General features: G+C 52.4%; 11 protein-coding genes and 1 non-coding gene across 23 annotated transcripts in view; 7 read left to right on the top strand and 5 right to left on the bottom strand.

Moving 5' to 3' along the window:
• Positions 1 to 13,591: 13,591 nt before the first annotated feature.
• On the bottom strand, positions 13,592 to 106,899 carry eogt (EGF domain-specific O-linked N-acetylglucosamine (GlcNAc) transferase). The gene is given in 18 exon segments (XM_052076463.1): positions 13,592 to 13,741; positions 100,247 to 100,547; positions 100,655 to 100,757; positions 100,861 to 100,980; positions 101,144 to 101,205; positions 101,613 to 101,681; positions 102,222 to 102,308; positions 102,444 to 102,515; positions 103,701 to 103,793; positions 103,880 to 103,983; positions 104,208 to 104,314; positions 104,471 to 104,575; positions 104,656 to 104,750; positions 104,881 to 104,989; positions 105,102 to 105,205; positions 105,316 to 105,543; positions 105,546 to 105,576; positions 106,826 to 106,899. Coding segments are annotated over 17 exon segments (1,695 nt in total). The 5' UTR covers positions 106,885 to 106,899; the 3' UTR covers positions 13,592 to 13,741; positions 100,247 to 100,400.
• LOC127607805 (chemokine-like protein TAFA-1) lies at positions 17,331 to 72,436 on the top strand. Of its 2 annotated transcripts, XM_052076477.1 has the most exons (6): positions 17,333 to 17,919; positions 20,146 to 20,270; positions 64,219 to 64,359; positions 67,790 to 67,914; positions 68,836 to 68,927; positions 71,455 to 72,432. In XM_052076477.1, the coding sequence occupies exons 2-5, from the start codon at positions 20,147 to 20,149 to the stop codon at positions 68,860 to 68,862; spliced, it is 417 nt and encodes a 138-aa protein (XP_051932437.1). In that variant the 5' UTR covers positions 17,333 to 17,919; position 20,146; the 3' UTR covers positions 68,863 to 68,927; positions 71,455 to 72,432. The 2 variants fall into 2 exon arrangements, with proteins under 2 accessions (XP_051932438.1, XP_051932437.1); XM_052076478.1 differs by lacking the exon at positions 68,836 to 68,927 and having other exon boundaries at positions 17,331 to 17,919; positions 71,455 to 72,436.
• Positions 82,007 to 92,205, bottom strand: tafa4b (TAFA chemokine like family member 4b). Its single transcript, XM_052076479.1, has 4 exons — positions 92,100 to 92,205; positions 90,885 to 91,040; positions 86,184 to 86,308; positions 82,007 to 83,993 (listed from the first exon to the last, which is right to left on the bottom strand). The coding sequence occupies exons 1-4, from the start codon at positions 92,203 to 92,205 to the stop codon at positions 83,982 to 83,984; spliced, it is 399 nt and encodes a 132-aa protein (XP_051932439.1). The 3' UTR covers positions 82,007 to 83,981.
• Positions 106,900 to 107,338: 439 nt separating the features above from the next.
• tmf1 (TATA element modulatory factor 1) lies at positions 107,339 to 115,691 on the bottom strand. Of its 2 annotated transcripts, none has more exons than XM_052075369.1 (17): positions 115,135 to 115,691; positions 113,678 to 115,062; positions 113,473 to 113,576; positions 112,520 to 112,646; positions 112,288 to 112,393; positions 111,139 to 111,281; positions 110,428 to 110,594; positions 110,060 to 110,216; positions 109,855 to 109,947; positions 109,616 to 109,772; positions 109,251 to 109,443; positions 109,049 to 109,118; positions 108,884 to 108,976; positions 108,691 to 108,804; positions 108,427 to 108,585; positions 108,184 to 108,309; positions 107,339 to 108,090 (listed from the first exon to the last, which is right to left on the bottom strand). In XM_052075369.1, exons 1-17 carry the CDS (start codon positions 115,268 to 115,270, stop codon positions 107,950 to 107,952), a joined length of 3,471 nt encoding a protein of 1,156 aa, XP_051931329.1. In that variant the 5' UTR covers positions 115,271 to 115,691; the 3' UTR covers positions 107,339 to 107,949. The 2 variants fall into 2 exon arrangements, with proteins under 2 accessions (XP_051931329.1, XP_051931330.1); XM_052075370.1 differs by having other exon boundaries at positions 108,691 to 108,798; positions 115,135 to 115,690.
• Positions 115,692 to 123,561: 7,870 nt separating this feature from the next.
• Positions 123,562 to 146,169, top strand: fgd5a (FYVE, RhoGEF and PH domain containing 5a). Of its 3 annotated transcripts, none has more exons than XM_052075361.1 (21): positions 123,562 to 123,657; positions 127,682 to 130,241; positions 135,251 to 135,353; positions 135,821 to 135,879; positions 136,160 to 136,190; positions 137,471 to 137,622; positions 137,732 to 137,888; positions 138,515 to 138,605; positions 138,688 to 138,738; positions 138,950 to 139,008; positions 139,401 to 139,472; positions 139,554 to 139,622; positions 140,676 to 140,759; positions 140,882 to 140,961; positions 141,104 to 141,200; positions 142,240 to 142,377; positions 142,468 to 142,570; positions 142,651 to 142,787; positions 143,416 to 143,517; positions 144,485 to 144,639; positions 144,770 to 146,169. In XM_052075361.1, exons 1-21 carry the CDS (start codon positions 123,579 to 123,581, stop codon positions 144,804 to 144,806), a joined length of 4,416 nt encoding a protein of 1,471 aa, XP_051931321.1. In that variant the 5' UTR covers positions 123,562 to 123,578; the 3' UTR covers positions 144,807 to 146,169. The 3 variants fall into 3 exon arrangements, with proteins under 3 accessions (XP_051931321.1, XP_051931320.1, XP_051931322.1); XM_052075360.1 differs by having other exon boundaries at positions 143,416 to 143,544; XM_052075362.1 differs by lacking the exon at positions 123,562 to 123,657 and adding an exon at positions 125,846 to 126,038 and having other exon boundaries at positions 143,416 to 143,544.
• trnae-cuc (transfer RNA glutamic acid (anticodon CUC)) lies at positions 142,880 to 142,951 on the bottom strand. The gene has a single exon. It is a non-coding gene; the product is annotated as a tRNA-Glu (tRNA).
• A 4,082-nt stretch (positions 146,170 to 150,251) lies between the features above and the next one.
• LOC127607354 (protein kinase C delta type-like) lies at positions 150,252 to 158,430 on the top strand. Of its 2 annotated transcripts, none has more exons than XM_052075570.1 (17): positions 150,252 to 150,504; positions 152,401 to 152,531; positions 152,630 to 152,902; positions 153,825 to 153,993; positions 154,786 to 154,817; positions 154,927 to 155,012; positions 155,292 to 155,421; positions 155,511 to 155,611; positions 155,688 to 155,769; positions 155,870 to 155,991; positions 156,095 to 156,268; positions 156,375 to 156,466; positions 156,544 to 156,606; positions 156,727 to 156,865; positions 157,010 to 157,198; positions 157,585 to 157,713; positions 157,820 to 158,430. In XM_052075570.1, the coding sequence occupies exons 2-17, from the start codon at positions 152,423 to 152,425 to the stop codon at positions 157,976 to 157,978; spliced, it is 2,049 nt and encodes a 682-aa protein (XP_051931530.1). In that variant the 5' UTR covers positions 150,252 to 150,504; positions 152,401 to 152,422; the 3' UTR covers positions 157,979 to 158,430. The 2 variants fall into 2 exon arrangements, with proteins under 2 accessions (XP_051931530.1, XP_051931531.1); XM_052075571.1 differs by lacking the exon at positions 150,252 to 150,504 and adding an exon at positions 151,502 to 151,634.
• A 756-nt stretch (positions 158,431 to 159,186) lies between these two features.
• Positions 159,187 to 161,558, top strand: LOC127607016 (piggyBac transposable element-derived protein 4-like). The gene is made up of 2 exons (XM_052074971.1): positions 159,187 to 159,986; positions 160,321 to 161,558. Exons 1-2 carry the CDS (start codon positions 159,502 to 159,504, stop codon positions 161,549 to 161,551), a joined length of 1,716 nt encoding a protein of 571 aa, XP_051930931.1. The 5' UTR covers positions 159,187 to 159,501; the 3' UTR covers positions 161,552 to 161,558.
• Positions 161,559 to 163,289: 1,731 nt separating this feature from the next.
• Positions 163,290 to 175,275, top strand: sfmbt1 (Scm like with four mbt domains 1). Of its 3 annotated transcripts, none has more exons than XM_052075882.1 (21): positions 163,290 to 163,397; positions 167,501 to 167,561; positions 167,640 to 167,734; positions 168,148 to 168,391; positions 168,486 to 168,574; positions 168,750 to 169,002; positions 169,791 to 169,888; positions 170,028 to 170,129; positions 170,236 to 170,395; positions 170,486 to 170,568; positions 170,917 to 171,043; positions 171,305 to 171,418; positions 171,896 to 171,938; positions 172,009 to 172,073; positions 172,163 to 172,302; positions 172,621 to 172,730; positions 172,855 to 173,030; positions 174,115 to 174,296; positions 174,447 to 174,671; positions 174,768 to 174,896; positions 175,088 to 175,275. In XM_052075882.1, the coding sequence occupies exons 1-21, from the start codon at positions 163,326 to 163,328 to the stop codon at positions 175,226 to 175,228; spliced, it is 2,709 nt and encodes a 902-aa protein (XP_051931842.1). In that variant the 5' UTR covers positions 163,290 to 163,325; the 3' UTR covers positions 175,229 to 175,275. The 3 variants fall into 3 exon arrangements, with proteins under 3 accessions (XP_051931842.1, XP_051931845.1, XP_051931844.1); XM_052075885.1 differs by lacking the exon at positions 163,290 to 163,397 and adding an exon at positions 163,709 to 163,849 and having other exon boundaries at positions 167,499 to 167,561; XM_052075884.1 differs by lacking the exon at positions 163,290 to 163,397 and adding an exon at positions 163,760 to 163,849 and having other exon boundaries at positions 167,471 to 167,561.
• Positions 175,276 to 176,482: 1,207 nt separating this feature from the next.
• Positions 176,483 to 182,032, top strand: LOC127607534 (store-operated calcium entry regulator STIMATE-like). Of its 2 annotated transcripts, XM_052075929.1 has the most exons (10): positions 176,483 to 177,386; positions 177,856 to 177,904; positions 178,581 to 178,676; positions 178,755 to 178,876; positions 179,117 to 179,229; positions 179,332 to 179,409; positions 179,497 to 179,640; positions 179,776 to 179,883; positions 181,536 to 181,659; positions 181,836 to 182,032. In XM_052075929.1, exons 1-10 carry the CDS (start codon positions 177,200 to 177,202, stop codon positions 181,946 to 181,948), a joined length of 1,134 nt encoding a protein of 377 aa, XP_051931889.1. In that variant the 5' UTR covers positions 176,483 to 177,199; the 3' UTR covers positions 181,949 to 182,032. The 2 variants fall into 2 exon arrangements, with proteins under 2 accessions (XP_051931889.1, XP_051931888.1); XM_052075928.1 differs by lacking the exons at positions 176,483 to 177,386; positions 177,856 to 177,904; positions 178,581 to 178,676; ... (3 more) ...; positions 179,497 to 179,640; positions 179,776 to 179,883 and adding an exon at positions 181,289 to 181,457.
• Positions 182,033 to 183,362: 1,330 nt separating this feature from the next.
• On the top strand, positions 183,363 to 190,247 carry itih3a.1 (inter-alpha-trypsin inhibitor heavy chain 3a, tandem duplicate 1). Its single transcript, XM_052075936.1, has 22 exons — positions 183,363 to 183,516; positions 183,620 to 183,649; positions 184,755 to 184,778; positions 184,884 to 185,038; positions 185,321 to 185,425; positions 185,499 to 185,661; positions 185,742 to 185,852; positions 186,145 to 186,273; positions 186,363 to 186,476; positions 186,559 to 186,727; positions 186,799 to 186,924; positions 187,008 to 187,189; positions 187,941 to 188,126; positions 188,281 to 188,420; positions 188,518 to 188,678; positions 188,817 to 188,843; positions 188,975 to 189,034; positions 189,119 to 189,232; positions 189,361 to 189,562; positions 189,638 to 189,810; positions 189,906 to 190,017; positions 190,100 to 190,247. The coding sequence occupies exons 1-22, from the start codon at positions 183,400 to 183,402 to the stop codon at positions 190,236 to 190,238; spliced, it is 2,739 nt and encodes a 912-aa protein (XP_051931896.1). The 5' UTR covers positions 183,363 to 183,399; the 3' UTR covers positions 190,239 to 190,247.
• A 43,076-nt stretch (positions 190,248 to 233,323) lies between these two features.
• Positions 233,324 to 243,793, bottom strand: part of LOC127607513 (GATA-binding factor 2-like) — a 142,216-nt gene continuing 131,746 nt past the window's right edge. Inside the window, exons 1-6 of one of the 4 annotated variants that reach the window (XM_052075898.1) lie at positions 243,638 to 243,775; positions 239,929 to 240,336; positions 238,784 to 239,418; positions 236,993 to 237,151; positions 234,710 to 234,835; positions 233,324 to 234,045 (exon numbers count right to left, since the gene is read on the bottom strand). In XM_052075898.1, the coding sequence (XP_051931858.1) occupies positions 233,746 to 234,045; positions 234,710 to 234,835; positions 236,993 to 237,151; positions 238,784 to 239,418; positions 239,929 to 240,160 (1,452 nt within the window). In that variant the 5' untranslated portion in view covers positions 240,161 to 240,336; positions 243,638 to 243,775 and the 3' untranslated portion in view covers positions 233,324 to 233,745. Of the gene's footprint in view, positions 234,046 to 234,709; positions 234,836 to 236,992; positions 237,152 to 238,782; positions 239,419 to 239,928; positions 240,337 to 240,476; positions 240,639 to 243,637; positions 243,776 to 243,793 lie in introns of those variants that run through there. The other 3 variants (XM_052075897.1, XM_052075900.1, XM_052075899.1) reach the window with 3 other exon arrangements.

Below are 243,793 nucleotides of genomic sequence, written 5' to 3'. Positions count from 1 at the left end.
CCGGCGCCTGGAAAGTTGAAGCGGGAAGCGACCCGCCGGCGTGTGACGATTGTTTTCAATTTGTGATTGGATCGCGACCACTCGGCGGTGTCGCCCGCCTCTCGCCCGGTCAGCTGGGAGAGGCTCAGAGAGTAGAAAACGGCCGCCCGGCCCAAGAAAACGCTGGCCGAAAATGATTCCGACTCTGCAACTTTGACTTTCACGTTCCCAAACATCGCAAACATTGGAATGCAGCATATCACTTGGAAGACGGCATGGACGAGAACCAAACCAGGAATTTCCATAAACCTTTTAATAAAGTCAGCAAACATACGTACAGGAAGTAGTTGTGGGCGCAAAGTCAAAGGTCCTCCGAAGCATGCTTCTCTTCTCCTGCGCTTTGTCTTCCCTTTCCGACCATGCTGACACCAAGGCCAATCTCATCTCTTGCCCTGCGCTCTTTATGATGGCTTTGCCCCCCCCCCCCACCACCCACCCTCCTCCTTCCTCCAGTGACCTTTCAAGATGTGCCATGTAATGAGGACTTTGGAGGACTGTGTGAGCAAAGCTATTTAGCCAATCAGAAAACATCACGCCGCCCCGGTTTCTACTCCGACTCTGTGCCGACCAATGTGCATAATCGTCAACAGCAAGAGGAAGTCAATGCAGGCCGCTTGTTTTTTTTTTCTTATGTCCACTCAATCATGCGTCCCACAACAAGTCCATCCATCCATCCATCCATCCATTATCTACCGCTTATCCGGGGCCGGGTCGCGGGGGCAACAGCTTTAGCAGGGAAGCCCAGACTTCCCTCTCCCTAGCCACTTCTTCCAGCTCTCCCCGGGGGATCCCGAGTCGTTCCCAGGCAAGCTGGGTGACATAGTCTCTCCAGCGTGTCCTGGGTCTTCCTCGGGGTCTCCTCCCGGTGGGACATGACCGGAACACCTCACCGGGGAGCCGCTCAGGAGGCATCCGAATCAGATGCCCAAGCCACCTCATCTGGCTCCTCTCGATGTGGAGGAGAAGCGGCTCCACTCTGAGTCCCTCCCGGATGACTGAGCTTCTCACCTTATCTCTAAGGGAGAGCCCGGACACCCTGCGGAGAAAACTCATTTCGGCCGCTTGTATCCCGGATCTCGTTCTTTCGGTCACGACCCATAGCTCGTGACCATAGATGAGGGTTGGAACGTCGATCGACCGGTAAATTGAGAGCTTCGCCCTTTGGCTCAGCTCCTTCTTCACCACGAAAGACCGATACAACGTCCGCATCACAGCAGACGCTGCACCGATCCGCCTGTCGATCTCCCGCTCCCTCCTACCCCCACTCGTGAACAAGACCCCAAGATACTTGAACTCCTCCACTTGGGGCAAGATCTCCTCCCCGACCCGGAGGGGGCACTCCACCCTTTTCCGACTGAGGACCATGGTTTCAGATTTGGAGGTGCTGATTTTCATCCCAACCGCTTCACACTCGGCTGCGAAACGCTCCAGTGAGAGTTGGAGAGCGCCGTTTGAAGGAGCCAACAGCACCACATCATCTGCAAAAAGCAGGGATGTAATACTGAGGCCCCCAAAACGGACCCCCTCAACGCTTCGGCTGCGCCTAGAAATTCTGTCCATCAACAACAAGTCATCCAACAAAACAAATTGACTACAAAAAAAAAAAAGCTAGCCACAGTATATTTATATGATGCCGTATACAAACGTGTGGCTTTGTATGTATGAATAAGTTGGTAGACGCCGGGGACTTACATACAGCAAGACACGTCCTCATGCGACAAAAAAAAAAAAAATGCTTGGAGCGGCGCTGCCATCTTTCAGCGCTCAAGCCCTCGCGCACAGATGTGATTTGGGAATGGAGCCGCTGTACGCGAGACCCGCATGACTCCGGTGGGGACGCGGCAGCCCGCAGAGCAATTTCCGCGAGATTGGGTGCTAACATTTGATTTACAGTCTACTCATGTGGAAGGACTGCATTTGCAATAAATTAGAGCCATCCTTCAGGCTTTACTTGCGTTTGCCTTGCGGCGGGATTGTTATTGGAGAAGGAAGGCGCGGTGGCATTTTCTTCAACACAACGCCATGTAAATCCACCTCGATATGTTCTTGGACGCGCTCTTGGCGGTAATGCGGCTCACGTTATTTGTTCAGTGACTCGGGGAGCGGTGAAGCCTTTCAGATTTCTGCCGACGCTTTGCTTCGCACCCGCAGGAATGCAAACCCAACGCTCATTGTCAACGCTTGCTCCGACGGCTTGAGATATTTCCCGATTGCGGGCGAAACGGCGCCTCGGCCGTTGCTTTGAATTTGTTAGGGAGGGGCTAGCCGGGGCGCTACGCACCTCACACCTGAGACTCGTCAGCTCATCACCCGCCTGTTTCCTATCTGCTCGTTTGGACCGGTACAAAATTGACTCCCGGACTTCCTCCGAGTGACTTTGCGAAGACTCTTCAATCAACTACACCAAGTGTTAGCTTCAACGATTAAAATCCGACTTCAACGGACAGTTAGGACGGCAGAAAAATATCGTTGGCACCACCCTACCCACTCATGAGGACTTGCAGACTGCAAGAATCAAGACAAGGGCACGGAAAATCCTCCTGGATTTTCCGCATCCTGCCCACCACCTTTTCCAGCCACTCCCCTCAGGCAGACGCTACACATCCATGCGCAGCAAATCCAGTAGACACTTAAACAGCTTCTTCCCTCTAGCTATTAACTCCTTAAGCAGTCACTGACGTAGTCACTCTCCTTGTACTACAAAATGGTACTACAAAACTACCGGTTACTCTAAAATACTACATACTTGGCCAATAATGATTCTGATTCTGATACCTGCCCGTTGTCGTGCTATTGCGGTCGCAGAATTCTTCACCCGACGGATTTTCTTGCTGACGAGGCAACAGCAGAGAACGCGTTTCTCTACCCACCCGTACGTCTCCAGAGAGATTTATCCTGGACGTCAAAGGAGTTGTCCGAGTGTCCCGTTGTCACGTTTGGCAAGTCGCTCAAATTGGGATTTGGGCCGACTATCTTCACTGCAGCCGTCTGTCCTGTTACTTCGAAGTCACACTTGGGCTCCCTTTCTTGTCACAGAGCCTCAAGGAAAAGTGGCCCTGAGGGTGATCAATTGGGCTAGCGGGGGGGTTGAGGGGGGGGGGAGATGTGTCTCCATTCAACTCACCTGATTAGCGTGCGTCCATTTGCCTGTGTGAGCGCACGCTGTAATCTGAAATAACACCTGGGCGACTCGGCGATGCCAAGGAGTACTTGGCAACCCCCCCACCCCCGTCAGAATGAATGAAGGTAGACAATTCCTGTCTGTCATGACCTTGGGGAGAGCCCCACGGCGCTGCCGCTCACCGCTCCCCGGAGGGGGGGTGGGGGGAAACCGAGTGAATGCAGCCTTGTATCGCAGGCTGGCGAAGAAATGCGCAGTCCATGTTCATCCTTCTGGGACCGGGGGGAGGGCAAAGCCAGTTTCCGAAGGAGGCAAACAATGGCGTTTGCGGGGAGAAAGGCAGCATGAAAGAGGCGCACCGGCGAAGGAAATTTGGTTCTGCCAAGGGCGGAGGAGAAAGGGACGGAAAGGTAACGCCTGTGCAGAAACGGGCAGAGCCGACCGAGGAACGAGAGATGGAGCCAGGACAGCCAGATGGAAAGACAAGGGCACATTCACGTTGCAGCTGAAAGCCTTCACAATTTGACACAAAGAGCAGGAGGGGCGGGCGGGGGGGGGCGGGGGGGGGGACATCGTTTTTTTCCTGCTAGGTACATGTTACAGACGTGCAAATCAACAACCCTGTGATGGCAGGCAGAACTCTCCGTCTCCCATGACAACGTGACTCCAGTCTTGGCCCGACACATACATCTGATTCCGACAAAGTCCGATCGGCGCGGCGTAGCGAGCAGATGGCCTGAAATCGTTCATCGGGGGATGCAGCTGAAAATGACAATGGAGCTGATCGGCGATGGCTAATGTTCAAATAATGGGGCTAACTCCCAAACGCCGCGCCAACTCACTCCTTTTTTATTGTGTGATTTATGGCAGGCCCCGGGGACAATCCGTGGGCTGATTTTCACAAAGTGGGCCGGTCGCAAGAACCCATCTGGGCTACTTGTCTTCAATCTACAAACAAACAAGCTAGCGATACACTGGAGGAGGTTACATTTGTCGACAACATTTGGAAATGATCCGGGTCAAACTGTGAGGAGACGCAAAGAGACGAGTCCGGTGATTGGACTCCTGTGGGAGGAAACCGGAACACCCGGAGAAAACCCACGCAGGCCCGGGGAGAACATGCAAACTCCACACAGGGAGGCCGGAGCTGGAATCGAACCCGGCACCTCTGCACTGTGAAGCCCACGTGCTAACCACTGGACTACCGGGCCGCCGCTCTTGATTTTTGCTTTCTAAAACTTGCTGCATGTCTTTCAGCAACTCGTCGATGACGTCATTCACCCCCGCCCGGCAGCTCTGCACCCACGCACCTCCCTCGGGTCTATTTTTCATCGCCCCGTTTTGCATTAGCCATACTGCCTGCTCCACTCGTTAGCCACGTCCTTTATTCTGTCTGTCGTGAGTAATGTTCTTTTCCGCACCCTTCTTCCCCATATGTCTCATCACCCACTCACGCGCCTTCTGTTTGGCGGCCTGCTCCGCACCCGTGAACCCGCCCGCATCGCGCCGCTGCTTTTTCGCGGGTCCGCCCACTCGCTCATCTGGCTGTCTGACTTCCATCTCCTTCAGCCATCCTTCTATTTTTGCCGTTTGTGCGCAACAATGAAACTTCTTGTTCCTGGACCACCGGCGTAGCGATTGGATTTCATTCCTCAAATGAAATATCGGCAAAGAAAAACCTTTTGTGAAGTGCGAGGAATGGTGCGCATGTTTGCTTTTGACAATAAAATGAGGGGGCGGCCCGGTAGTCCAGTGGTTGGCACGTGGGCTTCACAGTGCAGAGGTACCGGGTTCGATTCCAGCTCCGGCCTCCCTGTGTGGAGTTTGCATGTTCTCCCCGGGCCTGCGTGGGTTTTCTCCGGGTGCTCCGGTTTCCTCCCACATTCCAAAAATATGCATGGCAGGCTGATTGGACGCTCTAAATTGTCCCTAGGTGTGAGTGTGAGCGCGAATGGTTGTTTGTCTCTGTGTGCCCTGCGATTGGCTGGCAACCGATTCAGGGTGTCCCCCGCCTACTGCCCGGAGACAGCTGGGATAGGCTCTAGCACCCCTAGTGCATCCCTAGTGAGGATCAAGCGGTTAGGAAGATGAATGAATGAATGAATAAAATGAGGGCGTTGATGGAAAAGGAAAAAAAAAGCCAGGATGAAGGATGGTGTGAATCGAGACAAAAGGGGGAGACCGTTTGTGTGAAAATATGAAAAATTTCTACAAAATCTCGTATGGTGGTTGACTCTTGGCTTGTAAAGAAAAAAGAAGAAAAAAAAGAGGCCATTGCGTCAACAGCACGTCCAGATCTCTCAAATTTTAGTGGTGCTCGGATTTACTTTAGGAGCGCTTCAAAATGGGGGAGAGGCACCTGTGAGACCCCCCCTGCACCCCCCGCCCCACTCCCCCAATCTTTCATGAGCCATCGTAAGAAAGGAGCAATCCACTTTCATAAGATACCTTGTAAAACAGAGATGAGTGTTTTCTCAAACTGGAATGAGCGTCACTCTCAGCCGTGTTCGACCTTGACGGAAGGCTGATGTATAAAACATGGAAGAGCGCAAAGCGAACAGGAGTCCCCCCCCCCCCTTGCCCATCCATGTTTTATTTATTTTTCAACATTTGATTTCCGCTGACCTGGGGATCAATTTGTGCCCCGCTCTTTTTCAAGCCCCAGATCCCAAAGAACAAAGATGAATGAGCTTCATTTCCCCGTCGAAGTTGGACAATGGCGATCGGCTATCGATTGGATGCAGATGCGCTCTGCGATAGCAGAGACCGGGGCTGTCCTAACTTTGGCGTCGGAGGACCGTCCGCCTACAGAAAAATACGGAAGGACGAAAAGGGCCGCTTTCAAATTCTTCCGCTTTTTGAAACTCAAGTCGGTCCCGAAAGCAGTTCCAGATTGTTTGGATTGTCGACTTTTTTCAGGGGTGGCCAAAAGCCCTCGATTGTGCCTAGATCCGGCTCTGCACTTAACGACCACCAAATCCCGTCTCCACTTTCACAACCCCCCCAAAAAGAACAAACTGTCGTCAGGTGACCAGTTTTCAAACAGTTACTTGAGGATCATGACGGCGAGGTCTTCCTCAATCAGCACCAAGGGGAGGAAACTATTTTGGCCTCTAAACTTGAATGATCCTTGATTCAGAGAAATTGCCCCGTTCTTTGGTGTCCCGCCATCCATTTTTCAGCATCACCTTAAAAATACAAAAAATGGCATTTGACATGCAAAAGCTTCGTTAAAAAGGTGAAGAAGTGAGAAGGCAGGGAGGCAGGAAAATGGCTGCCATCACGACTGCTACATTTGTTTCTCTACTGGCGAGCTTTTCTCGCTATTTCATTCATTCATCTTCCGAGCCGCTTGATCCTCACCAGGGTCGCGGGGGGTGCTGGAGCCTATCCCAGCTGTCTTCGGGCAGTAGGTGGGGGACACCCTGAATCGGTTGCCAGCCAATCGCAGGGCACACAGAAACGAACAACCATTCGCACTCACACTCACACCCAGGGACAATTTAGAGTGTCCAATCAGCCTGCCACGCATGTTTTTGGAATGTGGGAGGAAACCGGAGTACCCGAAGAAAACCCACGCAGGCCCGGGGAGAACATGCAAACTCCACACAGGGAGGCCGGAGCTGGAATCGAACCCGGTACCTCTGCACTGTGACTTTTCTCGCTATTTGAAGATACAAATATAACATTAACGGATTTGAAAGATGAAGAACACCAATTCTCTTCAAAAACACTGCAGTGAATCAAGACCATTCAAACACGGGTTTGTTTGTTTTTTAGTCCACATTCAAGTGCATTTATTTGCACAAGAACAGGAGCTGCGAGAGAAATGACACGAGCTCTCTTTTAAGCAGGCAATGTGTTCCCCGATACGCTGGACCTATTTCTGTCAGCGAGCATCAGCGCCTCCCGCTTCCAGACTCACGCCGCTGCTCCGCCTCCTCCACACGGGTTCCGCGCTTTCACCTTAGATGAAATGAGGATTGACGGTCGGATGGCTCGCAGCCTCACGTGACCCCGTCCGTGCCTACGTTGCCCCCAAAATAGGAGGTCTCCTTCCAAGGGCAACCTCCAAAGAAACAAGGACACGGACATTTGTGGCGTTAGCTTGTGTTCTCCAGACAGCTTAGTCTGTTTTGGGGCACGTGGCTGGACTCTTCCCAACCTGGCACCTCCAAAAGACGCCACTGAGTGCTCACTCTGAGCTAGAATCTGTCAGGACTCTGAAGGCCTCGCTTCATGCCTGCTTTGCTTTGATGTCGACGGTGACTTGCGTTGATAGCATATCTCCCGAGATGGCACAAGGGGCTCCAATATGTCCTCGCATACAGTAACTAGCCGCCTAGCAGCCGTTTCCCAAGCCAGGCTTTTGTCATTTGTGCAAAAGGACGGATATCATAATCTTTACCCCTTTGATTTATGCAGCCGGAACACTTTGGAGAACAAAGCGCCCGTAGCCCGCTTTGTGCCTTTCGACACAATGAATTCACCCTCTGCCTTTGAAAAGGTCATTCACGACGGGCTGGGACCCCTCCGGGTGAAACGCCGATATCTTCTCATTTGGGCAAACGGGCCTAAAATGGCTCCCGCGGCGCCTTTCTGTCAAACCCCGCAGCCCGTCACTTTCTCGGCGATACCAAACAAAGCCAATCACGTCAGCGCTCATTTATTTTAATCCTGAAGACCTGATGCCCGGGAGAACCAAACAGTGTGGGGGGGGGGGGGGGGGGGGGGAAATAATATGCAAAATGAGTTGACAACGCGGCGGCCCGGTAGTCCAGTGGTTAGCACGTCGGCTTCACAGTGCAGAGGTACCGGGTTCGATTCCAGCTCCGGCCTCCCTGTGTGGAGTTTGCATGTTCTCCCCGGGCCTGCGTGGGTTTTCTCCGGGTGCTCCGGTTTCCTCCCACATTCCAAAAAACATGCGTGGCAGGCTGATTGAACACTCTAAATTGTCCCTAGGTGTGAGTGTGGGCGTAGATGGTTGTTTGTCTATGTGTGCCCTGCGATTGGCTGGCAACCGATTCGGGGTGTCCCCCGCCTACTGCCCGGAGACGGCTGGGATAGGCTCCAGCACCCCCCGCGACCCTAGTGAGGATCAAGCGGCTCGGAAGATGAATGAATGAAATTCAGGAGTGGGCGGCCCGGTAGTCCAGTGGTTAGCACGTCGGCTTCACGGTGCAGAGGTACCGGGTTCAATTCCAGCTCCGGTACCTTCCAGCGGCTGGAATTTCTTTGGCATCCCCATCAACACAACGGTAACAACGTGTGCTTCGAAATATGGCTTCCAGGAAGAGCTTCATCATGAGGAGGAAGTCACCCCATATGACTTCGGGCAGTCGGCCGAGTACGTCCTCAACTGGTCGCCGGCCAATCGGAGGGACACGCGTGGACAAACAATCATCCCCGCTCACGATCACGCCAAGGGACAATTTCCAGCGTTCTGTCAACCTACCGCCCGTGTTTCGGGAAGGAGGGAGGGAAGCGGGGTACTTGGAGAAAACCCACGCGGGCACGGAGGTAACATGTGAGGTGGACATGTGATCCTAAAATCACAGCAGGAACCCAAAAAAACAACCCCAAAAAAGTGGGATGTCTGCGGCCGAGCATATCAAATGCAGAGAAGAATGAGCCGCAAGACGGCCGTGGGGCGCCAGCTACAGGACGTGCCAGAAATCTGCATTTCAATGACGAGAGAGCAAATGCTTTTATCTGGAGTGCAGGTTAATCAAGCTAATTAGTCTTTGCGGCACGAAGCCTCTGGCATGGAGGCTAATCACTAGAAGCTTTCGATAGCGCCAGCCAATTTTAGCTCGACGCTGCTCCGATGTGCTTGAAGGGTCTCCTGAACGCGGGTGGCGCCGGTGGGTGTGAGGCCGTCGATACGGCTTGGAAGCATCAAGGTCCACGTCAGCCAACAGCAAACCCAAAGAGAGAGAAAAAAAAAACCCGAATAAACAAACGGACGGCGGCCCGGTAGTCCAGTGGTTAGCACGTGGGCTTCACAGTGCAGAGGTACCAGGTTCAAATCCAGCTCCGGCCTCCCTGTGTGGGGTTTGCATGTTCTTCCCGGGCCTGCGTGGGTTTTCTCCGGGTGCTCCGGTTTCCTCCCACATTCCAAAAAACACGCGTGGCAGGCTGATTGGACGCTCTAAATTGTCCCTAGGTGTGAGTGTGGGTGTGGATGGTTGTTCGTCTCTGTGTGTGCCCTGCGATTGGCTGGCAACCGATTCAGGGTGTCCCCCGCCTACTGCCCGGAGACGGCTGGGATGGGCTCCAGCACCCCCCGCGACCCAAGTGAGGATCAAGCGGTTCGGAATATGGATGGATGGATAAACAAATGGGAAGCGCGCACCATCGTAATTCTTATTGCTCGTTCATCATCTCAATGATTTACTCCGTTTAAACCGACACACTTGCTCCGGAAGATTTGGGGGGGAAAATATATTTGAGAGGAGCCGCAGATGAATCATCTGGGATAAAACGAGCAATATATCCGCCCCCCCCCCCCCCCCCCCGACCTCCCAAATCTCATGGGAGAACTCGCCCGCACAAAGATTGATGGTTGGAAACAGGTTGTCGACGGCGGCAAATCATCACGAGTGCGCTTTTGGCCGCTGTGCCGAAGCCAAACGGCAACGCGTTGGTGCTTTTCTGTCGTCGTATATCACGCGTCTCATTTCATCTGCGCAAATCCAGCACTGACATTTGTGGGCTGCAGACATCATTCGTGGCAAATAGAGCACAAAAGCGCTTTATTACTCTACTGCGATGTGACGGGAGGGGATGGGAGTTTGGGGGTGGGGGTGTGAAATAGTCACAACCCAAGCAAAACATCCAGCTCTTGTTTGTGGGGGGGCTCGTGCTGTCACCAGGAGGGATTCGGGATCTGTAATTAAGCCTTGGCGGCGTCAGGAGGGGCGCGTCCGAGCGCTCCTCTGACACTTGAGCGCCAATGACAGCGCCGGGCAAAAGTACGGCCATTAAGTGTGCGGTGTGCAGAGCGAGCTGAAATAGAAGATGGGGGCACCCCGGGGAGTCTTCAGCTTAGATTTCTTTCTCCCGTAACATCCTCTCGGTGGGCAATTGAATCAGTTTCGCTTCTCCACTCCCGGCTCGGTCGTGCCCGATTTTAGCCTCATACAATAAAATAGCAGCTAACATAACATAAGATCAGTGTCGGGCAAATTGTTCCGCTTGAAATGACGCTTCGCTACACATGGAAGCTAAGAGCTAAGCTTCAATAAAATGGCAACGTTCCAAAAATACAGCGAAATCCCCCCCCCCCCCCCAAAAAAAAAGCATTGAAAGAACTTGATAAGCTGAGTGAGCTAAATGTGAGGACTCGTTGACGACACATCATTGTTTCCAGTTTTGTCATGACGCTCTGCTGCCTTCTCAAGCGCTAGGCGGCCATTTTTTTTTCGACACCAGCTAGCACGGATAGCGATGTGACGCAAGCGCTAGCCGCTAGGGCTCCGTTTAAGGTTTAGATGTGCCTTCTTTTTCTCACAAAGTGGATGGATGGATGGAAACATTGACGAGGAGGCTCATTTGTGAAAAATGTGCACTGCCGATTAATAGAAACAAATGGAGCGCAATTTTCCACAGCAAACGAACATCGCCCAGCATAAATCGCTCTCTTTTTCTTTTTTTTTCTATTGATTTGACAAACGGGGCTCTCCAACTCTCACTGGAGCGTTTCGCAGCCGAGTGTGAAGCGGTTGGGATGAAAATCAGCACCTCCAAATCTGAAACCATGGTCCTCAGTCGGAAAAAGGTGGAGTGCCCCCTGCGGGTCGGGGAGGAGATCTTACCCCAAGTGGAGGAGTTCAAGTATCTTGGGGTCTTGTTCACGAGTGGGGGTAGGAGGGAGCGAGAGATCGACAGGCGGATCGGTGCAGCGTCTGCTGTGATGCGGACGTTGTATCGGTCTGTCGTGGTGAAGAAGGAGCTGAGCCAAAGGGCGAAGCTCTCAATTTACCGGTCGATCTACGTCCCAACCCTCACCTATGGTCACGAGCTATGGGTCGTGACCGAAAGAACGAGATCCCGGATACAAGCGGCCGAAATGAGTTTTCTCCGCAGGGTGTCCGGGCTCTCCCTTAGAGATAAGGTGAGAAGCTCAGTCATCCGGGAGGGGCTCCGAGTCGAGCCGCTTCTCCTCCACGTCGAGAGGAGCCAGATGAGGTGGCTTGGGCATCTTATTCGGATGCCTCCTGAACGCCTCCCCGGTGAGGTGTTCCGGTCATGTCCCACCGGGAGGAGACCCCGAGGAAGACCCAGGACACGCTGGAGAGACTATGTCACCCAGCTTGCCTGGGAACGACTCGGGATCCCCCGGGGAGAGCTGGAAGAAGTAGCTAGGGAGAGGGAAGTCTGGGCTTCCCTGCTAAAGCTGTTGCCCCTGCGACCCGGCCCCGGATAAGCGGTAGATGATGGATGGATGGATGGATGACACGGAGAAGATCAGGCGTGACTTCAAATGAAATGGGCTGGCCGCTCGGTGTCCTAAATTTTGCCGGCCCTGGACGGGTTGTTGCCACATTTACTGCGTGAAATATACAGCGATAAAATGCGCCTGTGAAAACGCCGGTCGTTTTTTTCAGCCCCGGCTCTTTGCAGTGCAGGCTTGTCATTTGAGGTTTTTTTTTTTAATGACTCATTACAGATTTGAGTACATGAATTCCGAATTTTACGGCTTCGCAGATACGAGGCCACGGCGCAAATGCCTTGTTTGTGCTGTACGGCGTCAGCCTTCCCGACTCAAACCTCCAGAACGCCCTTAGACTGATGCGGTGTCAATGGCCGCTCGTTGATGATGTCATCGGGGTGTCCGCTTGACACCCGACTCCTTGATCTGCAGACGTCTTTTTGACTTCGCTGGGTTCTGACGTCATCCGCCGAGCCGCGGGAAGAGCGAATCGTGAAAATGCAGGTCCGAGGCGTCCGTCTGAGAGACGCGCGTGTCAATAACTCGCTGCTGTACACTTGGCTGCGAGCAGAGTAGGGGGGAGGGGCAATGAGTTGATTTGGGAGTGACCTTCGGTGACTCGCTAGACGCTCGATCGTCTGCTGATTAGTCAGACCTCATGTTGAGTCAACATCACACGATTAGTCGGGCAGCCTTGCCCGTAGGCATCGATTATTTATGCGGCGCAATCATTCAACGCGTGGCAACGGGGGAGGTGAGATGCAGCGCCAATCGCATCCGCCGAGGAGTGAGCGTTGACCGAAACTGGTATGAAACCCCCCCCCCCCCCCCTCATTTTTGCAAGAGATGCCAAGCGCCGGCCGACACGCATTTCCTGGATTGGCTGGCGCTTGGCATTGCCGCAAGCTAAGTGCAATAAATCCGAATACCCGCGTTTCTTCCGTCCGTCGTACCGTCGGTTCGATTCTCGAAAACCAAGTCCGTGTCGCTCATCGAAATCAAGCTTTCTAAGCGGAGTGCACTCCGGTTGCGCGTCCGGCTCGGGTCGATGGGTCAGGAGACGGGATTTAGCAGGAAATTGGAGCTGATCACCACCGTGTTCTGTTCTCTCGCACCGAGTCTACCTCATTGACTCCTGACCACTCATGCGTGCGACACGAGCGCACGTCCTCTGCCTGACCCCAATCCCAGCTATATTAGCGCAAAAGCAGCTCTTGCTCAAACACCCCCCCCCCCCCCGCCCCCCCAACGTGTACTACAGGAAATGAGAGACTAAGACAAGCGTCGAAGCGTCCGAAGTGGGGGTGTCGAAAAGTTTGCCTTACAGGGCCGGCGACAGAGAAGGGGAAGGATGAGTGGCCCAATTTCAAATTGGTCCGTTTTTTCGAACCCGCTCAAAAGCGGCTCCGGATTGTTTGGATTGTCTGGGTCACGTCATCAACTTTCCATTGATGAAGGTGTCAAGTAACAGTTTGAAAAATGCTCACTTAATTCCAGTTTGTTGTTTTTTATGTTGAGAAGGGATTGGTCTGCCGTTCAGTCCAGAGCCGCATCTACTCAGTGAGACGGAGGGCTGTTGGCCACCCCCCCCAAAAACCTATTTGCCAGAACACCTTGGACAGAAAGCTGATGAAATGAACTCGACAATACAAATAAGACCACATTGCTTCCTCGACTGACTTGAGTCAAAAAGTGGAAGAACTGAAAGTGGCCTTTCATTCTTCCAATTTTTGTCTCGGGGGGGCCCTCAAACCAAAACATTTGGACATTCTTGCTCTAGAGCAGGGGTGCCCACTAGGTCGATCCTGATCTACCGGTAGATCTAAGACAGGTCCCAAGTAGATCCGAGGAGTGTCGAGAAGAAAAAAAACAAACAACCATTCATCTTCCGTACCGCTTGATCCTCATTAGGGTCGCGGGGGGTGCTGGAGCCTATCCCAGCTGTCTTCGGGCAGTAGGCGGGGGACACCCTGAATCGGTTGCCAGCCAATCGCAGGGCACACAGAAACGAACAACCATTCACACTCACACTCACACCTAGGGACAATTTAGAGTGTCCAATCAGCCTGCCACGCATGTTTTTGGAATGTGGGAGGAAACCGGAGCACCCGGAGAAAAGCCACGCAGGCCCGGGGAGAACATGCAAACTCCACACAGTGAGGCCGGAGCTGGAATCGAACCCGGTACCTCTGCACTGTGAAGCCCACGTGCTAACCACTGGACTACCGGGCCGCCCACAAACAACCATTTGTGTGTCTTTGTGTGTCATGTTAGTAGTATATTTTTTGTGTTAATATACACTGCACACTAATCATCTTGTCAGTCTCATTTTCACCCAAAAAAAATGTAAAAAAATAAAACTAAAAAAAAAATAAAGCAGGTAAATCTTAAATTTGTGTGTGTGTGTGTGTGTGTGTGTGTGCGCCGGTAAGGGTAGATCTCGTGAGGTTACTTGATTGAAAAGTAAATCTTCGATCCAAAAAGTTGGGGCACCCCTGCTCGAGAGTGTTTCAAAGCTAAACTGTGTTCTTCTTTGACTCGTAAATGGTTCATTGCTGGCTTTGAATAGAGAGAAATGTTTGACAGTACACCCCCCCCCACCCGTTCCTTCTCACTCTGCCCACCTTCACATTTTTTGGCTAACCGTGCAGTCCATGTCAAATCGTCGCGGACTGCTGAAACAAGAACGGTGTGCCGCAAAATGGCCCCAGGGCCGTAGTCTGGACACCACTGGTCCAATGCTGTGACGTTTTTCCTTTCCTGTCTGGTGAAAATACAATCTTGCTTCCATTCCACTTTTTTTTTTTCTTCAAAAGGGTCAGTAATGACTGCTAGACATTCATAAATACATTTTCCTCAGTCCGTCGTTGTGCTGCCAGGCTAGATGAGGAGCAGATTTACAAGCACGCTAGTAAAAAAAAAAAAGAAAAAAGCCGTCTGTTACGCCGAGTTGGAAGATTTCCCACTTTCAACGTCGCCTTTATTGTTTGAAGCCGGGCATTAGATTTCACTCATAAATGTTTTAAAATTGAGCAATATTTATGCTCATCTACTTTTATGGCAAATCTATATTGGAGCCATCAGGCGTACATTAGTGAGTAAAGTAAATTTGACCGAATCCTGGTCCTCATCGAGAAGTCGATGGGGCAGCATTAAGCCGCCCGCCTAAATCAAATCCGGGGGCCCGGCCATATTTTTTGCACGAGTCACTTGAGTACGAGTCGGGAGACTCGCTGCCAATCAGCCCCCGTCTAATTGGCTGAACTCGATCCCTTTGGTGAGTCTTGACCCTCTGGGACCCAGTAGACCAGGTGTGCCCGAACTCCGGTCCCGGAGGGCCTCGGTCCTGAATCTTTTCCCAGTCTCCCTGTTGCAACGCATCTGATTCAAATGGGCGGGGTTCAAGGTCAGGCTTCCGCAGAGCTAGCTGGCTCCTTATTAGCGACTAAACCGCTATGGTTGACGGGGGCAGGTGAACTCTTCTCGAGGCTCGGTACACGGAATCGCAGTCATCTTCGTGGAAACGCCGATCCGATGTCAAAGCGATGAGACGACCAACGCGTCCTTCTGGGTTGAACAGCCCCCCACCGGTCGAAGCGTTTGCGTCGTTGGCCGCCGTGCGCTATTTGCGTTTGGCAAGGTGTACAACTGGTGTCACCAAAGGGCGAAGCTCTCAATTTACCGGTCGATCTACGTCCCAACCCTCATCTATGGTCACGAGCTGTGGGTCGTGACCGAAAGAACGAGATCCCGGATACAAGCGGCCGAAATGAGTTTTCTCCGCAGGGTGTCCGGGCTCTCCCTTAGAGATAAGGTGAGAAGCTCGGTCATCCGGGAGGGGCTCCGAGTCGAGCCACTTCTCCTCCACATCGAGAGGAGCCAGATGAGGTGGCGTGGGCATCTGATTCAGATGCCTCCTCAGCGCCTCCCCGGTGAGGTGTTCCGGGCATGTCCCACCGGGAGGAGACCCCGAGGAAGACCCAGGACACGCTGGAGACACTATATCACCCAGCTGGCCTGGGAACGTCTCGGGATCCCTCGGGGAGAGCTGGAAGAAGTAGCTAGGGAGAGGGAAGTCTGGGCTTCCCTGCTAAAGCTGTTGCCCCCGCGACCCGGCCCCGGATAAGCAGTAGATGATGGATGGATGGATGGATGAAAGGTGTCCAACTGTAAAAACTCAACGGTGGCTCTCATTGTCATCGATGAGCACCCCCTTGGAATTCGGAGCAGCCCCGCTTCGGTCGTCATGATAACATGAAGCAACGCGAGGCGCCGGCGCAGCGCGCAGCGCAGCCGGTGAGGTGAGCGGGGTCTTGTTTACATGACAACACGCGTCTCCGGTAAGCAGGCGCGTTGGAAAAAATGAGACATAAAAGTCGACGCATGAATAAATCAGAGCCGTTTGTTGAGCTGTTTTCAGGCTGCCTCTCCTTCCGCAGCGGCCGCTCGCTTCAATCTCGTAGCTTTGGACCGCCGTTCTCCGCCTTCCTTTGTCGCCGAGTCACTTTCCGGCGATCCAATTGAACGGACGTACCGAACCGAGGGAATTTCGTGCGCATTTGTGAGCGGCTTTGGTGGCCGAGTTGGGTTTGGCTCACCGACGTGAACATGAATGAGCGCCGGCGACCGGGTGCTTGTGACCGGACGCCGGCGACCGGGTGCCGGTGAAGAGCTTTTTGCTCGGCCCTTCGTCGGCAGCGCTCCGCGAACGCCTTCGACCTGACCAGATTCAATCATGTCCCCCCGGTACCTCGCGAAGAGGATGTCAATCGTCCATCGGGGGCCCCTCTCCCTCTCGCCCCCCGTTTTTCCGACGTTTCCGCCGCATCGAGCGCACGTGCCCTTTTGCGGATTGGGCGCGAACGCCTTGAGCTGTTACCGCCTCATATGGCAATCACATCTCAAATACTTCATCCAGCCTGTGGGCAACAGGGGGGGTCATTTTGGAAAGTCTTATCGTGAGTGAATTCATTTGCATTTGCAATTCACATTGCAGGGCGGCCCGGTAGTCCAGTGGTTAGCACGTCGGCTTCACAGTGCAGAGGTACCGGGTTCGATTCCAGCTCCGGCCTCCCTGTGTGGAGTTTGCATGTTCTCCCCGGGCCTGCGTGGCTTTTCTCCGGGTGCTCCGGTTTCCTCCCGCATTCCAAAAACATGCATGGCAGGCTGTTTGGACGCTCTAAATTGTCCCTAGGTGTGAGTGTGAGTGCGAGTGGTTGTTCGTTTCTGTGTGCCCTGCGATTGGCTGGCAAGCGGTTCAGGGTGTCCCCCGCCTACTGCCCGAAGACAGCTGGGATAGGCTCCAGCACCCCCCCCCCCCGCAACCCTAGTGAGGATCAAGCGGCTTGGAAGATGAATGAATGAATGAATGAATGAATGAATTCGCATTGCAAACCTACAACGCTGCGAACGAACAGGACCCTCGGGGCCTCAAGTGCTCCGGGGTGACGGCGGCCAGGGCGTCATCCCGCAGCCTCTTTGACGCCGTTGCGCGCGGAATACGCTCGAACGCGCTTCGGGGCCGACGGGCAAAACTTGCAGGCGGCTCCCGTCATTGCCGACGGGGGGCTCGGATGTCAAGAATGGAAAGCGGCTTCATCAAGCATTGCTTTGCGGATGAAAAGAGTCCATGCGGAAATGGGCAGTCTTGCTCCAAGGCATGTGAGTCAAAACTCTCCCTCCCTCCCTCTCTCTCTGTCTCTCCCTCCCCTTCTCCCCAGCTGGGCTCAACTTGCGCTCGGCACACGCTCCCTCACACGAGCGCCGAGGCTCTGCCATCCAGACGCTGTAACTTGGCGTCTCGGAGAGAGGACCGAGGCTGCCCAACGAGCCGACGCAGCCAAGGGAAGACGGAGCAGCCGTTTCTCGGGAGCCTTCCGCCGCACGCGTGGCATCGAGTGAGACTCGTGCGAGGGGCAGAAGCCCCCGCTCCCCACAACACACGAGTTGGCCTCAAAACCGAGAGAGAGAGATTAAGACACGGAGGCACAAAAAGAGTGCACAAGAGAAGCCGACGACGCAGCAGTGACGAGATGAGCCGCCGCCGCTGTCGCCGCCTCCTCCTCCTCCGTCCGGCGGGTGACACCGAGCCGAGGCTCCGCTGGCTTTGGTGACTCTTTGCAAGGAGGTGTGTGGCGCGGATCCTACTGGACGGACTATCCGGGCACGAAAAGAAGAGAGCAGCCCCCCTCTTCCTCTTTTTCTTCCGGGTCGTGCTCGTCTGCAATCCCGGGGAGAAGGTTTTTTTTCCCGCTATGGGCGAATTTCAAGACGCCTGAGTCCGCCGTTTCAACCGAGCCTTGGTCCTCCTCAACTCGCTCTTCAGGTAAGGGGGGAGTTGGGGGGGGGGGCTAGAAATTGACCAGCATTTTGACACATGCTGTTGTAGCTAAAAAAAAAAAAAAAAAGAAAAACGTCGAGTTGGGTTGGTCACACTGATTGGATTCAGGTGCCATACGTTACTTTATGTAAAAAGTTTCGTCGTTTTTCACGCCGGAGTGACGAAAAAAAAAGCCGCCCTCTCGTCGAGGTGGGGGCGCTGACAGTTTTAAAACAAACAATCCAGAAACAACAAGAAAAGGTTTGTTGTTGTTGTTTTGAGAGAAAGCTTTCGTTTCTCCTTCCCCCTTAGTATGACGTTCATCATGATGGCGGCACGGCTAATTTGAGCTTCTGTTCGATATATAGAGGTGCTCCACCGCACGTGAAGATTTGAGCATCTTCAATCATCCCATTGCCCAAAAAAATGCTTTTCGATGAAAAAGTACAAAGTACAAAGTACAACCAGGTGACTGTTGGAGGGTACATTCATTCACTACGACAACAAAGGCTCCTTTTTCATGTCAAAGAACCAACACGGCGAGTCATTCTCTAATTTGTCTTTAAGAGGTGAAAAAGGTTGCGAATCTTCTTTTTTTACGTGTGAAAAAAAAACTTTCTTGGACGAATGAACAATGTCAACATCAAACCCTTCAAACTCAGCTCGACTTTGCTGCTGTCTTTGTAATGGCGGCCATTTCATAGCTTTTCCATTCATGGTCATTTGTGAAAGGTTTTGGCTTGACGTTCAGTCCAGAACTGCGGCAAGTGGAAATGTCGATGTTGACGAGATATCCTACTTTGGTGTAAAGTGTCATGAAATATTTGCCCGAAGTGGAAGGGACATTTGTTCAAGTCAGTGGAGGAAGAGAATGAAAACGATGGGTCCGCTCTTATTTAAGGACGGAGTGAACGGGGCTTTTTCGACCAGCACAGTTCAGCTCCAAGAAAGCGCGCCGCATCCCGTTGCGGTGTTTTCGACGGCGACCCAAACGATAAGAAGACTTGGAACGGGCAACGGCGTCCCCCCCACAATCTGTGGGTGTCATGTATTTGATCAATGGAAGACAGGAGGCCAGGCGGAAACGTCCCCAAAACGCGCACGCCCTCTGCGGCGGAGACTCTGAGGTGTGCGCGAAAGTCCGTCTAAATGGGGGGAGGGGGCTGACGTTGAGCGGTCCAGGGTGTCCCCAAAGGCAGCGAGGTGAGGCTCACAAAAGTCGGCTCCTCGAGCTCGCTAGGATTGTGGACATTGTTGCCACGGTTACATCTTTGTCTCTCTCTCTTCCAGTCAGCCCACCGCGAGAAACCAAAATTTGAATTTTCGAATCGGCCAATTGGAAGCGACGCCCAGTCACGCTTCTACGCATGCGGCGGTTGCCCCCCCACTGGGTCACGATCGCTAAACGGTTCTCCTCCAAAGTTGGCGACTCCGCAAGAGCAGTCGCCCGTTTGCTTTTAATGGTACGAAGAACCCGACGCCGAACAATGGCGGCGATTGAAATAAGCAACGACTCGGCCATCCGGCGCGAATCGCCTCCTGTACAGAGCGAAGGCCCCCCTTCTACAAGATGAGCCGCTTCCAATATAAATCACTGAGCCGTCAGGCGACGATAAACACGAGCGTTAATGCATATTATTCGGCATCGATGGGCAACTCCGCCCACGTTTGCATCAACGCAACAGGAAGCGATTAAAAATGCATGCCCATTAAGCAAAGAAAAACAGCCCCTCTTACCTTCAGACAATCTTGCCCACCCGAGAGGATTCCGCTTCACAAGCATTCTCCATCCCGATTCTTTTTTTTGGGGGGGGAGCGTGTCGAGCCGCTTCTCCTCCACATCGAGAGGAGCCAGATGAGGTGGCTTGGGCATCTGATTCGGATGCCTACTGAGCGCCTCCCCGGTGAGGTGTCCCACCGGGAGGAGACCCCGAGGAAGACCCAGGACACGCTGGAGAGACTATGTCACCCAGCTGGCCTGGGAACGACTCGGGATCCCCCGGGGAGAGCTGGAAGAAGTAGCTAGGGAGAGGGAAGTCTGGGCTTCCCTGCTAAAGCTGTTGCCCCCGCGACCCGGCCCCGGATAAGCGGTAGATGATGGATGGATGGATGGATGGATGGATGGATGGATGGGCGTGTCAAAACCATTTGCTCGCGATGCTACCGCGGCAGCGCGATGTGCTGTCTGAAGGTTCGGTTCCCGATGTGACCAGCGTGTGTGGCGTTCCGCAGAATGGGCTGTTTTTTGGCGGTGGGGGTCATCCTCAGCGTCCTGTTGCTGTCGCAGGCTTCGCTCTACCAGTCCATCCAGCAGCACCACCTGGCCCGGCCCGCCCGCACCGACATTCTCACCCTGGGTAAGCATCCGCAAATTTTTCCGTTTTGAGCTTTTGTGGCTTTGTGGTGTCGGGATGGGAGGTGTGACAAGAAGTCGGCGGCACGAGCCCCCCCCCCCGAATGCGCCGGTTAGCCGAGGGAGCTTTGATCTGCGTGCCCGGGCTGGAAATGACAATGATGTTTTCCCTCTTTTGTGGCGAAAACATGGAGCAATTAAGCCGAGGCGCCTTCTGCGCCGCGGGGGCCGACGAGGAAGGAAGCGGCTCGGGGCAGATTTCATTCTCCGATGATGAAAAAACTTACGAGCGTTGCTAATGGGCTAAGTTCTGGCAAAGGGGAGCTTTTTTTTTTTTTAGTCGCAAAGCAAAAAGGCTTGCTTTAAGCCTCCAACAATGAGTCTTCCGTCCCTTTGCCCAACCCTCAGACATTGGCGGGGCTTTTTTCCGCAAAGCTGAGCGGCTGTTAAACAGACGCCGCCCGCCGGATCTTTTACCCCCCCTCTCCTTCACGCGTTGCGCTTGAGGCGCGGACGAAAAGAAAGAAAAAGCCAAATCCGGGCCTGTTTTCATGTGCCGGAGACTTTAAGCAGCGTGCCAGAAAATTGACTTACAGTAGCTCTTCGCTGATGTGTAAAAATCCAAATGATGACGGGAAGCTTTTTTAGTGTCTCGTTGCTGTTAATTGGCTTGGCGGATGAGCGATAGGAAGGAATTTGGAAAGAATAGCTTTCCTTACTATTCATTCATCTTCCTAACCGCTTGATCCTCACTAGGGTCGCGGGGGGGTAGCTGGAGCCTATCCCAGCCGTCTCCGGGCAGTAGGCGGGGGACACCCTGAATCGGTTGCCAGCCAATCGCAGGGCACACAGAGACGAACAACCATCCACGCCACATTCACACCTAGGGACAATTTAGAGCGTCCAATCAGCCTGCCATGCATGTTTTTGGAATGTGGGAGGAAACCGGAGTACCCGGAGAAAACCCACGCAGGCCCGGGGAGAACATGCAAATTCCACACAGGGAGGCCGGAGCTGGAATCGAACCCGGTACCTCTGCACTGTGAAGCCCACGTGCTAACCACTGGACTTACCGGGCCGCCCGCTTTCCTTACTAGTGGAGTGTTTATTTTTGGGGGGTGACTAGTGGCCATTTTGCTTTTGGTGCCCACAATGTACGCGTGAGCCTCATTAACTCATTCAGTAGCAGCCAATTCTGGACCAGGTCTGAAAAGACGTTCAGAAACGTCTTTGGGAGTGAACGGGTCCAGTGTCTTTTGAAGAGTTGGCGCGGTCCCGTCAGCCTCGCTGAAAACGTGAAGGCGTCGACTGTACACGCTTTGCTCATTCAGGCGGAATTTTCCTCCCGATGGCAGTTTGACATTTTCGTGGACCCCTGGAGGATATCGGAGCTTCGTTCAGGACACAATTTGATCCTTTTTTTTAAATTTTAAAGATCAAATTTGTTGCATATGTCACTAGACTGATTTCAACTTCAGGGCTGAACACGCCGTCAATGGCAGCATTCGTTCAGGCGGCCACGGGCGCTACGTCTCGCGTTTTAGCCTGCTTGGAACAAAACAGGCCATCATAAATTGTGATATTTCTTCCTCGTCATCTGCTGGCGTCCGAGAGATGATGATGACCAATCGTGTTTGGTGCTTGCTGATTTGATTTGGATGCATTTAAAAAAAAAATAATCATAATTCCACGCTGCTGTGCAATGAAGCGTTTCTCGAGTTTACCGTCTTTTGACATCGATCTTACTCGGCCGCTAAGTGCCACTGAAAGGAACTTTTTTCTCTCAATTGAAATGCTGTGATGAATTTTTCTACTTCAATTGATTTTGTAATCGGAGAGCAGCTCCAGTTTCAAATAGACGTGACTGTGTGATGATGATGATGATGATGCGGCCTTCTCGGAAAAGTCCCTTAGACGTCGACGCGTTGCCTTCGAACCTCCTCGTGCGTGAACCCCAGGCTGACTTAGGGGCCCCCTAAGTCGGTGCCAAAGTGTCGCCGTGGGCAATTCTTTTGCCGGTGACTGTGACGAATCTGTGCCATTTTGGTTCAACACATAATGACACCGGATGATCCCGGATACAAGCGGCTGAAATGAGTTTTCTCCGCAGGGTGTCCGGGCTCTCCCTTAGAGATGAGATGAGAAGCTCAGTCATCCGGGAGGGGCTCAGAGTCGAGCCGCTTCTCCTCCACATCGAGAGGAGCCAGATGAGGTGGCTTGGGTATCTGATTCGGATGCCTCCTGAGCGCCTCCCCGGTGAGGTGTTCCGGTCATGTCCCACCGGGAGGAGACCCCGAGGAAGACCCAGGACACGCTGGAGAGACTATGTCACCCAGCTGGCCTGGGAACGCCTCGGGATCCCCCGGGGAGAGCTCGAAGAAGTAGCTAGGGAGAGGGAAGTCTGGGCTTCCCTGCTAAAGCTGTTGCCCCCGCGACCCGGCCCCGGATAAGCGGTAGATGATGGATGGATGGACATAATGACACGACTAAATGCCTGGCAAGCAGTACTTCACTTTCTTCATCGTCACACAGGTGTTCAAATGCAACCGAGTGTGAATGTTGTGACATTTGGGCATCGCAGACCATCACTGACAGGAAGGGTGCTTATCTGCGGGAGTTTTGTCAAGGTGACCTGGAGCTCAGAGTACATGTTGTCTTCTGCCGTTGAATGACGTTGGACAGATCACCCTATGCAAAGCAAAACGCCAACACCGCATAGCACCAAAAAATGTGAGTTCAAGACCGACAGTATATGTAAACAGATCCATTTTTCTGCACTCCCCAATGTTTCCCTGACAAATGGGTGCACCCAGGCAGAGATTGAGTAAGCCATCGCTTAACTGCTTGGTCACCTGTTGGGGAAGCGGCGCCGGTGCCGGCGAGCCTCTCGCCTCCCTCACGTCCTGCTCGCCCGCCTCAAGATTGATGGTGGCCTGACTCTACGCGGCCAATTTTGCTCTCTCTAGAAATAATCCACTTCATTGACGGATGGGCTGAATGTGACGTGACGCGCCCGAGCTGGGCCGACGCTTTATACACCTGCTCCAGTAAGTTCGAGTCGCGGGACTTGACGCCTGTCGTTGGCGCTATGAGGACATTTGGAATATTATTGAACTTCAGAACCCCCCCCCGAGCGTCAAGACGGTCCTTGGGGTGCCTCTCGGCTCTGGTCGAGTGCCCCTTGAGGTTTCTCAGCTTTTGGAGAGCCACTTAGTGATTCAAGAGTCATTCAGCTCAGCGAATGCGTTTCGTCGTGACGTTTTGCGCAATGCCATTTCGGATTTCGATGAAGGTGTTCAGCCACATGAGGCGGCGGCGATTTAGAAAGACCGCAAAGGATGAACGGATGAATACCTCTTTGCCATTCTTATTCATCCAATAGCAGAACAGCTAGCGCGGCCGCGGCATCGCTTGGAACCAGCATCTTGAGCGATTCCTCAAGAGACCCGCTCGGCTCGCCGCTTTCCAGCCACCTCACGTCGCACGGGGGGGGGGGGGGGCGCCTTTGTGCCTTTCGATAATCTGCCGACACACTCGAGCGGCGTCACGTGATCGCTTGCCCCTACGTGATAACCAAAGCGGCTTTTCGAGCGAGGCAATCATCATCGTTCAGGTGCCATCCGGCGGCTCTCTTTGCAACCGGGACCCCCGCAACCTCCCTCCATCTCCTCTGTGCTATCGGGGGGCCCCCCCTCGGACCATTTGTCACGGATCAGATGAGACAATTTGTCATGGATTAGTGCGCTTAAATGTCTGTGCGATAGCGGGAGCAGTCAGTGGAAAAGCTGCGGAATCCTATTACACTTGCGCTTTTATGGCCAGAAAGACGACGGGCGGAGTCAGGCTTCAATCGGCGCTTTTCTTCGCCCGACGAACCTTTCTCTGCTCTCCCCCGCGCGCATCAGCGGGCGCTAATCAAAGAGAGAAGCGGCATCGACGCCTCAGAATTTGGATTACAAGACCCCAGCGGTTGATTTCACACGGACGGCAACATTTTAAAACGGGTGGCCAATCGGCACTCAGAACAGCCAGGCGGCATAAAAGGCGGATTCTCATTTGCATATTCACACCCCAACGTTCATGATTAGCAGCATCATCATTCGTTATTTTCAAGTCACAACTCTGTCCCACTGCGTTTTTTTTTTCGAGGCTATTTTAAGAGGTTGTGTTTGTGTATTTCTGCAAGCGACCTCGTCTTATTTGCCAACAGCGTCATGCGTCGTTAGCATCTTTGTTTACACGCTAACATATGCCGGTTCTTTCTCACCTCGCTGTCCCGAACGCCCTTGAGAACTCTGCTTTTTAAAGGGAAATAGCCAGCTTATGTTAATGGGGTGAGGGGAATTTTCCGGCAGGTAATTGAGATGCGGCGGCGCGATGCAATGGCATCATTTAAATCCACTCTGGAGGGGGAAAAATGGGCCTCGTTGACGCTTTTCTCTTTCTGGCCGACTCACTTTCTTTTCATTGACTCCGCGGTCGTCAAATTGGGTTGTCTTGGCCACGTTTCTCATATACGCCTAAATCTCTGCGGGGGTTTTATTTTCTTTTTTTTTTTGCAATCTCTTTTTGTGTCTGTGTGTGTGTGTGTGTGTGTGTGTGTGTCACCTGATAGTGTTGTTTCCGCGATGGGAATCCACCGCGATAAACGATGTCTCCACTTGTGTACACTTTTTTGCAGTCGTGTTTTCTCACGATGTTGAAATTTAGCGGCGTCTAATCACTTTGTTGCCACGGTGACTTTCGCCCGAGCGAACGATCTTTCAGTCGTGGGGCAAACATGGATGATCGGGCTTGGAATTAGGATGATCAGGATTGCGGCCGAGTGTAAGGCGCTTGTGACGAAAAGCGGCACCTCCAAATTGGAAGCAATGGTCCTCGGTTGGAAACTGGGTGAGTGACCTCCCCGCATAGAGGGGGGAGGGGATCTTAACCCAAGTGGAGGGCTTGAATGAATCTTTGGGTACGGGACGGGCGGATTGGTACAGCGGCTGCTGTGATGCGGACTTTGTATCGGTCCGTCGTGGTGAAGGAGATGCAGAGCCAAAAGGGGCGGAGCCTTTGATTTACCAGCTGATCTGCGTAGCGATCTCTGTATTTCCCCCTTTCTGGATGCATGGATGGATGGATGGATGGATGGATGGCTCTCCAAGACACGAATGGCACCAATGCGTTTTCCACGGCACTGCCACTGCAGCGTAGTCGAGCCGGACCGCTGATTTAATCAAAAGATGTTTTGACGCTTCCATTCAACATCAATGCGCGGCAGCCATATTTTCCTCATGGCCGATGGCAAAGGGCACCGTGGGTGCAAAAGAAAAGCCGCAAGTTATTCAAAGCGGTCTCTTTCGCAATTCATGTTCGAGGCTAACATTTGGAGGATTTCAAGTTCAAGCCGCGCGCCTCGCAACGCGTGAACAACACTCTGCACATCGCGTCGTTATTGGCTTTGATGGTCAGCCACCGCTCCTCGCGCGAGTGAAACCGACGGGACCGAAACGGGACGTAACCAGGCGAGCTGGAAGTCTGACTCTCGGTGTCTTGAGGTCACGCGGCGTGACCAAACGAATTGAAAACCAAAATCTGCGAGACCGCTTGGAAAATGCTTAGCGTGTCTGCTCTCATAGCCGAGAGGCTCTGCTTTAGCATCTCGGATTAGTCTCCCTTGGGTGGAGTCTGCATGTTCTCCCCACGCTCGTGTCGCTTCTCGACAGGGACTCTGTCCAAAACAAAAATATGCTTCTTGGGTTAAACGGAGAATCTAAATTGTCTGTGTGTGTGTGTGTGTGTGTGTGTGTGTGAGAGAGAGTGTGTGAGAGAGAGAATTACCGCACATCATGAAAGACTTGACGACGAGCGCTCACTGGTGCTGGAAAGAAGCTAACTATGGTGTGCAGCAGTGGACAAAAAGGGCCAAAACACACTTTTGGAGATTCATTCATTCATTCATCTCCCGAGCCGCTTGATCCTCACTAGGGTCGCGGGGGGTGCTGGAGCCTATCCCCGCTGTCTTCGGGCAGTAGGCGGGGGACACCCCGAATCGGTTGCCAGCCAATCGCAGGGCACACAGAAACGAACAACCATTCGCACTCACACTCACACCTAGGGACAATTTAAGATAAGATAAGATAAGATAAGATATCCTTTATTCATCCCACACTGGGGAAATTTACAGCCTCCAGCAGCAAGAATGTATGTAGAAAGAAGAAAGGAGATTTAGAGTGTTCAATCAGCCTGCCACGCATGTCTTTGGAATGTGGGAGGAAACCGGAGCACCCGGATAAAACCCACGCAGGCCCGGGGAGAACATGCAAACTCCACACAGGGAGGCCGCAGCTGGAATCGAACCCGGTACCTCTGCACCGTGAAGCCGACGTGCTAACCACTGGACTACCGGGCCGCCACTTTTGGAGAGTCATACGAAAATGAAGCCGGCACTATTTAAGCCTTAAATCCACGGCAAGAGAGACTTTCTCCAATTTGACAAGGTTAAACCCCGGCCGGCACCGCTGGAGAGTTTAGCAAAGCTCTGAGTCCCCCCCGCAAGAGGTGCGCCGCGCCAACGTCGGTGCTAGCGGTACGCTTTAATTGAAAGGTGAACGCTGGGCCCTCGTAAGGTCTTACGAGCTTCGCCGAACAAGCCGCGTCATTCCCAGGTGAATTGCTAGCAGATGAGCGCAAGACCTCGTAATTCCCCCGTTGTCGTCAAGGCTGCTTTTTGCCGGGGAACTCGAATTAGATTCTTTGCGTTTGCGCTTGTAAAACGGAGCCGTGTTGCTTTTCATGAGCCGAGAATGTTAAAGCGCCCGCACGCACGCACACAGAATTTGTCCTCGGTCGCTGGAGCCGCCACCACCCAGGGAGAGCCACTACAGCAAGCAAGGCACTGGACTAAAATTAACTCGGAGGATATAAAAAACAAAAGTAGTAAAGAAAAGTAAAGAGAGTCATTAGGCATTCGCGAATGCCCAGTAGTGCGGTCATAATGATACAACAACAAGTGCACCAATGGCGCACGGCCATTAAGCAATAAGAATGTGTCCACTGCTACGCGAATGCTGATCAGCAACAGTTGAGAATGAGGACGAGGGGGGGTAGAAAGTTGGGGCGGTCCAAGTTTCCTGGGCGCACACCCCTGGGCGAGATGAGGTTCAATTTGAACGCCATTTTTAGTGTCATTGTCTGGGCGTGTTTCTCTTGTCACGGGCTGGACTCCGCCCCCTCAGCCCTTTATCTCATCTGACTGGCAAATGCGCTTTTGAAAGGTTCCACATTAGTGGCACAAATTCCCTCCTTCTCTTCCTCCCGCTTCTCGGATCGGAGAGATATGACGCGTCTCTCCGCTCGCAGCAGCCGGAGACGAATCCGTGGCGTGTGATCGTGCTTGCGCGGTGGCCGACAGCTGCGCTATTTGTAGTGTTTGAATCAAACTTTTTGAACGTTCATCCAAAATGGAAACTGGCTGGTCCCCGAGAGCATCGTTCGGTTAGTCTGCATTGCATCTCGCTGTCAAATGACCCCCCCAGGGCGTTCCAACTCATGACTTTTGCACAGTTTGGCAAAAAGAGCAACACAGGTGGCAGACCGTCTCATTTGATCACTTTCGCGTCCCTCTCTGGATTTTAGACGGAATGGAGAAGTGGGAGAAAATGAAGCCATCTGTGGCAAAATGATTTGTTGGTCCTTTGTCAAGGTTGACAACACCGCCGACCGTCTGAACAAACAATCAGACGCCGCAAGAAAATATCGAGCCCTCGTGCAGAGTTTGCTGGCTCCCTTGGAATTTGTGCTTAATCCGCAAATGGGAAGCTTGCATATCCCCTTCAAATGATTTCATCAGCGCCGCTTGGGCGTGATGCAAACACCTTAACTAAGATGGAGCCGCCATTTTTTTTTATGCCCTCGGTGACACGGCGCTCATTTCATTAAAAAGCACCTGCAGGAATTTCGGGAAGCGAAAGCAGTTTGAATAGGCCGGTCGCGGGTCGAGGACCGTTGACCGAGAGGTCGCCTCTCCCGGCCGTCCTGCAGCGAGGGGAATCCTCCCTCACCTGCGCCATTGCATGCGTGTCTCCTGACCTTAGCGCACGCTTCACTTGGCAGCAACGCTTTCCCCCATCCGTTACCTTTTTCCATTGCTGGCGCAACCGAGAGGAGCCATTTTTCCATCTTCTATCTTGGCACTCGGGGAGCTGAGCTTTTGTCTTGTCTTTATAAGGAGATCATTTTCCCGCCGCTCGTGTCACGCTGAGACGCTCTCATTTCATCACTCTTCCACCGGCGACTTCCTTTTTTCCCGGGGTACAAGTGTGCCATTTCAGACATGAGCAGACGGTGCAGAACTGGACTCGGTGTCGAAAGCCGAAAAGCTTTGACTTGGGGGAGGGGGGTGGGGGAGGTAAGTAGGCAGGTTAGGTCGCTCGGCGTACGGAAAGTGTACCCTCGGCTTTTTACTGCTGCGGGTCTCTCGTGTAGTTTGAATCAAAAGCGCTCATCGGATCAGAGCGAAGCTAAAGAAGGCCTGAACTTACAATGTGAAGGTCACAGTTGCCTCCATTATTCATCAAGTCAGCCATACCTAAGTTGGCAAGTGTTGGGGAAAGAAAAGACATGGCGATAAAGAGATGGCTTTAAAAAGGTGGCCCCTTGTTCTTTTATACAGACAGCCTTGGAAAAAAAAAAAAAAAAGGTGAGACCGAAGACCTAATGAAAGGGGCGACCAAAAAAAAAAAAAAAAAGACGTAAAGCGCGCATGACCTTCTCTTGTGTGCTCTGACTCATGTGATTGAAAAGCCCCCCTTTTGAAGACTGCTTCTTTCAAGAATAGCGCCTCTCATAATTGGAGGCAGCCATATTGGCAGACGCTATTGATGGCCTCGAGGATGACATGCTTGTCCTGACGGTCACAACTGTTACGGCCATCGCTAGCCAATAGCAAGCGCAAGTGAAAACTCAAACTCGCTTCACAACAAGCACTTCTACTTCTTCTCCTGACACGCCCAGTTGAACAATACTATCAAGCTACACGCCAAACAAAGAGAATGACCATAAAATCCCTTCGGTTTTACCAATTCATTTTTTAAGTAGAGGTGCCGCCGTGTATTTTTGGATGTACGAGATCCTAACTTGAAACGGATTTTGCGTCAAAATGTCCCATTTTGGACACCTTGACTCCCATTATAAATGGCAATTTTCAATTTTATGTACCGCACTATAAGGTGCATCGGATTTTATAATCCGATGCGCCTTGTATATGGTTTAATATTACGATTTATTGTATGCAGTATTTTAAATGTTCTGTAAAGCGCTTTGTTACAGCTGCAGCGCTTGTGAAAGCGCTATCTAAATAAAGGAGGATTGTATTGCATTGTCTCGTGGATTAATAAAAAAAAAAGTTATACATTGTGACGGGGAGGAGGGGGGGGGGTGCGCAAAACGCAATCCAGGCATAGTTCATCCATCCATCCATCCATCCATCTTCTACCGCTTATCCGGGGCCGGGTCGCGGGGGCAACAGCTTTAGCAGGGAAGCCCAGACTTCCCTCTCCCTAGCTACTTCTTCCAGCTCTCCCCGGGGGATCCCGAGTCGTTCCCAGGCAAGCTGGGTGACATAGTCTCTCCAGCGTGTCCTGGGTCTTCCTCGGGGTCTCCTCCCGGTGGGACATGCCCGGAACACCTCACCGGGGAAGCGCTCAGGAGGCATCCGAATCAGATGCCCAAGCCACCTCATCTGGCTCCTCTCGATGTGGAGGAGAAGCGGCTCGACTCGGAGCTCCGAGTTTTTTTGTTTTTGTTTTTTTGTTTTTTTGGCATCCATCAGCTTTTTCTGAAGCTCTCATCCTTATGGTGGCGCTCGGACAAATTGGACCAGAACAACACGCGATGCGTTTAACGCACGCACGCAAAGACAATAAACGCTTCTGGTTTGGCATAAAATTGTCATTTATCATTCGAGCGCAGTTGCGGTTAAAATATGCTGGAAATCCCCAGTGTGGGCCGAATAAAGGATATCTTATCTTATCTTAAATCCTTTTTCGTTTTCTGCTGACTTAATGCTGATGGCTGTCAGTAGAGAGAGAGAGAAAAAAAAACGGATTCAAACGAGTTGAAGGTCATCAAATCGGTGCGGTATTAAGATGTTATCTGGTGCGCTCGTTAATATACTGCGGAGGAAAGCGGCAAGTGAAGTGGAATGTAAAGTACTTTGCATTCATTGCCCACAAGATGAAAAGATTTGGGAATTTTTCTTCTTCAGACGCCGTTTCCAAGGGAGCGTCGTATGGCCACGCGCGGCATGGCCGACGTGATTTCTGATTTCCAAACGGCAAGGCGCTCTCATATCGGTGAGCCGCGGTGATCGGGGGCTCTCTCCAATTCCTGTTGTTTTTGCGGCTTTGGGAAATATTTCAGCCAAGCGAGGCGCCGGCCACCTCTGACTTTCTTTTCTCTCTGCTGTATTCTGTCAACACGCCACCTCCGCAGAACAATGATCATATTCCGCGATTCCCCCCCCCCCCCGTTGCGCAGAGAGCTCACTCCCCCACTCGGCTTCTTATTCCTATTTTATTCTTTTTTTTACAACCGCGTACTGTATCAGCGGAATGACTGCGGCGCTGCAAACGGCCTTGCTCGAGTGTGTCGAGCCCACCGGGGGGGGGGGTTTGCGGCTTTGATCTCATGCACAATAGCGAGCGTGTGAGGGAGGAAGAAACCAGCCATATGCGCTCGCACACCCTTATGCAAATGAGAACAAGGCTCGCATGCGCCAACGAATGCTCACGCGCACCACTGTAGAGGCGCCACTCAGCCCTCCCCCCCCCCCACATAGATATCGCGTTTGATTGTAGCTTATTAAGGCTTTCTGCAGTTGATCGGGAGATGTGACTGCTCCGAAGTTTGGTGGGAAGCCATCCTCCGCTCATAGACCAAGGAGTAATTATGCGTGGGGGAGGAGCCGTTGAGGGGGAGAAGCCAATGAGAGGGAAGAAGAGGGATGTCGGAGGCGGGGTCGATTTCGCACTATGTTGGCAATTCAAATTCACAAGCATTGTAAGGCGCATATCCCCGTGCGATCTTATGGCGCAGGGTGAGGCGAGGGGGGGTTTTCCTAACAGGGTTGCGGGGGTTGCTGGAGCCTCTCCCAGCGGACTTTTGGCGAAAGGTGGAAGACCCCCCCCCCCCGAAGTAGTCAAAGGGCACACACAGTGAGGAACAAACATGCGCGGCCACATCCCACGTGCGCGTGGACTGCGCCGCCATCTGCCAGCGCGGTAGGCCACGCGTCGGATATCTCCGTGAGTGCGTGTGGCCCCCGCCGCGGCCTCGCGGGACCCGCGCACACCGAATCCACTCCCGACACTTGTTGGCGGTCTTACAGGCTATGCAATATTGATGGCACTTTTTTTACTTAAGATTCATGGATTCGACCTTGCGCTTTTCCTTGAGACTTTCCACTCCGGGACTGGACCTTTGCTTTTTGGTTTAAGAACAACGCAGCACAGGAGATGAAAATCAAAAGTGTTCCAGGGCTCCTACAATAAAGGCTCCGTTATTATTGGAGAAGACTCGTGCCCCCCCCCCCCCCTCCCCTAATTAAGATATGGCAAGGGCTCCAGCTAATTTGGGCCAATCAAACACAAACAGGCTCATTCATCACCGAGTTTCAATCACACCAGCGGGGGAGTGCACGGAAAGAAAATACAGGAAGGTTGTTCCACCGAGTCCCATTTGTTTGTTTCTCCCCCCCCCCCCCCCCTTTCCAAAGTGTGCCTCGGGATTGTATTTGATCCAGCGCAAATATTACATTTAACGTTCGGGTAGCGCAGACTCGACAAAAAGCATTAGCCTCGGTATATCCGCCATACAGTTATCCTTCATGGGGGGGGGGGGGGGGGGGGTCACGCCACACAGACCAAATTATACAAAGCTTTCTTTAAAAATTCTTAAAAAAGCAAACAAACACAAAAACAACCCCCCCCCTCCCCCGCCACCACTCCCACTCCCAACAGCCATTTTGACTCATTTTTGAAGGCGTGCAGAACATCGAGTTCTCGAGCATCTCTAAGCAAAAGAAAGCTCTCCCCCTCTTCTTTCATCAGGAACAAAAAGTCAATGTGTACCTTTTTAGCGTTCTGGAATAAACAGCAGTTTAACATGGGTAGGTTTCTTGAAAATACTTGTTTAGACTCGGAGGAAAAGGTGCTTCATGTGAAAGGATGCATTTGAAGTCCAACTTTCACTCTGATGCTATTTTTTATGCAGTGGTGACACTTCAAACATCTAAACAATTCTTTCCAACGAAAAAAAAAACAACAACAGCAACACCAAAATGCTCACTTTGATCAATTTTGCATGAACTTTGTACCTGCATCCAAGCGTGCGTGAGTTGTGCCTCTTCCGCCGCCGGGCACTTGTGCAGAGAATGTATTCAAACCCCTGAGCTAAGATATCTTCTCCACTGACGGGAGGATGTTTGCTCGAGTCAGAACTGACCACGGTCTCCTGTGTGCTAACTACTAAAAAGGAAGCCAATCAATCCAACTCGCGCTGTTGTCCAGCTCCAGCGCATAAATGGGTAGGAAGAGCGCAGATGGCAACGTAAATTTTCCGTCTGTTGTTGCTAGGACTGAATTAGAAGCGGAGCGCAGGTCTGCGTTTTATGTCTAATGCCAGCGTAATGAGAGAGCCGCGTTCCCTTGGGAACAAAAAATACATCCACGAGCATGTCAGTGCAATTACGGGCACATCAACACACTCTCCTTTTCTCCGTGAAGGATTTGGTTTTTCCCACGCAGGAGCTACGCGAGCACAATACAGCAAAAATATCAGGCTGAAGAAAGACTTGAAGTAACGGCCGACTCGGTAGCCCGTACCGAGTACCACCTGATGAAATGTGTTTGGCAGTTCATGGCCAGCTGTCTGTGATCAAGGTTCTTGGAAACAGTCATTCAGGTCTTCGTCACACTTGGGCCCGATTGCTGCCATGGCCTTGACTTTGGAGTCAGCTGATCCTCCATCAAGCGTCTCCAGTGGCTCCAAAATGCCGCCTCTCGACTGGCACATCACTCCTTCACTGATTCCCTCTCCATTTTTTACAGTTCTTGTATTTGTTTTCAAATCTTGACATGGCCACCTAACCTCTCGGAGCTCCCGCCCAGCGCCGCAGGTCTGCGGACCGGACAAGGTACCAAGAACCGAGCGGAGCCTATCCCGTTGCCGCTCCCTCACTTTGGAATGCGAGTTTGGCAAACCCGCTCACTGCCCATCTTCAAAGCTTGTCTTCAAACTCATTTTCATTCTTTGCCTTTGGACTCCGCATGAGACTTGATCTTGAGTTGGACTGTCCTGGAGAAATACAGTTGAGTTGGCTTGAGTTTTTCTTGATGCAGTTTAACGCTCCTTTGTAAACTCGCACCGGCGCTTTGGATCGGGTTGATACTCAGTCTGCCGCTAAAGCGCACCGGTGTCATATACCGCACTGGAACAAGAGGGTCTCTGAATGGCTTCCAAAGACCGAGTGCGGAGTCAAAACTGACATTCCAGCCCCTGTTTAGGACATTATAGTGCTGAGAAGAGGTTAGGAACCGGGAGGGAGGAGCGCAAAGTTAATAGCCTGGGGGTGGGTGGTTTAGTGGTGCGGGCAGCCCTCCATCTCGCTTATCTTGTGTTTGCTCAATTTCCTCCGCATACATGGGTGCACCTGGGCTCTGGCTGCAGCCTCCCAATGCTCCTCGGCCACACACACCTCGGACGATAATAGTCAATCCCGCTCCCGGCGCTCCCAAATCAGGGCCAAAAGACGTTGTGCTTTGTTTCAGATTTCCACAGAAGTAGCCCCCGTGTCCCTGAGGCGGCAAGCCATTACAAAAAATGGACGTATCGCGTTCAGCGAAAAAGAGCCCTCCCCGGTCTCCGGTGGAGGCTGGATCGGTTTCCACTCAGTTTGGAGGGGGGGGAACGATTTTGCTCGATAGTCTGATGAGAATGCGGATGATAATTCAGTGCTTGGTGTCCAGCACTATCATTGCCGTGAGACTCGTCTCTGCTCTTCCACTTGAGATTGACTATGTGGTCGCCGAGAGGCTAAATGAGAAAATTCGAATCTGGGTTAAGGCGGAGTGTTAAGAGAGGATATTCGCCGGGCAGAAAAAATAGAATGTGTGTCGGCGAAAGTATTGAACAACGAAAACGGCGAGAAGTCGGGCGGCGCTTGGGGGGCGTTTGGTTAGCGATCGTTTGCCTCACCGTGCTGAGGTCGTGGCTGGAATTTGCATATGCTCCATTTTCTCCCACGTCCCAAAAATATGCGCGCTAGGTTGATCGGACTCGAATTCGTTGGTAAACTTTGGTCGGACTGATACGGCACACGAAATTTCACGGAGGCCCGAAAAGGGATTCTCGGGTTCCACTTTTTCGGAGAGAATTTTGGATGGAAGTTGAGATAAGTGCTGCTGATTCCATTACACGCATTTTGTGGCTCTTGTTCGCCCCTCTTGTCCCCCCCCCCCTTTTTTTTCCCTGCTCGCGCATAATTGCACCATGATTAATTAGCCTTACAACACCAAAGTATTGAACTACTTTCTTCGGCCTTGTCAAAGTCACGTTACAGCAATTTAGCCAAAGTGACACAACTGCGCATTGGGGGGGGGGAGCTGGCTGGCTGGCTATAAAGACGATTTCCCGACATGGCAAGTCTCACGCCGGTCAAATGTGCACGATCGCCCTTTTAAGCCACACCGAGGGAGCTTAAGTTGCCGCGCAGCCTGTTGCTTTCATGTTGATCGGAAGCTAGCAGGCCCGACCGACGAGCCGGGACGGGAAGAGGCTGGCGAAGCCCTTTTATGGTGTCGTGGACGCTGTCGGGGCTCTTTAACAAGTAATTGCGCCGCCGCTTCGCTAGTGTGCCGCCTTGCGTTTCACATTTGTCTCATGAGAGCAGTCGTTGGGAGGGAATTGATTGGCGCTAGTAAGTGAGACGCAATCAAAGCCGGGATCATAAAGGAACAGATGCCAGCAGGGGGGCTCCCATCGTCCTGCCGCTTGTCTTCGCTAACGGGCGCATTAAACGACGCTCGCGTTGCCGTGACTCAATGTGAGATTTGGTCAATGTCAGGACAAAGTCAAGAGTGCGTCGCGGCGCTCTTGTAAAATTGCTGCTCTTTGACGCGATGGAATTTCACCGGAGTTAAGCAAGCGAACTTTTGCCGCCAAAGAGAGGCGCTTAACGCCGACGCGCTCAGGCGGCGAGGCGTTTAGCGCTTCATTTGCCGGCGCATGTGTCATCCCGCTCACCCGCCGCTCGTACTGAGTTCCGACTGAAAAAAATCGCAAAGCGCTCGTCCGTTCGCAATCTTGTCACGCGGCCGCTTCTCCTTCGCTGTCCGTCTGCCGCCAGCTCATTGACCTCGCCGCCGCTCGCGCCGCGCGGCCGTCTGTTGTCCGAAACGCAAGCTAACGCGATTTGCGTGCCGACCTCAAACGGATTCTTGTCGCGACATCGCTATTGCCGCTTATTGCGTTTGATCTCCTGCACGCGTAGATGACGCCAAGTCAACTTTTGCAATCTTGAAGACATGCGCTCTAATGTTGGCAGCCATTTAATTAGCGTCTTTAGCGCCTCACCTCGCCCGCTGAACAGCTCGGCGATCGCTGAACAGCTCGGCGATTGCTTCTTAAGATTTATATTCCCTCTAATTAGGAGCCGATCAACGTGAGTGTCACAACGTATGAAGACGTCGAAGACCCGCAATCGCAAAAATGGCACCCGATCGTATTTGTGGAGAAGACAAAGTCCCGGGGGGGCGGGGGGGGGCAGCGTGTGAAATGCACCGCTCAAGCTGGCGAGACTTGTGCTCAGTCAAGCTAAGCTACTCGAATATTTGCCACTGGGCTTTCCGAGCTCAGACCGCTGCATGTGTGATCGTTTTCAATGTCAAGCTGCGGGAGGGGCAGTGAGGCGCCCCCCCCCCCCCCCCCCCCCCCCCTTCGGCTTCAAAGGAAATCGGCTCCGAAGGAAAGGACGCCGTTCTTTCTGTGGCCCGTGACTACCGCGGTCCCGTTTCCACCACCCCGTCGTGGAGGCGGCATGTTCTCCCCGTGCCCGTGTGGCTTTTCTCCGGGTACTCTGCTTTCCTGATTGGATGCTATAAATTGTCCAGAAGTGTGTGTGTGACTGTGAGTGTGAATTTGTCTCTGTGTGCCCTGCGATTGGCTTGACAACGGTGCAATGAAAAAAAACACGATTGTCCAGTTTAAGAGCCAGGTTCCGAAGCGCTGGTGTAAATCCTGATGGGAGTCACCTCCTTGAAGTTTCATCCCCCCCCTTCGAGAGTGTGTCTCATGAATAATATTGCGGCCCGCTCCCCATTTAACTCGAGGTTCTAATATGTTTTGCGAAGCCCCTCTGTCAGCAGCCGACCCTGAGAGTACTTTTCCTTTTAATGTTCTCCACTTTTCACTGCCTCCAGCGCTTTGGCGGGAGTTTGTCTTCTTTCGCCAAAGATGAATACGTAATGTGTGGAATGCGTTTTTTTGGGGGTTTTTTTTGCAAGGCGCACATGAATTATTCACACTTTGTAAGATACAGTATCCCTTCACTCACAAACAACGCTGGACAGCCGCGGTTGGTCGAAATGGTTCGGCCGTTTCTGCCTTCGAACCATCTGTTGTCGTTAAATTGTGACTTTGTTCTTTTGCGCTCATTTTTTGGGGGGGGGGTTTCCATGCTCAACACTTGACTGTGCTTTGTGTCTGTCACCTACCCCCTCCACCACTCCCCCGCCCTCTTTGCGTCAAGTGCAGACTCTCAAATGGGTGTCGATGAACCGCTTGCGACTTTAAAAGAAACCAGACGACAATAGCCACGAAATGGACTCCCAATCAGCGGGCGGCTTCAGTCGTTCACTTCAGAGTTGGCGCGAAGAAGCGCATCGTTTGCGACCGACACCACCTTGCGTGCCCCCCTCCCCCCCCCCCCCCCCAAGTAGCGCATGGTATGCTGCCTTTATACATTGTTCATTCATTCATTCATCTTCCGAGCCGCTTGATCCTCACTAGGGTCGCGGGGGGTGCTGGAGCCTATCCCAGCTGTCTCCGGGCAGTAGGCGGGGGACACCCTGAATCGGTTGCCAGCCAATCACAGGGCACACAGAAACGAACAACCATCCACGCTCACACTCGCACCAAGGGACAATTTAGAGCGTCCAATCAGCCTGCCACGCATGTTTTTGGAATGTGGGAGGAAACCGGAGCACCCGGAGAAAACCCACGCAGGCCCGGGGAGAACATGCAAACTCCACACAGGGAGGCCGGAGCTGGAATCGAACCCGGTACCTCTGCACTGTGAAGCCCACGTGCTAACCACTGGACTACCGGGCCGCCCCCTTTATACATTGCAAGAACGAAAAAAAGCGAAGCTTGGCAGAGTGACATTATTGTGCTCGTATTAGCATAATTGCACGTCACACTTCTAACTCACAATGACGAACGACTTCATGAAAGTGGGCCATTTGGGCCGTTTTTTTTTTTTTTTTTTATTACCATATGCGCACCAATCTGCACATATGGTATCTCTGCGTATCAAGCCAAGAAACCAAGACAAGTCCGATGACGACACCCGTGTGTGTTTAGATACATTGCAGGCTGCGCACTCTGCAGTCCACCTCCGCTTAGCTCAGTGGGGGGTAAAGTGACTGCAATGAAGAGCGCTAAAGGAAAATAACAAGTGTCAGAATGCAAAAAAAGAAAGAAATCGCTAACGTGGGCCTGCAAGCGGCGAGCGGCCTGAAAGTAAGCGAAACCGGAGAGGAGCAGTCATGTTTGTCTTCATCTGCTTGACGCCTTCTTCTTTTTCCTCTCTGTCGGGGTGCGCTCAAGTTCCCGCCGCCGTGTTTCTCGATGCGTTTGTGCCTCCAAAAGTGAGGAAGTAGGCAGCTGGTGGTGTCGAGGGCTGTGGGGGGGGGGGGGATCATCAAAACCTCAGCCGGAGCGTGTGAAATTCACATGTTGGAGTGGCTCCACGCTTTCTTCTCGGAAGAGGAGATAAGCGACCTCGGGGTTTGCCCCGACGGCCCCCCCTCCCCCCCTCCCGTTGTCCCTTTTGCCAATGCTCCACCCTCCTCTGGCGAGCTCCGCCAAAATAATACGACAGATTGCAAAATCATACAGAGGCAGATACACCACGAGCAGAGCGATAAGCCCCCTGCCCCCCCCCCCCCCCCCCCCGCGTCTTAGCGGCTGCCATATCGGCAAAACGGGCCGTGAATAATGAAGGCGGACTGCCGTTACCGCAATTATGTTTGTTTCGTTTTGCTTTGGACGAGCGACGTCCCCCTTCCCCCTTTACACGTCATCGGCTTGACGCGCGCCACCGTTTGTTGATCAATTTGAAAGCGTCGATCAGGCCGTGGTAGAATCTGAAACAAGACTTTTTAGCCTCCCGGTTAATTGAAGACCTGGCCCGACAAAGAGGCCACGGCTAGCTGAGGCTCTGACGCTCGCTCGCTAATTAATCCGCAGAGAGCGCCGGCAGGGCAGCTGCTCACGTCGCTAATGAAGCCGGGCATTTTTTTTGTTCCCGCGGCCAAGTCACCTCCGCCCTGCTAAACGGAGAGTAAAAAGAGAGCCCCCCTCCCTTCGGATTCCGAGCAGCGCCGACGCGTCCCGGTGCCGGTCGGCTCAGTCGAAGGTGGAGAGGTGAGATTTGAAAACAAATTATAGGATCTTCAAATGAACTCTAAAGTGAGCCGAGTGAAGGCAGGAGTGCCTTGTCGAGATGTCGAGCCGCAGCATTTTTTGGAGCAACTGGAGACACGTCATGGAGGATTGGCCAACTCCCAACGTCAAAATGCGTGACAGTCATCCAGCCGAGATGGGACAAAGTGCTCACTAGAAAAACAAAAATATCGTAGCAAAAATTGACGCTACTTTGCCGATGATCTGATCCAAGACAACAGCGTGACGGCGCTCCGAGCGCGTTTGGCTGGATATTTTGTGTCCGCCCCCTTAATGGCGACGCGATTCCGCATTTTGCCCCGCTTTCCATTCAGTGCCGATGCCCGGAATTCACGATCCGAACGACGACGCGCCGAAAGACCCGGTTAGCAGGTGCGTGTCTCGGAGAGGGCTTTTTGCGCTGCCGCCGATTATTCCGCCGACGCTCGGAGTGCGCCGGGGCACGCGGAGCCCACTGGCGCGGTGGCGGAAGAATGCTGGCTTTCTTCTTCTCCTCCGCTGAGCGTTAATGGATTTTCTTCGCGCGGAGAGGAAAGAGTTGGACAACATCGGCATCACGTGCGGCCACGTGCGGCATACGATGGCTGTTTTGACGGGCGGGGTGGCCTCCGCGGCAACGCCGCAGTTGCATCCGGTCGTGCGACGCCTTCCCGTGACATAACAAGCTCGTTTTACATGACGTATTGGCAGCCAAGTGGTTCTGTGCAGGCTCGTTGCCACGAAAAGAACCGGCCGTGCCTCTATGGCAAAAAAAAAAGGGGCTTTTTTTTGCTTCTTTTTCAACTCTCTGACTGCTGTTTGCCTTTCATCGCCGTTCTATTTTCATCTCCTCATTTTGGCACTCGGCAAAAAAAAAAAAAAAAAGCCCCTCACTTGACTAGTTCGTCATTCCTTCGACTAATCCTATTGGCCATGCACGGGCTGAAGCCGAAGCGTGTCCGCGGCGTCTCGGAGCTCAGATCGTCATCGGCGCAGCCTTTTTGGTCTGCTTTCATCCATTGCGTCCGCTTTTATGAGCAGGCTTGAAAAATCATTCCCCAAAGTCTAAAAACGCTGCTATTAAGCTTAAAATACAGGACAGCCACCCTATATTTCTCGCTGGTGGATTTTGGGATAAAACTTCAATGAGTCATACACAGCCTCGGGGTGGGGGGGGGGGGGGGGGCGCGGCGGGGAGAGAAATACATTGTTTCAAGCTGCCGGCTCGGAGGAAAAGAACCACACGCAGCTTGAATCCAGGACTCGGGGAAATGCGGCTCACCGCAGAGTTGAAATTTTCAGTGGCCGCGGCGGCCCCCCCGCCGGGATCCGGTCAGACCGTCAATAGGATGGATTAGTCTTTTCCGACTGGAGAGAAATAATCACTCAAAGCTGCAATTAAAGCAATAATGACATTAGTCCCGCAGTGAAGTGCTCGACGCGTCACAATTTCATTGGACAAGCGTCGGAGCGAATGAATAGCTCGCTCGAAGGACCGAGCGGAGAGCAAACGTGTCGGCGGGCCGTCGGGATCGCCGTTGTTCAGACGCTCGGGTATCCGACTGGCCTTCCTCTGCGGCTTCCTTTAGTAACTCGCTCCGGTGGATGTTTGGGCGACGCGTATCCCCGCGGCGCACATCCGCGGGCTGGCGTTCACGCCGCCTCATTTGAAGTAAGCGGCATCCGCAGAGCGCGCGAGTTTGTGTTTGCTAACAGATCCACCGCGTAGCTCGTAGCGAGTGAGAAGTGGCGGGGGCTCGAGTAATTCATTTATCACCGAGTGACAGCTTGAGCCGCGCGGCAGAGGCTGGCCCAGCCATTGATAAATAAACGGATAGGGTTGATTTATCATCGAGAGGAGCCAGATGAGGTGGCTTGGGCATCTGATTCGGATGCCTCCTGAACGCCTCCCCGGTGAGGTGTTCCGGGCATGTCCCACCGGGAGGAGACCCCGAGGAAGACCCAGGACACGCTGGAGAGACTATGTCACCCAGCTGGCCTGGGAACGACTCGGGATCCCCCGGGGAGAGCTGGAAGAAGTAGCTAGGGAGAGGGAAGTCTGGGCTTCCCTGCTAAAGCTCTTGCCCCCGCGACCCGGCCCCGGATAAGCTTTAGAAGATGGATGGATGAATGGATGGGTTGATTTATGCAGACTTCTTGGCTTATATTATTTCGTTCTTTATTTTTGGGGGTCTTGGCGGACACGTATGTACGGGCTTCCGCATACAATGGAGTCCCGCTTGCTCGATTGCGGCCTGAAGCTTTGCTTTTATTTCCATCCGTGCGGTCTTTGGAGAGTCTCTCAAGTTGTTTTCTTAGTGAGGGGATCCATCAAGATGGCAGAGGAAAAACAGCGCAGGAGCAGAAGTCAATTGGGAGCACGGTGCGCATCAGAGGAAACAATAGTTGCTGAATTATTGAGTCCTTCCTGTGCCATCAGCCATTTGCCCCGGGCTTAATGGCTCTCTAAAAGCTCGTGTGAGACGGGCCAAATAGTCTTTCTTTTTCGTTTTGAAAGGTAAAAAACAAAAAACAAAAAAAGCCCACAAGCTTTCCTCTTCAAGACTATGAGTCTATGAAATACTCTGCTTCTTGTTCTTCTCGCGTTTCCATTGGAGGGGTCCGGTACAATAAGCCCGAAAGTCCACCAGTAACATTTGCGTTTCATCAACCCAAAATGTTGAAAGAGCCGTATAGGACCAAAAAAAAAAAAAAAAAAAACGATAAATCTGTCTGGAGCCGCAAAAAAATAAAAGCCTTCTAGAAAATTTAAACTGAAGGAAACCGATGCAGGAGACTGGACTGCCTCAGAATTGTTTGTTATTCGTTCCCCCATTAGAATTTATTTTGTGATTTCCTCGCTTGATCTTTTGTTTTGGTGCATTATTTTCGCTTTTCTTCATGCCGGTGAAGCGATCATTAATTTTTGTTTTTCTGAGGCTGTCTTTAAACGCCTCTCGAGTCGAACGAGAACAGAGACGGCACGGAGTCGGATGCAGACGTGTGTGTGTGTTTGTCGAGACTTTAAAAGTATAAATAAAGTGTACGTTTTAAAAAAACAACACCATAGCTCTCCTTTTTTTTTGGAGCTGCAACATGTATCGACTGTGTATCAATTTGAGCTATCTTAGCCTACGATCAAAATCTTTTTCAATTTTCAAACTTGTTTTTTTTTTTATAAAGCTCCAGTGAGCCACTAGACGTCGCTAAAGAGCCGCATTCGACTCTGGAGCCGGGTGTTGCCGACCCCGGCCTTCAAATTGGCCTGCTCGCCATGACTGATGGGTCAAAACGCTCCGAGTGGCACCGAACGACATCATGGTTTACTCCGTGCCTAGTCAAGCGTCAACCCAAGTAGCAGTTCAGTCGGATCCTCAGAACGGCATCCCGGTCCTGCGTCCCATCCCAAAAGACACAAATGAAATCAATGCACGCAAAGCCAATGTTCCCGGCAAGATCCCCGCCGTCAAATTCCGATAAGATTCACTTGCACCTCCGCCTCAGTGGCACGCGAGCACTCGGCGCACACTTTGCCAAGAGTGCAAGTGTGCGTCGGCTCGGGTGTCGAGGCTGTCAGGTCATTCAAATCAACGCATGCAAAAGCCAAACGCGTCTTCTGTTCCTCTTTCGGCCTCTTTGCAACTCTAATGGAATTCTAAATCTCATTCGATCAGCCAGTAATACTTTGCAATGTTCTCATATGGGGGGAGAGGCGACAAATTCATTTTCAAATTTGCATTTATCCAGTGAAACGCACGCATCTCCAAACGCGAGAGCTCTTCCGGTCACATCCGGCTCGAAGGAAGCTTCGGCGCAGGGAGCGTGGCGCCGGTTCCAACCGGCGAGCCTTCGTTGAGAATCCGAGTGCATTGTCGGTGGAAAGGAGCGCTCCGCCGATCTGATCGCTGGGACGACGCTTTGCGCTCAATACGCTTTCAACACCGAGACGGGCTCGAGTGCATTTTACTGCATTTACAGCCATCGCAGCGTCCTCGAAAGCAACTTCTGTAAAAAAGGACGTCTGTCACTTCAGCGCTTTTCAAATTTCTCATTTTGCCACCGCTGCATCTGAATTTCCTTCTCAAGAATTATATCGCATACGTTTCTTGCCCCGCTTCAAAGATCCAACCTGCCGGCACCAATAAACGGACACGAAGCAATTAGGCATGAAAAGCGCTCTGCAACTTTTGCGGCTGCCTGGAGTTGCTTGGTTCAAAGACGTCAATCTGTGTCAGAAGTCAGCTTTTTGCCATGACGACGCTTTTTCTTGTTGTCCTCGACCGGGACTTTTTGTCATTGGACTCGGACATTGGAATGGAAAAACATTTTCAATCGACTCCACTGAGTCGATGTTAAGGTTGACCTTGGCCAAAGAAACGCCAGCAAGGATTTTAGCGATTGGCTGGAAGAAGCGCAGCCAAAAGTGTGCGTGCGAGTCGTGCCAAATTGCCGTGGCTTTTTTTGGGCCCGCCCTCTCGCAAAGTTCCCAAGCGCGATTTGAGCAGCTTTCTGCCAAAAACCAAAAACCTGACCTTCTTGGCAGCGCTAACAAAGTATGTCATCCCTAATAAACCCGAGGAGGCACGTCCTCATCAGCGCCCCGAAAGGAGCCGTTGATAAACGACACCGCACAGTTCCGCTATGTAAATAAGTTTGTCCTCAAATATCGTTCTCGTCGACGCGACGAGATTCGGGAAAAACAGGCCAGTGGATTTCCGATCGGCGCTGCGGCTGCGTGACCTTTGAGTGACTAGAACGCATGCGGACAGCGCAGCGGAGCCTGATGAATAGCTTTGGTCTTTTCCCAGCTGGGAGAGCAGATGCTCAGGGGGGGGGGGGGGCGGAACACACTTTTCTTTCCTCCCGCTCTCACTTCTTCCTGCCTACTTTTAATTTCATGTGAGATGTGTTGGGAGCAGGGGGAGAGAGGGAGGGAGGGGGGGGGGCTAGTTTTGAAGGGGTCCGCGGCCCAAGAGATGACACGCTATTAACTCTCCTGGCGTTAATCTTAATGCTTCATGCCAGAGGACTCGACGCAATCCATTTTAATGCAATTAGCTCTTGCCAGGAAGGATGACTTATTCAATAGGGCCATAATTGCATCCTCAACTTGTTGGTTTTTAATTTTTTTTTTTTTTCCTTTTCATGGTGCGTTCCTTCTTGAGAAGTAATTACTTTCATACGCGGTTAAACACATTGCGCCGCTGACACGTTCTGTAGAAGATGCGGGCAACCGGGCGCCGCCGCGCTCCTCCGCCGCACGCAGTCAAAGTGGAATGAAGTCGACAAGCCATACGTCACGCAACTCGACCCGATTTATTCCGAGTCCAAGTTTTCGGCTTCATGTCTCATCGTTACACAGTTATTACAGCACAAGATGACCTTTGAACGTGGAACCCAGTAAAACCTTGTGGGTGATTTGACGAGAAGATTCATTCATTCATTCATCTTCCGAGCCGCTTGATCCTCACTAGGGTCGCGGGGTGGGGGGTGCTGGAGCCTATCCCAGCTGTCATCGGGCAGTAGGCGGGGGACACCCTGAATCAGTTGCCAGCCAATCACACGGCACGCATAGACGAACAACCATCCGCACTCACACCTAGGGACAATTTAGAGTGTTCAATCAGCCTGCCACGCATATTTTTGGAATGTGGGAGGAAACCGGAGCACCCGGAGAAATCCCACGCAGGCCAAAATCATGATCATAAAGAGGCGGCCCGGCAGTCCATTGGTTAGCACGTCGGCTTCACAGTGCAGAGGTACCGGGTTCGATTCCAGCTCCGGCCTCCCTGTGTGGAGTTTGCATGTTCTCCCCGGGTCTGCGTGGGTTTTCTCCGGGTGCTCCGGTTTCCTCCCACATTCCAAAAACATGCGTGGCAGGCTGATTGAACACTCTAAATTGTCCCGAGTGTGAGTGTAAGTGCGAATGGTTGTTCGTCTCTGTGTGCCCTGCGATTGGCTGGCAACCGATTCAGGGTTTAGAGTTTTCAATCAGCCTGCCACGCATGTTTTTGGAATGTGGGAGGAAACCGGAGCACCCGGAGAAAACCCACGCAGGCCCGGGGAGAACATGCAAACTCCACACAGGGAGGCCGGAGCTGGAATCGAACCCGGTACCTCTGCACTGTGAAGCCGACGTGCTAACCACTGGACTACCGGGCCGCCCCGGTGACGAGAAGAATCGGGATGAAAAAAAAAGAAAGGAAAATTGTTCTAAATAAAACACCGGCTAATTCTATTTTCCCTTCTTTCGTTTGGGGTCATGTAATCAAGACCACAGACCGCAAAACGTCGTTGCGCCATTGCTCGTGCGGTCGATTAAGATATCCTTGATTTGTCCCGCACTGGGGAAATTGGGGAGATTGTATCGAAGGCTAATCCAAGGGGAGGCCTGTGATTAATGAGTGACGTCCGGGGGTCAAGCATGCCGATGCAATGCAGCAAGAACACGGGCGCCTCGCGTCAGCCCCCATCGACTGCCGCCGGGGAGACGCTTCCTTTGCTCTAAAGTCTAGAAATAATGAAGATGAAAGTAAACGAGGACTAGAGAAATTGTAGTGAGGCTCTGAGCAGCCCATGGTCCCCGATCATGGGGAGGAAGGGAGGGCCAAGGGGAGGGGGTTAGGATTCTGGTCCACTCACAATGTGTCCCACGTCTCCCGTTAGACTTGGCGACTGGAATGATCAGCTGCCACGCGACGCTTTCACTTCTTTTCATGCGTTTATTGGAGCGAAAGAAGAATTTGAGCACTTTATCGCTCATTTTAAATGCGGCGGCACACTCCTCGCACTCGGGAGTGCAAATTACTCAACTCAGATGCCCTGTTTTGTTGTTGTCGTCCACCCCGCCCCCAAGACACTTCAACCCCAACGGGCTGACCTCAAAAGTACCTTCACAGTGGCACCTGCATGTCCAGATGTATTCACGTGTCCTCGAAGCTCCTCTGAGCCAGCTGAGCAGCCACATTTTCAAAAAAAAAAAAAAATGTCGGCCGTGCAGTTTGTCGGATATGCTGACCGTTGAAAAGGTGCAAAAATAGGCTTGAGCCCACCAGCGTGAAACTCCCTGGACACCGTGAATGTCAGAGGTGGGGCAGGTGGAGGTCAATGATGAAGATGAGGGGCGCATCTCGATCCTCAGAGCACAACCTTGAGGTCGCAGGAACTGACGCCGTCCGAAAGCGTTTCCAAAGGATTCTTCCCAAGCCACTTGATTTGATGATATCTCCAGCTACTGGATCGGACGCCGCGCGATGATCACCTCAGTGTGTGTCGCAGAACTCAAATTTTGTGTTTGTCTCCGTTGAAGTGAATGAGTTTTTGTTTTTTTTAAGGCTATCAGCTGAAATACAGTATATACGGTCCATGAATTGAAATGTAGCCGGTCGTAAGGTGGTCATCGGCCAAGATTTTTCTTTCGCTCCTGAGCCCGTCACCGGCATGACCGTATCACGCTTGGAGGACCTTGAGCGTGGAGAAGTGCGGCGCACTACCGCTGATTAGCTATGTCGAAGCACTCATCTGAATGGCTGCTGTCCAAATACGACAAGCCCGTCCGTCTCATCGCTGCCGGTGGATCTCGCGCTGAAAAGCGGTGCAAGAAACCGAGCTTACGGAGCAAAAAGGTTACCGGCCGTTGGCGCTCCGAGCGCCTCTTGGCCTCGCCGCAAGCCGCTTTGCCGGAGAAAACTGCAGGCGAGCCACAATCGGCGGCGATCTTGTGCCGCACGCTTCCCGCTAGCTCATCTATAAATGATCTCCCAGGATGATAGCGCCCTAGGAAAGAAAACGAGGGAAACGTGTTGCCGTCAAAGAGGATTTCACTGAGGCGCTGCTCATGCCGAGCAAGCTGGACCTCCCGTAACAACGGAGGGACGCGGACGTCGTAGCTTCGGACTGCCAGCCGGCGTCACGTCTCGCCGCGACATCCCTTTCATTGACCCGCCGCTGCAATATTTACCATCATGTCATTTTAGCGCTCTCTGCAAAATACGGCTTTGGACGTCTTGATAGTGGAAAGGTGTTTCTTCAAGAGCGTGGCGTATTACCGTGGTTGAAATTCTCCTGACAGCCACCGAGCCGGAGTGCTAGCCCGTAAAGATGACAATGAAAGACTGCGCTAATGGGTTTTATTCGTCAGGTTTGAGCTCCGGCAGACTTTGACTCCAACCAAAGGATTGAAACAATAGCGGCGGATGTACTCGAAGCACGATGACAAAAGCCAGCGCGGATCAAAATTCTGCCCCGGGTGGACCTTTCACCGCACTTCTTCAGCCCAGCAGCTGCGAGTTTCTGTCGAGCCGCGTCCTCTGTTCATTTTTGACGAGCCGGTGCGCCCCAAGCGAGAGGGAGCACATTAACCTTGGCCATCCTGGCGCAGCGTCCGCCGCAGGGCCTCCTCCGCCGCAGGGCCTCCTCCGTCAAGGCCGCCCTTTCACCGGGGCTTTGACAAGTTCGCCGTTAGACCTGAGCCGAGCGAGCCGCCGGCCAAGATGGAAAAGTGTGAAGCCCGGCGCCTTGCTCAACCGCAGGGGGCCTCCGTGCTGCTGCGCCACGAGCCCACCGGCTGAGCCTTTCAACTGGCGGCACAAAGCCGGAGGAGAGCCGACCTCGGCGTCTTTCGAATTGGACCGGAACCGAGTCCATGTTGGAGTCATGGACTCTGGACGTTCCTCCCACATTCCAAAAACATGCACGGCGGGTTCATGGAAAACTTTGGATTGTCCTCAGGTGTGAGTCTGAGCGTGGACGGTTGTTCGTCTGTGTGGCCCGCCTACTGTCTACCGCCATGTTTTCCCTTCTGCGGGATGCTGGAACTATACGATGTGATAATTACATGCCGGCACAGGCGGTAATAGCTGTGAAGAGGCTTGGCGGAGCGTTCCTTCCTTTCATGACCGAATTTTTTGTTGCTTTCGCAGGAGTCCGTCTCTCAGGAGTCCGTGTGCGTTGGCGCCGTCAGATTGTCTGTAAAACGGGCCGCCGGCCTTGCTCGGTAGGAGATGGACGAGCCGTTATTCCTGCTATTGACCCGAAATCAAAGCTAGCCGGCTCGTCCGAAAACCCCATCTGAGAAACGATGAGACGGCAAGGAAAGGAACGGGGAGGTGGCCGGCAAGCGGACTGTTTGCTCCGCTGAGCCGGCCGGGTCAGACCTCTCAGCCACGGGACATCGAAAAAGACGTGTCAAAAGATACCCGAGGCATTCTTGTTTAGCACTCGCCGAACGGCGGAATGCTCCGTCGTGCCCACGCGTCGGATTTTTCGTTCGGTGCGCTTGACCAGCCGTCGCCTGAGTCGCGCCTCGGTCTTCATCTCGGCGCGGCGGCGGGAAATCACATCGGATTACCAGCCAAACGCTAATGTTGTTAGCGGATATTGTTCTGAGGCGAGGTGTGGACTTGTTCGACGTGATGAGGACCCATGATGATGAATTTGCCCCTGTTATTTGCTGACCGTCAGCCCACGACAATCATTGACCTGAACCGCGAGTCTTTTGGACACCTATTGATGTTTTGTTTCGGGGTTTTTTTGTTTTCCTTTCATGACGATTGTGGGCTCGAGGCGAGTGCAGTGTGTTTTGGGAATGGGAATTATGTGGCTCCTGATATAGTCCGAATCATTTTGGAGTCCGTCAATCGGTCCAGGCTCTCGAGCTGTCCCCGTTAAATGGAGGCCTTCGGGCCGTTTGGGGCTGAAAACGGAGAAACTGAGCGCAAAAAAGTCGAGTCACACCTGATCACGGATCACAGCCTCCCGAGCTTATCGCGGCCCTGAAGAAAAGTCGCTGTGGCCCTCCGATTCCTATTTCAGAGGGCCACAAAAGGGCCAAGGCCTGGAAAGGAGCACGGGAGGGCAACTTGGTGCGCTCGCCTTTGTGGCAAATGATTATTCATGGCGTGATACGATTGATGCGCATTCCAAACAAACCCAAAACAAATGTCCAACTTGATACTCGGGCTTTTTTGGCGACTGTCGTCGATGGTGACAATGTTTTCCAGTTGTGAATATTTGCCACTACTTTGGAGTCCACTTATGCCTGCTGAGATTTCATTAAGATGCATGACAAGGGGGGGAAAAATGCTCTCCCTCCCTCCCACGGCGTTTTATCTTTTGACACGTTTGGGAATACAGAAAAACAAGTTGGACTCGGGGAGTGTTGAAAGGCGCGCGGCCTCGAGGATCTCACGCCTGCCCAGGAAGCCTTTTGGTCCCCGGCCCCCAGAATCGAGCCAATTCGTGGAAATACTCTTGCGTTGCAGTTTGTTTCTTTTTCCCACAAATAGTCAAAGAGTGCTCCGCCGTTCATCGGCTTCATCTTGAGTTTTGGACATTTCCTTCATGTTCCAGGCTTGATTGAAATTGAGTCATGACGGCAACGTTTCACTTTGATGAGATCAAGTAGCGCATTTCAATTTGTGGCCCGACGGAGATTTGGCCCGACCGCCGTCTTCATTCGCTCCGCTTTTGAGCGGCGGCCAAAGCTCACTCGCCTCCGTCAATGCCCCCCCCCCACCCCAACCCAATCTTCAGTAGCTGTCAAATTAGAAATATCAGACAGACTGTTTCACACTGCAGGAGGACTTTCATATGCCGTCGAGCTATCGGCGGACAAGCTGGTGCTTGGAGGTGGAAGCAAGCAACTCAAGGTGTCCTCTGAACGCAGCCGAGGACGGCGCGACACGCACTCTGCTTTATTGGACAGGCTGATGTGCACCTTCACTTTTTCATTTTCCCACACCGATAATTGTTCTAAATACATTGACTGTTCAGGCGACCCCCCCCCCCAAAAAAAATACGGGGCTGATTGAATTAGCCGAGTTTGTTTCCGGGAAATGTCAGTCTGCATACGGAGCTTAGCTCTTGTAATCATCTAGTTCTTCACTTCAAGCCGCACCTGTTCGCCCTCTGTCAAAACGCATTTGGAAACGTGCGACAAATGCGGCTAAAATGTTTGCCAATGTAGCGACTTTCTTGCTCCATGTAGCGAGTTTTAGAACTCTTCTAGCGACTAGCAGCAACATTTTCTGGTGTTATTGGAGACTCCTCGCTGCCCATCTTTAAAGCCCTCCTAAAAACTCACTTGTATTCTTTGGCGTTCGACTCAGCATGACTTGATTTTACTGCTTGGTGCTTTCTACCGCCTTTATTACCGATTTGTCTTACTGTTTATTGTGCATGTTAAATTGCTCCGTGTACAGCACTTTGTATGCAGCCATGGCTGTTTGAAAGTGTGCTCCGGAAATACTCTTGACTTGACTTGACTCCTTTGTCTCTCGTTCTTGTTTCCGGAGCAATTGCAGGCGGCCCGGTTCTCTCGCAGCATGAAAAAAGGTGGCAAGGGGGTCTAAAGAAAAAAAAAAATCAAAATAAAAAAACAATGAGACTGAATGAGGGCCGCGTTTGAATGGCCATCATTTTCTAAAGTGCCACGGAGATGCATTCTATTGTCTCTTTTGGGTTCGATTGTTCATGTAGAAAAAAATGAGGTTGAAATGGAGGAGTCGGCAATACCGGCCACAGACGGCATTTGTTAGGCTTGAGAATAGTTGACCGCACTGGAATGATCCTGTCCATGTGATTTGATTCCTTGTTTACCGTCAGCATCCAAATACCGTCCGATGACTCGTCTCGAGCTCAACTACGACTAACGCTGTCGCCATATCCCCCCCAAAAAAAATAAGACATGCTAGACTGCGGCAATCTTGCTGCTGCCTCGCTCAGCATTTCATTCATTGGGGCTGGCCTCCCGATCTCTTGGTCTGACCTCCTCCTCTGATCCGGCAACCTGGGACCCCTTCGCCATGGAACCTGCCTTGTACCTCATCAATCTCAAGTTGTGACAGCAGTTGCCGTTTGTGGATTTTTTTTTCCTTCTTCCACTCTGGTTGAGACCGTCAAACTTGGAGAATTGACAAAGCCTGCTGAGAAACGGTCGCGCCGTTTCCTCCCTCGGGTCGCTGCAGGAAAGACGCATCTTCCGGAAAAGACGGCAAACGTTATTATTTAACCGGACGGCACGTACGCTCCGTTTGTACTGGCGTTAACGGTCTTGTCTAAGTGAAGTCTTTCCGAAAGCGATGGGGACACGTCCCCGGCGTGACAGACGCCCGTGTCTACCGCTGCCAAACACAGGTTCGTTTCTCGCTGAGATGAAGAGACAGACGGCTCTTTCAAGCCGACTCTGCTCTTCCACGCTGAGAACAATGAGCACTTTGACTATTCAAGACTCGGAGAGAGAGAGTGAAGGAGGCGACGGCCCGCTCTGCGGGCCATTTGATCACACACTGTGCTGCGAGACGGCGCCGAAGCTCCGGCGCGGCGATGCCGAGCGCTCAGAGGAGGGCGTCCCGTCGAGAGCCGCTTTTGACATGATGGGATGTGACGCCGGATGAAAAGACGTTTTGCATTCGCTCCAACTTTTCTTCACTTCAAGCGTCACGTTCGGCGCGGCATCTCGGGCCTTCCGTCGCCGCCGTTTTGACGTACCTCTGAACTGTCCGGTCTGAGGTTGACGGAGCAATTTATCGCAGCCTCCTTCTGATGAGTCTAACGGCGGATATTTGAGACAGCAGCTTGCCGGCTGTGTCGCGATCCCGTTTCCTGTATACGTCGCTCACGATCCACCGGTAGTCTACGGACTGGTCCGAAGTCGATTGCGAGGGTCGTCGGGGGAACGTGAAAAAAAACGTGAACTACATCTCGGCTCTCTCTCTCAGGGCAGCTCCAGCATGACGACTATTCTTGTGCATTAGGAAAACGGATTGAAATATTTCTCCGTCTGACCTGCAAACTGACCTGTTGAAATACTGTCAAGACAAACGTTAAAAATGAGGTTTCTTTGTGGATTTTGGATGGAAGAAAGGTGCACGTTTCTTTCCATCCAAAACTTTTTAGAACACTCATTGTTTCAGATGAGGTCATTGCAAGCACCTGGAAAAAAAGGGCCAAAATGGTTGCTTGGACCTGATTGGCCTGAAGCTCAAGTGAACACCCTTTAAAAGAGGAATGAGGAAGTCACATAAAGAAAACTGGAAAATGTCCTTGCTAGGGCGGCCCGGTAGTCCAGTGGTTAGCACGTGGGCTTCACAATGCAGAGGTACCGGGTTCGATTCCAGCTCCGGCCTCCCTGTGTGGAGTTTGCATGTTCTCCCCGGGCCTGCGTGGGTTTTCTCCGGGTGCTCCGGTTTCCTCCCACATTCCAAAAAAATGCGTGGCAGGCTGATTGAACACTCTGAATTGTCCCTAGGTGTGAGTGTGAATGCGAATGGTTGTTCGTCTCTGTGTGCCCTGCGATTGGCTGGCAACCGATTCAGGGTGTCCCCCGCCTACTGCCCGGAGACGGCTGGGATAGGCTCCAGCACCCCCCGCGACCCTAGTGAGGATCAAGCAGCTCGGAAGACGGAATGTCCTTGCTGAATCCTGGCTAAATTGCCTTTTTATTCTTTTTCACCCGGCCTGCCGTTTCGCCGCACAACAAATACAAACATTGCGCAACTTAACCAGTGTCATAAACGCATGCCTTAAAAACAAAAACAAACAAAACAAGAACAAGTTTGGAAAGGTCAGCGCCGGTTGCGTCTGCCCGTCTCCAAGTTGTCCTTCTTCAAGGTGACCCCCCCCCCCCCCCTGCACCATCATCATAATCACGTGTTTGCTGTGGTATAATTAAAGGGCGACCTTTGAACTCAAACGAGAGCTCCGATGCATATCAAGACGGATGCTTTGGATACCCTCTTCCAAGTTCAAAGCCAGACATGCACACACACACACACACACACGCGCGCGATAGCAGAGCCTTTTAATCATTACCTTTCCCAAGTCATTCAAGAGCAATCACCTTTCCGTTTCCGCAGCCCATAAATTCAGGGCGTATCTCATTTATTTTTCGTTAATTATTCGAGAGCACCGTCAAGGTGGCAATAATGAGGAAGAGGCCAAAACTGCTCTTCGGGGGCCAATTAGAAGGTCTTGCTTTTGTTTCGGATGAAGAACTTTTCTGCCCAGAGGCTCAAAATAAGGCAACGGAAACATCCGGACCAACAGCTGAATGCTCCGGAACGCCGCAGTCTCCTTCCTCGGTATGCTGGAAACAAAGCTTGAAAGTTTCCCGTCGGTGAGACTGTGACTCGCGACTGGATGGCCGGTCTCGCGCGTCACCACACGCACAGCAAATGAAACGAAGCACGTAGTTCAAGTGACTTCTCGGCTGCCCTTTAAATGCGCTGATGATGTCATAAATTCACGCGGGGATCACTTTCATAGTTAATGTCACACGTCCAATTAATTTGCTCCGCAGTAATCCTGTCTTGAGTTCAACTATTATAAATTGCCACCCAAAACTGGCTCATAGATCAAATGGGGGAGGGGGGGGCAGTCTTTACATTTTCGACAAATGGAATCAACAGTGTTGACATTCATACACATGTCTCCCCCCCCCCCCCCCCAAAGAAATAGTGGGTGATGGTGTCAGGGAAGTCACTAGCGACTGTTTTTTCTCGTGGAGCGTCCTATGCAATGTTCCACCGAGTACTCGGGCATTGCGTTGAATCCACCGCAACGTAGTCTGCGACCCCAAACCTCTTCCGCATGTGCCTTCTTTGTCTTTTCCTCACTGGCAACCGTGCCCAAAACACAAACTAAAAAATAAAAAAATAAAAAAAGAAAGCGGCAAACCTCCAGATCAGCGACTAACCAGACAACGAGAAACATTCGGACAAAGACGCAAGCGGCCGAGGGAGCTGAGAGGTCACCCGCAAAGGTCAACTCGGGCACGATAACATGACATGGCTGGCGCGGGCAGAAAGGGACAAAGTCAAATCGAATGAAATCATGGCCATTCAGCAGAGTGCAGGTCAGGTGGGGTCAACTTGGCCAGTGGACCCCCCCCCCCCCCCCCCCCACCTTCACCACTCTTGAGGAAGACATTTTCCCCCCAACGCTCGGCCACAGTTAACCAGGAGAAGCCGTTGCCCAGCCGCAACCTGAACGAAGACGAGCGTGATGGAAAATGGATGGCGCTAATCATCATCACGATGCCGTCGTGGGCTCGACACGCTTTTCCTCTTTCTCAAAGAGGAACCGCCATTGTCTCGGTCACGTCTGTTGGGAACCGAGATGGATTCTGTCTGATGATCGAGTCATCAATCGTCTCTTGACTGCACGTTCTTGCGGCGCGAGCGAGGCTGGTTTTTTTTTTCTCGTTTTTGCGGCCTGGATTGAAAGAGATGACACGGCGGCTCTAATGTTGCCACATCAAGATATTATCTGCCGCTTGAAAGTTTATCGCGCGCAGACGCCAATGAGGCTGGCGATGGATATCGCTGTGAGTGAGTGAGTGAGTGAGCCCACGTTTCTCGTACCTTGCTGCAATCGTCGGAATGTAAGCCAGCCATTGACGGAGCATAAGTCTCCGTTGCAGTCATTTGTCATCGCCGTGGTGCTTTCCCACAGGTGGTTTAAAAACAAAACAAAACCAAAAAAAAAAAAAAATAAGAAGCCATTTGGGCACACCGTGGCGCTCAGTATCAAAATAGATGATCATTGCCTCGTGTCAAATGGCTCACGGTTAATCTGCCGCACAGAGATGTGGCGGAAACGTGTGCGACTCTCTAGCCCAGGCATGTCCAAAGTCCGGCCCGGGGGCCAAATCCTGCCCGCGGTCGAATTTCATCCGGCCCTCAACCCCTGTCATAAAATCAGTGCCGTCTGGCCCGCAGTTTGGGCGCAATGGAACACGTGTTGCATTGACTGAGGTCTCGTCGACTGGTGAGTGATGTTTCATAGAGTACTGCTTCCCTCTAGTGGCTAAATGAGTAATAGCATTCACTAAATGAGTAATAGCATTTAGACACTAGAGGGCATCACTCACGAGTTAACAAGACATCACTCCGTGTTTATATTGACTGATATGTCATATTTCAAATTCCTGTTTCAAATGAAGCAAAAGAAATTCTTAAGATTGTTGAAATTAAAATAAAAATGGAAATGTGAAACAGACTGGCTTACTAAAATGTGTTGAACAATATTGTTGTTCAATGTAAAGAATGTCAGCCCAGGTCGGCCCCCCGACATTTTACCACATAAAATCTGGCCCCCTTGGCAAAAAGTTTGGACACCCCTGCTCTAGCCAATGGGAGTGCCCGTTCTCACATCGGCTTGTTTGAAAAATAGAACCAGAATCGGCCATTTCTCTGGCAACGGTTTGCAGTCGGCGCTTTGGGTATGGGTCTCCGCATTTGAACTTTTGATTGATTTGGAATAAGATGAGCTTGGAGCGGGCTTTGACACGGCTGCACACGGCAAGCTTCGACAATCGCTTAAAAAAAAGGGGGCGGATCTTGGCCCGAGTCAGGCAAACAAGTCACGGATGGAGAAACCGGGCGTGGCTCAGCGATACCGATGTCACATTGGCAAAATCTCACAGTTTAAGGAGCGACACCACCAACCTGGACTATTTTAGGACATAAACAAAGAAAGTCGTCATCCATGCGCACTTTGGACCAGGGAAGACAGTCATCGGTAAACATCAAGTCAAATAGTTAATAGTGTCCTTCACGCTAGTCGTGATTGTTTCACGGGACTCGGTTCCCCTCAGTCAGCAGTCTCCTGTCCTTGCCGCAACTGAGAGCAAAGGTTGCGCTCCAAACGGGACATTTGACGGGGGCCGCTTCGTCGTTTTTTGCACACCAATTTGTCTTGTTTTTTCCTTGTTGTTGTTGTTATTTTTTTTTCCTTAAATCTCTCGCTCAGACCGATCATCTCATGGAAGTGAGTCTTGGGCAAAGTGATCGATAGCGTCTAAGCTCCTGAATGCACCGTCGAAAAGCCAATATCCATGTTAATAAGATGGCTCGGCGGAAAAAGAGGAATGATGCGGTGAAAGGTGCGACGTACGCAAGAACGCTGCGTTTTTTGCGGTAGTCTTGACACATTTGTGCAACACACTTGACCCCAGAAAGCAAACGGACTTGCAATGGCCAGGCAGATTGCAGTGCGCTGCTTCTGAGTTTGTGACATGAGTGTCGGCCCGCAGAACACCGAGCTCTCGAGCGATAGAAGCTTGAACCCTCTCCTTCTTCAGGAAAAAGGCACCCTTATTACGCACTCGGGTCCAGCGTGAGTCGCCCCCCCCAAATAAGGACTTGAGCGACCAAGTAATGGAGCGCGGCGGGCCCCTTTTGCAGGTTGGCAGAAAAAAAAAATATCAAACGTGGATGGCGGGAGGCGTTTGAAAGAATCACTTGTGGTCTTAGAGTTGTCGGCCGATGCTTTACTTCCCAGACTTTGGCGCGTAATCCACCCGGTCTGACCCGAAATGCCCGACACGTCATCGCCAACGATAGCTCGTCAGCACCCGTTTGTGGCGGATTTTTTTTTTTTCTGACTAAATATTCCAGTCATGTTGCTTTTTTATTTCACGGGTCGGTCTTCCCAAATTTACAGCAGATTGCACGCCGGACTTTACGACCTCCCCTGTTGCTAGAACCTCGATTCGGAAAAGGAACCCCCCCCCGTGAGAGGCGGGCTCATAAATGGCAGTCAATTCCAACGTCTGCATCACAGCAAACTATCAAACACATTCCGTGAAAAAAAAAAACTTTCTCCACTTTCATTTCGTCTCCTTGACGTTTTGTCGCAGGTGAAATAAAGAATCAATCGTCGTATTGGACACACCGAAATGTTCCCTTCCAAATAAATGCCAATTTCCAAAGGCTCCTCAACGGTTTCATTCCAACGGGTGCCTTCTGTGACTTGAAATGGACAATTTAGTTGCTCATTTCGCCATGCGGCTCTCTTTTACGCTGCGCCGTGACCCATGTCCCACGGCCCCCCCGGATACGAGTTCAGGCCGTACCGACCCAAGATGGAGCATCTCTGGTACTTCATTCTCTCCCCTATTGTGTGTGTGTGTATAGTGTGTGTGTGTGTGTGTGTATATATTCATTCATTCATTCATCTTCCAAGCCGCTTGATCCTCACTAGGGTCGCGGGGGGTGCTGGAGCCTATCCCAGCTGTCTTCGGGCAGTAGGCGGGGGACACCCTGAATGGGTTGCCAGCCAATCGCAGGGCACACAGAGACGAACAACCATCCACGCTCACAATCACACCTAGGGACAATTTAGGGCGTCCAATCAGCCTGCCATGCATGTTTTTGGAATGTGGGAGGAAACCGGAGCACCCAGAGAAAACCCACGCAGGCCCGGGGAGAACATGCAAACTGCACACAGGGAGGCCGGAGCTGGAATCGAACCTGGTACCTCTGCACTGTGAAGCCAACGTGCTAACCACTGGACTACCGGGCCGCCCGTGTGTGTGTGTATATATATATATATATATATATATACTGTATATATATATATATATATAATTTTTTCAATCTTTTTTTTTTCCTGCGTCAATACGCAGTGAAAATTAGCCAAAGACCAACTGTAAGTTATTACAAAATGTTTAATTCGTGTGGCACACCATTATCGAGTTTGTGTTCACTATTTTGCTTGTATTCAGCATTGCGATATTTTGGGCTCGTTATTCGCAGAGGCTATCCAGAGAAAGACTTTTGCGTTTGCTCCGAAGATTACGATCTCCTACGTTTTGTGTGAGATGATGTTAAAATGATGTTTCAGATCGCTAAAATCCGATTTGCAGTGTACTAATGTGTCGAGGCCAGATTTATGCTTCTAAAGTTAGCAATTTGCTTTCTCGCAGTGATGATGGTGATGGTGGTGTTGGCGACGTACTCCCTCTGTAATCGTGAATGCATTTTTTTTTTTGGTGAATCCGGAGCAAATGCACTTTTCGTGCCCATTTGTTTTGGCCATAATGGCCGGCGTTTTCTATTCGCGTGTGGGGCGGCTTTGAATCAAGCGTCGCTGCCGGCCATTTGTTTTCGCCGCTTTGCCGTCCAAGCCGCAAACGTAAGAAAAGCCGCAATGGAGATTTCAGCCGTGAGGAGCCCTCGTTGACGAGGTGCCGGATGAGCCCGTGACGCCGAGCGTTCTCGATGTTCCGGCGATTCCGCAGCCCGTCCGAATCGGCTTTGTCACGCCGCTCCCTTCGGATCAGGGTAATTTCGTGGTGCTCAAACCGGTATTGATAGAGCTTTGGTAAATGAGGCAAGCTGCAATCGTTAACTTGAAGACCCGTAAAGATGTGAGCGATGGAGTGGCACGGCCCGCAAGGGGAAGCCCATGCAGGTGATTAAGAATGGAGCTGGGCCCTGGCCAGCGTGGCCCTGGCGCGTCTTTTATTCATACTCATCAAATGACCTGTAAAAGCGCCATCGCTCGCCCGCTCGTTTTCACGTCTCCACGGAGCGACACCCAAAAGAAATGCCGACGGCGACGTGCTGGCTGATCCGTTTTTCGCGTCTCAAATGCTAATTTGGCTCCGGTAGCATTCGGCGTTGTCTCAAGTAACATTTGCCTGACTTCAGCTCGCTGGATCGGTCGTCCTTTCAGGAGGGCTCAAGTCAGTAAGCGTCAAATCGTGACTTTGCTTTTGCAATTTGCCTTCATCTGCCTTTTTACTGAATGCGTTTGCGAAGAAAAAAAAAGAGCGTGGCGGCCCGGTAGTCCAGTGGTTAGCACGTGGGCTTCACAGTGCAGAGGTACCGGGTTCGATTCCAGCTCCGGCCTCCCTGTGTGGAGTTTGCATGTTCTCCCCGGGCCTGCGTGGGTTTTCTCCGGGTGCTCGGGTTTCCTCCCACATTCCAAAAACATGCGTGACAGGCTGATTGAACACTCTAAATAGAATATTTACGCTTGTTTTTGGAATGTGGGAGGAAACCGGAGCACCCGGAGAAAACCCACGCAGGCCCGGGGGAGAACATGCAAACTCCACACAGGGAGGCCGGAGCTGGAATCGAACCCGGTACCTCTGCACTGTGAAGCCAACGTGCTAACCACTGGACTACCGGGCCGCCTCTTTATGATCATGATTTTGTTTAAAAAAAAAAAAAATTCTGCATTTATTTGATATAATCTGAATTTCTTTCAATTTTTACCGGGAGGCAGAATTGACGGTCTACTGCTATTTGTCAAGAGCACCACCCGAAATAGCGTCCGTTTGCCTTCTACGCATAAATATGCCTTCTGTCACGCCCTCCCTTTCGCATAATTACTGAAGAGATGAGTGTCAAAACGTCATTGCACCACGCATGAATCGGAATTATCCAGCCTGGTCTATTTCTGCTCCTCCCAGGGAATGATCTTCCTCCACTATTCATTCTAACTGCTGCCGTTACACAAGTCGGCACCCCCCTAAATGGGGATTGTGTAATTCCTGATAAAATATACATTTGTATTAGCTGCCAAGAGGAGGAACATGAAAAGTTGTTTTCTGGCACTGCCTGCGAGGCCCTCATTTGCAAAACAGTCAACAATGCTTTGTAGCGTGTTTCAACATTATGCAAAGTAATCGGAGGGGGGTGGGGGGGGGGCGGTGCGGTGCGCTTCAGTCCCAAACAAATCAAATAACATTTACCGCCTGCATAAATTCATGGTGCAAATCTCTCAAAGAGCAAAGGCAAGAGAGTAGGACAAGAACACTGAGCGATCATTGGCTTTTTTTGCTAGGGGACAACAACCGGAAAGCATCTTTGCTCACTTCCTCCTTCCCGGTCAGCGCATCATTTTCAGCACTCTGATGCCAACTTTTACACCCGTGAATGATAACCGTGTAAGTGGCTTCACCATAAATAATTAGCATGGGGCGTGGAGAGAGGACTGGGTCGGGTCTGTTCGTTTCATTTTAGCCCGGCTTTCGTCGACCGTAACGCTCTTTTAAGAATATTCAAGAATTAGTTCAGAGCTAATTTGGTGTAACGGCGCAGTGGCTGGGGGAGAAGGAGCTCAAAAAACACAGAACTAACACTGCGGACATTTTCATTCATTCATTCATTCATCTTCCGAGCCGCTTGATCCTCACTAGGGTCGCGGGGGGTGCTGGAGCCTATCCCAGCCGTCTTCGGGCAGTAGGCGGGGGACACCCTGAATCGGTTGCCAGCCAATCGCAGGGCACACAGAAACAAACAACCATTCGCACTCATACTCACACCTAGGGACAATTTAGAGCGTCCAATCAGCCTGCCATGCATGTTTTTGGAATGTGGGAGGAAACCGGAGCACCCGGAGAAAACCCACGCAGGCCCGGGGAGATTATGCAAACTCCACACAGGGAGGCCGCAGCTGGAATCAAATTAGTTTGGAGCTAATTTGGTGTAACGGCGCAGTGGCTGGGGGAGAAGGAGCTCAAAAAAACACAGAACTAACACTGCGGACATTTTCATTCATTCATTCATTCATACATCTTCCGAGCCGCTTGATCCTCACGAGGGTCGCGGGGGGTGCTGGAGCCCATCCCAGCCGTCTCCGGGCAGTAGGCGGGGGACACCCTGAATCGGTTGCCAGCCAATCGCAGGGCACACAGAGACGAACAACCATTCGCACTCACACTCACACCTAGGGACAATTTAGAGCGTCCAATCAGCCTGCCATGCATGTTTTTGGAATGTGGGAGGAAACCGGAGCACCCGGAGAAAACCCACGCAGGCCCGGGGAGAACATGCAAACTCCACAGAGGGAGTCCGGAGCTGGAATCGAACCCGGTACCTCTGCACTGTGAAGCCGACGTGCTAACCACTGGACTACCGGGCCGCCCGCCCCATTTTCATTCAGTTTTTCTTTTGTTTTTGTGTGAATTTGGATTGATGCTCAACAGCTAGCTAGCAAGTTGTCTGTGTGTGTGTGTGTGTGTGTGTGTGTGTGTGTGTGTGTGTGTGTGTGTGTGTGTGTGTGTGCGCGCGCATGCGTGTGCGTGTGTTGTGATCCGGATACAGTAGTTGCAAAAGACGCTTGGGACAATTGAAGCAGCATCTGTTAGTTTTGAGAAAAAAACAAACAAACAAACCCACCCAAAGTGCGCTTTGCAGGTGGCAACGTTTCATTTCCACTGGAGTGCATAGCAATTAAGAAGTAAAACAATTGTTCTCGGGCGTCCATCGTTTTCCCGTCTGCTTCGTTTGTTCCCGTGGCCATCCGGAAATGTAAATAGGTTGATAAGTGAGTGATAAAAGCGGCGAAGAAGCCACAATGGTTGAAAAGAGCCAGCTGAGAAGCTCCCGGGCCACAGACTGCGTTATGGATTCTCAAGCCAATTATTTTTCCTTTCCTTTTTGGGGGAGATTTTTTTTTTTTTTTTTTTTTTTCAAATGTATCTGCAATGAGATCGGAACACAGCAGGCGCTTGCTGAGCTACGTTCTTTGTCACTCGGAAGATGGAAATCGTTGATGCTTGGGGAATTGTAGTGGCCAAAAACGCTTGTAGTTTGGCGACAATGTGGTGGGGGCTGTGAGCTGAGACCATTTCGAATGCATCCTATTCTTTTTTGTCGTCTTGTGCTTGTTCGTTTTTAGCGTGGAAAAGGTCATGAGAGGTCATAGTTGTCATTTGTTGCATTACTGCTACAGAGAGGAAGTGTAAATGCAACATTTGCATGCTTGAACGTATGGCGTGATGGATCGCTCTCCTTCGCCCCCCCCCCCCGAGATTCACCAACTCCTCTCATTAGCAGCTTTTAATTGGCTGTTGGACCAAGGTGAAAACAATCAGGCATTGATCGGCTTCAACTTAATCACCTCATCCGGTCAGCCAATGGCGGCTGTCACGGTGGGCCAACGAGAGAAAAATGAGCCCCCATCGACGCCTTTCACTTCCCCTCCGTCGAGTCTGAGGTGCGCAGCCCCCCCCCACTCCATCTTAGCGGGTCGCTCGAACCCCTTTGGCCGTCTCGCAAACTCAAGAGGACGACATCCGTCACGGCCCCACGATGATTGGTTCTCTTTTGACTGGCTGGCGAGAGTCCATTCGCCAACCCCCCCCCCCCCCTCCCCCCCCCCCACAGTGAACTTTGTCAACTTTTAAAGTTTTGTAGCTCCTCTTTAAAAAACAACAAGTACAAAAAAAAAAGCACGAGCGCTCCCCTACTTCTTCAACCAGCTCTTGGTCCCCGTTGAATGTGTGGAGTTTTTCAATCAATGTTTATCGTCCCACTTTGTTCTACGAGAAGTCCATCTCCCGCTGCGGGGGGGGGGGGGGGGGGGGGGCGTGGGGGGTTGTTTGCTTCTATAGCCTAAGATGAATCAAGACCAAACGTAGAAGAAAAGTCCTCGATGGACATTTGCGGGTCGGGATGTGTCGCAAATGACAAATGTCCGGAGGATTGAATCGGCGTGGGGCGCGGGGGGGGGGGGGGGGGGCGAAGGGCCGCGGGTGGTCTGCACCTGTGCGCATTGGCCAAGATCCGAGGTTGACTGCCAAGTTCCTCGGAAGACGCGAGCTCTCGCAGTGGCTCTGATGCAGCGTCAACTGCATGTCAGAGGGCATATTTCGGTGAAATATTTAACAAGGCAGCACGTGCTGGGCCCCAGCGCACTCACAGGGGGGCTTTTTTTTTGTTGTTTTGCCCCCCCCCCAATCCCCCCCCTCCATTTAGAGTCTGTGTCGTGCGCTAGTCCCGCCAAGAAATCCCTCACAAGTGTTGCGTGAGGTGCATGAATAGTGCATGACGCGTTTGCCTCTTCGCCCGCGATGCGCCGGCCTTTGGTCTGACCGCGGCAGCCGTTGATGGAAGAAAACTCACCCGACATGCGTTGACCTTCTCCAAGGCTAATTCCGCAATTCGTTGCGTGCCTTTGAAGTCCCCATTTCAGCCAGAGCGACGCGCCCCCGCTTGTTGCCAGTCGGTTGTCAACGGATCTCTTCCCCACCGCGGCGCAGCTCGCCGAGTCCGTCGAAGATCTTTTGGTCACCACCAGATGTCACCTGCTGTTATTCCCGCCTCTTTTCTCCCCCCATCCCGGGATGGCTTCCCTCTTTAATTGTTGGACGCAGGTGTCTGTTGCTGCGGCTGTCAAGAAAAGATGAAGGGTTTTCCCCCCCGGGCGCGAGGAAAGGCGAGCGCGGTGATGGAGGGCCCCGCTCCCGCAGCTCGGCCGGCCGCATTAGCCCGTCGCTTTATAATTGTGTGAGGGGGCCACTTGCAAGGGCTCCCCCATTACTCACCGGCGTGGGCGCGACCTGGCAGGCGAGACACACACCTCGTCCTCATATTGCCACTCGCTCTTTCTCTCTTATTTCAATCCCCCTTATTGTTATTTTGACCCCGTGCCCTCATTAGCGGACGTTGCCTTTTCTTCCCAAAATCATCCATTTCTCGACACCCTCCTTCATCAGCCAGCATTGTTCACCCTTCCCGGCCTGCGTTTCGTGTTTTCTCGTGTTTTGCCTTGTCCCGTCCGGAACCTCAGAGCCTTCGGATGCTCAGATGTTGCGACGTGTCGAGTCTCGCAGAGAAAATCCGGGAAAAATGCATCGGTCACTTGATTAGGTACGCCACGCGTCGGCTCAAAATAGCAAAATTGTCCAAAATGCCGTCGGGTGGTGGAGGCAACTGAGAGATACCCGCAATGTTGCCTCGCTCTTGCTTTTGTGGTTTGTGTCTGGGACTTGGGGGAGGCACATGCGGTCCATCTTTCTCGTCATGACGGCCACGGGTGTGCCGGAGCCTATCGCGGCTGTCTCGGGGCATTCGGGGGGGCTAATCACGTAGCTCAGGGGTGTCCAAACTTTTTGCCAAGGGGGCCAGATTTTATGTGGTAAAATGTCGGGGGGTCGACCTTGGCTGACATTCTTTACATTGAACAACAATATTGTTCAGCAAATTTTAGTAAGCCAGTCTGTTTCACATTTTTATTTTTATTTTAAAAATAAATGAACAAGCAATACACATATCCACAACTGCAAGGATCATTTGAAATATGACATATCAGTCAATATAAACACGGAGTGATGTCTTGTTAACTCGTGAGTGATGCCCCCTAGTGTCTAAATGCTATTACTCATTTAGTGAATGCTATTACTCATTTAGCCACTAGAGGGAAGCAGTACTCTATGAAACATCACTCACCAGTCGACGAGACCTCAGTCAATGCAACACGTGTTCCATTGCGCCCAACCTGCGGGCCAGACGGCACTGATTTTATGACGGGGGCCGAGTGCCGGATGAAATTCGACCGCGGGCCGGATTTGGCCCGCGGGCCGGACTTTGGACATGCCTAACGTAGCTAATCACGTAGCACACGTTCAGAAACAAGCATTTGCGCTGCTGCAGGAGGCCGGCCATGTTTCTCCGCGTCGCCCGGCGTAACATGAGGCATTCCTGTGTCATTCCTGTCCACAGAGGGAGGTACGTGCGAGGTGATTGCGGCCCACCGATGCTGTAACAAGAATCGCATCGAGGAACGCTCTCAGACCGTCAAGTGCTCCTGTTTACCAGGCAAAGTGGCAGGAACAACACGCAACAAACCCTCCTGCGTGGACGGTAAGCAAATTCGCCTCACCGCATCTTCCCCTCCGCTCACCATGAAGTAAAGCAAAAGTGGGACAAGCGGATGCTCACTTGATTACAGCACTCCATAAAATCGCCGAGACACGAATCCCCTGCAAGATGAAAACCACAGATGTGAATGTGATTAGCCTAGCCTGTGCAATATACATACTCATATATATATATATGAGAGAGGGAGAGCGAGAGAGAGTTTTTTTTTTTTTTTAAAGCGGTGCATTTATTTTTAACCTTGCACTAATGGTACAAATGCACTCAACCATTAGGCAGGAAGTGTTTCTGTGCTCCTGGGCATCAAGCGCTTGATCCAGAGTTTGCGAGCACCTGAGCAAGGGGGGAGCACGGCGCGCATCACATTGCCCACGGCGCACATCGGGCTGATGGAAATGAATAACTCACCAACGAGTCGGCGAAGCTGCAGGCCAGTGCACCTGAATTACCTCAGCTGAAGAAAACAATCAGACCGAGGCACCTTTAGGGCGGGAGGGGGGTGGGGGGGGGGGGGCAAAGCTCCCGTCACAAAGCTCATTCGGCGCTCCCCCAATGGCGATCGTCTGACCTCAACCCCCAGCAGAATGTCAAAGTGTTGGTTCAAAAATGGTCCTCGGTCCTTTGAGGCGTTCTGATGTTTCCATGGAAACATTTTGCCAAGGGTCGCGACCTCGTCCGGCTAAATGAGCTGACACGGTCTCTTCATCTTGCCGTGATCTCCTTCGATACTTCTTCAAATAGCTTGACTCCGTTTGAGACATCGGCCAATTTGAATGCCGAAAGAAATGAAATGAGCACACTTCAGAAAGGCGAATTCAAAGCTTCGTGTGTCATCGCGGGCCCAGGTTTTTTTGGGGATCGGGTCCCAAAGTCAGCCTCTTGCCATGGATGCACGCGTGCAGGGAAAACTCCAACCTTGACCAAAGTCTCTCCGTTGCTCAAGTGAGGTGAAATCGAAACGTGGCTCTGTATTTTTTTTTCTTCCAAAATGAAAAGAACAAATCATTTTAGCAAGAAACGTGAAACAGACACTCCCGTCTTGCTTTAGCGGGTGCACCAAAACGTCGTGACGGGTTGTCAGGAACCCGCGCGCCTTGAGCGCCTACGTTCCGGGGAGAAACCGGCAAAATTCCAGCCAACGCGCGTCCCTTTTTCATTAGCTAATCGTACAACATTAACAGCTGTTCGAAAGCATGGCGCCGCGCGGCTCGTTCAAGCCAAAGCCAACCGCGCGGCGCCATGCTAGCGAACAGCCGTTAATGTTGTACGATTCGGCTGTTCGCTAGCATGGCGCCGCGCGGCTCGTTCAAGCCAAAGGCAACCGCGCGGCGCCATGCTAGCGAACAGCCGTTAATGTTGTACGATTCGGCTGTTCGCTAGCATGGCGCCGCGCGGCTCGTTCAAGCCAAAGGCTACCGCGCGGCGCCATGCTAGCGAACAGCCGTTAATGTTGTACGATTCGGCTGTTCGCTAGCATGGCGCCGCGCGGCTCGTTCAAGCCAAAGGCAACCGCGCGGCGCCATGCTAGCAAACAGCCGTTAATGTTGTACAATTAGCACAAAAAAAGGGACGCGCGTTCACTTCGCTGGCGACAATTTCACTCGAACAGAGCAACAAAATGGCGTTCTGGAAAACGCCATCCCGCCGTGTACGTTTTTGACACGCAGGTGGAAGATGATGAAAAAGATCTCGGTAGCGATTTTGTCATTTGGCTCTCATGGGGCAGGAGCCACGTCGAGTGGAAAATCCTCCCGGATTCACGTCAGTAAACAAAGTGACGTGCGACATCGCTGAGTAGCATTCGGCAAAAAAACGTGATTTTGACACCAGCGTCGGAAAAAGAAGATGACTCGGCGCTCACTTGCAGAGTGGGACTTTTTGCTGTTTCATCGCGTCGTGAGGAAAGTTTGGAGTCGAAGTCGGGGGAAGATGGGGCCAATCAAAGCGTACCTCACAAAGACGCTTTCACGCCTCAGCAGGTTTGGGCCCCCCAAGCCAGAAATCTTCGCGATCGGTTAACGAGCACTTTGAGGTGAAAAAAGGCGAGCGGTCGCGTAGCGATGCGGCAGATGACGTTCTCCAAAAAAAAAAAAAAAAAAAAAAAGCGAGCAGTCTGGGAGTTCTCCTCTGGCCACGCCCACCAAGATGAACAATCTTCGGGAAGGCACTCGTCGTTATCTCAGGAAAAGATGAGAAAGAAAAAAAAAATCCCTTTTCATGGGTCATTTGCTGCGCCGCCCAAAGGAGAGCGCTTCTTTTTATCCTTTGCCAAATTTGCGCTCGGCCACTTTTTGGGGGCGCTCTTATCAATTCTTAGCATCTAAATCCAACATCAAAGCGCAGGGACGGTGAACAACGCATCCCATTGTGGCCGTGCGTCGTTTGCTCCGCGGCGTCATCAGCTCCTTGCGCAAATGCTAAAAAAAAAAAATCAAGCTTTCGGGGGAGTGCCAATCGCTTGTTTCGGTCGCTCTGTGAAGCTTTTGGGCTGAAGATGCGACGACGACGCGCGCGGGAAGGGGAGGCGACACGCTCAGCGGGGGGTCCGCTGTCGGATTATCCCCGTTAGTGGGACTCGATTATCAGCTTTGACGGGGAGGAACGATGTCCCAGTTATGTCACAGCCGAGGAAGCTCTTAGTGAAGCGCGTCCCTTTGAAGGAGCTCGAACGCTCATCTCGTCGCCGCGGGGGTGAAATTTCAGCCCCTGGGCCGCAGTTTGGACACCGGCCAAAAAGTGAAACTCGCACACGCCGCGGGCTAGCGGAGGCGCTTCCGCCGTAGCGCTTCGAGCCGCCGGAAGAGGCGCGCGCAGATGGCCGCCCGGCGCTGATCAGCGATGGGGAAGGAAGCCTTCTGCTGGGCCGCGGGTGCGCATGGCCGAGCGCGACGGGTTGTCACGCTACATTTAAGATACATCCATGTGGGAGAGGCGCGTCCGCGGGTGAGCGGCGAAAGAAGGGAAGAGGGAAGCGCTACAAATGCTACATTGTACGCCGCCTCGTAATTGACGAGCTATTTGGAAAGGATCCCGCTCACGGGCAGCCGCGGTAACGTCGTAGCTCCCTAAAGGCCGCGCCGGTAAATAATTGAGCGAGCCTTTACCGCTCCTCAAGGCGTACCGCTTCCAAAAATCCATTTCAATCCTGTGGAGGACTTTTGCGGTTTGTACCGCTTATCTCCCGTGTTGGGAAAGGATGACGGCCGTGCTTTCTCACATCGGCGCAGCGCCCGACTAGCTTCAATTCAGCTGGTTCTTTTGTTGGTGCCTCGAGGTTTCCTCGAGAAAGTATCTCGTTGCTGAACAAGAGCCCTCTTGCAAATATCCGACCTTCTCCGTCCCCGATTCTGTCCGTAGACGTGTTCTCGAATCTCTCTGGGCGATATGTTTTGACATCTTTGCTCACGTCCCCCAGCTTCCATCGTCATCGGCAAATGGTGGTGTGAGATGGAGCCGTGTCTGGAGGGAGAAGAGTGCAAGACTCTGCCCGACAATTCCGGATGGATGTGCTCCTCCGGGAATAAAATCAAGACCACAAGGGTGAGACCCTCCACGCATGAGTCGGCGGCGGCGCACGTGTTGGTCGACCTCCCAGCAAAACATTTGAGCCATGCGCGCAGCCAAACACATCCTTGCGGTGAAATTTCCATGACGCGGGATTCTTTTTATTTCTATATTTATTTGCTGCGCTGCGGACGCGTGCAAAAATAATGATGGGCGTTAAGTCCGCCGAGCCAGCGGTCCCGCCCACCGCCATAGATCGCTCGCCCCATTTCTATTGGTTGAAACAACTCGCTACCTTAACGCCATCAGCGTTTTTTGTAATTTTTTACAAAGGGAGGGGGGTGTTTGTTTGTTGAATGCTTGGTGACAATGACTTTAAAATCGAGACAATTTTGACGTGGGGGGGCCGGGGGGAGGCAGCCAGTGACGTCAACACCACGCGGGGCTTCTCAAGGTTGTCCCGTAGACTTGCACCAATCCAAAAAGGATTTGACCGGATGGGGTCGTTACTACATGTCCAGTCCAGAGTGCAACTTTATCCGGGAGGGGGTCAGCATTTTTACTTTGCATCCATCACCCGTTCACTACGAGAGCCCCCATGAGCACATCGTTTGTTGACTTGACAATCCAATACATGCTGATTTCACAACAGCGGCAACAAAGCGCTTAACAAAACAGTCAACATCAAGTCAAATAATCAACACAACACATAACATCAAAAACACGGACGGTCGTGCAGTCCTGACAAGGTCAAAGGTGTTATGATAAAACATTCAACATAGAGTTTAACCTATCAAAAGTTTTAAAGGGCAAAGGTCAGACATAAATAAAGTCAGTGCAAATGTTCTACATGCGATCGAAAATTCTGCGAGTGACGCGGCTCCAAACGGTGACGCTCGAGGCCGCTTTTCCGTCCAATACCCACATTGTCCTTTTCTCTCAACCCTCTGTTTGCAGAACACCCAGCCGTACTCCCCCTTTTAGCCTCCGCAAGCAAAACGCAGAGGAAACGTCAAGCGAAACCGAGCTGCATTCTCGCTTCTCTAAAGGTTAGTCTGTCTCAAGCTGTTTTTGATTTTGTTTTTTTTTTTCCCGCCGCCCTCGCGCCTCAGCGGCGTCAGGCGGTGAAAGTGGCAGCGGGTTCATGTTGGGTGCCGTCGCCGTTGACCCAAATACGTAAAAGTCATCAAGGCTGCGCACGATTGGGCGGGCGGGCGTGACGCAAATCCCCCAAGGCGGCGCCGCCAGACGTTCTCTCACCCGCGCACCCGCACCCGTCGGCTGTTTTCTTCTCGCTGCGGAGTGCGCAATACGATGTCTACCTTCTTTCCCTTTGTTCCGCATCCCCCCCGGTGGCGTTTTTTGGGTGACCGCGCGGGTGCGCTGGCGGTTGCGCGCGCCGCTGTGCCAATCCTATTTGGAAGTAATCTGCGCCGCGCCGCTTCCTGTTGTTCTCTGTGTGCCTGCGCCAGTTGCGAGTACACACTCCCGTTTGATGTATCGGATAACAGAGAGCGCCGTCTGCCTTTGTTGTGCGCGAATATGCTCCGATGTGTACTCAAGAAGCCCGGGCGGGCCCGCTTGGTTTCACTTTGCGTCCTCTTGACACGGCGATCCTCTTACGTGGCTCTCACCGCCGCCGCCGCACTCCGCCGAAGGCCTTTGATCCGGCACTCCGCTCTCGTCTTTGATCCCATGTCCTCATTCGCCGTCCTTGTGAAACCCGAATGGCCTCATTTGCGTTTGCTCCGTCGTGAGCTGGAAAAGCGGCGATTGTTTCTTTTCTCACAAGAGGATTGATGGAACGGCGGGTTGCAAGCGCGCAAAGTGCGGCGGCGCTCGTTTGCTAGAGATTGGCCGCCCGGCGCCTGACATGCGTCTTTCTCCTTCTGTTTGTGGATGTTGCTTGTTGTTTGCTCCGTAGCAGCAGACAGACAAGACAAAACAGACTTTTTTTTTTTTTGTGCACGGAAAGGCCGTGGAGCAGCTTCCAAAACGTTTCACGTCTTAAAAGATGATTTATCCGCCAATGGCCGCATTCCATTGTCGTCGCAGTCAAATGAGCACCCCGACATGTTTCGGACGCGGCCATTCTTAACACGCTTCGCACCGAAGGATAATCTTAGAGGACAATTTTACAACGCATAAGATCGTGGCAGAGGTTGAGACCAAAGTAGCCCGACTGTCTGATGCCGACCAAAAAAGAATAATTAAAACCCCCCCCCCCCATCAGTATGTCACAGTTGACTCGGCTCTTCTACACGTGATGCAAATTTCTTTGGAGGACCAGAGGGCACATGTTGATGCAATAAAGCATTCAGGGATGAAATGGAGCCCAGCTGTCAGACCTGCCGGCAGACGTACAACCGGAGAGGAGCTTTTTTTTTTTTTTTTTTTTGGAAAGTGGGTTGAAATTGAGCAAAGTAGCTTCCATTAGAAATTCTCTTCCAACCTCTTTGTTTGAAACCCCGAGGACCGTCACATGCGTAAAACTCCGTTTGCCAGCCCCACGCTTTTACGGCTTTGGGCGTGTAACGTCTGCAGCACGTCGATTTGAGCCTCGGCGGCTTACCGAAGTGCGGCCTCAAACGTCACCTCGCTCAATCGCGCGCGCACACCTGCCAAAGCCGCCTCCAAATGTCACTGCCGCACTGTTGTTGTTTGAGATTGTGACATTTAAGAATTGGCTCCGTGTGCGCGCGTGGGCCTCCAGGTGCGTTCTTAATAGAATGAGTACAGAAAAGAAAAGACGTGAAAAGTGACTCCAAAATCAATACAATGGAGGCTTGAAATCCTTCAAGTTGGGATTCAGCCCCAAAATGGCAACACGCTTTTTCAATATTTTTTTTGTAGCAAGCGAGCGATGTGAAAACACACCTTGATTGCTCCGCCTTCCCGAGCTCGGAGTATATCATGTGATTGTACGCGGCAAGCCAACGGGTGACCCTTTTTCCCACCACGTTTGCGCTCGTGCCGCGACTCGCGTTTGCTCCGCTTCTTTCTTTTCCCACCTTGCGGAATCGGCTCGAGCTTCGCGGCTTGAAAACCGGTGGTGAAGAAAGACATCAGCCTCGGCGGACTCTTAGCTCCGAGCTAAGTCGCCTCGCAGATGCTAACAGTCGAGCGGGGCCCCCGCTGGCATTTCGTGAAGAAGCCCAAAGTCATTTTAGCCGTTTGGAAAAAGCCTCGGCTGCGTTTGGCTGGTTTACGAGACGGCGCAGGCGAAGGCGCGACGGTTCCGCGAGACGGCGCAGGCAGAGGCGCGACGGTTCCGCGAAACGTTCCTTTGTGCGCGCGCAGCTCCGACTGGAAGCAGCCTGTGCGTTTTTTTGTTGTTTTTTTTTTTCCTGGAGATTGTTTCCTTTTGTCTGAGCCGTCTGTTTTTAGTAACTGCGGGACGCAGCGGGAGGCGAGACGGGGCGCCGCATCAGCAGGAAACGGTTCAAAAGACTCCCGTTGTTTGTGAGAGCGATTCCTCGGGGCCTAATCCGTGTACACTTTTTGTCCTTTTTTGTTCTAGCTAAGCACTCGTGCGTGTGCTTAGCTTACCTTCTCCTTTGCTCCCTTGCGTTGCAGATTCATCCCAGGACCTAAGGAGGAGCTCCCTTGGCAGGACTCTGCGCCAGCCCTTTTCTCCTCGGCTCCCCTTTCTCGGTGTAAAAACGATGACATCCAAACGCCGGCGACCGGATTACCCGGGACCAGAGAACGGATAGCCGGCTCCATAAAACAGCTTTGCTGGCGCCGCGCCAAGGATTTCAACCCGCACTAATCCCCCCCCCCCCCCCCGTTTGATGGAGGAGCCCCGTTCGGTCGACCCTTTTCCCGCTCACTGGGTGCGGCGCGCTTGAACCGAGGCAGCCGGGTCGGGGTCATTCTGAGGTCGTCTGAACGTGATGCAAAGACTTTGACCGCGCACGTCCGTCCAGAGGCTAAAGACGCGGAATAGCTCGCACAAAGGCGGGAAATGACCCCGAGGACATTTTCTCTCGAGCCGCCTTTGTGTCGGACTTGCTTTCCGAAGGCGGCTTTTCTCGGGACTGCCTCCGAAGTGGGGAAGCGTGAGCAGCCTATCAGGAGTGGATTGAGATTTTTCTTTTTGAGGGGACTCCGAGCTCCGCCCTGATGGCCGACACCTTTGTGGCCACTCGGGAACATCGGATTTGACTTCTTGACCTTGACGGCATGTACATTCATTCTCCAGCTCTACTTTTCTTTGTGTGGAAGGACACGTGTGCGTTTGCGTGTGTGTGTGTGTGTGCGTGTGTGTGTCGATATAAATAAAATCCATATACGGCAATTCATTCAAGTGAAAAGCCCGACATTGATGTGCATAACTGCGACGGCTTCATTTGTCCTGAAAAAGATGAAAATAAGTGAGTGTGATCTGTCAGCGGTCCTTTTGCAGTGTTGCCGCGACAATTTAGGTGCAAGATTCCCAAATGCAGAGCGCTGGTATTGACAAGCGCAGACAAAAATGCACCGTCATGCCCTCGGAGCGATCCGAGGACATTGCGGGGGAGAGCCTCCTGAGAAATAAAAAAATGCTTTTCCATTGCGATTCGCAGTCTGCGGCTTCCTTTACCTGCGGCGACGGACGCGTGACGAAAATGACCACGGGACTGGTCGTAGCATGGCGTCTTTTGCGCGTTGTAAAGAGGCGTTTTGCTAGCACGAATGAGCGGTCGGCATCAACACGTGGCGGTGTGGCTCCTGGGCGTGGACACACCAAAATTGGGTCGCGCTTCACTTAGGCCACTCCCATGCTCACAGGCCGCTTTGATCAGGACGGGCGATTGGACGATTCATCCGGGCGATTGGAATCAAGATTTCCAATCTGGTGCCGGGCCAACGACGAGATGATTTCGATATTGAGCCCTCGCCTGCTCACGTGAGAGCAGAATTTGTCTACATTTTTCCCAATGTGACAAATTCTGCTGAAAAGTGGTCAGAGTAGGAGGGGCTTCCAAACGACGGCCCGTTGACGCTTTCTCGTCTCGTATAAAGAGATGAATGTGGCCACCGCGCCTCAGAGAAACCGCTTGGCTGGTGTCTCGCTGTGAGGCTGATGCAAGTGTTTGGGGGCCCCGTGTCAGAAATCAAGCCGCGTTCTTGCTTCCGGCCCCGATTTTCGGTGAATTTTTCATGCATTGTTGATCTGGAGCGGCCCGGTAGTCCAGTGGTTAGCACGTGGGCTTCACAGTGCAGAGGTACCGGGTTCGATTCCAGCTCCGGCCTTCCCTGTGTGGAGTTTGCATGTTCTCCCCGGGCCTGCGTGGGTTTTCTCCGGGTGCTCCGGTTTCCTCCCACATTCCAAAAAAACATGCGTGGCAGGCTGATTGGACGCTCTAAATTGTCCCTAGGTGTGAGTGTGAGCGTGGATGGTTGTTCGTCTCTGTATGCCCTGCGATTGGCTGGCAACCGATTCAGGGTGTCCCCCGCCTACTGCCCGGAGACGGCTGGGATGGGCTCCAGCACCCCCCGCGACCCTAGTGAGGATCAAGCGGCTCGGAAGATGAATGAATGAATGAATGAATGAATGTTGATCTGGATGCCCAAAAGACGGAGGCTTGCAGCCGAGGGAGGCCCCCGCTCCATTTTCAGCAGAGTCGACGCAAATACGATATGAAATGCTCGTCTGACTTCAAGAGCTTTTGCCCCCTCCCTCCCCCTTGGAGCGCTCTTGCCATCCAAACGTCATTATCTCGTCGTCGTCGGCGTCGTCGGCTGCTTCACGCGAGCTGTAATTTAGGCGAGCGCATGATTGTCAAAGTTGCGTTGCGCAATTATAGTCGTTATGCTCATACTTCATTGGCGCCTTTCCAAAGAACGTTTACAGGACCCGGCCAACGGATGTCATCCGGTTGCATGAGCGCAAACCTTTCGGAAAAGAAGAAGGGCCTGGGTTGCCTAGCAACCGCGTGACAGGGTTTACGCCGCCTCTGGCCCAAAATCAGCCGCCGATGGCTCCAGCTCACCCGCGACTCTTAATGAGCACGGGTGGCGCAGGCACATGGCTGGGAATTAATGACGGGCTTGCGTGGAAGTTGATTGCCACCGCTGGAAAATGTCGCTCTTGATGGGTCCCCCCGCGACCGCTCGCCTTTCAACTTTCTAGTTCCCGGCAAACTCTCCAAATCTTAAGCGCCACGCGATCTGGCGAACTCTCAGTCGCTCTTGCCATGCGGACGAGCTCACATCAGACATCAATGGAGCACCCTTGGAAAGCAAAATGGCTTCCGAGTGCTCGCTAAAAAAAGGTCTTGAGATGAAATGTCAAGAATATTTCCTTTTTCGTGTCATTTGCTGTTGTTTTTTTCATGACATCAAGACGTATCTGGGACTGAATGCCTGGATTCTTTAAAAAAAAAAAAAAAATCCTCGGCAGGGAATGAGTTTTCATTCAGGAAGTTCTCCCGAGTATTGGTGAAGCGCTTTTGGGCATATCTCCAGTCTCGTATTCCTTTACCGAGCTTCCGACCTCGGCTTCCTGGTCATTGGCAGGCAAGCGTGGTGAAGACGAAACGGAGGTAGAGTCGACTTTTTCCAGAGGTCACAACATTGGAGAAGTCGTGAAAGCAACAGTCCGCAGCCTTCGGGCGGCTTTCCGCAAACAGAAAACTTTCACCGTCAGTCCAAAGCGGCCCACGCAGCAAAAAAAAAAAAAACAGTTCACTTCTTGGCAAGTGGAAACTTTTGACAACGTCCAGAAAGAAACGAGCTTGCTTATGCACCGGAAGAGGACGGCGCGACCTTTCGTTTGATGGTCACCCTTTGGAGGCAAAAGGGTGATTGGGCGCCATTGCTTAACCGAGACGGGCGAGAGCTCACAGCTGTTCTCTGGGCTTGTATCCGAGTGCCGGAGTGACATTTGATGTGGCTTAGCGTAATCCGCTACGGAGGTGCTAATACGCACATGGATTTGAGCAACAAAAGCGAGGCGGCGCAGCTCAACGCCCCTCATCATCATCATCATCATCATCATCTCCGTGGGCGAGAATGTCACGGAGCAGAAAGCAATTTCGATGGGTGTGACTGTCCAGAGCTTTGCTCTTTCGTATTCCCTCCCCCGCCGCCTTGATCCTCCCAAACAAACACGATGCTGTCTTGCTCAAGACGCTAACGGCGGTGGAAGACGTATATAAACACGCAGTGATGTCTTGTTAACTCGTCAGTGATGCCCTCTAGTTTCTTAATGCTATTACTCATTTAGCCACTAGAGGGAAGCAGTACTCTATGAAAAATCACTCACCAGTCTACGAGACCTCAGTCAATGCAACACGTGTTCCATTGCGCCCAACCTGCGGGCCAGACGGCACTGATTTTATGACGGGGGGCCGAGGGCCGGATGAAAGTCGACCGCGGGCCGGATTTGGCCCCCGGGCCGGACTTTGGACATGCCTGCCTTAAAAGGTGCTGAAATAATCACCGATGACCGAGATCATTGTGAAATGACCATAGTCATTCTCATGGTCAACGCAAAGCTCCAAGATGGACTTGTTGGGTTCGAAAAGGTCATCCGCAGTCGTAATTGTATTTTTTTTTTTTCAGCGCTGTGCCAGTTGGAAATTTGTTTTTCTTTTTCTTCCGCGACGGTAACACGTTTCTCGTCCCCGTCTTTCCTCACACTTACTTACTTGCATAATTCACATCCCAGTAGGTCCCGCTGCACAAAGCCCATAATATGTCACCATTTGGCACAGCATCGACTTCGGCAAAGGTCGCGGCGTATCTTTCCGCTCGGACCGACTGACTTCATATTGAACAGCGTTGGGCGTGAATACAAATGTCCCTCGGGGCACAAATTCTATTCTATTGTCAAAAGGCGGCCGCATTGAACAACGCCGTTTGACGTACGACGCATGAAAAGCGGCCTTTGTGGTGGATGTTAAGCCAATAGGAAAAGAAATGTATTTGAAAGCTTCTCCGGGTGAGAAATTGAAATTGCCACACGCTTTTACACGACACGCTGCCGGCTCATGCAGGGGGGGGGGCGGGGCCCCATGCCGCCGCTTTCACTTCACATATCGGCACTCGGGGCATTTAAACGCGCTCGGCCTGCCCCTACCTGGCTATAAATGAATGTCCGGACCGCGTCATCGAAGACTCTGCGCCTCTCCGCCCCCCCCAATTTGAGCAGCGGCAGAATTGCTTTGACGATACAAACGGGACATATTGTTACGGCGTGACGGCTCCGTTGGCGTTTGTCGATTGCCCCCGATGAGCGATGAACGTGATGGAAGCGGATGGGAAAATGGACACGAGATGTCATTTTATCAAAGTTGAGCGCTGAATTTCCAAGTGCGGGGTTTCGGGTGATCTGGAGCCCATCCCCGAGCCGCCGCCGAGCTTACCTTGAAAGCTCACCTCTGCTTTAATCGCATTCATCACACTTGCTCATCCATCCATCCATCCATCATCTACCGCTTATCCGGGGCCGGGTCGCGGGGGCAACAGCTTTAGCAGGGAAGCCCAGACTTCCCTCTCCCTAGCTACTTCTTCCAGCTCTCCCCGGGGGATCCCGAGGCGTTCCCAGGCAAGCTGGGTGACATAGTCTCTCCAGCGTGTCCTGGGTCTTCCTCGGGGTCTCCTCCTGGTGGGACATGACCGGAACACCTCACCGGGGAGGCGCTCTGGGGCATCCGAATCAGATGCCCAAGCCACCTCATCTGGCTCCTCTCGATGTGGAGGAGAAGCGGCTCGACTCGGAGCCCCTCCCGGATGACTGAGCTTCTCACCTTATCTCTAAGGGAGAGCCCGGACACCCTGCGGAGACACTTGCTGATGCCAAATCAAATCCCTTTAAACCCCCCCCCCCCCCCCGCTTGCACAAATAATTTGTGTAGCCAAGTTGAGTTGGCAGTCAGAGGCGGCATCATTCGACAGGACCAGACTCTGAAGCCTCCTACAAGATGTAATTAAGGGAATTAATAAGGTGTCAGCCCCCCTTTCACAGGGTGCCCCCGTCTGATGATTAATCGAGCCTGGGCTAATTTGATTTGTGGCGAGGAAACGGATGACTCGCAGTGAGGAGAGCCCGACTCGGCGGCGCGTGGCATTTGTAAAACACGAGGAGCCCTGGTCCTCAGGAACAAACGTCCATACGAAGAGCCGTCTCTCGCCCCAATCGACAACGCCGCCAGTATCTCGCCCCCTGGAAATCATGGCCGCCACCTTTAAAGTGCCTGCCTTGCAAACGAGCTCTCCTCTGAACAAAACGGACGTGCAGCCAGGTGAAAATGAGTCCCCATCATCGTTGCTTCCTGACTGGATGGATGGTTTGTTGTCCCGAGCAACCGACTCGCAGCGACTCAATTATGTTTCCTAGCGTAGCCGCTAGCGACAGATTTCCATCGGTGGCATTCCAACCACTTTGCCCCCATGCTGGCACAATGCTGAAAGACCGTCGACCGTGTCTTTGGTGTAAAGGGGAAGAAAATGTGAAACAAACGTTTCTTGTCAAACAAAGCTCGTCTTCTTCTTGTAATAAAAGCCACCGAACAAGCATGTCGGATCGTCCCCATCACTGCCCTGGGTTTCCGCTGACATTTTTATTGAGATCCCAGCACACGCGATGGAAGACGGTGCCATGAGCATCTCGGGGAGCAAAGCAACTTTTTCACATTGCTGCAAAAAGGCAGCAAAGAGGCGTGACAGCTGCCAACGCGTCTGTTGCAGAGAAATCATTCCGACGGGTTCCCGAGCAAAACGATGCTTTCGGAGTGATTACTCGGCGGTAAAAGCGGCGGCCGGGCTTAAAACGAATGATCCGTCCTTTGAGCTGTGACAAAGCGAGGCCCGGAATCGCTTTTGCGGACCGCATCCGTCAACCGCGTTCATCGTTAGCGGAGGGCTTTATCTGTAAACAGGCCACATCATTAGCAAGTGTAATTGGGTCCATGGAGTGACTTCGGAGAGACGCCTCAGAACATACGCAAGGGCATACTCGCAAACAAGAACAGTGCCGCTAATGGCGTGGCAATGAGATCACATACGCCACATGGAACCATTTTGGGACGAAATTTTGAGCCGAAAAAAAAACGAACATGTATAGTAAGGCGTGTTTTGCCGAAAAAAAAATGACTAAGTATAGTAAGGCGTTTTTAGTTTAAAAAAAAAACGACCATGTATAGTAAGGCGTTTTTAGCCGAAAAAAACCGACCATGTATAGTAAGGCGTTTATGGACAAAAAAAACAACCATGAATAGTAAGGCGTTTTTGGATGAAATTTTTAGCTGAAAAAAACCCACCATGTATAGTAAGGCGTTTTTAGCCCAAAAAAACGACCATGTATAGTAAGGCGTTTATAGCCCAAAAAAACGACCATGTATAGTAAGGCGTTTTTAGCCGAAAAAAACCGACCATGTATAGTAAGGCGTTTTTAGCCGAAAAAAAATTTTCGGCTAAAAACGCCTTACTATACATGGTCGTTTTTTTCTAACCAAAAATGCCTTACTATACATGGTCGTTTTTTTTCGGCTAAAAATTTCATCCAAAAACGCCTTACTATACATGGTCGGTTTTTTTCAGCTAAAAACGCCTTACTATACATGGTCGTTTTTTTCTAACCAAAAATGCCTTACTATACATGGTCGTTTTTTTTCGGCTAAAAATTTCATCCAAAAACGCCTTACTATACATGGTCGGTTTTTTTCAGCTAAAAACGCCTTACTATACATGGTCGGTTTTTTTCGGTTAAAAACGCCTTACTATACATGGTCGTTTTTTTCGAACCAAAAATGCCTTACTATACATGGTCGTTTTTTTCGGACCAAAAATGCCTTACTATACATGGTCGTTTTTTGTTTTTTTTGGTCTAAAAACGCCTTACTATCCATGGTCGTTTTTTTCGGCTAAAAACGCCTTACTATACATGGTCGTTTTTTTTCGGCTAAAAACGCCTTACTATACATGGTCGGTTTTTTTCGGCTAAAAACGCCTTACTATACATGGTCGTTTTTTTCGTCCATAAACGCCTTACTATACATGGTTGTTTTTTTCGGCTAAAAACGCCTTACTATACATGGTCGTTTTTTTCGTCCATAAACGCCTTACTATACATGGTTGTTTTTTTCGGCTAAAAACGCCTTACTATACTTGGTCATTTTTTTTTTCGGCTAAAAACGCCTTACTATACATGGTCATTTTTTTGGGCTAAAAATTTCGTCCAAAAATGCCTTACTATACTTGGTCATTTTTTTTCGGCTAAAAACGCCTTACTATACATGGTCGTTTTTTTCGGCTAAAAATTTTGTCCAAAAATGCCTTACTTTACATGGTCGTTTTTTTTCGGCTAAAAACGCCTTACTATACATGGTCATCCTTTCTTTTTTCTTTTTTTTTTGAAGAGAGAGTAAGAGCAAAAGACGCTGGGGAGCTTGATCGTGCCCCAAAGCCCTTCTCGCTGACATCTTTCTTCTTCCCTCTCCTTCTTTCGCTGTCTCGCGTCATCCACAATATGTGGCGCAATGGATATAATTGCAATAATGCAATTTGCTTTGGAGGCGGATTGAGAGAATAATCGGCGTCAACCCCTGCAAAGTGACAGGCTCGGGATTTAGTGTGGCCAGTGGCTATTGTGAGAAGCGAGCGCTTTCAAGGCGACTGAGCTAATTTCCTCTGATGACCATCTTTGCGCGTTGTCCCCCGTGTCAGCGCAAAGGAACGCGCGACCGTAAGGCGGACGACCGGATGATGTAACCCGCCCACCCGATGCCAAACAAGCGCACGTCTCTCGTAGGGGAAAGGCCACCCACTCAAATCTCTGACTACTACTTCAGGCGCAAAGCCCCAAAGAGTCCTCGCAGGGTTCCAAACGGAAGCTCGGCAGGGAAATCCGAAGAAGGTTGCCGAGAGGAGGGCAAGCATTCGGGAAAGGCGGGCCCATGAATCGCAATGCCGGTGAGGGGGGAGGGAGGGAGGAACGCGTTGCCAAACGAAGGGCCGGCGGCCATTCACGATAGGCGAGAGATCGGGGATGCAAAGCGCCGTTGCCCGACCCCACCGACGATAACGGCCGCTTGGTGCGCACGCGCGCGGTGCGCTCCCGTGTCGTGCACCGCGGGGCTCCTTGTTTATCAGTCCTGTTCACATGGGCCCCGACACGGGCCGCCTCGCCAAGACTGCCGGGCGGCGGCCGCGTTAATGGAGCCTGTCGCTGGAACAAAGACGGCGGTCAATAGAGCCTCCAGTGGCTAATTGCTTGGGAGAGATAAGCCGCTTGGATGACGCGGCGAGGCCGGAGCGAGCCGCTCCGAGGAAGACGTTCGACAATCCCTTTTCGCTCCGCCATCAATATCAGCCCTTTGCAGGGCTCCTGCAAAATTCAGAAGAACGCCACCTCCGATTCTTTTGTTGTTTTTTTTTGCGCAGGGTGTCATTGAATTCTAATGGGCTTTTGTCACATCGGGCGCAGCGTGAGAGCGCGGCTCGCGCAATTAATCCTCGCAGCTTCAGCTGACGACTTTCCGATCGGCGCGGCCGCCGTTCCGTTACGACCAAATTATGCTCCTGAGCGAGCGTAATGAGGATAAAAGCCGCGAATGCGCCGACGTTTGCTTTAGATGATGTTTTTCTGCGCTGCGGGTTAAAGCTGGCTTCGTGTTGATTTGCAATCCGGACCTGGAAGGGATGAGCTCAATTTCAAAGTCGGCAATAACAACATCAACCGTCTGTCAATGCGTGCTGCTCATTGAGGAAACAAAAACGGCAGTCAGGCAGACCTGGAAGGACAAAAGTCCCCCCCCCCCCCCCCCCCGCCTACTTGTGGCAATGCTCCAAAGTGCTTATTTATACTGTGAATTTCTTCATGGTGAGACAAATAAAGGTTTTCTGATTTGGGTTGCTCAAGGAAAAAGGATCTTTTCTGACCAGACCACATGACCACATTCCTTTGAGCAGACCAAAAGATTCCATGGCGTGCGCTTGTTCCTTCCTTCATTCAAGCATTCTCGAAGGTCGCCTTTCATATCATGCGCTTTCTGTTGACTCTTCAGGCTTCGAGTTGGAGGACGAGCACGATGTGGATACAAATTGGACCAATGTGCTAATAAATAGACTAGCGGAGTGCGCCCATGCAAGTTCTCTCTTGGAAGACTTCGCTCCTGAATAAAGACTCCGCTCCTGGACTTTCTTTCAGTGGGAGTGATGCTGTGTGGCTTTGATTTTGTCGACAGGTTTTTTTTTTCCCTCTCATTAGCATGCTATCGCGCCGTCGTTTGCTCCGCGATTGCTTCTGTGTCTTCCGGCGTCCGGGTCACAGCAGACGCCCAGCCATGAAGATGAAAGCCGCCGGTCTGCTTGCTCGGAGTAAATAACATCTTTTTTCATATTTCGAATAGCGATAACTCACGTTTGATGCCCAAGTGAGCATACGGATGTATAGACGGTGCACGTTTTTTGAGCTGAATCCGAAACGCCTCCCCAAAAACGGGCAAAAAGAGGAACGGCGGCGCCGCCGCCGACGGATGTATAGACGGTGCACGTTTTTTGAGCTGAATCCGAAACGCCTCCCCAAAAACGGGCAAAAAGAGGAACGGCGGCGCCGCCGCCGCGGTACCGGCGATGGCGCGCCAACTTATGCGATGGTGAAGTCTTTCTTGACCTCGGGGTCGATTTCTAAAACGGTTCTCTGACACCATCCGTGTCCGGAGTAGCCGAAGCCGAGGTTGCGTCGCCATACGCGAGCCACCGGGGAGCGCTGCAAATTGTCCTCAAATATTGATTTTGCTGCAGAGAGAGCGCGTAGGACGAAGGCGAAGAGATGCCATTCGCCCTCAAACCTCTGGGGGGGGGGGGGGGGTCAGGAAAGTGAGAGAAGAGCACAGACAGAGGAAGAGAAGCTACGGGCAGGAAACGGAGTCATTCCACGGTTAGGGCGGACGCATTCAGGTTTGGAAGCAAACAAACACAACTTGAACTTTTCGGGGGTTAAAACGGTCATTCAAGTTGAAGAAATGTCAATCAGAAATAGAGAACGATTCGAAGATATTTCCAAATCGATTTTTCAATCAAATTGTTCTTATTTATTGTATTTCACTAAATGAGCAAGCCAAACAGATTTATGGCAACAATGTTAGCACAACAAAGGAAGTTGCTTGTCCCCGCCCCCACCCAAAAAAAATTCACATTGACATTTTTTGTTCACTCAACTTTGTATTTTTTAACAGCGAAGGCAACAAACCTCGATAAATATTTGAGTTGGGCAATGGAACTGTTACGATTCTGTTCTGCTTTTTTTTTTAGCGGTGGGCGTTTCCTCCAGAGCTGCACCGGTTATATTTCAATTGTTCCTCACTTTACTCCTGATTTGTGTTGAATTCTCTTTTGTGGCTGCTCGCCTCCTTTTTGCATTTTGATAGGAAGTGCGTTTGGGGCGTGGCTCTAGTTTGGGTTTCGTATCTGTCGTGGTTTGGCGTCAAACTATTAACGCATATACAGTCCGTGCCTTTTGCGGACACTTTTGCTCCGACTGGTTTTCCCGTTTGTTTGGAAGGGTTTTTTTTTGTAACCGCTGTCATTTGTTGTAACTTATTTTTCGACAGGGGTCCATGTTTCTCGAGTTGTTGTTCAAAGTCTACAGTAAGAAATTGATTTGACGCTGAACGCTGTGCTGACTCACATGGTTGCCATAGATACCGTCCATTTGCATCGTTACAGCGCGGGCGACGCTTCCGACCACGCGGATGACCCCGACGCCAAGCCGACTCCAGAAAGTCCGCCTTCTTCCGTTTGCGAAGGCGCAGCTGTTGCTGAGAACGGCGGCTAACGTGGCAAAGCTGCGGTTGCTGCAAAGAAGGGGGGTTGAAAATATTCCGTGTCAGCGCTCCCGAGAGAAGCCGGGCGCTCCGCCGGCCCCTCGGTAATGAGAACGCGGCGCCGTCTTGCCACTCGCAGGCCCGCTTTCCTCCGAGCTCCCTCTGGCGCAGAGCTGAGACGAGCAGAGGAGAGGCGACGGGCACAAAGTGGGCTCTTGCAGATTTATCATGGCTCATAAAGCGGCGCGGCTGAAAGGCGAGAGTCTCATCCGGAGAGCGGCGGTCCCCGGGGGGGCCAAGCGGGAGACACCATGACCCGCCCCGCCTTCGCATCGGCACTTTTAGGGAGAGCCTCGCCATTGGACGCGAGGAACGACCATCCAGCCGGGGCATCTTCAGTGCAAAATTAACTCACTGCATTGTCAAAGTGGGAAGTGGGGGCTGTGGGGGGGTGGGTGGTGGCAAGCAAGGGACGAGGAAGAGGAGCAGGGAATGAAACGCGAGATAGCTTATTGGGTGCGTGCCGTTGTCCTCATTGCAGCGACGGCGACGGAGCCTTCCGGGAAAAGCCTGCAAAAGGGCTTCAACTGCAGCAATTATTTCAGCACATCTCACTGAAATATTGATGCGGAAAAGCTTTCCGGGGGGGGCGGAATCAGCGCAGGCGCAAAAACGCCTCCGGTTTCTCGTGAAGGTAGACCAAGTTGCTCGACGACGCGCCCGTCCAAACGTTTCCGGCCCATCTCGCGGATTCGCCTACCCGCAATGTCGGATGTTGGACGCCCAATTTTCCCGGTCTGAGAAACCTTCCGCCGGGTGATCGCCGGCAATAAACAAACGGCAGCCAAAAGGTTTCGACTCGTGCAAATACCAGACATGAATTTTTTAATATGCAGTTATGTTGCTACACTGGCAATTCCTAATGAGAACTGCAAATTGGCTCTGGCCAAACAGTCTTTTTGGCGGCGACTTGGCCCACGGGAGCCATCGCAGCCTAATTTGCTCGCTACGAGCCGCTATCTCTTGGCTGCGCTAGATGAGCTCTACGAGTTGACAAAAGGTCTGCAGGGGGGGGGCACCACGCGCGGCGTTGGCGCTGGCCTTCTCCGCCAACGCTCGGTTGAAAGACGCACTTTGAAACGCTCACTCAGTCTTCACAATTGAATTCGGCGCGTGAACATTCCAGTCACTTCTTGCAGTCCTCGTACACCCTGGGCAACCCCTATTGGCCGGCCACGGGTACAGCATGATAGCGCTTAAGTCCCCCCCCCCTGCCCACTCCCCTCCTTTATCGTAAATTGATACAAGTCGTCCACACGTTTCCTGTTGCTCCAGTGGGGTCTCTTGTTATCGTGTGACCTAAAGGCAGAAAAAGGAAACATTAGCCGAGGTTAGCGCAATTTAGCGCAATTTAGCGCGATTTAGCGCGAGAGCAACGATTGGTCAGAGACGTTGATGAGCTGTGCCGTCTCGCGGCGCAATCCTTATTAAAAGAGCCTTGCCGCGTTCTTGCAAGCGCTCAGCTCAGCCACCGTTGCGTACATCTTCGGCTAGCACACCGACGCCGCGTGGGAGTCTAGAGAGCCGCGCGGCGACAATCGCTAATGGCCGTGAAGGCATCGTTGAGGTTGCAAAGGGAGGTCGCGAGCCACAGGAGAAATGCCGGACAATAACGAGAGACGGAGAGGGCGAGAGCGAGAGCGGTGGCCTCCAAACGGTTGCCATGGAGTCCAACGTCTGGTTGCGGCAATCGTCGCCCGCATCCGGCGCAGAGTCTCACGAGCGGGAGTTGAGTGAGCCCAAATCCCCTCACAATTATAAATGAATGCCCGCCTATCGGCTCCCCTTCCCCCGCTCGGCCAAAACAGGCGGACGCAGGAAAGGGGAGAATTGTCCTACGGGTCCCGGAGTTGTCGTTCGGCCCGCGGTCATTAAATCCTGCGCCTGCGGTCGCCTGCGCTGCTCGTTCTTTCCTACTTAGCAACTTCATTACGAGGCTTAATTGTAAAAGCTCCGCGGAAGGCCCCGGTCATAAGGCGTTCTAATGAATGTGACAGATGTTGTGCTGTTGTGCCATCTCTTGAGAAATTACTCAAATGGCGCCGGCGCGCTTTCTTGGCCTCGCAAGTCTTTCTCCCGGCACGGGTGTAAATCAAGTGCGGCCGCTCTGCCGAGAGACTCGCTCGCGGCCCAAATTAACTCCCGCACGTCGGCACCTGGGAACTTTTTTTGTCGATTGGGCGTCGCATGTGGAATGTGGTCTGATGTTCGACTTTTGCGTTTCGGCGTTAATTGTCGAGGCCCCTTCGAAATAGGTTTTTGTGCAGGTTTGGGTTTTTTTCATTCAAGATGAGCGCTAATATGATGCGCCGGTCATGAAATTTTGAAGAGGCTCCGCTTACCAGACATGAATTCCGACGAGCTATTGCGCAAAGAAGGAAGCAAAAAAAAAAGACTATGTTGCGTTCAAGATCAAGGCCTGTCTGTGCCGCATCAAATGTTGGTCCAAGCCGAAAGGGCGTCCGTAATATATTTACAAAGTCTATTTTTGAAGGGATGTTTCGAGGTTAGATGAGGTTACTGGGTACCGATAGGTCTTGAAACTAAAATGATTTTGTAGGTGGCACCTTGCAACCCTGTGTTCAGCCAAACGCTCCGCAGGGAGCGCCGAGGAAGATTCAAACCTACGCCTCCCAGGTTAGTCCGATCAAAGACTCGACATTGATTTTCAGGTGTCCGCTGTGTATCGTTTTCATTTTCCATCACTATTGTTGACTTATATTGGACGTAGGCGGTCTGGTTTTTTTTTTTTCCCGGCGTGAAATGTGAAATAACGCTTTGAACAAAACACCTGCACCAAAATTCATGTCATGGGGGTTGCTAGAGCCCATCCCAGCTGTCTTCGGGCAAGTAGGCGGGGGACACCCTGAACCGGTTGTCAGCCAATCGTAAGGCACACAGACACGAACAACCATTTGCGCTCACACTCACGCCTTGGGACAATTTGGAGTGTTCAATCAGCCTGCCAAAAGCAAAGAAGTTAAAGCAGAATGAAGTTTTCCGTCTTCGACCAAGAAGCATCATACGTGTTTTACTTTGGTTAATAAAGTTTCCTGAATTTGTAAAGTAGAACGCTTTGATGTCTAAATAACAGTATCATCAGGTTTAATCGGACAGAGTGGTCTGAAAACATACAGATTGAGGAGGCGGGGGGAGTCCTTTCATAAAAATAAAAGAAAGAGGACCCGAGGTTGATCCTTGAGGAACACCTCTAGGCTGAAGTAATACGTCTGACTTATATCCTTTGAAAGAAACACCGCGTTGTGGGTGGAGGCATTTGCGAGACGTGCTGCGGTCACGTGATGTCACGCAGGGGTTTTGTCTTTCAAAGCTGTGTGCGTTAGGATCGTTTGGTCCTGCCAAACGGCGATCAATTCCGTTTACTCTACGCACAGTCACATCCTTACACTGACGGACAACAAGCAAAAGAGGGACAGGGAGGCAAGGGCGCACAAAATGCAAACCTGACACACACACAGACCCCCTCACCTTTGTGGTTTTGACTTTATTGCCGGTGCTGCAGGACCAGCCGGTCAAGTCGGGTAAGACTTTACAGTCTTCTCCAGCCATGCACGGCTGCATCTGGCACCACCACTTCTGGGCCACGATGGAGGCTGAAGAAGCCGACGCGGGGAAAAGCGGCAGACAAAGAAGACAGCAGTTTGAGATGGGGACGATTTTTAGACGCAACACTGCAAAAACATTTCACCATTCAAATAAGTACGTGCCGAGACCAGTTGAAGGCTTCCCCCGCGTCCTGCTGGAGGCTGGCAAAGGGTCTCCGGACCTCGTAAGGTGAAACGCTTGGGAGAATGGGCGGATGATTGAATGGGCTGACTTGAAAATATTTTGACTTTGGAGTGGGCCAATCTTCCGCGCAGCCTCTCCAATTGGGCCAGAATGCCTTTTGGCCCGTACCAGAAATAGGGTGCACATCGCTCCTACTCCGGCATCCCCTTCAGGGGCTCATTTTTGAGTCGTTTTGAAGATCCGATTCAGCTTCGGACGTGTGTGACTCCAAAACATATCGAGTGGAAAATGAGGTAGCGGGGAAATGAAGGATTTTTGTGGAGGACGGCTATTCCGCCAAGGAGCGCTCAAAAGTGAAGCTGAATATCCGTCGTGGAGTGTTCCGCTGGAAAATCGAGGCGAGGGAGCGCAGCGCCGAAATCAAAGAATCGCCAGCGAGACGAACGTTGGAAGCGGTCCGTTCTGATGCGCTTGTAAAAAGCAACGGCTGTGTAATGCGCTTGTTAACGTCTCCGTTATGCCGCCGATGATGGCGCTTTGAGTGTTATTAAGAGCTAATGGCCTGTGCGCGCTCGCCACTTCTCCCAGGCGGGAGAGCGGCGGGCGGGCGGGCGCGGTCGGCCAACCGCTGCCCCCTCAAGGCCCGGAAAAAAAAAACAACGGATGCCCTCCGGAGCTCGGCCTGCGGCATCCCGATTGGATCGGATCGGACGCCGGCGGCGCCGGATCGATTTTCAACGGCGGCTCATTCTGAGGGAAGGAACGGGGAACGTATAGAATGCGGTGGCCAAGTCAAACTCCCGATCGCGCTCTTGTCATGCGTCTGCATGATCCAAAAATCGATTTGTGGCCTTTGTTTTTGCTCAGCCGGTGAGGTCAAGTCTTCTTCGGTTGTTGTCTGTGACGTAACATTCGGGCCAAGATGTCATTTTGCAGCGTTGCCTCAACACGTGACATGTTTGTATCATGGCTTCGCGTCCCTGCGGCGCATCGTGACATTTTCGACTGTACGCGCCTGCGCCTGCGCCTGACTGACACCGTCGGGTCGTGGGGAAGATGGAACGGCCTCCGTCTCAACCGGGGGTGGAATACTTTGGCATTTCATCCATCATAGTCACTTTTTATTTTCTCCATTTAATCGATGAAAAAAAACATTTCATCGTTTTTGTGACTTTTCTTTCAAAAGGGCTTTGTTTTAGTTTGAGCTTTTTAAGAGAGAGACTATTTGTCGAAAAAAAAGTAAATTTGATTCTGCAACCACGGTTCGGTCTTCCTTCTTCTGTACGGACGCACGGCAACGTCACGGCAAATCATTTAAAAACGAAGCCCGAAAGCTCCCGTCTGATATTCATTGAAAAAGACCAAAACAAAGGACGTTTTCACGATCATTGTCGTCAGTCTGGGGTTTATTTGTTGTTTTCATTTGAATTGATGAATAAAAACGTTGCGAGTCATTTGGTTTCCGCTTCCTGAACCGGAATGACCCTCGTACGAAGCCACTTCAGGCCGAAGGCCGCGGCCGGTCACCCCTCGATCTCGCACCTTTGCTGAGTGGGAAGGGAACTCAAGTCGGGCGCCCCCAAGTGGCCCCAAGTGGCACCTAACGCTGAACGAGGAAAGGCGAGAATGCAAACGTGAGCCGTCATCAATTGCGGCTGCTCATTGAACTGTTTAGAATGGGACGGGGTCATTTCGAAGCGCCGTGACCTGGCGCGCTGTGTCAAAACATTCAACACGCGTCAATCAGCGACGTTGGGGATCGACACTCCCCCCTTTAGGAGGTGACACCACCCTTGAGGAGTTTCCATCTGGACTCCAGTTTAGGGCCGTGACGGACGGCGAAGCCGTTATCATTGTGATATTCATTCATTCATTCATTCATCTTCCAAGCCGCTTGATCCTCACTAGGGTCGCGGGGGGTGCTGGAGCCCATCCCAGCCGGCTTCGGGCAGTAGGCGGGGGACACCCTGAATCGGTTGCCAGCCAATCGCAGGGCACACATAGACGAACAACCATCCACGCTCACACTCACACCTAGGGACAATTTAGAGTGTTCAATCAGCCTGCCACGCATATTTTTGGAATGTGGGAGGAAACCGGATCACCCGGAGAAAACCCACGCAGGCCCGGGGAGAACATGCAAACTCCACACAGGGAGGCCGGAGCTGGAATCGAACCCGGTACCTCTGCACTGTGAAGCCCGCGTGCTAACCACTGGACTACCGGGCCGCCTCATTGTGATATGATGAGGGAAATCCAAAAGAGGTTTCTGCAGGTTGGCGGTTCGCTTAGTTTACGTCGCGGCCTCGTGCCGGGTGAGTTAATACCACTTTTAAAAAATGTTCAACGTGCCAAACGAGGGCACAGGAAACTTCTTTGCCGAGGGTGCAAATGTTGAACGGAGCTATTTATTCCTGGTGGGAGGGCCTCCACGAATGCCTCAAGGTTCTCCGAGTGAGGCCCGCAGCTGTTTTCGGCCACGGGGCCGCCGACAGCATCGCGCCTCCACCCGCTGATGGCGAGATGTCAATCACGGAGAGACATTTGCTTTGCGCCTGGCTCGGGAAAGCAAGCGTGTGGAATTTGCAAGCAGCCTTTCGGCGGCCCTTTTCATTGTCCCGTTTGTGACATCATGTGGACAAAGTGAGAAGTGCAGCCGCGTGCCTGGGGCCCCCACTGCCTGCCAGTGAAGACGGATTTATATTGATTTGTTCGGCTGGACGGGCGTCGCCATGACACTCCACCGTACCGGAAGCGAGGGTATTACGTTGCCGCCCCCCTCGGCGGGAGGTGGAACTGACGGAGGCAGACAAGAAGGCGCTTTTGCCTTGGGGATGGGGGGGGTGCGGCGGGAAATCCACTTTAATGGAGGGGGGAAACGAGCCTGCATTCGATTGGCCCCAAGTGCTTGATGTGAATGATGAAAAGCGAACAATTAGTCACTCGAGCGCGTGGAAGTGAGTCAAGGGTCAGACCGTTTGCTCTCGCTTCGAACGTCCACATGGAAAACGGAAGATGTCGTCGTGTGATTCATTTGCTCCGCAAGTTGAATGCGGCGGGGGCTTCCGTGACCCGGAAGCCTCATTATCGCAAGACGGAAACACACAACGAGAATCCTTTCATTCCTTCAAAACAGCCATTGAAATAGTTTGCGCGTCTTCGGCGGATGGATGAGGACCGGCGCAAGGCAAAACACGAGGGCGCAGACTGCCTGAGTGTTTGCCCATGAATACTTTACAAAGGGACTCTGCACGCAACGGGCCTACACGGGCTCATGTGTGTGTGTGTGTGTGTGTGTGTGTGTGTGTCGTCGATAGGGTCGATGCTGGTGTTGAAAAGAAAGACGACACACACGCGCACGGCCAAACAACACGCCTCCGCGGTACACGAGACGAGCAGCCAATTTCAAAGTCTCCGGCAAATCGTAAGTGGACCGCACAGTGATCCCGCGTGACCTAGTTGGAGATGGCTCGACTTTATCATTTAGTAACCAGATGTGCATGACAAGAATTCGCACGGGTGGAGTGAAACCCGACAAGAAACAGATGACACAGCGACACCCAAGCACTCCCATGCAGGAGGAAAGTGAAAAAATAAAATAAAATAAATACATGACCGGCGGCCCGGTATTCCAGTGGTTAGCACGTCGGCTTCACAGTGCAGAGGTACCGGGTTCGATTCCAGCTCCGGCCTCCCTGTGTGGAGTTTGCATGTTCTCCCCGGGGCCACCGTGGGTTTTCTCCGGGTGCTCCGGTTTCCTCCCACATTCCAAAAATATGCGTGGCAGGCTGATGGAACACTCTAAATTGTCCCTAGGTGTGAGTGTGAGTGCGGATGGTTGTTCGTCTCTGTGTGCCCTGCGATTGGCTGGCAACCGATTCAGGGTGTCCCCCGCCTACTGCCCGTAGACGGCTGGGATGGGCTCCAGCACCCCCCGCGACCCTAGTGAGGATCAAGCGGTACTGAAGATGAATGGAATGAATACATGACCGAGAGGAGATCGGATGTACCACAAGCGTACTTGTTGTGAACAGACAAATATGCTCTCAATTATTTCCTGTTTTACTTTGAAGGGTCTGTTCCAACGTCCGGTTTGTCCATGATATGCTGCTGTGTGTGTTATACTTGGCTACTGACCAATTCTAATAAAGCAAGAGACTGTCACGCAGACGCAGATTTTCCCTCCGTTTATCCAGCCGCCGTCAGGGGGGGGGGGGCACGCGGGTATACTGCATAAGTAAGCCGCTGACAACAGTACTTGTCATCGATCGGGACGAGTTTTCGGAGACATCGACCGATTTGGGGTGGGGGGCGGGGCTTATATGTACTGTAGGTGTGTGTGGCCTTCCTGGTCACCGGCGTTTGTCCAAAGGCGGACGAGGATTTACGCTCGGCCAAAACAGAAGAAGTTGTGATCAGGTGTTTGCGTTTGTTGCTGACCTTCCACACACGAGGGACGAGCTGCGGTGGTGCCGGCGACTTGGCCTGGGAAGCAGGAACACTTGACGGTTTGGGAGCGCTCCTCGATCTTCTTCTTATTGCAGCAGCGATGGACAGCCACGACCTCGCATGTCCCCTGCTTCACCTGGTAGGAGACTGGACGCGGGCACGTCGAGAGAGACGGACTGACATTAGCTACCCCAGATATAGTCGTTCTTGTTTCACTTTTGCTTCCGGTCGATTCGCGAAGCGGCGCGACTCACAGCCAACAAAAAAAGCATCTTTTTTTTTTCTTCTGTCGTCAGGTCTACCGACGACAGCAGAAAAATCATCTCTTTCACATCCTGCCACCTGAAAAGACGCTTCTATTTGTTGTTTTTGTTTTAATGTCTTGCCAACTCGTCCCGCACAGCATCTTCTGAACTCTGGAGCCACCCCGTGGCAGCTAAAAGAACTACAGTTGGAGCGTGAAGCCAACACAAGTCCCCGATCCGCCGTGTGTGCCTTTTTGGAGAAGATGGTCTCATCTCTCCTGGCCAATATTTCGTCTGGGCTGTCAGTGTTTTTTGTCTCATCACATGATGAAGGCCATTCCACAATTGAGGAATTGAGGCTCATCGGCAAGCATGAAAACGGAAAAGTGGCAAGACAGCGGCCCTCGAAGAAAAGGATCTAAGAGCCCTGATCTGAGGCCTTCGGTGACGTAATCAGCCAAAGCTCCCCCCCGCCTCCTCCACCCCCAAAATGAGCATTTATCGATTCAAGATAAATGCCCAAAAAAAGAGCCGAAATGTTTTAATTTTTTTTTTTTAGGCTGAAATCACTTTGCGTTGGAGTTCTAATATTTGCAGCCAACAAGCTCGCGTCAATCCTCTCCAAACGACGCGACAGCCAGTCGGAGAGGAAATTGGACAATTTCACGCGCTTGATTCGGCGTGGCCGCCAAGCGCCGTGCACATCCGCCTCACAGGTCTGAGGTTGGCTCCTTCTCAAGGTCGCCCCGCCCTGCCCGTCCGCGTCTTTTTATTTGTTGTAGTTTCTTTTTAGCTCTTCCCGTGTTGGGTTTTGGGCTTCTGACATGAGTGTCTGTCAACCATCTTTGGGAACTGCGGACCCTGCGACCCACAAATAAACCCGACTTGACGTTCTGTCAGCGGACCGGATATTCTCAACCTGGCGCAGTATTTGCGAAAAGGACTCGGACGCCAGGCCTACCTGTCGATCCTCGATGGTCGCGGTCGCCGGCGGCCACGGGGCCAACGCACAGCATGGCCAAGGCCACCAGGTAGGCCAACCGCAAAGGCCACACCGACAGTTCCATCCTGCGAGGAGGGACGGGCAAAAGCCATGGAGGAGGAAGAGAGGAGGGGAACAGGGCACGAGGCCACATTACAACTTGGACACTGAAGGCCAAACATCACGGCAAACACGACATTGTTCTGGGAAGAAATAGCAACAACGCGAGGGGGGAATCAGCAGATGTCAAAAAGTGAAAAGGGGGAATCTCTTTTACGACCGTTTCCTTAGCCCAGGGGTGTCCAAACTTTTTGCCTAGGGGGCCAGATTTTATGTGGTAAAATGTCGGCCGACCTTGGCTGACATTCTTTACATTGAACAACAATATTGTTCAACAAATTTTAGTAAGCCAGTCTGTTTCACATTTCCATTTTTATTTTAATTTCAACAATCTTAAGAATTTATTTTGCTTCATTTGAAACAGGAATTTGAAATATGACATATCAGTCAATATAAACACGGAGTGATGTCTTGTTAACTCGTCAGTGATGCCCTCTAGTGTCTAAATGCTATTACTCATTTAGTGAATGCTATTACTCATTTAGCCACTAGAGGGAAGCAGTACTCTATGAAACATCACTCGCCAGTCTACGAGACCTCAGTCAATGCAACATGTGTTCCATTGCGCCCAACCTGCGGGCCAGACGGCACTGATTTTATGACGGGGGGCCAAGGGCCGGATGAAATTCGACCGCGGGCCGGATTTGGCCCGCGGGCCGGACTTTGGACATGCCTGCCTTAGCCTGATCTCACATTTGCTGCTTTTTTCATGCATCGATAATCAGTCAAATGGTCGCAATTAGCATGTTCTCCATCCCTTCCCGACTGCGACCTTTGCCATTTACCTGCTTGCCTCGTTAAGAAGACGGGGCCATCGCCGTTTACGTTCACACTTTGGCCCGCCCTCTTCTTCTTCCTCTTCCTGCTTCTCGCCCCTGCAAGAAGCAAGCCACACAGACAGCAGGTCAAAGAGAGGCCCTTGGGTTCCCGGGTAACCTCCAATGGCCTCGCATGAAGGTGCACACAGCTCTCATTCACATTTGCACATTCCACACACACACATACGGTGGCTACGGTACACACACAAACCCATGGATGGTGATGGATGTGCGCTTCTTGACATTTTTCATCAAAACGGAGGCTCCTGACCCCAAAAAAATAGACTCGTCATCATGCAAGGGGCCCCAAAACCACAGATGGCGACGGTGATGATGATGAAACACTCTCATCACTCAAACATTTGGACATGCTGCGCGCGCACACACGCACGTTTACACACATCCTGCTCGCAAGGTCAACACGAACAGAGAAACAGTCATCAACGGGAGCGATTTTCCATAAATCCGAGGGTGAATTTGCAATCCGTCCTTTGAAGTGTGTGTCAGCACACTTCTCGTTCCAAAGCGACTAACTCCGCCTACGGAGTAAAAAACAACAGATCTGCATTCCTAAGGAAATGTCTTCCCCTCTCTCATCCTTCAGTATTCATCCCGGGCCGTTCCGATTTCGCTCTGCCTTCTGTAAATGCAAAGCGGCCGGCTTCGAACCCGCTCGGGAGCGGTCGGTGTCGTGCTACTGCCCTCTAGCGGCAAACCAATCGAACAGCCTGATACTGTGAGCTGGCGCTGGTGGTCCCTCCTTGTAAGATGACCGATAGATGGGTAGAATTGGTCTGATGGTCATCTTTTTTTTTTTTAAATTGGTTTCAGGTCACATTTTTTGGTTTGTAAATATTGTAAGATCACTCGGCGGTACGCCCCGCGTGTTTCAGACACTTCAGCTTGATCTGGAGCAGCACATCACATATACAGAAAGTCGCTCGACAACAAAATCCCCCCCTTGAAAGCCATTTCCAAACTTCACACTGCAAGTCAGGCGTTTCAACGTAAACGAGGAGGGGCGACTCGCACAGGTGGAGGGGAGGGGGGGGGGCTGCTTTTCCAACAGCGCTTTGACCAAAAGGCTTCCGAGGCTCATCCTTGGGCCGTCCGTGACCTCTTTGGGGTCACGTGGCAGCCGGATCCAATCTCAGATGGAGTGGATCAACAACCACACACATCCTCGATTTCTATCCGAAAGGTAACTCCAAGTCTTCAACGAACGCGTGTTTTATGAATGAATGAAAAAAATTAAAAAAAAATTTTAAAGCCCACGCAAGCGCAGGGAGAACACGCCAACAACGTGACCGGGATTTCAACCCGGAACCTCAGAACGTGGAGGCAGATGTGCTGACCGCTCTCCAAGGCATTCTCTTTTTCCGGCTCGTGTAATTTAAATCCATTTGTAGTCCGCGTGCACTCTGGCTGGCAGACGCAGAAGAGAAGCGACACCGCAAGCTGTGTGTTTGCGCGTTGGTGTCGAAAGTATCCTTGTCCAAACTATCAACAAGAGGAAAGTGACACAGCGTCACCGAGTGCATACAAAGTGTCACTGACAGTGGTTCAATATTGATGCGCGACACCGCGGGAGGGAGATGAGCGGGAGGAATTGTGACAGCATCGTCGTCGAGCGGGGGAGAGCAAAGATGAGAGCATGGAAGCAGAAGAGATGAGAATAACAGGCTGGAGATGTTTTTTAAATGAATAAAATGAAATGGAAAAATGCTGATATCCGCATTCAAAAATGAACGGCTTCGTTTTCCCAGAGCCCCTTCCAGCCACGCTTTTGCAATGACGTCGGTAACGCGTTCGAAATGTCTAAGAATGGAAATCAGCTCACAGGAAACCAAAATGTACATGATGAAGTTGTAGCTCCGCCCACGACCTTTTGAGTGCAGCAGTGACGGACGTTTGACAACATTTGAATGGGGCGAGCGCCCAAATCATGCCGAATTGCCAAAGTGAAGTACTGGATACGAGACGTAGACCGTGGCGAGTGGAGAGAGTTCACATAACGGATTTTTTTAAGTTGGGATACTTGTTCCTCCAGAGTCTGTGAAATTAAATGTGGAGTTCTTCAAGGCTCAATTTTAGGCACCTTTTGTTTTTGTCTTTCGCTCGGTTCGAGCAATTCCTTCATGTTCTTTTTGGCCAGGACCCGTCTGATGCTCTTTGCGTTGAGAGCAAGAGCGGCGTCAAGGCGAAACAACCAACCGTCACCAGTCGCACCTCTTCTGATGCAAAAGTTTCACACGGCGTGGCAATTGATTCGGCAAACGGCGGCGGGCCCAACACCCGAAATGCATAAATATGCAGAAGGCGATGCAGAAACCAAGAAGCAGCTTTTTCATTGAAAGTGCCACCAAAGAAGCGAGCAAATATTGTTGTAGCTCACCATACTGTTGGCATCTCATGGTCAGACCTCCAATTTATTGCACAAGAGGAAAAAAAATAAGGGGGTCAAATATTCGTCTGGCAGATGACAGATTTTTTTTTTTTTTCTGACACTCGCAAGTTTCAATCCGGTCTCAGAGCTTGTCGCCTTGAGCGAGACATTCCACATTCTTGGCTAACACGCATGTGACCTCTTCATTTGTCATTGATTGGCCAACGTGCTACAGTTGTCCTTGAATATCATGGCGGGTTTGGAAAAAAAAAATACAACTTTGCTCACAAAACTCATTTGCTTTTGCCGGTCGCCTCAGCGTGCGTCTCGCATTGGTTGTGACAAGTGAATTCATTTGTCTGGGGCTCCCCCGAGCATGACACCGCTAACTCCCTCTCAAGAACACCACGGTAAGAATAGTTCGGCAATGTTCAGTCCTGGTCTTTGTCATTTCCTTTTGAGGTTTGTTATGGAAATGTGGCGAGTTGAAATGAGCTTGTTGGTCTGGATTACTTTGAGTTCTGGAGGAAAGTCACTCGTTTTACTTTTTATTGATTTTTTTATTTTGGTCGAGTCTGCAGTTTTAAATTTTATGGGGGTTTTTTCCATTTGTGTATTTTTTCCACAAGCAAGATTTAATTAAAAGACATTGGTAAGTCTTGCGTAGTTGAAACTCAGCAAAAATATTCTTCCATTTTAAGCAAGACGCTTCCACTCAATCGCAGAGAAGTTACCGAAATGAGATTGGAACTTGAAGGCACTCTTGATTTTATTGTCCTGTGTGCGCACACACACACACACACACACACACACACACACACACACACACACACACACACACACTTCCAGCCAAGTCGCACTTTTGAAACGCGTCAAAACAACAGGAAGTGGCTTGCCCTCATCTTCCATGTGAATAGAAATCATTTTGACGTTGTGGCCTCGCATGTCTTTTTTTTTTCTTCCCCTGCAATGGGGTCACGTCAGTGTTGCCGTTACCTTGAAAAGTCATCCTGATCAGAAGAGACATTGGCAAAGTCAACAAGTCCCGAAGCTGAAGGCCACGGCCCGTCTGGATGACAGAAACCACGGAGCCCAGTCACACCCAAACGGTCCCGATTCGGTTATGTGGGAAAAACACACGCAGCTCAGCATCCTCCCGCTGGAAGGCGTTCGCCGTTTTTGGTGCACGCGCATTCATCCCTGGCGCCAAAAGCGAACCATTTCAAGAAGACGTTCAGAAATAAAAACAGGGGTTGGGGAGCCTCGTGCCCCCCATCTGACTGTCAATGAGAATGGCCCGATCCTCTCCCTCCTCCTCACCCATCCGCCCCTCACCTCCAGCACCTTCCCCACTTTGGGACGCCGCTCTCCGTGGAGTAGGTCTCGCTCTCAACACAGTACAAATTGCAGAGGGCTGTGGAGCGGCAGGACGGGGCAAAGAATGGGAGGAGGAGGGGGGGGTACTCACCATTAAACCACGATTACGAACGCGCATTGAGAGCCAGAGAAAGAAAGAACGAGCGATAGTAGCGTGCATTTTTTTTTCACCCAGAGGAATGCGACGGTTCCATTCTGGAACCCCCCCCCCCCCCCCCCCACTCTCCCGCACTTCTGCATCCTTCGCAGAGTCTCCATCCGCAAGCAGCCCATCTTGGTCGAGCCCACTCCGCGGCCCCCGCCACTCAATCAGTGCTCGGCAGGGGTCGAGTGTTGCGTGAAAGTGCACACCCGCGTACAAAGCCGCGTTCAACTCGAGCCATCTCGCCGGCGCGCTTTTACGCGCGGACGGCCCACAAAAATCGGCGCAAAATAAGTAAAGCCCACCGTTTCATCATTTAAGAACGTTGGAGTGAATATTCAAAGTGAAAATCATCCAAAGCAACCACAATAAAAAAATAAAATATAATAATATACAAATATAATCTTACCCCAATTTACAGAGTGGATATCGGCAAAGTGCCGCTCGTCGGGGAGCGCGCGTCCTCTCGAAGGTCCGGCGTGTCTCGCTCACAATCCTTTCTGCGTCGTCCCCGCCGCGGGTCGGAACGGCAAGGCGCTCCAAATGCGCTCAAGTCGCCAAGCGCCATCTCCACATCGCATCGAGCTGCCTTGAAAGTCACGCAAAAAAGGAATGCGGACCGGAAGCGCGAATGCGAGCGGGAGCGCGTCTTGAGTCCTCGGACGAGTTTGCTCGGCTCACCTGGCGACCGCCTCGCGCAACCTGCCGAGAGGAGTGACGGCACTACGGTGGCGCCGCAATGGCGATTAGTCAACACCCCCCCCCCCCCTCCTCCCTCTTCGCTCCACCCTGGCACGCCGGGATCGATTGGTCGCGAGAAGTGAGACGCGTCCTCGGTCCTTCCCATTCAGAGGACGCGCAACAGTGCCCGCCCAGCGAACCCCCACCTCTCTTTTTGCCCCCCGATGTCACGGAGCCCCCACGAAGCTTGAAGTTGGCGCTTAGAAGGGGGAGGGGGCGACAATTCAGTCCTCTAAATGTGGAAAAAGCAAGAGAGCGCTTGACGCCTCTTTTTACCGAACGGTTGAGATTCGTCTATGGCAGGCATGTCCAGCTTCGGGCCTGGGGGGGCGGGCACCTTCCCGCCGGCTTCGCGGCTGCAACGCACCTGATTCAGATGATCAGCTCACCGGCGAGCTCCGAAGCACGTGAGAACGATCCTGATGATTTGATTCAGGTGCGTTGCTCCTTGGAGAGCTGGAAAACAAGGCAGGACGTAAGGCCCGCGAGGACCGACTTTGGACCCCCCCCCCCCCCCCCCCTCCTGGTCTATGCATTCCAACGTCGTGATTCGAAGGAGAGTTTCGTGCGGCGGGACAATAGTTGTCAAACTTTTGAACTCCAAGCATTGCACATCAAAATGGCGACCAAAAAGTAACACTTCTCGATGCCGCCACGGAAGAAGAAACCCATTTGCACCCTTTCAGATTAAAAAAAGGCTCTTTTTGGATGCTGAAGCCCCCTGCCCCCCCCCCCCCCCCCGCCCCCACACCCCACCACTATCAGGAATAGAGCCTCATTCCTACACTTGCCATCATCACCCAATTTTCACCCCGAGGGAGTGGCAGGTTAACTGTTATTGACTGGAGGAATTAGCCCCCCCTCCCCCTTCCACCACCACACACCAACTCCATCGATATTCCTTCATTAATCACCCTCAAATTCTTCCTTTTTCATCTTGGAAGTCTGAAACGGCAATCGATCCAATCTTGTGGGTTCACAATCCATTCCAATTCATTTTCAGGTGTTTCGTAGAAGATCTTGACGCCATCCGAACAGACGACAGCAAATGTGAAAATCCTTCTGGGGACCCACCCGTGAACTCGGTGTGACCTCAGAAGGGCAAAAGCGGTCGGCACCCATGACTTTGGTTCAATCAGGATCCGGAAACGCTAACGCGTAGCTCGAATTCTCCAGAGCAGAGAGTGGAGATAGCTGCAGGAAGTGCAGGTTGGAACCAAGACAAAGTTGGCGCGGTTGAGTGCATACAACGCGATGAGGGGTTCTTCATTTGTCACGAGGGGGGGGGGGGGGCACTGGCAGTCACCCGCGCCGGGCCACAAATGGCGTCCATCCGTGGAGAAGACGTCGATGCGGCCCAAAGTTCAACGCGCAGGGTTTGGACTTTTGACTCATTTGTGGGGTTGTACTGCCACCATGTGGCTGTATGCAGCCATGAGCGCTGAGGAGGGTTTTTTTTTTCAAGTCATGCAGATTTATGATGATGACGGGGAGAAAAAAAAAACCCGAACTCGTGCCCTTTCTTTTCCCTTGAACTGACACTCACTAAAATCATGAAAGGGATGCCCGGCATCAGCAAAAACGCTCCGGAAAGAACGTTCAAACGCTTGTTTGCCCTCCCAAGGTCAGACTTGAAAAAGAGCGTCGCTTTCATGAGGACGGAGTCCATTCGTCGATGCCTCCGACGACAACACCAGACACGAGAAGGCGCTTTGATTTGTATATTTTTTGAAAAGATTGCAGATTGGCCCCGACAACTTGAGTCCAACACACAGTTGCAGGTTAGCGATGCTCATTTGATCAAACGGGGATACGACGGTCAGTTAAGACGCCGATATCATCGGCGCGGGCGATGGCATTGGCCGTTTTTCGCGACTTGCCGAAAAAGTCACCTACTCGCTGTTTCTGCGCTCGGGCCGGTGGAGAGAACAGAACTGCTTTTGGCGCCATCCGCTGGCAACCGGGTGCCAAGCAACAACCAAGCGAGGCGCTGCGGGCGAATGGCGGCGGGTCCGCTTGACTGAGAAGAAGCCGAGAAGCTCTGACACCTGGCCTGTCGCGGGAGAATTCCGATTGACAGACGACGACGACAGGAAGCTCGATTCGAGGTGAAACGAATCAAAAGCACCCGCAGGGCCACATCTTGCGGGACGCCGGCGCGGCTGCTCGTTCGCCAACTTTCTCGGCGCGGAACCAGGAAGCGTTTGCGTTGTTTGTCACTCGGCACGACTGATGACGGGAGTCTACGGGCCGCGGTGAATTCCGCCCTCAACCTCACCAAGAATTCATTCATTCATCTTCCGAGCCGCTTGATCCTCACTAGGGTCGCGGGGGGGTGCTGGAGCCTATCCCAGCTGTCTTCGGGCAGTAGGCGGGGGACACCCTGAATCGGTTGCCAGCCAATCGCAGGGCACACAGAGACGAACAACCATCCTCACTCACACTCACACCTAGGGACAATTTAGAGCGTCCAATCAGCCTGCCACGCATGTTTTTGGAATGTGGGAGGAAACCGGAGCACCCGGAGAAAACCCACGCAGACCCGGGGAGAACATGCAAACTCCACACAGGGAGGCCGGAGCCAGAATCGAACCCGGTACCTCTGCACTGTGAAGCCGACGTGCTAACCACTGGGCTACCGGGCCGCCAAGAATGTTGGCTTTTTTTTTTCTTTTTGGGGGGTGTCCTCCGCCACTCTAGAGTTCATCGCGCAGGCTCCAACGCCGCCATTTGGGATGCCGCGTGACGTGAAGCACCGCCTCCAGCACCAGGCGCACAAATTCCTCCACGTCAAAGGAGTAGTTGGTGAACTTGGGATGGTCTCCGAGAGTCGGGTGGTGACCCTGGGGGGGGGGGGGGGGGGGGGGGGCGGGTCGAGACCCAAAGGATGGTTTCCATGACGACGACAAGCGGGATCAATACGGCCTTGGCGGGAACGGCGTTCCCTTACCTTGTCCTGGGGGAACACTTTGTCCTCTCTCTGCCAAGTCATGTAGCGAACGCCCCGCAGCCGCGCCAAATCTCGATAGCAACCCTCATCCCGGCAATTATACCTGGGGGGGCGCAATGGTACTTTTCACTCCTCCTTGCAAAATATTGCAACTCTTGCTGAATCGGGAGCTCGCAGGCCCGCGTCTCCTCCTTCTCGCCACTTACAGCTCCAAGACCACAGCCCAGTCGGGTAGGAAGAGGAGATGCGTCAGCCCCGCCCCGTGAATTCCGATGAAGACGTCCGAGTTGTGGGTGATCCTCAGTTGCTCCGCGAACGAAACCTGCCTGCAGGGAGTCACAGGAAGTCGGCAAAAACGCCGTCAGCACTCGCTTCCCGCGGAGAGAGAGAAAATGGCTGACGCGATGACGCGACTTTGCGCCAAGCTCGACATGCTCCCGAGGCCCGCTGGCTCATTTCCGCAGTGCCCGACAAAGCGCGCTCACTCACTTGTACTTGTAGTCGAGCACGCTGACCTCCAGCCGCGGCACCGTTTTTAGGGCGTTTACCAGCTGCGACAGAAAATGAAAAAATCGCGTCACCTCACCGCCGGATTTGTCGAACGCGCTTGGCTTTGGAGTCGGCCGAGCCTCTGCCGAGCCTCTTGACTGCTACTCTCAGTCACGGCCATTTAATTTCAGACCAGAAGTCAGCCATTTTGTTTTTTTTCTTCTTCACTTGGCTCCTGCTCAGGGGCCACGTCATCTCGATTCAATTGCGAGCCGGGGGCCAGCGCTGGAGAGACTTTCTTGGCGCGGTCGGCAAATGCCTTGGTGGCAAAAAGAAAGCCAACGCGAGCTTTTGCGTCTCTGGAGCCCGAGCGCCATGTTGAGTTTGGGCGAGTTTGGCGAGGCGAGCAAAGGAACAAGTGCCTCAAATAAGCAGAGAAGGAAGAGAAGGCGGAAGGAGCCGGACTCACCTCATTCTGGTTGATTATTCTTCGGTATTCTGTACTGCGTGCCAGCAAGGTAACGCGAACGCGTCCCGCCTATTTAAAAAAAAAAAAACAACAAGAAATGTGAAGCGAAAAACAAAATGGCTCCCTGGAAGATAGTTGCCGAGGTTTCTACTCCAAATGTAAATTTGAAACATGTTATTTTGCGGCGGCCCGGTAAGTCCAGTGGTTAGCACGCGGGCTTCACAGTGCAGAGGTACCGGGTTCGATTCCAGCTCCGGCCTCCCTGTGTGGAGTTTGCATGTTCTCCCCGGGCCTGCGTGGGTTTTCTCCGGGTGCTCCGGTTTCCTCCCACATTCCAAAAACATGCGTGGCAGGCTGATTGGACGCTCTAAATTGTCCCTAGGTGTGAGTGTGAGTGCGAATGGTTGTTCGTCTCTGTGTGCCCTGCGATTGGCTGGCAACCGATTCAGGGTGTCCCCCGCCTACTGCCCGAAGACAGCTGGGATAGGCTCCAGCACCCCCCGCGACCCTAATGAGGATCAAGCGGCTCGGAAGATGAATGAATGAATGAATGAATGTTATTTTGCCGTCATTCAGAAGGAGAGTGGGTGGGCCGCGCGGGCTTCTTACCGCGGCTCGGCGCCGCAGCACGTTGAGACGATGGAGGACGTGCTGGGAGAAGGCCCGAAACATCCCTTGGCTGGAGCAACGGGAGACCTGCCGTCAAATACGGCGCCGTCAATGACATCCGCTTTTGCTCCTGCCGCCGCGACGGACAGGCCGCTGTTCGTAAGCCCAAAAGGGAAGTCGGAATTCGCACAAACGGGGGGGGGCATTTGTCGGTCGACTTACGAGCGGTGTGTTGTAAAAGAGACCGTATCTCATTCTCGGGAGAAGGGAGAAGAAGGCGTCTTTGAAGCAGACCTAGCAAAGCATCAAAGTATTTTTTTTCAAATACTCAAAATGTTCAGAGGCATCTGTGCTATCCATACATATATAGTTTTTATTAGTTCTTTGGGATTTTTTTATTCTTTATTTTTTGCAAAAGGAAAAAAAAATGGCGTCTGGAGGTCCCAACCAAGCCCGACTAACAATCCCGAGCGGACGTGTTCATGTAAAATGCGTCGGTTTGAAGCCTCCTGCAAAAAGGCAAACTCATTTGCGATCCTCTGGCGCCACCTAAAAGTTGCACAGTTGGAATGACCTCAACCCAACAATGTGGCATGCATACGTCTGTCCAAGCGAGAACAAAGCGATTGACGTAAAAATCGCGTGAAATGCATGTTGACACATTAGGTTTACGATGCATTCAAAAATATGAATTGTAATGGGTCTCTATGGTGCAAAATATGTAAATTGTCAAGATTATGGATCAAAACCTTTTTTATTATTGCTGCAATGCCTGAGAATTATCAGCCGGTGACTTCATGAAATTTAGGCCATTTTAGAACCCCCCCCATACGTTTCAGCTCTCTCGTGTTTTTCCGAATGCCTTTGATTCAAAGACATCATTTTACATTAATCGCAAGCGGTGGACTACGAGGGTTAAGAGTTGGAAAAAAAACACGACTTCAGATTTTTTTTTTTTTTTAATCCGCAGAAGTCAAGTTCATTCGTTTTTGAAACGCAAATGAAGTGGGCAGGCGGCCCGGTAGCCCAGTGGTTAGCACGTGGGCTTTACAGCGCAGAGGTGCCGGGTTCGATTCCAGCTCCGGCCTCCCTGTGTGGAGTTTGCATGTTCTCCCCGGGCCTGCGTGGCTTTTCTCCGGGTGCTCCGGTTTCCTCCCACATTCCAAAAACATGCATGGCAGGCTGATTGGACGCTCTAAATTGTCCCTAGGTGTGAGTGTGAGCGTGGATGGTTGTTCGTCTCTGTGTGCCCTGCGATTGGCTGGCAACCGATTCAGGGTGTCCCCCGCCTACTGCCCGAAGACAGCTGGGATAGGCTCCAGCACCCCCCGCGACCCTAGTGAGGATCAAGCGGCTCGGAAGATGAATGAATGAATGAATGAAGTGGGCAGACTTTTGCCTGATCGATCAAAATACACGAAAGTAAAAAAATTGTTGTCGGGACCGGACGAGCTTTTTGACGGGCGACGTTTGACTTACTCTCTTGGAATCGTAGGTCTTGAGGTGAACGACATCCCATTGCGAGAAGGCCTTCCATGTTTCACCGAACAAATCTCCGTATTCGTGAAAACTCTGTTGATTGCACAGAAGGAAAAGGACACCTTGGAAGTGAGCGATCGTGCAAAATGTCTTTTGTTGTTGCGGAGGCGGGTACCCACTGTGTCCCACATGATGATGTTGATGTCAGAGCTGAAGGAGTTGTTGACGTGCTGGGAGATGTAGAGGTTGACAAAGTCACAGAAATGATGGTACATGTTCACCCCTGGCGAAAAGAGACGCAGAGGATTTTTTTTTTTTTTGGGGCCACGTGACCGACAAAAACAGGAACGCTCGACGGCAACGACGCAAGACCGCGTCCGCAGCTGGAAGCCAGAGGGCGCCGTTGAGATCGACAAATGAGGAAAGCGCTCGTCAACATTCCATTTGGCTTCAATGAGCGGCAGGACGAGGCCTGCGACCGACAGCCGGTGGTCTCAAAAGTCTTACCGGCATCCAGTTTCATGAAGACGGTGGGTTTTTCGATGACCACGTCACAGGATTTGGAGCGAAAGGGATGAAAGTCCAGCTCGGTGTAGCTTTGCAGCTCGGCATACCTGTGGAAAAAGCATTACGAGTGACCAGCGCGTTCCGAGATGGCCTTCGTTTGCGGCGGCGCGCGCGAGGCCCCGGCCGGCGGCGGACGACACGCTCTGCGACAAGCGGCGCTTCGGAGAGAAGAAGCTGGCGGTGGTCCCGCGTGACTCTCTCACCAAGACTGCAAGGGGCTTTTGTGCTGTCCCGCCGCAGCCAGCGCTCGCTCGTTGAGTCGGCAGTGACCGCCGATCTCACCTTTCTGAATGAAGTCCTCCTGGTACCTGCGGCATAAATGTGCGCCAGATTGGCGGTCAGTAGATTGTCTCCGCCATGAAAAAAAAATCATCATCATCATAATGACCTTTCATGACCTCTGCGCGGTTTCCGCAAGTCCAGGTAAAGGCCGGTTGCTTGACAGAATCTTGCATGGCTCGTGCATCTCAAAGAAGAGTCCCCCTGGACAAATGACACTATTTTTTCTTTCTTCTTTGCATCTCAAACGTACGTGTTGATCCAGTCGAGGGCCCTCGGGTGAAAAAACTTTTTTTTTGTTGCGCAACATATGCGACAAATGCGCAAGACTTACAGGCTTGATGGCCTCGCAAAGCGTTTGGAGCTCGGAGCGACGTTCCTTGACGTAGCCAAAATCGGCCTGCTTCCAGAAAAGATCCCGGGCCGCCTCCACGGAATCCACCCTGTGAGTAAACGCGCCGCAAATCCGGATTACGCTCCGCAAAAGCCGCCGCGCCATCCGCTCTCTCCCGGGGAAAGGCAATTGCGCCAACGGTGATCGGAAATGAGCCTTACCATCCGGAGTCCGGCTGGTCGCAATCGGGGTAGCTGAAGCGGTTCTCTGGATGGCAGTTCTTCTCATAACCCCAACAGGAAGACAAATTCAGCAGGGCAAAATGCTGTTGAAAGAGTCGGTAAGGTCGGGGGCGGGGTGGGGGGGGGGGGTATATATAACTAGGATGTAAAATGGGAAGCGGGCGTTTGCGTTTGCATGCCGGAGGTCTCTTACGTGAAAGGGGCAGAGGGGGTCAAGCCTGCACTGCTCGGCGATCTCCTTGTTGTTGTACAAGAAGTAGGGGATGTGCTCCGGCGGCACGGAAATGCTGCTGTAGTTGAATCCGGCGGCGGGCGGCGGCTGGCGGTCGCGGTTCTCGCTGGCGAGTGCAGCCGCCGCCGCCGCCGCCGAGAGCAGCGCGGCGACAATCACGCGGGGGCGCATGTGGGCTGCTGAAACCTGAAGGCCAAAAAAAGAGAAGCAAAGCCACCGTTGCTGAGGCGCAGGACCTTCACACGGCAACGGAGCGATAGGCGGGCACGTTAGTTGCGCGGAAACGACAGTCCGAGCAGAGCCGAGCGCCGCATCAGGAAACAGCCCGCCGCTGCAGGAAATACTGGCCGGCTCTTTCCGACTTTTCTTTGGGAGTTGGCGACGGGAGTTTGTACGGTGAAGTCCTTTGCTCTCCGTCTACGCTTACTGGGAGGAAAGGCTTCAAGTTGACAAATCCAAAATATTGGGGGGGGGGGGGCTGATCCAATAGTTGTCGCGGCATAAGTGAGCCGAAGTATAAAAAAAAAAGTTTCCGACTGTTTTGTGACGTCAAGAAATGGGAGGGAAACATCTCAGGGAGTTCAACTCTTGGGTTGACTCTTTTCATATTTTCAGAGATTGAAATGGGCACAAGTAGGGATGCGCACACAATTTTTGGGTCGTGATTAGTTCTTTTTTTGGGGGGGGACATCTTTTTCTGTATGTCTATGTGGAGGAAAAGGCCTGCTGTCCATGAAATGGGGCTGTCGAGGTTCTGTTTGTTTGTTCTCTGTGTGTCATCATCATCATCATCATTAGCTGCCTACTTAAGCGTCGTGAGCCCCCCCCTCCCCCCATATTAACCGTTGTGTAGACTGTCACCACCGCCGACCTGCCGCCTTAATAATAACTTGGCGACAGTAAAGCACTTGTAAATATGGCAGGTCGGTCAGTATTAGCACATTTTGGTACCACCGCGCGGTTCGTATTGCAATGTGGATCCATAAACAGAGCGGCTAACGTAGCCGTCTGGGACTTGCTATATTGCGTCTTTACACCTGTCGCGGAGATTCTCCGATCTAGAAACTGATTCACAACATAACAGTAGTTAGTACACATGCCCCAGAGCATCTTTTTTGTCGCCCCTTTATCCTTAGTAGCCGCTGGTGCGCTGTAGCAAACGTTGTCGAACTTTGTGCTAACATTCGCTAGCGATTACATTTGACTTTGCGATGCGTTAGCAAGAACGCATTCCTTAGCCGGTGTGCTAAATATGGAGTCCCACGCCGTTGTTTGTGCGTGGTCCGAGCTGTTTCACGTGGATGGCAACCGGAGCGTTCAAAGCTATCGGGACGCTAATTCGGTTTCGATAAACCGCGGTGGTGGGAGACGACGTTGTTGGAATAAGCGTTCCACGCACACAAGCTCGTCATCACCTAATAATGTGTAGCGATACGTTGAAAAGAGGGGGTGGGGGGGGGGTCACGTTTACCTGTACGCGCAACTTAATTTTCGCCGAAGGAAAGCGTCGCTTTCGCCGGTGGTCGCCATAACACCGGATGCATGTGTGTAGTGAATCGCGATTCCCGCTAGGTGGCGCGCCTTTTCACAATGGATTCATCCATCGGTTCAATATCCCAGCCGCTCCTCCTCGATCAGATCATGGATGGGTTGGCTTCCTGCAATTTATCAGCCAGGAGATAAATTCGATGCTCGTATTTTACGCCAGGTCAATTCGCGGGTACGTCGAGGTTAGACAACCGTCACCATTTCAGTAGTTGTCCCTTTTTGGGGATAAATGAATATCTCCGTCAAAAGTGATCATCGCATCACAAATTGTTATCACCGGAAAGGCAATGATCGCTGAGATCGAGCAACCATTTACTGTCGAGTATTTTCCGCAGCTGTCAACATCAAGAATGCCTTTTTTTTTACCCCGCCACTCAAAATGTTTATTCATATACATGTATACAATTGAAATTGCACACAAACAATCTTCATATAATTTCTATGTAATGTACATCTTTTAATATCGAAGACAAGAAAACGTGGAAGAAACTGTGCAGTGCATAAACCTTTAGCATCCAAATGCCACCGCAAAGATAGATTCAAGAGAAGCAAAACGTGGATGGCGAACTTAAAAGGGGGAGGGGCAAAATACACTGTACGGTAAAGTGTGTCTTGGGCCGCCGTGAGCTGGTCCGCAGCAGAAAATGGAGCAAAAACCGACAGACAGGCAGATGAAGGGCATCGTTTCCCCAAAAGATTTCCCTGATTATGGTGTCAGGAGTTGGCTCGATAAACAGTTGCTCAACTGGGATAAGATCTTGAGCCCATTCAGTATTTTGGAACTCCTCGCACCTTTGTGTGACCTCTACGCTTTTGCCTGGGAGCTTCAGTATGTTCGTGTGATTAGTTTTTTTTTTCCTCAACTGAGCAATCGGTGTATCCTTCGTGCTGATTGGGTCCCGTTTCAAGTCCGCAAGGCAAATTCACCCACAAATCTGACGGAATCGCGTCTCGTCAACTCAAATCAAATGATTTGTGATCGAGACGAACGATTCTGGTGGAGTCAGACCTTGTGAATACCCAACGTGCAATCAAAGCGCAGCCGACTTATTTCTGGTTCTTCAGCAGTTCATCAATTTGGGTTTTGAACATGCTCTTGACATCTTCAAGGTCCAGCCTGAGCTCCTCTGCCTCTTCAGCTTTTTCTCCATACATCTGCAAGATGGTGTTGTGCCTCTGCTCCAAATCCTGAAACGCAAATGACGTCAGCCGCTCGGGTCAGCATCTCCAAAATCGACGTTGCGGCTTTTGAGTTTAGCTTGCAGGTCCGTTCGTCCTCACCTTGAGTTGAATCCTCAACTTGGAGATCTCCGTAAGCTGCTCCTGCATGTCTTCGTTTAAATTGGTGAGTCGGACCAGCTCCTCGGCCATCACAGAACGGCTCCTCTCCAGACTAGAAATCTCAAGCTAATGTGACCCAAGGAAGCAAAGCAATGTGATTGACGTGATTGAAGTCTTCATGTCTGTTTCGTGAAGGCCTTCAAAAATGAGAACCGCTTGAGTGCGTCCAAAAATCGTTTCTACCTGCAACTGGGCTATCTCCCCTTCCCTCAGTTTGAGTTGAGACTGCATATTCTCGACCACGCTGGAGCCACCGGACAGGCGTGCCGCTTCGTACAAGTTGGTGCCGCTCATTGACACGGACATGGTCCCACCCGCCATCGTCTGGTCTGAAGAATCCTCCTGCGGGAGGAAAAAAACAACCGGAAGCGGTCAAGCTGGACCCACGCCATCGAGAGTGGCAGCCGACTGATTTCATTTGATTCTCCGTTTGCGGAACTGGCGTACCTGTGACAAGATCGAGCAGTGCAAAGCGGCGACGTCAGCCCCACTTGTGGAGCCGGAGCGGGACGGCGAGGGCGTGGAAGAAGCCGGGGGGTCGTGGCTTATGCTCCTCTGCGCCTCGACGAGAAAAAAAAAAATCAAAACGCCGTTTGAGAGCGCGGTTCACGGACGCGGGTGGAATTGAAAGAGCGCCAACCTTTTCCTTGAGTGCCTCTTGCGCCAAGTAGTGTTTTTTCTTCTCCTGTTCCACCTTCATTTTCTCCATCTCGAGTTGATTGGTGAGCAGCAGCTGGCGGAGCAAACTGCAACTTTGAAGAAAGAAAGGGCAACGGCAACAAAGCGTAAGGGAGCAAAGCGGTACCTTTTCTTTCTTGGCCTCTTCAAGCACGCGGCTGTGTTGTCCTCGCAGATTTTCCAACTCGATATGCTCCCTATGGTGAAGTAAGGCACGAGAGATCAAGGGGAGGTTTTTCTCTGGGAACCGGTTCAAGAGTCGGAGTTGATTCCAAAAAAAAAACGGAGCAATCGCATGACACGACGGTGACACGACGACACTTGACTACCTGCTGCTTTCATCTTCCAATTTCTCTCTTCTGCTCTTCTCAGCCTCCACCAGTGCCAGGAGACGAACCTTCTCCTGGCGAAGAAGCGAATTCTGGGACTCCAGCGAGGCCAACTGGCACTTAACGGAGAGCGAGTCTTCTGTGGCCGCGCGTTCCTTCTCCACCGCGGCGGCGAGTTGCGCCTGGGCTTCGACTGACAGACGGTACGAGAGGAGAGCAAGAGGGAGGCGGTTTTAGGACAAAAGCGCTTTTTTTGCTCCGCGTGCCCACATCTGTTGTTGTCGTTCACCGTCAAGGCGATAGGGGGCGCCAAACTGCGGCGGAAGAAAGTAAGAAGTAAGTGAGGAAAAACATTCGGCGCTTACCGAGCCTATCGGAGATGCTCTGTTCCAGCTTTTCCCAGGATGCCGTTTGTCCACCCAACGAAGCCTGCAGGTTCTCAATTTGACGCAGCAGGGGCCTCGTTGCTGAAGTCACGCTTTCGCTGAGCTCCTGGTTCCTCGACTCCGCCTCCTGGAGCCTCTGCGGAAGGGCAGAAATAACCACAAAGTGTTGTGGCGGGAGAGCTGCAGTTGGGGAACGAGAGCCAAGACGACGGCGCTACCTGTTGCAATTCGCTGATCTCGTCCCTCAAATAATCTTCTTTCCTCGCCTGCTGTTGCTCCGCCCTCTGAAGCGCCAATCTCAGGTCGCCCACCTGCACGCCGCGTCGAGAGTTACCGAATGAGCAGTGGCGCTCGAAGCGGCAGCGACCGAGCCGATTATTGGACGGGCATTGACGCGGGACTTCTGCGTGTGCGGCGCGTCACCTGATTGGCCAGAAGCTCCCGCTGCGTGCGGGCCTCCTCCTGGGCCTTCTCCAGGGCCAGGCTTTGCAGCTCCTTGGCCTTCATCTCCCGACTCAGCGCCGCCTCTTCCGCCTCACTGGCCCTGCTGGCGTGAGTTTTGTGAAGTTCTGCGAGCTCCCTGCAAACCAAAAAAAAAAGGTTCAAGACGCGTACGCGCCACTCACCCAAAATGTTTCCCGGCATTGGGCTCAGAACAAATCTCAGAAGCAGCTGAACGATAAGCAAACGGGAGCTTGGCCCATGATTGAACCCCCCGCGATTTCTCGGGTTAATTCCCATCCATGGTCATCGCTTCCGCGAGATCGATATCAGATGAAGCCGCCGTTTACTTGTAAGCGTTATCCAGAGCCGCCTGGAGACTCCTGTTCTTCTCCAGCAGCTCCTCCGAGTCCGTCTGCAGCCTGCTCTGCTCCTTTTCCTGACGCTCGACGGCAGAGTTCAGCTTCTTGATGTTGTCTCGATGCTGTTTCTCCACTTCTTCCTTCGCCTCCAAAACCTGAAGACGGTTTCCAAAACGGAAAAACTAAAACAGTGCCGTTTTCCCCCCGTTCAAGGTCGTTCATTTGATTCCATATTGATCTCGTCAGTCAAAATGAATTTGAAGGAACTTGGGCGCGAGAAACGGACTACATAATGATTTCGGTTATTTCGTGAAAAACAGCTCTTGACTGTTTGACGTACTCTTTCCGAAAGAGCCTCGTTGCCACAAGAGGGCAGCAAAGTAGCCCCGCTTTCCTTCTGGACGAGGCTTTGACACCTTCTGGGCGGTTCCCAAATTCAACCAAGACAATTCGCAGGCTGGGTCCTTCAAGGGCCTTTAAAGGCGGCCTGTAACTTTTTTACGAGGAATGAAGTCGTCACCGCATCTACTCGCGAACACCTTTGGATGCATTTTGTTCACAATCAATCGGACATTTGGTTCGGATTGATTTGCCTTTCAAATCAAAAGATTTCATCGCGCTCACAAGAGCGAGCGGCTTGTCGGTCTTTTCCGTTCTACCCTGCTGATAAGTGTCACCCCATTTTTGCAGTGCGCTAACCTGCCGCAGCTGCCCGAGCTCCTCCTCCAGGTCCTTCATTTTCCTCTGCTGCTTGGCCAGTCTTGCCTCACTGTCCTTCTCCTTCGCGCGCAGTTTCTTGATGATGTTGCTGTGCTGAAGCTGTTGCTTGGACAACTTTTCACCTACAAAGTGAAACGTAGACAGGCCAGCAATTGATTCCTGAACAGCGTCCCCCTCAAAAGACAGAGAATGTCTCGAGTACCCCCGGCACCCGCGCATTGCGCCGATTCGCAATCTATTCTCTGACGAGGAGGAAGCCCCAAAAACGGATTGACGGATGCGACCGAATAATCATTCGAGACCAGATCGGATCGCGACTTAAAGCCGTACAGCTGTCAGTCACCTTGTCCGGAATCGCGCGGAAAGCGGTCACCGGTTTCGGTCGACTGCTGACGGTGACGTTTTGGGCTAGGCCGGGCATGTCCAAAGTCCGACCCGCGGGCCAAATCCGGCCCGCGGCGAATTAACCGTGAGCCGGCAGATTAACCGGCTCACGGTTAATCTGCCGCACCGAGATGTGGCGGAAACGTGCGCGACTCTCTAGCCCAGGCATGTCCAAAGTCGGGCCCGCGGTCGAATTTCATCCGGCCCTCGGCCCCCGTCATAAAATCAGTGCCGTCTGGCCCGCAGGTTGGGCGCAATGGAACACGTGTTGCATTGACTGAGGTCTCGTAGACTGGTGAGTGATGTTTCATAGAGTACTGCTTCCCTCTAGTGACTAAATGAGTAATAGCATTCACTAAATGAGTAATAGCATTTAGACACTAGAGGGCATCACTGACGAGTTAACAAGACATCACTCCGTGTTTATATTGACTCATATGTCATATTTCAAATTCCTGTTTCAAATGAACCAAAAGAAATTCTTAAGATTGTTGAAATTAAAATAAAAATGGAAATGTGAAACAGACTGGCTTACTAAAATTTGTTGAACAATATTGTTGTTCAATGTAAAGAATGTCAGCCAAGGTCGGCCCCCCGACATTTTACCACATAAAATCTGGCCCCCTTGGCAAAAAGTTTGGACACCCCGGTGCTAGGCCGAATAAAACTCTCAAGGTAGAAGTCAACTGAGCAGACTGTGCCAAAACTGCACTTGCTGCATTTGGCGTTGAGTGTACGTCTCACCCTCTTCCAGCAGGCCTCTGATCTGTTCCTCCTTCTCTTTGATGAGCTCCAACGAAACGCTGGAGTGGAGCCTGGAGGCAAGCTCCTCTCGCAGGCCCTTGATTTCCTGCGAAGATATGCCAACCTTGAAACAAACACTTGGGACCTGCTGGTGACGCCCCCCCGATGAATACGGCCATTATTTCATGAGCCCGGAACAAAGTGTTGTCGAGGTAGCTCAAATCCAAATTACCTTCTTGGCTATATCTCTCTCTTTGCAAGCCAGCTGCGCTTTCCTCTCAGTATCTGCAATGCGCTGCGTAAATTCATCTTTTAAGGACTGAATCGCGGTGCTCTCCTCCTTCAGCGTGAGAACGTCACTGCGGGCAGAGGGGGGGGGGGGGATACACCCATGAGGCGCAAAGATCATTCTCAGCAGATGGACACTTTTGCAGACGAATGCATGCGCAGGATTTTGGGGGCAGAAGATTTCATTGAGGCCCATTCCTGGACATTTCCTTGACAGACTTGAAATTGAATGACGGTTTTGCCTCACAGCAAAATTGAAAATGATTTAAAAAAAACAAAAAGGTCATTGATGAGAACAAAAAGAGCTCGAGAGGAGGCTCGAGCCATATGAAAGACCCAATTTCGCCAAATTTGGAGGGGTCAATAATAATAATATATAACAATGAGCTGGGAGTCGCGGCTTGGAGTTTGAAGCGGATTACGTGGGACAGGAGAAGTGAACTAATCTCTTTTCGTCAATGGATGCTACAGCTTTGTGTTTTCTTTCAAAACTTAGCTTGTAGCAGACGTGTGCACATTTTCAGCATGACGTCTCTGATCCACTGGAGAAAGGACACTTTGATCCTCTCCTCTTTCATCTAGAACTGCTTCAGACAACAAAGTGTATGCAGAAAAGTGGTGGAGATTGCACGACTGTCTCTGTCCTATGTGTTGTGTTGTTATTTTTGTTATTTTGACTTCAAAATGGCGCCGCGAGAGTGGCTGCCTTTCCAGCAGCTCCTATATTTTGTTGTTCTACTTCTTACTTTCATAACTTTGCTGCTGTGAATTGGGAATTTCTCCATTGTGAGACTAATAAAGGTTTTTCTTATCTTAATACATTTTATTTATAAGCACCTTTCAAGACACCCAAGGACACTTTACAATAACAAAAAACACAAAATGTCATATACTCACTCTCGAAGATTGTCACACTGTTCTTCCAGTCCAGCCTTGTCCTTGCTGACCGCCAGCAGCTGAGCTTCTCTCTTTTCAAGGCGGCTCGACAGCTCATTGATAACCTACAATGGCACAAATTTGTGCCAGAAAGGTTTTATTTCACTCAAGGACTTTAAAAAAAACAAAAAAAAAACCAGATGATACTTTTATTTTTGAAGCTCACCTTTTGAAGCTCCAAAACCTGAATTGTTGAGACACCTTTCGTCTCCTCGGCGATTGGTGTAAGGAGCTCTTCGATTGCCCCGTAGCTGAGATCGGACTGTGCGACATCCGCCCCCGAATCGTGTTCAATCTCCGCCAGCTGTTCGGGTTGTTCGCAATTCACCGGCGTCACGCTGCGTCCGCTCTCCTCCATCTCGTCCACAGACTGCTTCCTCAAACTTCCAGTCAAATACTCTTCCTTCTCTTCTTGGAGCTCGCTCGTACTCTCCGCCAGTCCGCCTCCTTGCTTCTCACTCCGGTCCGACGGAGCATCCGCCGAAAGCGTCGCGGCCGAAGTCACGGAAGCCAGAGTCCGATTGCCGGGGATCTCATCGTCCGAGTTGATCTCACTGACGCTGCGACTGTCCAGCGATTGGACACTGAATGAATCGATGCGCTCAAACGCATCCGAGGAGGAACCGCAACTCTCGGTGAGCTTGGGATAGTCTTCCAGGCGAGGGAAATCTCCGCAAGCGGAGGTGGAAAGAAGTTGGAACGAGCCATGCATCAAATGAAGGCTGGACTTTCCTTCTCCCGTCTCTTGTCTGGAGCTGGCTGAGCTCTCACTCAGTACGCTCTCATGGTCCAGGACTTCAATGTCGCTGGTGGTGGATGTTCCTGAAGAGAAGGCACTAACAGGAGGGGAGGGGGTGTCGCTCTGGCGGTCTTCCGTTTTTAAATCCTTCTGTTCTAAATGTACATCCTTGGAGGATTGGGAGGCTGGCGGATCGGAATTCCTTGCGTCTTTGGATTGGGAAGAAACTGCAGCAGGTTCAGAAGAAGCTGAGGGGTTGCCCCCAACAGGGTACTCCGTTTGGATCTGTGGCCACTCTGCGTTGGAGTCACCAGAAAGATTGGTGACAGAGTCAGGATTCCCTCTGGTGGTATTGGTCTTGGTGTCATCTGGGCTGCAAGTAAGGTCACCACAGTTTTCACTCGGAGAAACCGGCTGGGGAAGAATCGTGTCCTGGTGCGAGCAGTCCAGCGCCACCAGTTGGCCATCGTCACCTGTCTGATGTTGGCGATCCGAATCAGCAGGCGCCATCTTTTGGGTCTCCACTTCTTCCTTCATCGCGGAATTTTTGCGATTCTTTTCTTTCGCCCGTGGCTGCTTCTGAGATTTAGCGGGGGCTACGGACACTACCTGGGATGTGGTGATGCACTGACCATCTCCAGGTGGCAGGAAGGCACTGAAAAAGTTTTCGGATTCATCCACAACCGTGCGGGTGACCGGTGTAGTTATGGCCACAGACGGAGCTGGAGCTGAAACCTTTTCTTCAGGTGGCGCTTCCCACTGGGTGATCCCCCACCCACCGCTTAATGACAACTTTTCAGGCAATGTCACATCTGACAAGAAGAAAAGTGCACTTGAACACACCGCGAACGTGAGATGCTACACGGCCGTTCTGTAAAACCTACCTTCATAAGGCATTAGGGTTGTGTCACTCCATTGGCTCTCTTCTTTAATGTCCAGGACACGATCGATTGATTTCTGGGCCGTCGTTAGCGCTTGTTTGGCGAAAGTGGACAGGTGAGATGCGTTGAACCAACTCATCTTGACCACAAAGCTACTTCCAAAGTTGTGGCGCGGATGTCAAAAGAAATCAACCAGCAAATCACGGCCGATTCAACTTGCTCTGCATTGTCACTCTGAGCGATCGCCTGACGTGACAACAAAACAGTTTGAGCAAGACTCGGTTTGTTGACACACGGCAACAACACAGCTAGCTAGCTAAAGTTGCTGTGGAGGAGCGTTAGTCCCGAGCTCGCCGACAGGCGGGAATTCCGATAGGTTCGGTGAAGTGTGGATACTTCGTGAGTGGGCTACCATAGTCACCGAAAATAAAGAGTCGTCATAATATCGCGGGCTTTTCGTTTGTTTTGGTCGCTGGTGAGCTTGATGCTTTAGCAACGTCGTTACTTCCGGCCAACGTAGCATCGTGACGTCGGCGTCTGGGCTGTGTGTGGCTGACTTGGGTGCGCTCGGAAATGAGCCTCGAGCGCGCACTGCTTCACCCCGACCGTTCAAAACTCTCGATCGGGGGGGGCTCACCGTCCTTTTTGGAAGATGGATGCTCTTGCCGGGTACTGAACGGCTGCCAAATAACACATTTGCTCCAATCACACATACAAGTGCAAGCGAGAACATGCTGCCTAGCTACATTCTAATCTCAATTGACTCTAGTGTTTCCATTAAATAAGCAATAGGGGGCAGCATATTTCTAGTTCTTTACTGTTGGTCGCAGTCTCGACGGAAACTGGCTTACGGTCACATACGTTTCATTTCACGTAGTCGGCTGCGAGTCTCAATAATTCTATGATTTGTATGGCTTAATAATTAAGAACAGTCAGAGGTACACTGCTCAAGAGGACACAAAAAAATACCATTGTTGCTCCTCACATCTGGAACAGACCGTTGTCCAATTGTCCAAACAAACCGTTCAAACATTTCTGCCTGCGTTAAGTGCTGTATTGTTCTTGTAACAAAGAAAACAGCTGTGCAAAATAATCAAAAGGCACAATAATGTTGATTGACTACGGCAGGTTGCTATTAGAGTGTACGATTACACGGGGCATTTAGCGTGAATGAACGCAAGACATCCAATTGAGAACCTGTGATGAAGCGTAATGGCTTGAGCAAGGGAGGAGAGCTCCCACAAGTATGTGATTTACTATGTCGGCAGTGAGTTAATGAACCTTTGCGTTTAATTTCTCATTCCACAATGATGAATGAAGCTGGGAGGGACTTCCATGCCGCCATGCCAACGTAATAAGTCATTCTCACGCTGTGTTGTACAACCACTGCACGGCCTTTTCTGCCGAGCTAAACACCATCACAAGCACCGACCTACATTCAACTTCAACGATGTAGCATTAGCAGCTGTCGATCTCACGTCCGTGACCTTAATGACTTGTGCTGGCGTCAAGGTGTTGGTTTCTGATATAAGGCCAGTCAAAGGACGAGAAGTGGAAAACATCCTTCAGTGTTGACACACGTTTCTCGAAGCTTTCATCTGTCACATTGGGGGCAGATTGGGAATGTCACGGATGACCTTTGAGATGACCTTGCCATCTGTCACAAAGGGTGGGCGCGGCCACCGAGGAGCGCGGGCTGGAAAGGACATCTTTTGCGACATCCATTTTGAAATGACGCCGCCAACTTCTTCTCGGCATCCTTCGGCTCAGTTCACAGGAAATGCGGAGCCAATCGATTTCCCTTGACGCCTTTTCTCACCGGTCCACTTTGCGCCTCCATAATCATTTGCCATTCGGCATCTTTGGGTCGGCCTGTCCAAAGAGGTTCCGATTGCGCTCCTGACAATGTGCTACGGCGCCGTGCCGCGAGATGGCTGAATCGGTGTTGCTCCGCACTAACGTGATTGATGAGTCTCCTTGCCTCGGGGCTTTGACGAAGATGCGGCTGATTTATGAGCACTGCTCACAAGATAATTAGCTGATCTATTTACACTCCACATAACGGTGCCGTCTTGCTCCATTATCCCAGGCTGTACTTTGTATCTCGTAGCGGCCGCAAAAGGGGTTCTTGCTACACGTGCGGTAAATCTGCGGCATATGCTAACAAAAATGGAACTCGGGGGTGGGGGGGGGGGGATATTTACGGAAATCATTTCAAACGTGGTTCGAAATTGGCCGTTCGAAAGTGAACCCATTTGTCCATTTGTATGTTTTCTTCAATGAGAATCACTTGAACCCGCGTCGTGTCGTCGAATCATGAATATCGTCAGATGTCAAGAGCGCAGCTAGCGCGACATCTCCAAGGCGTTCAACAAGAGCGCGGTTTTTCTTCCAAGGGGCGTGGCGTTGTCTTTGCCAGCTTGCACTTTGTTCTTCCTGTTTGGGATGGGCAAAGCCCCACAGACTGCAGTGCTCGCTCGCCACTTCCTGCTCGCTGGGGCGGAGGAGCGCCCGTGACCTCGCTCCGCATGCTTTTGTTTTCCTGCCATTTGGGCCCGAAGAGCTTTTCAAAGATGCAGGAGGAGTTGTTAGAACGGGAAGAAGTCGCCGCCTTGAAAACAAAACGCTTCCTTTTCGACTGAGCAATTTGTTCAAATTGTTCAAACGGTGACTAGTTGACCAGGCAGCGATTCACTTTTGAACCTCTTCGGTATTAACGAGAAAAACAACCCGATTGCTGCCTCCAAGGCAACTGTAGCCACCATAAAAGGTGCCGTTCTTGTTTTGAAAACTGCTCAAGTGGTTCGAGTCGAGCACACATTTGACATTTCAGAAACAAAACAAAAACGCATTTCTTGTCAAAGTTTGACTTGACAATCAGTCTCCCTCAATTTGGCTTTCGAGAACAGCAAGAAAGGCATTTCGAGCCTTCCGAATCTTAAGTCAGAGGAAAGGAACTCCCGGCCCCATCTTTTTTCAACGGCGTTTATTCCGGCTCGCGCTTCCTCTTTCCTGTCCTCCTCGGCATGCTTCCTGCTTTGCCGTTCCTGCATCCCCATTGTCTGCTCCTTGCTGAAAAGAAATGCGCTTCGTTGTGGAGACGACATCCAGTCTGTCAATATCCATCCATCATCCATCCATCATCTACCACTTATCCGGGGCCAGGTCGCGGGGGCAACAGCTTTAGCAGGGAAGCCCAGACTTCCCTCTCCCTCGCTACTTCTTCCAGCCCTCCCCGGGGGATCCCGAGACATTCCCAGGCCAGCTGGGTGACATAGTCTCTCCAGCGTGTCCTGGGTCTTCCCCGGGGTCTCCTCCCGGTGGGACATGCCCGGAACACCTCACCTGGGAGGCGCTCAGGAGGCATCCGAATCAGATGCCCAAGCCACCTCATCTGGTTCCTCTCGATATGGAGGAGAAGCGGCTCGACTCTGAGCCCCTCCCGGATGACCGAGCTTCTCACCTTATCTCTAAGGGAGAGCCCGGACACCCTGCGGAGAAAACTCATTTCGGCCGCTTGTATCCGGGATATGTCAATATTCACCCCGCCATTTCCTTCGCACAAACACCTTCCCAGAATGTTACTTTCTAAATTTCCAACCGAGTTAGGAAGAGTTGTCGTTGTTGTTTTTTTTCCATTCATCCTCCCCCCCCCCCCCCTCCCCGATCAAGAACATGATCATGAATGCGCAACATCTCAGACTTTGTGACAGCTTGGGTGTTTACAAGAAATATAGCAAGGGAGACACAGGAGACAGTAAATGCTGACATTAGTAAGAAGCCATGTTAGCCACCTAGCTTAGCGAATGGAGCTAGTAAAAAGAGTCAATCCTCTCTGTGTTCTCCAACGGGTGTGTGGAGGGGGCAGGTCTTGCCCTATTAAGCCCGAGGGAGGAGAGCGGATCAGAGCTCAGAACTTCATCATGACCCCCCCATCTGGTGGGGATTTACAGGTAGCTCTTCACAGGAAGTGACGTGTCGCTCTCTTCTCGTGCGCGGCTTTCTACTTCTGTAAGAGCCCGCAAGCATCGTTGGACCCTTGCCTCAATGATACACTTTTAGTAATCCGACCTGGAGCATTTGCAGGTCGGATTATTGACTGCAGAAGTCATTTTAAAACCCGTTTCACGCCCCCGATGACAGCTGCCAAGCGACAGATTAATAATGAAGTGGAAAATGAAAGGACGGCGCGCCATTAAGTTTATTGCTCCGTGTAGGGGCGGATAACGGGCCTGTCGGCGATCATAAACCAGGACGCAAAAAATGTTGGATTATCGATGAGATCTCTGAAATGTTTCACAGTTTAGGGGGCTTGGGATAAACTCCTTGATGGACACAAGTAGTGCATGCAACGCTTCCTGGGCTGTACCCGACATGCGGAATGAAGATAGGAGCTCTCTTTCGACTTGGCTATCAACACAAGAAAAGAGTTCATATAGCGTAGGAGAAGTAAATATCAAGAAAGATGTCCCTCAAGGGCAGTTTAGCGGGAACAGATAAAAATCACCTTTGAAGAAGGCAACACAGCCCCGAGGGTCCACCCAAGCACAACGGCGCTTTCAGATGGACGTTCATTCATTCATTCATCTTCCAAGCCGCTTGATCCTCACTAGGGTCGCGGGGGGTGCTGGAGCCTATCCCAGCTGTCTTCGGGCAGTAGGCGGGGCACACCCTGAATCGGTTGCCAGCCAATCGCAGGGCACACAGAGACGAACAACCATCCACGCTCACACTCACACCCAGGGACAATTTAGAGTGTTCAATCAGCCTGCTACGCATGTTTTTGGAATGTGGGAGGAAACCGGAGCACCCGGAGAAAACCCACGCAGGCCCGCATGCAAACTCCACACAGGGAGGCCGGAGCTGGAATCGAACCCGGTACCTCTGCACTGTGAAGCCCACGTGCTAACCACTGGACTACCGGGCCGTCCTCAGATGGACGTATTTCAACCTATTGCTGTATACGGCGGCTACGACGGGGGGGGGGGGGGGGGGCGCATTTCGACGATAGCTACCCTGATGATCTCTCACGGCCCAACAATGTGGTTGGGAATCGCCGCCGCAAAGTGGCATTGCGCAATAAAATGACATCGGATTTTGTGTTGATTGGCACGCTAACAGTTAGCATTGATGACATCAATCTGGCCCGTCACCTCATTTTATGTGGCCGACGAAAGCAAATCGGGCGCGTCCACGATCTTGTACCGAAATGTCAAACTGTCGCGTGAAAAAAATAATTTTTTGGATTTTTCACTCATTTGTTTACCCGGTTTGCGCTCACTTGAACAATCATTGGACAAACAACAAACAGATAGTTAGCCGATTTCAAAACTAGCAAACGCGGCCACCACAATGTTTGAATGTAGTTTGCCGTCGATGAAAGCTGAAGTGAACCGCGGGTAAATTCGATTTGCTGCCACCTCAGGAAAAACGAAAGGTTGGCGTGATGCATGATCGCGTCAACGTCCGGCCGCACGCGCGTCTCCCTTATTAAATCGAGCGAATGGCGGCGACGGCACCGGCCGAGCTCCCGTCTGCCAGCTGCGAAAGTCGATGACATTATTGCTATTTATGAGTTGGGATTCATTGTCGGAAATTGCCACTTGCCAGCTCATCGCCGCTGGCGCTCACCAGCGTAATCGCGTTAGTGTTTGGATGTGCCCTTGCATTGTCATTCCGAGGCGGTAATGAATGCACATCGGCGATGAGATGGGGACGCACGGCCTCGTCCAAAATGGTGCCTTGAGCTCGCGCCGTTTGATTTCCGCAAACAACAGCAACAAAGAAAGCATCTTTAGTTCCCACTTGTATTCTCACGGGAAAAAAAAAATGACTTTATTCTCCCGACACTACGAGATGAACGTTGTTGCCGCCGCTATCGTATTTCTTCTTCACAATCCTTTGCAACCAAACTTAATTGAATGGAAAATATCTGGAAGCGAGGCTCCTTATTCGCTCCGGTTGTGGCTGCGACCTCAGCCATGCTTCACCTTCACCGATTGTCATGAAAGAAAAAAAAAAGGACCTGCCCACCCCCACGGCGCCACAGTGCTGGATGAATAGGGCAAAGTGACAGTCTGAGCAGACAACGGCCGCCGAGTCAATGACGCCCCGCCCACCTCATGGCAGTCCCATGAGGTGGGCGGGGGCGGGGGCGGCGGGTGGGGGATGGCTTTCCCCGAGACATATAATGACGGCGCAGGCAATATAAACCTGCCAATGGCTTGAGGTGACAGTAACGATCGGTTGAGGTTTATTTGATCGAAGCTGACCTCTTTGACCTCCCGGTTCCCATGGAAACCCATCGCGCCTTCCTTTCGCTGCCGATTGACGTCGGCTTGGAACGGACACTCGCGCCGTGACCTGGGGCAGACGTGATTTGCAGATCACCGCATCGCAAGTGTCCTCTTGGCTCGGCTTGCTCCGTCGGGGGGGAGGGGGCTCCACACTGGGTCGCTCGCATCGGTTTTTCTGCCCGCGACCACAACCATCGCTGGCTGTTTGGTGCCAGCGATGACATTCTATGACAATTCAAACTTAGAGGAAAAAAAAAAACAGCAATCAGTCAGGAAGTGAACAGCCAATTTAGGATTTAGACTGTTCAATACATAAAATAGTTCCTCCCACAATTCTTTGCGGTTGCAAACTGCATTCTTGGTTCTCGTTTCCTGTCAGTCTTTATTCATCTTCCGAGCCGCTTGATCCTCACTAGGGTCGCGGGGGGTGCTGGAGCCTATCCCAGCTGTCTTCGGGCAGTAGGCGGGGGGACACCCTGAATCGGTTGCCAGCCAATTGCAGGGCACACGGAAACGAACAACCATTCGCACTCACACTCACACCTAGGGACAATTTAGAGTGTTCAATCAGCCTGCCACACATGTTTTTGGAATGTGGGAGGAAACCGGAGCACCCGGAGAAAACCCACGCAGGCCCGGGGAGAACATGCAAACTCCACACAGGGAGGCCGGAGCTGGAATCGAACCCGGTACCTCTGCACTGTGAAGCCCACGTGCTAACCACTGGACTAGCGGGCTGCCCGTCAGTCTTTATGAGAGCAGCATTTCAACTTGGAGCCACGAGTCTCCGAGCGCTGACGGCAGATGCACAAATCAAGTGTTGCCGCTGGACCGATGAGAAAGAAGTGCCGAATGGATATGTGGCAATATGAACAATCTGTCTCACACACACACACACACACACACGCAATCATTCACTGATATCGGCGCGCACAGGCAGCATGATAAAAGATGCATTGGAAAGCCCCCGGATATGTTTTCCTCCTTGCTCGCACGACGAGCATTGTTTTTGTCTCTGTCGCAATTTATGACCGTTTTGTTCCCCCCGAATGAATAGAAGCGCTTATCAGAGGCTTTGACCGACGCTTGACGCCGATACTGCCGAGAATGACAGGATTTCACGCTCCTGTCAGACAGTCTCAAGGTCAATTCATTTTACAGCGATGAAGTGTCATCATCGCAAAGTCATGAAAGGCTGATGGCAGCCCAATATTTGCTCCGTATTTTCTTTCTCGGGTGAACGCTTGGCCGTGTTTTTCACTTGCGCGAGTCTAAGTGAAAGTTGTTGATTGGCGGCCTCCACCCGATCGGGGAGCCTGATTCGGAAGGTTTCCCGACTCGGTCGGACGAGTTCAGGCACGCCGCAAGGAAGCAGTGACGGCTCGGACGAAGGTTGAAGTGACGGCCCAAATTGTCGGCTCGGTCAAAAAAAATCCATGCAAAGCCGTCTTTCATTGGACAAAATGACTTTTTACAGGGCATCTTGAGAATTTTTACATGGGACCAGTTGTCATGATTGGGTTTGTGACCAACAGGTGGCACTGTAAAGCTCCTCCTGCAGCTGCACACCTGTTGGTCATTAGGTAATCAGTGCTTTAAAAGGACTCCCAGCCCGTCGGGTCATCGTTTGCTCTTGGCTACTGCCATGTTGGTTTGCTGCAATCAGGTTTGTTTCGGTCATGTTTTGGTTGCTGGTCTCTTATGTTTTATCTTCAGTCATGATTTTTGTTTGATACTTTGGACTTTGTTGTTGGTTTTGGATTGGGCGGCCCGGTAGTCCAGTGGTTAGCACGTGGGCTTCACAGTGCAGAGGTACCGGGTTCGATTCCGGCTCCGGCCTCCCTGTGTGGAGTTTGCATGTTCTCCCCGGGCTTGCGTGGGTTTTCTCCGGGTGCTCCGGTTTCCTCCCACATTCCAAAAACATGCATGGCAGGCTGATTGGACGCTCTAAATTGTCCCTAGGTGTGAGTGTGAGTGCGAATGGTTGTTCGTTTCTGTGTGCCCTGCGATTGGCTGGCAACCGATTCAGGGTGTCCCCCGCCTACTGCCCGGAGACAGCTGGGATAGGCTCCAGCACCCCCCCGCGACCCTAGTGAGGATCAAGCGGTACAGAAGATGAATGAATGAATGGTTTTGGATTTAGTTTTCTCTATGTTTAATACAATTTGTCAAGTACACCTTCCTCCTGCCTGCTTTTTGGGGTCCACCACCACCTCGCAACGTGACACCAGTAAGTCATTTTTTTTACACTCTGGGATTGTCTTTGCGCTAATAATGAGAAAGAATAACAAGTGCGAGTGTTATCGGAGTCCGACCCACTCCGGGGCTTTGGGGCTATTAATGGCCTTATGACAGCTATTGTGTCGCGCAAAGGAGATGTGGCCTTTTACTAGCGAGCATCAACACTGCCACTTTGTCGAACGACACGCTTAGCCCAATCCTTCGTGTCGAGGGGACACAAACGGCACGATAAAATCCCACTTTCATGTCAACAGATTAAATGACATTCATCCCACCCGTTTTCCGATCCGCTCGATCCTCAAAGGGGTCGCAAAAAACCGCAACGCTCGCCTGTCATTGATTATCCGCGAGTGGAGAGTCAAAGCTTAATTTGCTGTGTCGTGACAAAGTGCGGGCGCATGCGGGCGCATAAATGCAAAGGCCCACCGGGGGGAGTCTCGCAGCGCACGTGGGCTTTGTGCGGCAGCGCGACATTTTTTTTTTTTTATTTCACCGATAAAATGCTTCTTCATTCATCAATGCAGATCCTCGGGTGGAGAATTTTTGGACGTATAAAGCTCAGGTTCGGACGGTAGAGCGCCGCGGTTGAAAATCAATAGCGCACGCCAGCAATGACAGGAGTCCAAGGCTTTGCCCGTCCAATAGCAAAGGTCGGTAAGGTCACACTCAAGAGTCAACCCGATGGTACGAGTCGGCGTATCGGGGGCCGAGCTTTGAAAGGGGTTGACTGTGGGCGGGCGGGCACTGGCAAAGCAGGTGGATGGATCGCCTCAGCTTTGGGAACCGGTCGCTGACCCTTTTCCCTGATTCCTTTCCTGTTTGGAAGCAGAGCGGAGGTACGGCCGGCTTGTCCCGTGCCACCCGCAACCTGTTTTCCTCGCAATTCGCCCCTCCCCCTCCGATTTTCGTCATGTCATGTTCCAGGTGGAGACGCGGGCAGTCCAGGAAATGTGTGTCCTCTGTGCAAAAAAAAAATAAAAAAAATTCAAAACATGTTTTGACCGTCTGCGCCACATCTGGGGGGTGGGGGGGGGGATATTTACTCCCGAAGCCATTCTTTTAGGCAGCTGCATGACACAATATGCTTGACAGGATCTATTTGCACGCCCTGCAAAAGCAAAACACATTTTGGACCAATGAGAGGAAAAGGGTCAACCGGAGCGGCTGTGAATCCAAGACAAGAAAAAAAATAAATAAACATAAGGGTGAAAAAAACAAAAAACAAAAGCAGTCATAAATGTGCCACGAGTCCGCCACTTAATTCTGCAAGCCGGTTTGTGACAGTAGGACAATGCAGTCGGTGAGAACAAAACAACTGAGTCATGTGTTATGCAAGCGCCAGTAGATTCAGCTTGCTGGTGCGCAAGGTGTGCACGGTGGGCCGTGTGTGGCCCGCTCCCTTCTTCAATCCGGTCCACCCAGCTCCAAAAGAAAGACCAATAATCTTTTGGACATGACCACAACATGTAATGAGAAGAACAAAAAAAAATGCAAATGACGGACGTTGTAATTTATAAGAGCCGTCGGCCTTCGCGCGGCAACAATCAATCAATCGGCTCCGAGAAAGGTGACCCGAGGGCTTAGCGGCGCCAACCTTTCCCATCTGTTGCCAAGGAAGTGCGGCCCGTTGCGCAGGAAACTGGGAGAGCGCTTTCCTGTTATGAAGAGAGCCTTTTCGAGGGTTGCGCTCCTTCAATCGGGCAACAGATGCTGGGGCCAGGAAGCCCGGCCGTGGCCCCCAGCGAACTGCCCAGCGCTGGCGAAAGACACAAATCGCCCTCACCCACCTTGAGCGTAAATCTGGTCACATGCGCTCCACAATACAAGGGAGATCGAAGATCGAAATAGTCTCCCGACTGACTTGAGCACCTTTCAAAAATATGTTGATCAACTATTTTAGGGTTATTTTCGTCGCTTCACTTCCCTGCGAATTGCGACTCGTTCCCCCAATGCGAGGAATCGTTTTTTTTTTTTTGGGAGATCCGAAACACCGCTCGGACGCTTGATTTCGTGTGCAGGAATACGGCGCCGTATGGGGTGTTTGCGCTCCATGAAATCCTGCCTCGAGGCAGGAAGCCAAAACGAGCCTCACTCAGAAGAGGGCGGGGGTGAGGGGGGGGGGTTAGGGGGGAGGGCGGAGGAGGCGCCCGGCGCGCGACGCTCGACACGCGCATTTGCTCCACCGGCGAGCACCCGAGACGCGAGATGCTGCGCAACTCGGCTCGTGACACCTGATTGCCCCCCAACCCCCCACCGACGCCCTTGCCTTTGTGCGAGGATTCACTTTGCGGAGGATGCGGTTAGCGTGGCGGCGAAAAATGAGCGTTCCTCTCGGCTCCCGCGGATGACGACGTCCCACGATGAACGCAGGTTGGTTGCTGAGATGCTGCGAGAGTTTTTTTTTTTCTCGCTCGTCTGTCGGGGCTTTCATAAAGTAGATCGCCTGCTTATGTTTGGTCCGGGGTGGACGACTTGAATTTCAGATTGGTGGGTGATTGAAAAGATTTTGTGCCCCCACGCGCCCCCACCCCAAGAGAGAAGTCAAAGTGAACACGAAGCGGCGATTGTGTGATCACTAACTGTATTGTGTCAATGCTTGGGAAGTTCATGATGACGTCATTTATTTCAAGACAAGGTCACAACACATTTGGAAAAGATTGTTTTGTTTTTGGTGTTAATTAAGTGTGAGCTTATGTTATATTATTAATTATCATTTTAAGTTTGAGCCTCATATTATTTCATGTTAAGTAAATTCGATTCTGTTGTTTAATAATTGCTTGGACACTTTCTTTATGTTGATAGGTTCTGATTGGCTGTTAAAGTAAGAGAAGCAGGAAGTGATTTTAGTTAGGAGGGGCGGTGTTCTTGGACGTTTTTTTTTTTTAACTGCATTGAAGGATACCATCTCTCCATCTGTCATTCGTAAAGAAGAAACAACCAACCCCTCAACTTACATAACTATAAACCGTCAAACCCAAAAAAATCAGCAGAAAGTAATCTGCCCGAAGTCGACATTAATCCCTTCACGGGTCGTCCTTTTTGTTGAGCGGTAATTGTGAGCTTACATTTGCCAAAGCTCGGAACGCAGTCGCCCCGTTCCGGCCGTTCAGGTGGGACTTTTCACCATGTGGACAACTCGCGACCCGTGTTTGGAATCGCCCTGTCCGACCGTGGGTCACTTTGCAGTTGGTTGCTTTGTCAGGCTGGGACCTGAGTTTTTCTTTCGCTTTCCTCCTCTTTGACATCGTCCAACAGCCTTTTTAGCAACAGCGTGCGCCCGACCCTGCGTGAGTGCGTTGATGTAAGCTTTCGGTGGAAGAATGACAAGAAGGAAGTCCTTTTTGTGCTTGTGAAAGTGTGTACTCTGAGACGTCCGCGGTGACCGGGGGTCTGCTAATGTCCTTCCCGTGGAAATCCTGTGCGGGAAGCCCAAAAAAAACAAAAACAAAATAAGCACGGATAAAAAGCCAACCATTTATTTCAATGCCCGAAATGAGATCTCGACAGTAATTCACAAAAGAGCGAGGCGCACGTCGAGACGCGGTGTCTAACAGATAGGACGTGCGTCAGGGCAGGTGCTCAATAACAGGAAGCGACAAGGGGTGTGCACACTTTGTCAGGAACGGGCGTGTTTCAGGATTCCAAAACTCCATAAGCGGTCGTCGTTTACAGTTAGCGCCTAGCTCTGAGTGTGTGTGTGGTTTTTTTTTGGACGAAGAAATGGACATTTACAATTCCAAGTATACAGATGTCGAGGAGGGTCCACAGTGCGCACCCCCATCGAGTGAAGGCGTGCGTCGTTTCCCAGACGGGGAGATGTTATTGTTTCTCCTCTAAGTACGCCGCGGTTCTCTTGTTTTTCCTGCCGATAATGTTCCCTGCAGCCTTCTGCGTGTCACAGACCGGTGGACAGGACGTGGTCTCTCCCTTCACATTCCAGGGAGAAACCAGGTCCTCCAAGTAGCCCTTTTGTCATTGAACCTTACTTGACCCCGTTTTTATTCTTTTGACAGATTTCCAAAATCCGCCGCAAGTCCCTCGAGCGAAGGTCCGAAGTCATTTGACCATCCGAGTGCAGTCCAGACGGATGCCGAGGCCTTGTCCCCCCGGGCGTGGGTCGAAACCTCCTGTCGCCCCCAAACCCAAAGGCGTCCGTGCGTTTGTAGCTCAGGCGGGGCGACGCTCCCCACAGGCTCTCACGAACGGGGACCTGCTTCACTCCGATGAGGAAACGGATCTGAAGGAGAAGGACAACGAGGGAAAGACTGAGACGGAGGAGAGGCTGAATGGTGTGACAGCAGGAGAGGTTCGGGTCCAAACGGATCGCGGGGCGATAGCTCGTCAAAAGCAGGACGACGACATCGAGCGCGTCGGCTCCGAAGACGCGGTCGGCGCGGACGACGCTTCGGCCGCGGACGGTGAGGATCCTGACCGGAACTCAGTCCACCAAAACGAAGACACGCCCGATGCGAGTGAAAACGAGGAGCCGGACGGCGGCGATCAAGAACCCACTGACCAAAACTCCGGTGAAGAAAACCTGCATCCGATATACTCGCCCAGTCTGGGAGAGTCAAAGTGCGTTCAGTTTCACTTGCCCTCGGACGACGGCGCGCTCGAGAACGCGAGGTTCCTCTTTGGGTTCCGCACGCTCCCGACCGTCACCGAGGAGTACCCCTACGATGTGATCGGCCCCGCGGATGACGGCGGTGACGCACGCGAGTCCAGCGGCCCGGCCGAAAGCGCCAACGGCGAAGCCTGGCAACCGGAACGGGCCACCAAAGACGTCTCCGGCTGCTTTCGTTTCACATCCGGCACCGAGGATGCGTTCGGCCCGTATTCCGTCATCGAATCCGTTCCGTCGGATGAAAGTCGCACCGCCGACCCCGAGTGGGGGGAGGATGACGCAGATGAAACTCGAGCAAACGCTCAGCCAGCATCGGCGCCCGGCGACCCGGAGCCTTTCTACGTGTCGACGGACGACACGGACCACCCGGAAGATGAGCGAGTCCTCGCAGATGGGGCCCAGGTCGAGGAGGGAACCGAAGACGGGAATCCGCACGGAGACGAAACAAAGGAGGCCGCGGATGAGTATGCGGACATTGAGGATCCTTGCCGCCGAGGAGACGAGGACCCCGAGCGGCCGGAATGCGCCTCGTCCGAAGACTATGTGGAAATAGGCGACGAGGACGAAGAGGAATGGCCCGAAAAGAGACCCGCCAAAGGGCGAAGTGCGCGACAGAGAACGGCTCAACGGGAGCAGGCTTTCCTCGGTCAAAGAAGAAGCTGCCAGCCCCGCCTGCGGCTGTGCAACATCACCGTGCCGCAAGACCTGGACCTGGGCCGCACCCCGGAGCTTACCAACCGGGTGGTGTTTGCCCACACCACCGAGGCGTTCGAAGAAGACATCGAGGAACTGGATTGCCATATCGTGCCTTTCCACGAGGACACCGACTCGGACAGCGACGAGCACATCTACGAGGAGGCCGGCTTTGACTCGGAGGGCGAGAACTTTTTGAACCTGGACAGGAAGGCCGCCGTGACTCGTTCTCGCTCTTATTCCGGCAAAGTCCCAGGTTACGTCCCGGAGACCGTGCCGGAAGAGACGGGCGCCGAGTACCAAGCGCACGACGAGCGCGCCGTGTCCCCGGATGGGAACGGCGAGCCGATCGGATGCTCGCAAACGCCCCCCAAATTCCTTTTGTCCGGCCGCTCTGCGGTGAGCCCCGACTCGGCGTTGGCCAAACTATCTCCGACCGATGAGCTCCGGATCAAGAGGAGAGATGAGGCCCTTTCGCTTCCGTGCGTCCGGACGTCTTCCGGGAGTTTCTCCCAACGTAGTCGCCGATCATCCAGTGGCGTTTCCACCCCGACCTCCCTGGTGGACATTCCTCCGCCCTTTGAACTGGCGTACATCACCAAGAGACCGGTAACCAAGAGTTCCCCCTCCCTCTCGATCCAGCACGATGCCGACGAGAAACTCAAGAAGAAGAAGATCTCCTTCAAACGCCTTTTGGCCCTCAAGTTCAAGAGGAAGTCCGATTCGAAAGGCCTCGGCGACGGCTCCATCCGTTCCTCCCGGTCCTCTTCCGAGTCCAGTCATCACGGCGCTGCCAGAGTCATCGAGCTCGACCGTCGCAGCGCCTCCGGCTCCCCGCAGCCGCGGCCGCCGATCGTCAGCCCCCAGCGGCCTCCCTCGGAACCGCCGTCCACGTTTGCCTTCTACAAAGATCCTCAGAGGAGGAGAAGTGACCTCAAATCTTTTGGCAGAGGCCTTTCCAGAGTCGAGTCTTTCGAGGAGCGCTCGCATCGCTGCGCCGCGCCGCTGCCTTTAACCAAACCCCGCTCCATCTCCTTCCCCAGTGCGGACACCTGCGACTACGAAAACATTCCGGCTATGAGTTCGGACTACGAGAACATCCAAATTCCGGGCAGACCCGCCAGATCGCACACGGTAACCGAGTTTTTCGACGATCCCCATCGCGCGGCAGCTCCCTGCAACGAGAACGACGGATACGTGGACATGAATAGTTTCCCCGGGATAGACGGCAAACCCTCCAAAGCGGACCCTGAGAGGTATGCTCCGTTTTAACCAACTTGTTTGTTCAACCGCTCCACCTGTACCTCTGTGTTTTCACTCAATGGGTCTATTTATGCAAAACGAAGTGATTTGGATCCATCCATCCATCCATCATCTACCGCTTATCCGGGGCCGGGTCGTGGGGGCAACAGCTTTAGCAGGGAAGCCCAGACTTCCCTCTCCCTAGCTACTTCTTCCAGCTCTCAACGGATCCCGAGACGTTCCCAGGCCAGCTGGGTGACATAGTCTCTCCAGCGTGTCCAGGGTCTTCCTCGGGGTCTCCTCCCGGTGGGACATGCCCGGAACACCTCACCAGGGAGGCGCTCAGGAGGCATCCGAATCAGATGCCCAAGCCAACTCATCTGGCTCCTCTCGATGTGGAGGAGAAGCGGCTCGACTCGGAGCCCCTCCCGGATGACCGAGCTTCTCACCTTATCTCTAAGGGAGAGCCCGGACACCCTGCGGAGAAAACTCCTTTCGGCCGCTTGTATCCTGGATCTCGTTCTTTCGGTCACGACCCAGAGCTTGTGACCATAGATGAGGGTTGGGACGTAGATCGACCGGATTGGGATCCTTTTTGTTCTATCCATTGACCATGCTTGTCATAATCAAGAGATTCTCCGCAGGTAATCCCCCTGTGAGACGATTTCAATTGGGGAGATGAAAATAAATGACTTGACATGCTCTGCATTACACAGACAGAGGGGAAGGAAAAAAAAAACACCTGCACTCCGCTGCTAACTGCTAACGTCGGTATTATTATTATTTTTTTTTTTACTGGCATATGGACTGAATGCGAGTGTTGGCGGAGTGAAATTGCTCCATTTTTATCAGCCATTACAAACGATGAGAATGCTCTGTGGAAACTCGCATCTACGGCTGCAACTCGCCTGACGATACGCATAACCGGACTGAACTCTATAGCGGTTAATGGAAGTACCCCCCAACCCCAACAGCCGCCCCCCACCTCGCTCCTGCGCCTTGTTGGAGTGGGCGTGTACAAAGCCTCGGAGTCACCTCAGCGCTTTGTTCGGCATGCAGGGACACCTTCTCTCTCGACGCATCGACCTGAAACTACGCCTCTTTCCGCAATATGGCTGCCGATATGGCTGGGGGGTAGGGGGGGGGGGGTGAAATGCTGAAGCTGCAAAGTGGCAACTCAGTAGTCTGTGCTCATTGTTTGCAGTCCTGCAAGAACCTCTCCAATTGCAGTCTCGACCCCTTTCATGCTGCGTGTTTGAAACCGAGTGAGCTCGAACCCGCTCCACGAGTCCGTTCGGCGAGAGACGGCCCTTGTGGGGGAAGCCGGCTCGTGTTTTGCGGATTTAGAGGTCACTTTGGGGAAGGTTAGAAATGATCGAGCGACAGCTCAGTGAGCGCAGATTATTCACGTGAGATAGTCATTGTTAGCGGCAATTAAAAGTGGGGATGGGGGGGGGGGAGTCATTAGAGGTGGAAGTGCACATTTGGCATCAGCGAGGAGAGAGACGAGGAGCGCAGGCGTGAGAAAACAAAGAGAAGCCGAGACAAGAGAAAAAGGGCAGAATGACACTTCTGCTGGAGTTTCCAAGGGCTTTTATGAAACTAGCGCTCTCGGGGGCGCCTTTTTCCTTCTCGCTGCTTGATTGCACCCCGGGGGGTGTGCGGGTTTTACTGCAGCGTGTGATGGAGTGAGCAGTTGCCGCGCTCAGGCGGGAGCCAAATGACCTGAGCCTGAGCAGCAGCTACGGTTGCTACGAGGCGTTTTCATTCTCAATTCACATGCGCGCTGAAAAAACGCACAGAGTTGCCACTTGGCGCTTCAAGTTTTGTGGCTTCAGCATTTCACATTTCCGCCACCCCAAAATTTACAATTAAAAAAAAAAAAAAGGAAATATATATTTATTATAATTTAAAAATATATACATATATATGTAGGGCAGCCCGGTAGTCCAGTGGTTAGCACATCTGCTTCACAGTGCAGAGGTACCGGGTTCGATTCCAGCTCCGGCCTCCCTGTGTGGAGTTTGCATGTTCTCCCCGGCCGGGCCTGCGTGGGTTTTCTCCGGGTGCTCCGGTTTCCTCCCACATTCCAAAAACATGCGTGGCAGGCTGATTGGACGCTCTAAATTGTCCCTAGGTGTGAGTGTGGGTGCGAATGGTTGTTCGTTTCTGTGTGCCCTGTGATTGGCTGGCAATCGATTCAGGGTGTCCCCCGCCTACTGCCCGAGGACAGCTGGAAAGGCTCCAGCACCCCCCGCGACCCTAGTGAGGATCAAGCGGCTCGGAAGATGAATGAATGAATATATATATGTACACAGTAAAAATGGCTTTTGACAAGGGCCGCAAGGTGAGTTACAAAAGATGGAGGTGGGCAGAGTGAGATGGGGGGAGGGCGGCATGCCGACTCATACTCATTGCGCACGGTTCCATTTTGGGAATGGCGGTGGCGCAAAGCTTTTTGCCGGTGGCCGTCGTGGCCTTCGCTATGCTCCGGAATCGAGGAGTGGCTTCCCTTATTGTTGTGCTGGGCGGTGGCTCCGTGCTGAGGTGGTGGACAGGGCGTGTCGCCGGCTCCCCGGGCGGGCCCCGTGCCAGCCATTCTTAGGTCATTGCCAGGTCAGCCCTGGGGAGGAAATGTCCAGCCTAGTGGCTGTTTACAGGAAATGCAGGACAAGGGTCGCACCGCGGCATGCGGGAGACGGCGAGAGCGAGACATGACCGGACCGATGGCATCAATGTGTCACCATGCGGGCTCTGAGCTGTGCTCCTGCTAATATTGCCGGGTGGGCTCTTTTTTGGGGGGGTTGTTGAGGAATTCTCATCCTTTTTATGGCCATTTTTACTTGGGGCACCTACAATATAGAGCAGATCACTTCAGTATGACCATATTGACATGAGAATACGTCTTTCGGATTCCCGATGGGTCCTTTTCTTCGTCGTTTGTTGTGTTCTTTTATTTTCGTCTACATTTCTTGGACCCTACAATCATCTTTTTTTGAAAGGAATGAAAAAAATCGATGCTAATCAAATGCTGAATGACTCCGATTATCTTAGTTTTCAGTAGCCGTGGTTAAAAAAAAAAAAAAAGCGAACAGCACGTACTAGTCTCAACCTGCTAGCTGCTAGCTTACAACGTCGCACGTCGTGTTAGCATCATGCGACGTCGCATACGAAGCGGCGCCGCTACGGGCAGCAGCACATCATCATTATTAAACGCAACAAGCGTTCAATTCTCACATTCCCCCCCCCACATCAGTCTTCCTTTTATACAGGCAGGGAAAAAAATAACTTTTTTTCGTCTACATTTCTTGGACCCTACAATCATCTTTTTTGAAAGGAAGGAAAAACAAATCGATGCTAATCAAATGCGGAATGACTCTGATTATCTTAGTTTTCAGTAGCCGTGGTTAAAAAAAAAAAACAGCACTAGTCTCAACGTGCTAGCTGCTAGCTTACAACGTCGCACGTCGTGTTAGCATCATGCGACGTCGCATTCGAAGCGCCGCCGCTACGGGCAGCAGCACATCATCATTATTAAACGCAACAAGCGTTCAATTCTCACATTCCCCCCCCCCCCCACATCAGTCTTCCTTTTATACAGGCAGGGAAAAAAATAACTTTTTTTCGTCTACATTTCTTGGACCCTACAATCATCTTTTTTGAAAGGAAGGAAAAACAAATCGATGCTAATCAAATGCTGAATGACTCCGATTATCTTTGTTTTCAGTAGCCGTGGTTAAAAAAAAAAACAGTACTAGTCTCAACCTGCTAGCTGCTAGCTTACAACGTCGCACGTCGTGTTAGCATCGTGCGACGTCGCATTCGAAGCGCCGCCGCTACGGGCAGCAGCACATCATCATTATTAAACGCAACAAGCGTTCAATTCTCACATTTCCCCCCCCCCATCAGTCTTCCTTTTATACAGGCAGGGAAAAAAATAACTTTTTTTCGTCTACATTTCTTGGACCCTACAATCATCTTTTTTGAAAGGAATGAAAAAAATCGATGCTAATCAAATGCGGAATGACTCTGATTATCTTTGTTTTCAGTAGCCGTGGTTAAAAAAAAAAAACAGTACTAGTTTCAACGTGCTAGCTGCTAGCTTACAACGTCGCACGTCGTGTTAGCATCATGCGACGTCGCATTCGAAGCGCCGCCGCTGCGGGCAGCAGCACATCAGCATTATTAAACGCAACAAGCCTTCAATTCTCACATTCCCCCCCCCCCATCAGTCTTCCTTTTATACAGGCAGGGAAAAAAATAACTTTTCTTTTGTACTTCTTTCCTGTAGTAGTGCCATTAGACGCGGGTTTTTAAAAAAAGCCTTTGCGATTGCATCAAATGTTGCTTGTCGAAAATCATGAAAACTTCTGAGAAATGTCTTTTGCATCGTACGGAAGTCTCAACCTGTTTTCGTTTATTTATTTATTTTTGGGTGTACCTTTGGGGTACCTTTGAATGTGGCAGGTGGGGTTTTTTTCCCCCTCAGGATGTGAATTTTTAAAAAAAGAGAAAAAAAAGAAAGTGTGGCTTTTAGATCACCTTCCTTGTTCGGGGAAAGTGGTCAAACACACTAAGTGGGCCTTAATGGTTGGGAGAATTGGAATACTGACCTCAGGTGGCATTAAAGGGATTACACGAGAACCGAGCGAGCCCCCCCCCCCGAGCCCTCGAGACGGAAGGATTATCACTGGACATACACAACTCTGTCATGGATAAAAGGATGGATTGGTTCTAATGTGGTCCCGCGCGCACCTCACCGTCTCGGATTCCGCTTCCCCTCACCGGGGTGGCAGGTGTGCCGGAGCCTTTCCGGGCCGACTGAAGGCCCGAAGTGCTCGGCGCACATAGACAAGCGAGCGGTTTCACTCACAAGCACACCTGAGGACACTTTCGACGCTTTCGTGAACCCGACGTGCGCTTTGTATTTGTTTGTTTGTTTTTGGAAAGTGGCGACTCACGGCTGCGCGGCAGATTCCCTTGCGTTTTGATGTTGGACTTTGTCTCTCCTGTGGTCTTGCAGCGCCTACACCGAACCTTTCCCGCTGAGCTCAGCCGAGGAGGAGGACCACGGGCGCACGTCGGAAGAGGAAGAAGGGCCCGCCGAGCAAAGCTGCGATCGGCCGGTGAGTTCGGGGGGAACAAACGAATGGCAACGCGACGGGGCTATCCATGCTACGTCGCGCGACGGTGGAACCGCAGGCGATGGAAATGCGTTTTTCATCCGAGGGACGGCCCTCTCCGGCAAACACGACGGCCACGGAGTACAGTACGGCCTCGCCGGGAAAGCTCCGAACGCTTTGCGCGCCGTGTGCCGCAAACTTTTGATTAGCCTCTAAATCATTGTTGTGGCTAATACATAATGCATCAGGATTTCAAAGCGCCATCTTCCAGAGGGCCCTCGTGTCTGTGCTGCACTTTAATGAAATCGTCCGTCTCGTTCCGACAGCAGACCGAAGGAAAAGAAACAAACAATGTCGCTTGACTTTTGGTTTTCCCCCGTCTTGATTTCTTGAGTCCGTCGCCCTTAGGCTAGCGTTTAGCCGCCGCTGTTATCGCGCCGCGAGTGCTCATTCATCTGTCACTCACACAGACCGACGGGCGATCCCGAGCGTTCTACGTCGCCAAGGAACTCGTGGATTCGGAAAGACTGTGAGTATCGCCGTGGTGTTCATCCCACCCAAACACGACCCCCCCCCCCCCCCCAACCCCCCAGTGTCACCCACGCGGAAGCTTCTCCGGCGCAGCGCCAATCTCATCCTCACTCGTTGCTCATAGATAATGTGGAGGCGCCGTCGATAGGTGAACTTGTTTCCAATTGTGTGAACGCTACGGGGGCAAAAAGCCACCCCCCCCCTCTCAAGATTTCACGTCGCATTTGTGAGCAAGTCGTCCTTTCTGCTTTCATGGTGTCTTTTCCGTCTTTTCGCAGACACGTCAGCGCCCTCAAGTACCTTCAAGAGGTAAAAGCTTGCATGTCCCACTTACCCCGACACCGCCCCCCCCCCCCCATTGCCCGCCGCCAAGCTCCGCTGAGGTTTATCAATGTTGTTGCAGCAAGAGCGACTTCCTGTCCTGACAAAGTTAACACGCAAAGTGATGCGGTGTGTTTACAGGCGCCCTCTGATATTATTGCCCCCAAGTTGTAGCTTGACTTACTCGATGGTCTCCATGCACTCCAAAAGTCGAGAGAAAAGCAAAAATCAAATCGGCAAGTGAGGCGGCTCGGCTGGATTTGATGAAAGCAAAAGTGAGAGTGGGGGCCTCGCCGAGGGCAAACGGAAACACTGAGCGCTGTTACGACATTTGCGAGAGGAAATCGAATTCGAATTCCGTAACAAAGTCTGAAAATGTGACCGAGGCGTGAAGCGCATTCGACTTTGAAGCATTCCGCCGGCTCGTTTTGGGGGAGGAGCTGGCGACTTTTCGGAGCCATTGTTCCATTGTCCGATAAGGAATTTCTGGGGGCCGTCCCCGCGCCAAGGGAGGGAGGCCGCGCTCCTCGTTTCAAGTCATTTTTGGCACGATTTGGGTTTTCTTTGTGACCTTTGACCCCCGGCCGTTGATCGAAAATCCAGCGCGTGCATGTGCCGGATGAACGCCTCGTAGCGCCGAGCCGAGTCACGGCCCGCTTGATTTGCTCTGGCAGAAGTCAATCGCTTGTCTGGCTTTTTTTTTGTGGGGGGGGGGGAGGGGGGACGCCGTTGCTTTCATTTTGGTCATCGTTGTTCTTCATCCGAAAGCGTCCGTTTCTGCCGAGCCATCGTGTGGCGCTCGGGGCCGTGACGCAACGGCGTCCGGCCGTGGTTCGAATGAATGCAGACGCTCACTTCCTCCTTTCCTGAACGCCTCTGCGCAGGGGCCAACGTCTCCGGCAGGAAGGATGTTTAGGGAGGCCATTTTCCTTCCTTTTCAAGCCTCCTTCTTCAACGTTGACCGGCCACCACGTGAAGCGTGAGCTTCTCCGATGTGAAAGCTTCTGCATGACTACTGCGGTTTAATTTGCGCTGACTCGGCAGCACCATGTTGCAACTCCTCTCTGACAGTGTCTGTCAAACCTCAACATAGTTCTCTCTGCCATTTTTTTTTTTGGTGGTGGGGGGGGGAATACTTGGAATACTGTCTTGGAAGGTGGCTACTCACGCTCTCCCCCTTTCTTCTTCCAGCCTTTTCTCATCATCCTTTTCGAATCAACGTATCCTGTTTTTTTTACTTCTTTTTTTTTTTTTTTGGTCTCGTGAAGGACTTCAGGCCAGCAGTGGGCCAAGCCGTGGCCGAGGACGGGGGTCCGCTTCTGGATGCTCAGAGATTGGAGGAGATATTGGGTGTCCTTCCTCAGGTCTTGGCTCTCCACAGCAACATCCTGGCTGAGCTGGAGGAGCGCATTCATCACTGGTACGAAGCGGTGGCAAAGGCACCCAGCGTGCTGTTTCGGGGGGGGGGGGGGGGTCTTCTTTATTTATTTTATTTTTTTAAGAAGAGTTTGTTGTCCTCTGACGTCTAGGGAGGAAGGCCAAAGAGTGGCGGATGTGATCTTGTCACATCGTGAGGACTTCAGGGTGTTTGATACCTTCATCTCAGAGTACGAGCGCAGCATGGCTTTGCTGGAGGAGAGCTGCAAGGTCAACCCGGCCTTTGCCGGCACGGTCAAGAAATTTGAGGTGAAATCTCCTGAGCGAGTCTCTCTTTCACATCCATTGCATGCTCGACCTTTTTTGACCCGAGATCTACTTTTCAAGATCGACTTGGGGGGGCCAGTCGGCGGGCTACCGTCTGTTTTCCCAAGTGACTTCTTCGGAACATTTGAAAGTAAACGCGCTCGCTGGTGTTCGTGTGGAAACATTGAGAGCACTGAATAAAAAGACGGGATATGAATGCGATGAGCAAAGATAAGTGCGTGGCATTCTCATTTGCATGCAGCCGCGTGCCAGCGCGCGGAAGACGTTGGCCAAGTGCATTCAGCTGCTCACAGCAGCGCCTCGGCCCTACTTTGATTTACAGGACGCTCGTTGACGCGGCGCTTCCAAGTATTTCGAGTTTGGAAAGAAAGTGGACAGTGCGCCGACTGTTTTCACTCATGAATATTTAACGGCAGCTGCCTCGTCCTGGGGGGTGGGGGGGTGGGGGGGGGTGAAGCACCAACACCAACATCAACAACAGCAACCACCTTGTAGCTCCTCCGTTCCGCTCCGGCTCCATAGTGGCGAGACGCTGCAACTGCACGTAAAATACAAAGCTGCCGCAGAGCGACACGAATCGCTCAAACTCTGATGCTTGGATCTTGCAGAGGAGAAGTGCGGAGGACGCCGAAGTGCCACTGAAACAGCAGCTGCTGCAGGTCCTGGTCCGAGTCCTGCAATACGGCATGCTCCTGACAGGTAACGCAGCGGCGGTTTCAAGATGGTCGCCGCCGTGGAACCTGGTCATAACTCGCTCTTTCTGCTTGACTTGCCTCCGCAGATTACCTGAACAACCTCTCCCCAGATTCTCAAGAATATGAGGACACACAAGGTATCTCCCCCCCCCTCCCACCCCCTTTTTTCAAGATTTTCAAAGCACAGTGCCAAATCCATCAAGTCCTGAAACCGTTTGTTGCCACTTGGATCTTCTATTGTGTGACCCGTCCTTCCTCGAGACGATGACGTTTCAGAAAAATTAACTTTTTTGTTGTTGTTTTTGTTTTTTTTTGGTGACGCCTCGACTTTGTTTTTGTGTGTTGCAGCCGCCTTGGTGGTTGTGTCCGAGGTGGCGGACCAGGCCAACGATAACCTGAAACAGGGGGTAAGCAGCGTAGGCGTTGAGTGCGAGGTGATGAGGCAGCTAGCAAAGGTCGTCGCATGATTGTTGAGTTCCAAGATGATCTGTTTCTCCGTGAAACAAGCAACTGGATTTGTATTTTTCGATGTTTGTAGTCCCGATGTGGCCGCTCAAAGAATGCCGCAATCTAACATGTGAGAGGTCGTACGTGACTGGCGCTTCTCTTCCAAACAGACGCTAGAAGGGCAACCAAACGCGACCCCGAGATCTTTCTTTCAAGCGACAGCCCAAAACTTTTCAACCAAAGAATGAAGCGTGTCGGCGCCGGTTGCTTCGCGAATCACCTTCGAGCGACGCAGCAACTCTCGCCCAGTGCGCTTCGCCTCATAATGTCTCTGCTCCCTCCGATGTTTCAGGAGAACTTGCTGCGTATGGTCCACATCGAATACAGCTTGAAAGGCAAGCGGGACCTCCTGAAGGCCGGCAGGGTGAGCCAAAGCGGCCGCCAGTCAAAAGCGGGGCGCCTCGTCTTCCGCGTCTCACGTGCTGACAACTGATTCTGTTGGCAGATGTTCGTCAAAGAGGGAACACTCATGAAGGTCTCGAGGAAAAGCAGACAGCCTCGACATCTTTTTCTGGTAACTCTTCCCCGACCTCATCACAGCCATCGCCCACCGGGCCTCGCTCAAGAGCTGAGCGCAAAAGCCGCAGACGCGGCGCCTGGCTTCGAGCTCGCTCATTAACACCTCATCGCAATCGGGCCAAAAGGCAATTTGCACTTTTCTCGAGAACGCTGCCTTGGGTGGGGGTTGCTTGGCAACGACACACCCAAGTTTTGCGCGTGAGATTGGGCAACACTGGGCCTCGTTTCCTTAACCTGAGCCACGTCATCTTCGGGACGGTGGGGCGGGGCCTCGTCTGTCACGGCGCAAGGGCACATGGCCACAGTTGAAAAATGTCCAGTAGGCGGCGCACCCGCCTGCAGCCCGGGCCTCCCCCTGCACTCTCCTCCCCGCTCGGCGCTTGTTTAGCAGGGCCCCCGCTTCCTTGCAGGATGTTTGGTGGGGGCCATTGGATGCTGGCTTCCTGTGTATTGGGAGGGGACTGACAGCAAAGCCAAGGCCAGTCAGCCCGTAGAATGCAGACGGGGGGTTGGGGGGGGGGGGGGCAAGTGGAGGCCCAGAACCCAGCACAGGGTGGAGAATTACTGGATGTGGTCTTTACGCGGATGTTTAGAACGCACGTTAGGTGTGACCAATGATGTCATCCCTTTTAAAAAAATTTTTAAATGAAATACCTCCCACGCACAACACAATGGGCGCTCGGTGTGTTCAGGGAATAACAATACTCTGCTCTTCCGTGCAAATAAACGCCTTTATTGGCTTATTTTGTTGTGCAACTTGTATGTAGGTGGGAATCGGGGCCCCGCGTCGTTGCACAAAGTCGCGTGAACGCTGGGAAAGGAAACGGCTTCATCCGTAAGAATGTGGCAAGGGCCAAAGGGATCGATGATCCACGGTGTGCTCGAATAGCTCTGGAGCTTTGTCGTCATCTGGTGGCGACTCGGGGTACTGCACTGCTGGGAAAACCCACCTCGTCATTGACCCAACAGTGCAGTGCATCGGGAACAAGTTGTCTTCTTCCGAGGTGGTTTTGAACAGGCGCCTGTCTCCATGTGTGTCCTCCACCAGATGAATGACATCATGCTGTACACCTACCCGCAGCAGGATGGGAAATACAGGCTGAAGAACACGTTATCCCTGTCTGGAATGAAGGTACAGGACCTTCGTTTTTTTATGAGGAACGGTCCCCGTGGTCCCCAACCCATGCCATACAGTTACGATTTTCATAGGATGAAGGTTGTTGACAAAACAATTTCCCCTCCACGCACACGCAGGTGAGCAAACCTGCCCTTGACAACGTCCTGAATTGCCTGAAGATCGAAGTGTCCGATATTACCATTACGCTCTCTGCCAGGTAAATAAAACAGACAAAAAAATAAAAACATTCTGCCTTTAGCAATCAAATCCCCTGTGACGCGACATGACATGACGCGAAATTCAAAGCGGTTTTCTCGCTCGGTGACCGTTGAGTTTTGACATCATTGTCTTTTTTTCAGCTCGGTTGGAGAGCGAGAGGACTGGTTCCACACACTGAGTCGAGCAATTGCCGACCACGCCGCGGGACTCTGTACCTTTGGAGGAGCCTGTAATGAGGTGAGGCCGAGCAAGTGATTCGTCGCGGCAATGAATGGCAGTGGGGGCATGCGTTAAAATCAGAAGAATATTCATTCATTCATTCATCTTCCGAGCCGCTTGATCCTCACTAGGGTCGCGGGGGGTGCTGGAGCCTATCCCAGCTGTCTTCGGGCAGTAGGCGGGGGACACCCTGAATCGGTTGCCAGCCAATCGCAGGGCACACAGAAACGAACAACCATTCGCACTCACACTCACACCTAGGGACAATTTAGAGCAGGGGTGTCCAAACTTTTTGCCAAGGGGGCCAGATTTTATGTGGTAAAATGTCGGGGGGCCGACCTTGGCTGACATTCTTAACATTGAACAACAATATTGTTCAACAAATTTTAGTAAGCCAGTCTGTTTCACATTTCCATTTTTATTTTAATTTCAACAATCTTAAGAATTTCTTTTGGTTCATTTGAAACAGGAATTTGAAATATGACATATCAGTCAATATAAACACGGAGTGATGTCTTGTTAACTCGTCAGTGATGCCCTCTAGTGTCTAAATGCTATTACTCATTTAGTGAATGCTATTACTCATTTAGCCACTAGAGGGAAGCAGCACTCTATGAAACATCACTCCCCAGTCTACGAGACCTCAGTCAATGCAACACGTGTTCCATGGCGCCCAACCTGCGGGCCAGACGGCACTGATTTTATGACGGGGGCCGAGGGCCGGATGAAATTCGACCGCGGGCCGTATTTGGCCCGCGGGCCGGACTTTGGACATGCCTGATTTAGAGTGTTCAATCAGCCTGCCACGCATGTTTTTGGAATGTGGGAGGAAACCGGAGCACCCGGAGAAAACCCACGCAGGCCCGGGGAGAACATGCAAACTCCACACAGGGAGGCCGGAGCTGGAATCGAGCCCGGTACCTCTGCACTGTGAAGCCGACGTGCTAACCACTGGACTACCGGGCCGCCCTATCAGAAGAATAGCTCCTCTATTTTCCAGTTTTCTATATAAACTGCCGCCGCGTGTTTGTTTTTCATTGGCCGGATGCGCCAACAGGCCCGCGAGAAGCTGTGGATGGCCTTGGGTGAAGCCGCTCCGGTTCCGGTGCCGCCGTCTCAGGCGATAATGTGCATGAACTGCACCTCGGACTTCAGCCTCACTCTTCGACGACACCACTGCAACGCCTGCGGCAAGGTTGGCCGGACCGCGCGGCCCCGAGACCGGGTCGCGATGCCTCGTTTGCTCCGCTTCAGACTTTCGGACTCGTGTTTGTTGGCCCCGCAGGTCGTGTGCCGGGCTTGTTCCAGGAACAGATACCCGCTCAAGTACCTCAAAGACAGGCCGGCCAAAGTGTGTGACCGCTGCTTCGCCGAGCTCAGGAAAAGAGGTGACCGAACCGGCGGCACGTTGGGGCGGGCGAGGACTTCCTTTGTTGCCGTGTGAAAGTGATTTCGGGCTTGATTCTAGGCGGCGGCGAGTCAGGCGCGTGCGGCAACTCAAGTCCGCCCACTCATCGGGCCGGTCGCCCCCTCTCTGCAGTCTTCCAAAGCTGGCAGACGCCGAGTCTCTGGAAGAGCAGGAGGAGCACGGTGTGCCTCAATCAGGTGTGGCGCGTTCGGGCTCGGCGTGCAGTGAAGTTGGCCCGGACAAATTCATGGTCCCGGGGGCTGACTTGGGGCGACTGAAACAAAAATCCTTCCCTGACCGGGAATCGAACCCGGGCCGCGGCGGTGAGAGCGCCGAATCCTAACCACTAGACCACCAGGGACCTGACAATGTCGCCGAAGAATGACCGGCACCCGAAACGGTCCCAGGATGCATTGACAGAGTCTTTCCAGTAGAGGTCACTATTATGCAATGCTGTAGCAGTGTTGCCCAAGTCCAGTCCTCAAGAGCCCCCCAAACGGCTCAACATCAAACTCTGCGAAGGCTCCGATCAGGATCCCGATCGTTCGAATCAAGTGTGTCGGCGGAGGGTGGCGTCTAAAACAGGCTGAGTAGGGGTTCCTCCAGGACCAGACTTCAGCACCCTGACACTTACAACAAACCCAAAAAAGTTCTTGATTTTCAGTCGTGTACCCAAATGGACCACAATTAGCCACCTGCTGACGTGTCACGCTTCAGCGGTTGGGAATCGGCGAGCTACCGGATGGCCGCTCTGCGCTCCGATGACACTCTTTTGCTCGCCATGATGCTGTGTTGACCCTTTGCCTTTTGCGTGTGCACTCGCAGTTGCCTCACGGGGTGGACGGCTGCGCCATGAGTGGCGTCTTACAGCGCCGAAAGAAGAGCAAGAGGAAATGGAAGCGGCTGTGGTTCCTCCTCAAAGACAAGGTGCTCTACACCTTCACGGCCCGCGAGGTGAGGGGGCGCAGAGTCTGCCGCAGCAGCCCTCTTCTCCTTCATCCGCTGACTGCCTTTGTTTTCACCCGTCACCGGACGGTTCCCTTCTGAAAACTCTCTGTGACTTCGCAAGGGCCCGTCTTTGCCCTCTTGTCGTCTCGACCGTGCGCGGCAAACGTGCGGTTTCCATATTTGAAACGTCAACTTGCAATGGCGTCGACGATCAGACAGACAAACGACATTCACCGAACTGGTCTGTTGTCAACTGCCTGTAGTCGCAGACCTTCACCAACAGAGGGCGCAAAAAATCCCCGTTCACATTGAACTGAAGCCAAACATTTTATCCACATAGAAACGTGAAAATTCCTGCTGGGGGTCACCGTTTTTTTTTCGCTTTTCACAGTGGAAGGGGGGGAGGTGTCCGGTACCACCTAACTGTGAAAAACCGAGGCATTGCCGTATCTTTCTGACTTGGTGTAATATTTCATCCATCCATCCATCCATCCATCATCTACCGCTTATCCGGGGCCGGGTCGCGGGGGCAACAGCTTTAGCAGGGAAGCCCAGACTTCCCTCTCCCTAGCTACTTCTTCCAGCTCTCCCCGGGGGATCCCGAGTCGTTCCCAGGCAAGCTGGGTGACATAGTCTCTCCAGCGTGTCCTGGGTCTTCCTCGGGGTCTCCTCCCGGTGGGACATGACCGGAACACCTCACCGGGGAGGCGCTCAGGAGGCATCCGAATCAGATGCCCAAGCCACCTCATCTGGCTCCTCTCGATGTGGAGGAGAAGCGGCTCGACTCTGAGCCCCTCCCGGATGACTGAGCTTCTCACCTTATCTCTAAGGGAGAGTCCGGACACCCTGCGGAGAAAACTCATTTCAGCCGCTTGTATCCGGGATCTCGTTCTTTCGGTCACGACCCATAGCTCGTGACCATAGGTGAGGTGTAATATTTCTTCAGGACGAAGTGGCTTCCGAGAGTCTACCTCTGCAAGGCTTCACCGTCAAGCTGACGGAGAGGCCCGAGGCGGATGACAGTGGCAACGTGTTCCATCTCTACCACAAGAAAAGCCTGTACTGCAGCTTCAGGGCCGATGATCATCACACGGCGCGCAGGTCAGCATCATTCTTTGTGGGCTTCGTTTTGGTTTGGCATAAAGCGACCGGCCGCCGTCACAAGTCGTGGTTGAGCCTTGTAGTTGGGCTCCGCCGGTGTCTGACTTTCTACCTACGTGTTTTTTTTCAGGTGGGTCGACGCCATTGAGGAGGCCACAGTTTTATAGCGGCGGCTTTATCGAAAAACAAGCCATTCCGACAATGGACAGTCAGCGGAAACCTGATCTATCGACCCGTCGTCTCATCCCTATCCCCCAATATCCCAACATGGATGTCACGGGAGGTTATCTCGGCAGCAGCTCAAACAGCCACCCGGTAAGGAGGTCACCTGCTCGGCGACCGATCTTTTTTTTTGTCCTCAATGCCTTCACTCGAGAGTCCACTCTTCAAGAGCAGCTAGGACAGCGTTAAGATTGGATTGTCTTCGCATTTTGTCCATGGAGAGCAAAAAAACGGTTTCTTCTGTGTATTTTTCTACTGTTGGAAGTGATTGTGCCATTGGATTAGGGATTGTGGATCGCGCTCTTGGCCACCTTTCTGTGGTGTTACTGCTCTGTAAAAAAAAAAAACATGTCAAGGTCGTTATTTTTAATGCCTCCTTGCTGGCAGAAGCTACAACAACAAAAAAACAACAATGTGTGGGGGCGGGGGGGCATTTCAATATTTTGAAGGCTTCTTCTGGGTATATATTGTGAAGTCGGCGATCCATATTCTGTATCGCGTATGCAGCGGCAACAGGAACGGAGTTTGCATTTAAATTGAAGAAACAAATGTTGAGAAAGTGCCATTTTATTTCGTCCTGTTGCGTTCAGCGCAATTTCCATTTCATGATAAATGCGCCTGAGTGACAATTGTTACAATGCTGTCGTACTTTTATGGAAGAATTGCGCTCGCCCCCCCCCCCCTTTGAGCTCCCGACGACTTTGTCTTTTTAAGGTTTCCAGTTCCAACGGAAGTAAACTATGAACGTAATATTGCGCCGCTGTAAATATACTACCGATGGTTGAAATTGGACTTGATTTTCATGACAGAAACTGCCAATGTCAAATAAATCTGAAGCTTTGCACTTCTTCTGAGTCTCTAACGCGGGTGGATTTCTTGAACAGAGAAAATGAGATCTGTTCACGCAAAGTTCACGTCCCCTCGTATGGATATGAAGACATCGTTTTGCTCACACTTGATAAGTTCAACGCACTGTCAGCAGACGGATGCGCAATATCGCTCTTAATAAATGCACATTTGTTTTGCCAAGTTATACATTTCTTCATCGGAAAAAAAACACACACACATCATACTTGACAAATACGACGACCTTATATTGTGTTCTCAAATATTTTTCCATCTCGGGGTAGAACTTCAAAAAAAGGCAGTCAGAGTCCAAGTGAAGTTTTCAATTGTTCTTTTGTGTTCCAGACGTTAAGTGTGACATGAGATTGTACCTCTTGCATACAGTGCATTGGAAATGTAAATATATACAGTATATATATATAGATATGGATGCATATAAAAATAAACTCTCTGAAAAAATAAGCAAGGGTCTCGATATGCCTCTCTGGATGCCTCAAGGACAACAAGCGCAGTTGCTCAAGGTGAAAAGTGGCCAACGCCAGTCAGAAATCCATTCGGAAAGCCACGTTTCAAACTTCTCTGAAGGCATCGAGGTGTCGAAAGATTTGGAGGAAGAGGAGCTCAGGATGCTCAAACGCTCAGGATGGGGGAAAATGTTCTGTCGCGTTTGCAGGCCACCCTGCAGAATATCTTGGCAGGTCTCGATAACAACGGCGTAGAGCGGTCCCAGGAACATGGACGACGCAGGAACAAAGGCTGACCGGCGACTCGGCATTCTTTGAGTGAGGTCACTTGCCGGAAATTGCTGAACGAAAGCATTTTTCGTTGTTAGGCGCGTTGCTATGGGCTCAAACTATTAACCGTCGGCGTTTGTTTTCACGCGCCTGGGCCGCAGAACTCGTACTGCTCGTTAACTGCTCGTAAGCGCCAAATGACATTCCTGAGATCATTTGTCAAAGCAGTTTATCGATGAGAAGTGGGGAAATTCCTTTGACGTCATCTTGCGTGCGCCCGTGTCGTGTGTTGATTTATAGATGCGATCACCTGTCCTGGAAGATCCCCGCCGCTATGTTAGGCATCCAACTAAAGCAACGTCGTGTGTGTGTGTGTGTGTGTGTGTGCACCTGTTAAACCCACTATTGAGGACCTGGGGGGCATCGATTTTTTTTTAATGTCTTGTGTATAATTAATTGGTTCTGTGGTGTGACTGGAGCAATGAATCCGTTCATGGGCTCCAAGGTCAAGGTCATTATTATTGTCAAGTATGCTTTATGTAGTTGTCGAAATGAATTCAAACCAGTCGTTTGATCCAAGCGTCGAGAGCGACACAACGCTCGTCCAGTCGACGGGCTGTAATCCCAGTTTGACTTTTCAAGTTGCCCTCTCAGAGCCCGACCGCCGTGTAACGCAACCCGGCTCGGAGAAGTGAATTCCCGAGCGCAGAAGGCCCACACGATAACATCAGACTGCTCATGAAAATTGCTTTGAAGATTTCAAGGCATGACGAGATCACTCAATATACTAATTTACTTTTGCAACATCTGCGACAAGAATCATTCCAAGTGTTCTCAAAGGGAAAACTGCCAGGTTGAAAAAGACTGGATTTTGGGGGGGAGCGCGCTGTAGCAGAACTCATGGAGAGAACAGAATGTTCCAATAAAAAATAAAATTAAAAAAACAGCGGTAAAGGCACACACAAGTTGTCGAAAAGTTTCATGGGAGGCCGGTAGATGACAACTACCGTGAGGGCAAACCTTGTTCACGTTTGACTCAGGCTTTCCGATTCACCGATCAGCACGCAAGGTGAAAGGCTCCTTTCTTCACCGTCATTCCTCCATACGGGTAACGGGTAACAAGCGTGGCTGGAAAGTTTCCACGCCGTTAATCTCCAAATCTTGTTTAGCGCGACGGCACCGTCGACGCGCCTGAAATAAAGTGGCATTTCAAGAACAACCGGCTAGCTGCTCTTTGTTTTCCTTTGACGCTCCACTTCTTAATAACATCCACACAAAAGGCGATTGGATATCGATTGGAATTATTTAGAGCATCTCACAGGCTCGTGCCGGAACGACCGGTTTTACAATCGAGAGGAGGAAAAGAGGCATGACCGATGAACACCGAAAGCCTGTGTTAAATATCTGTTAAATACGTGCATTTCGTGGATCTCGAGGCCAGTTAGCTGCCATTTCAACAGCTTGCGTCTGCTAACCTTCAAATCAACACATGTGAATACAGCTGGGGGTGTTGGAACAGGAAAAAGTTACTACCATTTCAAAGTTGTAAACACAAAGTAATGTGTTTGTTAGCCACGACTTACCGGAATACCGTAAGTTGTGGCTAACAAACACATTGCTTTGTGTTTACAACTTTGAAATGGTAGTCATAACATTACAGTGATGAGAAAAAAAACAGTATTAGGAGGGCTAAAATGTCTGCTAGCATAACAACACGCCGTGTCCATCTGTTGAGAATATTCAAGCCAGAGGACAAAAATTGCAAATACACAGAAGTGAGATGTTTTACATGTATATAATTATCCACATTTTAAAAGGCAATGTCTTATATATTGATCATGTTAAATAAAAATCTAAATAAAAAGGGAGACTAAAAAAGTTACATGGAAACACATGTACAAAACACGCGCACGCACACACACACACGCACTCCTCGCTTCTCCTTTTCCCGCTCATTTTTAAGTGGCGCAGCGCACTAAAGGGTCCGACTAGAATGTTGAATCACGCACTTTGGTTCCGCCTTTCGCGTCGGCGACTCGGCGCGACTGCGTAATCTACGTTCGGAGGGAGGGGGGGGGCACAGGGAGGGCCAGAATCAGTGCTACAGGGGCACTGCCCCCCCCCCCCCCCCCAGAACTGCCACTGCTGGTGGGGGCCACAAGCATAACTGCCTCATAGTTCTGAGGTTCTGCCTTTTTAAAAAAATAAAAATCAAAACTAAGCTCTGGTCCTTTGTATGTTAACTGTTGTGGAAAGCGCTTTGTTCCAGCTGAAGCTGTTGCAATGTCTTGTATTGGATCGTGCGCTGTCGGCATGGCTACTCTAACTTCCTTCCACATCCCAAAAGCACGCATGCTAGGTTAAGAGTAAATTGGCAAATGATTCCTCCTAAAGAATGAGCGCCAGGAATCGATTGTGAGTCGAGTTTGAGAGGTGAGCGAAACCAGTTCGGCCTAAAGCTGCTTGGAATTGCTGAAGTCACAACAGGTTATTTGTGTTGACAAGAAAAGCGTCACAATACAGCACTTGTGAAAAGAAGAAAGCATTCCTGCCTCGAGTGTTGAGATGATGGTATGGAAAAAACAAGCTGCTGACATCTGCGGCCACAACGCAGAGGAAGTGGCGAGAGGCAAAACTGTGCGCTGGTTTCAAAAGGCACGAAGCAAGCACTTGACCGGCATGTCGAAATTTCATCTCCAGAGCTCACGAAAAGATGATAGCGCTCATTATTTGGGATCACTTGCAAGGTTGCTTGCAAGTGCCATCATGCTGTCAGCGTGCGGGTAGTTGAGTTCCGTCGTCCGGACGCTCTAGTGGACAAAGTGCAAGCAGAATCGTCCGCCACCGAGAGAAATTGGTTGCGAGCAATGACGTTGTCGGGTTCAAAGTCTCTCTGGTGGCGATGAGTCACTCTTTGGTCGGACTAAGTGACTTTTTTTTTCCGGAGTTGCAGCTTAGCGAAGGCCTCTCGATGGCATTGTTGTGCTCTTGTTTTGTTTGACAGCCATAAATAGCTCTTTCGGTGCTGAGGCAGACCGTCCAAACGGACCGCTTCGGGTGGGTGGGGGGGGGGGGGGGGATGATGACTCAGTCAAATGGCTTGCCATAACTCAGCACCGGGCGGGCCGCTCGGCTTTGTACGAAACAAAGTGGGCGGGGCCACCGTCGTCACATGCGACGCGTTGAGAGAAGTTTGGCGACAGTCATCGCTTGTGAAAACACGGCCTCGTCTTGACTGCGTGTCAACATCGGACGAGTCAGTGCGCACAGGAGCTATCCAGCCATCCCTTGCTCGCGAGGCCAAAAGCAGAAGAGCCGACCCCATTTTCGATACCGCCCCCCCTTGGAAACGTTCAGACAGGAGAGATGCTGGCAAAAAGTCGAGCCAACGTCGAGTGTTTTCTTCTTCGTGTCAAGATGATGACTGGTTTTCGTTGCTTTTGTCAAGTTTTGAAAGTCACGGCACATTTTACGTCAATACACAAGTTCAATCCTTACCTTGACCAGAATATTTGTGCACAACATTTGTCTCTTTTCAGACTCACAATATAGCGCACAGAATATTTCGAATATTAATCGTAGATTAACGATTAATATTTAGTCACTGATATTGGTAAATCAGTCATTAGTTACACGTGACCCTTTAATATGAAACAAAGTTGCCCCCCCCCCAAAAAAAACGATCAATGACAAAAAATCCACCTGCACAGTCACACACGGAAGGAGAAGGGAACGACCCGTGTGACGTCATACCGAGTACTTGTCACGCAAAGACGCCGTGTGGGGCAGCACTTCGCCGCAGCGTGCCACCGTGGACACACACACAAACACACACACACACACACCGAGTCAGTCACACTCCACCCCCACCCCTCCAAACACACTCATTTACAGGCTCACTCACTCTCTCAGTCAAGCACACGCACGTACGCACGCGCCGCATCCATTGAAAGACGCACCGCGGAAGCAGCGGAAAAGTGTGACGGCCAAAGTCGCGACTGCGCCGGGGGACAAGAAGTGGAAACTCTCCACTCACGAGACACTTGGCGAGTTGGCGGAAGCGGTAAGTCCCACATTTTCTCGCCGAACTCGTTCAGGTCACAGTGAGGGTCGCCGCGAAAGAGACGCAGCCGTGCCACATTGGCTTTGAGCTCGCTTGGCGAACGCAACGCACGCAAACAAATCCCGCTCGGCGTTGTTTTTGCGAGCGGCGCTTCGGCGTCTCTTCGCCTTTTCAACGCCTTCCGCCCGAAGACTTCCTTATCGAGTTCGGACAGACGGCCCTTTACGCGTTCACAAAAAGACAGAAGGGCGAGGGCATTCATTGGCTTTACAAACGGCCGTTGCCGGGTCGTCGCCTATGGCAACCGAGCCGGTGACGCTCACTTTGGACCGCCAAAGAACGCGACACATTTGTTGCAAGGTACATTTGGGACCCTCCACAGAGGCAAACGATTCCCCACCACGAATTGTTTGATCATGAACCCTGTCCAACATTTGAGTCGTCAACTGATTGACACATAAATATTTTTACACCCCCCCCCCCAAAAAAAACAAAAAACCAAATCGTCAATTTTTTAATCCTGGCATCTTTTCAATATGCTGCCCCCACCCCCCTGCGAGTCAGGCGTGTGTAGCATGACTATCATCACCATCCCGTATGTTTGAAATGATCCCTACCTTTGACCCCCCCCCGACCCCCCTCATGCTCCTCAATTGGATGCTTTTGGAGGCAGGAATACTTCTTGTAAGCGCCGTGTCAGTATTAGCTGTGCGGTATCACGGCTCGCTTTGAGGATGCCCTCTGGACAGCAGCCGAGCAAGGCGCCGCCCGTGTGCCGCGTTCACATTCATCGGCAGTTTTGGAAAGCAAAAAGTGGCGCCGCCAAAAAAGAAGCTAGCGCTAAAGGATGACTTGCGCTGATTTGGCCACATGCTGAGAGTCGTGCTTCCAGCTCGCACGCGCTGTCTGTCCAAAGGCTTCCCGGCGCAGGAATAAATGCGCGGTGCTGTTGATGTACAGGCAGGAAGAAAAAAAACAAAACAAAACAAACGCTTCTCGGAAGAAGGATTCCCGCTCTGCCGGTTGAGCAGGTCTGACGTCCTGTCAGCGAGATGAGCGCAGGAGTCTGATCGCTGACTCGAGGCATGGAATTAGAAGGCGCAACTTGTCCGGCTACGTAGCAGCCATTCGTAAGTGAGAGCAAAACAAGACATACTGTGTCCCGTCCCCCCCCCCATACTTCTCTCTCTCTCTTTTCCAAAGTATTCACATTTTTGCCATTGATTATTGAGAACTCAGAAGTAGTCTTTACTTTATCATGTTTGTGTTGGAATACACTCTAGTTGTGTGTGTGTGTGTGTGTGTGTGTGTGTGTGTTCTTGTACTCACAACATTGTGAGGACCGGCATCAGTTTTTAACCAACAGAGTGAGGACATTTTGACGAAGTGAGGACATTTTGGCCGGTCCTCACTTTGACACCCTCTAAATCAACTCCAAAGTGTCCAAAACGGGTACCCTGTGCTTGTGTGTGTGTGTGTGTGCGTGCGTGTGGTGCATTTTCTTGGCTTTAAATTCCGTAACAGAGCAATGGTGAATCTGTCAACACCGACTGTGTCTCAACAAAGATAACTGATAGTGCTCTTTGAACATTTGCGTTTGTTAGGGGCGGGGCTAGAATTTAAAGAGCGCAGCCGCTTTGGTCGACTTCCCCGAATCGAGTCCTCGCGGCGTAATCCTCAACTGTGAATCTCCTGGCAACTGACGCGGAGCGCTCCTTCCAAGCCGGAGTACGGCCAAATACGAGAAAAAGACACGGCGCCGCCAGGACGGCTGGTGGGGTTTGGTGGCGATCTGTCCGAATGCGGGCTCCGATGCTGCGAGATAGACTTTGGAACTTGAATAACGTTTGAGGGACCGCACTTGCGGTCTCATACCATGTGATGTTTCCCTTGCAGGAGGCTGAGGTGAGCCGTCGCCATGGCGCCCTTCCTGCGCATCGCCTTCAATACGTACGACATGGGGGAGCTGGCCCCTCCCTCCGAGCCGCCCTTCTGTGCCATCAAGATGAAGGAGTCGGTCACCACGGGTACGTGCAGCCAGCGCAACGGACATGCTTTTGGCGGCATGTCGCAAACGGGAATATCTGTCATGTATGGAACCCCTCCCCCCTTCCCTCCCTTCCAGAGCGAGGGAAGACGCTGATCCAGAAGAAGCCGACTATTTACGCGTCGTGGAAGTCCACTTTTGACGCTCACATCTACGATGGCCGCATTCTCGAAGTGGTTCTGATGCAAAGCGCCGAGGAGATCTTGGCCAAGACTACCATCGGCGTTTCTGTGCTCGCCGAATACTGCAGGAAGTCCAACGCCAAAGGCTGTGCTGAGTTCTGGCTGGACTTGATCCCTTCTGGGAAGGTCCAAATTGCTGTGCAATATTTGCTGGAGGACACCGACGCACGTAAGGCAGCCTCGTCTTATCTTTCTCAATTTAAATGACCCGTAGGCAAAGTTGACACCAACAACATTCCACCATTTTACTTGTATACAGGATGTGTACAATTGTTTTTTTTCCCTGCTGAAAATGGTCCTTAAAAAAAAAATGGGCCCAGTAGTGACCCTTGACCTGTAATCCAACCGAAACCGCAGCTGTGAAGAGCGACCATAGGTTAGAAACGGCTCGGTTGGCTTGATGTGTTGTCAGCAGCTTTCTTTCCAAATTGACGCCAAAAAGGCTGCACCCAAATTGGTGGTAGCGGGAAAGCCCCCCCCCCCCCCCCACCGACCCCCCCGGATCAACTCTCAATCAATCTCTAAATGGCGCGGAAATCTGTTTGGTGAGGAGCATGTTCCTGTTTGCGGGGCCAGGTGGGACACAAGACACCCCCAACCCCCCCGACTTTGGAGCTGATGTCCGAAATGTAACTCAGAGAGTCCTCATTTTTGGTGCCATTCCTTGGAGAGCGTTTTTTTTTTCTTTGTTTTTGCAGGCCACATAAAATGACGTTGCTTGCCAAATTTGCTTTCAGGCAACTTTTTTTTTTCCAATCGCCCTGCCCACTCTCGTTATCGCCTCGGTCTCTGCCCGCTTTGTTTACCGCTCTCACGCCCAAGTGACTTTTGACCCCCCCTCCCACGTGGTTGACCTGTTTTTCTGCGTTCATCCACACGTGTGTGGAATGTGTTGGCCGGGAGCGCCGTCGCTAGCGCCAATCGACTGTCCATGTGTTGTACCAGATGAGGTCACTGACTGTGCAAGAGTGGCACTCGCCGTATTTCGAGCCGCTATCCGCCCGCCGCAAGGTTACGAGCGCGGTCCCAAATCCACAGACAATGTTTGCTTCGCGGCCTGAAATGTCGGACGTTTTTCTTCCTGCCTCCAGTGGCAAACAAGACCTCGGTGCGACTTGTTCCCGAGGATGGACTGGCAACCCTCACCAAGAGGAGGGGAGCGTTCAAGCAGCCCAAGCTTCACCTGTTCAAGAACCACGAGTTCTCCGCTACTTTTTTCCACCAGCCCACCTTCTGCTCGGTGTGCAGAGATTTTCTCTGGTGAGTCCGAAACGCGGTCGGCGCACCGAAAATTCATCGCCACTTATCGGGGAAATGCGTGCTTCTGTATGTTTCCTTAGTTAGGCCTTGAAAGTATGATCATACTTCTACTCATTAGCTTATCATGACAACGATCTGAGCTCACTTTATTCTAAAAGCAGTGACAATATTTTTGAATATTGTAGACACAGGATGTGTACAATTGTTTTTTTCCCTGCTGAAAAACGTCCTTAAAAAAAAAATGGGCCCGGTAGTGACCCTTGACTTGTAAAGTGACAATATTTTTGAATATTGTCACTTTATAACAGTATAAGAGTATATAACAGGGCGGCCCGGTAGTCCAGTGGTTAGCACGTGGGCTTCACAGTGCAGAGGTACCGGGTTCGATTCCAGCTCCGGCCTCCCTGTGTGGAGTTTGCATGTTCTCCCCGGGCCCGCGTGGGTTTTCTCCGGGTGCTCCGGTTTCCTCCCACATTCCAAAAACATGCGTGGCAGGCTGATTGAACGCTCTAAATTGTCCCACGGTGTGAGTGTGAGTGGGAAGGGTTGTTTGTTTCTGTGTGCCCTGCGATTGGCTGGCAACCGATTCAGGGTGTCCCCCGCCTACTGCCCGGAGACAGCTGGGATAGGCTCCAGCACCCACCGCGACCCTAGTGAGGATCAAGCGGCTCGGAAGATGAATGAATGAATGAATGAGTATATAACAGTGTAATATATACAATATAACAGTGATAATATTTTCTGAAACTAAATTTTGTTGTGTCCCCCCCCACCCCCGCCATATCCATTCAGGGGACTCAATAAGCAAGGCTACAAGTGCAGACGTGAGTTCCCCCCCCCACCCCCCAACCGTTTTTCACAATGACACTAGTTGATCTTCTTTGCAATACCGTCAAATTGGTACACGTTCTTTTGTTCATGCATTTCACCCAGAATGCAACGCTGCAATTCACAAGAAATGCATCGAGAAGATTATCGGCAGGTGCACCGGAACCGCGGCAAACAGTCGGGACACGATGGTGAGTAGTGAAAGTCGCGTCGGTCGCTCAGCCCGTCTATCGATATCGATAGCGCTAGATTTGTCATATAGCTCGTATGTTTATGTGTACGTATCAAACCGTTTTTTTCCTCATTGAAATGACTTTGTCGAATGGGCCAGTAATGAAGTAGGAATGGGGTTTTTTTTCCCCGCCCCCGACCAATCAAAAAAACGATGCTACCGAGGGTTTCTAGAAACGATCGGGTAGTGGCATTCCGCCCATGTCGTGAAACATTGGGCACAGCGTATCTGCGTACAGTTCCAGAAGGAGCGCTTCAAGATCGACCTGCCGCATCGCTTCAAGTCCAATAACTACATGAGCCCCACATTCTGCGACCACTGCGGCAGCCTCCTGTGGGGTCTCTACCGACAGGGCCTGAAGTGTGAAGGTGGGGTCCGCTCAACCGTTGGAGAAGGACGACATTTTCCTCCACCCTTGCGACGGCAGCCATCCCTCTTTTGTTGCTTTTCACGTCAGATTGCGGCATGAGCGTCCACAGTTACTGTCAGAAAAAAGTGGCCAATCTGTGCGGGATCAACCAGAAGCTACTGGCCGAAGCGCTCTCGCAAGTCTCGCAGGTTTGTACCAACGGATCGTCGACGGCTCGCTCTTTTGTGCCTGCCGGCCGGCCGTGACGACTACTCGGCATCCTAGAGATCCCTGAAGAAGTCGGATAGCTCGGGCGCGGCAGATATTGGGATTTACCAAGACGTCACTGCAGCGGCGGACCCTGGTGGTAAGAAGTTGTCATTGCGGTTTAAGACTGCTAAAAGTTCACATGCATGTCTTCATTTTTTTTTCTTCTTTTTAATATTGTGACGCGCAAACTCTCGCAGCCGATAAGAATGGCAAAGCGAGCGAGGGCCCGAGCTCTGCCGCGCCTTCTGTTAAGCGGTCGAAGCTGACCGTCGACCACCTGGTCTTCCACAAGGTCCTGGGCAAAGGCAGCTTCGGCAAGGTGGGTGGGCCGACGAATCCACCGACAGCGGGGGAGCGCGCTTCCGCCGGCCTTCCGACGCTCGTCTCATCTCAGCGGTGTATGGCAACAACCGACTCCTCAGGTGCTTTTGGCTGAGCTGAAGGGCCGGGACCAGTTCTACGCCGTGAAGGTTCTCAAGAAGGACGTGGTTCTCATGGATGATGACGTGGAGTGTACAATGGTGGAGAAGAGAGTCCTCGCCCTCGCCTGGGAGAACCCCTTCCTCACCCACCTGTATTCCACCTTCCAGTCCAAAGTGAGCAAGGCCGAGCGCCACGTCGCACGTCGCCCCCCTCCACGGCGGCCCCTCGCCGTCCCTTTCCCGTGCCTCTTAAGTTGACGAGGTGGTGCCGTGTGCCCAGGAACACCTCTTCTTTGTGATGGAGTATCTCAACGGCGGCGACTTGATGTTCCACATCCAAGACAAAGGCAACTTCTCGCCCACCCGGGCCACGTGAGTGGGGAATCCGTCGGTCCGGGCTGGTGCGCCGTGCTTGAAATCACCCACGCGTCCTCATCACCGCGCTTCAGGTTCTACGCCGCCGAGATCATCGTGGGCCTGCAGTTCCTCCACTCCAAGGGCATCATCTACAGGTCGACACTCGTCGAGGGCCACGGCAAATAGAATGAGCGTCGGGGCGTCCCCGAGGCGGATGCCGGGCGAGGGCGGCTGAGCCTCGGCCTCACGCCGACGGGTCTTGTGGTCATCCGCAGGGATCTGAAGCTGGACAATGTGATGCTGGACAAGGACGGCCACATCAAAATTGCAGACTTCGGCATGTGTAAGGAGAACGTGTTTGGAGACGCCCGAGCCTCCACCTTCTGCGGGACACCGGACTACATTGCCCCCGAGGTATCGAAGCTCGCAGAGACCAAAGCCTCTTGCGCCGTGGCAAAAACTCAACGGGCGCTCGTTCGCTCGCGTTCCCCTCTGGCGGGCTCGGGAACCCACATGCTTCCTCCTAAGTGGTCTCGCTTTTCCATCTCCCCCCGGCAGATTCTCTTAGGGCAGAAGTATACCTTCTCAGTGGACTGGTGGTCTTTTGGTGTGCTGGTCTACGAAATGCTGATTGGCCAGTCGCCTTTCCAAGGCGATGATGAAGATGAGCTGTTTGAGTCCATCCGCTCGGACACCCCTCAATACCCTCGCTGGATTCCCAAGGAGGCTAGGAAGTTGCTGGAACTGGTAATTGGACTCCACGTCTTCTCTTTCAATGGGCCTTGCGCAAAAAGGGGGCTGCCATTCGGGAACAATGCACCGCAAAGTCAGACTTCAGCTTAGGCGAAACATAAAGGGACTTGGGTGTGTTCCCTGGTTTCTTTACCAGGAAACCTTTGATGGTGACGTGTAATAGTGGACCTCCGACTGAAAACGCAAAGAGTCTGCCAACTTGCTTTAAAACGAGCTGTATCAATCCATCCATCCATCCCCCAACCTCGGCGAAAGTGGCCCAGGTTGGATGTGGAAACATCCGGACGGCGAACAAGTTCTTTGGCCTCTTCTCGGGTCCGGTGGTCCCAAGCCGTCACCGTTCTTAACGCTCGTCTTCTTCTCCTCCCTCCTTTTTGCAGTTGCTTGAGCGAGATCCCACTCGCAGACTCGGTGTGGTGGGAGACATCCGGGCGCAGCCCTTCTTCAAAAGCGTGAACTGGAGAGCCCTGGAGAGGAGAGAAGTGGAGCCCCCTTTCAAGCCCAAAGTGGTGGGGGAACCAAGCGTTGCGATGTTCTCTACTGGTTTTGCGCCGTGGCCCTGGGCCGTACCCGTGTATTCTCGACTCACTTTTCCGACTCTCCCGCCGTCCACAGAAATCCCCCAGCGACTACAGCAACTTTGACCGAGAGTTCCTGAGCGAAAAGCCGCGACTCTCCCACGTTGACAAGAACCTCATCGACTCCATGGACCAGTCGGCTTTTTCTGGCTTTTCCTTTGTCAACCCCAAACTGGAACATTTGATAAGCAAATGAAAAGCCAAACCAGCTGCACCGAGACCTCGTCGCTGACTTACACTCTGGGCTTTTTTTTCATGGTTACCGAATACCTCACTCGGAGGAAAAGTACTCAGGCCTGTCTCGTGTAATGAAGGGACATACTTTACACACCGTTGTAACTATGATCAAATGTGAAGGGTTTGAGGTTTTTTGGGGGGTAACACTTGTGTGATCGTTTTAACCATACAATTCCTTCTAACCCGATCATCGATGTACCGTTTCCTGAAATTGACAAATAGTCACACTCATCATTTCTACCACATCCTGTGAATATTATTGATCAAAATAAAAGTACTACTCCAGTCGCTAATGGATAATCCTTCCCCAGATGATTTCATTGAAAAAAAAAGCACATTACATAAATCTCTTGACACATGCTGACTTTCTACTCTGACTATAACACCGGAGATGCTGTAGGCAAACGTCACAGTGAATAAATAAAATATTCTTTTATTTTTGGTCAGTTTTCCGTTGTCTTAAATGTGCACACTTAGAACTCTAAGCACACCCGGTGGTTAAAATCAGCCTTGGGGAAGTAGTAGTACCCGGAGGGAGTCAATATTTGTTTGTATTGTCCTGTTTTGTGTTGGAATGAGCATTTAAAGTGTGTCACCAAGCAAATATGGAGATTAATGTGTTTCCCTTTGAGTTATGGCTGTACTTTTTCTTCAATGATACTCTGACGTCTGATTATAAATAAACGTTACTTTTATCCATCCGTTTCCTGGATCGTATTTTCTCCTCGACTCAATCGGAGTACGCGCGGGGTTGCTCGTAGATTGTCAGCGGTTTGGGCGCCATCTTGAAGGGTTTTTTATTTGTTTGTTTTGTCAATGTTGGGAACCAAACTGACTTCGTCATTGTACTTAAAGAGGAAGCCGGGTAAGCAACTTGAAGAGTTCAAGAAATGTTTGGACTTACCCTTTAAGTCTATGTTTCGGGTTTCTGCACCGAAATACTCTTAACCCTTATATTAATATAAGGGTCTCCAGTGACCCGTTTCAAGGTTAAAATATGTAATAACTACCATGTAGTTGATTTTATTAGAACAAGGCTTTATGATATCCTCCACAACACCTACATAAGCACAGCAAAACTACATTTCACCATTTTGAAAATTCTGAAGGTATCGTCAGAAAAAATGTTACAACTGTGGTGTTAGGGTCATTTTTGATCTGGCAAGGTAAAACTATACAAAACTCAGACATTATCTGACCCCAACCTCCACTCTTTCTCCAAGAAAACAAATCTCTCACAGTACAGTATGTGACCCAACCCCCGCGCGTGAGAACTTGTAATGAAATGTTACAATGTTTACAAATAAACTTGACCTGACTAGACACCTGTCTTGCTCACACACACACACAGACAACCCCCTCCCCTCCCGTCCATGGGAACTTGATTTGACCAGTGCCCAGATTTTCTCGCAGAAATATCTATAAATACCTGAGCCTGGATCATTTGAGTTTCATTGTGCAGCAGCATCTGTCAATTTCATCATGAGCAAAAGGCATTATACAGGCCGTGAGATTCTGGATCACATCCTCGAGGAGGGAGAGGCTTTGGAGGAGATGGATCAGGCTGAAATAGAGGAAGACGTGTCTGAGGACGATTTTGTGGAATATGATCCACATCCAGATGAAGACACATCCGATCCAGATGAGGAAGTAGGACTGAATGAGCCAGAACAGGGCTTTGTTTCGAAGAATGGGCAGGTTTGGTCCTCAATTCCATATGAAAATGAAGGCAGAGCAACATCTGCAAACATTATAAAAATGACCCCTGGACCCACTCGATTTGCGAAGTCACATATTGAAGATATAAAGACTGCATTTCAGCTATTTATACCAAGCTCCATCCAATCAATCTTGATTGAGATGACAAACCTGGAGGGGAGGAAAGTCTTCAGCCAAAGTTGGGAGGACATTGATGGTATCAAACTTGATGCCTACTTCGGCCTTCTGCTTCTTGCTGGGGTGTACAGGTGTGTATTCTGCATCATCTCTTACAAACTCAAATGTTATTTTACACTGTATATTATAAAATTGGCTCACTGGCCACCTAGCCAGTAAAACATCCCTGTATGTAATGTGTTTGTGAATAGCCACAGATAACGACGAAGTCTGTGGTTTACCTCATTCTCGATGTAAAGCATCTATAATATGTAATATGTAATGATATGTAATATGTAAATGCACTATATTTATGAATAGAATGAATTATGATGATGATATTATTATTGATCATCATCATTATGTGTTTCTATTGCCCGTGTTGATGTGCTTTATAAATAAGTTCTCCTTGTCTTGCCTTGACAGATCCAACAATGAAGCCACCTCGAGCCTCTGGGATGCTGAGTCAGGTCGGAATATTTTTTGTGCCACAATGTCCCTTCAGACCTTTCATGTCCTGTCGAGAGTCATCCGCTTTGATAACCGGGAGACCAGAGTAGCACGGCGTGCCCTTGACAAACTTGCTCCCATCAGGGAAGTCTGGGACAAGTGGGTGGAGCGTCTGCCGTCCATGTATAATCCTGGGCCAGAGGTAACTGTAGACGAGCGACTTGTCCCATTCCGAGGCCGCTGTCCGTTCAGGCAGTATATTCCAAGCAAACCTGCAAAGTACGGAGTCAAGATCTGGGCAGCATGCGATGCCAGGAGCAGTTATGCTTGGAATATGCAGATCTACACAGGCAAATCTGCAAGTGGAATGGCCGAAAGGAACCAGGGCATGCGGGTGGTGCTGGACTTGACAGAGGGTCTACGTGGGCATAACATCACCTGCGATAACTTTTTCACTTCTTATGCCCTCGGCCAAGAGCTGCTGAAGAGAAAACTGACCATGGTGGGAACAGTAAGAAAAAATAAACCAGAGCTCCCTCCTGCCCTGATTGACACCAAAGACAGAGTTCCTCTCTCCTCAAAATTTGCTTTCACAGAAACCACCACAATGGTGTCCTACATTCCGAAGAAGAGGAAGAATGTCACCCTGATCTCAACCCTCCACAAGGACGCTGCTGTGAGCAGCAGGGAGGACAAGAAGCCAGCAATAATATTGGACTATAACCGTTGCAAAGGGGGAGTTGATGTTCTTGATAAGGTCACTGCCACATACACCTGTCAGAGAAAAACATTACGGTGGCCAATGGTTGTGTTCTTCAACATGCTGGATGTGTCGGCCTACAATGCGTTTGTGGTGTGGACGGAGGTCAGTACTGGATGGAACATTGGGAAGTTCAACAGGAGGAGGCTCTTTCTGGAGGAGCTGGGGAAAGCTCTGGTGAGGCCACATATAGAGAGACGCCAGCGGCTACCCCGAGCTCCTGGCAGTGCCAAGTTGGTGAGAGAGCTGCAGGCAGCAAGTAAGGCAGCGACTTCTACAGGGTCTACAGGGCTCCGGCCAGTGGATGCCAAAGGCACCAAAAGAAAGAGGTGCCAGTTTTGCCCTTCAAACAAAGACAGAAAAACGACGACAACCTGCCACAATTGTAAAAAATACATTTGCAGGGAGCACATGCAAACATTTGCTTTCTGTGATTCGTGCAGGTGAACACACACACACATCTTCAAGTTGGTGTTCATTAATCATAATTGATCTGTTAATATTATTTGAATCAAATAAAGTTGGTGATTGAATTTTTATTTTCTGAATCAAATAGTGTTGATGTTTGAAAAAAAAATGTTTTCTGTGTTCATGCAGTCATCATTATTCTGAGGTTGGTGTTTTTGGTAAATAAAGTTGTTTTCTGAAGAACAAAGGCTCCTTTTTTCTAACAAATTTATGCGGGTCAAATTTGACCCTAGCACCACCAATGTAACTATGATTAATATATATATATATGTTAAACTTTTTTTCCAGAAGTTATATTCTAATATTGTTCTATTATAGTCAGAAAACATTATTATCAATGGGTTTCACATTTAGTTAACATATGGTTAAACAACCTTATTTTCAGCTAAAAAATAAGGGACATGATGTGTCTCAGGGGCCATAAAATCCAATTACAATAGGATTTTATGGTTATGAATGCATATAATGTTAGTTAGGATGTAGTATTAACAATATTGAGTGATACTCCTTTCTTTTTAATGATTAGGACTAAGTTAGACCCTGGGTAAAAATTGACCCGCAAACAACAGACAGTGGTGGTCGTTTCTATCACAACAAGATGGTCTTAAGATGATGTTACTTTCTACTTCTCACTTAGAAAGAAGTAGAGGGTTTTGACGTTGTTGACTTTACGCGCTCTGCTGCCACCCAGCGGTCGGGCGCTGCGACTGCACCCGCCGGCTCAACGTGAACTCGATGACAGGTGAGCACATTCCTGCAGTGACCCCGTCCTCCGTCGTCGGCAACGCGCGATCGTCTGGCGTGCGGGTGGAGATGAAAAGCCATCTGAGTGAAAAGCCAAACTTGCCAAACTCGAGTTCATCCGGGCATTTACCTTTCTTGCTTCCTTTCTTTCTTCATCGATGTGAATTGGAAGTTACCGCGAACGAATGTCATGTGACCACCCCCGCCCGTCTCGAAATATATAAAAATATATCCAGTCGATGACTCCCCTTTGCGTTAAAATGAATCACTGCCCCTCGTAGTAGTTTTCACCAAAACACTCTTCGCAAAATGAGTGAATTGGGGAATGAATTCTTCAAGGCCCTGTCGTCGTTTGTGCCCATGGTGCAAAATTGGATCGTTTTTTTTTGCTGCAGTAAGCTCGAGTTTATGACAATATTGCGTTTCCATCTCAGCGTGTGATAAATGCGATATGGAGTCACCCCCCACTCCCCTTTTTGATCGTAATCGGCATCCTTCGGCGTTTTTCAATTGAGGGGGAACGGGAGGCAGCGATGGCGGCCTTGCGTGGTCCAAGGGAACAACAAAAAACAGTTTCCGTCGTAAATGTACACACATCCAAATAATCTGCTTTGCGTGTATGTCACGAACAAAGAAAGTCCATTTTGTGACGCAGAACGAGTGAACTTGGAGCGTTGTATTGGCGGCGCCCGTGCACCATTTCCAGCAGTTTCTCCCTCCCGCACGTCTGTTCTCTCCCCTCCCCTTCGCAACCCCCCTCCCCGACTTGAGATCTTTGTGCAGCACAAGTGCAACATTTTGCCATCGATAACGAGCTACTTTGGGTTAATTTCCACTCGTTGGTCACGTACAGCTTTCCCCCTTGCGCGACATTTGGCTAGTTCGTCCAATAGTGTCGGAAATAGAAACTCGCGATCACGTGGTGAGGTGACAGACACGTAGCGATTATGGGGCAGGTTTCGAACCGAAACGACATGCTTTTTCTTGTTCTCGAAAGTAGGTCGATTGTATGGCTAATTTATTACATACACCTCAATCATTACCGGGATTCCGCTGGGGAATAAAGGTACTCGTGATTGACGTGAGTACTTCGCTCAGCGCGAGAAAGAACACGGAGAGTCGGCCATTGATTTATTTGGCGTCCGTCCCTTTCGTTTGTGCCAGTGCTCCAGATGTTGCCGGGGATTGCGGTTGTGTGATCATTTTATTGTGCGTGAAGATGGAAGTCGGCGTGATGTAGCCGGGCTCGCAGGCGTATCAGAGTGCGCATGCGCATAAGCCGCTCGTGCCATATTGGAACGAGGTCGGGGACCAGAAGTGCGTTAAGTGAGCAGGACGTCACGCGAGTCGTCCCGGAAGTATCCCCTACTAATAAATCGGCCGCTGTTGACTTAAGCACGTACACTTTTATTTTGACAGTCAGAAACCGGATGCGAGTGCGTGACTCGCGCAAGATTCACATAACTGCTAGCGAGCTGGCAGGCTGCGAGAGGATCGGCATCTAAAAAAGCGACTTGGAAAAACTACTTAACGGTAAGAGACGAATTCGGCGACCAAATATTCACGTACTGCGCACAGTGTGTTGCGTTTTGCCGACAGCGTTTAGCGCCGCGGTGCGGCACTCGCCTTTTTTCCTGCCTCTCAAAAAGACGAGTCCCGCTCGGTCGTGTAAAGCGCCTCCTTATTGCTCGTCAGCCCGTGCTCGGCTGCTCGCTCTTATTGCTGCGGGAGCCCGTGACGTGCGGTAACTTGACTCGCTCCTTCCACGAGTGTGTACGCACATGTAAACGCTTCCGCGCTTCCGCGCTCACGTCTACTCATCTCGCCGAGGCGAGGTCGGAAGACGTCCGTGAGCGGCCATGCGCCGTGCACGCGTCAGTGGGAAAGTTACGGCGGCGGTGCACCCTCCCGAAGACCGCGAAAATGGACATTTGCTCAAGAATTGCTCCAACGGGCTATTTCCCTAATACGCGGCATGTCGCGCGAGCCGAGCCATTGTTCGGCAAATCACCTCGTTTTTCTTGCACATGTCACGTCGGCGCTTGCAAAGTGGCGGATAATGTTCGGGTTGCCCTGTTGACTTCACTGCAACGCGCCCGCCTTGCGGCCTCCAACCCCCCCCCCCCCCTTCCCCATGGCGCAACCTGACTGAAGGGCAGAGTGGGGAAAACGTCGCGAAATAAAACTTTTTGGTCCGTTCAAATCATTTCCCAAAAGGAAGTACGAGCCACAAATTTTTGCAAATCGACAATGTCATTCTGTCCGACAAGTGCGTGTGTACCGCTCGTGCACATCTATTTCCCCCTCAAGCGAACGCAACTCACAGCCATTAATGTCGAATTGTTTCTCGATGTATTGGCCCCCGGCAAGGTTGCAAACATTTCCATTGTCCTCTCGCAAATTTCGGGTTACATTGTGATACGCACATTTCTGAGCGAATTTCTCTGTGGAAGGAAGTGGCACAAAATCGTGCCTTCCTTGGGAACTAAAAGATCACCTTTTTTCCCCCCACAATTCACAACACTTCCCGGTGCTAGAATAATTTGTTGTTGTTATTATTGAAATATCCCACATCCCAAATATAAAGATCCCATTTTCCAATCCGCTTCATCCACACAAGGATCGCGCGGGAGGTTGGGGGAGGGACGTCCCCGGGCAGTAGGCGGGGGACACCCTGAACCGGTTGCCAGGGACACACAGAGTTGAACAAACATGCGCGGTCACACTCACCCCCTTTGGCACAATTTGGAGTGTTTTAATCAACCTGCCATGCATGTTTTGGGAATGTGGGAGAAAATTCATGTAGGCCCGGGGAGAATACGCAAACTCCACACAGGAAGGCCGGAGGCCGGGATCGAACCCACGACTCCTGCACTGTGAGGTGGAATATAAATATCCCAACATCCCTAAATATTGTTGATATCACACATAGCCCGAAGTGGGGGGTAAAAGCAAGCCAGAGACATTCTACTGTCGGAATTTTTATCTGACGATCAAACGTTTTTTTTTTTTTTGTTTGTTTTTTTTGCCATAGGTGTTCTTGAGCAAAATACCCACAAGACGTAACAAATCAAAAAGAAATTCAAGAATTATCGGCATTGTGATTAACGCATTAGCTATGATGTAAAAATCGCCCTTCTATTCTAAACACGCAGATGACAACGTAGACTCTTTTTTTTTTTTTTTTTAACGGAGTGATATTTGAGTGCAAAGGTCAAAGTGATGGACATGCATAGATTTTTGATTCCAAAATGAGCTACATTGGGTTTCTTGTAAAAAATGACGTGTCAATGAAAAAAGGGAGCAAGTGGGCACTCACTTTAAAAAAAACATTAAAAAGTGGACATGTTGACATTGGAATCAACAAACTATGACGGCTCCGTTTACGCGCACCAAACTGAAATCATCGGCGATGCTTCTTCCCACTTCTTTTACTTTGAAATCCAAGTCGACGAGCGTCCTCCGCCACGCTCGCTGGCAATCGTGCACTTCCCAACTTGTTTCGTGGCTGAGGTTCAACAAGGAAGTGGTTCGCTGCCACTTGCTAACTGGCCCGAGCTTCTGATTTATGCGCAAAAAAAGAACTGCCTTGACTCTTGTGGTTGTGGCGGCGCTAAAAGGCAGAAAGGGGGGGTGGGGGGGAAGTCACAGGATGCTTTGGACGGTTGCTGACTTTTGACACCCCCCACAAAGGTCGTCCAAGAACAATCGGTTGCCAAACAGAAGACCGGTACTATAGGAGTAGATGAAATAGATTGATTTTATTTTTTACGTGGGGGGGGGGGGGGAAATCCCGCAGGCCAATATTTGACACTTTTTATATTCGCTTGATTGATTGATTGATTCATGATTGATTGATTCATGATTCATGATTACTGAGATCAGAATCAGTCGTCAGAGTGGGGGGCTGTCAACTTGAGTTGAGTTGCCCTTTTTTTTCCCCACTCTTGCGTTGGAGAGCGTGACCCCAGAGACAATGAGATCCTCTGGTGTCTATGCTGCCGGGGGGGGGGGGGGGGGTTCGAAAGACAGAGGGCGGGGTCGAGCGCGAAAGGCGGCGCAGATCCCGACGGGGCGCGGGGGGTCACCGTGGCAGCGGGGTGGCTGAGTTTGGGCGGGGGTGCGTGCGATACGGGGCGCCCGCTTTTAATAGAGACGTCCGGCGTGACAAAGACGAGGCTGACGGGTCGCCTGAATGGAAGCTGCCGTGACGGGCCGCATCCCGTTTGCTGCCGCCGGCCCGCCCAGCGCTCCCCTCATTCACGCTGCAGCCATTCACTCAATTTCGTATGTGTGTGTGTGTGTGTTGCCCAATGCTGCAGATGTGTCAACGCTTGATCTGTGTTCACATTAACGTCCGGCTTTGCTCGCTTTGAAATGTTCATTTGAAGGGCCGTTCCATATTTGGAATTTGGAAAGCATGTTTTTGGCCTCGAGTGAACATTTGGCAGTTTCACAACCATTCATTCATTCATCTTCCAAGCCGCTTGATCCTCACTAGGGTCGCGGGGGGTGCTGGAGCCTATCCCAGCCGTCTTCGGGCAGTAGGCAGGGGACACCCTGAATCGGTTGCCAGCCTATCGCAGGGCACACAGAGACAAACAACCATTCACACTCACACTCACACCAAGGGACAATTTAGAGCGTCCAATCAGCCTGCCATGCATGTTTTTGGAATGTGGGAGGAAACCGGAGTACCTGGAGAAAACCCACGCAGACCCGGGGAGAACATGCAAACTCCACACAGGGAGGCCGGAGCTGGAATCGAACCCGGTACCTCTGCACTGTGAAGCCGATGTGCTAACCACTGGACTACCGGGCCACGCCCGTTTCACAACCACTTCAGCAGAATATGTATCTCGGCCCAATGGAAACTTGATTGTTCCGTCGACTGTTCGGCGACATCTACCCTGAACGATCGGCGGGTGGATAAAAAGTGGCGTGCTTGGCGGTCGTCGACGGCGATGCATTTCTCGTTTTCCGCCGACAAGCCCTCGAAATGGAAAACGTGTTTAAGGTTCCGAGTGGCACACTTGCCACTTGTCGTCGTGTTGCTGTCACATTCCATCTGAATAAGGAATCTGTGACTTTTTTGTGGAGGGGGGGGGGGTCAGGGCGGGGGGGTTCTAGGGCCTGACCTCCTTCCTTTGACAGATGGCAATCCTCTTCTATTCTTCTCCACAGAGCCTGGTCTCGGTTGAAGAGGACATCAGAATCAGCATGAACCGGGAGTCGCCCGAGTCCGGTAAGGTTTTAAGGTTTTCTCTTCGTAAAACGGTGGAATGAGAAGAGGAAAATCATCTTTGAGCACATTTGAGTCCAGATGGAGACCGCGCGCAGGATGCATCGGACTTCAACTGGGATGAATATTTGGAGGAGACTGGCACCGCATCGGTGCCTCATCACGCCTTTAAACACGTGAGGCCTCACTCGCTTTCCTCTCAAAGTGAAGAGGAACATTTTTCTAAAGAATTTCTTCTTTTACTTTTCAAATGAAAGCGATCTCTTTATCCAGCCATCCTGTCTGTCTGTCCGTCTGTCTGATAAGATTGCGTGAGGCGCAGCAGCCCCAAAACTCAAATATCGCCGGTGCGGACTTCGCTCCGGAGCAAAATGCTCTCGGCCGTGTTGGCATGGCAATATATTTTTAAACTCAGCGGTGGAATCGGTTACTAAGAAACGGCATCCGTTCAATCAAGACGCGGCACCACACCGACGGGTCGTCCGCTAACAAGGGAGACGGCTAACAAGCACCTCTCCAGGAAGCTACATCTGGTGGTCTCCCCTCGCAATGTCCAGCGTCGTTCACGATGGTCCCCGTCCGTCTTCAGGTGGACCAGGGTCTGCAGACGGGCTTGACCCCGGGCATGAAGCTGGAGGTGCGCGTGCGCTCGGAGGCCGACGGTCCTTACTGGGTGGCCGGCATCATCGCCACGTGCGGCCAGCTGCTGCTGCTCCGCTACGAAGGCTACCGGGACAACCGCAGCGCCGACTTTTGGTGCGACACCATGACGGCCGACCTGCACCCGCTCGGCTGGAGCCGGCGGCACGGCAAGATCATGAGAGCCCCCGATGGTGAGGCCCCGCTTATGACCCGCAACGCTCTTGGAGTCCAAACCTCGTCAGTCGGCTTCTAATGTTTGGTTTTTGTGCGGGTGATCCACCGCAGGTGTGCGCGAGAGGCACCAAGACTGGGAGGCTTTACTCGACAAGGTCCTGGCTGAGGAGTGCAGCGCGCCCGCCCACCTGCTGGAATTGGTAAGGCAAAGGGGGAAGCGCAGCCCGCCGCTCTTCAACGTGAGCTGGGCGGAGCCCGCAGCCGCCTTTGGCGGAGCCCGCAGCCGCCTGTGGACAATTGCTCTCAACTGGAGGGCTGCGTTCATCTGTGGCAAAGTAGTAAAAACGGCAGCTGACACTTTCCCCCCCCCCTCAGCCTCGGCGCGGCCGAGACCCGGTGGAGCTACTCGGCGCCGGCCGCTACGTGGAGCTGCAGGACGCCGTTGATCCGGGGCTGGCCTGGGCCGCCGAGGTGGAGGAGAACGTCGGCGGGAGGCTGAAACTGCGGCTGGCGGGCACGGAGGGCCTCCCGGACACGCCCGCCACCCTTTGGCTCTTCTACCTCCACCCGCGTCTACGACCGCCCGGCTGGGCTCGAGAGCACGGCCGCGCCCTCGGGCCTCCTTCCGGTCAGTGGATCGGGCCTCGCTCTACCTTGACGGTCCTGTGGGTGCGCGTGCGCGTGGAGACAAAAGGAGATTCGAGGCGCTGCTATTTTGTAGATCTGCCAAAGGTAACCGAGGCCACTCGTGTCTCAAGGCTGAGTTGACACTGTCCACAAACAGAAGGCGGGGCTTTGGACTCTGTCCGGGGACGTTCTAAGTCGTGAATTGATATTTCTTATTCTAATGTACAAACAAATTCATTCATTCATTCATCTTCCTAACCGCTTGATCCTCACTAGGGTCGCGGGGGGTGCTGGAGCCTATCCCAGCTGTCTTCGGGCAGTAGGCGGGGGACACCCTGAATCGGTTGCCAGCCAATCGCACGGCACACAGAGACGAACAAACACCCACACCCACACTCACACTCACACCTAGGGACAATTTAGAGCATTCAATCAGCCTGCCACGCATATTTTTGGAATGTGGGAGGAAACCGGAGTACCCGGAGAAAACGCACGCAGGCCCGGGGAGAACATGCAAACTCCACACAGGGAGGCCGGAGCTGGAATCGAACCCGGTACCTCTGCACTGTGAAGCCCACGTGCTAACCACTGGACTACCGGGCCGCCTGTACAAACAAATGTAGGATAAAATCAAGTTGCGCGCCGAACGACAAAGACCAATTAGCATACGTCCGAATACATCCCAAATGGGCCGCGTACCGTGGCTTGAGGACCGCCGTTCCAAATGATATCAATGACACTTGCTCAGCACTTTGCTCTCTGGAGACGATTTATTTGTGCCTCTTTCAGACCTGTTGACCCTGCGAACAGAAGAAGAATGGGAGGAGGTGAGGCGGAGGATCAGCGCGCTTCCTCAAGACGAAGCTCTGAGCGCCGAGCTCAACAAGGTGCCCACGGCGTCAACTTTTCATTGCTTTTCCCGCGCGTTGGCTTTCTGCAAGAGTTTTGGATAGAATTGGTATCTCAAGCGAAAACAAAAACCTTCTGTCGAGCGTGAGTTGAAATCTGCGCTTGTGCGGTTGTCAGGAGCAGCCCGCAGTGGCTCCTCATTGTTTCAAAGAAGGGATGAAGTTGGAAGCCGTGGACCCCGCCGCGCCCATCTCCATCAGGCCGGCCACCGTCGCCAAGGTAACGGACCCGACTCATGTTCGCGCCTCATGTTTAGCTCGACTTTCGCGGAGAGGAGAAAAGCTTTTCAAAGCCCGTTCGTTGTTTTGCCCCCCCCCCTCCCCAGGTGTTCGACGAGCACTACTTCCTGGTGAGCATGGACGACCTTTGCGGAACGGAGGAGTCGGACGCCTGCGGGCGCTCCTTCCTGTGCCACAGGGACAGTCCCGGGATCTTTCCCGCTCAATGGAGTCTTAAAAATGGACTCCCTCTCAGCCCGCCACCAGGTTAGTTTGCTCCGCTTTTGTCCCGCGCCGTCACCTCCAGTAACTCGTGTTCGGCATTTTTTTTTTTTGCTTCCTTTCCGTCGCGCGTAGGGTACCAGGGTCCGGACTTTGACTGGGCCGATTACCTCAAACGATGTGAGGCCGCGGCGGCTCCTCAGCACTGCTTCCCCGCCGTAAGTCCAAATCCCCTTTCGCATCCACCGGTCCCAATCAAAGTCGTGCTCGCCGCTCCGACGAAAAAATCCGAAAAGGCCGGAGCGGCTCGGAGCAAAGCCTTCATTTTCTTCTTTTTACATGTGGTACCTTCACAATCGTGGACGGGATTGAGAAATGTTACATCGTACCGCCAACATGTCATTCATTGAAAACGTTGAAGGCAGTGCTGCCCCCCGCCCCCATGCATGTTATCTGATTGTGTTGTGGCCAGTGCGCTCGTCACTTTTTATGGGGGATATTTTTTGGGCGGTGGGTTACCAGCCCTTCGCCTAAAGCGTCTTTTTGGTTTCTCTCGACACGGCCAGGAAACGTGCGAGCACAGCTTTAAAGAGTCCATGAAACTGGAGGCCGTCAACCCGCTGTCACCGGAGAACATTCACGTGGCGACGGTCACCAAAGTGAAAGGCCAATACATCTGGCTCAGCCTGGAAGGTGAGACCCAGGATCCGAAGAACGCTTCCTGCCACGCGAGTCGATGCCTTGATGAGTCTGCGTCCAGCAACCTTAAATGATGAGCTTTGAAAGGCGCTTATAAATAAAATTTATTATTATTATTATTATTAAATCCCGAGCCCCCTTCTGGTGGAGAACAGAACTGCGGCTCAAAACATCCGAGCGCCGTCGATTTTAGGCAAACCGCTCACTCGGCTTTGCAAAGGATTTTTTTTGTACCTTTTGGTGTTGTTTCTTCAGGTCTGAAACATCCCATGCCCGAGCTGACGGTTCACGTGGACTCTCTGGACATCTTCCCTGTCAGCTGGTGTGAGACAAACGGCTATCCGCTCGTGCACCCCATCAAGCTCGCAGGTCGGCATCCCTTCGCCGGTCAACGTTACGGCTGTGCTTCCACCGTCATTTTACGCAAATTGCATCGACAACTGTGGCGATTGATCTTGCGTTCCGTTCGACCTTGACCTCCGGCACGCCCACGACCTTGACCTTGGATGGCGATAGATATAAATATCCATATATCTAGGTGCGGCGGCCCGGTAGTCCAGTGGTTAGCACGTGGGCTTCACAGTGCAGAGGTACCGGGTTCGATTCCAGCTCCGGCCTCCCTGTGTGGAGTTTGCATGTTCTCCCCGGGCTTGCGTGGGTTTTCTCCGGGTGCTCCGGTTTCCTCCCACATTCCAAAAACATGCGTGGCAGGCTGATTGGACACTCTAAATTGTCCCTAGGTCTGAGTGTGGGTGCGAATGGTTGTTCGTTTCTGTGTGCCCTGCGATTGGCTGGCAACCGATTCAGGGTGTCCCCCGCCTACAAACCTTTCCTTTTGTCTTTCAGTCGAAAATGAGAGAAAGATCGCCGTGGTGCAGCCGGAGAAACAGTGAGTAGGAATATGGAATACGGTACGAATTTCTTCCCGTCTGAACTCGTTTTGCGTCGCTTTGCGGCAGAGCTGCGCCAAAGTCGTCATCGCCCGACGCAGTCAAGCCGCAGATGGCAAATCAGCCAGAGGCCGGTCAGTGAAAAGAGCTCGACAAAAGTCTCGGCGCCGCGTCGCCCGGACTCAATCGTGCGCGCGCCTTGTGTTTTTCTCCCTCGTTGCAGGCCAGGGAAATGGGAAATACTGCTGTCCCAAGATCTACTTTAACCATCGCTGTTTCTCCGGGCCGTACCTGAATAAGGGCCGCATCGCTGAGCTGCCGCAGTTCATCGGGCCCGGAAACTGCGTCCTTGTGATCAAAGAGGTCATTTCTTTTCACGCATGCATGTTAGCCCGAGTCGCGGCAAACGCTGAAATATTTCATGCTTTCATCTCTGATATTTTTTGGATGAGAGCTCACATCGAGCGGGGCGAATTTGAATGAGGCATCAGGAAGCCTCCGAAAAAGATTTGGAAAGTCGGTAGGATTCGAAATGTGAAAATGTGGCACAGTCGTTGGCAATCAGCGCTCATATTTCTTGAGTTGTCCGCAATGTACTACAGGCGAATTCGTCGGCGAGGGCACCTGCTCGCTCCATCGGAATAACCGCCGAGTGTTGCGTCGTCTCAACTATCCTCGCAGGTTTTGACGCTTCTGATCAACTCTGCGTACAAGCCGAGCCGCGTGCTGAGGGAATTGCAGCTGGATCAGGAGAGTCGCTGGCAAGGCAACGGAGAGACTCTCAAAGCCAAGTGAGAGGAAACGCCGCGTCGCCGACAGCTCCCCAGCCGCACCCCGGCCACAACGGCGCAAGGGCTGGCGGCTGGGCTCGTAGAACTCGCGCGTGACTCAACCTGCGCTTCTCCTATCTTTCAGATACAAAGGAAAGAGCTACCGAGCCACGGTGGAAATAGTGCGCACGGCCGACCGCGTGGCCGACTTCTGCCGGAAGACCTGCATCAAGTTAGAGTGCTGCCCCAACCTCTTCGGGCCTCGCATGGTTCTGGAGCACTGCTCGGAAAATTGCTCCGTCCTCACCAAGACCAAATACAGTAAGTGGATCGGCCTCCCGGCTGGAGACGCGGTCGCGCCTCCACGTCCGATCTCCGTGTGCCCCTGACGTCGGAAATTGAACATTGGGTGTGGGAATGACCTTCACCTCCACGGCAGAAGCTCGGTCGAACCCCTGAGACCGATTCACCCAACTCTTGGTTCTAAAATGGCCTAAATTTCATGACGTCGCCGGCTGATAATTCTCAGGCATTGCAGCAATAATAAAAAAACGTTTTGATACCTTAATCTTCACAATTTACATATATATAATATATGTAAATATATTATAATTCATATTTTTGAATGCATTGAATTTTGATAGGGCGGCCCGGTAGTCCAGTGGTTAGCACGTCGGCTTCACAGTGCAGAGGTACCGGGTTCGATTCCAGCTCCGGCCTCCCTGTGTGGAATTTGCATGTTCTCCCCGGGCCTGCGTGGGTTTTCTCCGGGTGCTCCGGTTTCCTCCCACATTCCAAAAACATGCGCGGCAGGCTGATTGAACACTCTAAATTGTCCCTAGGTGTGAGTGTGAGCGCGGATGGTTGTTTGTCTCTGTGTGCCCTGCGATAGGCTGGCAACCGATTCAGGGTGTCCCCCGCCTACTGCCCGAAGACAGCTGGGATAGGCTCCAGCATCCCCCCGCGACCCTAGTGAGGATCAAGCGGTTCGGGAAGATGAATGAATGAATGAATGAACGAATTTTGATAGCACAGATGCCTTTGAACATTTAGATTGTTTGAAAAACAATTTTTAGAACACAAAATACATCATTACCAAAATTGTAAAATGCGTAACTTAAGGCCTTTTTAATTTGGAGCACACAAGGGTGAAGGGTGTGTGTGTGAGAAAGTTCCGTTTTATGCCTGGCTGTATAGCGTCAGCGTAGAAAACATCCATTCATCCCGTCCTCAATAATGCCATTGTTGAAAGTTGGAGGTTCCACCGCACGTGGTTTTGCACCAGCGCTCGTCTTCCGATCACATGGATGTCAGATGCCTTTGTTGCGCAATTTCATCGAAATGCTCAATGGTGGCGATCGCAAGTCGGGAATGCATGCAGCAGTGGTCTGGTGTGTCTTCCCAGCAGCGTATTACTACGGGAAGAAGAAGAGCAAACGTGTGGGCCGCCCCCCCGGAGGCCACACGAACCTCGAGGCCGCAGTGAAGAGAAGAGGCAGGAGGAGGAAGAGAAGGAAACAGCTCTTTGTCCATAAAAAGAGACGCTCGTCCACGTCCGTCGATAACACGCCCGCCGGCTCTCCGCAGGTAACTTTTGCTCCGTAGGCCCGGGCTCCGCAAAAAGTCAACTCCCTATAGACGATAAAGTTCTTTTGAAGATCCTATTCCTGGTTTTCAAATCTCGAAACGGCCTCGCTCCACCTTCCCTCCCCGACCTTTCTCGTCTGCCACTCGCAGGGCAGCGGCGAAGAGGAAGACCTTGATGAAGACGACTCCCTGAGTGAAGACTCCGGCTCCGAAGCGCAAGATGATCTCCAAGATGATTCGGAACAATCGGTGGAGAAGTCTCAGCCCCCCTCGCCGTCCCCATCCCCGCCCGTGACGCCCCGGCCCACGCGGCGGCGGCGGAAACCTCGCTCGCCCTCGTTCTCCGACGATGAGAACCACCCTCCGTCGCCAAAGGTCGTTGTTTGAAAAAAAAAAATTCATCAGAACGTTTAACCATTTAAGCATGAGTTTTCGGATGACCACGTGTCTCGGATTGATCTTCTTCCGCAGACGTCGAAGGCAGAACCTCCTCAAAAGTTGCGCTTGGACACCAGCCCCCTGGAGTGGAGTGTGACCGACGTGGTTCGTTTCATCAGGACGACTGACTGCGCGCCTCTCGCGCGCATTTTCATGGACCAAGTAAGAGATAGACGTAGTGTAAATCGAAGTGTAAATCATGACGTCACCGGCTGATAATTCTCAGGCATTGCAGCAATAATGAAAAAAACGTTTTGATACCTTAATCTTCACAATTTACATATTTTGCACCATAGAGACCCATTATAATTCATATTCGATCCGATCTGCCGTAACAACGCTCGTGTCCGCAGGAGATCGACGGACAGGCTCTTCTCCTGCTCAATCTGCCCACGGTGCAGGAGTGCATGGACCTGAAGTTGGGGCCAGCCATCAAGCTGTGCCATCACATTGAGAGGGTCAAACTGGCGTTTTATCAACAGTTTGCCACGTAGCTGAAGGACAAGAAGCAAACAAGAAAACTATTTATTCTGACCCCCCCCCCCCCCAAAAAAAAAACACGGTCATGTCCCATTTTGACCTTGCTTACACTGGACAGCACCTTGACGCCAGAACATGACCAGAAAAGAGAGAGAGAGCTGCAACGGGTTCATCAAACGCACAACAGGCTCTCTTCAGGCCACTAAGGGTTGCCCGGAAGCCTCCGATAAATTTAAGAGTGTTTGGAATACAAATACAAAAATATGATTTTTGAAGGCGTGAAACTTAATTTTACATTGGAAGTTTCCGAGAAGGCATTTTAGTGTATTTATGTCTTTTAAGTGCTCCAAATCCCCCCCCCGCCCCTCCACTTTGGATTTTGATTTAGTGATTGTCTAACTATTGCTTCACAAGAACTTGTAAATATTTGATGTTTTTGTGTCGTGGCAGACATTGTTTTGCCCCCTCATCCGCTACGCTGGCTTTCGCCAGTCCAGTTCAAGCGTTGAGAAAGTTAGTCTCGCGTACCGCTCTAAGCGCTCGAAAACAGCAAAATCGGCTTCCTTTGTAAAGTGCGCACGGCGCAAAACCCTTTCGACACCGAAATTGCATTCTGTCACGGTGATGAAACAAAATGTATCAATACAAAGCCTTCAGGTCAGCTCCGGTCCACTGATCGCGGGCCAAGAATTATTTCGTGGGGTCAAATGATATGACTTGATTTTTAGCGAGCTAATTGTTTTCTAGTTGCCTTCTGACACATGGGCACCAATGCAGGCACAAGTACTATCATATCGCAATACTGACGTGGCTTTATGTTTGTCCGCAAATATCCGGAGTGCGACAGGGTCATAGCATGAGAAATGATGAAGATAAATACTAATAGCAATGTGGAAATGCTCTAAATATTCACTATATTTGCACAGACTACAGTAGTTTACTCTTTTAAAACAATTTCTTCGCAGCAGTATTCGTGCCGGTGATCATTTCGGGCCTTTTCGCGCCACCATTTTTCATTTCACCTTGGCCTTCTAGCGTGATCAACTGCCATGGACTGTTTGTGTTTTTGAAATATGAAAAAAAAAAGCGGATGTCGATTCTTATGTTCTCTCGTGCGTCAATTGTTGCACTCAAAACTCTGCAGTTTGAATATAATTATTAAAAAAAAAACAAAACTAAATGCATTGGATGTCGTTGTTGGCCTGCTTTTCCGCACTTCATTTCCCAGAGTGCATTTCGCGGATGCGTGTGTCACGTGACTCGAGCGTCTGTCAACTCGAGTGGACACGGAAAGCTGTGTGAGGAAGCTGCGCGATGGAAGCTAGTCGTGACCTGCAATTTTTCATCTCGGTCGGGGTTTTAGAAGCCACGGGACGAGCACTTTAGCCGGCGTCGAGACGACGGCGTGGCCGCTTAAATGCCTTCGACGTCTACGGCAAGAAACGGCCTTTTTGCTTTTAGCTTGGCGGTGCCGAATAGTTAGCTTGGAAGCTAAGTGCTTAAGCTAGTACAGCGGCATCGTTCCTTTTGTTATATTTATTTTATTTTTTGCTTTGTTTTTGGTATCGATTAATTCTCCGTGCGTGGCGCTCTTTTGGTGAACGGGCGTTTTGGCGAAACGTAATCATGCTTTTTGCATCCAAATTGCTGTACTCGGGTTCAACGCGGTGACTCGGTGGACTTGCTGACCCGAGTCGGCGGATGCTCATCGTCACCCGCCGAACCTTTTTGGAAGTTGGCGTCGATGTCGCGCGACGGCGTTTATTCAAAAGTTTTCCGCCCCCCTCTTTGATCTTCGACGGACTTCATCCATGCGCGGAGGGGCAGATGAAGCATGAGAGGTCTTCATCTCTCCCGCAAGGTCGTGCCGCTCTCTCCATCGATTAGCTGACCAACATCCGCCGCAGCCGCGGGACAGAGCCGTCCGCGGCCTGTGCACTCGGACGAAGCTGCCGCCCCTGTGTCCGCTGCGTATTTTTCACACCATGGCTGAGAGTGGGCTCTCCAAGCCGGGGGACGCGGCGGGGCCGCCCGCTTGGTCCCTCGGCAACGCGTCCTCGGGCCCGACCCCCGCCATTGATACCGGCGGATGCGAGAACGGCGCTCTAATGGACTCGTTCGGCATCTTCCTTCAAGGACTCCTCGCCGTGATGGCGTTCAGCATCCTCATGCGTGAGTATGGACACGGGCGTCGGACTCAAGCGCCACACTGGTGCGCCCCCGATTTGCGAGGGGGAAATGAGATCCATCCTCTCTTGGGACCATATTTTGGTGGGACGCCCGTTTGCTGCCGGCTGCGCACTCTCTTGCATAAAACCAGTCGGACCGCCTTGACCCGTTGGAATTCGTTCCAGGCGGGGCTTCTGCATTCCGGCGTGTGACCGAATCGGCTTTGACAAATGGACCTGATTGGGGGGGAAAAAAAGAATGCTGTGAGATTTTTTTCCCTGATCTTTGGTCTTTGTGCGTGTCCGGCAAATGGCTGGCGACCGGTCCGGGGCGTACCCCGCCTGGCGTCCGATCTCGGCCTCCCCGTGAGGCAAAGCCTTTCATGAATTCCAGCGGGCCTTGGCGCCAACGCACGCACGTTTGATCCGTTGCATCATCACGCTTAACGGCATCCTCTGTCATTCCGGCACAGTGAAACGCTTCCGGGAGCCCAAACACGAAAGGAGACCCTGGAGGATCTGGTAAGTTGTTGACAAACGCCATTCCTCTGCCGTCTTCACGCAAGGCCGCGCGCACGGCACGATTGTGAATGCCACGAGGGGTCGAGGCGGGACGATCGTTTTGTTGTTTTGACCGAAGCGGATTGAAAAACTGAGAAAAAAAAAACTATGTAACTCAGGGGTGTCCAAACTTTTTGCCAAGGGGGCCAGATTTTATGTGGTAAAATGTCGGGGGGCCGACCTTGGCTGACATTCTTTACATTGAACAACAATATTGTTCAACAAATTTTAGTAAGCCAGTCTGTTTCACATTTCCATTTTTATTTTAATTTCAACAATCTTAAGAATTTCTTTTGGTTCATTTGAAACGGGAATTTGAAATATGACATATCAGTCAATATAAACACGGAGTGATGTCTTGTTAACTCGTCAGTGATGCCCCCTAGTGTCTAAATGCTATTACTCATTTAGCCACTAGAGGGAAGCAGTACTCTATGAAACATCACTCACCAGTCTACGAGACCTCAGTCAATGCAACACGTGTTCCATTGCGCCCAACCTGCGGGCCAGACGGCACTGATTTTATGACGGGGGCCGAGGGCCGGATGAAATTCGACCGCGGGCCGGATTTGCCCCGCGGGCCGGACTTTGGACGTGTCTGATGTAACTACTTGATGTGATTGTCTTCCCATGGCAGGTTCCTGGATACTTCCAAACAGGCCATCGGGATGCTCTTCATCCACTTTGCTAACGTTTACCTGTCGGACCTGACCGAGGAGGACCCCTGCTCACTGTGAGTCACACTTTTCATTTGCGTCGAAGGTCCTCCGAGCCGCCGGCGTGCGCACGGCGGCTCATTCTCCTTTCCTAGGTATCTCATTAACTTCCTGTTGGACGCCTCGTTGGGCATGCTGTTCATCTACGCCGGCGTGCGAGCCGTCAGCGCGGTCGTGGAGTGGAGGCAATGGGAGTCTCTGCGCTTCGGAGAATACGGTGAGGTCACCCCGGCGGCGCGTGTCACCCCGGCGCGCTCTGTCCATGCCGCTAATGACCAAAGGAGGGCGGCAGTGAGCACGACAAGGCCTGTCGCGTCAAGTCTCCTTTATGACCACGCGTCGACTTAAGGATTCGATTCGACAACGAGCGCCGGCAAACTGCAATAAAAAAAAAAAATCCGATTCACCTTAATGCGCGCGCTTGTTGTTTGTCATGTCCCTTCCATGCGGCGTTTAGGAGAGCCTGTGCAGTGCGCAGCGTGGTTGGGCCAGTGTCTTCTCTACATCCTCATCGTGATGTTTGAGAAAGTGCTCATCATGCTGGTCCTCCTCATTCCCCAGTGGAAGAAGGTCAGTCTCGCTCGCATCGGAAATAGTTGTGAGGAGTCATTTGTTGCCCATGCCGGACGCGTTTTCCCGTGTGTGCGTAATGTGCAAAATGCGGCCCCGCAGCTGGCGCTCCTCAACCCCATCGAGAATCCCGACTTGGAACTGGCCATCGTCATGCTCATCGTTCCCTTTTTCGTCAACGTAAGTGCGGCGCTTCGCCCCCTTGTGGCGGATGTTTTCAAAGATGCGGCGCGGCGCCCGCTGAAGCTCGGCCTGGTCGTCCCGCAGGCCCTCATGTTTTGGGTGGTGGACAATTTCCTCATGAAGAAGCACCGGACCAAGGCCAAGCTGGAGGAGAGAGAAGAGGACTCGCGGGGGAACGGCAAGGTGCGCTACCGGCGGGCTCTGTCCCACGACGACTCGGAGTCGGAGGTGAGTGTCCTCCTCGTGACGAGATCCCTTTCGCCACTGCGGGTATTCCAAATTCTCATTTTGGTCACGCGTGAGCTTCTGCGAATCCTTCATGTCAGCCTGAACTCGTATTCCACTCCTTTTTTTTTTTTTAAGATCCTTTTCTCAGCAGACGATGAGATGGACGAGTCGGACGAGGACGACGTTCGCCGCCTGGCGGGCCTGAAGGCGGTTAAGAAGAAGAAGCTGCGCATGGGGATCCCCGTGTGACCGAGCGCCCCCCCCGGCGACCTCCTCAAAAACCCTTTCGAGCGGAGGAGAAACCCTCTCACGGCCCAAAGGACTCCCGCGGGTGAAAGCGCACTCGGCTCTCGGCAGCCTCCGGCCACCGTGCGAAAACTTTTTCCCTCCTCATGGAATGGGATTTTATTTGACGATAATGCCTTGGACCCGCGCACGGGCTCTGCTGGTCACTCGTCAGGCTCGGAGGAGCCTCGGGCACCATTCCACCCTCCTGTAAATGACGCTCGTGTTGGAGTTAGCGCGCGCCCATAGCGCTATGCAGCAGAATTCGGCTTAAGGAATGAAAAAAAAAAAAGCCAAAGTCCTTAATTATAGCGCCCCCTTTCCGCCGCAGCGTGTCTTTCAGGACTGCAGCTCCACTCTTGCTTGCGAGAAGTGATCTTTGTCCCGTCCCGTCAATGTTTTCTCTTTTTTTCTTCCGCGTGCCCGAGTGACATGACCAGCAGCTGCTTTGTTTGTTTGTTTGTTTGTTCTATTTGATGGGACTTTGGATGTTGGTGGAGCTCCGGGTGTTCAGGCGTGTTGGGGCCTTCTGATTGCAAGAATGTGATGCGCATAGACCTCAACACTGTCGGTAGAGGGGGGCGTTTGGGTCCAATATTTAACTGTGTGTGGGCGGCAACTGTCTGCACTTGGTGGTGCGAGTGACGCAACCCTTTAAAGTGATTCGGGTCAAAATGTTTCCTGTGACGGCGACGATGCGGATTCCGGGCTGGCACGTCAAATGCCTTTTGATTCGAAAGGAGAGGAGAAGGTCTTTGGGGACCATTTACTAATAAAGAATGTGATGCAGGGCAACGTGAGCCGCCATCCAAGCAAGGTCTTTTTCATGCCCCCACCACCACCAACACCCCCCTCTGCTTCTTTCAGCACGACGAGGCCAAAGCGGGTTCTGCGTGCGACCCCCACGCAAAAGGCCGTTGAACAGCCCAAGCGAGTAAGGAAAAGCATTGCGGCTTCTGCCAATTCGCGTCCACCGTTCCCAAAGGCTTTCCGAATGCCATGAAAAGAGAAGGTGAAGGCGCATGGCGGTAAACGTGAGCCGTTCCCAGCTTTTTGGGGGAATCGTGTTTAATTTAGAGTTGACGATTCCTCGCTCGCGACAATCCCGTTGATGGCTTTCAACATGAGCCCTCTTGTCTTTGCTAGCGATTAAATTGTTGATTTCTCCTTCGATTCGCGGCAGTGCCTCAACTTGGCTTGAATCGGGCTGGCGTGGATGATCGGCCCCGTTTGAAACGGCTGCCGTCGAAAGCACTCGGTGAGGGAAGAGCAACTTTTAGTTTGCTCCGCGTCGCCGCTGCTCCGGCCCTCGCATCACGGCTAATAATAGACGCTGACGATAGGCGGCGGTGAGCAGAGGCTCCCCCCGCCGAGTCACTGGTCGGGTCTGTCACCGGTCTAAAAATAAACCGTGTATATATACCGTACGCGCATCGCGCCAGACTAGCCGGAGTTTACGAGACGCACCCCCGGGCGCACAGAGGAGCCACCGCAAAGAAAAGGACTCGGCAAGCGGCAGCAACATGTCACAGGTAAAGTTGTGTCAAAAGGGACTCTTGGTCCTTTCGTCTCCTCTGGCCGGCTAGCGAGCGCTCTTGTGTCCATCCAAGCCAGGCGACGTGAAAAAGAAGAAGCGTCCGCCCATGAAGGAGGAGGACCTGAAAGGAGCCCGCAGCAAACTGGGTCTGAAAGGCGAAGTCAAGAGTAAGACCTACGAGGTCATGGCCGAATGCGGTAAGTCACGCGGGTTGTCGCGATCGGCCTTTTTCCCCCATCCGACGAGTCGCCCTCTCCGATTGGACGACCTCTGAAACTCAAAACGGGAAACGAGCTCACGCTTAATTTGACGTTTCCGTGACAGAATTCGTTGCTTGACTCACTCACCTCGATATCTGTTGCTCTCGTTTCAGAGCGCATGGGCAAAGTCGCGCCATCGGTGTTTAGCAATGTCAGGACGGGGGCCGAGACGTCCCTGGACAAGCCCGCTGCCAAAGGCCCCGGAGCCAGCGTGTTCAACAAGTAGCGCCTTGTTTGCAGGATTCGCTTCAGAAAATGCGCCGTACAGTCAAGTCACCGCTTTTTAATAGATTTCCAACCCCCCCCCCCCCCGTTTCTCAGAACTTGTGGGCATACAGTAAACCCCAAAATGAGTCCGTGTTGACACAGCGGGGGTTTATTGTACTTTGCAATTTGCACAAGGTCTCAACCTTGACGAATGAGTCAAACGTGCCCGGTACGCAATCGCGACCGATCTGTTTTTCCTGAGGACTCGGATGAATCCACATGCCCTGAAAACGCTGGCCTTCTGACCCAACCGGCACGAGTGTGGGCCTTCTGCCTTCTGGCCGAAGATTCTCTGAGCCAGTTCGACCTTTTCCCAACGGTCTTCCTGTTTCTCTGTCTATTAACTCATTCACTCCCAAAGACGGTTTTAAACGTCTTTTCAGAATTGGTTAAGAATTGGCTGGTATTGAATGAGTTAAGATCATCAAGGCAAATATGTCGGCTAATTTGCACTCAACCTAACGAGTTCACTATTTTTTTTTTTTCCCCAATGTGGGTGCAACCTGTTTCTTGGATGCTGCTGCCAAATGCAAACTGCAGAACCGGTCGAGTCTCCGTGATGAATTTTCCCTGTGGGGGACAATGCTGAGAAGTGACGACTTGTTTTCTGTTCATACTTTTTTCCCACATGACTGAATAAAAAAAAAATGCTGCCATTACTTAAACCTTGTGTGTGTGTCCCCCCCCCCCCCCCCCCCCCAACACTTACTGCTGTCCTAAATATCACTCATTGACTCAAGATATTCTCAAATTGTGAACTTGGATGGCTCGAGCCTTCCGCCGGACACAAACTCCAAATGGACACTTGTTTTTTTTGTTTTTCAGTTACTAAGTGCAGCTGTCCCTTTTCAGAAATGTTGTTTATCTCAAACAGGCGGCAAAGGTTAAGAGGTCAGACCCGAGGCACCAAGCGTGTCAATCAGGATCTTGAAAAGAACTCTAAAATATGAAGGGAGCCAGTGAAGGGATGCCGGAGTCCGAGTACCGGTCAAGAGGCGAGCGGCGGCGGCATTCTGGACCAACTGGAGACGCTACATGGAGGATTGGCCGACACCAAAGTCAAATGCATGACACTCATCCAGTACTCATGAGAAAGGCGAGCCTTCACTTTAGCCAGCTGCCGAAGATGAAAGAAGCCGGATTTCTATCTAGCGGGAAAAGCATTCAAAAGACATTCAACACACCTAGCATAGCAAATGTGCGCGTACAGAAGTTAAACAGTAATGTGCTTTCATGGGAATCCACAATCTCGTCGGCAAAAAACATTTGGCGGTGGAGTCATTTGGTGGTAAATCTTTATTTGATTTTTTTTTCCCAGGCACCAGGATTGGTCAGCACTCTGTCCCTCCCTTTGGCCAGAGCCCCAATCTCACCGGTGAAGCGCCTCCGGTGTTCAGTTGAGCTTTGGTCATGTCTGGAACAGGGACTGTGGGACTGCTGCTGCTCCTGTGGGGCGCCGCCTGCCTGCGGCTGCCCGGCCCGGCTCAGGGCGCTTTGGTCACCCCCGGGCCGGATGGAGGCGCAGAGGTAACGTTCGGACTTCTGACCCTATTTGAGCGATTTTGCCGCCTTGCAGCAATGTTTTCTGATTTCGCTCCTCCGTGTTTCTCTGCTGTGTTTGTTTTTGTAGGAGGCAAGACATTCTGCCAGGCCTCTGCAGGTATTTGGCAGAAATTAGTACACAGTCAAGTCAAGAGTATTTCCGGAGCACTTTCAAACAGCCATGGCTGCATACAAAATGCTGTACACGGAGCGATTGAACATGCACAAGAAACAGTAAGACAAATCGGTAATAAAGGCGGTAGAAAGCACCAAGCAGTAAAACCAAGTGGTACATTGACCAAGTAGTTTATCCGAGCTTACAGTGAGTCGTTTGTGATTCCGCTGCATTTTTTTTTGGGGGGGTGTGGGGGGTTAAACATTTCAAATCAACAAAAACATAGCACCGGGTTGTGTTATGAAGACATTTCCAAACAAAGCAGGAAATAAAAATAAAAGCAAGTTGACTCATTTTACTAGAACAACATACATAGAGTGCAAGACAAAAAAAATGTCATTTAAAAAATTCTTCAACATTTCGCAGGAATACGCATCAGAAAAAAAAAAAGGAATAGCTTTGAAGCTTTCCGCTTGGAGCAGGCTTCACTTCTGTTGGCAGCTTATTTCGTATGTGTGCAGCATCGCAGCCGAATGCGGTTTTACCGTCTTCACTTTGATCTGCGGCTACCGCTAAGTGATCCGAGAGCGCGGACATCAAAACCGTAATTCTGAAAGTGTAACTCAGCCGACACGGAACACCTTCAGAATTTCTTGCCGACAAAAAAAAAAAAAAAACGTTTGCAAACATCTGGCGAAGGTCTTTGCCACGTTTTGCAACCTTGAGAGAACCCTGATGAAAAAGTCAACGGATGCTAAGGCAAACAAGTCTTTGCCACTCAAAATAGTGGAAAGGGAGCCTTGCTAAAGGTGGTCGGCTTCATACGTAAAACAAGAATTCACCAATGTTTGGATAAAAGTAGTGCTTTGGCACTCCCGGGTGGCAGAAAGTGAATGACTGGCCGACCACAGACCTGAACTGAAATGATGACAAAAACATGTTGTGTTTGGACTTGATTTGTATGTCTGTATGTGGCGAGACTGCCGGCTGGTCTTGTACTGCTGGTAGCTTGGGCGGCATTTGAGCGCTTCGGGGCTTGGAAACCAATTCACATGTGCCCCATCGAGCCTTGCTTCTCAAACCGTCACATTTTTTTTTTTCCTTCCAGAAAAGAAGCGCGCAGGCTGTCACGGTGAGCAAAGCACCCGCTCGGATCCATCCGCTGTCTTGTCCCGATGCGTCCGGATCTGGTTGAAAGAGTATTTCTGTCCCCAACGTGATCATTTCTCCATCTCAGGTGGAGGTGCTCAGCGTGAAGGTGGACTGCGCCGTGACGTCTCGTTTCGCTCACACCGTCATGACCTCCACGGCTCTGAACAAAGCCAACGTCTCGCAGGAAATCTTTTTTGAAGTGGAGCTCCCTAAAACGGCCTTCATCACCAACTTCTCCATGTATGGCCCTTGCCAAAACCCCGTGTCGTTACGGTGAACCCCCCCCCCCCCCCCCCCCCCCCGGCACCATTTTTAGGGGTGCCGTGGTCGACCGGGGAAATGTTTGATCCATTGAGGCCTAAAATCGGGGTGTGCTACGGACCCCGGGTCATAAGGTCACGGTTCACCACATGATGCCAAACCAAACCCGAGCCTTGTTTTCCTGTTGCGTGACCAGGAATGCACTTCATGTCCGCCGCCAGCCGGGACGCTTCGGTCTGACGCTTTCTTCACCGTTCTCAGGGAAATCGATGGCCAAGTGTACGTGGGAGAGGTGAAGGAGAAAGAGAAAGCCAAGAAACAGTACGAAAAGGCCGTTTCCTCAGGACGGACGGCCGGGCTGGTCAAGTAAGTTGGCGAGGGCAAAGGAAAGGTTTTCCCGGATCACTTCGCCCACGACTGATGTGGTGCTCCGACGCAGGGCTTCCGGCAGGAACATGGAGACGTTTTCGGTGTCTGTCAACATTGCGGCCAAAAGCAACGTGACTTTCGTTTTGACCCACGAGGAGCTGCTTCAGCGGAAACTGGGCCAGTACGAGATCCTGACCCGGGTGAAACCCAAACAACTTGTCCAGGAGTTTCAGGTCACGCTCGTGTTCCTTGAGGCATCCCCCGCAACCGCTGCCGAATCGAGCGTGACAATGGCTTTACGTCTTTGAATCAGATCGTGGCAAACATCTACGAGCCTCAAGGCATCGCTTACGTCGAGACCCACGCCACGTTCCTCTCCAATGAGCTGCTCCCCCTGGTGGAGAAAACCGTCACTGAGAAGAAGGTACGTTTCGCGACCCTCAAAATTTGGATTTTTCTTTTTACATCATCCATACGCAGTATTTGTAAGACGTCGAGCTTGCCTCGACGTAGTTTATATGCCGTGTGACGTTGCGCTAGCTTAGCGGCTATCTGCTACATATCAGATTTGCATCCGCCTTCGGCAGAGGCCCCCGTTCCCATCTGAAACTATCCGAGTCCGTGTGTTTGTTTTTAATCACGCAAACTCTCAATGTGCAACGCGTTCCTCACCGCTCGTCATTTTGCAGTCGGTTGATCTCCAGACCTACTTTTAGGCGCACGTCGCCTTCTCGCCCAGTCTGGATCAGCAGAGAACATGTCCAGGCTGCGATGGAACACTGATCGACGGAGATTTCGTCATCACGTACGATGTGAAACGCACCTCGAGCCTCGGGGACATTCAGGTCATCTGTGAACTTCTTTTTGAAGGATCGTTTGGCTTGGCTTGTTGTTGGACTTACGGACCTCTTCTTGCCCCCCCCTCCACCTCCAGATTGTCAACGGATACTTTGTGCACTTCTTTGCCCCGCCCGGCTTGCCGAGAGTCCCGACAAATGTGGTTTTTGTGATTGATCGTAGCGGCTCAATGTATGGAAAAATGGAGCAGGTGAGTCTCGGACCGCCGGATGGGCCCAGAATCTGGGCCCCCGGTGAGCGAGCCATACGATGCGCAAATGTTTTCTTTCCAGACCCGGGAGGCGATGGCAGCCATCCTTCAAGATCTGAAAGAGGACGACTATTTTGCCATTGTCCCGTTTGATCACGAAATCATTTGGTGGAAGGAAACGCTGACCAAAGCCACAAAGGAGAATGTGACCCAGGCCATGGCATACGTCAAGGAGTTACGCCCCTTAGGGGGTACGGAACGGAAGAGCCGCAATTGATGATGGACCCGCAAAGGCTTCCCTGATCGTCCGTTGTCTTTCCAGGCACCGACATCAACGGCGCCTTGCTAAGAGGTGTCAGGATGCTGCTGACGGACAGAGCGGAGAAGAGGATCCCGGAGAGAAGCATCAATATGATCGTTTTACTCACCGACGGCATGCCCAATAATGGTGAGCGGCTTTCCGTCTCCCCATGGGCGGACTCTCGTTTCCCGCTTCGATTAAGTCTGGGCGCGCGCTTCTGTCTTGCGCAGGTGAGACCGATCCGAAGAAGATCCAGGAGAATATGGCCTCTGCCAATGGTGGCAACATGTCACTTTTCTCTCTTGGATTTGGAAACGACGTGGACTACGGCTTCTTGAGTGTGCTGAGTCAAAAAAACAAGGGATTGGCTCGCAGAATCTTTGTGGGCTCCGATGCAGCTCTTCAGCTGAAGGTCTCCGCCATACCATATCATGCCAATCCATCCATACGCACGCAGACAAAAGATCCGCGTCAGTCTCATCTGGGGTCAAAAGTCAAGGAACAAAGAGGGGTCTTCAAACCACTTTGAAAGGCTCCACCCCCTCTGAGGCCCCGCTCCGTTCTCACAAATAGCGGTCCGCGGACCTGAGGCACCGGGCGGGTGCGTCAGGGGTGGAGGAGCTTGGGGAGCTACGCCGGGGGCGGACCGTTGCAAGATTTGAAAAAAAAAATGGAGCTTTCATAAAACGGACTCTAAAATCAGAGTCGTGGGAAGCCAGAATTAGGGCCACGTGCTCCCTCTTGGGCCAAAGGCCCCAAACGCCATAACTTGTGTTTGGTGTCGTGAACATTTCAGAAAATCCACGCTTTGATTTCCCAAACCGGTCTTGAGGAGAACCCAGACCTTTTTTTTCCCCTCAGCGGGACAGAGACCCGACTGTCATCCGCACAATCCAGAAAGGAAGTACTATGTTTTCCTAAGAAAGAGTCCGGGGCCGGAAAATCCAGTGAGACTGATGGGGGTCCGAAATAGAACCTTGTGGAACACCATTGGGCAGGCAGTGTGGCAGAGAGGGACTCGGAGCAACCGAGGCTAACGCGAAAACTCCGTAACTCCAAGCGTGAACGAACACGTGTTAACATCTGGTTTGGTTGACTTGAAATAATAACAGCGTGTAATCGTAGACGTCGACTGCCCCCCGGGGCGGACCAATTCGTTGCAGGGTTTCTACGAAGAGGTGTCCAGCCCGCTGCTTTCCGAAGTGGATTTACGTTACCCTGACAACGCGGTGGACTTCCTGACCTCCAACCACTTCAGCCAGTTGTTTAACGGCTCTGAGATTGTGGTGGCCGGTCGGCTGCTGGACAATAACCTGGACAACTTCCTGGTGGAAGTGGTCGGCGCAGGGGTGAGACCTCGTCTAACGTTTGTCGAACGCCGTAGCCGTTCGTGGGCTGACGGAGGGAATCGGCTGGGGTTGGCCGCCGCGCCCCCATATTGCGTATTTCAAGGCGGTCCGCGGCAGGGTCGCGCTCCCTCTGATTGTTTCCCCCTCCCTCCAGCTTGAGGACAACTTCCAGGTGCAGGGCAAGAGCGCCGCTCTGGATTGGGCCACGACTTACCCCGACGAAAAGTACATTTTTGGGGATTTTACAGAGCGTCTGTGGGCTTACCTGACCATCCAGCAGCTCCTGGAGAAGAGGTCAGTCCATTGCGCTCTTCTGCTTTCTTTGGGCCAAATTCGCATGGTCGACCCCCCCCCCCCCCCCCGCCCTCCCTGGACATGTTCTCTCTTCCAGCAAGAGCGGAAGCCCCGATGAGAAAGTCAATGCCACGGCCAAGGCCTTGGACATGTCCCTGCGCTACAGTTTTGTCACCCCTCTCACCTCCATGGTGGTCACCAAGCCTGAGACCGAGAAGGGACCAGACAGCCCCCTCATCGCTGACAAACTGACTGAGGGTAAGACACGCAAGCTTCTTTATTTCGTGAGGTCTCCCCCCCCCCCCCCCCCCAACCCAGCTTTCGATGGTTAGATCCGCCGGAAGCGCCGCTTGAGGTTTCCCCAATCGATTTGCTCTCCTCTTTTGTCTCCCGCAGAGGAAAGACAACAAGCAGAACGAAGCGGTAAGACCTTTGTTTTTCTTTTCCCAAATTTCCCCAAATGGCCGACATCGGTGTTGTGCCTTTGTAAAGACAATGAAAATGGATGCATGTAACCGCCGTACCGTTTTTTTTCCCCCCGGGCTGTACCTCAGCACGTTATCATCATAGGACGGTCCCTTCCCGTAATGCCTACGTTCCACCCTCATATTCTGGTCAGTACTCTGCATTTTTTGCCAAAGGGGTTCCCGTTTGATCAGTGGCATGAGATTCGGGGAGGGGGGGGTCGGTTTTTGCAGTGGACGGAGATCCCCATTTCCTGATCGAGCTCCCAGACAAAGACGACGCCCTGTGCTTCAACATCAATGACAAGCCGGGAACTATTTTCACCCTGGTCAAAGACACCAAGTCAGGTCAGAGCAAGCGCGCGGACAAATCCGGTTCCCGATGCGGTTGAATTCTGCCAGACCATCGTCGTCCCCTCAATTTCGTCCCGGTGCCCCGCGGCCCCACGCTAGACCTCGTCTGGGCTTTCCCTCAGGGATTTTGGTGAACGGCCAGATCATCGGGGACAAGCAAATCCCGGCCGACGGGAAAATCTACACCTACTTTTGGCGCTTCGGCATCATTCACCGAAATTTAGGGCTGAAAATGGAGGTGAGCACCAACGGCATCACCGTCTTCCAAGACGGCGCTCGGCTCAAGTTGCGCTGGTCCAACGCAACGTCCGTCAAAGGAGACGGGTGAGTGACTTGCTTTTGGCCCGTACCGCACGCCGCTCTGCTAGCGACTGTCACCGTATCTCCTCGTCTCCCCAGGATGGACCTTCTCTTGACCAAAGACCGTAGCCTGGCAGTCACCCTCAAAGATTCCGTCAAGTTTGTGATCCTGCTGCACAAAGTGTGGAAGAAGCACCCGTACCACCGGGATTATTTGGGTTTCTACACGCTGGACACCCACCTGCTGTCGCCTTCTGTGCACGGTCTGCTAGGTAGAGCATACCCATACCCCCAAAAGTGACGGGAAGAAGCCGCAAAAGCTAGCGCCAAAACGGTCCTCCAAAATGATTGGCGGTTGCCTTTCCAGGTCAGTTCTACCACGGGATTGAGTACGAGGTCTCCAACTTGCGTCCGGGAGAAGTCCCGGAGAAACCCGACGCCACCATGCACGTGAAGGGACGAGAGCTGAACGTGACCAGGTCAGACCTGGCCGGGCGTCGGAAAAGGAGCGCCGCCCTTTCGGCCATTTTGTTCAGTGCGGCATTTTCCCGTTCCTCGCAGGGGCTGGCAAAGAGACTTCCGAAGCGACGCGAAGACCGGCGAGAACGTGCCCTGCTGGTTCATCCATCGGAACGGGACGGGACTCATTGACGGGGAGGCCTCGGACTACATCGTGTCCGGCCTTTTTAAAACCGTTTAAGACGCCAAACCATCTCATCAAGAAATCAAATTTGCAATGCTGTGGGGTCGCTTATTTTTTTCACGATAGGATCGAACAAGCGAGCCAACACAATAAAGCCGTTGTCACTCACTCACACAGACAATGAGACGCCGAACCGACCAAAATTCTTCAAATCCGAATGTTTCCGGTCACCGATTGCATCATATGGGCGTGGGGGGGTGGGGCTGAGACTGGGTTGTTGTTTATTAGCCCATATAACAAAGCGAGCGCTTGAAGCGAACTCAAACCTCAGGTGGGTTCAGAAAATTACTCGGACGCCAAAAAAGGGGGGGGGGGGTGTCCAAGGGGTTCGAGCGCACACGGTGTTCCCTCGTCGGGAGCGCCGAGTGCCCTGGCGCCGTTTTTGGTGCAGAGCCGAAGGACAAATGTGGGCAAAGCTCCAAGTTCCCGAACGGTCCAAGCGAATCAGTGCGTGCGCGGGGGATATTTCCGAACGCGCTCCTAAATCCGCAATTCTGTCACCACGCCCTCTCGCCTCCCTTACAAACAAACACACGCCAAGTGGGACGCCGCTGCAGCACTAACACGGAAACGCCAATTGTGTAAGACCCAAGTAAGTCCATAAATTGCTGGGGCCTGACCCCCCCCCCCCCCCCCCCCGCTGTGCATGGTGCTGGCTGCTTCTTTCATCAATCACATTTGAAAATGCCCCTCACCGGGTCAGCGTCCTGAACCGCAGCAACGTCAACATGAGTTGGAAAAGCGAGCAAGCCAAGTTCAACAAGAGCGGAGCGTGTCTGGTGCAAAGGTGCACAATCATCAACATCTCTGGTGAGTTTGATGCGTTTGGTTCTTTACGCTCCCAAGTTCGTGACACGTGTCGACTCTGAAATACTCCAAGTGACGTATGTGGGACGGCGTTTGTTTGTTTGTTTTTATTGTACTGTAATGACGGGTTTGAAAATGGCGACATTTAGTGTCACGTAACGTGCGTCTGTCTAAAAAAAAAAAAAAAAAAAAGCTTTGAAAATTGCAACCTTGAAAAGCATTGCTTCTTCTCACTGGGCCGAAGCCTCCCTCCTTGCTCTTGCTATCTGCTCAAAGTTTTCTTTGAGGCAAATATATCCAGAAATATATAAATATATAAATATATCCCGGATACAAGCGGCTGAAATGAGTTTTCTCCGCAGGGTGTCCGGGCTCTCCCTTAGAGATAAGGTGAGAAGCTCGGTCATCCGGGAGGGGCTCCGAGTCGAGCCGCTTCTCCTCCACATCGAGAGGAGCCAGATGAGGTGGCTTGGGCATCTGATTCGGATGCCTCCTGAGCGCCTCCCCGGTGAGGTGTTCCGGGCATGTCCCACCGGGAGGAGACCCAGAGGAAGACCCAGGACACGCTGGAGAGACTATGTCACCCAGCTGGCCTGGGAACGACTCGGGATCCCCCGGGGAGAGCTGGACGAAGTGGCTAGGGAGAGGGAAGTCTGGGCTTCCCTGCTAAAGCTGTTGCCCCCGCAACCCGGCCCCGGATAAGCGGTAGATGATGGATGGATGGATGGATATCCAGAAATTCTGTCCTCAACTCCAAAAAACGGAGGCCATTCAAGTTTGGCGGTGGGCTCCCCAGTGGGTGCCCCGGTGGGCTTGCGGTTAGCAACAAAATTGCTGTCAAATCAGCAAAAAGGCCTCAAATGGAGACGCGGCGGTGGCCCTGAAAGCTCCGAAAGTCGAGAAGAAACTCAACGGCTCCTTTTGGGATCAACGTATTCCATCGAAATTGGAGTTTCAATCCTGCGGTCCCCGTTTTCCTTGACTTGGTTTGATATCCGACAGCAGCGGGGCGGACTAACGATTAGCACGTCCCAGCGCTCCGGCCTACCTGCAGCCTGAGTGACGACGATTAGCCGACGGGTGGACTTGATCAATTCTGATCTGTTCTTATTCTGAGAGACGGGAAGCTAGCGGCTAACGAGCTGCGGTCGTCAACTGCGTGCTAGCTCCATTTTTGGATCGTTTCTTCTGGAGCGAGTATCTTCTCTCCCACTGCACGCGTGTGCAACCAGCGCTGTGTCGACCTTGCGGCTCTGATGACTTTGCTGTGGTGTGACAAGATCCAGAGCACGTGTGCTGACCCGAGTCAAGTTTGAAGTTCAGGAGTTGAGAGGGATTTTCTTAGAGGGGATCTTTGCACAGTGTGTGTGTGTGTGTGTGTGTGTGTGTGTGTGTGTGTGTGTGTGTGTGTGTGTGTGTGTGTGTGTGTTCGTGATTAACGCCAGATGTGCCTGGCTCAGGGTGTCGGCAATACTTTGAGAGGGCCCCACTGTATTTGCTGCAAATGCTCGAGCGACTTCTTCACACATGGCTGACATTAACATCTCCGCCGTCCATCCCCCTGATCCCCCCCCCCCCCCCCCCAAGGTTAGAAACATTAGGTCAGCCGGGGTTGGAGGAAGCTTTTGGGAAGAAAAAAACAAAAACAAAAAAGTGGCCCGGGCCGAAGGAAGGTGAGGAGACGTTAAAACGAACGTATCCTCTCTGTCCAGCAGAGGGCGCCAGAGAGCCGTGGGAGGTGACAACCGCACGTCGACTTGATTCGTTTGGCACCCGGAATGAACGAGATCACGCAATAATTGCGTTGTTTTGCCGCGGCTCGAGCATTGACGTGAATTGTGGGGAGAATTTCATCCGTATCTCTTAAAATTCTCGGTGAAAAGTAAACTGGACGCCAACTGCCATCCTTTCCATTATAGCGTTTAGAGCCACACGATTTTCGCTTTGGGTATGTTTGTTTTGTTTTGTTTTCAGTGCCGATGGCGATTAGTAGTCGTCGAGGTGGCTGGCAAGCGATATTTGGAGCCGGTATTCGTTTGCAGTCAAAAGGGAAATAGCTGTCAACATTTGGATTCGTCCGAACTTCGACGCTTGACGTGAATGCCTTTCAACATTTTTTATTCAACAGGTTTTTTTTCCCCCTCCGAAGGTTTTTTTTGTGTGTGTTTGGCTTCGACAATAGACAATCTTTGTTTTCAAATGAAAAATATAAAAACGTTCAACACATAAATCCCGATGGGTCTCGAAAAATTCATGGCTGATGAATAAAAAATAACAATCATAATAATAATAATAATTAAAGTATGTGAAGGAAAATTGTAAATAGTACTGCGATTTATCCATTGTGTTCATATTGTATTTAATTGAAAGATGTTTGTTGTTTTTTTCTCTTTCTTCTTTCTACATACATTCTTGCTCCTGGAGGCTGTAAATTTCCCCAGTGTGGGACGAATAAAGGATATCTTATCTTATCTTATCTTATCTTAAAATTGTCTGTCCGAAATGTCGCTAGAACCGAAATGGGAACGTTTCACTTTGCTTCGTTTTCATTGTCACCGAAACAAAACGCCGAGAGAGTCCCCGGCCTCAGCAGAAAGTCAACTGGAGATTGAAATGAAACAATATTTCCCCGAGGTTTATCCAATTCCAAGATGATCTTGTATCAACTGCCCGCCCTCCCCTCCCCCCACCCTCCGCGGCTGCCCATTTGCTTTAATTGAAATGTCAAATGTCGGCCCAGCCGATAATCTGTCCATTCCTAATCCCATTCGTCCAGTATATTATTCGCTTTGTAATTATTTTTCAGTGTGAATATGAAATGGAATGACTCGAATTGCCTCGAATAACGTTCATGAATACGAGATGCGTCCGGAAACCGCTTGACCTTCCTTGACCCGGGCCTGTGCAACTTTCGGGGATTTTTTTTCAAATGGTGGAAACAAAGCGAGGCGTTCTATTTTTTTTTTTACCGAAATAGAACGCCAATTGAGGCAGGTGGTGGATTTGCCCGGACGCAAAGGCACCCTTCGCCGCGGCACGGCGGGCCAGACAATATTGCAGCGGGCCGCGGCGTAATCCCGGGTATTTCGCATCTTCTCTCGTGCGGCCGAGGTGAAAAGTTGAAGCCGGTGTTGACCCTCCCTTGAGAGGGGGGCTTAGTGCTGAAGTCAGGCGCGGGCCAAAGGCGCATGCGGGATAAGTCCCCCCCCCCCCCCCCGGTCGCCTGTCCTTCCCTTCCCTTCCCACACGGAAACAATTAGCATCTGTGATAAGACGGCGTCCGTATTTCCACCCGCGGATCGCTTTTGCGTTCCGTTTGTTTGCTCCTCGCTCGCTTTGTTAGTTTTTCCGGAGCGATGAGACGGGTAGCGTGTCGGCACTTCGGCCCAAACTCGCCGGAGCGGCGTTTGTGGTGCTTCTGCGCCGTGTCAAACGGGCCTCTGCAAACTTTTCCAAACGGAGAGCTCACTCCCCATGGCGTACTGATGAACGTCACGGGTGCCTTTCCGTCCATTTGGGGCCCCCCCCCCGCGGCGTTTGTGATTTCTCACACCATTCGGAAAAGGACGAGAGCAGCGTGCGACGTTCTCCCAGCGTTGACGTTCCGCCAAATCGCAATGTTCTGTCACTAGTGAGCTATTTTTAGCCGGGTTCCGCGGGCTGCGGACCCCACCCGGTGCTCACGGGCCACCCCCTGCTGTGGATTATTTGGTGCCATCTTGTTTTTGCGTATTTCCTGTTCCTTTTTGAACATTGCTTTCTTTTGTTGCTTTTTCATTTCGGCTTCAAGCAAGTTTTTGCAAAGTGAGTGCAATTTTTTGGTTTGTTTTGGGCGTTTTCGGCGTGCGCATGTGCAGGTCTCATATTTGAATGTACTCGCCCCCCCCCCCCAAAAAAAACACTCAGCAAAAGATATATAGCAAAAGAGCCGCTTCTCCTCCACATCGAGAGGAGCCAGATGAGGTGGTTTGGGCATCTGATTCGGATGCCTCCTGAGCGCCTCCCTGGTGAGGTGTTCCGGGCATGTCCCACCGGGAGCAGACCCAGGGGAAGACCCAGGACACGCTGGAGAGACTATGTCACCCAGCTGGCCTGGGAACGTCTCGGGATCCCCCGGGGAGAGCTGGAAGAAGTAGCTAGGGAGAGGGAAGTCTGGGCTTCCCTGCTAAAGCTGTTGCCCCCGCGACCCGGCCCCGGATGAGCGGTAGATGATGGATGGATGGATGGAAAGATATATATTGCTGTTAGGTTTCTTTTCGTACATTTGCACGCACGTGTCAGGTGATCGTCACGACGGCAGTGAACGCAACGCGAGCCGGAATTCCAAATCTCGGAGCTCAATCGGGACATTCTTGCAGCCCAGCGAAGCAGAATCGGCGGGCCCGAAGATAGCGGCCCCTCGGGCCGCGTCGTCGAGTCGTGCTGCGGGAATACGTTCTCCATCTGTTTTGGTTTAGCTGTGCGGCGGTTGTGATAACCCGAGCGTGACCCCCCCCCCCCCCCCCCCATGCCTCTAATCTCACCCTCGTCGTCTCTCTCGTCGGTCGGTCGGCCGCCAGAAGGTGGCGCCGCCATGAGAAGGCCAATTGTTTGGCATGGTGCGGGGATGCCACTCAGTCAACTTAAATCTGATATCCCAGCCGCCCAAAACGCTGTGAAACACCCACACAGCACCCCCCCCCCCAGATGGAATGTTTCGGGGTGAGAAGCCCGGCCGGCTCTGTTCCTCCGTGTTACACAAACAAACACGACTGACCTCAGTTAATGAATCCGTTTGGAATTTACAGCAGTAGTTTTCATCTCATCTGGAAACATTCCTCGACACCGGGGCTGCCCGACCAGTCGGTCGCGATGGACCGGTAGCTCGCGAAGGGGGCGGGGTCACGAGAAACGGGCCAGCGCTCGGCAGTCTGCGCTTGTTTCTTGTTTCGACTTGATTTTTCTGTTAGGTTGCGGGAGGTGGCGCGCTCGAAAAGTAGATCCGGGCTCAAAAAAAAAGATGGGGGGGGGCCCGGTTTCAAAGGCGAGCGCGATCCGTCAAGCGGCTCCGCGTTGTCGTTTTTCTCTTTGGGACCCGAGACGGTCCGCTGTCCCGTCGGCGTGCTCACTGCTTTGGGCGCCTGATTAGATCAGAGGACCACTCTGTTTGTTTATTTTGCATTGGGGAGGGGTCGGCGATCCCAGAGGGGTTTCCCCCCCCCCCCCCACCCCTCCCTGGACTACCGCTCTGCTGTCCCTCCCCAGGATTCCTCCTCGGGGCACGGTGGAGCAAAGCCCGCCCCCCCCCCCCCATCCCCTGACCTCCCCGTCACCCCTTTCCAAACCACGTTAGCCGACATATCCCAGAAAAGAAAAACTAAATCACAAGCAGACCCGTGGACGGGGGGGGGGGGGGGGGGGGCGGCGCAGGCCGTGCCACCCAGGCGGGCCTTAGAAGAGCTTCGTCCCTGGCGGGGTCGTCTTCACTTTCATCCGCTCGTAGGTCGCCAGCCCTCTCCGGCACCCCCCGCCACGCTGGATCGGCAAGGCCTCGCGGGCAGCGGGCGATTTGCCGCACGTGGTCCGTCTTCTTCGAGTCGTGCGGGAGAAACTGCTGGAGGGGGGGGGTCGTATGGCACTTGAAAACAAACCGAAATGGATCCTCTTTTTTTTTTGTCACAATCGGAGCCCCGATACAAACCCGCAAAGGTCTGCATCCATCCGACCTCTTCTTCACTCCCCAAAAGGCCTTGAGGTGAGGGTGCCTGGCCTCCACCCCCCCCCCCTCCCAGCTTCAGCGCCGCCGAGAGTTCCAAATCCAAAGCAACTACCGAAAAAAAGTCTGCGAATATTCCAGGCTTGTTGAGCGCGGCTTTTACAGTCAACGAAAAGACATTTTGCCTTCCATTCTCTTGAGACTCGTTAGCGCTTGACTCCGAAATTAATTAGCATGTTGTTGTTCTTTTAATCCCTTGAAACGGGGGTGGGGGGCTGCCCTACGATCGTCTTTGTGGCAACGTAGGGACTCCCTATCTTTGACACGCCTCCTTTCTCCTCTTCAAGCAAGCCTCCTTCCGACGACATGAAGGCTTTCCGTCCGTCCGGACAACTTTGGAGTCCGTCTGAAGCGTTGGGGGGGGGGGGGGGGGGGGGGGCGGGGGGGTCTGCTGCCTTTTTTGTTCTCGGTGTAAATCCTCGGTTTTGTGTTGCTCTCCTCTCCCTGCTGCGCGCCGGAAGATTACAAGAGCCAGGTTGGGACGGCGAGGCAAAAGCTCCCTTTTAATTCGCCTTTGAGTTGGAATTCAAATGACGCCGGTTGCAAGGTTTGCTCTTGAAAGGACGTTAAAAAAAAAATAAAAATATTCATGCGGTCGTGTCCATGTTTACGTACATTTTTTTGTTGCGGTCTGCCGTTGGGACAAGCCGATGCGAGCGCCACGCCGATACGGATGCCGAGCCCTAATCACCAGAGGCATCGTTGGAAATCCGAGTTGCGCCATTAGACCGAAAGCGAGTTAGCGGAGGAGAGACACACAGAGCGAGATTGTTCGGCAACACACCGACAGACACAGCTTTTTTTGGCCTTATCTTCCCGCGCTCATTTCTTTCTGTCGCCTTCCCCCACTTTTCGCCGTGTCGGGGGGCGGGGGGGGGGTTTACATGGCATCAAGAGCTCATTTTGCTCTCGACCTGCATGACAGGCTGAATGCCGCTCGCTCGTTTGCATTTGTTTACATGTGCCAGTCTTTGTGCATCTCGATTTTTTTTTTGGGGGGGGGGGTCCACTCCCACAAGCGCGTTTGCCCGCAATGACACTGTGAATCTTTCCCCTGCTCGTCTGACAGAGTGAAACGGATGGCTAATTAGATATGAAAGGCAGGCAGGCAGGGTGTGGCTGGTCGCGCGGGCTTCCGCCATGCTAAAGCACTTCTTAATGAGATCGGCCTTATCTGCTCTCCTCCCAGGAATTCTGCCTTTGATCGGCCCCGACTCCGGACTTAATACATTTTTGATTGATAGGCCCGGATGACACACGGAGGCGGTGTGGACGGGATAGAAGGGTGGAGAGAGATGTGTGTGTGTGTGTGTGTGTGTGTGTGTGTGTGTGTGTGTGTGTGTGTGCGTGCGAGGGAGGGGCAAAGCTCAGATGCAACTGTAAAGATGCCCTTCACACGTTTAAAGAACTTACGAGAGACGAATACTTGGCCTTATGAGATGAGATATTTGGAGATGAGCCGGCGCGACCGGCTTCCATTAATCTGGGATAAAAAAAAAAAAAACGCCCGCGTAGACGGCAGATGTGAGCGCACCTTGACGTAACATAAATCCAGAGAGACAACCCCGAAGTGACGGGCCTACTCTGTCACCTTAACCCCCCCCCCCCCTCCCCGGCTGGAAGTCAGGCGGCGGGTTGCGGAAAATGCTTTTCTGAGATGGAGCGGCCGGTGGGCTGGCGGGCGGAGGGCCGCCGAGATAAGGGCCCGTCCTTGCCCGCGAGATGACTTATTGGCCACCCGAGAGGAGGGGGCTCACGACAGCCCGCCGCATGGCGACGCCGGGTGTTCCGCTGTGGCTGAGGTGCCGGGCGGGATGACGGCGGCACCGATTGGGGGCGGGGTTAAATACTTCAACCAGCTTTTATTTATTTATTCATCATTCATTCATTCATCTTCCAAGCCGCTTGATCCTCACTAGGGTCGCGGGGGGTGCTGGAGCCCATCCCAGCCGTCTCCGGGCAGTAGGCGGGGGACACCCTGAATCGGTTGCCAGCCAATCGCAGGGCACACAGAGACAAACAACCATCCACACTCACAATCACACCTAGGGACAATTTAGAGCGTCCAATCAGCCTGCCACGCATGTTTTTGGAATGTGGGAGGAAACTGGAGCACCCGGAGAAAACCCACGCAGGCCCGGGGAGAACATGCAAACTCCACACAGGGAGGCCGGAGCTGGAATCGAACCCGGTACCTCTGCACTGTGAAGCCCACGTGCTGCTTTTATCTATTCAGTTATTTATTTCTTCATTTTAACGTACGATCCGATCATTTTTTTGAAGGCGTTTTCTTTTTTCGATCTTGGCTTCTCCATTTTGGATTTTGCATCCAGAGTGCCAATGGATATTTGGTGAGTTCCCCCCCACCCGCGCTTTGGGCCAAGAAATAAATAGCCGGCACGCAGACGTAGTTCCTGTCAAACTTTCTGAGCCGACGGGCTCATGGAAGTTTTGCTGGCGCACCCGGAAACCGCCTCACATACGTCGGAGCGCCGCTTCGTCGGAAGCCAGCAAAATGGCGGCCGGGGTGAGATGTAAAGGCGGGTGGCGGAGGCGATAAGAGCGCCAAAGACTGATAGAGGGAGAGCAAATCACGGGGAGGAAGAAAATGATTAAAAACGGCAATCAGCCATTGCAGGCAGATAAACCCGCGGCCCGCTAATTGGAAGCGTGCAACTCGTCGGGGATAAGCTTGCAACGAGGCTCGCCATCCCCTCGGCGAGCTCCCCTTCGCTTCTCCGCTTTCTCGGTGCGCGCGTCATGGCGCCGCCGCAGTTCCAAATATGGCCACCGGGTCATCTTTGCCGCTCACTGGCGAGAAGGATGGACTCTTGTGGAAGTTTGGGACCGTTCATCTCGTGCCAACTCGGCCTGAGACCAACGAGCGTGTTTGTCAAAGAAAAGAGCAAAACAACAACAGCTAGCAAAAAAAAAAAAAATGGCTGATGTAGAGACAAGGAGTGGTGAGGAAGTTTTGGAGTGATTTGAGCTTTTGGGGCTTCCTCGGGGATGACGGATGGGTGGGGGCCATAAACAAGGCGCTGACAGGCCACCCATCACCCGGGCAGGTCTCGCTTGCGCTGCCCAGATAAGGCCGAGCTTCCGCCGCCCCGTATCTGCACCATCCATCACGCGTCTGCGCTCTCTGCGCTTTCTAATTCGCCCTCGGGATCGGCGCTCCTCCGCTGCGCCGGCCACGCGCGCGCACGCTCTTCCCGTTCGTCCCTTCGGCGAAGGGTTGGACGCCCGCGAGATGCGGCATGCGGCCCGTGACGTATTTGGGAGGAGCGTCCTTATTCTCTCCACACACCGGATGGGCGTGTCTACAAGTCAACGGGTGACCCGGATGGCGGCCATCTTGCTTTTATCTTCCTTTTGGACAATGTGACGAAGCTCAGTTTCAGTCTTGCTTGGCTTACCCTGAAAAATCATTTCCTCCTAACTCGCTTTTCAAAGTCGGTCGGTGAGATGGCAGCCGACGAGTTACTTTGACAAAGGTTGCAGGAAACTCTACCGGACATAAAACACGACGGCCCGGCTTTCGTCGCAAGTGCGGACGTCTGACCTGAAAATGGAAATCGGTCTCCTTCGTCCGTCGCAATTTGCGCGGATGTGACGAGAGTTGTTCGTACTTTGCCGAGGTGCGTTTGGTGCCCTCGGTGAGTCACGCTAGGTGACCAATCGAGGGCCCTCCAATCAGATTCCTGGCTTTGGTGGCGATGACCGAAATTCTTTTCAAGGTCGATAAGCGCCGCTAGGTGACCAATCGAGGGCCCTCCAATCAGATTCCTGGCTTTGGTGGCGATGGCCGAAATCCTTTTCAAGGTCGATAAGCGCCGCTAGGTGACCAATCGAGGGCCCTCCAATCAGATTCCTGGCTTTGGTGGCGATGGCCGAAATCCTTTTCAAGGTCGATAAGCGGCGCTAGGTGACCAATCGAGGGCCCTCCAGTCAGATTCCTGGCTTTGGTGGCGATGGCCGAAATCCTTTTCAAGGTCGATAAGCGCCGCTAGGTGACCAATCGAGGGCCCTCCAATCAGATTCCTGGCTTTGGTGGCGATGGCCGAAATCCTTTTCAAGGTCGATAAGCGCCGCTAGGTGACCAATCGAGGGCCCTCCAGTCAGATTCCTGGCTTTGGTGGCGATGGCCGAAATTCTTTTCAAGGTCGATAAGCGCCGCTAGGTGACCAATCGAGGGCCCTCCAATCAGATTCCTGGCTTTGGTGGCGATGGCCGAAATTCTTTTCAAGGTCGATAAGCGCCGCTAGGTGACCAATCGAGGGCCCTCCAATCAGATTCCTGGGTTTGATGGCGATGGCCGAAATCCTTTTCAAGGTCGATAAGCGCCGCTAGGTGACCAATCGAGGGCCCTCCAATCAGATTCCTGGCTTTGGTGGCGATGACCGAAATTGTTTTCAAGGTCGATAAGCGCCGCTTGGTGACCAATCGAGGGCCCTCCAATCAGATTCCTGGCTTTGGTGGCGATGGCCGAAATTCTTTTCAAGGTCGATAAGCGCCGCTAGGTGACCAATCGAGGGCCCTCCAAACAGATTCCTGGGTTTGATGGCGATGGCCGAAATCCTTTTCAAGGTCGATAAGCGCCGCTAGGTGACCAATCGAGGGCCCTCCAATCAGATTCCTGGCTTTGGTGGCGATGGCCGAAATTGTTTTCAAGGTCAATAAGCGTGGTTTCAACGGGCGAATGCCCCCCCCCTCACGTTTTTGCACAAAGTTGCGCTCGTGAGCCAAATTGGACTTTTTCAAAGGACCTGAAAAAGTGGTGAAATAATGCGCATCAAGCCGCCATTGTTCCCTCATCAAGCTTTCAAGTTTTGCGGCCCCACGTCCGCTTTTTCTTTGTTGCGCTTTGAGAAATGGTTAGTATGCAAATGGCCAGCGTGGCAAAATGTTGACACCTCCCATCCCTGCTGCCGCACCTCCACACGCACACGCAGCATCCAGACTGCTTTGTTTTGGCTTGATTTGGAGGGGGTGGGGGGGTCTGTCTCTTGGCTGTCTGTCAAGCACGCTTAACAATCGTCATCAGGCACACACGCACGCACCCCCCCCCCTTTCATGTGTCCATTTTTCGCCCATTTCTGACCAACTGGACAGGTTGGAGAGAAGAACACGGCGGCAGCAATTCATGTCGGCTTATCTTGCGTGGAGCGAAAGGGGATTTTTAATTTTAATTTAATTTTTTTCTTCTAATTTTTTCGTCGTCTTCAAAGAGTCTGACAATTTCGTTCCGATTTGTTTTCGCAGCAGAAACGTCGATACGTGCCGGATTTTTCAATTTGTCCTGGACATCGACTTCTTAAGAGAGAGCGGCAGCAACGGACGCGGCTCGAGTATGGATTCAAATGAAGAAATGACTTTGGCGGCGTCATTAAACAAAGCGAAGATACTTCTTTGATGGGATGCCGGCGGTCCGCAAGGCTCTTGTTCGGGCCCTCGGTGGAAAGCGCAGAAGCGACGAGCGGAACCGTTGTGAATTAGCGCCTGGCCGGCCCCCATCGGCGTGTCATGTCTGCGCCGTGTCTCCGGCATTGTTTCAAAAGGCGAATGACACGCCCCCCCCCCCTACATCCCCCCACCACCACCACCTTCTCCTCCTCCGAGTCAGGTGTCGTCCAGAAGCTCACAGCCTCATTTCATGGACCCGATGATGATTCCACCCTCCGGACCCACAAATGGAGGTCTTGAGGCTCCCCCCTTGTGCACGCCACCCCCATCACGGCGGGGCCATCGATCAGGCGCATCGGCCGTTTCCTGACGGTGGCCACGCCCTCTTTCCTTGCCCACCTCTGCCTGAGCCCCCCGGCACCTTTCATTCGGCCCTCCCTTTTGCTCTGTTGGGTTAAACGTACGCGCTAAAACGTCTCCAGCGGCCTCCTCGGCGTTTGGCTCTCGCACAAAGTCGCCGCCGCGGCGTTGAGCCTCTCGCCCCCTCCTGCATCGAAGACGTCCCCACAACTCTGAAGCGCTCGTCTGCCCTAGATCAGATAAAGTTCTCAATTTGAACAACTGCATGCCAATTTCTGTCACGATGGGAGACAAATAATGTGCGGCCGGGTTCGTTCGTTCCCCCCCCCCCCCCCTCACTGTGCCCCACGTGCCCAGCGGCTCCCCGCAGCGCCGCTCCGTTGGTCTTTGAAGTGCCGCATGCGGAATGGAGATTCTTTGCATGGTAAATTTTCCCACTTTGCCCGCAGCGTCTCCATTACGCGAGTTTAAAGAATGCTCCGGAGTGGCTTTCTTTCTCACTTTGGGTCATGAGGCGCGTCACGCGCAAATCGGGCCCTTTTCTTTGCGAGCTGGCGCTCCACCTTCCCACAGCGTTTGATGCGCGCTTATTTTGCTCCTGGCCACGCCGTGTTATTGTTATAGTCGGACAATATTTGTGGGGGGGGAAGGGGGGTCACGATAGGCTACGAGTTAGCAGACGGCAGAGTTAGCAGAATTAGCTAACTAATTAGCGAGCGGTGCGGAGAGCTCAAGCGGTCAAGTCGACCGACAAAAGCAATTTGCGGACGGCTCGATGTCGCTCGCCGTTCACGTCTCTCCGCTTGGCACCCGCGGGAAACTCCCCCGTTTGCTTCTCCGTCGCTTGACGCCGCCGACGCCAAAGAAACTTTGCCGGCCGCCGGGCCCAAACAAAGGGGAAGCCAACAGGTTCAAAGGCGCGGCGCGGCCCCGCTTCGGACTCTTCATTATTCACCCTTCTGTCTTTAGCGCTCCCCCCCCCCTCCCAATTCTGCGTGAGTGAAGCGCACGCGCGGCTTGTTTTCTTTCGGGCGCTTTGTCTGTTCAAACGCTACACGGGCCGGATAGCGAAGCTTATTAGCGCTGGAGTTTAATTAAAAAAAAAAAGGCCATTCATATGAAAATGGCTGCCTGATAGCGATTGCTGTCCCCCCGGCCGCTTCCTTTTAATTAGACACCTACTTGATTGACATTGAGCCCGTGCGTGCCCGATGCGGGTGTGTGTAAGCGTGCACGCTCGTGTGTGTACGCGCACGTGTGTAAGCGAGTCGACTCCGTTATGTGGCTTTTAACTTTTGAACAAAAAGCCACACCCCCCCCCCCGAGGCCATTAGCGTGTTGCGAGGCCACGCAAAAAGTTGGATGAGGGAGTGTTGGATGCTGCTGAGGTTGCGCGACTTGTAATATTTGCGGAGGGGGGGGGGGGGGCCGGACATGAAGAGAAAGAAGTGGGCGAAAAGCTTCGAATCGGTTAAATGAGAAGCCATTTTGGCGTTGGATGACCAGAAAACAAATGCGAGTCGAAGAGGCTCAGTGGCTTTACCCCCCTGCCCCCCCCCTTGCCCCCACCATGTCCACTTTCTCTGTTTCCAAAGTGTCTCTCTCGCACACCGCGGCTCTCGCTAGCTTATTATACTGTCAAGAGCCGCGCGGCTCGCTGATCGATGTTCCTCTCGCCGCTTTACCGCGAGCGGGTGATTTAGCCCCCCCCCGGCCTCGCCTTTCGACGCGACCTTGTTTTATTATTCTAATACGAGAGGACTCCAGCCGCCCTTGTTTATTTTGTTGCCAACAAATGCGATCTATGAGACGCCGGGCAGTAAATCGGCGTTCGCCAAAAAAGCTTTGCGGAGCTTTGAAAATTACCGGAAATGAGGCTTTCTGATTGGACGAGCGGTTTGGCGACCATTTTTTATTCCGGGTCAAACCGAGGCAAAGGAATGATGAGACCAGATGCCGTTGGGATCTTTTTGGGGGGTTTTTTGGGTGTCCAAACGCAAGAGCGGATGCCGTTGGGAGTGCCGCCGCAGCGCCAACCTTCCAGCTCGAAGAAGCCCGAGCGTGGGGGCTGTTTCTGGTTAGTTAGCCGAACCTCCGCGCCGCCTCCAATCACTGCTGGCTACATTTCTGCTTCTTCCCCTCCTGCTTTTGTTTTGATTTGCTGGAAGTTTGGGAATGATTTAGGGCATGGGGGGGGGGGGGCCCGATGGTGGCTACGTGCGCGCTCCGCTTGAAATGTTGTTCCAATTACCGCCTTCATTATGGCTTTGTCATCCGCTGTTTAGGCGCACGGCAGCCCGCATTTCATGCTCTGGCAGCAGAGGCAGCTCGCTTCACCCGCAGCCAGCCCCCCCCTCAACCCCCGCTTCTCAGAAATCATCTCAAACCAGCTTAATGCAGAGCTATTGAACTTATTGAAGTTTGCTGGCTCTCCGACGGATCCGATGGCAAGCGTTTCCTATAAACGGGCCCGCACGTCAACATGGGGCGCGCCAGCGGTTGCCATTTGGTGCCGACTCGACTTTGGTGGGGGGGGGGGCTGAGGTCTTGCCGGCGGCCCTTCTGTGACGACACGCACGTGCGACGGCGAATGGCCGCCGCCACCTTCGTTCATAGGCTGCTATCCCAAAAGGCGCGTGGGTCACTTTCAAAATAAAACCACCTTACCTCTCTGAGCTCAACCCCCCCCCCCTCCCCCCACACCTGCCCGGCGCCTCAGGTACACGGACCAGACTTTATTACAAGTACCAAGAACTAAACATTGGGCAAGCCCCCCCCTCGCTGGCCATCTTTAAAACCGACTTACAACTAACAACTTAACTTAACTTAACTTAACAACTTAGCTAAGCTAATAACGTAGCTTTTGTTTCGAAGCAATCACGGCGGCGGCTGCCTGGACTCGGAATTGACATCGTCGCCGTGCAAAGGCCGCAGCTGCGGCGCACCGTTAAATTTCCAGTCCTCGTGCCCGGCGCCGCGCATCTTCTGCCCTCCCCCGAATGACGAGCACCCAAAAGTTGTCGCGCCGCGGCCCGGCCGAGGTGAGTCACCTTAGCCAACCGGGCCCGCTCGGGTGGCCCGGCGCTGCCCTCGGCCAGGCCCCGGCGTCCTCCCTTTCTCCGCAGCACTTAGCGGTGATTAACCCCGGATTCGGCCGGCCCACCTGCCATCTGACTACCATTAGAGCCCCGCTTATCTGCCCCCCCCGATCTCGCCACAATAGGGCCGGAACCCGGGCTAGGCCGGCGGATTGCGCCGCCGACGGCCTTCTGCTCTCTTGAATAATAAATCATTAGCTAAATACTTGTGTCCGTTTGTGTCATGTTTCATGCACTTCAATTTTCTGCTCTGTCTCTTGTCATCAGCCCCCCTCCGCCCCCCCCCCTCGCCGCCGCCGCATCTGCTCTTTTCCATTCTCGCCAGCGTTCGTTCCCAGCCACTGTCACGTCTTTTGTTGCACGCGCCAACTAAATGCCGAGTTTCTGATTTAAACCAGAAGCTAAAACCCCCCCGACGACGACCATTGATCAATCCGACGCGTGCGTTGGCCCTTCTTCGCTTTTGTGAAAAAAAGTCAAACAACATGACAGTTGACGACACTTTTCCATCCCATCATCTTGACACATGTGGCGTTTCCGTCCCCAAAATGTCGCCCTCCCATTGGCTCGCCAACTGCATCGAATCCGCCTGTCTGGGTGTTTTTTTTTTTTTTTTTTTCTCTCTCTGTAAAAGGACACCACGGAGGTGCAACTGTTGGCGAGGATTTGTGGCCCCCACGCGCAAGCTTGACACCAGCCGAGGCAATCTGGACAGCGAGGAGGAGATAAGTCCTCTCTGCTCGTCCAACTTGTATAAAGTGATTACGGGTGCTCTGAGCTCTCCATATTTAGACTTCTCGACGCCCCATCCTCTGTCACTCCCCCCTGCTCCCGGCGTTGTAATCTAATTTTCCGCTGGCTGAGGCCGTGGAGATCCTCGGGTCGCAGTGCGAGTCCTTCTAGCATCATCGCCCCCCCCCCCCCCTTGCGCTCCCTCGTCCCCTCCTCCCTCACGCTGTAACTAAGAAGTCGCCATCCAGCCCCACGGTGTACATTGTACCTCTGTTGCTGTCAAACCCCCACCCCCAACCCCACCCCCCGCCCCCCACCATGCTCGCTCGGTTAATCAGTGAGATTAGAGGAAAAGAAATTGCACGTTGGCGCTTGACGATAGCCCACATTGTCTGCATTGCAACTTTACGTCGACTGTAATTGATCGTTAGGCGGCATTGACATTGGCATTGGGGGGTGGGGGGGGTGCACCCCTCGTTGACCCCGCACTGTGTTGCCGACCTCGCGCCACTCCAGAGTTCGTCCGATTTACGTCCGGGGAAACGCATCGCCATCGGCCCGTGCTTGCGATCGACCTCTGCAAACGGCGAGGCGACTTTATTTCAACTCGATGTGTTTGACGCAACGTCTCAACGCACGAACCCGCGTGAAGACATTCGGGCAGCAATCGGGAACATTCATTCATTCATTCATCTTCCGTAACGCTTGATCCTCACGAGGGTCGCGGGGGGTGCTGGAGCCTATCCCAGCTGTCTCCGGGCAGTAGGCGGGGGACACCCTGAATCGGTTGCCAGCCAATCACAGGGCACACATAGACGAACAACCATCCACGCTCACCTAGGGACAATTTAGATTGTTCAATCAGCCTGCCACGCATGTTTTTGGAATGTGGGAGGAAACCGGAGCACCCGGAGAAAACCCACGCAGGCCCGGGGAGAACATGTAAACTCCACACAGGGAGGCCGGAGCTGGAATCGAACCCGGTACCTCTGCACTGTGAAGCCGACGTGCTAACCACTGGGCTACTGGGCCGCCCCATAAAAGACATTTGAGCACCAAAAGATTTTCAAAAGCAAAAGCCCCCCCCCCCCCCCCCAAAAAAAAAGTAGCTCTCTGAAATGACTGAACAAGCGTGTGGTCAATTTAATTTGAATTGTTCTTGAATGGGGAGGCGGGGGGGGGGGGGGGGTTCATGGTTCTTAATTTGGATTTGCGTGCGGCATAACCGCGAAATGCAGCTTCGGCGTGTTTGCTTTGAAAGCCGGGCTCAAAAAACCCGAGCCGAATCTGCAGAGCCCCGAGCCCGACTGGCTTTTCTATTCCGTTGAATGTATTTGGTGGACTTTCTGGACCGTTTTCAAATCGGCTCCGGCGAAAACTCCACCAAACTCGACGGGAAGGATTGGGTCCTTGTCTGCAGAAAAGCAGCCGTTTGTTGGGATTCCTCTGATGACGCCGCTTCTCTTTTTCATTTCACGTGTCCCGCCGTTGCCCCCCCCCCCAACCCCCCCCACCCGTTTCTCTCTCTCTCTCTCTCCTCGGGGCCGTAGCGCAGCCAGCAGCTGATAGGCATCTCCTCTGGAGTCTGCCGTAGTCTGAGAGCGGCTTCAGACAAAGTGCCTCCATCAGACCGGCCAGGCTCCCTGGGAACCTCGCAGCAGACCCCCCCTGGCCCCGCCGCGAGCGCGTGCACGCGCGCGACCTCAGCCCGCGACCTCGGCCCGCGACCTTTTGTTGTTTCACTGGTGTTGTCAACGGGTTTTGTAAAGTAAAAGTAGCGGCATGGAATTTTTTTTATTTTATTTTATTCAGTGTGGGACGAATAAAGGATATCTTATCTTATCTTATCTTATCTTATTTTTTTTCGAGCGCTGATCACGAATCGGCCTCCTAATAAACAATGCCAAGGAGGATATCGGAATTGTTTTCATCTTGGGCCTTATGGTCAGGGCCCATGATACACACACCGACCGTGTGTACAGTATTTGACATCCACGTGACCCCCACCCCCCACCGCCGATAAATTCCCAGCGTTTAAAATGCTGTCAAGGGAGCTATTCTCCTTCGAGTTGGGCCGCTTGTGCCCCCGCGCGCGTGCGCGTGCACACATTCCACTCTGGCTATCGGCACCATCGGTTGACAAGAATTATATAATTGCTGCCTGTGATCTCATCTTCCTCAAAGAACATTTTGAAGTTTCCCTTTGAGCTACTTTTGTTTCTTTTCGGGCCCGGCCGCTTGTTTGAATGCTCAACGGATGTGCATGAAATCAAGTCGCCGTCCACATTTTAGCTGTTTTTGGGAACGTTTGGGACATGGAGCCAGCGACTTGAAATTAGCCAGCGACTTGAAATTAGCCAGCGACTTGAAATTAGCCAAAGAGTAAAACGACCAATACTCAAAGAAAAACGTGGAGAAACCAGAACAGTATAAATTGCGTTTTTTAAAAAAGTGCTAATGCATCTAAAATATAAAAATATTGTCCGTTAAAAAAAATTTTTTAATAAAATGTGCCTCACGATCTGAGAGTTTTGACGAGTTGGAAATGGCTCGTTGAAGACTTTCAAACGAGCGAGATTCATTTTGAGCGCTCACACAAAAAAAAACAACTGCGGGGTAGCCTCGCGATCTGAGTGGCTTGCAACTTCTGAAAGCCCCCTTCGTGTACATTTTAATTAAAAGGCGCTATCTTGAAAGCATGGGGTGGGGGACGGGGGGGGGGGGTGAATGACATCCAACGGTACTTCGGCTCATTGATATGCAGAGCAATTCTAAAGTCCGCATGTATCCCCCCCCCCCCCCGCCCCCGCCCCCGCCCCCACCCTCGCGTAAGGCCTTCACTGATGTCGCCGGGCCAGCCGTCAATTCTGCGACGTCTCCCAATCGCCCCCCCCCCCTAATTCCCGTCCCCTTCCCCGATCACGTCATCGCACGCAGTCCCGTTGGCGGTCGACAGAGGGCAGAAGCGCGCTGCCGAGCCCGCCCGGATGAATGAAGCGAGCGGCTCCTGCTGAACATAAAAACCGTGCCAATCACATCAAGGCGACGTCAACTTGGACCCCCCCCCCCCCCGAAATAATTGGATCTTGACTTGTTCACTGCCTTTGAAAAAATATCGAGATTCAAAAGCAATTGTTTGATGGCTTGTCAACACCGAGACATGAAATCTGCATTCGGTAGAGAAATCATAGCCTGGAACGCGACATGCCGTCGTCAAATCTCGTTCTTTTTCTCTAACAGTTCGATGAAATGGCGTGAGAGGGGTCCCGCCCGAAGCGGCCCCACCCCCCCATCTTGCTTTTTCGGTGGCTTTATTGTCACGCCGACCTTATCTCGGATTGACACCTCTGGAAGCGTCCCAGGAGAGCGACAGATTTGTCGTGGGATTAAACTAATTTAGCAGATGATTGAATGGGAGTCCAAAGCCACTGATTTGGAGTGGATGCAAAAAAAAAACTGTGGGGGGGGGCGCCCACAGTGGTGGAGCCGTGTACTGTGAGTGTGTCACATGTATGGAAATGTGGGTTTGCCTCATGAGAAACGGGGCTTTCATTACGGCTTTTGAAGTTGTCTGCTGGTCCTTCGGTGGTCTCGCTTGTGCGTCTCGTGTCAATCTGCACGTTGGATTTCTTCTCTCGTGTGTCAATTTATCGATTTTCAAATCGCTGTTGCCCCACATTGCCTGTAAATGTGTCATCATGGCTGATGTTTTGCTCTGGATGCCTGGCAGCGCATTCCTCCGTTTGTTTTTTGTATTGTTATTGTCTGTGCCCCCCCCCACCCCACTCCAACCAATTAGGAGTTGTCCTCCGTGATTTGACTGAAAATTAAAGTTGCCTCGACCTGATGAGGAGAATTTTTCCGAGCGAACGCGACGGCCCGGAACGTGCCGAAGAGTCGCGACGGGGGTGTCAACGCAAAACGCATCGCGGAAAAGAAAAAATCGGAAGGAAATTTGCTGGAAAATGTAGCCGTAAGCCTGCCGAAGATCTTATTACACGGAGCGGAGATAGCCATCTCGGCTGGAATAATACTTAGCACGTGCTGCCCTTTTAATTAAGCAGCCAGGCGCTCATATCGGCGGAGAGCAAAGACGTGTTTCAGTCATCATCTTTGTGGCTTTCCATATCGCCGTTCCCCATCTTGCGTCTCTATTCTCGCTTTCCCTTCCTCCCTCACTCCCGCAACCATCCATGCGCCCCAAATTCCAGTCCTCCTGTTTGCTTTGCGAGGAGGCGCTTGGCAAAAGCCAGCGGGTGACATTCGCGGGCAGCCCGAGGCCGATCTCGGGCCCTTCATCCTCCTGCCAGTCGGGGCTCACGTCAGCGCCGCGGATAGGAACCACTTGTCCAAACAGGGCCCGCCGGCTCCGGAGAGAGCAATGGCGCAGCGTGGTGGGGAGCAAGATCCTCGCCGGCAGGACGCCGATCTTAATAGGTTCAGTCGCCACTGCTGTTTTCGAGCGAAATGCAATCAAAGGGGAAGGCCCTGCTCACCTCGCCCCCCCCCCCTTTTCATGAGGCGAACTTCAACGCTGTTTTCCACAGACGCCTATTGGTGCAAACATTTTTTTGCAACAAATCAGTCAGCGGTGCAGTCGCAGCAACCACACTGAAAATAAAACGTCTCCAGTGTTGCGCCCGGAACCAAGTGTAGTCATCCGAAATGACGTCTGCACAAAACCATAGAGAGAGCTTTTGCGCAACAACGACAGAATCAAAATAGCCCGAGTGCTGTGTTCAAAGCAAACTTGAGAAAAACCAAGTCTGCAATCCATGGCTTGAATCCACTACAGGCTGAGTACGAATTGACCTTAGATGTGCGCTTTATAATTTGAGATTGCTCCGTTTTGATTCCCTAAAAAGAGCTGTTAAAGGAGCTGTTGTGTGACAAAATGTTTTTTTCACTCTTGTTGATGGACAGTAAGATTGTGTGAGAGATTGTGTGAAAAACTGCTCCAAGTGAAAAATGTTCATGTAAAATTGAAAATGGAAATTGTTGTTTCAGTTTGCACATGTCCACGATTCCATGTTGATGAGAGCATTAAAACGGGGAAAGAAATAGGACCAAAAAAAATGTAAAAGGAAATAAAAAAATGTTAATTAATCATGATTAATTATGTTACTTGAGTTAATTATGACAGTTGCGTTTTAATCGCGATTAAATATTTTGATCATTTGACAGCTCTATTATATACAGTATATGTAGATATATACTGTGTATACGAGTGGTTAGCGCGTTGACGTCACAGTGCGGAGGTTGTAGTTCGATTCCAGCTCCGGCCTTCCTGCCTTTGCATGTTCTCCACGGGCCTGCGTGGGTTACTCCGGTTTCCTCCCACATTCCAAAAACATGCGTGGCAGGCTGATTGAACACTCTGAATTGTCTCTAGGTGTGAGCGTGAGCGTGGATGCAATTGTGGACGGTTGTTCGCCTCTGTGTGCCCTCCAATTGGCTGGCAACCGGTTCAGGATGTCCCTTGCCTGTTGCCCGAAGACAGCTGGGGATAGGCTCCAGCACCCCCCCCCCCCGTGACCCTTGTGAGGATAAAGCGGTTCAGAAAATGGATGAATGGATGGAGATATCTTCTATATATATATTGCTGTCCTTCCGTCTTCTGTCCTTCCGTCTGTCCCTTTTCAAAACGTACCTACTTCACCGCGCCGCCGCTGCGCGCCGCCACTGCGCCGCTCAGGCAGTGGCTCACTACGATCGCGCGGGCATCTTAGCGAAAAAATGTTGTCTACCCACAAGCATTGCAATGAAATTGTTAGTTATTTAGTAGAGCTAAACATCTCTTTATTTTCGCGATAAGCAATGAAGATGAACAAAAAGTTGAACCAAGCAACAACACTTTTGTGGGCCGAAGGCCCACCTTACCAGCCTTCCGCAGGAACTAGCTGATGAGCCACCCAGAGGGTGGCGAACCAGCTAGTATATATATATATATGTGTGTGTATATATATATATATATATATATATATATATATATATACATGTGTGTGTGTATATATATATACATGTGTGTGTATATATATATATATATAAGGGCGGCCCGGTAGTCCAGTGGTTAGCACGTCGGCTTCACAGTGCAGAGGTACCGGGTTCGATTCCAGCTCCGGCCTCCCTGTGTGGAGTTTGCATGTTCTCCCCGGGCTTGCGTGGGTTTTCTCCGGGTGCTCCGGTTTCCTCCCACATTCCAAAAATATGCGTGGCAGGCGGATTGAACACTCTAAATTGTCCCTAGGTGTGAGTGTGAGTGCGAATGGTTGTTCGTTTCTGTGTGCCCTGCGATTGGCTGGCAACCGATTCAGGGTGTCCCCCGCCTACTGCCCGAAGACAGTTGGGATAGGCTCCAGCACCCCCCGCGACCCTAGTGAGGATCAAGCGGCTCGGAAGATGAATGAATGAATATATATATATATATATATATATATATATATATATATATATATATATGTGTGTGTATATATACACGCACACACACACACACACACACACAGACACAGGAGCAAGAACAGTGGGTGATCCAAATTTGGGGAGTGGTACTGTGATCCTGCGTGACTGCTGTTCCACGCCAAAGCGCCTAATCCTGCGAGTATGCAATTGAATCTAGCCGGGTGAGTGACGCCGCCGTGCGCCGGCAATTGTCGCATACGGAGCACACAAAGCCTTTCTTGGGACGTGTTAACCATTTGCTCCGTGCTCCATACAAGTGCAAATCAAGCTAAAGGGACGCGTCGTGACTGTTCCTGCAACGAGCAAAGCGGCTCGCCGTGTCATTGCGCACACACACACACACACACACGCGCAAGAGGGCCACATGTTAATCAGCCGCGTGTTCAACTGGCAACAGAGAAAAGACAACAGATCAGCGCAATTGACACGGAAAAGAAAGCGCTCGCTCGCGCACGCGCACGCAACGGAGCCTTAGCCCGTGCACCTGCAGTTGAAGGAGGGGCATTGTTCCAACGCCCCCCCCCCCCGCCCACCTCCCCTCTCCCTGTCCCCTGCACAAAGCTGGTTTGCGCCTGCTCTTTTCTCTGCTCTCCAGGCCTTGGCCTTTGCACAGAGTACGCCCCCCCCCCCCGACCCCCACCCCCGATTCCTTTCTACCATTTGCCTCCATTTCCCCCTCTCTGCTGTCTTTCCAGCGAGATGCACGGCGCCCCTCGCCTACCTCTGAGCAAACACAGCTGACGGAGGGCCGCTCGCGTGCCGCTCGGCGGGGCCCCCAAAAGCTCTCCAAGGGTGTGTCGGGGACCAACGCGCACGTGCTTGACGAAAAGACACCCTTTTCTTTTCTTTTGTCTTTGTGCTATGGATACCGCTCAGGGGGGAGAGGGCTGTTGGCCACCCGCCCCCCCCCAAAACATCCTCAGCGATTCGCCTTCACACCTTGAACAGAAAGCAGCTGAACGATCCATTCATTCATTCATTCATCTTCCGTACCGCTTGATCCTCACTAGGGTCGCGGGGGGGGGGTGCTGGAGCCTATCCCAGCCGTCTCCGGGCAGTAGGCGGGGGACACCCTGAATCGGTTGCCAGCCAATCGCAGGGCACACATAGACAAACAACCATCCTCGCTCACACTCACACCTAGGGACAATTTAGAGCGTCCAATCAGCCTGCCATGCATGTTTTGGGAATGTGGGAGGAAACCGGAGCACCCGGAGAAAACGCACGCAGGCCCGGGGAGAACATGCAAACTCCACACAGGGAGGCCGGAGCAGGAATCGAACCCGGTACCTCTGCACTGTGAAGCCGGCGTGCTAACCACTGGACTACCGGGCCGCTTTCTGGACTTGGCGGCCCTCGAAGGAAAGAGTCTGGACCCCCCCCCCGAATGTGAACACGAAGGACTCCATATTGGAGGCGCCCGCTCCAATATTTGTCCTCCGAACGTCTCATCTGGTCCCGTCCTTGGCGCTAATGTGCTTTTTTTGCATGGCTCTCCTCTTTTGCTCCGCGTGCCATTTGTCACAGCGGTCCGTCCGCGTTGCTCGTTCTCCCTGATCATCCTATCACGGCGCTATTTTTCATATTTCTCATATCCGCTCCCCTTATCTCTCCTGCGGCGCCTGGGCCAGACGCGCAACGCTAATACAGGCGCGGCGCTACGTGCGCGGAATTTGCCCGACGGAAGATCACAGGGCCGTGAAATACATCTACATTTGCCACCTTATTCTCCGTTTAGCGATAATGACATCAGGCTTATCCAATTTCCAATGGCGCCGCTGTGCTCGTGAAATTAGCGGAGATGAATCCATGGAAAAGCCTCCATTTTTTTCACCCCCCCCCCCCAATAAATGTCGTCGTGAAGCTTATCACCGATGAGTACTTGCTGAACCGAGGTGCCGTATTGATGCGCGCCATTCCTCCATGGCCCGTTTGTGTTGGCGTGTGCCAAGAGCGATGGAGGCATCGCTACGACGGCTGGGATTTGAAGCCCCCCCCCCCCTCCCCGGGCCGCTCTATCATCAAGAAGACAGATCCTAATCTGACGGCGCGCCGCCCCCTAACCTCCGCCAGGTGAGCGGGGAGGGCTCGCGGCCGTAGTCTCCCTCTTTTTCTGGTCCAGCTCGCCTTTACTTAGCTGTCAGCGGCATCTTCACCCCCGCCCCCTGAAGGCCGCCCATGCCTGGGGCTCGGAAGGTCAACACACACACACACGCATTCTCCTCATGCTCCTCCTCCCCCTGCCATGTTTTTTGCGATTAATCCAACTATTGACCACCGTAAAACTCAAAGCTGGGAGGCTGCAGGCATCCTGGTTGATGCCCAAACGGCGTTAGCGGCGTTAGCGGCGTTAGCGGCATTAGCGGCATTAGCGGCCCACACCCAAGTTTGACCCGAGTGTCACAATTATTCAAAGTGATGCCTTAAGCATTTATTTAATGAAGGGAAGGGGGGGGGAAAGGAGGGCGTCAATTTGCCATTCTTGTTGTTTTCATCCGCAAGAACATTTTGGAGGTCACTGATGTTGGTCCAGCAAAAGGCCCCGATTCCAAATCTCTCTTGCGGTTCACCCCAAAGGACTTTTGCCGTTCCGTTCGGCAACCAACGGCGAGTTTGGTTTGATTTGGATTTCTTCAAGGTGTAGCCGCGAGTATTTTTCCACCGAGGTTTTGCTTTGACTTCCTCCATCTCTGAAAACATCGGAATCATTTCTTCTCCAACGTGAAGGAGAAGTGGGAAGTGTCGCAGCGGTGGGAAAAAGTGGCAAGGGGTCAAGCGCCGGGTTTGAGCTCTTTGTCGCTTGAGAAAAAAAAAAGTCAACCGAACAACAATCGGGCGACGGCAGAAAATTTGGAGATGCAAAACTTTCCCTGTTTTACGATCGTTGACTCCCGAGTGGGCGCGGAGTGTGTCGGTTTCTGGTGCAACGAGGGGCTTTTTCCAATGCGGGCATGCCGGTGACACAGTCGCCCTGTGTGAAGCGGCGGGGCGAGGCCGCCGCGGTCCACGTGCAGGTCTTTGATGTCAGGAGTCGGGCGAGCGCTTTGGCTATCGGGTCGGGAGCCGGGGCGGACGGGGGAACAAAGTGCGACGGAGCGATGACGCTCCTGTCTGCCCTAGCATGAATGCGCCTCTTCATCTGCTCTAAAAGGCACATTATTGCTGGATATCCTGGCCGCTGACCCCGGAGTAAGGGGTCAAGGGGAACAGGGGGGCAGATGAAAGCGGGGTAATTACGGCGCAGCGGACAAAAAAGAACGTTGTCTCCAAACAACTATTTTGCCGGCAAGGGGGAAGCCGGTCACCCGCGGAGGCTTTGGCGACAAATTCTCCCAGGCCAGGAAAGATGTCAAGGCCTCCATCTCAAAACCTTGGACTGCATCTTGGTTTTGGACTACCTCCAACCCGATTTACTGCCCGGTTCCTGGTTCGGCTCACGAGCGAGAACCGCTCCAAAGCCGAGCCGGCGGTCGTGTCTGGATTTGGATGACTCGAGGGGCTCCGCTCGGGTCATTGACGAGCCTCCTTAACAGCGGTCGGAGGGGTTTGCGCGTGTTCCCGCACTTGCGGGTCGACCACCTCGTGCTCCTCACTGGCTTGGATTGCGGTCGGCAAAGCCCGAGTTGAACCCGCGGGTTCCTCGCCATGGTTCCCGATCGCCCTTCCGGGGATGCGGTCTTGGCAAACCAAGTCACCGTTTGCTCATTCAGGGCGCGTTCTTTTGGTTCATCCGGCTCCCTTTTCGTTTCCTTCATCAATTTTAGGCGTCCTTCAAACCGGAGCAAGAGCTGACACTGAGCGGTGACTCCGAAAGAAAGGAAAGGCAGTTTCTTGGAGAAAGTCCACATCGGTGATGAGGGAGGGACGACGGAGCGTTCGCCGGGAACGTTGACCGGAGCGGCTTTATTACCGCCAGAGATTTACGCTCCGCTTTATTCCCAAGTGTCACTCGTAAATCCAAAAGAGAGGGAGAGAAGAGACGATATACGAGCGCGGGTCTTCTAATTATCATCATCCAATCAAACGCCAGCAGGAAATCAAGCCTGGGGGAGGACGTCGTCGTGCAGCTGGAGCACAGGAAATCTTGGGATTGTTTGTCTTCTCGATGAAAAGGCCGTAGCACGCGCCGTCGAGGCCGCGCGTTTGACTCCCATGTCACCTTTGCGGGACGCCTCCTCAAGCGGACCGCTTGAGGAACTCGCTCAAGTGTCCCGTGGTGTGTTTTTCGGCGAGGATCGGATGAAACCGTCGGGGGAAACGGCGGAGATAGCGCCCCGACGCGAGAGGTCTTCGCATCGTCGGTGCCGTCGGGCAGCCGCGCTCGGCCACGCGGGCCGCCTCTCGGACCGCCGTTGCCGAATCACGTTGATCGGGCATGACAAGGCGTTGAGTCTTATCCCCGCGGCGCGAGCTTAAGGGGGCTGACGCCGCCGGCGGAGGAGCGCAGCGGCGCCGGATAAGATGTGAGGGAGAGGCGAGAAGATCCTGGGCATTAAGAGATGGGAGGATTCCCAAGTGTAAAAGCGTCCTCTTTCGCCATCACTCGGGATTTAGCGCAAGTTTGTGGCAGTCGGCTGCGGCGCCGAGTTTCTGCCTCCTGACAGGGTAATCGCCCGAGGGCTTAACGCCACGGCAAGAACAATGCTTTCCCCCTTCCGACTCTCGTCTCATCTCATCTCGCGGATGATCTGGACAAAGCGCCCGCCCGTTCGCCCGCCGGCATCGACCGTATCTGCGGCGGCGAGGCGGCCCCCGGAGGAGGTTTTGACGAGCCGCGGCCCGCGACGGTCCAGGCTAACGGCGACCGGCACGTAGCACGGTTTGTCTGTTGTTGCGAGGGGGTAGTGGGGGGGTGGGGGGGCAAGAGGGCATGGTAACACCGTCGATCTTGAGCAGAGTGCTTCATCCGCACCTGCGGATTTAGATTTGTTCTTGATTTTACTGCTTGGTGCTTTCTACCATCATCTTCCGAGCCGCTTGATCCTCACTAGGGTCGCGGGGGGTGCTGGAGCCTATCCCAGCTGTCTTCGGGTAGTAGGCGGGGGACACCCTGAATCGGTTGCCAGCCAATCGCAGGGCACACAGAGACGAACAACCATTCGCACTCACACTCACACCTAGGGACAATTTAGAGTGTTCAATCAGCCTGCCACGCATGTTTTTGGAATGCGGGAGGAAACCGGAGCACCCGGAGAAAACCCACGCAGGCCCGGGGAGAACATACAAACTCCACACAGGGAGGCCGGAGCTGGAATCGAACCCGGTACCTCTGCACTGTGAAGCCCACGTGCTAACCACTGGACTACCGGGCCGCCCGGTGCTTTCTACCGATGATTATTATTATTACCGATTTGTCTTACTGTTTATTGTGCATGTTAAGTGGCTCCGTGTACAGCACTTTGTATGCAGCCATGGCTGTTTGAAAGTACTCCACAAATACTCTTGACTTGACTTGACTTGCGCGTGAGCCTTTCTGATGCGTCACAAGACGCATCAACAGCAACGAGGTCAGCGCTAATCTCGCTCACGTTTAAGGATCCGCAGTCTCTCCCCCCCTCCCTAAACGAGGCTTTATCTCCGACACATGCAAATGAACAGATGCAGCCGTTAAAAAAAAAAGATCCGAAGATGAAAAGGCCGCTCTTCCAGTAATCTACCTTGGCAGAGACGAGAGGCTTTTCTCTGCCCCAAATTAAGGAGCTGACGCGCAGTCCGTCATCCGCCGGTCAGAAGGCGTCAGCGAGCGCCCCGTTGCGCAAATGTTGTTTGGCGTAACGCGCGGCACGCCAAAGCTTTTCTCGGCTAACGGCTGCTCAAGGTGGAAAGTCATCTCCGGCGATTGGTCTTTTTGCGTCGATTTCCATCCCCCCCCCCCCCCCGTCTCTGTGCTTCCTGTTCCAAAATTGTATCGACAAACCGGCCGCAAAGTCCGTTTTCTTCTTTTTTTTTTTCTTTTTTTTATTTGCTATTTATGCGCCTTACCTGACTCCTTGGACTGGAAAGCGTCACTGTCTCCGTCTAATCGGATTGCGACCACACCGGCGGCTAATGTGGCCCCGCTGCCATCAGGTCGGCCTTTTAAAGCGGCGCTGATCTGATTGCTGGAGTTGATTGGAAAAATAGAGCGGGGCGGGGCCGGGGCGGGGCGGGGGCAGGGCTGAGCTCCCCGGCTTCTTTTCACAAAGGACTTCGGCTTGTTGCCACTCTGATCGGTCGCTGTGAGCTCGAGTCGCATTCGCGCGAGGACCTCGAGGGCGAACCTTTTGGTGTCGTTTCACTGGCCGGACATGCGACTTTGAAAGTCCTACGAGGTGCTTGTGGGACAGGTGGGGGCGGGAGGGGGGGGGGGCAGAATCAAATAGAAGCGCTCTTTGCAAAGCCGTTTGAATGTGCGGGTGGGAGGCAGCGCATCACTCTGGCTGCCCGCCCCGCTTCGCCACGAATTCGTGTGTTGGGCGGGGCGGAGATGGGCGGCTGCAGGGGGGGGCCAGCGTTTTTCATCGCGCACTTCCTAACAAGATGCATGACAAAAAAAAAAAACGCAAAATACACGCATCTGTGCAACATCCAAGCTCTTAATACAACAATAATGCAATAATTCATTCAACGGCCTATTCACCGTTTGGGGCCCATGATTTGGAGGATTCTTAGCTTTTATGATGTATGATCATTTGGGGGGGTGTGGGGGGTTGGGGGGGGACTCCAAAACTCATGCTTTGAATATGCTTGAGAGATTTCAAATGTGCTCTTTCGCGGCATTAAGATTGAGTTTGGTAGTGTGACCCCCCCCCCCCCCTCTGACCCCCCCCTCCTCCACCACTGTTCACTTTGCAGCCCCCTGCTCTCCAGTCTGTGTCACCGCACGATTTTTATCTGGCTTCTTCTGATTTCATTTGACCGTCGGTGGCTAATCAGAGGCCAACATCTGTCTGTTTCCCATGGCAACCGACCGAACCAAATATTCCAGACCTCCGGAGGTGGCTCGGGCGTGAGAGGGGAGGCGACGTGAAACGTCCTCAGATTGACAGCTGCGATGGACGCGGCGGAGCTATTTCGTAGCGACCTCTTCCGCCTTTCCTACACGCGCTTCCCTTGAAAATACATTCATGAGTCTTCTCGCGGCTGCGGAACGGAGGAAGTGACTCCAAAGCGGAGGCGCGGCGCCTTCATGTTTTCAGCGACGGCGCTCTGCGTTTCCTTTCTTCTCGTTTGGTTCTGAATTTGCCGGCTTAGTTTGCCGCCGATTGCCTCGTCGCACGCCGCGCAGGTAACTCTTCCCAGCCCGGCTTTGCCCGCCCTCTCCCGTTGTTGTTGTTGTTCACTTGGCCTGCCTCCATTCAAGTTTGCACGCCCGGGGCGAGTCCAAACCTCATTTACCGCAGCCGGCCGGCCCTGCCAAGTCGGGAAACGCCAGACCCCCCAGCGCTAACTGGATTAGGAACCGGCCAACGGATGGGCCGCGGGACACGACTCCCTTGTCTCTGCACTTAAGAACACGCCTGCCTAAAAAAGCAGCCGTGTGGGATGTGACGGGATCGATGCAGTAGGTCATGAGGTGTGGGGGGGCGGGGGCGGGGCCGGGGGGGTACTAACAAGTTTCCACTGTACCAAGGGAAATATGAAGTCACAGGTTGTCGGGTCATACTTGATCATTTATTTTGTGAATGGGAAGACTTTGTTTTTCCATTTTCTACCCACAATCTCGCTGCTGTAGACGGTAAATTCCCCCCAATGTGGGACAAATAAAGGATATCTTATCAGCTGCACTTGTTCAAGTAGAATGCAATCGAATACGACAGCCCTTGCAAAAAAAAAAAAAAAAAGCCGTCCAAATTCAAATCTGCTTTGAATTCAACATGTTGATTCTAGGGCGCCCCGGTAGTCCAGTGGTTAGCACGTGGGCTTCACAGTGCAGAGGTACCGGGTTCGATTCCAGCTCCGGCCTCCCTGTGTGGAGTTTGCATGTTCCTCCCCGGGCCTGCGTGGGTTTTCTCCGGGTGCTCCGGTTTCCTCCCACATTCCAAAAATATGCATGGCAGGCTGATTGAACACTCTAAATTGTCCCTAGGTGTCCCTAGGCAGCCGAGAACGAGGCACAAATGGTTTTTGACGATTCTGGGCTCCATTGGAACAACGGCGAGTGCCCCAAAAGCTGAATGCAATGACAGAGACGCGGGACAGATGAGCCGCGCCAAGAAAATGACAACAACAATGCCGAGCGTCGATCAGAAAACGTTGCTGTCGACATGTCATCGTGTTCTTTTCTTTTTTTTTTTTTTACAGTCAAATCCAACATGGCTGCGCATCTTCAGGAGACTAACGTTTAATAAACGGCTCCAGAAAGGAAATGAAAAGTGCTCTCAGCATATGGACGGGACACCGAGGGGGGGCGCCGGCAAAGGTTTGGAGACCGCAATTTGTTTTCATGCTTCCATTTTTTTCTTCTTTTTTTTTTTCAGCTTTCGAACTGAAATTTGTACTCATATTTCAATGTGGTCAAAAGGTGACTTTGTTATTGAATTCAGGGCTATTTTGGGGGTTTTGTTTGGTCTCGCTAACTTTTTGCCACCTCGATCACATCGGCACGCTACGGGACCTTCCTGATCGATCCCATCCATCCATCCATTATCTACCGCTTATCCGGGGCCGGGTCGCGGGGGCAACAGCTTTAGCAGGGAAGCCCAGACTTCCCTCTCCCTAGCTACTTCTTCCAGCTCTCCCCGGGGGATCCCGAGGCGTTCCCAGGCCAGCTGGGTGACATAGTCTCTCCAGCGTGTCCTGGGTCTTCCTCGGGGTTTCCTCCCGTTGGGACATGCCCGGAACACCTCACCAGGGAGGCTCTGAGGAGGCATCCGAATCAGATGCCCAAGCCACCTCATCTGGCTCCTCTCGATGTGGAGGAGAAGTGGCTCGACTCGGAGCCCCTCCCGGATGACCGAGCTTCTCACCTTATCTCTAAGGGCTCTGAGGAGGCATCCGAATCAGATGCCCAAGCCACCTCATCTGGCTCCTCTCGATGTGGAGGAGAAGCGGCTCGACTCTGAGCCCCTCCCGGATGACCGAGTTTCTCACCTTATCTCTAAGGGCTCTGAGGAGGCATCCGAATCAGATGCCCAAGCCACCTCATCTGGCTCCTCTCGATGTGGAGGAGAAGCGGCTCGACTCGGAGCCCCTCCCGGATGACCGAGCTTCTCACCTTATCTCTAAGGGAGAGCCCGGACACCCTGCGGAGAAAACTCATTTCGGCCGCTTGTATCCGTCCCCAAATGGAGCTCACGCTTTTCCTTTCTGTTGCCGGCCGACTGCCCGCAAAAAGGTCATTGCGGCACTTTCCTCCGCGGCATGAGGTCAGCCGCCCCCCGTAACCGTCGGCTTGGCTTGGCTTGGCTTAGCTTGGCTTGGCTGGGGCTCCCCGGCGCTGCGAGCGCTTGGCGGCTCCCCGAGGGAGCCCCTGAGAGATCAGATAAGAGGGGCTTCCCAGATCGGGGTCAAAGTGACACTTGAGCGGCAGGCGGGGTGGGGCGGGGCGGAGCGATGGGCGGAGCAATGGGCCCGGGCATCCCTTTTGCTCCGACGGCCCTCGGGGACCCTCAGAGGCCTCCGTATATGTGCACTCGCCATGCGACGGAGCACTCGATGAGCTTGAAATGCTGGCGCCGTCCTTCTCGTTTGGGGGGGGGGGGTGGTTCAAAGCAAAAAGTGGCTCCGTTTCCCAGGCTAAAAGATCAATTGAAGCAGAAATGAAAGAAATAATCACGCATTTGTCGGTCTCGAGTCCACCGTCTTGCCGATTGTTCACGGTAAGAGGCGCCCGCTCCTCGTACGCGGCTTGTAAAATTCTGGGAATGGACGGGGCGGCGTGCAAAGAAGCGCAACAAGGCTGTCGGGCGAAATGCTTTCGGAGGCCATCAAAGGCTCCTTTGGGGCAATCCGACCGAAGCGGAGAAGAAATGTTGTCGCAGACACTGCCTGTATTATTTGTCTTTAGCCCACAGACAACCTTTCACATATTTTCCCCTTCTGGGTGTCGACGCTTTTGAGACTTGATGTCTCCACTGGAGCCACGCACGCGCTCCGACGCAGATTCCCTTCCGGCCGTACGTATGAACTCAACATATCCAATCGCGTTGCAGCGAGTACTCGGAGAGACGATCCGGCTGCGCTCATCGAGCGGATCGCGTGGCCTGGTCTGACCCCGGCCCGAACCCGCTGTAACCAGGGACAGCGCTGAGCCTCTGCTTTGATACATTTGATACGCTGTAAGTGAGGAATGAGGGCCTAAGTCGCTCTACATTTGAACCGGATTAGTGTCGGGCTGACGGCGCGGCAGCCGAAATGGGCCCGGCGGAGAGTTGGCCAAAGCGGCGGGGTCGCGTGACCCCGGCCGGCCCTTTTGGCCGGCAAGAAATTGCGCCGGAGCTTGTATGGTGGCGGCGGCGCGTTAACGGTTGTTGTGCCTTTCGCGGGGAAAAAGGCCAATCGAGCGCGATGAGATCCGGATTCGTACTTTGGAGTGGAGTGGGGGGGGGGGGGGGGCCGACTTGTTGACTTAGTTTCCATTACCGGAAAAGTGTATATGGATATCGGTTTGGTGATATTCATTCATTCATTCATTCATTCATCTTCCGAGCCGCTTGATCCTCACTCGGGTCGCGGGGGGTGCCGGAGCCCATCCCAGCCGTCTCCGGGCAGTAGGCGGGGGACACCCTGAATCGGTTGCCAACCAATCGCGGGGCACACAGAAACGAACAACCATTCGCACTCACACTCACACCTAGGGACAATTTAGAGTGTTCAATCAGCCTGCCACGCATGTTTTTGGAATGTGGGAGGAAACCGGAGCACCCGTAGAAAACCCACGCAGGCCCGGGGAGAACATGCAAACTCCACACAGGGAGGCCGGAGCTGGAATCGAACCCGGTACCTCTGCACTGTGAAGCCCACGTGCTAACCACTGGACTACCGGGCCGACTTTGGTGATATTTATTTAATTAATTTTGTTGTGGGGGGGGGGGGGGATAATAATTCAGTCAGCCCCGTTCCTTCAACCCTGAAACGAAATGAAATCGGGGTTTTCTCCCTTTTCCAGTGATGTGATGTCATGATGCGATGTTGCTAACGGCTTCCTCAATTTTGCAGCGGGCAGAAGAAGGTCCGGTCTCCAGTTTCAGCCTCTGGACTGCTGCCAGACAGGGAGGGTGGGGGCGGGGGGGGGGGGGGGGGGCGGCGGCGTGCGAGGTCGGGTTGGCTCCCGTAGGTAAGGAGGCCGAGTCACGAGAGCGCGCCGGCCACGGCCGCCTTTCGAGAAGGCCGTATTTCATCTTCTTTCAACACCTCCACGTGGTTCTGAAGGAACCCCCCCCCCCCCCCCCCCCCGGACGAAATCACGGCCCTCGGAGCCCGCAACCGACGTCTGGCCAAGAAATAGGATTGGGAACGGCACCCAGAATGACCAAAGCCTTTGTGTTGGGATTTACCGATGAACTTGTCATCCCCCCCCGCCCCCACCCCCCGAAACGAAAGAAGCTTTGCCTCCAGGTGTGTCTCGGAAACACACGGACGAGCGACGACGGCGCCGCCGGGAGAAAGGCTCCCATTGTCCCAGCGCGCCGCCGCGCCTCGGAGTGGGCCACATGAAAGAAGTCCACGGGAGGCGCAATGACGAATGGATGCGCCGGCGTTTTTCAGTCGACGGGGGCGCGCGCGGCCGCGGTGCGCGCGCGTGACCGAGCGGCGCTTGGTATTTGTGTGTCGCCGCGCTTGTTTGTCACATGATGCCCCGCGGCCATCGCTAACTAAGCGTACAGGCGCCAGTCCGGATGAGACGGCGGGAGAGAGAGAAGGGCACGAGAAGACGCCGAGCCGTGGCAAGGGGGGGGGGGGGGTACCGCTGTCACATGATGGGGGGGGCGTGTCATCCAGACAAACGACGCTGCGATTCTTGAATAAGCCAGCCGGCGACTCGTGATCCCTGCTGGCATTGTGGAAACGGGACTTTTCCATGTACTTTGGAGAGCAAAAGACCAAGGCGACGCCCCCCCCCCCCCCGGCGCCACCTTTTTGGACCTCCCGCCATCGGCCCGTTAAGGCACGTGCGCGCCTAACAGCCCTGACGTGAAACCAAAGTGGAACATAAAGCCCACGTTTGTGAGTTGCTGAAAGGGAAGATGGCCGCCCGCCTCGGTCCAGAGCTGACACGGAGGCGCGTGACGGACGGAGGCGGGGGCCGCACTTTTGCGGCCTTCCGGTGAGGCGCGTCGCCGTCGGTCGCCTTACTTTTGGATTTCATTTTGGGTCGCTTCTTTTCGGGTGACAGTGAAACGGATCGGACGCCTTCGGGCGCACTCACACCCAAATTTAGAACATGACGAGCACGTACACAGACGCAGCATTTTGTGTTCCTTCCTGTTTCAGCATGGACTGGAGACCTATCTCCCCCCCCCCCCCCCCTCCCCGCGCGTCCGTCATCTCTTTGAGTCGTCCCTTTTTTGCCTTTGAGCTCTTGATCAATCGTCGTTCGCCGCCTTCCGAGCGGTTTTGTCACGGAGCCAAGGAAGCCAATGGGGAGGGCCCCCCCCCCCCCCCCAGTACTCAACATTAGCAAGAGGCCCGAGCGCCCCGTCACGTCTCCGCCACTGGTGCCACTTGGAAACAACAAAAACCCGATCAGAATCACGTCCAGGATTTCTTGGGACACGAGTCGCGATGATCTCATCGGATCCCCAACTCGACGGAGGCTGAATTAGCTCCGCCTCCTTTGCCAGATTTTTTTTTTCGGCATCAATGCTCATGTTTCATCTTTGCTTTCCCCGAGGAAACGACGGTGACCAAAAACAGCCGCGGTCACTTTGAAGCGCCTTCTGACCGCAGTGGAAAAAGACAAGTTGACGCGCGCGCGCACGCCCGCATTGAAACGCCCGCTTTTGCCGATGCGTACGACCTCGCCGTCAACATCTTTTCCGCCGTTCGAGACGGCGAGAACTTTGTGTGCAAGTCGACTGGAAAAAAAAAAGAAAAAAAAGCTGAACGTAACCTGAAATCTATTTTCGAAAGCAGTCAAATGAAGCACATGGGATGGAATGTGGTTGCATAAGTGCGCACACCCTTCGATAACTGGGCATGTGGCTTTGAAGATATCGATGGCGAGTGGGAATCGGCCATCTCCTGCGCTCGCTTGTCCTTTGTCGCGTTAAAGTCGTTCTTCTTGAATCGAGTTCACCTGAGAATCAAAAGCGAGCGCTTTTTAGCACCTCGTGTGGTTGCAGAAGTGCGCACACCCTTCGATAACTGGGCATGTGGCTGTGAAGACGTCGATGGCGAGTGGTAATCGGCCATCTCCTGCGCTCGCTTGTCCTTTGTCACGTTAAAGTCGTTCTTCTTGAATCGAGTTCTCCTGAGAATCAAAAGCGAGCGTTTTTTAGCGCCTCGGACGTTTCGGTCCGAGGCGGCGTCCTCGACCGCACAAACAAGCGAGTGAGTGATGACGGCCGTGCGGAAACCGCAGTCAAGTGAGTTGATGTTGTTGGCCTTTTTTTTTTTTTTTAAAGTTTTGCTCATCTCGCTCTCACCGCGGTGTCTTTTCTTTCCGACAAATATGACAGATGCGTATCACGCCGCAGTCTGCTCTGGAGAGATAAGCGCCCGTAAGGTGCTGGGGTTGCAACATCTCGCCGGCGCCAGTGAGTGAGCACAATGGCCTTTTTCGGGCCGATCGTCCCCAAAGATAGGCTCGCGGATGCTAATCGTGCCACCGATCATTTCTGCCTCTTGACAAATTTCGCCATCTCTTCTGTGTAACGCCGGCCGCGTTCTGAAAAAAAAAAAAACAACGGGCTCAACTTTTCCAGTCGGCCACTGCGGGCGGCTTACGTCATAGGAGTCAAAGTGTCAAAACGGCGAGCGTGCGCTCGAGTGCAAATGAGATCTTGAGAGAAGTCGTCGGGGTTCGCTTTGGTTTGGTTTCGCGACCTTGGCGCAAGGGCAGCGAATGGCGGCGAGCCTCAGAATTCTGCCGGGTCGCGCGGCGTACGTTTTCGTTGACGACCGGGCGCTCCAGAATGACTTGAGGAGAGCCAACGAAAGGCCGTGCCCCCCCCCCCCCCCCCCCGTCGCCTGGCTACAGGCCAAGCTGTCCTCAACCCACTCATACGTTTCTCCAGTTACCCGTGAAAGTGATTTGGCTGCAAGGGAGCGCCGCTAATGGTGGGGGCCATTATGAAGGCACGGAAGCCCCCCCCCCGCCCCCCTTCCAAGACCTGAGTAGCCTACTTGCGCTCTTGGTCTGAATGGGCTCGTTTGTCTTCAGACAGTAGGGATGGAATTTGCGCAACGGTTGAGGCTGGCCGCGCGGGATGCTACCTAGCTTGCGGATGATTTGGCCCTCCGCTCATCGGGTAAAGGAGGGGGGGGCAACCGAAGAGAATGTGAAAAGCGCTCATGTGACCGATGCCAATTCAACACGTTCACATGCTTTGAAATGCTTTCCGTTCATGGGATGAGGGAAGCCCGATGATTGATTTTAGGCAGTGTTGAGAAAGGAGAGGCTGGACCTTAGCCGCCCCCCTCAGGTGAAAGACGACGGATGCGATTTGCCGGTCCCATTTTCAAATCACTGTCCGGTTGAGGAGCCAACATTTTATACAATGAGTGCAATTCTCAGCTGAGCGAAAATGTCGAGTCCAAGAGCCTTTGGGGGCCGATGCACTTCTTGTCCTTCCATGGCGGGGGACTGTTGCGCAATACCTGCAGTTGATTTGTGGACGGTTGTTTTAACACAGGCGGCCCGGTAGTCCAGTGGTTAGCACGTGGGCTTCACAGTGCAGAGGTACCGGGTTCGATTCCGGCTCCGGCCTCCCTGTGTGGAGTTTGCATGTTCTCCCCCGGGCCTGCGTGGGTTTTCTCCGGGTGCTCCGTTTTCCTCCCACATTCCAAAGACATGCGTGGCATGTCTAAATCTCTAAATCTCCTTTCTTCTTTCTACATACATTCTTGCTGGAGGCTGTAAATTTCCCCAGTGTGGGACGAATAAAGGATATCTTATCTTATCTTATCTTATCTTAAATTGTCCCTAGGTGTGAGTGTGGTGTGGATGGTTGTTCGTCTCTGTGTGCCCTGTGATTGGCTGGCAACCGATTCAGGGTGTCCCCCGCCTACTGCCCGGAGACAGCTGGGATAGGCTCCAGCACCCCCCGCGACCCTAGTGAGGATCAAGCGGCTCGGAAGATGAATGAATGAATGTTTTAACACAGGCGGCCCGGTAGTCCAGTGGTTAGCACGCCGGCTTCACAGTGCAGAGGTACCGGGTTCGATTCCAGCTCCGGCCTCCCTGTGTGGAGTTTGCATGTTCTCCCCCGGGCCTGCGTGGGTTTTCTCCGGGTGCTCCGGTTTCCTCCCACATTCCAAAGACATGCGTGGCATGTCTAAATCTCTAAATCTCCTTTCTTCTTTCTACATACATTCTTGCTGGAGGCTGTAAATTTCCCCAGTGTGGGACGAATAAAGGATATCTTATCTTATCTTATCTTATCTTAAATTGTCCCTAGGTGTGAGTGTGGGTGTGGATGGTTGTTCGTCTCTGTGTGCCCTGTGATTGGCTGGCAACCGATTCAGGGTGTCCCCCGCCTACTGCCCGGAGACAGCTGGGATAGGCTCCAGCACCCCCCGCGACCCTAGTGAGGATCAAGCGGCTCGGAAGATGAATGAATGAATGTTTTAACACAGGCGGCCCGGTAGTCCAGTGGTTAGCACGCCGGCTTCACAGTGCAGAGGTACCGGGTTCGATTCCAGCTCCGGCCTCCCTGTGTGGAGTTTGCATGTTCTCCCCCGGGCCTGCGTGGGTTTTCTCCGGGTGCTCCGGTTTCCTCCCACATTCCAAAAAAACATGCGTGGCAGGCTGATTGGACGCTCTAAATTGTCCCAAGGTGTGAGTGTGAGCGTGGATGGTTGTTCGTCTCTGTGTGCCCTGCGATTGGCTGGCAACCGATTCAGGGTGTCCACCGCCTACTGCCCGAAGACAGCAGGGATAGGCTCCAGCACCCCCCGCAACCCTAGTGAGGATCAAGCGGTTAGGAAGATGAATGAATGAATGAATGTTTTAACACAACTCAACTCTTGTTGAGTTGCGTTAAAACAACCGAGATAACGAGGCACTCACTGTGAGGCGTTTTTTTTTCAACCCGGCACGCAAAAAATGAACAACTCCTCCGAAAATGGATCCAAACTCAAGCAACCTCATAAAAACTCACCAAGCCACTCCCGAAAGTGAACTCCAACGGACCGAGTGTGAAAAGCCAGACTGGAAAGCAAATGAAAAGAGGGGGACAACGAAAGGGCCCCGACGCTATGACGGCCGCTGTTGCTCGCCAAGCTCGCAGTGGTGGAAAAGGCGCGAGAGGTCGCCGGGGTCATCGCAGGGGAAAATGATGCAAGATCGGAAACACCTTTTGGGCTTTTTCTTGCTCATTTCTGACATTCGGCGAGATGGGGCGGTGAGATTGGCCCGCGCTCATTTCCTGTCGACGGAGGTCATCGGCGATAAGGCGCCGTGGGCCCGGCTTCTCAGCGTCTCGAGCTTTTTCGATGACGTCGTATCGATGTTCTTCCACGGAGCCGAGAGTTGCGAGATTTACGCTCGAGCTGTTTGAGGAAAACGCGCCGGCTCGCCTCTCCTCGCTATTGCCCTGCTATGAGAAGGCTTTTTTTACGGCGCGCTCACGGTGACTGGCGGCATTTGCGCTTGAGACGACAAAGTGCTTCGTCACCGCTTCGTCACGGCCCGAGTCCGACTTCTGCTCTTGCTCTCGCGTCGCTCAACAAAAAGGCAGAAAAAAAGCCCCCGTCCTCCGTCGCTGCTCTCGTCGCCTTCTCGGGGTCTTAGCAAAGAAAGGACTCGTGCTTTTTTTTTTTTTTTTCCCCGAGCCGGGCCCAGGCAAAGGTCAACCCCCAAACGGCAACGCGCACGCAAAGACCTGCGTCTGAACTGCGCTCAACTCGCTTTCATCTCGGGCGGGCCGCTCTCCCTAACTCATGCGAGTGAAAGGATGCCCGCCATTTACCTTTTGATGGCGCTAATTTAATTTGATGAAAAAACAAATTCGTCCGGGGGAGCGGGAGACAGGAAGCGCGTGGGAGTTCAGCGAGGGGGCGGGCGACCCGCAGAGACGGAGCAAACGCATTGGGGGAAGGCCGACTGGAGGAGACGCAGAAAGGGAGGACGCGGGTGGGACCGAGCCCGAACGTTCGGCTCGGCGCTCGGGTCGTAAAGCGACGTCGGCGGCCGGCGGGCTCGCCCCGCCGATCTCGGAGGCTTTGCCGCTGAGAGCGCAGATAAGCCGCATCCTATTTTACGGCCCCGCCGTGTCACGTAATTCACGAGGTGACTTTGCTCACCTTGTCTGATGCTCATCGCCGGATGACCACCAGAAATTCTCATCTGCAAATTTTTAGTCGGGGAGAAAGTTAAGAGGTGGTGACGCAGGCGGACTGGCGCCGGTGGCCCGAGTTGCTCGCTTTGTTGATTCTTGAGCTTGAATGCGCCATCAATGTTCCCCGCTGGTCGGGGCTTCATTGGACCCCTCGGGGCAACATCAGGCATTGGCAACGCCATCACGGCTGTCCAAAACCTGCCAGCAAAAGGAGTGACCCGAATGAGGTAGACGAGTGAAAGGATGCCCGCGGAAAATGTCAAAGCACCAATATGTCATACCAATGGTCATTTTTTTGGGCTAAAAACGCCATACTGTACATGGTCATTTTTTTGGGCTGAAAACGCCTTACTATACATGGTCGGTTTTTTTCGGTCAAAAAATGCCTTACTATACATGGTCGTTTTTTTTCGGTCAAAAAATGCCTTACTATACATGGTCGTTTTTTTGGGCTGAAAACGCCTTACTATACATGGTCGTTTTTTTTCGGTCAAAAAATGCCTTACTATACATGGTCGTTTTTTTGGGCTAAAAATGCCTTACTATACATGGTCGTTTTTTTGGGCTAAAAATGCCTTACTATACATGGTCGTTTTTTTGGGCTAAAAACGCCTTACTATACCTGGTCGTTTTTTTCGGTCAAAAAATGCCTTACTATACATGGTCGTTTTTTTGGGCTAAAAATGCCTTACTATACATGGTCGTTTTTTTGGGCTAAAAACGCCTTACTATACCTGGTCGTTTTTTGGGCTAAAAACGCCTTACTATACATGGTCGTTTTTTCGGTCAAAAAATGCTTTACTATACATGGTCGTTTTTTTGGGCTAAAAATGCCTTACTATACATGGTCGTTTTTTTGGGGCTAAAAACGCCTTACTATACATGGTCGTTTTTTTCGGTCAAAAAATGCCTTACTATACATGGTCTTTTTTTTTTCGATCAAAAACGGCATACTATACATGGTTGTTTTTTTTTCGGCTAAAAATTTCGTCCAAAAACGCCTTACTTTACATGGTCATTTTTTTCGGCTAAAAACATCTTACTATACATGGCTGTTTTTTTGGGCTAAAAATGCCTTACTATACATGGTCGTTTTTTTGGGCTAAAAACGCCTTACTATACCTGGTCGTTTTTTGGGCTAAAAACGCCTTACTATACATGGTCGTTTTTTCGGTCAAAAAACGCCTTACTATACATGGTCGTTTTTTTCGGTCAAAAAATGCCTTACTATACATGGTCTTTTTTTTTTCGATCAAAAACGCCATACTATACATGGTTGTTTTTTTTTCGGCTAAAAATTTCGTCCAAAAACGCCTTACTTTACATGGTCATTTTTTTCGGCTAAAAACATCTTACTATACATGGCTGTTTTTTTGGGCTAAAAATCCCTTACTATACATGGTCATTTTTTTTCGGCTAAAAACGCCGTACTATACATGGTCGTTTTTTTCGTCCAAAAACGCCTTACTATACATGGTCATTTTTTTCGGCACCACGTGTGCCGAGAGGGTGAGAAGGGTGCGATTGCTTACATTAGAGGAAGGGAATTCGGGGTCCCGGAGAGCCGTCTCCTGCCCGTTTTCGAGGCCCCCCTCCTCCCAATGCACCTGATTCAATTTTTTCACGATAGTTTCGCACCTCGACAAAGCTTGCAGATGAGCTCATCGCTGGAAGCAGGTGTGTTGGAATAGGCGGGGACGGAAAAGACGGAATTTCGGCTTCCAACCAAAACCAAAAACAAATGCTCGACAAGAGAAGCTGCGGTATTTCGTGGGACATCGGAATCTAACGAGGCACCTAGATATCGCGGCTGTGGGAAAGTCGCGCAGATCGAGCGCCGCCGCAGATGTGAGCCGGCCGCAGAGTTCAGCCGGGCATGAAAGTCAACTTTTACACGCGAGTCTTTAATGGGTCGCTTTGTCTCCCGGTGCGCGAGACCCCTAATTGGCCCTAATGGAGCACTCATTAAGGGCGGGCTCTGCTCAAAATCTGACCGTAATGGTTCCAAGTGAGAGCGGAGCCCCGCGTGCGTTGAATAGCGACGACGTCAGAGAAACGCTGAAGCCTTGCCAAAAAAGCCCCCCAAAAAAAGAGGACCTCCAAAAGAAAGCAATGAGGCAGAGTGGAAAAACATGCGCAAAACAAACAAAGAGAAAGAAAAAAGGATGAGATGAGGGAGTAACAAGCGGCCCGCTTCCTGCCGGCCTCAGCTGCGCGCACATCTGGGCCTAAACGCTCCGAGCAGACCCCCCCTCGTGTTTGCTCAGGTCGCCTGATTGCCTTTCCTTCCTCTTCTGCGTCCCGCTAAAGACCCCGCTGTCCTTCCTCTCACTCCAATCGCCCGGGCCAAGAAAGAGGGCGGCCGGCACGGGGGAGGCGCGGCGACTCCCGACGACCTTTTCTCATGACGCCGCAAATTCGCGGAGCGCGCTCGCCGGCGTCCGGACTCGGCGAACGCCGGCACGCATCGAGGTTTGGAGGTGCTTCTCAAACATTCTCTCCCCAGCTTACAGCTGCGCACACTCTATTAGAGCAACACCGCCACCTACTGAAGGGGATGTGCGATGACACCTTATGCTCTAATGGGGAGAAAAAAATGTGGGGACATGAAAAAAAAAATAAAGATTGAAAAAGAGAGCCAGACCAAACTTAAGAAGCAACGACATACCGTTGAAGTATTAAACTTTATTTTCTTCACTTTTTGCGTGATGGAAATAATGATCAAAACGCACAGCTCTGGGAATTTTTTTTTATCTCTGAGCCGGTGGTCTTCCTTTGCGTCATCGCCGTGAAATCCACGTCCAAACATTTTCCGTATGTCTTTGACAAAAGCGTGAAAATAAATTATCGCAGCAATAATTATAACATCAAAGATAACAACCGTAATAGCAATCAGGCATTTAATAAACACTCTCTTTGCGCTGTCTTTCTCCCCATCCCCCCAATAAAAGGCCATTGTTGAGTCCTTAAAAAGGAGTCCTTAAAAAGGAGTCCTTAAAAAGGAGCGCCGTGGCGCGCGATGCGTGTGTGCGTGTGTGCTTTGAAGCAGAGGCTCTGTCATTCCACGTGTCCTTGCGGGTTTTCGTTTGGAGAGGGTGCACATGCCCTGGGGGGGGGGGGGGGGGGTGAATTGCCGTGTGATTTGTCAAGTGCTTGCACGAAAAACAAATCCTCTGCATCCAGGTCCGGTTTTCAAGTGGAGGTCATGCAACCGCTTGACAAAAAGCGAGGCGTTTTTCAGCCCGGGTCCGAGTCGAAGGGGGGGGGGGGGCGGCGTGGCCAAGCGGCAACTTTTGAAGACCTCCGCTGAGGGCCGAGGAGAGGCGGGCACCTCCGTTCCCGCGATCCTGCTTTTGCCCCCCCCCCCGCTTGGCTTTCCATCCGCTGCGAGGCGAGACTCCGGAAGGGGGAGGGCCTTGAGAGTTGTCGGCGAGGCGGCGGCTCCGACAGGGGGGGAGAGGGGCTCAATGCGGCTCCCCCCAAACCGGCGAGCGGTTGCTGTGGTGGGGGGGGCCGAAGGAAGGGTGAATGGGCGTGGGTGTGGGCAGCATGTGTCCCGAGTGGCCGAAGGGGGGTAAGTGACCCATGTGGGTCATGTGGCCGCCGAGGCCGGGGGCGGGGCCGAAGGGGGAGGCCTTGTCCTGCATGCACTTGGTCAGCTCCTCGAAGCCGTCGCCCGCTCGCTTGTTCCGCTTGGACTTGCTGGACATCTTGCGGTTGCGTGTCTGGATGCCTTCTTTCTTCATCGTCAGCGGTCTGTTGACCTGCGATCGCAGCAGACACACACACACACACATCATGAATACGAGGTTCGCCATCCGCCCCCCCCCCACGCCCGTTTTTTTCTTCTTCCGCTCGCGACGCGCCCGTTTTTGCCGAGGAACGCCTAGCGTGGCTTTTGCTTTGCACGCGCCCGACTCAAATGCCGAATTCAAACCGTTAGGCTATCAATAACGGGCGGCTATTTTGCATCAACTCTCGTCGCATGGGGGGGGGCGAGTCGGCGGAGTTTTTTGGCTTCGGTCGAATTCAAAAGCAAACGGCGGCGGCGGCGGTCGATTTGAATACATGAGGCCGAGGCCCTGAATGGATGTGAAAGGAGCCGCCTGAGACAAATCCTCATCAGTGTAACCGACGCCGTTCCACTGAATGGCGGTCCCGCCCCGCCGCCTCTCAGGGGAGGACCGCCCCCCATTGAAACAACGATGGATTCATCAAAAAGACAACAAAAAAAAAAGGGGGGGGAGGACGGCCGCTGGGTTACGCTCGACAGGGCGAGCCGAGCCGGCTTTGCCTGGCGCTGGCTCTTTCTCCGCCCCTAAATCGATACGAGCTGTCCGCCCACTCTGACGGTTAACGACCGGCCGGCGGACCCCCCACCCCCCGCCACCAACCCCGCCCTCCGATGCGTGTTTGGGGGCTACTTACGTTGTGCAGTTTGAAGTACAGGCCGCAGGCGTTGCACACGGGGTCTCCGTTCCCGTTGCGCCTCCACAGGGTGGTGGTGGTGGTCTGGCAGTTTGCGCAGCAGGTGCCCGCGCGCCGAGCGGCCGACTGCGGAGAGCACACAAAACGCCTTCATTGCGATTGACTGGGGGCGGCCCGGTAGTCCAGTGGTTAGCACGTGGGCTTCACAGTGCAGAGGTACCGGGTTCGATTCCAGCTCCGGCCTCCCTGTGTGGAGTTTGCATGTTCTCCCCGGGCCTGCGTGGGTTTTCTCCGGGTGCTCTGGTTTCCTCCCACATTCCAAAAACATGCATGGTAGGCCGATTGGACGCTCTAAATTGTCCCTAGGTGTGAGTGTGAGTGTGAATGGTTGTTCGTCTCTGTGTGCCCTGCGATTGGCTGGCAACCGATTCAGGGTGTCCCCCGCCTACTGCCCGAAGACAGCTGGGACGGGCTCCGGCACCCCCCGCGACCCTAGTGAGGATCAAGCGGCTCGGAAGATGAATGAATGAATGCGATTGACCGCTTTGTGGACAGCGAGCAAAAATTGGCTAATCACCAATTGAAAGCCCCAAAAGCATTCTCGTAAAATTGAAACAATAAGCGAGCGCGGCGGTTTATGCATCAACCTTGACAAGTAAAGGAGCCCGACAAGAATCTTAGCATTAGCATTAGCATTAGCATTAGCGTTAGCATCTTTCGAAAGCGGCGCGCATAACCAGATAAAGGCCGGCTGCATCCGTCACTTTCTACCATTCACTTGACATGCAAGAAGCCTCGGGGGCGCTGTGTGAGCGCCCCCCCCCCCTTCCCTGCTTAAATCAAACCCATTCATTCGGGTGCTAATGTTGCCTTTCTATAACCAAGTGACTCTTGTTTTTTTCGGTGACGTCACACAAACGGAGTGACCGTTTGAAGAAAGCGCCCTCATCGCATCTGCGCAAGTGGAACAGAAAGCGGCGTATTTTCCAATCCCCGCCCCTCGCCGTCCATCTCTCGGGAGCGAGCGCCTCGGCGGCTCCTCTCGTGTTGTCATCATCTCTTTGCAGTGCGTGTCAGTGCGGCCGGAGAGAATGCGGCGCGCCGGCCGAAGGGCGGAAACAGCCGGGAGCCCGACTTCCTTATCTGGGCCGGGCAGATATCCGGATAGGAAGCAACTGGACGCCTCCTCTCGACGCGGCGCCGACAAACACTTGGAAACGCAAAAAGCTGCAGCGCCAAAAGAGGGCCGCCCGCAATGGACTTTTTTGCGAGGGGGAACTCAAGGAATTTTTTTTTCCTCACAAACGCCACTGTGTGCATGTGCGCGGCAGGGGGCGGTGGGGGGGGGGGCTCGCTAAATGCATTGAGTTGGCCACGCCACCCCAAAAAAAAAACAAACAAGCCAACAAAAAAAGTGGCCTAAACTCCAAAGTTGGGCATTTTCAACTTGATGTTTTCAGCCTCGCTGTCGGGAAAATTGGCTTTCGCGCAGTTCACAACAAAGACATGAGTGAGAAAATGGGTTGAAAAAAATATTGTGCCCCCCGGGGCTAAAAGATCGAAAGAAAAGCAACTCCAAAAATAGTTTTGGAGTAAATGCTTGCTTGCTTTGTTGTGCAAGAAAAGGACATTTTTTTCGATGTTCAACTTCAATTTGTGTGTTTTAGTTTAATTTAGTCTTTTTTTTTTTTTGCGCATCACGACTGGCCTGGATGAATACTGTACTGCCAACCAGTTCAGACGAGGGCCCGCCTACTGCCCCGAAGACAGCCGGGATAGGCTCCGGCACCCCCCCCTACCCCCCCTCCCCCCACGACCTCGTGAGGAAAAGCCGCCGGGATGACGGATGGCTGGATGAATAAAAATAAAAAAGTCACACAGACTTTTTCTTGATGTTTCATGAGCAATTCAAGTGTCCTTGGGTGTCTTGAAAGGCGCTTATAAATAAAATGTATTATTATTATTAATACATTAAATTTGAAAGCCCAGGAATTAAATTTTGGGGACCCGCGTGGCAATTCTGAATTCATTGTTGCCATTTACCGCACCAACCAAAGCAAGGTGGGCAACCGCTATCGCTAACAGTATCGGAGGTAGCGGCAATCGGGGGCGGCGGGAACAATGGCAAGAGAAGCAGTATTGGAGCGGGCCGCGTAGCGGTGGATCACGAGTGGGGGTGGAGGAGGGAGGGGAGGGGGGGTCACGCACAATTCCAGGAAGACGATGGCGTTCCTGCAATTGTGTTGACGGCTTCTGCTCTTTGCTCATATTGGAGGTCCTCACCAGTCTGCGTTTGGGCTTGATGAGCGGTCGGTTCTGGCCGTTCATCTTGTGGTACAGTCCGCAGGCGTTGCACAGGTAGTGGCCGGTGCCGTCCCGCCGCCACAGAGGGGTGGAGGTGGCGCCGCAGTTGACGCATTCGCGGCCCTCTGCATATAAGTCAAGAGGGGACAAGAAGAAATTTTATATAATTAAGCAGTCGGTCAGGTTCTGGATCGAGTCTGAAAAGACGTTTAAAAACGTCTTTGGGAGGGAATGAGTTAAGGAGTCGCTCAGCGGCGCAACGGCGGTCGCTTCGGAGTGGCTCTCCTGACGTGGTCGTGCGTCACGGCGCTCCTGTGCGTGCGTCGCTAACTAGGTAAACGGGTGTGGCGCGGCACCAAATGGGGACCTGCTCTGCCGAAGACCGACCCCCGCGTGCTGACAAATCAAAGCAGGCCAAGGTGGGGGGGGGTCTTTGCCTTCAAGCTGACGCCAAACCCGCTTTTCCCCTTCGCTCTCTCATGTGGGCTCTTTCAATGCGACCTGTTGCTCAACTGCTCTTGGAATTCAAGGCTCCCCCCCCCCCCCCCTCTCCCTCGGGTATCGCCTGGCGATTGCTGACGCGACACCCAAGAGCCCGCCCTGCGGCTGCGGAACCCCACCGGAGCCAAAAGCCTCGTTCCCTTTTGAAATGCATCTCGGTGGTTTGGGGGGGCGGGGGGGTGGGAGCTCTCTCGTCCGAGCGTGGGACATCCACTTGGACAGAGAAGCGCCCTCCAATGCCACCGCCAATATGTTCCTGATTATGGGCCAGCTTCTATTAAAATGTCACAAAACAATAATTTTCATCTCCAAAAGCTCACATCAGTCAAATGATCTGAGTGGCGGCACCGCTAAGGTAGAAACACACACACACACACACACACACAGCCCCCCCCCCCCTACCCCGGAAAAAAATACAAGAACGTCGTGACTGCGTGATCCCGAAAAAGGAAACCAGGCCGCCGGGCTGCATGCAGCGGTCTCGCCCGCCTGCGCGTTTAGTCCGCCGAGGCCCGACTTAAAAGCGCAAGCAGCGGGGGCTCTGTCGCCGCCTGCCTGCCTGCCTGCCTGCTCTTCGTGAGCGCGGGGAGGGGTGAAGGTCGGGATTTGTTCACTCGCAGCGACGCGGGATGCGGCGGGAGCCAGCGCGTCGTGACGCCTCGCGCCCCCCCCCCCCGCGCCCCCTCCACTCCCCACGTCTAATCAAGGGCACGAAAACAAGCTCTCGGTCCGCGAGAGTCGTCACGTTGGACGCGAGCGAATATTCTAGTCCATGGGACGCACGCGCTTCCTACTCGTTTGCGTAAGGAAAAAAAAACGCAGCAGCCTCTGAATCGGGAGTGCTGTAAAATCATTTTCAAAAACATTCTTTGCTTGAATGTTCCGGTAGAATAAAAAATGCGATTTCTTGAAAATTATGTGCTTCTTGAATTCGAAGCAACGTAACGGCACCGGTCGGATTATTTCTGCTGCTTGATGTCGGACTTTAAAAAGGATATTCGCTTGTATGTGTGTGTGTGTGTGTGTGTGTGTGTGGCAGTTTCACGCACACACTAAAAAAAAAGATCAACTGAACGAGGTTGTTCTGGGCTTGAAATATTATTTCCCAAGGAAGGAAAATTCTCCATATTTCGACAACGTTCCCTTGAAAAAATGTGTGTTTGGAAGGACCGATTCGTACAATTGTAAGCGACGCGAGGGTATTTTTCCTCGTGTGTGTGTGTGTGTGTGTGCGCGAAAAATGAGCTGCGCGTCGCCAAGAGACTCACCTGAGCTCGAGCGGGCTTTGCTTTTGCATTTGGGAGCGAAGCCGGCCGACGAGCCCAGCAGGCTGCCGGCGTGGAAGAGGCCGCCGCCGTAGTCGTGGGCCGCCGCGTGCAGAGCCGGGTAGGCCGGGTACGTGGGGATGGGATGGTGCGTGGCCGGGCCCGGGCCGCCGTTGACCGAGCCCAGGCCGCCGCGCAGCGGGCTGCAGCTCTCCATCTTCATGCCGTCCGCCAGCGACGGCGGGTACTTGAGGGGGGGCTCCTTCTCGTCCATGCGGATCGACGCGGAGGTGGGCGAGGTGGGCCCGGGGTCCGGCGACACGTCTTTGGGCGGCGTCGGGGGGAAACTGTAGAGGTGCGGGCTGGAGTGGGTCGCCGGGGCGAGAGTAGACACCGGAGCCGCGCCGGCGCCGGGGCCGCCGCCGCCGCCGCCCCCGCCGCCGCAGGAGTAGCCCGAGCTGGTGGCGTGCAGGCCGGCTTTGCTGAAGTGGCCCACCGCCCACGCGTTATGGTGGTGGTGGTGGTGGTGCGCGGCGGCGGCCGCGGCGGCGGACAGGGCGGCCTTGCCCGGGTCCAGCCACGGCAGGCCGGGGCTGTGGATCAGGTGCGGTCGGCAGACCTGATTCCCGCCGAGCCGAGCTGAAATCGCACACAGCTTCTTTACTCACATTTGCTCTTCGAAGTCATTCCAAATCCCCTCTCGACCCAGGCGAAACCCTGAACTTTTCCCCTCGTCCGCCAAAAGCCAGCCTTTCTGGCGCAACTCAATTATCCGCGAAAATGCCCGAAAACAAGAAATGGACGGCCCGTTACGCCTTTCGGGACAGTATCTGGACGTAGCCTGCGGCTCTCGGAGTAACGATTGTTATTGGCGATTTTGCGGTTTTTATTTTATATCCGGGAAGTGCCCCCCCCCCTCTCTCTCTCTCCCCTCGCAAACTCTTGGCCTCGCACTGAGGGGTTAAACGACACACTTCCCTTTCCCTCCTGCTGTCATAAAAATTCCTTTTTATGTCGCTGAATATACACGCACCACAACCCCCCCTCCCAAAAAAATCTAAGCCTTCTGAGCACGTTCCGGAAATACATGTTCTCAAAATTATTTATTCTTTTTTTTTTTTTTGCTCCAAAGCTGCATGCGCGTCTTACCGTGCGCTTGGCCGTAGGTGACCCTGGCCCGAGAGTTGCTGTAGTAGGGGCTCCCCTGAGAGTCCAAGTGGTTCAGAAACATGTCCACTTCGTCTTGGGGCAGCAGCGGCGCCATGGGCTCCATGTAGTTGTGGCTCAAGCCGTGATGGTGCGAGTCCGGGTGCTGGCCGTTGAGCACGGCGTGGTGGTGCGCCATCCATCGGGACTGATCGGCCGCCGTTGCCACCTCCATGGCTGAGACGCTGGATGGCCGTCCGGTGGAACTTTTCCTCCTGGTAAATGGCGTCCCCCGTCCGCTTTCAGAGTCTTAGCCGTGTTGACTTCATTCAGGGAAAAAAAAATGATGAATCCTCGGACGACGCGGGTTCTCCTTTTCGCTCGTAGTCGTTGTCCTTGCTGTTTGTTTACCTACAAAAGACAAGTCCTGTTATTGAGAAGCACATTCGGATAATAAAGCGAGGACGCGAGCGCAAGATGAGGGAAAAGAAAAGGAGGAGCGGAGTGGCGCGTTCCTGCCGGCTGAGAAAAGGGCACGGCAAATGTCTCACCTGTTGCGGTTTCGATCAGCTGACTGCAGCTCGGACGCGCCGGCCTCCCGATACGCGCACCGCTCGGGGTCGTTCGTGAGCGAGATGTGCCGCGGCCGGCGCCAGTAAAATCGCATATCAAGGCGCGCGGGGGCGGGGCTTGGTGCGTCGGCCCAATAGCCGGCCTCGACGCAGCAATTGGCTCGCAGGCTGCGGGCTCCTCTCCGCCTCGCTTTCTGCCTGGCTTTCTGTGCCTTTGGTCCCCCCCCCCCCCCTCCCCGAACTCACCACCACCGGCGCAATATCTCTCGGCAAGCTTAACTCCGAGGAGGCGACGGGCCGCCGAGAAGCGTTTCTCGCTGCCGCCGCCGAGCACATCCGGCTAATGAGCCGATTTAGAAAATGGAATTGCGCGCGGATTCGACGCTCTCTCTTCCTCTCTGACAGCAGCTCTCTCGTAAAAAGGCCTCTTGAGTGATTTCACAGCCACTCGCGGAAATCTAATCGCGTCAATTGCTGAATGAGCCGCACAAAGCGGGCGATAATTGCGCGTGTCGTTTTGCTCGCCCGCCGAGATGCAAATGCGCCGCCTTTTTAGCGGCTCCAAAACCAACACGCGGAGGAGGAGTCGACTGACGAGCCCACATTGCGGCCCATTGTCGGCAGCCTCTAATTGTCCGGAATTAGTAGCGGAGCATTGCGGAGTGTTTGCGTTTCCCAGTTTGCATACGAATGGCGCGCTCATGCCTACACGCTGATCGTCCGAGTGTCTCGAGAAGGGGGCAACGCTCCAAATGAAACGTCCCCAGCGCTTTTGCTTTCGGCGACTCATGTCGGCAGCTTTGCTGGGAGGGCCAATCACGATAAAAAAAAAATCGATTGCACATTTCAAACTGAAATCAAATACTGGGCCATCATATCGGCGACGACACATTTGTCGCTGAAGACCGGCGCGTGCATGTGACTGACGGGGAATAATTTGGAGGGGGCAAGGGTGGGTGGTGGGGGGGGGGGGGGGTAAAAAGGCTCGCCGCCACGCTGACGCCGGGGTTTGACGACACGTGATCGGAGGAGGGGAGGTGGTGGGGGGGGCTGTGGTGATACCTTGACAAATTCTTCATGCAGGTAAAAGACCCCCTTGTGTCCCTCACCACCGACAATCGACGGCATGTTGCCAGAGGAGCTCAGCCCGAAGAGCTTGTCAAGTCCTAAAAGCAAAGCAATTAGTGCAGTGCAGTGACCAGCGGAATAATTCGCATTCCAGCGAACCGCGCCCGCACTGCCAGGTGGAGCGCATGCCGGCAAGCCCGCGCGCGGCTCCCAAAAAGGGGGCGACTGCTGATGCGTGAGGCCTTCGAGGCAGGCGGGCGGCGTCAGACATGCCGCCGCATCGCCAATCGCCATTGTCGTTGGCGTGTTTGCCAAATGGATTACTCAGCAGGGATTTAGCCCTCTGTCATTTTTTTTTGCCTTCATTAATCCCATTTGTATCTGCGCTCGAACAAAAAAAAAAAACGAGTGAGGGTGAAGCGATTGTTGGGGGCGGGGGTGGGGAGGGGGGGCTTTGTCACACACAGCAGCATTGTTGCCCATGTTGGAAATGGGAGAAGGGGGCTTTGCTTTGGACGAGCGCTCTTCCTTTTCGATGCGCCGGTTTGAAGGCGCGCGCTACAAGTGTATCGGTGTGCCGCTAATGAGCGAGCACGTTCTCATTGGCCGACGATGAAATGGCCTTGGCGCTATCTACCTGTCCGCTCCCACCGGGCACGCTCATCCATCATTATCCAGAGTGGAGCCGTGTGTGTGTGTGTGTGTGTGTGTGTGTGTGATTGTTCAAAAGTCTGCGCTCTTTGTGTGTATGCGTGTGCGTTTAGCTGGGGGCAAGGGGGGGGGGGGGAAGGCTGGTGAAGATAAGCAGAGGCGGCGAGAGGGGAGAATGACACAGAGCAGCTGAAGCATTATTGTCCCCTTTGCTCCGTACGCCTAATTAGATGGAGCCGGGGGGGGGGGGGGGCTTAGGAGCCACCTGCAACAGCGGCGGCGGCGGCGGCGGCGGCGGCCTGCAGCAGTCACCCGAGCAAATCTGCGCCGCTTGGAGGAAGTCTGGATCGGATCGCAACAGGACTGACTTTTTTTTTGGGGGGGGGGGGGGGGCCCAACCTGCAATTTTTGGGCTGCGCATACATCACAAATTGATCTTCACGATACATGAAGTTTTTCCTTTCGGATATATAGGCCGGATTGTGCTGCATAAGTTGGTCAGGAACAAAAAAATCTATCTATACACACACACACACATATATATATATATACTGTATATATACACACAGTATAAATATACTGTATATATACACAGTGTACACACACACTTTTTTAAGGCGCTTTTACTGGTCACGGACGAAAAGGAAAAGTTGAGTTGCGCTGCATGCCTCGGGTTTTAGGGGCAATATTTGTGAAGGCAACGAGGCTCCTTTTGGGGTGCACGCAAATCTCTGCAATTTTTTTTCAGGGTTTCTCGTCTTTTCGTGGACATTCTCCACGCAGCCTGGCATTTTCTGCTCATGAAAAGACGGCCACCACCTTCACAAGCCTTGTTATATGCAGCGAGATAATTGGGCGTCTGGTCGTCATCATACCTGGATGATGATCATGCTGTCATCCCTTTCAATTTGGGTTCAAGCGAAGCCCGAGACACTACAAATAATGAAAATAGCGGTGTTCTTTTTTATGGCAAATATGAGGTCTACCTTATGACAAAATAAGCACAAAGAACTTTATTGTCGTACTGGTACAATAGTGTTTGTATATATTGTAGGTTGCCAATTCAAAGAGCAATTTCAGGCGAACTGTTCCTACCCAAATAATAATAATAATAATAATAATAACGGATGCTCCACGGATAATAGATTGAATGCGTTTGTTGTCTTCCGGTTTTGCATTTGATCATAAATTCAAGGGCATTTTCAGAACAAAAAAGTGCAGATCGCGAAGCCAGTGGAAAAACAACCACTAACAAATTCGCAAAAAGTTTAAGGGAATTTGTGGAAATGCTAAAAAAAAAAAAAAAGAGCAGCCCTGCCTCCACATTGAACCCAGACGCTCCTCCAAATTCTAAACAATCGCGACAAACGTTTTTCGTCGTCGAGACTTTCGGAGACAGACCGAAAGACGCTCTCACTCACCCGCTGCTCGAGGCTCCTTTCTCGGTGAAATGGTACCCACAAGAAGGCAGCTCTCCATCCGCCCAGAGACGTCGGGCTTGTCCTTCCAAAAGACGCGCTGAAAGAAATCGTCTCATTGCAGCTTTTGGATTGGAAGGACTTTCCGTGGCGTTCCCG

This window comes from Hippocampus zosterae, chromosome 9 (assembly GCF_025434085.1).
Source record: "Hippocampus zosterae strain Florida chromosome 9, ASM2543408v3, whole genome shotgun sequence".
Classification (NCBI taxonomy): domain Eukaryota; kingdom Metazoa; phylum Chordata; class Actinopteri; order Syngnathiformes; family Syngnathidae; genus Hippocampus; species Hippocampus zosterae.
This window is presented reverse-complemented; position numbering and strand designations above follow the sequence as displayed.

Bases quoted from the DNA above. Each gene is read 5' to 3' on its own strand.
- LOC127607805 (XM_052076477.1), top strand. From the start codon at position 20,147: ATGGGCTGTTTTTTGGCGGTGGGGGTCATCCTCAGCGTCCTGTTGCTG. The intron at 20,271-64,218 runs GTAAGCATCCGC...TCCTGTCCACAG, and splicing joins CACCGACATTCTCACCCTGG to AGGGAGGTACGTGCGAGGTG. The intron at 67,915-68,835 runs GTGAGACCCTCC...CTCTGTTTGCAG, and splicing joins ATAAAATCAAGACCACAAGG to AACACCCAGCCGTACTCCCC.
- tafa4b (XM_052076479.1), bottom strand. From the start codon at position 92,205: ATGGAACTGTCGGTGTGGCCTTTGCGGTTGGCCTACCTGGTGGCCTTG. The intron at 91,041-92,099 runs GTAGGCCTGGCG...GCCCGCGTCCAG, and splicing joins CGACCATCGAGGATCGACAG to TCTCCTACCAGGTGAAGCAG. The intron at 86,309-90,884 runs GTCAGCAACAAA...CGGCTTCTTCAG, and splicing joins TCGTCCCTCGTGTGTGGAAG to CCTCCATCGTGGCCCAGAAG.
- tmf1 (XM_052075369.1), bottom strand. From the start codon at position 115,270: ATGAGTTGGTTCAACGCATCTCACCTGTCCACTTTCGCCAAACAAGCG. The intron at 109,444-109,615 runs GTAAGCGCCGAA...ACCGTCTGTCAG, and splicing joins GAGCATCTCCGATAGGCTCG to TCGAAGCCCAGGCGCAACTC. The intron at 108,805-108,883 runs GTTGGCGCTCTT...TTTCTCGTCGAG, and splicing joins AAGAGGCACTCAAGGAAAAG to GCGCAGAGGAGCATAAGCCA.
- fgd5a (XM_052075360.1), top strand. From the start codon at position 123,579: ATGTTTAATACAATTTGTCAAGTACACCTTCCTCCTGCCTGCTTTTTG. The intron at 130,242-135,250 runs GTATGCTCCGTT...GTGGTCTTGCAG, and splicing joins TCCAAAGCGGACCCTGAGAG to CGCCTACACCGAACCTTTCC. The intron at 139,473-139,553 runs GTGAGCCAAAGC...TTCTGTTGGCAG, and splicing joins ACCTCCTGAAGGCCGGCAGG to ATGTTCGTCAAAGAGGGAAC.
- LOC127607354 (XM_052075570.1), top strand. From the start codon at position 152,423: ATGGCGCCCTTCCTGCGCATCGCCTTCAATACGTACGACATGGGGGAG. The intron at 155,992-156,094 runs GTGGGTGGGCCG...CCGACTCCTCAG, and splicing joins GCAAAGGCAGCTTCGGCAAG to GTGCTTTTGGCTGAGCTGAA. The intron at 156,467-156,543 runs GTGAGTGGGGAA...ACCGCGCTTCAG, and splicing joins TTCTCGCCCACCCGGGCCAC to GTTCTACGCCGCCGAGATCA.
- LOC127607016 (XM_052074971.1), top strand. From the start codon at position 159,502: ATGAGCAAAAGGCATTATACAGGCCGTGAGATTCTGGATCACATCCTC. The intron at 159,987-160,320 runs GTGTGTATTCTG...TTGCCTTGACAG, and splicing joins CTTCTTGCTGGGGTGTACAG to ATCCAACAATGAAGCCACCT.
- sfmbt1 (XM_052075882.1), top strand. From the start codon at position 163,326: ATGGCTAATTTATTACATACACCTCAATCATTACCGGGATTCCGCTGG. The intron at 168,392-168,485 runs GTGAGGCCCCGC...GATCCACCGCAG, and splicing joins GATCATGAGAGCCCCCGATG to GTGTGCGCGAGAGGCACCAA. The intron at 171,044-171,304 runs GTGAGACCCAGG...TTGTTTCTTCAG, and splicing joins CATCTGGCTCAGCCTGGAAG to GTCTGAAACATCCCATGCCC.
- LOC127607534 (XM_052075929.1), top strand. From the start codon at position 177,200: ATGGCTGAGAGTGGGCTCTCCAAGCCGGGGGACGCGGCGGGGCCGCCC. The intron at 177,387-177,855 runs GTGAGTATGGAC...ATTCCGGCACAG, and splicing joins GGCGTTCAGCATCCTCATGC to TGAAACGCTTCCGGGAGCCC. The intron at 179,230-179,331 runs GTCAGTCTCGCT...GCGGCCCCGCAG, and splicing joins TCATTCCCCAGTGGAAGAAG to CTGGCGCTCCTCAACCCCAT.
- itih3a.1 (XM_052075936.1), top strand. From the start codon at position 183,400: ATGTCTGGAACAGGGACTGTGGGACTGCTGCTGCTCCTGTGGGGCGCC. The intron at 186,477-186,558 runs GTGAGTCTCGGA...TTTTCTTTCCAG, and splicing joins TGTATGGAAAAATGGAGCAG to ACCCGGGAGGCGATGGCAGC. The intron at 189,563-189,637 runs GTGAGTGACTTG...TCGTCTCCCCAG, and splicing joins ACGTCCGTCAAAGGAGACGG to GATGGACCTTCTCTTGACCA.